The sequence below is a fragment of the Leopardus geoffroyi genome, chromosome D4 (genome assembly GCF_018350155.1).
Source record: "Leopardus geoffroyi isolate Oge1 chromosome D4, O.geoffroyi_Oge1_pat1.0, whole genome shotgun sequence".
In the NCBI taxonomy this organism is placed as follows: Eukaryota; Metazoa; Chordata; class Mammalia; order Carnivora; family Felidae; genus Leopardus; species Leopardus geoffroyi.
Window position 1 is genome coordinate 85,191,738 of NC_059342.1, and position 288,358 is coordinate 85,480,095.

The following is a 288,358-nucleotide window of genomic DNA, read 5'->3' on the forward strand; positions in this document are numbered from 1 at the left end:
CTACAGATGCTGAAGGACAAGAAAGCAAAAGTACATAGTGGTGTTTACAATGGTAGAGAACTGAAAATAACCTACATCTACATGTCCAATAGTAAAGATATTTTTAAAAAACGAAAATGGATTTCAGTAAAATATTATGCATCCATATAAAGGAATCTGAGCATTTTCTAAAAATGATGATAATATGTATGTTTGAAAATGGAAAGATACTCATGATATATCTTGTAAAAAAGCCAATTATTAGAAATTATAACAGTGGAAGCCTATTTGGGGGTGGCTGCGTACGTCATGTGTGTGTATTAGATACATATGCATATCATAGATACATATACATACATATGTATTGTGGTTATATACACACATCTTAGATGCATATAGATAATATACATAAATATATATATCTCATATATGCATATGTGTGTTCATATATGTATATGTATGTGTTTGTGTGTATATGCATAGAAAATAGGAAAATAGTCTGAAACTAAATAGAGCAAAAAATTAGCAGTTGAACTGGTTATTGGTAGTTAGTGGAACTGTAGATGCCATTTATTTCCTTCTTTATAGTTTTATGCATGGTCTGCAAAAAAATTTCACTATGTATGTACTAGCCTTTTTTCATATTTTTAAATAAAATGTTTCACACATATAAACAGTGTTGATAATGTAATGAAATATCATGAAACCGTCAGTTGCAAACATATATTTTGTTGAAAGAATTCTTTTAAGTTATTTCAAAAATATGTGCTCGTTACTACTCAAACAATACAGAAATATATAAAATAAGGTCTCTCCTCAATCTCCCTAACCACTGAATTATGAAAATTTATTGAAAATTTAAAACATAGTATAAGAAGATGGCAAATATTTTTAGATAGAAAATCTTAATATAAAAATGTCCGTTTTCCCAACACTGATGTATAAATTTAATGTGCTCCCTATTATAGTACCATTTTTAATTGGATGATTATAAAGTCCAGGTGGGAGAATTAATGTCTGACAATGGCTAAAAAGTATTTGAAGGAGGAAGTCTTACCTTGTGGATATTAAAATATATTATAAAGCCACGAGGGTCCAATAATACGGTATTGGCATAGGATTATTGGATTGACAGAAAATTTTGAAACAATAAAAAAATCCAGAAATAGCTCCCAGTATATATGAGAATTCAGTACATGCTACATATTTTGCCTCAGTAAGAACAATAACAAAAAAGGTTAAATAATAAATAATGCTGGAAAAAGTACCTTATCTATTTGCAAGGAAGTGAATTTGGATCCTCACCGCACAACATATAAAAAATTGAATCCCAATAAATTAATAGGATTAAATATAAAAATAAAATATGAAAACCTTAGGAGAAATTTTAAGTGAATATATGTATAATCCTAGGATTAGAAGGGACATTTTTACCCATGATAGGAAACCTAGAGTCTATTAAAAAATTCATTTTTAACTTAAAATTTTTAAAAATTATTTTTTAATGCTTATTTTATTTTTGAGAGACAGAGAGCATGAGCAGGGGAGGAGCAGAGAGAGGGGGAGACACAGAATCTGAAGCAGGCTCCAGGCTCCGAGCTATCAGCACAGAGCCTGACCCAGGGCTTGAACCCACAAACTGGGGGATCAAGACCTGAGCCGAAGTCAGACGCTTAACCAACTGAGCCACCCAGGCGCCCATTTTTAACATAAAATTTGATCTCATCCAGTTAACTTTTTATTTGATATTGTATCTTGGTTCTCGATTCCCATTTGCTTATTTTTATCATCTGTTTCTGTGCTGAGGTTTTCTCTTTGATCGTTCATGACTAGCATATTTTCTTCATGTCCTTGAACATAGTTACAATAGCTATTTTAAAGGCCTTGTTTCTCAATTCCAAGATCTGAGTCATCTAGAGATTGGCCTCCATGATTGCCTTTCCTCTTGTGTATGGGTCACATTTTCCTGTTTCTTCATATGGCTAGTTATTTTGGATTGTATCCTGGATACTATCAATGATAAGTTTTAGGGACTGTGGGTTCTATTATGTTCCTCTGGAAGATGTTGATTTTTTTATTTTATCAGGCACTTAACTTGGCTGAGCTCAGACTCCAAACCCATCCCCCTCTATGGTTGGCAGCAGCTGAAATCTCTCTTTAGTAGCCCCAGTTAGGCTTCTCAGAGTTTCTCCACTGAAGTCATAGTTCAGAAAACACCCTGATGTTTGGGTGAAGTTTATGAGCAGAATTTGGAACACCCCCTCCTTGGGTTTCTACTTTCTGGTATTACTTTCCAACTGCTACGGAAGCCCCACGTTATGTCCTCTGATTTCTCGACAAGTAAGAATTCAGATTTCTCTCAACTCACATGGCATTGCCTGGGGCCTGGCCTTAGGCACAAAGATGTAAACATGAGAAACTCTGGTAATGTTGTTCACTCCCCAGTGTTAGTCCCTCTAATTTCTGCCTGCTTGTGATCACTTTCAGTACCTTTACATAGCCTTTTAAATATTTTGTCCAGAGTTCATGGCTGTTATCTGTCAGAGACATCATCTTTTACAAGGTCTTCTGTCATTTTTGGAGGCGGTACTCTCCGAGGACATAAAATTTCAACTTTCAATTTAAAATAATTGTTTTAAAGTTTATTTTGAGAGAGAGACAGCAGGGAAGGGGCAGAGAGAGGGAGAGAGAGAAGGAAAGAGAGAAGATCCCAGGCAGGCCCCATACTATCAGCATAGAGCCTGACACGGGGCTCGAACTCAAGAACTGTGAGATCAGGACCTGAGCCAAAACCAAGACTTGGATGCTTAACCGACTGAGCCATGCAGGTGCCCCAATAATTTTTTTTAACTTTGTTTTTTTGTTTGTTTTCTTGTTTTGTTTTTTTAGAGAGAGAGTGTGTGTGTGAACGGGAAAGAGGGGCAGAGGGAGAGAGAGAATTTTAAGCAGGATCCATGCACAGTGCAGAGCCTGACACAGGGCTCGATCCCACGACCCTGGGATCATGACTTGAGTTGAAATCAAGAGTCCAATGCTCAACCAGCTGAGCCACCCCAGCGCCCCTAAACATTTTTTTAGATGGCTCAGGATTCCCATAAGCAGAACTGAAAGACAAACACTGAGTTGGGAGAAAATATTTGCTGTGCCTTATGGCAAGATGGATAAAGAGTTAATTTCTAGCTCTTACAAATTGTTAAGAAAAAGATGAGGCATCCAATAGAAGAATGTTCCCAAGGTATGAATCGGCTCAGAGAAGAGTAAACCCAAATGGCCAATAAACATATGGCTCAACCTCCAACTACTCAGGGAAATGCAAATTAAAGTAACTCCTTGCCCATCAGATTGGCAAAAATTCAAAAGAATGTTAACACCTACTACTGTTGGGGGTGAGAGGGAAGGTATATTTTCATAGTTAACTGGTGAGAAAGAGAACTGATGCTGCCTTTTTGGAAAGCAACATGGAAACAATCTGTTGAAAAATTTGAGTATACATACCTTTTTAACCCAACCATCTCGACTCATAAGAATTTGTCTCCTCCGACACCCCCACCCCTCCAAAAAAAGAATTTGTCCCATAGAACTAGAAAGTGTCTATGAACAGGAGAGTGTTTAAATCATGACATATCCGTGCCATGAAACAAGATACAGCCGTTAAGAAAAATAGATTCACTTAGGAAGGGTTTCCACTGTATTATTAATTGAGAAATTAAAGAAATATGTGTAATATGATCCATGTTGTCAAACAGTGATTTGCAAGCCCTACATGTATATGACTGCATGGGCATAGAAAAGGGTATGAAAGGAAGCATACCACACTTTAACTTCCGTGGGTGGCATATTAGAGAAGGACAGGGAGATGGAAAAGGGCATAAGATTAAAAAAAAGAGTTTAGAGGGGCGCCTGGGTGGCGCAGTCGGTTGGGCGTCCGACTTCAGCCAGGTCACGATCTCGCGGTCCGTGAGTTCGAGCCCCGCGTCGGGCTCTGGGCTGATGGCTCAGAGCCTGGAGCCTGTTTCCGATTCTGTGCCTCCCTCTCTCTCTGCCCCTCCCCCGTTCATGCTCTGTCTCTCTCTGTCCCAAAAATAAATAAACGTTGAAAAAAAAAAAATTAAAAAAAAAGAGTTTAGAAAGTGTTTGGTGTCTGGGGCGGGACCCATGTATGATATGATACATTTGTATGCAAATGTGTGAAAACAGAGTAACAGACAGGTGGTTGGGCATAATCATCAAAATGTGAATGGTCAGGTTAGGGGGGTTATTTGTTTTTTATACACTACTATTTAAAAAAATCTTTTAAGTATGTATAAATTGCATAATAGAAAACTTAAAGGTATTTTTTGAAGTTTATTTTTTTATTTTGAGAGAGAGAGAGAGAGAGAGGGAGAGAGAGCAGGGGGAGGGGGAGGGAGAGAGAATCCCCAGCAGGCTCAGCACTGTCGGCACAGAGCCTGACGTGGGGCTTGATCTCACAAATCTGTGAGATCATGACCTGAGCCAAAATCAAGAGTCAGATGCTTAACTGACCGAGCCAGTCAGGTGCCCCAGACTTAAAGCTATTTTTATCATGAGAAAGATTTTAGGAGCATCTGGCTGGCTCAGTCAGTGGAGCATAAGACTCTTGATTTCGGTGTTGTGAGTTCGAGCCCCATATTGGGCGTGCAGATTACCTAAAAATAAAATCTGAAAGAAGAAAGAAAGAAAAAGATTTTAAAACCATAGACATCTGGGGTGCCTGGGTGGCTCAGTCGGTTAAGCATCCGAGTTTGGCTCCAGTCATGATCTCGCAGTTCATGAGTTTGAGCCCTGCATCGGGCTGTCTGCTATTAGCACAGATCCTGCTTCAGATCCTCTGTCCCCCTCTCCCCCCTCCTCTCTCTCTCTCTCTCTCTCTCTCTCTCTCAAAAATAAATATTAAAAAAAACTACGGAAGTTGACTTTCTCCCTAGATGATGTCCTCTTGGCCATGGCTCCCTGTATGCTGATGATTCTTGAATATTTATCTCTACTCCTAACTATAGTCAAGAGGTACAGGTTCATTGTCTAAGATGTTTGTTCAGCAGCTCCACCTGTCCACCCGTAGGGGCATCTCCAATGGGACAGAGCCAGCCCTGTGTGATTCTGTCCCCTGCAGTGGGCTCATGCCCCAGTCTTTTCCGTCCATTACCATTCAACCAGTTGATCAAGCCCTTTCAGATCAAATGCTGGAAGTTAGTCCTGAGTCTACTTGCTTTCTCCAATCCCCCAGTCAATCCATTCAGCCCCTCTCAGGTCTGTGTTCAAAACATGATCTCCGTCCTGCCATTTGCAAGGCTAAGTTTGGTTAAGGTGGCGGCTGCCATATTTTGCCTTTGTAAAGGAAACTTCTCCTATTCGAAATCGAAAAGTAATCTTTCAAGTGATACTTTGAAGTTGTGTGAGTGTTCTCTGTCCCCAGCATTTTATCCAACAATCTTAATATCCATTAGTGAGCCTTATTTGAATCGGTTATTACTTTGGTGGTTGCAAAGTGGTAATTTTTCTAATTGTATCATTTCTTGTATTTTTATTCTATATTTAGTTCTGTAAAGAACTTTTCTTCCTGTCCTCTCTTTTGAGTATTGATGTGGATTCATGGATTATGCTTTAATTCAATGTGCTATAATCCATTTTTGTCATCTTTCTTTTTTACGCTCAAATTTTTAAAAGTTGGCTGTTTCTGGCAAGCTGTCTTTTGACATGTCCTCATCAGTCTTGCGAGACATGCTTGCTTTCTGGCCCAGCAGAATGGGGATAATTGGGAAAATTGAAATATAGACTTTATATGAGATGAAACTCGGGCATGATCATTGTGGTGTGGTTGTGTAGGAGAATGTCCTTGCTCTTAGAAGATATTCTGAGGCCTCACAGGGCACAGTGTTGTGATGTCTGCTACTAACTCTCAAATGGGGGGAGAGAAGAAGGAAACAAATGGCACAAAATTTCAACAATTGGTGAAGCATAATAAAACCATACCTTTCATTCAGCCTCTTTGTAGGGTGGCTGAGCTTTTTCAAAATAAAAGTCATGGAAAAGACAAGTCCTGTATCCGGCCGCTGGTCCTGCCCTCCCCCACGGCCATGCTGATCGTCACCACTGTCATGACCCCTGCACTCCTCCTTACTGGGCCCCGCTTCTTCCCTCCCCCTACACTCCATTCTCAAAGAGCTGCTGAAGGAGGTGTTTTTTTTTTCAATTTTTTTTAGTTGTTTATTTATTTTTGAGACAGAGAGAGACAGAGCATGAACGGGGGAGGGTCAGAGAGAGGGAGACACAGAATCTGAAGCAGGCTCCAGGCTCCAAGCTATCAGCACAGAGACCGACGTGGGGCTCGAACTCACGGAGTGTGAGATCATGACCTGAGCCGAAGTCAGATGCTTAACCGACTGAGCCACCCAGGCACCCCTGAAGGAGGTGTTTTAAGACTTAAATCGAAGCTTGCCATTCCCTTGCCTAAAGCTCTCCTTGACTCCTGAATAGATCTAAATTTCTTATTTAAAATTATTTTTTATTTATTTATTTTGAGGGAGAGAACGAGTGTGTGAGAGCAGGCACAGGGAAGGAGCAGAAAGAGAGGGAGAGAGAGAATCCCAAGCAGGCTCCACATTTGTCAGCGCAGAACCTGACGTGGGGCTCGATCTCACAAACCATGAGATCATGACCTGAGCCAAAATCAAGAGTCAGATGCTTAACCAAGTGAGCTACCCAGGCGCCCCAGATCTAACTTTCTTACCAGGGTCTCTGAGGCCTTCCATGGTCTGGCCCTCCCCACCTTCTGTCTTCACCTCCCACCGCTTGCCCATTCATGCTCCCCAACCTCAGTGCCTTTGCACGGCTCTTCCCACCATCCGAACACTCTTACCCCAGATTTTCACGTGGTTTTTTCTCATCATTCACACTTCTGCTCAATGCCACCTCCATCAAGAAGTCCTCTCTGACCACTCTAACTTAAAATAACCTCCCCCCTAGTCAGATTCTATCCTTGACCCAACTTCATTTTCTTCTTAGTGCTTGTGTGTTGTCTGTCTCCCCCTGCGGGAATGTAACATGCCCCAAAGCAGAGACCTTGTCTCTTCAGCACCGTATCCTTAGCACTAAACACAAAGCCTAACACAGGGTAGGTGTACAATAAATACTGAATGAAATACTGGAGACACATACCTAGATGCGCTTGCAATGAATGCACACTCACACACAGGCACACACACAAATGTTCACAAGGTACACAGAGGGAAGTGGACCTGTATAGAAACATCCATGAGCAGACATAATAATTACATAGTTCCTACACACACTTGTATGGTTCATATGAAGACAGAAACGCTCACACAGTAATGCACATTTATCTTTAAATTTTTTTTTAAACATTTATTTATTTTTGAGAGAGAGAGAGAGAGCACAAAGAGGAGAGGGAGACACGGAATCCGAAGCAGGCTCCAGGCTCCGAGCTGTCAGCACAGAGTCCGACGCGGGGCCTGAACTCACAAATTGCAAGATCATGACCTGAGCCAAAGTCCCAACCGACTGAGCCACCCGGCGTCCCTCTGTAAACATATATCCACTAATCTGTATACGTTCAAACATTGACGTGCACAGGCCGAAACATGCTTACACAGTCACACACACACACGCACACACACACGCACACACACACAAAGAGACAGACGCTCAGGCGTAGGGATGTAAATGAATACCTACCACACTCTTGCACGTGTGTGCACGCACACACTTCGCCTTTGCCTGACCTGCCGAGGCGTTTGCATCCTTGCTAAGCCTGGTTTGGGTGGGCGCTGCCGGGTCACTCAGCAGCCCTTGGCCAGGCGGGCCCCAAACCTGGAAATGCTCCTCTTCCAGGACAGATGCGGGCAGGCGTCGGGGCTGCTGGGCAGGTGCCCCTTGATTTATAATTGCTCCAAGGCCGCCGGTTGGGAGCGGTCATGTCACAGAGGCCATTAGCTGTCTGGGGCAGAGCCGTAAAACACGGCTGGCTCGGGACCCTCTGCGCTGGCCGCGCTCGCCTCTGCAGCCACCCAGCCTCCCGGGGCGGCGCTCAGTACCAGAAGCAGTGACCTCTTCTAGCTACACACTAAGGAGACAAAGGCAGCAGGGGAAGCCGTCAGACTCCCGAGGGGTCTCCCCACGTGGCTGGGCCAAGAGTGACCCTGGGGGGAGGGGGCAGGCAGAGGGTAGTGGTCCCGAGGTAAACCGGTATGTCCCCTGCTCACATACAGCTAGGGCAAGCAGGGGCTGAGTTTGGAGAGGGCTGCGGTTACCAGGGGAGGAGCTGAGAGGTCACCAGGCCCCCCAGGTAGGCTCGGCTGGTGCCTGGAACTCCCAAGGCACACTCAGGGCCAGACCCTGGATCGCAAACCAGCTGTAGACCCCGGTAGCTGGTGCAGCTCGGCCTGTCCACCGCTACCTGCCTGGCCTGCATAGGACTCCAGTCTGAGCCCATGAAATCCTGGAGGCTGAATGTCTCCGTTACCCAGACACCCAGGTGGGAGACCTGGAGGAAGTCTTTGTGGCCAGCTCTCGCAGCCTCCTATTCATATGGGGCCTTCGGAAGCCTGTGCCAGGCTCAGGAAGTGGAGGGGCAGGTTCCCAAGGTGGTCCTGATGGTATGTTCAAAAGCCTAGAAGCTGGACAGGACGCAGTTTGTTCAGGGACTCCGTGGCATAGCTGTGAACAAGGGCCAGCACAGTGGAGGGCCGGGGCTGGGGAGGACATGGTGTGTTCAAGACTGGAGAGAAGCCCAGCCCGGCTGGAAGAAGGGGTGAGGGAGTGAATGGTGGGGTGGGAGACCACAGGCAGGTGGTACCCAAACCCTGCAGCTCAAGACGAGGATTTGGGGCTTGAACCTAAAGGCACCGGGGAGCCACAGACTGGTCTAGAGCAGAGGAGTGATGTGATCTGATTTGCCAGTGTTTCCTGCCATCTCACGCAGCACGTCATTTCATACGGAAGGGCAGAGGTGGACCAGGACAGGAAAAGGGAGGGAAGACAATCTGTACAGTGTTAGGGACTCTGTACCAGCCCTGTTTTTTGCCAAAGGAACACTGCACCCAGTGTTCAACCAAGAGGCTGGATTCCTTCCTTCCTTCCTTCCTTTCTTCCATCCTTCCATCCTTCCATCCCTCCATTCGTCCATGTGTTCATGTGTTCATGTATCCATCATCGTAGAGACCTCATGAAGATGAGAAATAAACCAGGGCCTGCCATCCAGGGGTGTTCAGTCCAGTAGAGGAAGAGGAAAGGAAAGAGGCAAAAGCTGGGATCAGCATTTATGGGGCACCTATTGTATGCAGGACACCGAGTCAGGCTGCTGACATTCAAGATCTTTTGGCTTCACAATCATCTGGTGAGGGAGATCCTTCCCGCTCCGTTTCGCAGGCAAGAAAACTGAGACCCAGGGATTGAAGCTGCCTGCCCGAGTCCTCACAAAGGGCTCTGGCCCCAGGCAGAAAATGCTTGGAGAGTGATACAGAGCAGCCTGAGGCACTCGAAGGGTCATTTCCGCCCTTGTCTTTGGGCCCTCTGAGGTTCTGAAGTTCCTAGAAAGGATGAGACCCTGGGGGATTGGACCAGAGGCCCTGAGCTGCCTCCCCCTCAGCCCGAGATTAATGCCTGACAGTCCTTCTACTCGCAGGGAACTCATCAGACTAATATTTCCTGATGTGAACTCCGTGTTGCCCTAGAATGAGAAATCCCAGCTCCCTCGCGTTCCGTGCCCCAGATGAATGGGCTCCCGTCCTGGGGCCTGTGAATGATGTGGCCCGTGTCTGCAGAGGGAGGTCGATAAAAGCCCTTCATCAGCAGAACTGCAGCCTCTCCCGCCTGGCCAGCAGACCCTGGTTCCCCTCACCATGCCTCTCCCTGGGCCGGCCCTGGACTATCCATTGGAGATGGGGAGACAAGGTCAATGCCCAGCAGATGGGGAGGGAGGGTCCTGTGAAGGGAGGACCTTCTCCAGCCTTGCCCCAGAAATCAGGGCTCTTGGGGACCAGAGGGAAGGGGCAGGGCCTGCTAATGTTTTATGTAGACTTCAAAGCTCCAGTGAGCCCAAGGAGGGCGTAGGCCTTTAGCCCAAGGCTGTGAGCAAATGCCTGTTTAAGGCAACATAGGACCTCAAAGGCTTTGTGGAGGCCTTATGGAATAAGGTGGTATTTATCCCATTTACAGATGAGAAAAGTGAGGCCAAGAGCAGTTAAATGTCAGCATTCAACTCTAGATATTTCTACCTTCAAACCTGTGCTTTTAGCCATTCACCATCCAACCGTCCCACGGATACTTGTAAAGTAGGGTCTTGGCTCCAGGCACTGAGGAGAGTGCCCAGAATACACCAGACAGGCAGCACCCCCGCCCTCACGGAGCTTGTGGTCTCGTGGGGAACCGACATGAAACAGAGTGACTACAGTGCCTCAGTGAGAATATGGGTGCGGACAGGGTGATCAAGGAAGGTCTTGTCAGGAGGAAGGGGTGTGTCTTGTCCTGCCCTAACACAGGGAGAAGCCAGTCCCAAGTCCCAAGTGGGGGTCTTGAGGACAAGACCTCCTTGAGGTGACCAAAGGTGGAAAGAATCTAGGGCCGAAGGTCAAAGCATCGAAGGCGAAGAGGGTGGCCCTCCCGTGGAGCCATTACCAGAAGACAGAGTCAGGATGTGGACGTGGATGGAAAGGAAACAGCCAGAAGGAAGCAAGGGGGTTCCTATATGAAGGAAGCAGCCACCGTGATCTGAGCTGTGTGGTCCCTGACTGGGTGGCACATTGCACTGGCCTGAAGGTGGAGGTTGCGAAGGACAGCTAGCTACACCCGAGGGGCGTCCTTCCGCGGGAGGTAGACAGTAGCACCAGGGCCGTAGGTTCACCGGAGGTCTCCAGCCAGCAGCCAGTACCTCCCAGGGCAGTTGTGACTTTGCGGGATGGGAGCTGGCAGGGATTATGCAGGAGATTCAGGCCCCAGCCAAGCAGGGTGGAGATTCGGGCCAGAGTTTAAAGTTCAGCCGGAAAAAAAGGAGGTCCAGGGTGGTGGCCAAATCTGAGCAGACTCAGAGCCAAAGTGCAGGGCAGTAAGAGTAATGGCTGAGGCCACCTGCTGGAGGCGCCTGAGCCACCAGTCAGCTCTTCGCAGTCAGGACTGGGGGGAGGGGGGCTACAGCTGGGAGGGGCAAGGAGGCAGGGCCACCCCATTCCCGAGGCTGACTTTGTCCTCTGGCCTTCTTGCTCCTGTCTCCACCCTGTTTCCGAACCTGCCGTGCATCTGACCTGCAGTTCATCCCTGACCCTTTCTCTGTCCCTGGTCCCCATTCCTGAGCCTTACGCCAGTCCTGAAATTTTTTCCATCTCTGAGCCTCAGCCCCTCCTGGGCCCTCCATCCCCACCTCATCTCTCACCCCTCCTTATTCAGTTACCCCATCTCTGACTCCTGCCTCACCCCTGCCATCTCACACCCAATCCCAGATCCTTTCCCCGTTGTTCCCCTTGCCCCTGCCCTGCCTCTGAATTGGGCTCAAGATGTGTTGCTCCTGTTCCTTATAAAGGATTTTAAAACCGAGAGGTTCCGGTTTTCTTTGGGGGCCAAAGAAACAGGTGGGGATTTCAAAATGCCCTCGTCAAAATGCCACATACAAAATCAATGCACAAGCTTGAAGAGTAGTGCCCCCCCCCCATTTGCGGGAGGAGAGAGGGCAGAGAATGGAGGGAGGGCGCAGGGGCCCATCTGGGGGTTTCTGTTATGTTTGTTGATAGCGGTGTTGGGTGCACAGGTGTGCTCAGTAGTGAAGATAAATCAAGCGATATGATTTGTGCACTTTTCTGTGTCTATGTTATACTTCCGTAGAAGGCTTTTTTAAAAACGCCCTGTAGTCTAAGCGGTTTGGGTCCTCAGGTCAATGAAGATGGCCCAAGGTCCCTGTAGCAGTTGGGACACAACCTGGGAGACTGGTCAGGCCGGTTCTGCCTTAAACGGACCCTAGAAAAGCACCGTGAGGTCCTCAGTGTTCCCAGGACAAGCGTTCACCCCGACAGGATGCTGACAAGTCCCCACCGCCCGACCATATGCCCCGCTGTCCCCTGGGACCGTGCCTCGGTGCCAGCTGCCTTTCCTACCCTAACAGCTGTATTTTTCAGGTACAATATGACAGGCTCAATCTATTCCTGTTATATATTTCCCAGTAAATGGACAAGGTGAAAACAGTGTCAGTTCAAATCACTATCATGACACTTAATTCTGATTTACTGTACCTTTTGCTGCAATCTTGAAAGTGCCTGCATCCGTGCCGAGCTGGATTGCCCAGCCAGGCCCCACGGGGTCGATGTTAAGATCAGCTTCAATAAAAGAATTTAGGGTAAGGCGGCCCCGGGTGGGCAGGGGGCAAGCCGGGGGCCCAGAGGACCAGCCGGTGGAGTCGCTGAAGCCGCAGCTCTCCCACGCCTCCCTCCCACCGACTCTTTGTCCCCAGCCCTGTGTTTGCAGCAGCTGGGAAATTTATGGAGGCTCCATAAACGGGTTTTACAGACAGCTGTTAGAGCGTGCGGAGCAAGGCTTGGCTGTCGGGGGACCTAGTCGCAGGCTTACAGCCAAGACACTTAAATATTATGGCCCTACATATATAAAAAGTGTGCCGTGCACGTCCTCTGCTACCTCCCTCCTCCTGACCCAGGAGCATGGGGTTGCCGGCTCGCCAGACGCGAAATGCCTGCAAACCCTGGCTCCAGCCCCTGCCACCGAGGCCAGGAGCCTCTGGCTGGGCCGGCAGCCCGGACGTGGGGAGACATCCAAACAGCCGCGCCAGGCATGCGCCGGCCGCCTCCTCCCTGCCCTCCTGGCCTGCTGTGCCCAGGCTCAGCTCACCAAGTTCTTTTCCCCTCAGGGCCCTGCTCTAGCTGTTCTCTCCTGTCTTGAAACTCTCCCTTCCCCGCCCCCCACCCCCCACCCCCAACCGCCAACCTTTTCTTGTCCTGGCCAGTTCATACCTACCCTTCCGGAACTCGGCTCGAAATCCCTGCTTTCCCAGAGGCGGCACACCCACCCTCTAGAGTCAGGTGTCCCCAGTCGGAAAAGCGCCTGTCCTCCCTGGACTTCTTCATAACATCTATAACAATTGTAATTACATAATTATTGGTGCCATTATCTGTTTAATGTCTTTCTTCCCCACTGGACAATAAACTGTGAAAACGGGGGCTCTTTTCTGAATGTATCCCTAGTGCCTTGCACAGAGCCTGGCACTCGATAAATATTCAATGAATGAATGAATGAAAGAACAAACGAAGACCCGGGGATGAAACCCACACGGCACAGGGGAAAGGGTGCTCAGATCTTAAGAGCCGGAGAAAGGTTTGTGGGTGTTCAGTAAAGGGGAGCCACTTGGCAAGGGCGAATCAGGAAAGGCTTCTAGGAAGAGGTGCTGTGGGACCTCCTGGAATAGTAAAGTGCTTTGATTCAGAAGTCCCAGCCGTGAAGGTTAAGGTGTGAGTCAGAGGTCCAGTCGCTTAGTTTCACCGAGCCTCAGCTTCCCTGTCTTTAAAATGGGACCAGGGTGGTGCTTACATCAGGTGGTTTTCATAAAGGTTCGATGTACTCAGCACAGCACATGTAATAAGAGTTTGCTTAAGCTGCATTACTACTGAACGGAGCCGGAACTTGGTAATTCCAGGCAAAGGAAGCAGCATGTGTGAAGGCGTTTATGAGGGATAAAAATTCCATTTGATTCCCTGCTGCCTTGGAAGCCATGTTTTGTAACTCCTGCCCTGGGCCTGAGCTGCTTGGCCAAGGGAGAGTGTCTGACCCGGTAAGAGCCGATCACAGGCTGGCCAGCGACCTGTGACCTCTCGCTGGGCCCATCAGATTTCCTCTCTGGGGTGTTTGATTGAAGAGACTTGGGAAGAATTGGCTGGAGAGCTGAAGCTGAAAGACCCATGGTGGAAATATTGCGTAACAAACTGTAAATTAGAACTGAGCACGAGGAAATCAGAGAGATGCTTCTGATGCTTCCGCTCCCAACCCATCTGTAACTTTATGAAAGAAGTTTCTATTTTTTTTTTTCTTTTTTGAAGAGGTGGGATAGCAGTACAATTAAATTTGGCTTCTCACTCAAAGACATCTTAGCTGTGTGACCGTGGACAGAGGGCTTGACCTCTCTGAGCTTCACTTTTCTTGTCTGCAGAATAGAGATCATTAAAGCATTTCTCTCAGCAAGTTGTGTAGATTCAATGAGATAAGATATTAGGCCATATTACTGTTCACTGATATCCTCCTCATTAAGAAAAACCAGGCTCATCTAAAAGATTGTGAATGCTTAAGCCTTAACTTCACTCTTTGGGTCTCTGATCTTTCGTGGAGAAAAAAAGGCTGAGAAATATGCTCAACCCCCCACACTAGGCATATTTTCCAATGCTCTTGGACACTTAAAATTGTCAATATTCAATTCAGTGTTCTATGGACATTTTGATCCATAAAAGTGGATTTTCACATGGTTGAATCTTCGAAAGGAAGGATCCCCAAGAGCCACAGAGAGCACTGGACTGGGGCATTCCCACCCTCCCCCCGCCACCAGGAGATGGACTTGAGGCCTAATCAGGGAACATTCTCCATGCCCAGGGAACAGACCCCGCAAAATGTATGCCCAGAATGATTTCAGAATCAACAGAGCTGTGACTGTCATGTATCTCCTGTTCTTGTGTCTTCAGAATGGAAATGTTTGACTGTGATGTCCTGTCCAGTTACACCGCGGTATTTGGGGCCTGTGGGGGGTGGCGGTGGGGAGGTAGCTGGAATTTCTGGTTCTTAGATCTCGGAACCAAAATGACCCAGTTCTCCTCTCTCTGTTGGAGGGTATTCTAGGCATCATGCAGAAATCTTGGACTTTTACACCAGTGTTTGGATGGGACTTTGGATGGCTTGTCTAAAGGTGAAAAGGTTCTATATGTAGGCGATAGAGGGTATTCAATCTGTTGTGGCCAGAAGGGCAGACCGTGGTAGATTATTTTATTAGTCACTACCACCCCAGCCCCTTGAAGTCAGCCCTGGCCACGCAACTTAACTTTGGCCGATGACATATGTGTGCAAGTCACATGTTGTTCGAGGCAGAAAATCTAAGAGCTAGTTCATGCTTTGCCACACTCTTTCCTGCTGAAATAACCACAGCCGGTAATGTTCTAGACAGAAGATGCTTCAGACGCCTGCATCCTGGAAGAAAGCAAATATGTGGCCGGGCCGCAGCCAGCATGCCCTGGACAGGTAGCGTGGGTGAGATACAGACATTGGCGGTCGTAAGAACCTAGAAATTTCGAGTTGTTTCTCCCTGCCACACAGCTGGCTTACCCTGACTGTTAGCATGATGTGCTACATGAAGGGGTGTAGTTAACAATAAAAATATAAAAGGGGGGCTGTATCATGGAGGACTTGAAATACAAGCCATATGTCTGGCTGAACCCGCATAGGGAGTACAAAATAAAGTCACTTTTTAATATTCCAGGAACTCCCTGATCCCATCTCCCCGTAAAGAGTGTCTTTTCTTCTCTCCTCACAGCACCTGCCGCCTGTCTTCTCCCCTCACCCTGAGTTAAGTCTGGAATCCTCCACAAAAGTCTGTTGAAGTTACTGCTCACAGAGAGGATCAGAAAATCTAGTCTGTCCACCAGAGGGAGGGCCTGTGTTCCCAGCTGCTGGCTTCCCTGCCTCATGGTGTCACTGCTGAAAACAGAATGGCCAAAAGCAAGCAGCATAAAAGGAACAATTGATAGATCTCTCTATACTAAAATGTAAAACTTCTGAATGACAACAGACACCATAAACAAGCTAGAAACAAGCTATAGCCTGGGAGAAAATATTTGCAATTTATATAACAGATAAGGGATTAGCATCCAGAATATATAAAGAATTCTAACAAATCAATAAGAAAAAGACAAATGGCCCAATAGAACACTCAGCAAATGATAAAAAAACAGTCGATTTATGGAAAAGGAAATTCAAATGGCCAATAAACTTGAAGAATGTTCAATTTCACTGGTAATCAAGGAAATAAAACATTAAGCGACCATGAACTATATTTCACTCGTCAGATTGGCAAAAAAAAAAAAAAAAAAAAAAAAAAAAGATTTGGTGTTAAATGTTAGTGAGGGTGTGTGGAAATGGGGACTCTGGGCCACGGTTGGTGACCATGCAAATTGGCACAGCCGCTTGGAGGGACAAGTCCACTTGCTGGTGTATCCCCCAGAGAAGGTGCTTGTCTATAAGGACGCCTGTGTAGAGATGTTTACTGCAGAATTGTTCAGAAGAGTAAAAACCTAGAGAGGGGCATCTGGGTGGCTCAGTCAGTTAAATGTCGGACTCCTGATTTCAGCTCAGGTCATGATCTCATGGTTCGTGAGTTCGAGCCCCGCATTGGGCACTGCGCTGACTGCGGGGAGCCTGCTTCGGATTGTCTGTCTTCCTCCCCCTCTGCCCCTCCCCTGCTCTCACTGTCTCAAAAATAAATAAACTTAAAAAAACGAAACAAAACACACAACTCCCAGAAAACCTAAATGTCCATCAGCAGCCGGATAAACCCTAGCAGGCCTGCTATGCAAGCCCATGCAACTATTCACAAGAACGAGATCAATCTATGACATAACATCAAGAGATACCATTGGGTGCGTAAAGGAAGTGTCAGAAAATACGTAAGGTGTGGCATCTTTTGTAGAGACAGAAAGAGAAACCTACGTAATACTTTGGAAGTTTTCTTTATAGATATAAATGTATAAAAAATATTCGGGAGGATGATTCAAAGGGCAACGACAGTAGCAATCTTCGAGAAGAGGGAGAGGACCTTGCCTGGGGGCACTGGTGGGAAGGTGGTAGGTAGGTCGGGGTGGTGGTAAGAGGTCACAGGGGACTGAGCTTCGTTGCTGGTAGGTCTGTACCGTTTTCACAGAAGGGAAAAAGGAGAAGGTATGTGTGAACTGCTTGTGTCATTAAAAACGAACTGTTCATAAGGAGAAGCAGACTGGCTTGTGAACCCCCTCTTCACTGACAGAAAGACAGTGGGGAGCCAGGAGCACCACCACCCTGCTTCAGGGTGCAGAGGTGTGTGTGTGTGTAGAAACCAGTCAGGAGAAGGTAGCTGCTGGCACTGACTCCCCCAGCATCTCAGCGCCTCAACACAACCAAAGTTTCTTTCTCGCTCGTGTCACAATTCAGTGTGCGTGGTGGGGGAGGGGATGCTCTGCTCCACACAGTCACTCAGGGGCCCCGGCCCCTTCCATGTTGTGCTTCTGTCATCTTGCGATGTCTTGTCTTCCTCTGCATTTGGCTGCCGAGTGGGACACAAGAGATGCCATGGAGGACTGCTCACGAGATTTCTAGTCCTCTGGCCGGAAGTGACCAAACCTCGCATTCCATTGGCCGGGACGTGGTCACATGGCTCCGCCTCAGTGCAAGGGAGGCTGGGAAATGTAGTCTAGCATGTGCTCAGGAAGAAGGAAGCAGCTTGGGGATCACAGAGCAGTCGCGGCTTCATTCAGCTGTGGAGGTTTGGCTCCTACACATGGTTGTTTCAGGCCACATGCTGGCCCACCTTCTGAGTAGGGCGCCGGCCGGCGTGATGAAATACGTGCTGGAGAAAGATGAGGAGGGGAGACTGGGTGAGGAGAGGAGGAGGGGGCTCCTGCAGGGGTCCCAGTGATGGGCAACGAGGTCTGTGTCCAAGCAGCAGCAGGGGTGGGGTGTGGAGCAGAGATAACAGGTCTTCTAGAGGCAAACTCTGTAGGATGTGGGGGTTACTGTACAGAGGCCACACAGGGCAGCTCCCTGGTTTCAGAAGGACAGTGGCCCCTCACACTGAGCTGGGAAACAAGTTTGGGTCCGGAGGTGGGTAACTCCAGGTCTGAGAGGTCTTTAGACACCTGTAGAGGGAAGCGTCCTGCAGGCAGCTGGGCGAACGCAGAAGCAAGGTGTGGGCTCCTGGCGAAGATTTGGGGGTTCCAGCTGGTACTTGAAGTGATGGGATCATAGTAAGTCTGTGTCATAAGAATAAGACACACTCAGCTCTCCCCAAAACAGGCAAAGGACGTGTCCCTGTAATTCTAGCATCCTGAAGTCAGGGCAGCCGAAAGGCTGGACTTCCAGACACTGCGTGATTGCTGACACAGGGCAGAGGAGACGGACCAGGTTGGGGGGGGAAGCACCCGACAGTGAAGGGACCTCTACATGGGCCCCAGTCTTTCTGAGAGGGAGGGGCTGGACCCAAGGAAAGAGAAGCTGTGAGCTCAGTCTGTCCTGGGGGCAGGAACATGGCCAAGACAGGCAGTAGATAAATCTATGACCTAACATCAGCTGTGCCCGCGTTCAGGAGCACCCCGTGCTTAGTTTAATGCTCTGCTACTGTCATTTTGACATTGAGAATAATTGTATCTTTGAATCTGTGGGGAGCTTTTTTTTTTTATGTTTATTTATTTTTGAGAAAGAGAGTGAGCACGAGCAGCAGGGAGAGGGGCAGAGGGAGAGACAGAGAATCCCAAGCAGGCTCCGAGCTCAGCACAGAGCCTGATGCAGGGCTCGATCTGATGACTGTGAGATCATGACCTGAGCCAAACTCGAGAGTCAGACGCTCAACCGACTGAGCCACCCAGGCCCCCCTAAACTTTTTATAAGTTTTATAAGTGAAGTCCAGTGGGACAATGGAGCATGCCTGTGACCAGAGGAGACAACACACAGTGTTGGTGCCCACCACTCCTTGCCTCTCTGTTGGCATATAGTGTTTGCTGTGCCCCTCGAACACAGAATTCCGGTGGACCCACAATGGGTGGGAGCCCAATGAGACGCCAAGCAATTGAAAGGTAAACATGTTCCTTTGACTGAGGGGGGCACCCACAGCCTCCAGTGGCCACTCTTTCCCTTCAGTTAAGAATTTGCTTGGGGCATCTGGGTGGCTCAGTCGGTCGAGTGTCCGCCTCTTGATTTCGGCTCAGGTCACGATTTCACAGTTCGCAGGATCGAGCCGCACGTCAGGCTCTGTGCTGACAGCTGGGAGCCTGCTTGGGATTCTCTGTCTCCCACTCGCTCTGCCCCTCCCCTGCTTGTGCATACTTGCTCTCTCTCTCTCAAACATTTAAAAAAAAGAATTTTCTTGGAACGGTTGAAAGAAGGCGATGTGAATTACCAAGCAACCCTTTCGCAACCTTTCGCACTGGTGTTGTTTCTCTGCATTAGCCAGCCACTTCAGTCGAAAACCATGATACAGAAGGAAAGGACAAGAGCGACCACAGTTCTTTTTCTTCTCAATCTTCCTACTCAACAGAAAGCTAAAGGCAGATAGTGTTAGTAGCCCGTGCGTAGATCAAGAATTGTGAAATAAAACCACTTGTGTTCATTTTGTGCAGCGTTCCTGCTATTCGGGTGAGAAGAAATATACGTATCTATACGAGCTACAAAATAGGTATATGGTTTCGGTGATTCTGTGTGGGAGTTAAATGCTCTTGTATTTGCATTTAACGTTGGTATTGCCTAAGTGGCATTAAATCTCAAGTAAAAAGTGTTCTGGCCAGTTGTGAGAGAGACCACTGAAAAAAAAATTTTTTTTTAATTAAATTTCAACATTTTTCATTGTACTTTTCCCCTGCTCTTTGGACAGGGGGCCAACGTTTTCATTTTGCACTGGGCCCTGCCAGCTATGTGGCCAGCCCTGAATGCAGGGTTTTGCCTAGAGCCTCAAGACCCAAGCGACGTAGGACAAATGTTTTGGCTCACCCACTTCTTGACCCAGTGTTTGAGATCCTCTGTAATTTGGCTCTGTTTCTGATCCCAGTGGCAGATTGCCCCATGACTCGGAGCTAGGCTTGAGCTCGGCTGCCCCAGCTCAAGCCTCAGCTCTGCCTTTGCTGGCCGTGTGGTCTCAGGCAAGTTACTTAACCTCTCTGTATCCCACTTGTGCCATCTCTTGAACGGGGATTTTGATAGTAGTACCTCCCTCAACGAGTTGTTGAGAAGGTTAGATGAGATAATAACCACAAAGTATCTGGAACAGCCCTTGAAACCTCCGGTTGGGGCTCGACATGGGCGAGCGGTTACCATTCTAGCATTTTCTACAATTTTGCTATCTGGTGGAGGAAGTCCCTGGCTGCCTTCCCCTCTGGCATCTTGGTGATGCTGGAAGATGGGATCAAACTCAGCCCCTGTGCTGAAGAAGGGGCTGTGGAGAGTGGGGCTCCCCAGTAGGACATGGGCTTCAGGCCTGTGTGTGGGCGGGGGGGGGGGGGTGGTGTTGCCCTGAGGGCTCCGGGTGAGGCTGTGAAGGCGGCTGTGGGTCTGGGGTTGGGTTGGGAGGATGTTAGAGATCTCTTGGTTTCCACGTGTGTATTAATTTTCTAGGGCTGCCAAACGAAGTGCCCCAGATTGGATGGTTTAAACAACAGAAACTTATTTTCTCATAGTTCTGGAAGCTAAAAGTCTGAGACCAAGGTGTTGGTGGGCTGGTTTCTTCTGAGGCTCTCTTCACGGCCTGCAGATGGCTGCCTTTTTCCGGTGTCTTCGCAGGGTCTCCCCTCTGTGTGTGTCTGTGTTCAAGCCTTCTCTTCCTGAAAGGTCACCAGTCATATTGGTTCAGGGCCCACCCAGTGACCTCCTAATCTTAATTACCCCTTGGAAATCCCTGGCTCCAGGGGGCCTGCGTGGCTCAGTTGGTGAAGTGTCTGACTTGGGCTCGGGACATGATCCCACGGTTTGTGGGTTCAAGCCCCGTGTCGGGCTCTGGGCTGACAGCTCAGAGACTGGAGCCTGCTTTGGATTCTGTGTCTCCTTTTCTCTCTGCCCCTCCCTTGCTCATGCTCTGTTTCTCAAAAAAAAAAAAAAAAAAAAGAAATAAAAATAAAGTCCCTGGCTCCAAATTCAGTCACCTTCTGAGGTAGTAGGGATTAGAACTTCAACATGTGAATTTTGGGGGACACGGTTCAGCTCCTAAGAGTGTCTGTGAATGCATGGCTGTTCGGTGGGTTCCTGTGACTGCCTGATTGCACACCCGTGTGTTTGTGTCAGTGTCTGAGTGTAGGTCTGTCCATCCTAGTGTCTGACCTTCAAGACTTCCGGGTCTTGGCATGCCTGTGGTCATGAGGCCTCCACGGCGTTTGGGGTCAGCCTGACCATTCTGTGAGTGCGTCTGGAGGTGGTCCTCCAGAACAGCAGAGATCTGGGGGCCTCGGGGAGCGGGATCTGCCCGCCTCTGGGTCCTGTGCACGCAAGCCTGTCTTGCGTGTGTCGATAAACTCGAAATCTGAACGGGCATGTGGCTGCAAGGCAGGATTTGAAGGGAAAGGGGAAGGATCATATTCATTTGAGATCTGAGAGAAGACAGCGTGTTTACAAAAGCGAAAGAACAGCGGGTTAAACATATGTTGGCAATGACTGTGAGCCGACAGCAGCTGAGGCTGGGCTGGCTGCAGGGTGGATGCTGTGGCATGTTGGTGTCTTTAAAACTGTCACCAAACCAGATACAGAAGCAAAACAATGGGACTGAGCAGAATCCAGTGGGGGCGGGGAAGGAGGAAGCACCGGTGCCTGGGAGGGGGGGTCATCATGAAGGTCACTGTCAGCACATAGCTGCTCCCCCCACCACATTGACCCTTTCTCACCCTCTCCACCCACTTCTTTCCAGCTGAACAGTCTGCACCCTGAGCCCTGGAGCAGGGGGCAGGCATGACGCCCCCACTCAGGCTGTGCTCAGTGCTTTGCAGGCGTTTACTCCTCCCTGCAAACCTGCAAAGGGATAATTATTATCTCCATCTAAGAGTGGAGGAAATCGAGACCCAGGGAGACACAGGGCCTTGGTCAAGGCTGTAGCAGCTGGGATATGAACTGAGGTCTGACTGGCTGTTCTCAGGATTCCTGGATGTGTTTGTTAAAAAACAATGAAAGAGGGGCGCCTGGGTGGCGCAGTCGGTTGGGCGTCCGACTTCAGCCAGGTCACGATCTCGCGGTCTGTGAGTTCGAGCCCCGCGTCGGGCTCTGGGCTGATGGCTCAGAGCCTGGAGCCTGTTTCCGATTCTGTGTCTCCTTCTCTCTCTGCCCCTCCCCCGTTCATGCTGTCTCTCTCTGTCCCAAAAATAAATAAACGTTGAAAAAAAAAAATTAAAAAAAAAAAAAAAAACAATGAAAGAGAAAAAGAAGGGAGAGAGGGAGGAAGGAAGGATGAAAAGGGGGAGGGGAGGAGGGAGGAAGGGAGGAAGGAAGGAAGGAAAAAGAAGTATTCCCCATGCTTTGAGGTGGAATCTGTGGGCAGGCTCAGTTAAATAGTGTATGTTCCCATCCCTCCGTTTATTTCAGCGAACAGGCTTACAGGCACAGTGCTTTCAGGAGGTTCTCTCATCTCCAGGTCTGGAGGTACAAATGTTCCCCTTGGATGTACCCGCTGGGGCCTTTCTCTCGGTGACTCCTTTCCTTGTGGGCTTTGTAATTGTCTGTAAACTCACACTCAGCAAGGCTTGTTTCCCCTGGGGGCCCATGTGCCTGGGTTGTATCGATGGAGCACTTTGAAGCCTGCCTCCACTGGGGATCCAAGGTTTTTGTCTGGTCTTGGATGCGGTTGCTTTTTAACTTCCCGGGAGAAGTCTCCAGGCTCCAGGCTTTATGCTGGAGTGTGGCGCGGCCCCGAACCTCCCGTTTTCTTTTCCACTCCTGCCCCGGCTGGATGGCAAGTCTTTTGTCTCTTTCACGGAGCAGCAGGCAGAAATTTTCCCCCATAAGTTTTGATAGGTAGAGTTTCTGTCCTTGTCTGTTTGTAAGAATGGCACTTTCTCATTTCTATGACAGTATCTTCTTGGACCCATCGTAACCCGGAACTGTCTTTGTGACCAGCCGATTTTCTCCCATACAGCTCCCTCGTTCATACTATGCGTCGTCTTTCCTCGTGGTGCTTTTCAGCTCCGTCTGCAGCCTCGTTCTTCCACCACGGACTCCTTCGAGGGCAAAAGGCCCTCCGTCCGGGTGGCTTTGGCTCTGTTAATCTCCACGTTTTGCTAAGGAGTGTGTTCCAGCTCACGCCTTCCAATGGCGATTTTGTCTTTGATTTTTCCTGGATTTGCGAGTGCTTCGTTTCCTTCCCAAGGTTTCCTTTTTCCTCTTTATCTTTTGTCAGTTCTAACAGACTTGCAAAGTGGATACTAACCAGAAAGGACAACTAGAGAGGTGTCTAGAGATGGTTTATTTAAGTTGAACGTTTAAATAAATCGACAGTGCCTGATGGTCAGGACGTAGGCGGGGGAAATCAGGTGGCCAGGGGGGACCCCTGCTTCGGGCCAGACTTGGCCAGATGCTCCAGCGTTACTAAAGGTCCTGTGGCCTCTGGCTGCTCATAGGGAACATGGTGGCAGGAAAGCTGGGGCAGAGTTGTCCCAGTGCCTCTTTGTCTTAGGGAGCAACTCCCCTGGGGCTCCTGGCTTCCACCCGCCCCCTCCCCAGGGAGCTTCTCAACCTCACTTCCGGCTCGCTGTCCTGACCCTAAATTCCCTCTTTGTCTGGCTCCTGGGGCTCCCTCTTTCTTGGCTTAGAGCTCAGCCACGCATTTATATCCTTTGGTTATATTTTATCTGGCATTTTGATGTAGAGTAGGAGTGGGGATTTCCCATATTGACCCAATGCACTACCTCCAACTAGAAGTTTCTGGCACAGTTAGCTATATACCTTTGAGCAAGACATTCAGCATCTCTGAACTTCAGTTTCTTCATCTATAAAATAAGCAGGTTTATGATAGGGATATCTACAAATAGGTTGTTACAAGGAATATGGGAGCCAGGCATGTGAAGAGTTTAGAATATATGGTGCCCGGAACATGGTAGGCATCACATAAAAAGTAGGTGTTATTATTACCTTTGCTCCTATTTTATTTATTTATTTATTTATTATTATTATTATTTTTAAATTTTTTTTAACGTTTATTTATTTTTGAGACAGAGAGAGACAGAGCATGAACAGGGGAGGGGCAGAGAGAGAGGGAGACACAGAATCGGAAACAGGCTCCAGGCTCTGAGCATTCAGCACAGAGCCCGATGCGGGGCTCGAACCTGTGAGCCATGAGATCATGACCTGAGCTGAAGTTGGACGCTTAACTGACTGAGCCACCCAGGCACCCCCTAAATGTATTTTTAATGTTTATTTATTTAGTTTGAGAAGGAGCGTGTGAGCAGGGGAGGGGCAGAGAGAGAAGGAGAGAGAAGATCTCAAGCAGGCTCCATGCTGTCAGAGCAGAGCCCGACATGGAACTCGAGCTTATGAAATGTGAGATCACGACCTGAGCCAAAACCAAAAGTCGGACCTTAACTGATGGAGCCACCCAGGTGCCCCATCCTGCTCCTATTTTATTTATTATATAAAGATCTCTTTATTATATAAAGATCTCGGGCTCAGAGAGATTAAGTAACCCACCTAAAGTCACAAAGCTGGTCAGTGGAATAAACCCCAGATGTTTGAGTCTTCTCAGCCCAGGTGCCCGACATGTGAGTAAAGAGGTGTTTAGAATGAGCCGGGCCCCAGCCACCATCTGAATATACCCTCATGACAGATCCCAAATGAGAGGACCTAGCAGAACCCAGTCAACCCCTAGATTTGTGAGCAAAGTAAATGATTGCTGTTATTGGACGCCACTGTTTCGGGAAGGTTTGTGGCACAGCGTCGGACACCAGGACCCCCGTTTGGTTGCTTACTAGGCACAGTGTACCCCTTGGATAGACACAAGGCCACAGTACCGTGTCGTTTGTTCGTTCATCCATCTACTGAGCAAATACATACTGAGCCGCCGTTCTGCCCGGGGCTCTTTTCTAGGCACTGGGGATTCGGCAGTAAACGAGACAGACAAGATGAAAAACAGACCAACAAATAAAAAAGAAAATACCAGGTAGTGATAAATGCCAGGGTGAAAATAAAACATGACGAGACAAAGTGACAAATGGAGTCTTTTCAACTTAGGTGATCGAGGAAGTCTTCTCTGCTACTCTTAGGGCGAGGTGAATGTCAAGAGAGTAAGAGCTGGCAGCAGAATATTCCAAGGCAAAGAATTGCTAGTGGAAATGCCCTACGGTGGGAACGAGCATGTTTGGGCATCCTTGGAAGGCCGGTGTGGCTAGAGCACAGTGAATGGGGGTGCAGGGGCCACGAGAAGGACTCTAGGAGCTGTGCAGGGGAACACGTACGACTTTGTAGGCCAAGGAGATGATGGTGGGATTTTGTCCAAATGCAACGAAAAGGCATTGGCAAGTATTTTAGCAAGGTGGTGTGTCCAGTGAGAGTAGGACAGGCTGTGCTGCTATAACAGATAAACCCTAAAATCTCAGTGGCTTTCTACCACAGAAGTTTGCTTTTCTTTTAAATAGCAGTCACCTATGTGTTGGGGGGGGGGGGGATTTCCTCTCAATGGCAGCTCAGAAGCTCAGGCTGCCTCCATTTGGTAGCTCCATTATCTTGTATCTTCCAGGTCACCGTAGGTCATCTACCTAGGGGCAGGTAGAAGGAGGGGACAGGGTGGGGAAGGCACACCAGGTCTTATCCGCCTTAGCCTGAAGCAATGCAGATGGCACTGCTCACATCCCATTGGCCAGAACTGGTCACATGGCCAAGCTAACCATATTGAGGCAGGGGACACGCAGAAGACCTCACAGATAACACCTGAGAGCTCCCGACAGCCTCTACCAACCAGAGAGTAATAGAATCTGATTTGTATTTCAAGTCGGCACTTGGGGTGACTGCGAGAAAAAAGTGACCCAAGAATTCCCGTTCCCGTTGGGAATCCCAGCTATGAGGAGGTTCGGAAACTGTCGCCCAGCTGTCTCCTCTTTTGAATTTGTCACTCGTGGCCCTTAATGCTGGGCAAATTTTACCTGCTGGAACAAACAAGAAAAAAGAAAGAAACAAACAAAAAAACCACAAAAACTTGCATCTGGCTCAGGTCAAAGCTGGAGCCAAGATTTCAAAACCAAATGTTTCATCAGGGAAGCCCTGATTCCCAGACTTTGGCATCATGGATTTGTAAGTTCCCAAAACAAATATGGAAACCAACAAGAGTTATTTTGTCTCATAAGTACATACTGTCACTTTATTTCATAAAATAATGGGCATCTTAATATTTATAAGTCAGAAGGAAATAATGGCACAATAAAAAACATTCTTTTTTTAATGTTTATTTATTTTTGAGAGAGGGAGAGAGAGTCTACGGCCATACCACCCTGAACGCGCCTGATCTCATCTGATCTCGGAAGCTAAGCAGGGTCGGGCCTGGTTAGTACTTGGATGGGAGAGAGAGAGAGAGAGAGCCAAGCAGGGGAGGAGCAGAGAGAGAGGGGGACAGAGGATCCAAAGTGGGCTCCATGCTGACAACAGGGAGCCCAAAGTGGGCTCGAACTCATGAACCTTGAGCTCATGACCTGAGCTGAAGTCAGACACTTAACTGCCTGAGCCACCCAGGCGCCAGAACATTCTTTTCACAGGAAAGACAGTTGACAACTTCACACAGATCATACACATAACATGCGTGCACCACGCACGTGTATCGTCATGCGAGCCCAATATGCACTAATAATGTATGTTCGTTGGCTTTCAGGAATTGCCCGTGAGAACCTTTTATCGTCGTTAAATAAATGAATCTGTGCCATGAGCTACTGTGTAACTATTCTGAGTTGCTGTGTGAGAAGCTGCGTGAGGCAGATTAACCACTTGTCACTCCAAGAGTCACCCTCAAAACTTTCAGTTTGGGAGTCACGTTTGAAATCACTGTTCGTCTTCTTATACCGTGATATCTTAACACTCACGCCATGCCCCTCTCAATTGGTAGCCATCCAGGCCTCTTCTTGTAATAACTGCTTACCTGTTTGAGGTGTCTTTCCCCTTAGGTGGGGCTCCTGAGATGAATTCCGTGCTTACCCTGTAGCCTAAAGTTTAAGCCGGAGCAGTCTCAACATGGTGTTCCCCTTCGGTATGTCCCGCCATTGTCCCGTGATGTCGTAACTGACCGACGGAAATGCAATCCTGCTCGTAGAATGCCACATTGTGTTTATTTCTCTCGTTTCCCTCCTTGCATTTCCTGCCTCATTGACAGGCACTGGGTGGGCCATGAACGGATACTTGGAGGCTACGGGACTGAGTGGACAAAAGCAGCCAACGTCCAGAGCCAAACGGACGCCGAGAGCCAACGGTGGCCACCCAGGCCAAGCGCAGGCGTCTGGGGGAATGCAGGGGGAGCAGGCACCTGCCCTGGTGGTTGGGGACAGGCCAGGGAGGAGCAGGGGGAGCTGGAGGGCTAGAGAAGCCTCATGAGGACCTGCAGGAGCTGGCTGGACCCCACCTGCTTCTCCAGTCTTACTTCCCTCAGCCCCCTCCAGTCAGACTGACCCTGCTGGACCTCCTCTTCACACAAGACCTCCTTCTACTCTTGTGCCCTTTGCGCACGTCCTTTCTGCCTAGAGGACCTCCTTCTTGTGCCCCAACCCTCGCTGTTCTGCCGGGCCAACCCGTATGCATCCTTCAAACGGAGCGTGCTCGGCCTTTTTTTCCGCACGGCCCTCACTGGACATGCCTCGTTTGCTGCCTCGAGCCTCGAGGCTGAAATACTGGATGTGAGGCATACGAGAAAGAGAGGGGGCCAAGATGGCCCCAGGGTTTGGGCTGAGCAACTGGAAAGAGAGCCTGTTGCTAACAGGCGAGATGGAGCAGACGGAGGGAGGAGTGGGTTTGGAAGGTGCAGTCGGAGCAACAGAAGTGTGACACTGGAGATGCCCACTACACATTCAGACGGGCATGTCGGTGGGCTATTGGGTAAAAAAGTTTGCGGTTCAGGGAAGAGGACTGGGCTAGAGACAGAGTTGGGAGTCAGCAGTACCAAGCTGGTATTTAAAACCATTTTTTTTTTTTTTTTACATTTACTTATTTTTGAGAGATAGAGCACAAGTGGGGGAGGGGCAGAGAGAGAAGGAGACACAGAATCAGAAGCAAGCCCCAGGCTCTGAGCTGTCAGCACAGAGCCCGACGCAGGGCCCGAACTCACGGACCGTGAGATCATGACCTGAGCCGAAGTCAGATGCTCAACCGACTGAGCCACCCAGGCACCCTGGGATGCATGTCTTTCAGATGCTGTCCTTCAGCCTAGGACGGCTGGTCCTTCCAGCAGGCCCTGGGCCACCCCTTAACCTCACCTTCATCCCTCCAGCCATGAACCCTTCACAGCAGCTCCAGCCACCCCTCACCTTCCTCTCTACTCTGCGTGTTCACACAGCTTACCTCCTTTGCCTGCCTGATGACGGCTCCTCATTCTTCAAGGACCACATCCTTTCCCTCTGTAGTCTCTTCCTGGAAGAATGAGTATTTCTGTTCTTTCTGTCACAACAGCACTTTGACCATAGGTTATCGATACCCTTGGGTAGATTGCTTCACACTATAATGTAATACCTGTGTGGTTGATAAATATTTTAGAAGATTACCCCAATGTGTTTTCTCCTTGGTAATTCCTTCTAGACCCTCAACCCGAGCCTCTTCCCTCCTTAAAACCTCTTTCCCAGGACTTAGTGCTTCAGGACAGAAATGATATAAAGTAAACCCAAGAACAAACAACCAACAAAAACAAAGGGTAACTTCTTGACTGTGAATTCTCAAATTTCACTGTTAAAAATCCATGGCATTAAGAGAATAAGAAGACAAGCTACAGATGGGGAGAAATATTTCTAGATGATGGTGCCTGGCCCATGGGTAAATAGATGCGACCCTCCCCTGTGTCCAGTTTATTTGGTTCAGGGTAGACCTGACCTCTCGTCGGGAATTAGAATTCTCTCCCCGTAAGTCTGGAATTAGAGCTTAGAGACACTTGTCTGTGTCTCAGATCACCGGAACTACATGATGCATAGCGGACTGAGGGGGCCATTATGGCAGCCATGTTAGATTGGGAACCAGAGAGAAGAGAAAAGAGGTCTGTTTGAAAGGGGGAAGGATAGAAGCAGACACATGGGGAGAAGGAGTAACAGGAGGCCACGTGACCCCGGAAAAGCCCCAGAATTTTCCTTCCATGTGACTGTTTTCCTGTTTGTTCCACAAATTCTCTTTTTTGCCTAAGCTGGAGTGCGTTTCTGTTACTGATAACCAGATGATCGTTAGCAACAAAATCTGAATCTCCTCCAGACTGTGTGCACATCTTGAGGGGGAAACCGACTCTCTCAGTCCAGAAGCCTGACCAGGACTCTCCGTGAGGGATTGAAGAAACAGGCACTGTCCGTGGAAGAGTAGGACCCCATCCACCAGAATGTTGTCCAGGACTCTGGGAATCCTGTTCAAGAATTGCGTATAGCAAAGCTACAAGCATTCGATTTGGAGGTTGACGCCTCTGACCCTCACTTAATCACAGCATGACTTAGGAAGCCCCAATTTCCATAGCTGTCGCGTGGGGATCACAGTCCCCGCATCACGGGATCCAAGTCGGCATTGAGTGAAAAGATTTACGCAGGAGAGCCGAGCCCAGTGCCTGGCACAGGGGGAATGCCTGTGAATGGAAATTGTCGTGATTTCTAACTGCCATTGAGAATGACACTGTTCATCCAAGAAATATATGTTGAGTGCCTCCCGTGTCCTGGCGTGACGGAAAGAGAGAGAAGACTGCCAAGGTGCTTGCCCTCCTGAAGCCTCCAGTCTAAAGAAAAGGAAGTGGCTACTCTGGAGTGCCTTCCTTGTGCCAGCTCTCCAGAATAAGCTCCTCTGCGACTAGGAAGTGTAGTGAAAGAATCACAATTTGGGTCTGTCATTCTGCGGTGCCCCCGTGTAATAAAAGCAGTTCTGCACGTGGTTACGGTTTCTGAGTTTCAACAGCACTGTTTGTGGTTGTTCTGGGTTTATTTTTCCTATCCTTACAGTCAAACTCTGTGAAAGAGAGCCAGCCACCTCTGCACCCCTGTCCCACAAATGCATTCAGCCCACCTGCCCGCCTTCTGCTTCTCCGGGCGTCTGTGTTCAGTCTGAGAGCACAGACCAGATCAAAATCCGTGCAGATCAGAGCAAAGTTCTGTTTCAGCTGGCAAGACTGATAAACTGATGAGATTTCCCCCTTGCTCTCTTAAGGCAGCATCCATCCATTCTAGTTCCCACGGATCAATGCCGGCAAACAGCCTGAGGAGTAATGATGTAGTTGTTAATTGGGAGAGCTTTAAGGGAGGGGGCAAAGAGGACAAAAGTGAGCGGTGGGGATCTCAGGTTCAGGAGGCTGTCTGAGTTGATGCTTGGGCCTGTGTGCTCAAGGCCTGCTAAGCTGCAAAGACCTGCTCCCCGAACTTGGCCGCATGTCATTGAACACCCTCTGGGATCTCATCATGTCTGAAATACACTGACTTTTTTCTTTCCTGATTAGATTCATCATTAAAATGTTTAAAAAAAAAAACCTTAATTGTCTTCCTCCCTGATAAGGAAACTATGATTGTTTTTTATTTTATTTTATTTTATTTTATTTTATTTTATTTTATTTTATTATCTTTTTCCAGATTTTCTGAAATACAATTGACATATATATTGTGTAAGTTTAAGGTGTACAACACGATGATTTGATATACATACGTATTGTGAAATGATCACCACCGTAAGTTCGGTTAACACACTCGTCCTCTCCCACACTTAGCATTTGTGTGTGCAGCGAGAACTTTTAAGATCCACTCTCTTAGCAGCTTTTAAGTATACAATACAGTGTTACTAACTGTAGTCACCAGTCTGTACATTAGATCCCCTGAACTTGATCATCTTGTCACTGGAAGTTTGGACCCTTTGACCACCTTCACCCATCTCCCACCCTCACCCCCCATGTCTCTGGCAGCCACTAATTTGCACTCTGTTTCTATCAGTTCCGTGTTTTAGATTCCTCATATAGGTGAGCTTATACAGTACTTGCCTTTCTCTGGCTTCTTCTTTTTTAAATTTTTTTTTTCAACATTTATTTATTTTTGGGACAGAGAGAGACAGAGCATGAACGGGGGAGGGGCAGAGAGAGAGGGAGACACAGAATCAGAAACAGGCTCCAGGCTCCGAGCCATCAGCCCAGAGCCCGACGCGGGGCTCGAACTCACGGACCGCGAGATCGTGACCTGGCTGAAGTCGGACGCTCAACCGACTGCGCCACCCAGGCGCCCCGACTTCTTCTTTTTTAATGTTTACTTATTTTTGCGAGAGAAAGAGAGAGAGGGAGAGACAGAGTATGAGCAGGGAAGGGGCAGAGAGAGAGGGAGACACAGAATCCGAAGCAGGCTCCAGGCTCTGAGCTGTCAGCACAGAGCCCACCATGGGGCTTGAACTCATGAACTATGAGATCATGACCTGGGCCGAAGTTGGACGCTTAACCGACTGAGCCACTCAGGTGCCGCTCTGACTTATTTTACTTAGCATACTGTCCTCCTGGTTTGTCCATGCTGTCACAAATGGCAAGATTTCCTTCTTTTTAATGGCTGAATAATTAAAAAATGTGACCCTCCCCTGTGTCCAGTTTATTTGGTTCAGGGTAGACCTGACCTCTCGTCGGGAATTAGAATTCTCTCCCCGTAAGTCTGGAATTAGAGCTTAGAGACACTTGTCTGTGTCTCAGATCACCGGAACTACATGATGCATAGCGGACTGAGGGGGCCATTATGACAGCCATGTTAGATTGGGAACCAGAGAGAAGAGAAAAGAGGTCTGTTTGAAAGGGGGAAGGATAGAAGCAGACACATGGGGAGAAGGAGTAACAGGAGGCCACGTGACCCTGGAAAAGCCCCAGAATTTTCCTTCCATGTGACTGTTTTCCTGTTTGTTCCACAAATTCTCTTTTTTGCCTAAGCTGGAGTGCGTTTCTGTTACTGATAACCAGATGATCATTAGCAACAAAATCTGAATCTCCTCCAGACTGTGTGCACATCTTGAGGGGGAAACCGACTCTCTCAGTCCAGAAGCCTGACCAGGACTCTCCGTGAGGGATTGAAGAAACTGTTTCACTCTGTTTCTATCAGTTCCGTGTTTTAGATTCCTCATATAGGTGAGCTTATACAGTACTTGCCTTTCTCTGTCTGACTTCTACTTTTTTAATGTTTACTTATTTTTGTGAGAGAAAGAGAGAGGGAGAGACAGAGCGTGTGTGTGTGTGTGTGTGTGTGTGTGTGTGTGTGTGTGTGAAACTTTATCCACTCATAGGTTATTTCTGTGTCTTGGCTTTTGTAAATAACGCCACGGTGAATGTGGGCGTGAGGTGTCTCTTTGAGATCTTATTTTCATTCCCTTTGGATGTATACCTGGCAGTGGGATTTCTGGGTGACATGCTAGTTCTATTTTTTAATTTTCTGAGGAACTTGCACACTGTTTTCCAAGGGAGCAGTGATTTTAAGTGGCCCGTCAATAGGCCCAGCCTCAGGAGGTGACCTGATTGACAAAGCCGATTTCCTAGCGTCCCTTTACAGTTGTGTGTATGTGTATGTACAGCTGGGAGTGGCCATGTGACCCATTTCTGGCCCGTGGGATCTAGCGAGGTCTGCTGGGGAGTTTCCGGGAAAGACTTTGCTCCCTGTCCGCCTTCGTGCTATGAGAGAGGAGACCAGGACATCCAAAGCTGGAAGAGCCGGCCATTCTGTGCCCAGGAGGCAACAAGTGTGAGCATAAAAGACAAACCACCTGAGGGTGTCAGCAAAGGATGGAAGGACACGTGCTCTTAATGCCTTCATTCTCCTATAACAGGAAGACCGGAAGTAGATGACGCCAGGCCAGCAAAATAAATGCCTGTTGTTCAAGCTACCATTGGCTGTGGGTCCTGTAGTTTGTGTCCATATACCTAAGATGCTAAAATACATAGATACGCTAAAATAGAAAATGAAAATCTCTATCCTCCCCTTCCCTATAGCCACTGTTAAACTATTAACGTTTGGTATACATTTTCCAGGGGTCCAATGTATCCTAATACCTATAAGTATTTATAAACACATATAAAATTAACGGGCTCATAGAACAAATGCCTCCTGTTCTATACCCCGTTTTGGTTTTTTGTCTTACTTAACCAAATACCGTGGTACATTTCGATGTCAGTACCACTTTCCTTTTTTAATGACTCAATCTTCTATGGCTGGACATTTAGGATATAGCCAATATTTTCTCATTATAAGCAATGCTGAAATAATTATCCTTGAACATCCATCTGTGTGCACTTGCCTGATTGTTTGCTCTGGATAATTATTAGACATAGACAGAGGGTATGCACATATTACATGTTGACACATCTATGTATTAAACAAATGTTTATTGAGGGGCTAGTATGTGGGGCACATTTATGCTTGATGAACAGATACCATGGTGGAGCTTTTAGTCTGGTGGGGAGACTGAGAATTGAACAGGTGAACAAATAGTAAATAGCTACAAATTGTGATGAGTGGGAAGAGGGAAATGAATGGATGCGGTATGAATACAAAAGGAAGCTACTTAGATGACCAGCGAAGGCCTCCAAGGAGGTGACATTTAAACTGAGAGTTTAAGGATGAGAAGGGCCCAGGAGATCACTCTGGTGGCTATTTTCCATTATATGAACGGAGGCAAAGCCAGGAGACTGGTAAGGATGTTATTGAAGTCGTCTGGGCAAGATAATGTGGTTTCGAGTGGAGTATTAGGAATATACAAATGGATCAGTGGACAAAAACAAAACATTCATAAACAGGGAACTCAGTATATTATAAAAGTGTGTATGCTTACAGTAGTGGCCCACAATTTTATTTACTGAAGTTTTACGTTATATTTTAATATGTTAGACAAACAGTATTAGTACTGCTCTAACAGATACTAAAATATAAGTTAACATGATACTAATATATAATATGAAATATGAGTTATAATGTAAGTTTTACATTATATTTTATATTCATTAGGATTACTATTCTTGTAAGAAATTTAATATAATCTTCAGTTTCAAAAATTTTCTGCGTATTTTCCCATATTTATCAAGATCAGTTTTTTCTTGATGTTTATTTGTTTATTTTGAGAGAGAGAGAGAGAGTGTGTGTGTGAGCAGGGGAGAGGCAGACAGAGAGGAAGAGACAGAATCCCAAGCAGGCTCCATGTCATGAGCACAGAGCTGGGCATGGGGCTCAGTCTCATGAACCAAGAGATCATGACCTTAGCTGAAATGAAGAGTTGGACGCTTAACTGACTGAGCCACCCAGGCACCCCTCAAGATCAGTTTTAAAATAATTTTGTCGTGTTCCATTGCACCCCTCCCCCCAATCATATTGGTTTTTTAATTTAGATTCCACTAAATTTATATATTGAGTTAGGGGAGATAGACATCTTTGCAATATTAAGACTTCCTCCCCAGGGACTTGTTATGTTCTTCCTTTTATTAAAGACTTTTATGTTTTTCAGTAAGGTTTTATAGTTTTCTTTCTATGGCCTTGCCGTTTCTTGTTAAGGTAAAGGCCAGGTATTTTATAGTATTCATTACTATTATGAATGCAGTTTATTTTATTTTATTTTTTAAAGTTTATTTACTTTTGACAGAGAGACACAGAGCATGAGCGGGGGAGGAGCAGAGAGAGAGAGGCAGACACAGAATCCGAAGCAGGCTCCAGGCTCTGAGCTGTCAGCACAGAGCCCGACACGGAGCTCGAATTCACAGACCGTGAGATCGTGACCTGAGCTCAAGTCGGACGCTCAACCGACTAAGCCACCCTGGCGCCCCTGAATGTAATTTTTTTAAAAAAAAAAATCATACTTTCTAAATGGAAATCACTGGTATTTAGTGCTGTATTTAGGGGATCTTATAAGTAATACCTCTTTCCCTCTTCTGAATTTGGAAGAAATTGAGGCATAGATACAGGAAAGAGACATAGGAGATAAAAGTCCTGGAAATTGACAGGAAAATGTAGCTTTTGATCAGTAGCCAAGTAGGCTTTCTATAATATTTCCCCTTGGATGGGATGATTTACCTCTATAGTAGCAGGCAGTGCTAGACAATAGTATCTCTCTGCACCAGAAATAGGCCCATTTGCCGCATGGTAGAGAACACAGAAATACTTGCTGTCTGTGATCAGCCAAAGCCAAAACGAACACAGAATTCTTCTGTATAGAAAAGAAGTCTTCTCCCTTAACAGGAAAGTGATTGATTTCAGTGTTTATCTTATAGCTAGCCATTTTACCAAAATCTTAAGATTTTTGACTGATTCTCTTTAATTTTTGTTTTTAGGTACACACTTAAATCATGAATAGATAATATCAATTTTGTCTTTTCCTATCCAATACTTGTATTTCTTATTTATTTTTCTTCTCTTATTTCATGGGCTTTGGTTTGTAGCAGCTATAGCAGGCATCCTTGTTTTGTTTCTGACTTAAATGAGAACACCTTTAGTGCGTCACCACTAAATATGGTTGTTTATGGCTTCTGATAAATAAATTTTATCATGTTAAGCTTAATTTTTTTCCTCATTTACTAAGAGGTTTTAAAAATTTATAAGTAATTGGTGTTGAAGTTTATCAAATACTTTTAAAGCATCTGTCTTGTTGAAATATCCTGTGATTTATTTAAAAAAAATTTTTTTTTTCAACGTTTATTTATTCTTGGGGCAGAGAGAGACAGAGCATGAACGGGGGAGGGGCAGAGAGAGAGGGAGACACAGAATCGGAAACAGGCTCCAGGCTCTGAGCCATCAGCCCAGAGCCTGACGCGGGGCTCGAACTCACGGACCGCGAGATCGTGACCTGGCTGAAGTCGGACGCTTAACCGACTGCGCCACCCAGGCGCCCCTCCTGTGATTTATTTTTAACAATGCAATGAATTTATAGACTCCCTGAGGCTGAATTATTCTTGTACTTTTGGAATAAATCTTGCTTGATCATAGTGGATTTTGGCTTGTTTTCCATCAAGTTGGACTCAAATTGCTAACATTGTGTTCGGTAGCCTTACGACTATTATATACTCAAATAGGTTGGTGTATAGTAGTGATTCACGTATTAGAGATAATTGGTGAACTTTGAAAAGGTGGTCCTGACTCAGATGAGTTTGAGAAATGCCGTGTTTTTTACTCCTGGACTTCACAGGGACTTTACTATACTCATACTTTCTGTGGTTCTCCAAAAGGTAGACTGTAAATGGCACGCAGCCCTTTCTCAAGTTATTTGACTGTAGACCCTCTTTTTCAAACAACCCTTATTAAATTATCTGGAGACCAGTGTTCTATACTGATCTGCAGTTCTCCTTTTTGGTGTAATCTGTCGGATTTTGGTATCAGAGTTATGCTAAATTTGGGAAGCGATATGGAATATTTTTGCTTTTTTTCTGTGTAAGTTTTTCTATTAAAAAACTTTTTTAATGTTTATTTATTTTTTAAATGTTTATTTATTTTTTTTTTAATTTTTTTTTTTCAACGTTTATTTATTTTTGGGACAGAGAGAGACAGAGCATGAACGGGGGAGGGGCAGAGAGAGAGGGAGACACAGAATCGGAAACAGGCTCCAGGCTCTGAGCCATCAGCCCAGAGCCTGACGCGGGGCTCAAACTCACGGACCGCGAGATCGTGACCTGGCTGAAGTCGGACACTTAACCGACTGCGCCACCCAGGCGCCCCTAAATGTTTATTTTTGAGAGAGCAAGCAGGGGAGGGCCAGAGAGAGAGAGACAGGGAGACAGTGGATCTGAAGCAGGTTCCATGCTGACAGCAGAGAGCTTGATGCGGGGCTCGAACTCAAAAACCGTGAGATTATGACCTGAGCTGAGGTTGGGGCTTAACTGAGCCACCTAGGTGCCCCTGTTAAACATTTTAAATAACATCTAAACACTTCTGAGCAGAATTGCCCTAAAAAAGGGCTTGTCTGTGTAAAACAGAGCAAAGTGGAGTTGTCCTGGCTGAACTTGGCCACCAGCTGAGGCTATTTCCTCGGGGACACTGGGGAGGCTGACAGGAAGCCTGGCCTGGCCCCCTGCCCCCAAGTGACTGCCCACTGCACAGAGAACAGCTAAGTGTTGACGGCTTTAGGGGTCAGTCCAGAATGTGGGGCTCGAACTCACAAACTGTGAGATCATGACCTGAGGGGAAGCCAGACGCTTAACTGACAGAGCCACCCAGGCGCCCCTCTGTGTAAATTTAAATAACGGAGGGATTGTCTGACCCTTAATGGTTTGAAAGAACTTGTCTGTAAAACAATCTGAACCAGTGGCATTTCTGAGACAGACGCTTGGAATGCACACACTTGCCTGGCTTCCCCACAAGACATTTCCCCCGACAGCCAATTCTGCTTAGAAAAACCTAGAATGTGTGAAAATTAGACTTGATGTATTAGCAAATTGATGCCAATCACTCTTTGCATGGTCCTCAGCTCTAAAGGCTCCAGCCTTCTGACCACAGTTCTTTCAAATGGCAGGCCAGCCTCCGCCTGGGAATGCCTTGCTGGGGCTCTGTGGGGCATTTTTGGTTAAGGAATTATGCAGAGCCTGCTCCTGTCTTTGGTAGCAGCCATTCTAGCTGAGAGTCAAGCTCTGGACTCCACTCCTCATGCAGTCTTATCCTCTGGCCTATACCTTTCCCCGAGTACTGTAGGGCATCACTTCTGTAAACCTCTCCCTCTAGATGCTTCCCTGAGGGCAGTCCCATGGCCCCTGTGGGTTGATCATTTGCCCAGCATAAAGGGGAGGCAGAGAATCGCTGGGAGATTGGGGTCATTATGAGAGAGAGGCCCGTTTTTAGTGGAGTCTGGGACCTGGCTAAGCTTGTATTGGGTCATTTGGGAGAGTGGGGGTCCCCTGAACTGGAGTGAGCGGAGCTGAAGGAATGGCCTGCAGTTCACGAAAATCTAGGAGGGCTGGGTGTCCGTGCTAGAGGACAACGTGTGTGTGTGTGTGGTGTTCATCTAAGGCGCCAAGAGGCCTGGGGGCGTCCAGGGTTCTAAGGCTGTGCTGAAGGACTGATACAGTGAGGCCTAGGAGAGCTGAGTGGGCTGCGGGGGCCCTGGAAGAGAACAGCTTGGCGAGGGGATAACTAGGGCCCAGGCTCCAAGAGGCCTGGGGCTCCAGGGGCTCTGAGGCCGGGCTGGGGAGAGGGGGGCGGGGGGGTTACCCGCCGGCTGGGGGAGGCCGGGCCGGGGGGCTCGCGGGCTGGGCCGTGGGGGAGGCCCGGGGTAGGCGGGGTGCCGGCCGGGGCGGCGGCGGCGCGGGCTCCGGACGCGAGGGCTCCCGCTCCCTCCTCCCGCCCGAGCCAGCCTCGGGCGCCCGGCGCCTCCCCCGGAGCCAGCGCCAGAGCCGGGAGGCCCGGAGCCCGGCCCGCCGCCGCGGCCCGCCGAGGGAGCCGCCGTCGCCGTTGTCGCCGCCGCCGCCGCCGCCAGGCCGCGCCCCGCCCCTGCCGCCGCCGCCGCCGCCGCCGCTCCCCGGTGAGGCTCGCGCTCGAGCTGCGGCGCCGGCCCCGCCGCCTGGGCCCCGGGCCCGGCCCCTCCCGCGCCGCCCGGGCGATGAGAAGCTGCTTCTGCGTGAGACGGAGCCGGGACCCACCGCCGCCGCAGCCGCCGCCGCCCCAGCGGGGAACAGTTAAGTGAGGTCGGGCGGGCCGGGCGCCGCGGAGGCTCGGCGGAGCCGGCCCTGCTGCCCCGGCGGACGGGCGGGCGGGCGGGCGGGCGCGGGCCCCGGGCCGAGGGGCGGGCGGACGGGCGGAGCCGGGCCGCGCCGAGGCCTGCGGGCTCCGTGCCCGGCCCGCCGCGGGGACAGGCCCGGCGGCCTCTTCCCGGGCCCGCGCGCGCCGCGGCTTCCCGAACCCCGGCTCGGCCTTGCAGCGGACAGGCGGGAGGGAGCTCGGGGACCCGAGTGCCAGCAACGCCCCCAGGGCCGGGCAGGTGAGGGTCTCCGAGAGCCACCGCCGCCCAGGTGAGAGGTGAGGCGGCCCACCTGTGCCCAGGCCGCTGCGGCCACCTGCACACACTGGGGACATTGATTTCACTGGCCTGGCCTGGGGTCCGGCTCTCTGTGGTCACGTGGGTGCAGACCAACTTGCACCTGAGCCTTGAGCATCACCTGGGGTGCGGCCTCACCTGTGACCTGGGCACAGCAGAGAGGACACCCAAATGCCAGGGCACCTATCTAAAGGTGAGGTGCCCGGAGTGGGCACCCAAGACCCAGAGTACCCATCCTGGAAGTGTGATGGCTGTGTTGATGAGCACCCCACAAGGACTCCAGCCTAAGTGAGACAGACTTAGGACGGGGGGGACATCAGATCCCCAGTGACAGGCCCAAGTGAAGAGGGCAGACCTATGTGCATCTTTGTCCTCTTTGTTACCAACAGACAACTCTTCCTAAGTTATCAGCCTCTCTCACCACTAAAGATGTGACTCTTCTTTCCTCTGCTTCTCAGCAGTCTCTTCAGCAAGGCGCAGAGGAAGGCCCCAGGAAGCAAAAGGCAAATGGCTGTTGCCCCTTCTCTGCTCCCCACCCCCACCCAAGAACAGATTTCTGCCACAAAAGCCACAACAGGCCAGTGACTCTTTAGGGGCCTTTGTCTCTGGTGGTTCCTTCTCAGTATAATCTCATTGTACATTTCTCGACAGCTGGCTGGATCTCATCTCGTTTTAACAGGGGGAAAAAAAAAAGTCTTATCAGCTGCAGCAGAGAAGCTTTAGAAAAGTTAGGGGATAAGCTCTGCAGAAACCTAGGCAAACCGAAAAGCTCAGGGTCCTCAGAAGGTTAGTTACAGGACACAGGTGACACCTTTCTAGCTCCCTGGAAGTTGTGGCAGTGCTTTGAGATAACTGGGCCATGCGGAGAATATTTAAATGGAGCCTCTGAGAGGTGGGGCCTCTGCTGGGACCTGGGCACCAAGACCCATGTGAAGCAGTTGACATGTGAATTACTGGTTCATTTGAGTCCAGAATCATCTTCTCTAATCAGCACTTTAAAAAATTTTGTTTAATTCATTTTTGAGAGAGACAGACAGAGTGCAATTGGGGGAGGGGCAGAGAGAGGGAGACACAGAATAGGAAGCAGGCTCCAGGCTCTGAACTGTCAGCACAGAGCCCACCATGGGGCTTGAACTCATGAACTATGGAGATCATGACCTGGGCCAAAGTGAGGCGCTTAACTGACTGAGCCACCCAGGCGCCCCTCTAATCAGCATTTTTGATTCCTTCCTTCTAGCTCTTAGGCCACACTCCTGACTTATGCTGAAGGTATTTTCCCTGCCTGCCTCCATCCCGCTGGCAGGCTCTTCCCAGTTCCAACTGGAACAGCGCACCATGGCTAAATGCAAGGGCTTTAGAATTAGACCTCAGCTTAATCCTTGGCTTTCCTACTTCCTGTGTGTTCTTGGGTAAACTAATGAACTTTTCTGAGCCTCAGTTTCCTCATCTGTAGAGCGAGGCTAATGATAATATGTATCTCACGGGATTATGGTGAGCAGTGAATGAAATATTGCAAGAGAAGCATTTAGCTCTGTGCCTGCCTCAGGCCAAGTGGTCAGTAAAGGTTAGTGGTTATTAGTAAGTGTTTGTTGGCTTATTAATCAGAAGAAGAGCTTTATTTTTTTTTTTCTTTAGAGTGCCTTTCTGTTTGGAGCTCTCCTTAGGGCAATTAGGAAGGGATGTTAGAGTAAGAAGAACACAGGGCTTGGATTTAGGGGTTTGGTTTTGAATCTCAGTCTCCTTCCTGCAATCCCGGCGACCCTAGGCAGGTCATGGAACCTCACAGAACCTTTCTGAATTCCGATGTCCTTCTATGTAGAAGTGGCTTAAGAATAAAACCTACCCCATAAGGCTGAATGAATTAATGTATGTGAATGCATGTGGCACTACAGAGGGTGTGGGGGAGTCCTCTCTAAATTTAGGTGGACTCCAAAGGCAGACCCTGGTTTTCTGGGTCCATCATTTAGACGATTTGGAGGTGGGAGGGGTTATAAGAAAAAGAATACAAGAATATCTTGCTTTTGTGCATCTCACGAAACCACACGGCCATGTGAACGCATTTCTGGGTCCCCTCTCAGGGCCTTGGAAGGGGTAAAGGGTGGGGGTGGCTGAAGGTTCATTGCTATCAGTTTCATGGCAGATCGGCTTCTGGGGGGCGTCAGAACCTAGAAGTCCTGGGCCCCTCCACCTTAGCAGGTTGGAAGGGTTCCATGCGTCCCGCTCGAAGAGCGACATCCTTGCCACACTGGAAAGTAATGATAGTGTTGGAGCCAAGCATGGGAAATGTCAAAGGTGCTATTATGATCATGAAGATAACAAATGACTACATGGCTGGATGTGGTGGGCTGAGAACACTGTATTTAGTTGGTTGCGGTTGAATGAGCAGAGTCTCCTTTGCTAGTTGGGTTGTGGGAGGGGAGGCCTGGGGTCCTTGAATGAGCTGCCTCTCCCAGGCTGTTCTCGCGCTCTCAGAGGCCCTCCCTGGCCAACATTTTCCTGGCCAACATTTTCTGGCCCCACTGGCTCCGGTTGGCCTTCTGCTTGCTGGGCTGCCCTTGGGAATTGTGGTTTCCCTGCATCGTCTGCGCTGTTTGCAATGAGGTTGCCTATGTCAGACCTCCTCTCCTCTGCTGCTTGAGAGGCAGAGCCGCTGCGGGGTGTACTTGACATTGCCTCCCTTGTTGGGGACACCCTGCGGGCATGTGTTTGGTTTACCTGACACACTTCGGGTGAGATGTGGAGCTTGCGCTGGTGGAAATGTGAGAGGCCCGTGGGCCTGGAGCCCCGGAGTCACATGCTCAAGCCTTGTAGCTCCTACCTCCCTGAGGACTGGGGGACCACCTTGTTGCGCTGTGGTTATAATCTTTCTTTATACATGAGATCTTTCTATACACACACATGGACACAGACGTAGCTGTTGTTTTTTAAACAGGTACTGATCAGCAAAAGCAAAATACTCAGGAGAATATCCCTTGATCCTTTAGAACTACAGCAGAATAAATGAATTCTTGGTGTGCAAAATAACCCTAAGATGTTTATGAAAATGCAGATTCCAGGGCCTCACACCCAGACCTCCAATTGGAATATCTGGGGAAGGGGCCCTGGGATCTGTGTGTTGAGTAAGAAAGGTGGGGTTGTGCTTCTGCTTCCGGAAACTTGAAAACCACAATTGTGGAAGCTTTCTTTTTTTTTTTTAAAGTATACAACACACATAACATAAAATGAACCATCCTGATCGTTTTGAGGTGTGCAAATCAGTGGCATTAAGTACATTCACACTGTCATGCAGCTCATCTTTGGAACTTTTTCATCTTGCAAAACTGTATACTCATTAAACAGCTTCGCTTTCCTCTTCCCCCAGTTTCTGGCAGCCACCATTCTCCTCTGTGTTTCTATGAATCTGACTAATCTAGGAACCTCATACACGCGGAATTCTATAGTATTTGTCTTTCTAGACTGGCTCACCTCACTCAACATGATGTCTTCCAGGTTCATTCACGTTGTGGCATATGTCAGAATTTCTTTCCCTTTTAAGCTGAATACTATGCATTATGTGTCTATACTGTGTTTTGCTTGTCCGTTCATCTGTCTACGGATACCTGGGTTGCTTCTGCCTTTAGGCTCTTGTGAATAATGCCGTTGTGAACATGGATGTACAGAGATCTTTTCAAGACCTGTTTTCAATTCTTTTGGGTACATACCCAGATGTGGAATTGCCAGACTATACAGTAATTCTATTTTTTTTTTAAGTGTATTTATTTATTTTGAGAGGGAAAGAGAGAGAGAGAAAGAGAGCACAAGTGGGGATGGGGCAGAGAGAGAGAGAGAGGGACAGAGAGAGAGAGAGAGAGAGAGAGAATTCCAAGCAGGCTCTGTACTGTCAGCACAGAGCCCGACTCAGGGCTCGAACTCATGAACCGTGAGATCATGACCTGAGCCGAAGTCAGAAGCTTAACCAACTGAGCCACCCAGGCACCCCTACTTTTAATTTTTTGAGGAATCACCCTACTGTTTCCCTTAGTGGCTACATTTCCATTCCCAGCAAACAGTGCACCAGGGTGCCAATTTCCCACGTCCTCGCCAACACTAATTTTTAGACTTTTGATAGTAACCATGCCAGTGGGTATGAGGTGATAGCTTGGTGTGACTGTGGTTTGCATTTCCCTAGTGGTTAGTGATGTCGAACATCTTTTCATATGGTTGTTGGCCATTTGTAGACCACCTTTGGAGAAAGGTCTATTCAAGTCCTTTGCCCGTTTTTTTTCCCCATCAAATATTTAATTTTTGTTGTTGATAATTGTAAGAGTTCTGTATGGATTTGGATTTTCACTCCTCATCGGATATGTGATTCGGAGAAACTTGCTTCCATTCCATAGGCTGTCTTGTGCACTCTCTTGACTGTTTCTCTTGATGCAAGTTCTACAAGCTCCTTACACGACACAACCCTGTGAAGGAAATATTACCTGTCGTTCCAATTCTGGTGGGGAGGAAACTTAGGCCCAGTGCCGGAGCTGGGATTCAAGCTCGGGTCCCTCTGACTCCAGAGCTTACACCCTCTCCATCGCTCTGCTTTGCTTTTCATTCCCGCCCTGACCTGATACTGTAAGGAGGCCCCGCGGTGGTCTGCAGGAACGGGGCGTTGGTTTGAGAAGCATTCGGTTACAGGAGAGGAAATAGGAACAAAAGACTTTCGAATCTCTTCCTTCCTTCCTGAAGCCCTGCATCATTGCTTGGACCTTAGAAATTGCAGAGAAATGCCAACAGGCTTTCAACCGTTTTGTTTGTTTGTTTGTTTGTTGTTTAAGCACCTCAGAAGCTTGTTTCGGCTGTCCATCTGCCACCCACAGTTCCCCCAGTGGTCTGTTCAGGCCGCTGCTGATTCCACGTCTCTTGCCCACAGTACCTTCACTGCCCTGCGCCCTCTCTCTTTCCAGGAGGCCAGGTGGAGCGCAGGCCCTTCCCTCACATCTCCCTGACTCACCAGGCAGAAGGAAATGGCCCCTCATTTGCAGTCTCTTTCTTTTGGGATGTTTCCTCTGGCGTGTGAGCTCCGTGGGTGGTGGCCACGTCTGTTTCATCGCTGTACCACCCAGCACAGTGGCATTTCACCTGGGCTGTGCATTATCCAGTCTTGGGCCCAGCCCAACCCAATTAAGTCAGAACCTGGGGGTTGGAAGGGGCAGCCGTGGTTTTTACAAACCCCTTAGGGGAGTCTTCTGGGCGACCAGCCTGGAGACACCCTGGCCCCTGCCAGGCCCTCATCCAGCCTGCTTGGGCTGGGTCACAATCACTTCTGGAGCTAGCTGCTGGGAGCTCTGCAGTCCCGCCTCCCTTCCTCTGCAGCCTGCCTGTCCCTGGAAGCGTGGTGTTTGTCCTGGGCTCACTGACGCCCAGCCTGGCGTTCTAATTGGAAGGGGCCCGCAGGTCTGCTCTTGCCGCTGCCCTTGCTGTTTTATGTGCCCACCTTAATTCAGCGAAACGTGGGCAGTTTGGGAGGATAGGAACTTGATTCATCCATGCATCCACTCACACACCCACTCACCCATAATCCATTTATTGAGCACCCACCGTGACATAACACCTTTGAGCAACTAATGTTCTGCTAGGGAAAGTGTACTAAACCTTCTGAGAGGCAAGGCTGTGTGTTTCTGTGTGTGCATACATGCGTGTGTGCTGAGACCGTGTTCTTGGTGAGCATCGGCGTTCTCAGTGACAGCAGCTGTGTGTAGGGGCAATCGAGGAAGGTTTGGGAAGAACGGGAGATGTGACCTAGGTTTTGAATGGTGGGGTGGGTGCCATAGGGGGAGAGCTGGGTGCTCTTGGCTGACTCTCTGGGGAGGGAGAGACCGAGGGGCTCATTCCGAGGCTGTTCCTCATGGATAATTACCTTCAGGTGTTTTTCTGTTCATTCATTCGTCAAACATCTCATGAATACCTGCTGTCTTGTACAAAGTTCAGATTGTGGACCAGCAGCTATTTGTCACCTGGAGCTTGTTAGAAATGCAGCTTCTCAGGCCCCATCCTACGCTTATTGGATCAATATCTCCGGGAGTGGGCTCCAAGAGTGTCTGTTTTAATCAACTCACCAGGTGACTCAGGCCAGAGTTTGAGAATCCCTGCTCCAGAATGTTGGATTTCCAACCGTCATCATTGCATACCCTCCCTCAGTGCTTAGCACAAAGGCTCCCCATAAATGTTTGTGGGCTTACTGCTGTGTGCCAGTGCTGCTGGGTACTGGGAATGTGAGAGATGCTTCAGGGGGAGGATGGCATGTTCAGCCAGGACATACGGTGATGACAGCCAGCAGGACACTAGACACCTACCACTGAGTCTCAGGAGAAAAGTCCGGGCGGTTGAAGTATTTTGGAAGTCATCGGCGCACAGGTAGAATGATTAGATGACCAAATGTCTGAAAGTCAGAAAGGGGTTGGTAGTGATGGGACATGCCTGGTTGACCTGAAGCTGGGTGTTCTGATTCTGGCCCGAGAGCCCATTTGCTGGGTGTTGAGGTGACACATTGGCATTTTTACCCTAGACACTGGCCATCAGGGTAAGGGTACACCTGACCTTATGTCCCTGAATAGCAAGAGAGCATTTCTCTTGGGTCCTCCTGGGATGGCTTCATCTGTAGAGCATCTGCCTTCTGTTGGGGGTCCTCCCTCTTCCTTCTCTCCAGGGGACAATAGGGCACCAAAACTTGATGGGAGTGGGCAGGGCTGACCCTCATTTGCAGTGTTTGTGGGCAGGTCGGAGTGGGGCTCACAGTACACTGGAGACTGCCCCCAGCACCAGGCTCCCTGGTTTTGCAGAGTTGGGCCTGTAAGAGGCAGGGCTTTGGCCACAGCAGTGCTGGAGAACTTGATCCCGGATTTATTTTTGGAGCGAGAATTCCAGGATCTAACATTGCACCGTGTGAGCTGCAGCACCCTGAACCCCAGGCCCGCATCACATGGTTTGTAGAAAATCTGTTTGGTATACAAACGGTTAACATAAATCTAGGCATAGGTCCGATAGAATGGATACATTTATACAGGGGACTCTTTTATTAGAAGTAACTGGGGCCTTTACTGGGGAAAAGGAAGTGCTCGCCATTGTTAGTTTCCCTGGCTGGGAAATTCTTTGCGATCTAGGAGAGCTTAGAAAAATATTTGCCTTAGTTTCCTAATATCTTAGCAGCCTTCCCAGCAGCTTGTGGCCTATTGCCACCTGACCATACTTAACAGTGTTTGTCAGAGTGATTTGGCTTCTGACCAGGTAAGTGGTCCAGACCAGAGTGCAGGAGGCACAGGGATGCCATTCTGGGCTTCCACCGTGGACGCCTCTCAGCCTGTGTGCTGTCGTCCAGGAATAGTCCAAGAGCTGGCTGGCCATTTGCTTGGGTGCTGCATGGACCCAGGCCTCAGCCTGCCATCTCCTAAGGAGGTAGGTCTCTGCACCTTAGCTGCATGGAGACCACCCAGTTTGCGTGTTTGTTTGTGTTGTGGTGTGCGTTGGTGAAGCCTGGCCATGGGCTCCCTCCCATGGGAATGGGGCCGTGTCCTTCTGCACCTGCTGAAGATTTGTTAGCAGCAAGATGCCAGTAATCGGGGCAACAAGAGGGCCTCAGTTCCTGTAGACCACTACTGCCACTGGGCAACAGGCAAAGAGCTGCCCGATGTGGGCACAGCAGCAGCTTTTATTGGGAGACAGCCCATTCTCAGTCTCCACCCTGCTGTTGGTCAGGTTCCCACGGCAAGTGAAATATTTATCCACTTCTCTTCCCCAACCCTGCAAGCTGGTGGATGTGGGCAGACAGTTTATGTCTTTTGTGCCCTTGACTTTGGATTTCAAGCAAGCTGATTGCAAGTTCATCCTTCTGTGGGGATTTAATTAATCCACGGGTTTTGTCATTTCAATTACGGTAGCCCAGTTTAACCTGCCCCCCCCCCCCCAATACTTTGAAATTATTCTCCTCAAAAGTTGTGTGCAAGTCATGCCTTCAGCCCTTGGCGGGCAGTGCTGGTGCTGCTTCTGAGCCAGCCTTCCTCACCGCGGCAGGGAGGCCGAGTTGGGGTTCCCGCTGTGCCTCCTTTGATGGCAGCGCCCCTTCCCCCTCTGCGGTTATTGCCCCCCACCCCACCCCGCCTCTAGAAGGGCCTCGGTGGAGAGAGGTCTGAGCTCTGTTAGTTGGGTTTTGATTTCAGTACAGGAGTTGATAAAACGAGATAAACCCCAGGCTCGAAGGGCCGGGGAAATTAAACAGAGATGATATCAAAGTTCCCCTGAGTTTTCAACTGTGATACAGTAGCTTAGTTTTCTCCCAGACTGGGGCCGGGAGGCGCGCCTTTGATTCTGAAACAATATTCAGCATCAGTTAAGCCCAGCACTGCTGACTTTCAGGGATTAAGCACACTGTTGTAGTAATTCTTTGATCAGCTACAAGGGAGCAGTGTGCTGTCTGTATGAGAGGCTTTATAGTTAAAGTTCATTTCTCTGTGAACCTGGGATGATGGCATTGCCAGGGTGCTGCAGGGCTGGGCGCCGGGGCCTTCCCCAGGCACTGTTTGCAGCATTGCGGGCAGAAGCAGGAGGCGGATTTTCTCCTACCCACCCTTGTTGCATCGTATTCATCAGGCACGGCATGGAAAAAATCCTCCTGGATTTTCCTCCGGAAAACACACCTTACTCCAACTGATCCCATGTAGCCCCCGTATGTACAGGCAACACACACACACACACACACACACCCCACAACACATTTACACATATTCTTCTGTCTGGCGGGGAAATCCTCTCGGGGTAGACACAGGAATAGCTGCCCAGAATAAAGCTCTGCAGCCCCTGGCCTTGGAAATGACGTAGTGGAGGCTGGCCACGCACTCGGGGTAAAGATTGGGATGGGTATTGGGGCCAAATGACCTGCAAGGTTAAATTGGGATGACTAGCCAAGTCCAGTGTTGCCACTGCACTCTCCCTGTGCCCACACGCAGACGTGACTCCCGGGGGGCATCACGACCCGCATTCCTCACGTGGCATTTACCGAGAACCGACTTAGTTTCAGGTTGGTTCAGTCTTAGGGCTCTGAGAAATCTCCACCTCTGTCGTCTTGTCATCTAAAACACTGGTCAACTTTCGGCTTTCCCCCTGGAGACCTTCCTTGCAGCCACAGCTGGGATGGTAGAAGTTTCCCCAAATTGCTCCCCCCCCACCTCCTCTCGGTTGGCCTCGCGACTTCCAGTTGGTAATGGAGCCCCTGTGTGCTGTCGATTGCGCTCGCACGGTGCTATACATCAACCTATTCCCTCCTGTGCAGTGCTCGGATCTCCCTCATTAGGCCTAAATTTACCTCCGTCCTACACAAACATGGCCTTAGCTCATTTTTATTGTTGTAAATTATTTATGAGGGAAATGTTGAATCTCGAAACTGAGGTGTGAGGAAAATTAATCCCATGTTACTTTTATCTTTCTGTACTTTTCTCCCCCTTGCTTCACTTATTGCGCTATGGCTGGAGAAAGAAGAGCTTTGGCATTTTTAAAGATAATTAGTGTTGAAACTGCCTTCTCGATCTGTTGGACGGGGTGTTGGTCTCCCTCGGCACAGTGTCACGGAAAGCAGACCAGACCTGGGAGGGAGGACTAAGGGTCCTGTTTAGGTCTGCCAGCTGCCAGGTGCCTGGCTTCCGACAGCCGTGGGCCTCAGTTTTGTCTTCTCTAAAATAGGGGTGATAAGACCCAGCCACCTCCCAGGTTTGGTGTGATCATCGGTGGAGAAGGAGCCCGAGAAAGCTTTCTGAGAAACGCAAAGCACCATACTATGCGGTAGAGGGGTGTCGGTGTGTTTTGTGTGCAGTTAGGGTTTTGAGATAGGGGTGGGTCTCTCTCTGCTGCGTAGCTGCTGAGGACGAAACCAGGGGGTTGTTGCAAGTAGGCCTTGGTATTTTACGTTTCAGACCCGCATTACCTCTTGCCAGACAGGTTAATGTTGGTCTTAAACAGCCCGCTCCCCCCTCTCGGGCAGATCTGCTCCGCAGGCTTGCATTAATGGCCTCTTCTCCCCTCTCAGAGGCCTGGCCTGTGACCCTGGGCGGCCGAGTACTCGGCGGTGCCATCCCTTCTGGCTCGAGGCTCCACACAGCCCGGGAAACGTGGAGTGCCAGTTAATAAATGGCCTTTTGTTAGGAAGGTCAATTGAAGTGACGGTAGAGACGCTGTTAAAAGTAATTTGCAGTCAGAAAATATGTAATTCAGGGCAAGCTGCTTTGAGTGATTGCCTCTGCCATGGATATCTTGGGCGTTTCTCATTAAAAGCTTCCTTTGCCGGTGGTGGGGCTTCCTCCACCGCCGAGCCGGCCGAGGCCCCGCGCCGCGAGGAGTCATTTGTCTGTATTTCACAAAGGCTGCCTTGATCCCCAGGGTACAGCAACTGGGGGGAAAGGGAAGAAAGAGGCGTGCATCCGAGATGCTCTGTGCTCATGCTCTGCTGTCGCATCCTCCCGTCTGCAGGCCGGGCTGGGACCGTGCACGCATGGGCACGGGCCGCCGGCTCCTTTGTCTGCCTCAGCCGGAGGCAGCCCGCGGCCATCTTGGAACCTGCCGCTGGGCTGCCTCCCCGGTGCATTGTGGGAGCGGCGGGGCTCCCGAGGCGAGTTTCCCCACCGCCCTTGACGGAGGGCTTCGGGAAGGGAGAGGCCTGGTCGTGGGCGTCCGGGGCCGACGTCGTGACCCGGGGCCGGGACTCTATCAACAAATAAAGCCTTTCGTATTTATTCCCATGTTCGCCTCCTGTCTCTCTCTCTCTCTGCCTCGCTCTCTCTGTCTCTCGTGGTAGAGGCGGTACTAGCTTAATAATAATAATAATAATAATAATAATAATAATAATAATAAAAGACTTACCTCGGATGTTCTTTATTAAATTCACAGCATGGTATTGTAGCACTGGCAGAATTTGTACATTCTGCTAATGAGTTGTTAATTGCAAAGCGTTTTGGTAACCAACAGCAGGTACCCGTATTTTTCGAACCTCAGCAAGGTTATTTTCGTGCTACCATACTATGGGATTTTCCAAGTGAAGATACTTTTTTGATTAGTGTTTGCTTCAGATTGGGCTGGTACACTTATTTACCTCTACACCTTCTTTACTGGGACATGCATATCTACTCGTTCAGTAAGTATTTACTTCATGCCTACTGTGTGCCAGAAGCACCAAGCCCTGTGCTTTATATAAACCTGGCTGGTAAATGAAATTTGAAAATAGAAAATGTGGCATGGTATGCTACCCCCTGCCCCGGGCTCTAGAAGCTTATTTTCAGTAGAATTAAGTAAAGCATAACTTAGTTTAGCTTTTGTCATAAACAGAATTGAGAGTGTGGCTGCTGCCAGGTGCTTCCTAGCGTTGATTGGAGACTTGGCTCGATTTCATTGGCAGGTCTGTTTTCCGGAACTTTTGTGGGCTTCGGGGGACACTGATTACTTGGGTGACTTGCATATAGCATTCTGATTGTTCCTATTTAAAAGGCTGCAGTCCTTTTTAATGGCCTCCGCCTTTTCTGATTCTAGGCTGAGAACTAAGAGTATTTCTTCTCCCTGCCTGTTTGGTTTGCTTTAGAAGCAGTAACCAGCTTTGAGAGATCTGGTAGACCTACAACCAGTGGGATTTAATTGCTGCAGAAGGAGGTGGAATTTAACTTGCTCTTTTTCACTGCTTGTCCTTTTAAAAGAACTAAAAGTCATTTACATAAGGTGTTACCTCTTTTATTTGCTTGCTGGTGTACTGCCTCTGGAGCTGCCCAGACCCAGTGCTCTCTATATCCTACTTGTCTCCTCTGGTCACATCAGGAGGCAGTCAGCAGCAGAATAATAATGCCATTTCCCCTCCCTGTCTCCCAAAGTGCCCGGCAAGAATTATGGTCATTGTTAGTGTTTAGCTTTGAGTAAGTGCCCACATGACCTGCAGGATTAAACACAACAGAGGCACCTGCCAGCCCTCCCAGGAACGGCACCTACCACGTTTCTAGCCAGTTATGCTGGACCTGTGTGCCCCAAGCCTGCCAGTCTCGTCTGCATTTTATTGAGTGCCTACTGTGTGCTAGGGACCCCTCTGGGCTCTTCATTTATAGGACTCCCTTAGATCTCATGGCAGCTCTTTGACTGTCAGTACATTGACCTCTTGCTCGCTCAGAGTCATGAGCCAGTAAGCCATGGAGCCTGGACGTGAATGTCATTCCTTTGCCTCCGTGCCCAGAACACTTTCTTCCATGTGTCTGGAAGCCTGCCTGCTCCACAGTCCACGCTCGGTTGTGGTAGAGGCTGTGGATTTGGAAGTCTGCACCTCCCCAAGGAGATGATGTACGGGAGAGAGGTGAACAATGCTGTTAGATTTAGCTGCGTCTGATTTATCCTCAGAGAAGCTACTGGCATCTGTTCAGAAATCAGGCAGCTTGTCGAGAGTCAAGAATGGTTTGCTTTTGCGTTGGAGTCAAAGTCACTTCAGGGAGGCCCTCCCTAACTCTGTTAGCCCAGAGTTCAAAGCCAACTTGAGAAGATCAGGGGTCAGAGATAACTTGAGTTCTTGATCTGAGGAAAGGGTCAGGTAAGGTCAGGGCTCCTATAGCTGGTTCAGGTAGACAGAGCTTCGCTCCGGATATTTGCCCCAAGATTCTGGCTCTAAGTGTTTGAGACTTTGTATCGTTCACTTTAAATGGTCAGTTTGAATTTTGTGCTTTCTTTTTCCTTCTTGGAACCAGGACCAGTCCACCATGCCTGAAGTCAAAGACCTTTCGGAAGCTTTGCCAGAGACGTCGATGGATCCCATCACGGGAGTGGGAGTGGTGGCTTCTCGGAACCGAGCCCCAACAGGCTATGATGTAGTAAGTCAACATCCACTGATTCAACCGATATTTGCCTCCTGTGTTCAAGCCCCTCTGAACCTTGTACATAAATGTGCTTCTTCCCTCTAGGAACTTAAACAGAGGGGGAAAGCATCACCAGTGGGAAGTACGGGGAGTGTCCTAGTTTGGGAGTCCGAGAAGCTGAGTCCATCTGGGCTGTTTCCTGGCCTTGGCTAAATCACTTGACTTCTGTGATGGTCAATTTCACCTTCTATAAAACTGAAGGGTTGGCCCTGTTGATTTCTAAAGTCACTGCTAGTTGTGACATTTCATGGAAAGTGTCCAAGAGCCTAAAAGAGCCGTGGCGGTTGGCATTGGTGGTCCCGCATGTGTTAATGTCATCAGTGTGTTGCCCTATGTTTGTATAGCTCTTTGCAGTTTGCAGAGCAGTTTCCTACCTGGGAACTCATTTGGCTGTCACGGTTCTCTGGAAGGCTCGGAGGATAAGTAGCTTTATCTTCCCTTTGCTGATTAAGAGAACCCAGGCTCCGATAAGTGGAGTGACAGAGCCCCAGTCCTTGGGAGTGGTGACTCAGGACCAGACCCCCTTCCGAGTCCAATGCTCTGCCTGATTACACCACTACAGTTTAGCAGAGAACTTGCTGTGCTTTTCAGCAGGTGTCTGTGGTGGTGTTCAGTAGATGGCTGGAATTGGTTATTTTGTTGTTTCGTTACATACGTCGTGATTTGGCTCGAGCTTAAAAAGTGCTGAGTAACACGAGGAGGGTTTTGTTAACAGCGACTGTGGTCACATGTTCTGAGATTCTCAGGTGGCCTTATTTTTACTTTCCTCGTTTTGTTGAAGACAGTGTTTTATTCCTGTTTATTGGAAGCGTGCACCAAGAATACATACGAGTAGAAGATTATGGGTCTCCTTAGCCAGCACTGAAAACCTGCCGCCATGATTATGTTAGCATCTGATGTCCCAGGGGTGGGAGGGCTACCACAGCCGGGCCCAGAAGAAGCCCTAAGGCATGCTTTCTCTGCCTTGACACTGTTGACATTTTGGGCCAGATAATCAGAGACTTCTGTGTTGTGGGACTGTCCCATGCCACATATATAGGATGCTTAGCAGCACGCCTGACCTCTACCTACTAGATGCCAGTAGCACCCCCCCACCCCCGCGCAGTTGTGACAGCCCAAACTGTGTCCAGACATTGCTGGTGTCCCCGGGTGGAAGGGATAGAGGGGCAAAAGCAAGCCATGCTGGGAACACCACAGTATGTATCGGGCCAGCCAGTGCTGGGTCCTGTGCAAGGCAGCAGCAGCCTGTTAAAATGCTCCCCATCACTTCCCCAACTGTTTGAAAGCTTATAAACATTTTAAAAGTGAAAGGGCGAGGGAATCTTTTCTGACAAAGATTTGAGTCTTACCTGCTGTCTGACTTCAAAGCACTGTTTGAATGTATAACTTACCATAAAATAGAATCATTAGATATGGCTCTGTGCCATAAAACTCTTGGGAAGCTAATAAAAATGTTCCTGATTTGAGAAGCCAAAGTGTCTTTTGATGAATTAGATATGAAGCAGCAAGTCATGAATCAGGGCAGGGGCTCAGCGCTCACGCTCTCTGGGAGGACTGGCTCGGGGGTCGCTCTCCTGGGAGGGCTCATGCGGGGGGCTCACCCCCAGGGCATGGGTCTCTGCGCCTTCTTGTTATTCTCCTCTGTTGATCTGTGTCTTTAACATTCGGCTTGTACCTTTGGGGTCATCTGGAAAGCTTGGCTGGTGGGTGGCGGATGGCCTTTGATAGTCTGGTTTTCTGAAAGTCTTGGGAAGTCTGACAGGAGCAGAATCTATCCCTATCATTTTCTCCTAACATCTAGCTCAGGGCAGAAGAGCGCAGTGTCAAATGAGTAAAATTAATAAGCACATTTCATGATTATGCCGTACCACGCATTATAGTAAAAGGTGAGCAGGGCAAGAGGCCCCCGAGGGTCAGCCTGGCAATTACCCAGCCTCCGCACGCGCAGATGGAGAGTGTCCGGGCTCCCTCTGAAAGCCCTTCCAGGGAGAGGGGTGGGAGTCCTCTCTTTGTGCTGACCACTGGATCGTCCTCAGGTAAGATCTGGTTCCCGAGAGGTCCGACCCTGAGTTCAAGGGGAATGGCGGGGAGGCCCATTCCTTTTATCTAGAGTTTCACAGAAACTCAGCCTCCAAACCGAAATATAAGGCGTTTTATGGTGGTGGGTTCAGAGTTGCTTAGACCCAACGTCAGTGGCCGAGGAAGCCTTGCTGTAGATCTGTGGCGAGACCCCTCTCTGCCCGTCACATCTGCTGTAGGATTAGTCCCTCCAGTGCACAGAGTACGTGAAGTGCCGTGACCACGAAGCCCTGAGAGTTTGGCACCGATGGGCTACTGGCCCTGGGTAGCATGCTCACTTTAAAGTGAGCACAGGCCTTGTGGCTTGCTTGAAGTAAAAGATGCCAATTGTGTGTTTATAAAAATTTGATTTTGTAACTTCTCTTTCCTCCAGGGCAGGGGAAGCTTCTTAGGCTAAGGGGCTGGGGATTATTTGTGAAGCTTCTCAGTTTATTGTCCCTATTTCTGCAGCCCTCTGGGAGATCACCTGCCCCCCTGCCCTTTCTGTCCCACCGCCGCACTCTCAGATCTTAGAGCAACTGGTGCGGATGTTCCCTGGCGTCACAGGGCGGGCGGGTTGCACGTCTGACGCCACGGCATCTGCGTCCCGAGTCTGTTGTCGGTGCCTGGCATTTGCTGAAGGTAGTACATGCTGTTGTATCATCTTTGGGTGGTCAGTTTTCCGTGACTCGGGATGCCAGAGACGCACTTCGTGCTAAAACTCTCCTGTGCAGAATTAACCTCTGATTTCCAAGTCAATCTGGGATGTAGCAATCTGAGGGCATCAGGCTGGCCGTAGCTGATGACCACTGTGGGTGTATTTCTCATGTATTTCCGCTGAAATACGTCCTAATACGTCCTACCTTTTACTTACATTCTTTGGCCTTTCTAAACGAGTGTTTACAACTCGGAGACTAATGCCTCAACACCGTATTTATGGGGCGACTCTTTCCAAAAAGGAAATAGCTTCCTTTGACAATACGCTGTTGACAGGTAATATACTTTCATATGATAACATACTGCTTTGGCAAAAACTAATGAAACGAAAAGTCAACAATACAGACAAAGAATAATCAAACACTCTAGAGTGTGTTAATTTATTTTATTTTTTTTGAGAGAGAGAGAGAGCAAGCGAGCAAGAGGGACAAGAGGGAGAGAGAGAGGGAGAGAGATCAAGAGAGAGAGAGAGAGAGAGAGAGAGAATCTTAAGCAGGCTCCACGCTTAGCGCAGAGCCCAACGTGGAGCTCGATCCCACGACCCTGGGATCATGACCTGAGCCGAAATCAGGAGTTGGACCCTCAACCGACTGAGCTACTCAGGCGCCCCTGGAGTGTTTTAATTTAAATTGTTTATTTATCCAACCTGTTTTGTGAGTAAATACTATGTGCCGGCTAGGAACTGGGCATATGCTGATGCATGAAAACATCCCGTGTTCCTACCTTCACAAAACTTACGGTCCAGAGGGAGAGGAAGACAATCAAATGACCACACAAATAAATGTAAAATAAAATTGTGCTAAGTGCTTGGCAGGGAAGTCCTAACAGACTGTTGTATTGATCAGATCTAGCTTTCCAGATCAGTCTACCTTTCTTGCTAAATTCCAGGTTATGACAGCATGAACCTGCTTCAGTTTCTAGAAATCCCTCCTTTTCTTCTCTACTCTGAGACCTGTCTGCCCCCTAGCTTTTTCTGAGACCCTCCCAGGGCGCCACCTCAGGTGTGCTTGGGGTTCTTAGCTCTGGCTCTCTCCCCTGCCTCTGCACTGTGCCATTTTTCCTGGTGACCTGTGGGGTTGCCCTTGGCTGGGTACATACAGCTCCTTGCTAACCTGTCAGTGAGTGACTGCTCCCACCTTCTGCCTGAGTCGGGTCGGACAGTGTGCCTTCTCCTCTACCAGAGTCACTTTTTTTTTTCAGTTTATTTATTTATTTTGAGAGAGAGCAAGAAAGAGCAAGAGGGGCAGAGAGAGAGAGAGAGAGAGAGAGAGAATTCCAAGCAGGTTCTACACTGTGAGTGCAGAGCCAAAACTGGGACTCGATCTCATGAACCATGAGATCATGACCTGAGCCAAAACCAAGAGTCAGAGGCTTAATGGACTCAGCTACCCAGGTGCCCCAAGAGTCACTTTTAATGAAACTTACCTGGAACTTTAGGGGGAAGGAGAGTGAGAGAGTAAAATTCAGAGAATATGGACGCCTGCTACTGAGGCACAGTGTCCTTTGACCCCTACTTGCCCAGACTCTTCTTTTATTCCGCCCACCTCCCAGCAGCTTTTAGGGTTGAGTCCCAGCCTCGGAGAGAGTAGGAGATATTTTTCTTTTTCCTCACGGCAATCTAACACCGCCTCCATTCTCTTCCTGAAAATCCTCACCCTACACACAAGAGTCTTTGTGGCACAGTGACCCCAAAGTGACAGATTATCCCCTAGCTCAGTGAGTATTTTCAGATGTCCAGGTGGAGGAGTCTCAAGATTTTGTGAGTCTCAATCCTCTGGAGGACCCCAGGCCCCAGATTCCGCTGGAGTAGGTCTGGGCAGGGCCGGAGAATTTCATGTTGACCAATTCCCAGGTGACGTAGATGCTGCTGGTCCAGGGGCCACACTTTGAGAACCACTGATCTAAATCAAATCATTCTTTTTATTATTTTTTTTTATTTGAGAGTGAGAGAGAGAGAGAGAGAGAAGGAGAAGGAGAAGGAGGGGCAGAGAGAGAGGGAGACACAGAATCCAAAGCAGGCTCCAGGCTCCGAGCTGTCAGCACAGAACCCACGGACTGTGAGATCATGACCTGAGCCGAAGTTGGCCACTTAACCAACTGAGCCACCCAGGTGCCCCTAAATCAAGTCATTCTTAAACAGTCTCCACATGTGGCCACCACACATCTACCTCAGGGAGGGCTGTGCTAACTTTTTCTGTTGTTTTTCAGCCTCTCCTGATTTAGAGTTCCAGAAGTCTCTGGGGATGTGTGTGTATGTGGGTTTTTTTTTTTTTGAAATATATTTTAAAAATATAAAATGGTACTATTGATATTTTCTCAGCTTCTAAAAAAATAGTATATTGTGGGCATAGATAGCTCTCTATCAGTCCATGTAGGTATATCTCATCTTTTTTTTTTTTATCTTTTTTTTATCTCATCTTTTTAATGAGGAATATTGTATTGTCTGGCTATGCCAACATTTAGCTAATCCCACGTTGAAGGGCACTTAGTTTGTTTCCCTTTTTTTTTTTTTAATTTTTTTTAACGTTTTTTTTATTTATTTTTGAGACAGAGAGAGACAGAGCATGAACGGGGGAGGGGCAGAGAGAGAGGGAGACACAGAATCGGAAACAGGCTCCAGGCTCCGAGCCATCAGCCCAGAGCCCGACGCGGGGCTCGAACTCACGGACTGTGAGATCGTGACCTGAGCTGAAGTCGGACGCTCAACCGACTGAGCCACCCAGGCGCCCCTCCCATTTTTGTTTGTAATACACTAAACAAAATCCTTGTATATGTATCTTGCTGTGACTGTCCTATTAGCTCCCTAGAATAATTCCATAGGTTGGAATTACTGGGTCAGGATATTCACATTTTAATTTGATTAACATTACTGATTGCCTTCCAGAAAGGCTGTGACATTCTGTCAGTTTCTATTCTCATTAAGGTGAATGTGAATAAAATGAATTTGGGGGGGTGAGGGTGCAGGGGAATGAAAGGACTGAGTCTCCCCCTCCCCCAGGCTCTGTGCCCAACTTCCGGTGGTGCTGGCACACCGCCAGGAGGGAGGGCCTTGTGATTCTATGACCCTTGTCGCAGTGCTACCTGTGGATCTTCTCCCCAAGGGGTCTGTCATCCCTGAGAAGCAGATTCTGTATAGGACAGAAATCCAACTTTAATTGCACGTGATTTCAGCGTATCTTCCAGCCTCACGTCCTTCTAGTCACTTCTTTGGCCTCATCGAACCTCTCACTTCCTCGTGTTCAGAATAAGCAGAAACTTTATACTGTCGTACCTCCAAGTGTACTTTTTCCATAATTCCAGAATTCCTGTACCTCTCCCCCACCTTTCTGGGGTAGAATTTGACTTTTCCTTCCAAACCCCGTTTGAGTAGCTCCTTAGTGAAACTTTACCTGACATTACTCGTTCGTGTATTTATGCATGCATCGGTTTCACGAATATTGTCGATCACCTGCTGTCACGTGAGGCCCTGGGAATCCGAGGTCTGGTGAAAGGTGAGAGGTGAGCCTGGGAGGGTGGATGAGGCCGGATCACGACACAAAAGAGCCGGCCTCTCTTCTGAGGGTGGTGAGGGTCGTCAAAGGGCTCCAGGAGGAAGAGATTCTTAGATTTGTGTTTGCACAAGTTCACCTGGCGTGTGCAGCAAGGAGAATAATTGGAAGATGTAGGTACCAGGGTAAGGGGGGATGGATTTGGAGGCCGTGTGCTAGCGCGGGGTGAGAGACTGGTGACCTAACCCCAGCCGTGGAAACGGAAGAAGTGGGTGGATCTGAGGGACATGGGAACGTGGGACGTGGGCACCCAAAGACATATTCTTCCACAGAAAAAAATGGATTCGAGTGTGGGGAGGCAGGCGCAGAGGCGAGGAACGGAAGGGCCAGGATGACATGTGGCTGTCTTGCTGGGCAGCTGGTGGATGCTTATGCTGTCGCTGAAATGGGAACGTGGACGGCCGGTGGGGGGGGGGGGGGTGCGGGTGGGGTGCGCGTGGAGCAAGGTGATGCCTCAGTTTGGGGCACGCTCAGTGAGGGGCTTGTGTGACGTCCGGGTGGAGCTGTTGAGGGGCCCTCGGTCTGCAGGTCTAGATAGAGGTCTGGGGGTTGTCGTCACATGGTGGAGACCACGGTGTGACTGAAGTGTTCCTGGGACGTGGTCCTGTCGCATCAGGGTCCCTGTCCGAGGCCCCCCGGAGTATCGCTGAGTACTGGGTATGAAGGGGGCCCTGCAGAGGGGACTGGGGCTGAGCGTCCAGAGAAGTAGGTGGGAACTAGTAGGCAACTGAGGGGAAACTGAGTCTGTCTAGAAGAAGGGTAGCGTTCACAGTGGCCTAAAGGTTAAGTAACCTTCAGCTGAAAGGTTTCTGTTGGGTTAATGCCAAGGAAGCGGGGTAGACTCAGAAGCAAGACTGGAGTGGACCTGAAAAGCCCACCTGAAGTGGGAGGGGACCTTGAAGGCAGGGAGGGAGAGGGAGATGACAACGGGAGGGTGGCATGGGATCAGGAATCTTTTTTCCTTTGTTTACAGGCGGGAGCATGTTTGAGCACGCCCAGTGGGGAGGAACCCGGGGAGAGGGGCTGTCTGAGGAAGCAGGGCCCACGAGGGGCAGAGGACTGGGCGTCCAGGGCCCCCCGGAGAAGAGCCAGGAAGGGATGCTTTTGCGTGGCTGCTGCTTCCTCCTGGCACCGTGAGCTGGGAAGCCAGCCTTGGTCACGGCCACGACCGGCGAGTGGGCCTCGCGGGCAGACATGGGCCACTCGTGCCTTAAGCCTGCGCTTCCTCCGTCCCCTTTCTCTCAGCACAGCTGCTTACTTCTGAAACTAATTAGACGACAAAACCTTTCTTAAAAACTGCTGGACCTGAATAATTTATATATGCCCTAAATGTATGTGGGATTTTCTAAATAATTAGAAGTTTCGAATGCTTGAACTGTCAAACGTGAGTGGCACTGGGGGGCCTAGGCGAGACCGGCTTCCCTCTGGGCCGGTGGGCTGTGTCGAGGGGGCACAGAGAGGGGTACGTTTAAAGTCCTATGCCCGCAAATGAGGTCCTACTTAGCACAGCGGTGAAAGAAAGAGGTAATCTGCTAGGTGCTGAAGCAGGTTCCAATAAGCTGGTCTTCTTAGGTAGCGCCCAGGGAATTCTGAAAAAGTCACATGAAAAGCATGTGAAGATGCTAACAATATCTTATTAGAAACCTATGGTGGGGGACCCTGGGTGGCTCAGTGGGTTGAACATCTGACTTTTGGTTTCGGCTCAGGTCATATTCTCACTGTTACATGAGATTGAGCCCCGTGTCAGCCTCTGTGCTGAGAACGTGGAGCCTGCTTGGGATCCTCTCTATCCTTTTCCCTCTGCCCCTCCTCTCTCTCTCTCTCTCTCTCTCTCTCAAAATAAATAAACATTAAAAAAAAAAAAGAAACATAGCGGGGACATCACATGGGAAATGTGGGGTGTAGTCATATGCCTAGTCTGATCCCAGCTGACACGCAGCCCTCCAGAAATCTGAGGTGCTACTTGTGACCAGAAAGTGGTCTCCTGACCAGAGCCCATGGCCTTGAGGAGCTGCCCCCCCCCAAACTCTCTGCCTCCACGGAGCAAAAGCAGAAGCAAGGGGTAACAGCTTCTTCCTGCTGCCTCTGGTCCCCTCCCCACCGCTCTGCTGTCCAGAGCGGAAACCACTGCAGGCCGAGACCTGCCTCACACACGGGTTTATTTTCAGAACCCGAGCTTGTTTTGAGAAAAAGCACCAGGTGTTCCTCCCTTTTGTTTTGTGAGAAAATACATTAAACGGAGAATTACTAAAAACACGGATAGCGGTTTTATGACCGGCCCCTGAGCCTTTGTTTCCTGTGGCTTGGATTAGCCAACTTTGTGCAACGCTGGCCTCCTCCCTGCTCGTTCGCCTGTGCCCTGCAGAGCCCTGCCTGGCCTCGGACATCCAGGAGGTGTGCGAGAAGCATGCCTTGTCTGCTCTTAGCATGAGCCTGTCAGAAATAGTGGCTCGGTCTGTTAAGTGTCCGACTCCTGGTTTCAGCTCAGGTCATGATCTCATGGTTCATGAGTTCGAGCCTCACATCGGGCTCCACACTGACCGCACGAAGCCTGCTTGGGATTCCTTTCTCTCTCTCTGCCCCTCCCCAGTTCATATGCTCGCTCGCTCTCTCTCTCTCTCTCTCTCTCTCTCTCAAAAAATAAAAAAAGAAAAGAAAAAGAAAAGAAATAGTAGCTTGAATTGTCTACTTCTAGACTTCTGTCCCACCAACTCTGCATTTTGGTTCTGACACAAAGACTTTCTTCTCACTAGTGACTTTCTCTGCAGCTGATTCTTCTAGACAGCGGGGAGAACTTGACAGTGCGGCATTCTGGTGCCTCCTCTTGTTTGCTCACCTTCCTGTTCACCACTTAGAAGGGCTTCTGATAAAGAAACCCCAGTTAGTTGGGTTAAGGGAAAAGAGGGACCTGCTTTAATTTTCCTTTTTTTTTTTTTTCAGTTCAGCTTTTTATTTGGAGATCACTGTAGATTCACATGCAGTTGTAACGAGTAATACGGAAAGATCCCGTTTTTACTCAAGTTCCCCTTATAGTAACATCTTGCAAATTCAAGTACCACGTCACAACCAGGATAGTGACCCTGAAACAGTCAAGACACAAAGCCTCTGTTTTCAAATGGACCTGGGATTTTATTTTTACCCAGGTGTGATGAGGCCAAAGGATCAGGCGACAAGTGCCGCTGAAAATGTAGTTTGTTCTATTCCCAGCTCCCAGGGGGAGGAGACAGGCCATGCCACCACTGCAGGGCCACCCAGGGGAGCCCCAGCAAGGGGCAGGAGGCAGAGGGAGGAAGCAGGGGCAGGAGTCTTTACTGTGGTGTCTGTGCGAAAGGCAAGGCAGGTCAGGTGAGCAGACTTAGGACCGTCTGGTTGAAATCGTTTCCGTGGGCTCTGGGCTGGAGGGCTGGTCTCCAGTTGTCAGATACCTGGCCCTGGGGTGACTTAGGCCAGGGGAACAGTGGAAGGAGCCTGGTAAAAGGAGGTGGATGGGGGTATAGACTCGGGGTTGGTCTGTGCAACTCAAGGTTGCGTGTAAACGCTGTGCTCATAGGCAAGTTGTATACAATCTCTAGCAGTTAACTAACCTCTTCCTTAAGCGCTGACAACCACTAATTTGTTCTCTGTTTCTATAATTTTGTCATTTCAGGAACGTTCTGTAAATGGAATCCTGCAGCATGTAACCTTTTGAGATTGGCTTTTTTATTGTTGTTTTTCAAAAACTCGGCATAAATCTCTGGAGATTCATCTATTGCGCTTTTCATAGCCAAATCACATTAATTGGCGCGGCTGCACCACCCTTTATTTAGCTGTTTACCTATTGAAGGACATCTTGGTTGTTTCCAGTTCGGAGCTGTCGTGAAGAAAGCTGCTGTAAATACTTGCGTACACGTTTTTGTGTTAACGTAAGTTCTGGTTCCTCTGGGATAAAGGCCCAGGCGTGCGGCCGCTGGTCATATGAGAGGTGCATGTTTAGCTCTTTTAAGAAAATGCCAGATTCTTTTCCTGGGCGACTGTAACCTTTTACATTCCCGCTGGTAATGTATAAATGACCCAGTTTCTCTACCTCCTTTCTGACATTTATTATTGTCCTTTTTTTTAGTATTAGACATTCCGATAGGCGTGTAGTGATACGTCACTTGGTTTCATTTGTATTATGCTAGTGGCTGATGACGTCAGACACCTTTTCACTTATTTGCCATATCACATCTGTCTCTTCCGTGAAATGCCACTTCATCTCGCACTCCTTTCCTAACTAGGTTGTTCGGGGTGTTTTCCTGTTTGAAGAGTCTATGTATATTTTAGGTACGAGTCTTTTGTTGGTTATGTGGTTTAGAGATATTTTCTTCTGGTCCATACTTGTCTTTTTATTTTAACAGGGTCTCGGACGAGCAAACGTTTTAAATTTTGACAAAGCCCCACCTACCAATTTTTCCATTTATCAATCATGTTGTTGGTGCCAAGTCTGAGAACTGTTAGCCTGGCCTTAGATCCTGAAGATTTCTCCTATTTTTTTTTTTTTTTTCCTACAAGATGTGTAGTTTTACATCTAAGTGATACATTTTGACTTAGATTTTGTATAAGGTGTGGACTTAGGTCTGAGTCCTCTTTGTTTTCTGCTGTGGATGAATGGCTGCTCCAGTACCATTTGTTGGAGAGGCAACCTTTCCTTTCCTCTTGAATTGCTTTTGAGCCTTTAGAAAAAAATCAATTGGGCATATTTGTGTGGCTCTCTCTTAGGTTCCATTCTGTGTGTATAGCCCTCCACCAATACCACACAGTATTGATTACTGCATCTCTGTAATAAGTCTCGAAATTGGGTAGAATGATTCCTCCCACTTGATTCTTCTTTTTAAAAATGGTTTCAGTTGTTCAAGTCCTTTGTCTTTCCATATAAATTCTAGCATAATCTTGTCCATATCTATAAGAAATATGCTGGAATTTAGATGGGAACTAACATTTAAAAGGGGTTCTGACCCAGTTCCAACATGGCGGGCGGGGGGGGGGTGGTTCTCCACCCCAACAGCAAGCCGTTCTGACCCCAGCAGTAGGTGTACTCCAGATCAACCCTGACACTGTCTGCCCAGAGATAGCATCACGTCCTACAGGTTGAAGGCTCAGTCCCGCAAGACTTCCCCCTCCCCCACTTCAAATGACCACCACAGGCTGGGCTGTCACCTGTGCTTCTGACCTACCAGTTACAGATCAGAGGTTCCAACTACTGCTTCCTTGGCTTCAATTAATTTGCTAGAGTGGCTCACAGAGCTCAGAGAAACATTTTACTTATGAGATCACCAGTTTATTATAAAAGGATATAACCCGGGGGGGGTGCCTGGGTGGCTCAGTCATCTAAGTGTCCGATGTCGGCTCAGGTCATGATCTCATGTGTGAGTTGGAGCCCCGCATCGGGCTCACTGCTGTCAGCCCAGAGCCTGCTTTGGATCTTCTGTTCCCCTCTCTCTGTCCCTCCCCCATTCCCGCACATGCTCTCTCTCTCTCAAAGGTAAATAAAACATTACATAAAACAAAGGATATAACCCAGAACAGCCAGAAGGAAGAGAGGCCTAGGCCAAGGTGTGGGGAGAGGGCGTGGGACTCCTGTGCTCTTTCTTCCAGTGCACCATTCTCCCCACATCTCCACGTGCTCACCAACTTGAACTTGGAAGCTCTCTAATCCCCATCCTTTTGGATTTCTATGGAGGCTTCGTTCCATAGGCATGATTGATTAAATCATTGGCCGTTGCTGATTGATTCAACCTCCAGCTCCTCTTCCCTCCCAGAAATCAAGGGGTGGGACTACAAGTTCCCACCTTTTATTCATGGTTGGTTCCCTGGGCAGCCCCCATCTTAGGTGCTTCTCCAAAGTCACCTGATTAACATAAACCCAGTTGTGGTGGAAAGGGGCTTGTTATAAACAGTAAGACACCTCTCTGACCTTTATGGCTCTGAAACAATTTCAGGAACTGAGGACAAGAGGCCAAATATTATAACAAAAGATGTTCCCATTACTCTTACTGCTCAGGAAATTCCAAGGGTTTGGGGAGCTATGAACTAGAAACCGTGAGTGAAGACCAAATATGTATGTCTTTTTTTTTTTTTTTTTTAATGTTTATTTATTTTTTGAGAGAGAGCGAGCGAGGGAGCGCAAGAGTAGGGGAGGGGCAAAGGATCCAAAGTAGGCTCTGTGCTGACCGCAAAGAGCCTGACATGGGACTTGAAACCACAAACCCTGAGATCACAACCTGAGCCAACGTCGGATGCAGAGCCAACTGAGCCACCCAGGCACGCTACCAAATATGTATTTATTATTATAAATCACAGTGTCAGGGGGCACCTGGGTGCCTCAGTCGCTTAAGCATCCAGCTTCGGCTCAAGTCATGATCTCACAGTTTGTGAGTTCGAGCCCTGCATAGGGCTCTGTGCTGACAGCTTGAAGCCTGGAGCCTGCTTCGAATTCTGTCTCTCTCTCTCTTTCTCTCACTCAAAAATAAATAAACATTAAAAAATTTTAAATTACGGCATCACAATATTAAATCTATATCAATTTGAGGAGATTCACATCTTTACTATGTTGAATTTCCCAATTTGTGAGCATAATATTGTCTCCATTTATTTAGTATTTTGATTACTTTCACCAGCATTTTTTAGGTTTCAGCAGATAAGCTATATACGTTTGATATAATTAAACTTAAGTACTTCATTTTTAATTTTGAGCAATTGTAAATGGAGTTGTATTTTTATTTATTTATTTGTTTATTTTCAAGTTTATTTATTTGAGAGAGAGAGAGAGAGCAAGAGGGAAAATCCCAAGGAGGCTTCCCACTGTCAGTGTAGAGCCTGATGTGGAGCTCAGACTCACAAACCATGAGATCATGACCTGGGCCAAAATCAAGAGTTGGACACTTAACTTACTGAGCCACCCAGGTGCTCTCTATTTTTAATTTTGATGTCTGTGCCCTCATTGCTATTATATAGAAATAGAATTGGTTTTTGTATGGTTATCTCTGCTGAACTCACTGTTGTATGTTTATCTTTGCTGAACTTTTGAGACCTTGCTGAACTTACTTATTAGTGTATATTCCTTGGGATTTTCAGTGTAGACCATCACATCAGTTTTTCTTCCTTTTTAACCTATATGTCTTTTATTTCTTTTTCTTGCCGTATTGCAATGGCTGGAACTTCTAGCACTGTGTTGCATAGAAGTGGTGGCAGTAGGACATCCTTGCCTTATTCCTGATCACAGGGAGAAAGCATTCAGTCTTTCACCATTAAGTATAATATTATCTGTAAGGGTTTTTTTTTTAATTTTTTGTCTGTTTATTTAGTTTAAGAGTGACAGAGACAGTACGAATGGGGGAGGGCAGAAAGAGAGAGGGAGAGAGAAAAAATCCCAAACAGGCTTTGTGCTGTCATCACACAGCCCCATGTGGGGCTTGAACTCACGAAACCATGAGATCATGACCTGAGCCAAAACTAAGAGTCGGACACTTAACCAACTGAGCCACCCAGGCTCCCTGCTGTAGGTTTTTTTTATAGATGCTCTTTATCAAGTTGAAGAAGTTCCCTTCTATTCCTGTTTTTCTGAGTATTTTTATCGTGAATGGGTGTTAAATATTGTCAGATGCCTTCTCTGCATTGATTGATAAGATCATGTGTTTTTTTTTTGTTTAGCCTGTTAATGGGTGTATTACATTGATGGATGTTTGAATAATGAACCAGCCTTGCAAACCTTGAATAGATTCCACTTAGTTGTGGTGTATAATTCTTTTTACTTATTGTTGAATTCTTTTTGCTAAGACATTTTTTGCTAATATATATCAGTATTCATGAGAGATATTGATCTGATATCTTGATATTAATTTTCTTTTGGTACCATTTCTATCTGGTTTGGCAATACTAGATTCATAAAAGGAATTGGAAAGTGTTTCCTCCTTTTCTGTTTTCTGGAGGGGATTGTGTAGAATTGGTGTTAATAAAATGTTGGATTTTAATGTTAGGTAGAATTCTCTAATCTCTAATGAGATAGTCTGGACCTGGACATTTACTTTTTGTATATTCTAAAATGATGACTTCAGTATCCTTACTAGTTATAGGGTTATTCAAATAATTTATTTCATATTGGGTAAGTTATGGTAGTTTATGTTTTTTGAGGAATTGATCCTTTTCATCTAAGTTATCCAATTTATGAATGTAGAATTGTTCATAGCATTCCATTATTATCCTTTTAATGTCTGCAGAGTCTGTAATAATACTCTCCATTTATGATATTGGTAATTTGTGTCTTCCTTCTTTTTCTCTTTGTCAGTCTGCGTAAAAGTTTGCCAATTTTATTAACCTTTTAAAAAAACCCCAGCTCTTCATTTCATTGGTTTTTCTCTGTATTTGCCTTCTCAATTTTATTGATTTCTGCTTTTATCTTCATTATTTCCTTCCTTTGCTGACTGTCGGTTTATTTTGCTCTTTTTCTAGATTCTGGAGGAAGGAGCTTGGATTATTGATTTGAGACTTTTCCTCATTTCTCATGTATGCATTTAGTTCTATGAATTTCCCTGTCAATAATGCTTTAGCTACGTCCCACAAATTTTCATACATTTTTAAAAAGTTTTCATTCTGTTCAATGTATTTTTAAATTTACCTTTAAATTCTTTTACCCATGGATTATTTAGAATTGTGTTATTTAGTTTACCAGCATTTAATGATTTTCCTGGAATTTTTCTGTTATTGATTTCTAGTTTGATTTGATTGTGGTTGGAGAACGCACTCTGTGTGATTTCAGTTATTTTAAATTTGTTGAGGTTTGTTTCATAGCCCATGAAATGGTCTATTTTGGCATACAGTCTATGGTCACTTGAAAGACTGTGTATTTGTTACTGAGAGGAATTTTCTTTAAAAGAGGATTAGATCCTCTTGGTTGATAGTGTTGTTGTGCTCTTCTGTATCCTTGCTGATTTTCTGTCTAGTTATTCTATCAGTTTTTGAGATCAGGATATTGAAGTCTCCAACTACAATTTTGAAATTTTCTGTTTTTCCTTTCAGTTCTATAGTTTTAGCTTCATATGTATTTTACAGCACTGTTTTCTGGTACATACACATTTAGGATTGCTGTCTTTTTGGTGTACTGACCCATTATTATATAATGTCCCTTTCTGTCTCATAATTTTCTTAGCTCTGAAGTCTTATTTTATCTGGTATTAATATAGTTATTCCTGCTTCCTTTTAATTAATATTTAGTAACTTTTTCTATACTTTTACTTGAGCCTACCTGTAGCATTATATTTGAAATAAGCCTTTTGTAGGCTGCATATAGTTAGATCATGATTTTATTTTATTTATTTATTTTTTTTTTATTTAAAAATTTTTTTTTTTCAACGTTTATTTATTTTTGGGACAGAGAGAGACAGAGCATGAACGGGGGAGGGGCAGAGAGAGAGGGAGACACAGAATCGGAAACAGGCTCCAAGCCATCAGCCCAGAGCCCGACGCGGGGCTCGAACTCACGGACCGCGAGATCGTGACCTGGCTGAAGTCGGACGCTTAACCGACTGCGCCACCCAGGCGCCCCTAGATCATGATTTTAAATCTACTCTGCCAATCTCTGTCTTTTAATTGGTGTATTTAGACCACTTATATTTAATGTAATTATTGATATTTTGGGGCTAAACCTGACATTTTATTTTTGATTTTCTGTTTTTGTTTGTTTGTTTCTGTGTTCTTTCTCCCATCTTCCCATGGGTCACTTGAACATCTGTTAGAATTTCATTTTTGCTTATCTAATTGTTTTTGAGTGTCCCTTTAATAGATTTTTTAGTGGCTTCTCTAGGTATTACAGTGTGTGTGTGTGTGTGTGTGTGTGTGTGTGTGTGTGTATGTGTGTGTGTGTGTGTGTGTGTGTGTGTGTGTGTCTTATAACAATCTACTGGTAACCTCATTTTACTTACTTCAGGTGAAGTGTATAACCCTTACTCTCTTTTATGTCCCTTGACTTTCCCTCATTTATAATATAATTATCTTAAATATTTTCTCTACATATATTTAGAACCTTGTCAGTGTTGTGATTTTTGCTTCCACCATCAAACATAACTAGAAATTCAAGAGAAGGAAAGTCTATTTACCTGCATTTTTGCTTACCATATTTTTTTTCTTCCTTCCTGATGTTTCAGAGTTTCCGCTTTTATCATTTCTGTTTAGAGGACTTCCTTTAGCCATTATTTTATAGTATTTCTGCTTATGACAAATTCTCTTAGTTTTTTTAAATCTGAGAATGTCTCTATTTCCTGTTCATTCCTAAAGGATATTTCACTGGATATAGGATTCTGGGTTGACAGTTCTTTTAGCACTTGAAAAATGATGTGCCATTTCCTTCTGGCTACTGTGATTTCTAATGAGAAATCTGCTGTCATTCAAATTGCTCTTCCCTTAATAGGTAAAGAATTGTCTCTTTCTCACTTCTTCAAAAAAAATGTTTTTTTCCCTAATTTTTCAGAAGTTTGACTGTGATGTTTCTTGGTGGGCATTTTTTTGGATATATTTGGACTTTGCTTACCTTTTTTGACTCTGTAGCTTTATGTCTGTTGCTAAATTTAGAGTTTTTCGCCATTATTTCTTCAGATACTTTTTCAAACTTACCCTTCTTCTCTTGTCATGGAACTCTGATGGCAGAAATGTTAGATCTTTTTGTTATAGTGCCACAGGTCCCTGAAGCTCTGTTTATGATTTGTGCAGTCTGTTTTCTCTCTGTTGGGTAATTTCTGGTCTGTCTCCCAGTTCACTGATTCTTTCTTCTCTCTTCCATGCTGATACTGAGCCCACCCATTAACTTTATTTCAGTTACTGTATTTTTCAGTTCTAAAATTTCAATTCAGTTTTTTGTATTTCCTATTTCTTTCTGAGACTTGCTGTTTCTTTGCTAAGACTTTCTATTTTTTTTTTTCATTTGCTTTAAGCATGTGCATAGTTGCTCAGTGAAGCATTTTCATGATGGCTGCTTTAAATTGTTTTTTTCAGATAATTCTAACATGTCTGTCATCCTGATTTGGGTGTCTATTAATTATTTTTATTCAGTTTGAGATCTCTGTTTCTTTGTGATGTTTTTGATGAGTGAGTTTTGATTAAAACTTGGAAATTTTGGGTATTATGTTGTGAGATGCTGGATCTCATTTAAACCTTCTGTTTTAGCTGGCTTCTTTTGACACAATTCTGGTAGGAAAACGGGAGGAAACTACCTCTTTACTGCCAGAAGGAAATAGAATTCCAGTTTCCCCACTTGGCCTCTGTTGACACCCGAGAGGTAGGGCTCCTTGTTATTGCTGGACAGAGGTAGGAGTTCTAACTCCCTACTTACCCCCCACTTATACCTCCCTGATAGGAGTGCCTCATTACAACTACCCTGTGGCTTCTAGTGACATCACATGGTTGGGAAGGTGTCCTTGTTAGATATCATGGTGATATCTAACAGAGAGGTCCTGCCTGTCTGTTAGACCTCTTCAACATCACCCCCTAGGGGAGAGGGAGAGATGTGGGGAGGGGTACCACATTACCATCTGGTGGGGATGAAAGTCCTGGCTCCCTATTTGGCCTTCCCTGACACCATCTTGGCAGAGACGTTAGGATGCACCATGACAGCCTGGTGAGGGTGGGAGTCTAGATTCTCTACTCTGACATTGCTGGCATGAGTGGGAGTGGGCACAGTATTTTATATCGTGTCTGGAGTAGATCTGTTAATGTCTAAAAGTTTCTGTCTTGCTAGGATGCCCCTTTGGCTGGAGAAAGCAGACTTTTGTTGGGGCTTTTTTGGTCTGTGTCTGTTGCTCTTTCTGGGTTGCTGGCTTCTTTAAGACTGGGATATGTAGGGCAAAAAGAAACCCACAGAACTCACCATCATGTTGTTCTTTGGGTCCTGAGGTCCCTAGCCATCTGCCTTCTTCTGTCACCTTCCAGGGTTTACTTATGTTTGTTTTGTATAATGTCCAGGGTTTTTAGTTGTACTTAGTGGGAAGAATAGGGAAAAGCATATGCATCCCATTTTCCTGGAAGTGGAAGTCCTGGCTTGCTTTAATTTTATGTTAATTCAGGGTTAACCAGAGAATCTGTTTGTTTCTACGCCTGTCAGAAATCTTTCTAAAACATTTATGTTTCAGCCTTATTATGTTTATAGGCAAGAAATATGCTACTGGGAGCTTGCAAAATACTTGCCAGTTACTCCTTAATGTCGACAAGACTCGAAATGGTTCAGGGCCACCTTTCTAATTTTTGTGGCCCACATTAAAGTATTAAGAGACTGTTTGCATGAGGGATGGTGCATATTTGGAGGAGAACATGTGGTTGAAGTTGAGAATTGTGGGTGATGAGCTATGTTATTGAAAGATTGAGGATTACTGGAGGGGAGGAAGAGTCCATGAAATGTCTCCAAGTAGGGGAGGTGACAGTGGAAGGCAGCATCTGTTCTGATTCTTGAAGTGGGTAGACACCCAGGGGTTCTAGCAACCAGTTGTATTTATTAAGTAGTTATTTGTAAAGTCTTGCTTTGTTTTAATAGCAGGTAACTATTAATAGTTTGGTCTCTATCCTTCAAATCCCTTTTCTGTGAATTTGAATATACAGTTGATCCTGGGCACCTGAGTAGCTCAGTCAGTTAAGCGATCAACTCTTGGTTTCAGCTCAGGTCATGATCTCACAGTTTGTGAGTTCAAGCCCTACATCAGGCTCCACACTGTTACAGTGTGGAGACTGCTTGAGATTCTCTCTCTCTCCCTCTCTCTCTGCCCCTCCTGTGTGTTCTCTCTCTCTCTCTCTCAAAATAAATAAACTTTAAAAAATATTTTTAGAAATACAGTTGATCTTTGAACACCATGGGCTTGAAAAGTGCAGGCCCACTCGTGTGGATTTTTTTCAACAAGTACAGTGAAGTGCCATAAATGTGTTTTCTCTTCCTTATGATTTTCTTAATAGCAGTTTCTTTCTCTAGCTTACTTTATTATAAGAATACGGTATAAGATACATATAACATACAAAATATATGTTAATCATCTGTTTATGTTATCAGTAAGGCTTCCAGTCAATAGTAGACTATTGATAGTTTTTGGGAGGGTCGTAAGTTATACATGGATTTTCTGCTGCACACAGGGGGTGTTGGTGCCCCTAACCCCCACATTGTTCAAGGGTCAGCTGTACTTATATATAAAGAGGGAAGGTGTATAGTTTAGTGGTAAAAGCATAGACTCTGGAACCCTCCTACCTGGGTTCAAATCTTGGCTCTGCCATTTATTAGCTGTGTGATCTTGGTCAAGGTACTGTGCCTCTTAGTGCCTCAGTTTCCTTGACTCTAAAGTGGGGATTAATAACAGCTTTCCTCATAGAATTGTGTGGGGATTAAGTGGGCTAATGTTTGTAAAAGTGATGAAAATAGTAACTTGTCTTAAGCTATGTAGCTGTTACTATATTATTATTAATATACATATGCTATACATAATATTCTTTGACTTTTCTCTTTTCTTAGCTATGTTTGTAGGAAATCTTTCTATGTCATGACCTGTATGTCAACCTCATTCCTTTTAATTACTGTTTTCCCACTGTGTAGTAACTTGTTAACCACTGTCCTGTGGGTGAAAATTTATTTATGTATTTATTTAGTCAGTCAGTCAGTCAGTCAGTCTTTGAAAGACAATGCTGTGATAAGTAATACATGTCTGGGTGTGTGCTAATGGATCAAAGGATAGGTACACTTTAAATTTTAGGAGTTCTTTCCAATAGCTTTTCAAAAATGCTTTACCAATTTATATATATTCCAGTAAATGACATACGGAAGTTTCTATTTGTCCTCATCTTTTCGATCACTCTTTATTAGCAGTCTTTATCTTTATCGTCAGTCTTCTTACTTTTATTTTCCCAAATTAGGAGCTCACTGTGTGGATTTGTAGTATTGTTTGTATTTAGGTTGAGTATCTTTTCCTGTCGATTGGCCATTTGTATTTTTTCTGTTAATTTCCTGTTTTATAGACATTGACTCATTTGGTTAGCTTCTTATTGATTTGTGGGATTCCCTCATATATTCTATTTACCAATTCTTTGCCTATTGCATGTGTTACAAGTATTTTTCTCTCAGACTATCATTGTCTTTCAAGTGTGTTCACAGTATCAAGTTTTATTGTTTGTTCATGTTATCAGCTTTTGGTTTTTATGTAGTCAACATCTGTCAGGTTTTTTTTTTTTTTTTTTTTTTTTTTGTCTTAATGCTTTAAAAGATTTGTCTGGATCATAAAACTAGTAAATGAAAAATGTCTGAGAAACAGTACATTTAAATAGTCTCAAAGTATTGCTCACAAAATATTTATTAATTACAAAAGAACAAAAGTGGGGAAACCAAACAGATACCAGCGTAAATAGGTGATCCAAGTTAACATTACCAGTAGTGACACAAATAGATATCATGTGCCTCTTGATATGATACACTGTGAAGGACACGGCATATGAATAAATATGTAAATATATATATATATCGCACATATAGAGAGAGAGAGAGGAAGAGAAAAAACAAATGTCGTAAAATGTTAACATTTTAGGGAATCTAGGTGAAGGGTATACAGGAATTATTTGTATTATTTTTGTGACATCTCTAAATCTTAAATTACTTCAAAAGAAAAATTTAAAAAAATTAAAGAGACGCAAAAATGCCTATCTACCCCAGGATTGTAGAAATATTATCCTGTATTTTTAGCTAATACTTCATGTTGTTTTGTTGATTGGGCTTTTTAAACATCCAGATTTTTGTTTTGGGTTATAGTATAACGTAGAGTCTTAACATTTTTTATCTTAACGCTTTCTGAGCACTGTCTTCTACCTGTTGGTTTGATGTACTGCTGTTGTCATAAACCAGACCCCTGCATATTTACAGGTTGGAGCTTTAGACTGGTTGAAAGCTCATTTCTGGTCCCAAAGATGGAATTCAGCAGCTTCTTTTCCCTTAGGGACAGGGCCCTTATGCAGAGTGGAAGGCATGAGGCAAACAAAAATAAGCTGTGTTGCTGTCGCCTTCCGACCCCCCTGACCCCTAGCCAGCCCCCTGGGATTAGAGGGATGGGGGAGGGGAGGAGGGGAAGACCTGATCCTAGGGGTCTGCAGAGAATCCTGGGTAGGCCTTGCCTTCAGGGTTGGGATGTGAGGCTCCTGTGTGTTGCCAGTAGATACGACAGCAGCTCTATACAGCAGGCCCAGGCTGGGGGGTTTAAAAACTCTCCAGTTAGGTAAGACTATACCACTAACAGCAAATCATGCCCTTAAAATTCATCCTTAGCTTTTGGGAGTAAATCTAGAACTATGGCATCATGACAGTGTTGCAGCATCTTGCTGTTCACTTAAGGCCCGCAGGCCTCAACGGATTTAGAAAGCAGTCTGGTGACCACAGGGAGAAATCTTGTTGCCAGGTGGCATTTGCTTGAGCCCCAAAGGCAGGAATTTTCCAGGCTATTTCTAGGTTCTGTTCCTTACCATTTATCCATTTAACCTATTCTTCTACAACAACACACTGTTTCTGTTTTCGAAACTTTAGAGCATGTGGGGTTTTTTGAAGTTAGTAATTCTTTGATTTTCTGAAAATTAAGGTGAAGTTCCCATAACATAAAATCAACCAGTTTAGAGTGAACGATTAAGCAGCATTTAGTATATTCGCACAGTTGTGCAACCATCACCTCTCTCTAGTTCCAGAACATTTATTTCATCATCTGAAAAGGAAACCCAGCAGTCATCAAGAAGTTGCAGGCCTTTCTCGCCTCTCCCAGCCCCCAGCCCCCAGCAATCACCAGTCTGGGTTCTGTTTCCATGGATTTACCTGTTCTGGATATTTTGTATAAATAGAATCCTATACTATACAACCTTTTTTATTTGGCTTCTTTCACTCAGCATGATGTTTTCAAGATTTCCATAGCACATTTTGATATCTGATAGAGCCATTTCCTTCCTTCATGTTCTTTTTTTCAAAAAAATTGTGGGTATTTACAGCATCTTATCTTTTTTAAAAAAAGTTTTAATGTTTATTTATTTTTGAGAGGAGGGGGGGAGAGAGAGACAGAGACAGAGAAGCAGAGACAGAGACAGAGAGTGCGTGAGTAGGGGAGGGTCAGAGAGAGAGGGAGACACAGAACTCGAAACAGGCTCCAGGCTCCGCACTGTCAGCACAGAGCCTGACGCAGGCCTCAAACCTGCAAAAGGTGAGATCGTGACCTGATCTAAAGCTGGACACTTAATCGACTGAGCTACCCGGGCGCCCCGCGCCTTATCTTTTCTAAAAGAACTTGAGAATCAGCTTGTCACGTTCCACAAAATATTATGTTTTGATTCTCAGTACAGTTGCACTGAGTTAGCATGTCGATTTGAGGGGAATCCGCATATTTACAATACTGAGTTTTCCCGTCTAGGAATATGGTGTGCATTCTCTTTATTGAGGTCTTGTCTTATGTCCAGTAAAGTTTTATAGCGTTCCTCCTGTGTCTTGTCATTTCTGTATGTGCTTTTCTGTTTGTTGTGCATAGGTTCTTTTTTTGTATAGCTTTAGTGAGGCATACTTGACCTACAAAATACTGCATAAATTTAAAGTATTCAGTTTGACGAGTCTTGACATGTGTATGTTTACACCTATGAAACGGTCACAGTCAAGATCATGAGTGTGTCCATCACCCCCAGAGGCCCTTCAGTAACACATCCCTCACTATCCCAGCCCCATCCCTAGAAAGCCACTGGTCTACTTTCTGTCACTGTAGGCTAGGTAGCATTTTTTGGAACTTTTTATAAATTCTTTTTTTTTTTCCTTTGGTCTGGTCTTTTTTTCTCAGAATTCTTTGTCTGACTTTCTTCTCTCAGAATAATTCTTTCAAGATTCATTCACCCTGTCGACTGTATGAGTAGTTTTTGTGTGATTGTTAAACGAGTAGTAAGTACTTTGTTGAATACTTCTATGACAGTTTATTTGTTGGTGACTATTTGGGTTATTTCCAGTTTGGGCTAGTGAAAAATAAAGCTACTATGAACATTCAGATACAAATCTTTGTGGGGACGTATGCCTTCATTTCTCTTGAGTAAAAAATGTAGGACTGGATGCTGGATTGAATGGTAATGTACATTTAACATTTTAAGAAATTGCCAGTGTTCCATATCCTTGTCAACATTTGATTTGCTCGCTTTTTTGAATTGTAGCCATTCTACTGGGTGTGTAATGGCCGTTAATTATGGTTTTAGCTTGCATTTCTCTGGTAACGAATGGCTTTGAGTACCTTACCTTGTGCTTTTTTGCCATTAGTATGTGTCTATGTTGGTGAAGTGTCCGTTCCAATTTTTTGCCCATTTTTTATTGGGCTTGTTATCTCAGTTTGAAGAGTTCTTTGTATATTTTAAATACAAGTCCTTTGTTGGTTATATGTTTTAAAAATATTTTCTCCCAGTTTGTAGCTTTCCTTTCAGTGTATTTGAAAAGCTAATGTTTGATGAAGTCAAGGTTATTAATTTCTTTTTTTATATAGTTAATGCTTTTTGTGTAACACTTAAGAAATCCTTGCCAAGCCAAAGGTCAAGATTTTTGTCCATAATCCCTTTGAGAAGTTTTAAATTTTTAGCTGTTACATTTAGGCCAAACTTACTTGAAGTTAATTTTTATATATGATAAGATACAGGGATCAAGGGTCATCTTTACAAATAGCTGAAGTGAAGATTATCCTTTCTTCACTGAATTGCTTTGGCACCTTTGTGAAATATCAAATGATCATGTATTTATAGGTATATTGCTGGGCTCCATATTCTATTCCATGATGCATATATCTGTCTACATGCTAAAACTGCACCCTTAGATTACTGTAGTTTTATGATAATTCTTAAAATCAGGCAATCCTCAAACTTTATTCTTTTCTAGCTATTTTGGTTATTCTGGGATATCAAAAATGTCCTTTGAATTTTAATATAAATTTTAGAATCAGCATGTCAGTTTCTAAAGAAAAGGCCTGCTAGGACTTGTGATTGGGGTTGTACTCAATGTATGGACCCATTTGCATAGAATCATCATCTTAACAATATTGAACCTTCAGATTTATTAACATGGTTCATCTCTTTATTTAAGTCCTCCTTCGTTTCTCTGGTAGATCCTTTTTGGTTTTCAGTGTACAACTCATGCAGATCTTTTGCCACATTTATCCTTAAGAATTTCATACTTTTTGGGGTACCTGAGTGGTTCAGTCAGTTAAGCGTCTGACTTCTGCTCAGATCATGATGTCACCATTCCCTGAGTTCAACCCTGGGGTCGGGCTCTGTGCTGATGGCTCAGAGCCTTGAGCCTGCTTCAGGTTCTGTGTCTCCCTCTCTCTGCCCCTCCTGCATTCATGCACTGTCTCTCTCTCAAAAAAAAAAAAAAAAAACATTAAAAATTTTTGAAAAAAAGAATTTCATACTTTTGATGCTATTGTCAATGTCATTTATTTTCATTTTAATTCCATTTTAGTTTTTCTTTTTTCATTTTTTTAATGTTTATTTTCTTTTGAAGGAGAGAGAGACAGAGCATGAGTTGGGGAGTGGCAGAGAGAGAGAGGGACATAGAATCCAAAGAAGGCTCCAAGCTCTGAGCTGTCAGCAGAGCCTGATGGGGGGCTCAAACTCACAAACCTGAGACCGTGACCTGACCTGAAGTCAGATGCTTAACTGACTGAGCCACCCAGGCGCCCCTAATTCCATTTTAATTTATAGAAATACAATTGCTTTTTGTATATCCATCAGATATTCTGCAACTTTGATTAGTCTTTATAGCTTCTTTGAATATTCCTTACAACTTTTCTACATAGACAGTCATGTTGTCTGTGAGTAAAAACAATTTTCCTTCCTCCTGTCCAGTCTGTATGCCCTGTTATTTGTTTGTTTATCTCTACCTTACCACACTGGCTAGAACTTCCAGTACACTTGGCTAGTACTCAGTACACCTAAGTTAACCTGGTGAAGGCAGACTCACTTGCCTCGTTCCATGTCTCAGGGGGAACAGCATACAGTGTCTCACTTAAATATAGTGTTAGCCGTAGACTTTTTGTAGGTACTGTTTCATAGGCTTAGGAAGTACCCTTCCAGAAAGCTTTTATCATACGTGGATATTGAATTTTGTCAAATGCTTTATCTATATTGAGATGATCATGTAGTGTTTGCTTTTTAATCTTTTAATATGATGAAATATACTGGTTGCTTTTGGGATGTTAAACCAAACTTGCTTTTTTGGGGATCAACATCACATGGACATAATATGTTGTCCTTTTAACATATTGTTAGATTCAATTTCCTAAATTTTGTTAGAACAGTTTATGTACATATGCATGAGAAATATTTGTTGGCCTGCAGTTTTCTTTTCTTATCGTATCTCTGTCTGATTTTGATATTAGGGTAATGCTGGTCTCATATAATAAGTTGGGAAATATGTCTTTCTCATATAAGTTCCTCATATATCTTCTGGAATATTTGATGTAGAATTGGTATTATTTCTTTAAAAAATTTTTTCTCTTAATGTTTATTTGAGAGAGAGAGAGGGAGAGAGAGCGAGCATGAGTGGGGGGAAAAGCAGAGAGAGAGAGAGAGAGAGAGAGAGAGAGAGAGAGAGAGAAGACACAGAATCTGAAGCAGGCTCTAGGCTCTGAGCTGTCAGCACAGAGCCCGACGTGGGGCTTGAACTCATGAACCATGAGATCATGACCTGAGCTGAAGTTGGATGCTTAATTGACTGAGCCACCCAGGCACCCCTAGAATTGGTATTATTTCTTCTTCAAATGTTTATGGGATTTACCAGTGAAGCTATCTGGACTTGGTCATGGGAAGGTTTTATAAACTCAAGTTTTTAAGTAGATATAATGCTGTTTATCTCTTCTTGAATGAGCTTTGGTAATTTGTATGAGGGAATTTTTCCGATTGACTGAAGGTTTCCAGTGCTTGGGCATAAACTTGTTCATAATATTTCCTTATCGTCTTTTTAATATCTTCAAGATCCATAGGATGTCTTCTCTTTCATTTCCTATAATGGCAGTTGGTGTCATCTCTCTCTTTTCTTGCTCAGGCTACCTAGAGTTTTATCAATTTCATCCATCTTGAAAGAACCAGCTTCTGGTTTTATTGATTTTCTCTATTATTTTTTCTTTTCTATGTTATTGTTTTCTCTTTATTATTTTCTTTCTTCTGCTTACTTTAGATTTAATGTTCTAGTTTCTTAAGGTGAAAGTTATAGTCATTGATTTAAGACGTTTCATCATTATTAGTATGAGCATTTTTAGTACTATGAATTTCCCTCTACACCTTGCACTAGCTGCATCCCTCAAATGTTGATATGTTGTGTTTAATTTTAATTCCATTCACAGTACTGTCTAATTCACCTTTTGGTTTCTTCTTTGAACCATAAGCTATTTAGATGTGTGTTGTCTCACTCCCATGTATTGTGAATTTTCTAGATATATTTCTGTTAGTGATAACTTACTTCATTCTAGGCCATCAGAGAATAAATTTAGTTTTTTGGCCTGGTGCAAGAGTCAGCAAACTTTTTCTGTAAAAGTCCAGATAGTAAATATTTTAAGCTTTGTGGACCAAATATGTATATTGATTTTTTTTTAACCCTTAAAAAATATAGAACCATTTGTAATTCATAGACTGTACACAAACAGGCTACTGGCTAGATTTAGCCTGTGGGCTGTGGTTCAGGCCTAGATGATCTGTCTTAGTAAATGTTGTATGTATACCTGAGAAAGTATATATTCTGCTGTTGTTGCAGTTGGAAAGTTTTTGATAATTGTTAAAATAGTTCTTCTTCACCTCTCCCTTTTGTGGGGGCTCTAATTACATGTATATTTGTCTACTTGATATTGTCCCAAAGTTCAAGTAGGTAGACAAATCCTAGAAGGAAATAACAAAAATGAGATCAGAAATTAGAAGTAAAGGAAGAAAGAATTGTTAATTGAGAATTGATTCTTTGTAAAAAGCAGAATAGATAAACTTGTAGCAAATATGGCAGTAAATGGAAATAAAATGAAGATAAGCAGAATTTTGGTTGAGAGAAGGAAAGTAAGAGTATAAAGAGATTTGAAAATTGTAAGAGGATATGATGCGTAACTATTATATGCAGTCTTATGCGACTAAAATTAAAAATCTTGATGAGTTAGATCATTTCCACTGCTATTTAGGGAGAAGAAATCCTATCGCAAACGTGCATTGAAGGAAGAAATTGGAAAAGTCATTAGATAGTTATTTCTAACAAAAGCATCAGACCCAAATTGTTTTAAGGTAGCATTCCCTAAAATTGTCAAGGAACGGGTAATTCCCACATCTTCAAACTATCTTAGAGCTTTCAAAACAGAGGGGGAAGCTTCTCCTTTTGTTTTACAGAGCTAATTTAATTGATAATTGATATTGCTATTGTGCATGGTACTATTTTTTCCCATTGTTTTCTTCAAACGATTATTAGTTTTGGCTTGCATAGTTTGTATAAAGGAAAACTAACTTTTAAAATACATTTATCATGAGATGCCTGAATGGCTCAGTTGGTTAAGTGCCCGACTTCGGCTCAGGTCATGATCTCACAGTTTTGTGAGTTCGAGCTCCTGTTGGGCTCTGTGCTGACAGCTCAGACCCTGGAGTCTGCTTCGGATTCTGTCTCCCTCTCTCTTTACCCCGCCCCTGCTCATGTGTGCGTGTGCTCTTTCTCTCTCTCATAAAAAATAAAAATTTTTAAATGTTTATTTATTTTTGAGAGAGAGACACAGAGTGTGAGCAGGGGAGGAGCAGAGAGAGAGGGAGACACAGAGGCAGAAGTAGGCTCCAGGCTCTGAACTGTCCGCACAGAGCCCGATGTGGGGCTCAAACCCATGAGCCGTGAGATCATGACCTGAGCCAAAGTCGGACACCCAACCAACTGAGCCACCCAGGAGCCCCAAGAAAAAAAAATTGTAAATACATTTATCTTGTATCCAACAACCTCATTGAATTATTTTATTGCTTTTGATTTCCCTTTCTATTCCTTGGCTGCCCCCATGACCCTTTGGACCATGTAAGCAGATGACAAGTTTGTAAGGTTTATGCAGTAGGAAATGATATGATTGCAAATTCCACTGTGTTGTGAGGGGGAAGAGTTTAAGAAAGCATTGGCCTGCTGACTAAGCAGATATCCATTAACAGCATCTCTACTCTCCTTTGCTAAGACCTGTTGAATTGTCTCCCCACCCATCTCCCTAACTCCATTCTGACCTCCAGTCTTCCCTATGTAATTGCAGATGGAAACTTTCTAAAAGAAGCAGACTACTCCTGCTCAGAATTCTTCTCCAGCTCTCTGTTCCTAGATTCAGAGGCCAATTCATTGTTTTACTTAGATACCCGGCAATTAACCCTGGGTAGGTGTTTATCAAATGGATGAGCTTCACTGGGATCTCAGGCCTTTTTCTTGATTTGCCCCTTCACTGCCTTTCCACCCCCATCCTGCCCCCTTCAGCTCTGTGTGCTTCTCCAAATGTGCTGTTCCCATTCTTACCTGTGTGCCCTTGTGCGTGCACGCCATTCCTCTCCCTGGGGAACTGTGTTGGAACTCTTTGTGTTTTGATACTTTCCTCTCTTGCAGCTCTTACCAGTCTGATTGCAGAGGTCTGCCCATGCGCACCTTCCTGTGAGGCCCCTGGAGGCTGTGGAACAGTGTCTTTCATGTGGCTGCACCCCCAGTTCCCTGCACAGTGCATGAGAGTATACGTACCCCACCAGGCACGCAAAGAACGTTTATTGAATTGAATTAGCTGGCTCCTTTGTTCTGCCTTTCCATGCCTGGGATATCGGATGCCAACATCCAGCTAAGTTATGTTTGTGTTAAACATGAATTGAAATGCAATTACAGCTGGCAGTGTGGTTTGAGAGCCGAGCAGCAGAGTAAATAAGAAGGGTGACTTAGCCGCAAGTGCCAGTTCATCTCCTTTGCTTTCCTGCCTCCTGTCACTGAGTGTGACGCATGCATGAGCAGCACGAGTTCAAGTGTCCTCCCTTATACCCCAGCGCTTTAACTCTTTCCGTCCTCCTGGTCTTCTTGGCTCTCTTCCAAGGGCCCCTTTGTCAAAACCGGCCAGAGGCCCAGAGCCAGGCCCTGGGGTCGCAGGTGGTTGTCTCCAGCAGGAGGCTGTCCTCCCCACTGCAGGTGTCACCCGAGAGCTGGGGCAGAGGTGGAGTCAGCAGCAGGGAGCAGGGGAGCCTGGGCCGGGGTGCAGGCCAGCCTCCTTCCTGAAGGCCTGGGGGAAGCCGTGTGGAGTCACTGGATTTTCTGTCGATCCCAGAATTACTAGTTTTTGCTCTTTTCTTAACCATATCTGCTAGGGCCCCAGCTAAGGCAAAAACAGTACAGCTTACCAAAGACATTGCCTCCTGATCTCAGACCCATTTTGGGTTTTTTTGACTTTATTGAATTGCATGCAGAAACCGCATCTTATAAATGGACCTACCTTGAGGTCAGTTGAATTGGCCAGAGAGAGAAACTTCCTTCTTGTATTTGAGAAGGCACTTAGATGTCTTGGAGTGTCAAGGTGGGAGTCTCCAGAATCTTTCAGACCGTGCAGTTGCTTGTTAATGAGCATTCATATGGCCTCCCTACATCAACTGGGCATGCTTCTTTGTATAAGCCTGCTCTCGTGGGCTCAGAGGCTTTCTGAAACTTTAGAGATGGAGCTGAAGGGGAGAGGAAGCGTCCGCTGACTGGCAGACATGTATTGGGCCCCAACGAGTGTAGGTCCTGTGCTGGGTCCTGGGAATCGTGAATGTCAGATGTGGTCCCTGCCTGCGCGCAATTTACAGACCTGAGCAAGAGGGAAGAGGTGCGTATCCTTGGGTAGCCCTCTTCCTTCCCGAGATTAATCTTCCCAGGAGAATCCTCATTCCCTCTCCTTCCTGCCTGGGTTCTTGCTTGTGAATCCCTCTCATTCTCCCTCCCTCTTCTCCCTCTTTTCCCTCCACACAAACCTACTGCAGTCCCCTCTGTTCCTAGAAACTGATGCAGCACCACCCCCATCACCTTCCTTCACCTTACCGTCCCTTCCAGCTGCTGTCTTAATAGTCCTTTCCCTCGAAGGTAGTTTCTGCCTCTCCTCTTCTTCATGGTCTCCACTCACCCTTACTTCTGAATTGTCTCCCTCGATGGCTTTTTCCTAATTCTTACTCTCCTTGATCTCATCTCAACTTTGGACACCGTTGGCCAGTTCCTTCCTTCCTGAACATATCCGTTTTCTGAAAGCAGAACTGGCCTATGCTCCCTGTGGACCGTTTGGAAGATAGAAAGTACAAGGAGGGAAAAAAGGGGTTTGTAATCCTACACTCAGAGGAACAATGCCAGTAACATTGTGACCTGTATTTCTCAGTTTTTTCTTCGGCATGTGTGTGTGTGAGGGGGGTCAACAGTAATGGGATTCTGCTCTCTATTCTGTTTCTGATGTACCTGTACCACACACTGAGCTTATTATCGCATTGTGTGGTTTTAGTGTATTATTGTACTATTTTCTTAGGGCATCAGATATTCTTCTATAGCCCTTCTTTCTTGAAACACTCTTATCCCTGGAATGTGATTTCAGCTGCTTTCTACGTCATTCTTCTCTGGTTTCCCCTCCCGTGTAGTCCCTCCCCAGCACTACGACATCCCCGGGTTGTGTCCCAGCCTCCATCACGGTGCGCTCTCCTCCAGCCTGGGTCCCAGCCACCCGGAGCCGAGCCGCATCCGCACGTGGGCAGCCTGTGCTCTGGCCGCTGTCATTGGCCAGACCCATGTTTCCATCTGCCTGCCAGACTCGTCCACGTGTTGCAGTGGTGGCACTCAACGTGAGTATTCCCAGAATGAACCGTCTTCTGTTTCCTTACCACTGCCCACCCAGCCCCCCAAACCACAACCGCCCCTCCTGCCAACTCCTTCTACCAGGTGGAGACCAGACTCTTCCTGGACTCCCCCGCCCCCGGTCACGGCCCCCACCCCTGGCAAGCAGGTTCTTGGATTCTACCCCCGTGTCATCTTTTACACTATCCCTTTCTGTCTCTACTGTCACCAAGGTCAGCCTTCACTATTCAGGTCCCAGGTGGCCTCTTCCAAGAGGACTCGTCCCTCTCTTCTCAACTTCAGGGTTTGTCCTTGAAGCATTGGGGCGAGTCCTAACTCCTGCACCTGCTCTGCTCCCCCAGGTTCTGGCTCCTCCCACCTCTGCTCCTCAGTGCATCCCGCCTGATGCTGCTCCTCTAACTTTTTCCACGCCGCCCCCCTCCCTGCACCCTGATGTGCTTTCTCGTCCTTCCGAGCACTTCCCTCCATTGTAGTACTAAGGGAGCTCTCCTTGCTCTTCCGGTAACTCCAAATATCCCTGCTATGTCTGGGCCTGTGCTAGTTGTTTCCATAGACAGTATTTCCTTCACGCAATGACCCTGTGAAGTTACTGTTATAATCTTCTTTTACAAGAGGAAAACGAAGCCCAGGAGAGCTCGAGGGCTCTTCCTGAGATCACACAACAGGTGTGGATGAGCGGAGATCAAACCTTGGTCTCCTCCGTGTACACACTGTACCCTCACTGCTTATTCAGCTTACCTGTCGGCCTTCCTCTGAGGAAGGGACCATGTCTACTCATATTTGCGTGTGCGGAAGAGCATCGTGCAATGCCTCGCGTGTCTGAGCGCTTAGTAAATATCTGCGGAAGGAAAAGTAAAGACGTGAATTGCACCCTAGTGACGACTACATAGGCAGGTAGGGGTCCCCGTTTAAAGCCAGATCAGCCTGCCTACCTGAGTGTGGGAAGGAGTGTTTCTGCTACATCAGCACCAGTATTTGCCACTGACTAAGGGATTACTGTGTTCTAGCCGCCGGGCAGAGCACTTAATTTGCACTGTCTCTTTTAATAATTACACAACTGTCTGAGATAGAATCTATTGTTTCCCTTTACAGAGGCACAAGCTGGGGCTCAGAGAGGTTGAGGAACTCAGCCAAGGTCACACAGCTACTAAGTGGTGAAGCCACGATTTGAACTCACATCTGTCCAGTACCAAAGCCCGTGTTCTAAACTGCTACGTTCTCCTGCTCTCCTGGCCCAGGAGAGTAGGGATTGGGTGGTGTGAGGCATAGGTTGTTATCCCAGGGTCCCGTGAGGAAAGGGCTTTGAAATACTGGGCCATGGTTAGCAAAGACAGAGAGGAACTGGCCTTAGGAGCAGCTCCTGTTTTCTTCTCTCTTCTCTTCATTCAGCAGACGCATCCTCCATAATAATTCTCTCTTACTCTCTGGATCCTGTGGTAGAGAGAGGATTAGTGAACCCTGCCCCCTTTTTTTAAATTAAAAATATCTTCATGACATTTAAAAAATTATAAAAGCTCATTTCAGAAAATCCAAATCATAGAGAATTATATGAACTGAAGAATGAGAATATTACCTTTCTTTTCTTCTTAATCCTACACTTATTATTAGCAGTTTGGAAGTATCCTTCTAGGCTTGTTTTTTTTTCCCCCCCTTTTTTGCAAAAAGAAAAAAGTATTTATTTTTTTTTTTTTAAGTTTTTTTTTTTTTCAACGTTTATTTATTTTTGGGACAGAGAGAGACAGAGCATGAATGGGGGAGGGGCAGAGAGAGAGGGAGACACAGAATCGGAAACAGGCTCCAGGCTCTGAGCCATCAGCCCAGAGCCTGACGTGGGGCTCGAACTCCCGGACCGCGAGATCGTGACCTGGCTGAAGTCGGACGCTTAACCGACTGCGCCACCCAGGCGCCCCAAAAAAGTATTTATTTTTAATTAAATAAGGGATACAAAAAAATCTTCTTATTTAAAAAAATCAAATAGTACAGCCGAAAGCTCAAGTCACTCTCTACCACGCCCCTAATTTCTGTTAGCCACTCTGATCAGTTTTTTCTTTTTTCCTTTTCCCTCGGCACTTACGTGTTTAAATGACTTACAGAACTATGTTGCTGTAACTTGACTTTTTAATATAAATTAGATCACGCAACAAGCTCTTGCTTTATTTTTCCCGAACGATGCGTACGCCAGTTAGATCTTTCTAGATTAATGCGAATAGGACTAACGCGTTCTCATTCCCCGGAGTGTGATGTTCCGTGGCAGGCTGAACGCTCTACACGAGCATTCTCCTGATGCCCAGCGTCATCTCTGTCCAGTTTTTCACTGCAAAGAGCCTCAGGGCACACCCCCTTGTTTGCGTTGCCAGATTTAGCAAATAAAACTGATCGGATGCCCAATGAAATCTGAAAAATTTGAAAATTTTTTAAATTTGAAAAAAATTATTCACTGTTTCTTGTGTATCTGAAATTCACATTTAATTCAATCGGGCGTCCTGTGTTTCCTCTCGCAACTCTTCGCCTTTTACATTTATGAGTATTTGAAGGCACTACTCCTTTTTTTTTTAAGGTGTCTACGATATCTGATTTTTTTAAATGTTTATTTATTTTTGAGAGAGAGAGACAGAGTGCAAGTAGGGAAGGGGCAGAAAGAGAGGGAGACACAGAATCTGAAGCAGGCCCCAGGCTCTGAGCTGTCAGCACAGAGCCCAACATGGGGCTTGAACTCACAAACCCTGAGATCATGACCTGGGCCAAAGTCAAATGCTTAGCCAACTAAGCCACCCTGGTGCCCTGATCTGTTTTTTTTTTAAATAAAAATTGTATTACTAAATATTTCATATACAGTTCTTGAATAAGGGGGTTTGGGGGCACTGAAACCCCCCACCACTGGCACAATTGAAGATCCATATATAACCACTGACTCCCCAAAAACTTGACTACTAATAGCCTACTGTGGACCAGAAGCTTTGCTGATAACATAAACAGTCAATTAACATCTTTTTTTGTTATATGTATTACGTACTGTATTCTTACAATAAAGTAAGCTAGAGGGGAAAAAATGTTATTAAGAAAACAGTGAGAAAAAAAAAATACATTCATAGTACCAAACTGTATTTATCACACACACACACACACACACACACACACAATTCACAAAGAAGTGCATCCACACAAACCGGTGTTGTTCAAGGGTCAGCTGTATATAGAAAAGTATACAGAGTAATGTAACAAATATCCATGTAACTATCATACAGCTTCTTCAGATATTAGTATTTCACTAAGTTTATGTGGGATCTTTGTTTTTTTCAATAAGAGAGAGAGAAAACCTTACTGGTGCCTGTGTACCCTTCAGACCATGCATCCTTCTTTACCCAGAGTAACTACTGAGTTTGGTATTTTTCATTCCTATACATTCTTCCTGTTTTCAGACTTTGTATAGATGACTTCCATGTGGAATCCATTATCATATTGTGCATATTTTTCAACTTGTTCTTTCGCTAAGCATTGTTTTCGAGATTTATCCTTGGTGATACATACAGCTCTAGTCAATGTATTTTCAAGGCTGTATAAAAATCTGTTGCATGAATATACTATGACATATTTATTCATCCTTTTGTTGATAAGGATTTGGGTTATTTCTGATAATTTACCATCATAAACAGTGTTGCACCTAATACCTTCATATCTTTGTGCTAAGAATTTCTCTAGGGAACACTTACAGCGTGGAATTGCTGGGTCATTTTCACCTTACTGAATTTAGTAAATGTGTTTTCCAAAGTGGCTGTGCCAGTTTGTGCCCTACTCGTTTTTGTCAGATATTTACAGGTTAGTCAGTGGTTTGCTTTGAATGATGTAACACTGTCATTTTTAATTTGCATTTCCTAGAGAGGTTGAACATTCCCTCCCATGGTTTCTCCATATTGTATATCATTTTTCTTTTGGCTTATCTCTTTTTCTCATTGATTTGTAGGAGTTCTTTATTTATTTTGGATATTAATCCACTGTGAGTCCTGCATCGCTCACTGTCTGAGGCTTGTCTTTTTACTGTTTTTAGTGTCCTTTGCGGTACTGAGGTTTTAAGTTTCAGGGTCGTAAAATTCATCAATCTCCTCTCTCACGGATTTTTCCTACACATGCATCCATTTCTTTAACAATTTCCTCTATTGAAATCATAAAGATTTTTTAACATTTTTTTGAAAGGCTTTAAAATCTTGCTTTCCACCTTTAATCTTTAACCCACCCGGAATTTGTTTTTATGTGAGGTAGGGCTCTAATTGCATTTTTGGTTTCACAGGATGTCTGAGTGGTATTGATTGAAGAGTTCATGCTTGACCACTGCTATGTCATCTGCAGTTCTGTCATAGGTTGTGGTGGAGAGGAACCCGCCTCTGTGTGGCTGCCAACCAGCCGCAAGGAAACCTGTTGCTGTTCTCGGTGCAGGCCTCCGAGTGGAGACCCAGGGCTGTGTCCTGGCCGGCCATCTGGGCGTGGCAGAGGCAGGAGCACTGTGGCCCCATCTTTCCCAATGACCCAGAATGGAGCGGACATTTCCACTTTGCTCTAGCCGAGCACCCTGCCCGTGTTTACATCCCATTTCCCCGCTTATGGCTGTGCAGTCCCCAAGAACTGACTCCTCTGTGTGTCTGTCTTTCCCCCCCCCAGCAGGTGCAGAAGCAGGGCTCCTGATTTCTGGGGGTGTCCCCGGGGGCCTCTGCTTTCTTCCACCCTGCCCCGCCTCAAGAAGCAGTCTTCTCTGTGCCTGCTGGAGTCACGGCAGCTGTGCGGCAGGTAGAATGAAGAAGGGTGTTCTGCGTAGCCCCTCGTGCCAGCTGTAGTTTGTGCATTTTCTCATTGCCCACTCTTTTCCTTACTCATTCAGCCAGTTGGCAAATACCTGATTGTGTATCATCAGGGGGGCTTTCCAGGGCCAGGGGTCCTTCAGCCAGGCCCTAAGTGAGGAGAACGTTCCACACAACGAGGTTCCAGAGGGAGCCCCAGGAGCGAAGCCAGGGAGGCAGGAAATCGCAGAGACTAAGGGAGATGGGGCAGCCTCAGGGACAGAGGTGTGCATTCATTTCTTTCACTAAAAAATGTTAGACATCCCAGCTGTAAGTCTGTGGCAGACCTGAGCCGGCTGTTCAGGATACAAAATGATAAAATAGTGCAAATGGAATCAAAACCAAACAACAACCAAGAGTTTCTGGACTCGTCCTCAGTCAGATGGCTCTTTCCACTGTAGAGTTTTAGAAAGCCTTTTGGGCACACAGCCTGTTAGGGAGTCAGAAGGAAGGCCACTTGGGCTCCCATTCGTGCTGTGCCTAAACTGCTCTGAGGAAGAGGTGAAATGGCTTCACGGTTGGCCACTGTCCGACCTGGGCCAAGTGTCTGTGTTTCCACAGTGGATGATCTAACACGTCAAGAGCCCTTTGAACTTCATTCTTATTCATAGTGTCAGCCAGATATTTCCTTTGGAATGTCTGCAGAGTTTCCCGGCCCCTTTGATTGTTTTGTGTCTGCCAGATACATCTTTGAATTGTGGGTGGGCTCCCTTAAAACACCAGGGTGTGAACGGGTTGGCCAGTCTGCTAGTTAGCCTGGTGGTGTGCCGTGGTGTCTTTTGAGAACCCCTCGTTAGGCAAGGCGAACTTGATGCTGACATCGAAGAACTGTTGATGGCTGCGAGGATTTACTGCACAGCCCCTCTGCGGGCAGCCTGGTTGGGTAGCTGATTTACAAAGTGTTTCTCAAGTTTAAATCCGACAGATCGTCATTTCTCACCCCATCAAACGAAGTCTTTTAGATTGTTGTTTTTATTATAAAAGCTGCGTAGAGTCAAAAGGTACAAACTTCCAGTTATAAAATACGGTGTTCATGGGGAATGATGTCCAGCATGGCAACTATAGTTAATAATACCGTGTTGCATATTTGGGAGGCTAAATCTCAGAATTAAAAAAAATTCCGTAACTATGTGTGGTGATGGATGTTAGCTGTACTTACTGTGGTGATATTTCATAGTATAGACAAATATCGAACCACTGTATTGTACACCTGAAATTAATATAACGCTGTATGTCCATTATGCTTCAATTAAGAAAGAGAACACCAGAAAATACCCAGAAATCTCAACTGCTCACAACCAGACGGTGGTTAATGCTTTGCTTGATATTTGTCTCGATCTTTTTGTACACAGATGATTTTTAAGAAACAAAATATGACATTGTACTACGTAAATTATTTTGTAACTTCGTCTTTTCCCCTGAACTTTCCATGAGCCTAGATACGTGTCCTCAAAATCATTTCCAGTGGTGCTGAGTCATCCATCTACTGTAAGGATGTTCTTTAACCATTAGAAATTTATCATTCTCCCCTTTTGCCTTTGTTTTGTTATTCTCATTTATTCTTGAGACAGAGAGAGAGAGAGAGAGAGAGACAGAGTGCAAGTGGGGGAGGGGCAGAGAGAGAGGGAGACACAGAATCTGAAGCAGGTTCTAGGCTCCGAGCTGTCAGTGCAGAGCCTGACTCAGGCCTCAAAATCATTACCTGTGAGATCATGACCTGAGCCAAAGTTGGATGTTTAACCGCCTGAGCCACCCAGGCACCCCCCCCCCCAACTTTTGCCTTTAAACACTGTGCCCCAACGGATATATAGATAACACTCCTCCCGTCTGACCCCACTCCAGTCACAGAGCCCCCCTTTCTGTCCCTTTGATCCATCTGCCTGGTTTCTACCCTGTCTTCATGGTAGCTGTTCCCTTGCCCTGCAAGGCTGTTCCTCCACATCTCACATGACCGTTTCTTCTTGTCATCCAGGTATCAACACTGAGGCACCTTATCAGAGAGAGCTTCCCTGGTCACCCCCCTCTTCAGTCACTGTCCCCGTTCCCCTATTTTATAAAGACACTTAGCATTCCCTAAAATTATCTTACATATCTGTTTATTGTGTGTCTTCCCCCATCGAGACTGTGACCCTGGGGGTCAGTGACCAGGTCCGGCGTGTTCAACTGCCTATCATCTGCACCGTGATCAGAACTAGGTGCTCAGAAGTTCAATGTGAATGAACAAATGATGTGTGTATTCTTGTGTTCACATCTGATCTCTTCCTGAGGCTCTCTGCCCAGGAGTGGAATTCTTTGGTCACACTGTGACCCATGTGCATGTCTATTTCTAAGGCATTTGATATGCAGCACCAAATTAATCTAATTTAAAGTTATATGACTTTATACTCACGCCAGTAGCAGTTGGGGTGCCTCTTTCCCCCATAGCCTCCCTTGACTGTTGCCATCTCCCCTCTTTGAAACGTGTATTTGGTAAAGAAAAGTGGCATCTTGTTGGCACTTGAATTTAATAAGTACGTAGGTGGAACATATTTTCGTGTTCGTTGGCCATTCGTCTTGCTTCTGTGAACCGCTGGCTCATGGCCACAGCCTGTTCCTTGACCAGAGTGTTCGTCTTGTCCCTGCGGCTTTCTAAGAGCTGTGTAGATAGGTTCTCTCTTAAGCTTCTTGGTAAGAAGATTTTTCCCCACACTTAATATACCATGGACACAATTATAAATATACTGCATCCTTTTTTTTTTCAAATTTCTTTCCTAACGTTTATTTACTTTTGAGACAGAGAGAGACAGAGCATGAATGGGGGAGGGGCAGAGAGAGAGGGAGACACAGAATCTGAAACAGGCTCCAGGCTGTTAGCTGTCAGCACAGAGCCCGACGCGGGGCTCGAACTCACGGACCAGACCGCGAGATCATGACCTGAGCCAAAGTCGGACGCTCAGCCCACTGAGCCACCCAGCCGCCCCTACCACATCCTTTTTAAGAAGCGAGTAAATATTCTATGGCATAAGCATACCATGATTGATTGAGCCAAGACCCTTTCATTCCTCAGTTTCCTCATCTATGAAATAGATAGTAACTCATTATCATCATCGTAACTTGTAGTGTTGTTGTATAAATGCATTGCTTACTCTAATGATCTAGGGCGAATAAAATACTGCACTTAGGCTCCTGGCACACAGGATGTACACCATGAATGTTAGTGAGTGTGGTGTTTTTACCCACAACACGTGGGGGACGCAGTGGAGCAGACGGACAGGTGCGGCATCAGGTAAAAGTCCAGCGTGCCCCCCACCCCGGGGAGGCCTGAGCTGGGTGTCGGCCCTCCAGAGAAGCAAAAGCGCTATCTTTCACTGAGGTCAGCTTGCTCAGACTTGTCTTGGTTTCTGTGTGCTTGTGTACTAGTTTTGGTTGCATTTGCCTACCCTCCCCCTTACACAGGTGAGCTCCAGGACCTCTGTGTCTCGCAAGCAGAGGAATGCAGTGAAAACACGGGGCCTTGCCTGAGTGTAGACACCCTTTTAAAACCAGTGGAACCACATGATCCTCTTAAGAGATACTGAAAAAGCATTTGACAAAATACAGCATCGTTTCTTGAGAAAAACCCTCAAGAAAGTAGGGATAAAAGGATCATAAAGGCCATATATGAAAGACCCACCGCTAATATTATCCTCAGTGGGAAAAAACTGAGAGCTCTCCCCCTAAGGTCAGGAACATGACAAGGATGTCTCCCTCTCACCACTTATTCAACATAGTGTCAGAAGTCTTAGCCTCAGCAATCAGACGACACAAAGAAATAAAAGGCATCCAAATTGGCAAGGAGGAAGTCAAACTTTCACCCTTCGCAGACGACAGGATACTCTATGTGGAAAACCCAGACTCCACCAAAAAACTGCTAGAACTGATACATGAATTCAGCAAAGTTGCAGAATATGAAATCAATGTACAGAAATCAGTTGCATTTCTATACACCAATAATGAAGCAGCAGAAAGGGAAATCAAGGAATTGATCCCATGTACAATTGCACCAAAACCCATAAACTACCTAGGAATAAACCTAACCAAAGAGGTAAAAAATCTATACACTAAAAACTATAGAAAGCTTATGAAAGAAATTGAAGAAGACACACAAAAAAATGGAAAAAGATTCCATGCTCATGGCTTGGAAGAATAAATATTGTTAAAATGTCGATATTACCCAAGGCAATCTACATATTCAATGCAATACCTATCAAAATAACACCAGCATTCTTCACAGAGCTAGAACAAGCAATCCTAAAATAAATATGGAACCAGAAAAGACCCTGAATAGCTACAGCAATCCTGAAAAAGAAAACCAAAACTGGAGGCATCACAATTCCAGACCTCAAGCTGTATTACAAAGCTATAATCATCAAGACAGTATGGTACTGGCACAAGAACAGACACATAGATCAATGGAACAGAATAGAGAACCCAAAAATGGACCCACAATCATATGGCCAACTAATCTTTGACAAAAGCAGGAAAGAATATCCAATGGAAAAAAGACAGTCTCTTCAGCAAATGGTGTTGGGAAAACTGGACAGCGACATGCAGACGAATGAACCTGGACCACTTTCTTACACCATACACAAAAATAAACTCAAAATAGATGACAGACCTAAACATAAGACAGGAAGCCGTCAAAATTCTAGAAGAGAAAGCAGGCAACAACCTCTTTGACCTTGGCCACAGCAACTTCTTACTTGACATGTCTCCAGAGACAAGGGAAACAAAAGCAAAAATGAACTATTGGGACCTCACTAAGATAAAAAAGCTTATGCACAGTGAAGGAAACAATCAGCAAAACTAAAAGGCAACCGACAGAATGAGAGAAGATATATGCAAATGACATATCAGATAAAGGGTTAGTATCCCAAAATCTATAAAGAACTTATCAAACTCAACACCCAAAAAACAAATAATCCAGTGAAGAAATGGGCAAAAGACATGAATAGGCACTTTTCCCAAGAAGACCTCCAGATGGCTAACAGACACATGAAAAAATGTTCAGCATCACTCAGCATCAGGGAAATACAAATCAAAACCACAATGAGATACCACCTCACACCTGTCAGAATGGCTAACATTAACAACTCAGGCAACAACAGATGTTGGCGAGGATGTGGAGAAGGAGGAACCTTTTTGCACTGCTGGTGGGAATGCAAACTGGTGTGGCTACTCTGGAAAACAGTATGGAGGTTCCTTAAAAATTAAAAATAGAACTACCCTACGACCCAGCAATTGCACTACTAGGTATTTATCCAAAAGTTACAGGTGTGCTGTTTCGAAGGAACACATGTACCCCAATGTTTATAGCAGCACTATCGACAATAGCCAAAATATGGAAAGAGCCCAAATGTCCATTGACAGATGATGGGATAAAGAATATGTGGTTTATATATACAATGGAATATTACTCAACGGTCAAAAAAGAATGAAATATTGCCATTTACAACAGCGTGGATGGAACTAGAGTGTACTATGCTAAGCAAAATAAGCCATTCAGAGAAAGACAAATATCATATGACTTCACTCATATGTGAAATTTAAGATACAAGACAGATGGATGTGAGGGAAGGGAAGAAAAAATAATATAAAACAGAGAGGGAGACAAACCATAAGAGACTCTTAAATACAGAGAGCAAACTGAGGGTTGCTGGCAGAGTGTTGGGTGGGGGGGAAGACCTAAAGGGGTGAGGGGCATTAAGGAGGAGACTTGTTGGGATGAGCACTGGGTATTACATATAAGTGATGAATCACTAAATTCTATTCCTGAAATCACTATATGTTAACTAACTTGGACTTAAATTAAAACAAAAATAAATAATAAAAAAAAATAAAACCATTAGAGTCAATAGCTTAGACTTAAGTCTTACAAGATAAGGAAGGCGTTTCAGCATTAAAATTAAAATCACCATTTTCTTCCATACTTCCAGCACCAAAGCAAAACCCTCCAAACCTACATGCTTCCAGAAGTGTTCACAAGCGTTACCTTTTCTGCGGCATTTGGTACTGAGCTGAAGCAGTAGGTTCCCAGGCTCCTTTCACTGTGGTGATACTGGTGGGTCTCTGAAGTGGCCCTGAGTGGGTCTTTCAGTTTGGATGATGTTCTTCTGGTATATTCCAGGTATGCCCCCCTGTGGCTTGTCAAAGGCAGGGCCCATAGGTGTCCTGGTTTTGACCTAGCAGGTTGACTGTCCTTCCCTGGGCGGTGAAGGGTGACTGCTTCCTGAGTGTTGAGGTGGAGATACAGGAGTGCGCAGTTGGGCTGGTGACCCGGGAGGTCCCCCCATCTTGGTTTACTGAGTTGACGTTGCTAAGTTTACCTCACTTCTCTGAGCCTCATTTTCTCACGTGTCATCTGTGGAGCCAACAGTACGTATGTCATTGGGTTGTTGGGAGGCTTCAATAAGAAGTGCACGTGACTTGCTTAGACCCGTGCCAGGCAGACAGGAAATCCTCTGCAAGGGTTCCAGCCCCACTGCCTGTCCTGAAACCAGGAGGATTTCTTACATTTGACTTCACGGTTCTGTTACAGCACCCGTGCCCCATAGGCCAGCTGTGGGGAGCCAGTCACACCGCATAGTGGCTGTTCGGGCTTCCCGTGTACACATTTTTTCCGTAACTGCTGCGCAGTGGTCCAGAGTGTGACCTCTGAACTTGGGCCAGAGAAGGATTCAGAGGCCTGGGCCGAGAGACAGAGGCTGAGTCCGGATCCTGGTCAGGCAGCTTCCTCTAAGGTCTTGTGGTTGGTTCTGCAGGGCTGGGACTATCACTCACAGGGACCCCCAGGGTAACTCTAGGCGGATTCGAGCAGCAGAGGAGGCCAGAATCCTCTGTGCACGCAGCTTTGGACATTGTCACACTCTTGGGAACCCACTGAGGAGGTGACTGGCATTGAGGTCATGTTGCACCTGGAGGAACATCCCTGATGGTGGGGGTTTCCCTAAAAGGAATCGTCCATTCCCATAGTGTCTCCCATGATACATTTCCCCGCTCTCTGATTCTTTTAAAGTTAAAGTTTACTTTTCTTTCAACAAAAGGATACATAGGTAAAAAAAAAAAAAAAAATCGAAGAGTACTGAAAGGCTCAGAAGAACATGCAGCAGCCCCCAGCCTGTCTCTTCCTTTTTTACTCCCCAGAGGCACTTTCAACCCTTAGATTTCTTCACTTCCGGTACTTTATCTCCACGTTTCTAAATAGTTTGAATGAACTACTTATTTCTTAATTTACCTATCCTACACATTCAGTTCTCTTAAAATCTCCCCCAGCAGGCAGCCTCCCAATTTTTGGTGATTTGGTGGTCAGTGTTTTCGTATTATGACAAGGCAGACTCTGGGTACCGCTCAGTCAGGTAATGTACTATGGGTAGTTTTTCTTTCTCATGCATCCTTCTCATTTTCTTGGAGTCAGTTATTGACTTGTTTCTTTCATTTTGCTTAACTGTCTAGGTGCCTATTTCTTTTATATTCTAATTTTTAAATTTTCTTTTTAATGTTTTCCCAGCTATCATTTTTATTTTATTTTGCTGTGTTGTGTTTTGTTATTTTATTTCCAGTATAGTTAACATACAGTGTTCTGGTAGTTTCAGGTGTATAATGACATTCAGCACTAACATACATCGTGGCATGGCACTCCTTAAGCCCTGTGACCTATTCCCCCAACCCCCCTACCAACCTCCCCTCTGGTAACCATCAGTTTCTTCTCTGTAGTTAAGAGTTTGTTTCTTGGTTTGCCTCTCTCTCTCTCTTTTTTTTCCACCTTGCTCACTTGTTTTGTTTCTTAATTTCACATATGAGTGAAATCACGGTATTTGTCTTTCTCTGACTGTGTCCTTTTGAATTAGTATTTTTGTATTTTGGGGGTGTGATTACTGGATCATAGGATAGTTTTCTTTTTAAAGAACCTCCATACTAAGTGCCTATTGATTTTTACATACAGATTAAAAAAATTTTTTTTAATTTTTAAATTAATAAATTATGTTTTCAAACTGCTTTATGCCTGTGTTTTTATTTTTCCAAGTGCTCCAGTACATCTGTCACACACCCATCCATATTTCTTCCCAGGGTTTAAGTACAGTTCCAGAAACTGTCCTAGCCACTCTTCCTCCAGATGTCCCACCATGGCTTTCTCTCCTTTTCCTCACATCTAGGCCTGGGCACCCCTGTCGTCACCGTCCCATGTAGGATCTGTTTCCTGGGGTTCATGGTTTCCTCTTCATTGATTTCATCCCCAGTTTTGCTGATGCATTCTCCAGTAGGTTCCTAAGAGAGGGCTGCTGGAAGATTAACTTCTTAAATCCTTGTATGTCTGCAAATGTCTTTATTCTGCCCTCACATTTAATTGGTTTGAGTGGAGAATTCAAGAATTCCCCAGAATCTTAAAGACATTTTTTTCCCTTGTCTTATTTAGCACTCGGTGTTGCTGTCGAGAAGTCTGATGTGTTCTGATTCCCATTCCTTTTTATGTGACAAGGTACTTCTCTCTGGAAGTTTTTTTTTTTTTTTTATAATTTTTTTTTTCAACGTTTATTTATTTTTTTGGGACAGAGAGAGACAGAGCATGAACAGGAGAGGGGCAGAGAGAGAGGGAGACACAGAATCGGAAACAGGCTCCAGGCTCTGAGCCATCAGCCCAGAGCCCGACGCGGGGCTCGAACTCACAGACCGCGAGATCGTGACCTGGCTGAAGTCGGACGCTTAACCGACTGCGCCACCCAGGCGCCCCTCTCTGGAAGTTTTAAAGATGGTTTATTTCTCCCAGATTTGGTGGGATTCTCTCTTGTTTTGCTTTGGGGTGGGACTTTTTCATTCACTGTGCTGGAACACTCACGTCCTCCTTAGTATGGACACTCACCTTCTCTTCCATTTTTTGTTTCTCTTTCTGGAGATTTCATCATTTGGATGTTGTCCTGATCCCTCAGCCTTTTTTGTTTGACTTTCCTATAGCTTATCTCATCTTGGTATTCTGCTTTCTGGAAGTGATCCTCAATTTTCTCTTCCAATATATTTTTTTAAATTTTTAATTTTAGCTATAACTTTTTTTTTTCAAAGTTTATTTATTTTTGGGACAGAGAGAGACAGAGCATGAACGGGGGAGTGGCAGAGAGAGAGGGAGACACATCGGAAACAGGCTCCAGGCTCTGAGCCATCAGCCCAGAGCCTGACGTGGGCACGGACCGTGAGATCGTGACCTGGCTGAAGTCGGACACTTAACCGACTGCGCCACCCAGGCGCCCAAGCTATAACTTTTTTATTTCTAGGTTCTCTATATTACTCTTAAATTGATCCTTTAAAATTGTTTTCACAATATTCCATTCTTTGGTGGTTGCAATATATTTATTAATCCCTTTGAAGATACAAATTATAGGTTTGGCTGCCTGTTTCTTAATTTTAATTGTTTCCTCATACTGTCTCTGCTACCCTCAAATGCCCGTTGTTCTTTTTTCTTTTTTTTTTTTTTTTTAAGAAAGGATTCAATTTTGTTTCTTTTTTTTTTTTAATGTTTATTTTTGAGAGAGAGAGATGGAGAGCGATTGGGAGAAGGGCAGAGAGAGACATACAATCTGAAGCAGGCTCCAGGCTCTAAGCTGTCAGCACAGAGCCCGACGCAGGGCTCTAACTTATGAAACCCGAGATCATGACCTGAGGCAAAGTCAGCTGCTTAACCTACTGAGCCACCCAGGTGCCCCTAAATGCCTGTTTTTCTAATTTGGACCCTGTCTTTCATATTTGGGACTTACCTTCAGCACCTGGTGATCCTTTGCTGTCAGTTTATGTTTAAGAGTGGGGCACTAGTTAGTGGGGGTGGAGTGCCTGGGTGGGGGTGGGGCCTGTGGGCTGGTGGGTGGTGCACAGGGTGATGTAGCAGGGAAGTAGCTTTTGTAGCAGGAGACCCCGAGAGTCTATGCGTGCTGGTCTATTCTCTGGCACTCTTTAGTATCTCCAGAAACGAATCCTTTGGTATCCAGTGCTTAGGGGATACACACAGCTGCTGAGACACCAGAACCAGGAAGGAGGATAAGCGTGGTGGTGGCAGGGGAGGGGGGCCCACCATTCAGTATGCACAGTTTTCAGTCTGGAGTCTACATCCTCCTTATGTTCTGGAGTCCTGAGCCTTACTGGTTCCATTTATGCAGAAGATACATCTGAAATGGGGATGGGGATCTGGGAGCGTGACTGCTGTGTTTATAGACCTTGTTCCAATCTTCCTGTTTCACCCTCATCCCCAGTGGTATCTGGTGGCTCTGGGACGGTGTCCCGGGGTGCAAGTCATTAGACCCTCCACTCTGCTAAATCCCAGCCTTTCACTTTACACATCTCTTTGCACAGACGGTTGTTGACATCTCTCTTGCATCGTGCTCTTCTCCTGCTCTGTATTTTAGTGGGTTCATGCCTTCTCCACGTGGTTGTCATTTGAGAAGAACATCGGCAGAGAAGGGAAACACCCCCATGTGTTCAGTCTGTCACTGCCCACCTACTCCTCTCCACAGGCAGCTCCTATACCCAGGGAAATGCTGGAAAGACAGGGAGGGCATGAAAGGGTGAGTGTGTATAGGAGAGAAGAATGTGTATATTTGAGTGTGTAATTAAAGAGCGTGTATGAGAGAGAGAGTGTGTGTGTGTGTGTGTGTGCGCACGTGTGTGTGACACGTGTGAAGCCCTGTAATAAATACTCTGAGCAATGCACTCAGCAGCAGCAACTCCAGTGATTTGGGGAACAGGGCAGGGTACAAACAAGATAAGTGAAACAATAAGGGACCTCATTGTTGAAATGGGTATGTGGCCTCACAGAGTGGGGATTTTGAAGGGGATATACTCAGCTCAAGGGATTGCATCCTGGAAACTTCATTTAAAATTTTTTGATTACCTTACTTGGGTAGCTAGCAAGGTGTGTGGCTTTTCACATTTCGACCCTGACTGAGTGGCAGGTTCGTTCATTCCTTCAACAAGCTTTGATTGAGCCCGTATGTATCAGGCACTATGCGCAGCGCAGGGGATGGATGGCGATTGCCATTTTCCTTGTGAAGCTTGTAGTCCAGGGGCAGGATAGTAGGGGGCAGGTAAACATTAAGTGCACGTGTACATAATTTGTGTTTGAAGACCAAATCTAGTCCCAGAGATGGGGAAGGAATCCCAGAGGACCAGCTGAACCCCAGTGTGGCAGTTTAGGACTTTTTGAATCTTGACGTAGCACAACGTCACTTTAAAGGTGTGGTTCGATGTCAGACCAGCTGTCCTCATTTTCGGTTTAGACGTGTTAGTGCTGGCTCTCTGGGTGCCCCCTGCTGAGCACTGAGGCAGACGCTTTGCATGTACGTCATCTCTAACCACGGCGTCCCCAGGAGAAGGGGGTTTGCTTAAGCCATCCAGTGTCAAGTTCAGGTCTGCCTCTTAATTTCACGGGCTGCGCTGCACCTCTTCCTGCAGCCCTCAGCCCACCTCCCCATGGCTTCTCCCATCCCGAGATTCAGAGGCTGGCCACTGAGTTCTCACGGTCAGAGTTGAAACGTGAATTTCTGCAGGGGGGCCTGCGCAGCCTCCCGCCTCACACGTAACTTATCGTGTAGCTCGTTAGCTCCTCTAATTTGCGACACAAGCATTAAGGCTCATAAACACCTTTATGTGACTGGATTAGAAAGAAGCTTCTGGGTACATCTTATTATTACAGGGAAGGCGAGGCTGGGAATGCCCGGCCTTGTTACCCCGGGGCCACTTGCTCAGTGCTTCTGATGAGCTGGGACCCGGGACCTTCTTGCTCCTTGTTCTAGTCCACCCTCCGTGTGGGTCCGGGCTCTGGGCACCTCTGTGTTCTGCCCAGACACGCACGCACGCACACACACACACACACACACACACACGCATACACACATATATGTGCTTGCACTCTCTCTGTCTCCCTCTCTCTCTCTCTCTCTCACCACCCTCATCACCTCCCCTTGGTTGGAGTTGGAGGGCATTACACATTTTTACTTCATTGCAAATGAGTTGTGGCCTCAGGGCAAAGCCAGGCCTTTGGTTGTGCATTTTTAATGCCTTTCCAGTGCAGGTTGGAGGGCTGTACCGCCTGGGCCTCCCAGGTAAGGGGCAATTCCGCTGCACACCTGTTCTCTTTACACACTTGCACTGGCCTCTTTATCATAGTGAGGTGTCTTTCCCACCCAGAAAAAAGAAAATTCAGGCAGAGGGGGAACCATCCTTTTCAAGTCCTGGAAACAATAGCCTTGATTTAGGGTATACCCGCCCTCCAGTGGAATTACTAAATATCCAGGAGAGCCCTTCTGAACTCCATTCCCTTTCTGGTGGGAGGTTAAAGACAGCTCTGTTTTCTGAGGTCCCAGCCTGGGATTCCACAACCTTCCAGTGTTCTGCAGACTATTTTTTTAATGTATCAAAAATAAGGCATTTATTATCGAGAAACCACGGTTTGTATAAGTTCCCTTATTTCTTTGTTCCTCTAGCATCTTTTATTTTCACATCTTCATGGCTCTGAAATTGGGATGCATCTTAAAATAGATCCGTACAGTTTGATATTTGATTTCCTTTTTTCCTAAAGGGTTATTCTTTCCATCCTTGAGTGATCCCCAAGTGACTACATCCTAGAATTGAGGAAGTACCAGAAAAGTACAGTTTGGGAAATAAAAATCTTTCAAAACTTAATGTGCTGACTTCTCCAATCCTTTCTTGGTCCATTGCAACAAAGGTTGCTCTTTTCTCGTTAGAACCACTCCATTCTCATGGAATCCACAGGAGAAAACAAACAAAAGAGATGCTTGGTGGTGGAGAGTTAGGGCCCCTGCTTTATAGCTCATGTTTTCCAAGAAACTTTATGTAAGACCATTGTGGGGGAAAGTGCTGATGAGGCCTGATGCTGTTCCAGGTCGTCTCTTTCTGTGGGGGTGACATACTTGGAGTAAACGGTTCCTGAAATTATCCCCATACCATTCCTCCCCCACATTTCAGGTCAAACATATTTGCACATGTAGCATAAGGACCTTTCTTTTTCTCGTGTTGCACTTGCTAATTTACGATTGTTCAGTTTGGGGGGGGGGGGGAAGGCATTTTTCTTTTGCCAGTTGGCCTTTGGGCCTCTCTGAGGCAGCCTCCGAGAATGTGGCTGTGGGGGGCCCTGGGGATGCCCCCCATGCCCCCGCCCTGCTCATGTGACCACCAGAGGCCGTTGGCGTGCTGTGTGGAGAGTCCACGGGATGGGGCTGAGACCAGGCAGTTTTTGTGCAAAGAATGGAGGTGCTTTCAGGGATTTGTCAGATCGAGAACTGCCCCCCGAAGTCTAAGGCCCAACAGGACGACCAGGGAGACAGCAGAGAACAGATCGTCTTGGAGCTCAGTCTGAAACAGGGTGCTGCCCCCTCAGTCTTCCTGGATGTGCCCCCTCGGGATGCTGTCCTCTGGGGCTACCGAGTGAGACAGCAGAGCAAGCCCCGGCGGTCCGTGAATAGAACAGTCTGGAAAGAAATGGGGGGGGGGGGGGGAGGCGAAATGCTGTCCTCATCCAGCCATTCCTCTCCTGCTCTCCAATCTCATCGTCAGCAGGTTGTCCCAAAGCAGGGGCTTTCACGCTAAGCCCCCCGCCCCGGCCCAGTACACAAGTCCTTTAGGACTCAGATCAAGGCTGGCTTCATGCTTGAGTGCTTCTGAGAGGAACACCTCTGTAGCTGTGGACGGGGAAATGGCTTCTTAGTGAGGCCATAAACAAGGAGCTGAATCTTTTTTATTTTTCCATCATGATACAGTTTCCGACCTTGAGTACCACTCGTGGAGCCTGCGTCCGGAGGAGACAGAGAGGAGCGGGCTTCCCTGGTACCCCGCCCCCCAGCCCCCACTAGGGTCCCCTTGATGAAGCATCCTGGCTGGCCCCAGGGCCCTGGAGCAGGCGGTGCTCCTCTCAGGTGGCATTTCACACCCCATTGGACTTTTTTCTGCACCCTGTATGTCCCCCGAGTAAGTGGTAATGAGGAACTTAATGTGCTGACTTCTCCAATCCCTTCTTGGTCCATTGCAACAAAAGTTGCTCTTTTCTCATTAGAACCATTTTTGTCAGGGTGTCTTTAATCAATGGCTTCCCTGGGGACAATATTTTTAGAAGTTGTATTTTTCACATTCTCCCTTTTCCCCTTTTGGAAAATCTCTTCCCGGTGCCTAGTGAAATGAACTAATGAGATGCCATGAGAGTTCGGGCCAGTGTTAATTGGCGCAGGTATGGAGAAGATGCTCACACACGCCTCCTTTTCCAGCCTGCCTTACCTGTGCTCTTTTTCTCTGTCTCTTTGGTGTAGGTTGCACAGACAGCAGACGGTGTGGATGCTGACCTCTGGAAAGATGGCTTATTTAAATCCAAGGTTACCAGATACCTGTGTTTCACGAGATCATTTTCCAAAGAAAATGTAAGTCTAGTAGTGGTGTCCGTTTGCTGAGTGAGCACAAGGCATTTACGTGCCTGGCTGAAATTTCCTCTTTTTTTTTTTTTTTGCTGTTGTTGTTGTGGTTTATTTTCATTGCCATATTAATCTGTGGTTTTAGTGAACTGGGTAGAAACCAGCAGCTAGCGCTGTGTTTCATTTATTAACGGTATTATTAGCCACATACCCAGGTGTACCGTGAACTCCATTAAAATGTGTTCTCAAAAGGGAACCAGGAAATTTCTCCCCCAGCCATCATTTGCCTACCTTTCCTGTAAGTCACAAATCACAGGGTAGTGTGGACATGAGAGTTTGCTAGTGCAGCTGGATTTAAAGCCGGCCGATAAATGGAAGCATGGCTGGAAGGACACTCCATGATCACCTCTTCTCCCAGACACGGCCTTGTTTCCCAAATGACTTTCTCCCTGAGTCTCTGTGACGTTTGACATTTCATTGTGTCTGCAGGTAGGTGTCTACCACGTGTGTAGATGTCTTTCGGTGTGGTGTTCTTAATTCTTGGGCCCGTAAATTAGGAAATTTTAAAGCTATCCATTAAGGCTCTTCCAATAGAGTGTTTTAATGAGTGGCTTAGAAAAAAGGGAAGTAGCTTTCGTATCTACCCAGAGCTACTCTGAGTGAGGCCTCTTAGAGGCACTGCAAATAAACCTTTTCCATCCTCAGACAGTCTCTGCGAGTATTAGCTCCTTTCCCGAGATCAGAGAGTTTCTGTGCTTATCTAAGGTCACCTGTCTTCCCTCGCCCCAAACAGGGAGCTGTCAGACTTTGATTTTCAGGGGTGACATTGTATTTTTGGCCTAGATGTCATTGTCTCTTTCTAACGCAAAAAAAAAAAGGGGGGGTTATTAATTTATTTTTATAAATTTTATTGTAACAGTAACAGAAGCTCATGGTTTAGAAAGAAAAACGATTTTTTTCAAACATCCTCATTCAGAAGTGGGAAAGGGGAACAGTCGGTCTTTCTCGCCATCACATACCACACGGCCTGTGGTCCCATCCCTGGGTCCTCGGGTGTCCCTCAGTGATGTCTGGAAGTAGACAGTCACGTGGTTCTGTGGCTTGCACACTCTCCCACCGGCCGTCCTGTTGTTTATTGATAAGTCTTTGTTAGGAAAATCATTTCCTCATGTATCCAGGAGTGGGGCAGAAATCATTGCTTTAATTTTCTCCCCCTGATTACGAGAGTAACATATGCTGGTTGTAAAGGACAGAGTTCCTAATGGGGCAGGGACAGTCCCGGCACTAAACACTGGAAGTCCTTCTCGTGCATGTGGGAAGGTGGCAGCTAAGGCTGTAAGGAGTCTGAGCAGGTCCCCGGGTGCCGCCCTGGGAGACACTGGAGGCTGGGTTGCCTTTCCGGACGGACGTAGGCTCCTGCAGTTAGGGGTGCGTGGCCCCATTCCTCCTCCCTGCGTCCGTGTCCCCACTCGGTACACTCTCCCGCCCCCTTTGTCCCTGAAGTTGACCTAAACCCGCTTTTGAAATGATTGATATTTTTAGCTTTTGTCACCTCCGTCCTGTCTGCTGGCTGCCACTTTCCTCAGGTCAGCTCATTCCTGCCACTTACGGCGGGATGGACGAACTCCCCGAGGAGTTGAACAACTCACTGTGGCCTGGTCTCTCGGCTCGTCACTGATCTCTGCTCAGCCTCTTCTCCTGACCGAAGAGGCTGCAGCTCCAAACCGTAGCCTCAGAGGACAGCTACGATGTCTTTGATAGTTTTTGATTTCTAGGGTTATTTTGTTTGATTCTTTGTTTGTTTTTGCATTTGCCCTGAAGGCTGTGGGGTGTTGTAGTCTAGGCCAGAAGAGTCCTGGATCCCTTGGAGCTGGGGATGGTGACAAGTCAAAAAATGACAGAAGTCACCAACGCTTGTTAATTTTGGGTGTCCCGGGTAAGTGTATTTCATATTATAGAAGATGCATCGAGTTTATCAGCCTTTGTTGAACATTAAAGAGATCTTACTGAGTGCCTGCCTTGCAGGCCTCACTCCAGGAGGGCCAGGCGTGGGGGGGCGGTAGGGTGTTAGCAAAGGGCTGGGGGAGAAATCTCGCTTCCCCTCTGAAGGAGTATAGGAAATCGGTGCATTTTCTTTTCCGAGGAAGAATGACTGAGTCCGGGAGTGAGATCCAAAGGGATCCAGACGAGGGGGGGTTGGCAGGGACCCACTTGCCAGCTCAGGAGCACAGGAGGAGTGGGGTGTGTTTTAATCCCATACAGCCAGTCTGTCCTGGTTGTGCTGTCACCACCAGGACTTTGCATAGTGTCATTTTTTACAACTGTAGAGGAGGGATGTGGGATCTCAAGACTGGACAGATTCTTAATTAGGCGGCTCGAGACTCCCAATGTAGGAGTTTTGGGACACTCCTTTGGAACCTAAATTCCTTTCCCCCAATAACGCTATTAATACAGAAACCTGGCTTTGGAGTGACATTGCTTCCTGGGGAAGGATCGAGATTAATTGCACTTTTCATGCCCTGTACTTTCTGCATTACCTGTAATAATAATGTACATAGATTAGGTAGGGAGGATATTAAACAGAAGGATTTATGAACATTTGAATATTAAGTTGGTTATCTGTGGCTACCTTAAATGCAAGGTTGTCAAAAATAATTACAGTATACTAGCAAATACTGGCTACCAGAGACAATATAAATACCCTGAGTCAGTGCATATTGGGCTTTTGGCATGAATCATTTGCTCAACAAGGATTGGGAATACGTTCTTCATATTTATGAGGAGGAAATGAAAGAGAGCACGGGATGGGGGAGGGGAGAGGAACAAGCAAAATTAATGGTGTCGCAGACCTACTGTATTAAACCCGGTACAGCAGCAGCCCCGTGCACGGAGGGACCACACTTGGGCTGCAGGCAGCTTTGACAGTGCAGCCTCCCGTTTTGTATGCATGGGAGGGTTTTTGATGCTTTTTTTAATGGCCACACCACTGATGTTCTGGTTTTATGATCAGGGACATTTGTAGAGTGTGGAGGGTGAGGTCGCTAAGTGGTTTGCAGTTGACTTCTGTGAAACCCAACTTGTCAAGTAGAAGACATTTGAGAAGGATATTGATGAATGCCCATCCATCTACGGGGCAGGAAAACACAGCCAGTTGTTAATTTCTCAATGCAGAAAGCAGTGATGACATGGAAAAGCAACTGCCAGGGGAAAAAAAATTATGATAGATTAGATCAGGCAATTCTGAAAGCAGCTGATGTTTTCGAGTTAGGTTAACGGTTCAAACCTTTTCTACACGGTCAGAGATTTATTCTGCATTAGTAAGGTTCCCCTTTCCACTTGCTGCACTGCACTGGGCATTGTTTCCCTGAGACCCAGCTACCTGAAATGTAATAATATAAAATGGTCCTCAAACACGATAGTTCAGGGAGAAAGAAACGGTTTTGCGACAACAGGGCCATGAAAGCACTGGTCACAGTTTGCACTTGACATGCCGACCTTCATGATTAAATCTGGAGAATGTATTTCATTTGTGCACTTTTGGGGTATGATGGGTTTATCGAATATACTTTCATTTTTATGTTTATTTTTATTGTTACTTTTGTTTTTGCTGATACAGTTTTTAAAAAATTTTTTTTAACGTTTATTTATTTTTGAGACAGAGAGAGACAGAGCATGAACGGGGGAGGGTCAGAGAGAGGGAGACACAGAATCGGAAACAGGCTCCAGGCTCTGAGCTGTCAGCACAGAGCCCGACGCGGGGCTCGAACTCACGGACCGTGAGATTGTGACCTGAGCCAAAGTCGGCCGCTTAACCGACTGAGCCACCCAGGCACCCCGCTGATACAGTTTTGATTTGTCATCCAAGCAGATCCAATCTCGTTGCTGACTCTGGCCCACCCCGTTGAAAAGGTGCCCCCCAAACGTTAAATTGTTCAGATCATTATTGAGCACCTGCTGTGTGCCAAGAACCGTGCTAAGCTTGGGTTTAGAGTAATGACAGATGGTTTGGGTCCTCGTGGTTCTTGAACCCCAGTGGTGAGACAGACGTTAAACGACTAACCTCACAAAGATGCCATTACAAATTGATACGGGTGAAAATAGAGAGTGACCAAGAGAGAACATAGTGTAGAGTTTAGATGGTAAGAATCCCCTGACTGGTTTTCTGAGGTCTTGTTGGCACTGAGCGTTTCCACCGGAAGTGTGGGCTGCAGGCACCAGTATGTTTGCAGACGATCCCCTCTTGCAGTTCCAGAATGGGATGTGCTGTCTGCAGGAGGTATTTTTGCACTGGTTACGGAAACTGCGCACTGTGGACCACCATGTACTGCCACTGAACAGAAACTTTAAGAGGCCCTTGGGCATGTCATTTTAGGAGATGTGTAATACTGAGGCCGCAGGGCTTTTCACTCGGTATCAGTTTATGATTCTTGGGATTTTACGGAATGCATCTAGCAGCCAAAACGTGTCAATATGCAGACCGGCCATCCCGCAGGAGTGTGACTGGTTCTCCGTTAGGCTCCGATGCAGCCGAGACTGCCCCGGGAACGTGCTCTTTCTAAAACCCGCTGGCCGCCCCCCCCCAAGAGCTGAGGCTCCAGGCTGAGTGGCAGCCTGGTCCCAGGACGCGTGCGCACAGCTGCCCTCTGCTGGGTTATGTGTCGAGCGTCTCCCGGGTTGCTGTCTAGCCAACTAACCGAAGCCGTGGCTGAGTGAGTGGCTTTGAGGTGCCGCAGATGAAACTCCTTCCCGGGGGCCACACGCGTCCCCGTGTAACCGCTGGGGAACATTAAGTGGCACCTACTCTAATTAACCTGCTGTCGTAAAGCTGCACCAGTCATTGTGTTAAATATGCATCTCGAAGCCAAAATGGCAAACCCACCACAGGGGTGTTCAGATTAATAGTCTGTATCTCTTTTCTTTCTTCCCAAGAGTCATTTAGGGAACGTGTTAGTGGATATGAAGCTCATTGACATCAAGGACACTCTGCCTGTGGGCTTCATCCCGATTCAGGAGACGGTGGACACACGTGAGTCTCCCTTTAGCACCACTCATTACAACGGGACTTTTCTTCCTGCAGGTGTATTTTTAGAGGTTTTGCATGGGCATTTTTCTTTGGGAACATTTTAGGAGGCCTTGCTGCATGCCCGTGAATAAACCCTGCTGCTTCTGATGCGTGTCTGACTTGGTTCTCCGAGGAGTTTGTGGTGTTCTGGGGAGCAGCGTGTAAATGAGCAGAATGTCCTTTTCTCTTACAACGGGCTCCCTGCTGAATCGGCCCCCTCAGGAACACAACGGTGAAATTGCTCGTGGTTCGTGGTTAGTCCATCCTCTGGTGTTAACGGAAGCCAACCTTGGCGCAAGACCCAGAAGCATCAGGAAAAAAATCAAAGACGCCCGGGGAATACAGGTGCAATAATGTCCTTATTTTTGGCTCTTGGAGCACACAAGGAAAGTCGGAACCAGAAAGCCTGCGCTAGAGGACACAGGGTTCAAGTGTGAGTGAATACTCTGACCCCTGAGCCACAGCGAGCAGAAGCGCGTCCCCGACCAAATAGAAGCTTCTTCAGGATCCTGGAGTGCTTTGAGGTTCTTGTCAGGCACGTCAGTTATTAAATAATGCTGGAAAACCTCTGGATATTTGAGCCTCCCCATTTTGATACAACTTAACTTGTTTTATTTTTAACTACTGATCCCAACTTCAGGATGTCCCCAACAGCGAAGCAGCAAAGGGAAAACAAAGAATCCTTTCTTTATTACATATGATTCATTTATGAAATTCTGGATCTCATTCTTTGTCATACATGCTTGATTTTTCCATAGTTAGTCCCATTTTGGGCCCACAATTTTTTTGCTGTTTTCTTGCTAGCATTTCATACAGACCAGACTTTGCATATCTACACAGACGCCACATAGCCATTTTTTTTTTTAATTTCTTTATTGTAGAGAGAGAGCACATAGCGGGGGAGAGTGACAGAAGGACAGAGAGAGTGAGAGAGGAAGGGAGGGAGAGAGAGAATCTTAAGCAGGCTCCACACTCAGTGTAGAGCCCGCCACGGAGCTTAATCCTGGGGTCATGATCTGAGCCAATATCGAGAGTCAGCCGCTCAACCCACATCTGAGCCACCCAGGCACCCCCCCACCCCGCCACCCGTGGCCATTATTTTAATGAAACGAGGATATTCCATCGTATAGCATATTTTTATTTTCTTAATTGTCCTCTCACTTTTGGCCATTTTATTTTTCCTTGTTATATACGTATTAGCTAATAATCACGAGAGCGGACATGTTGTAACCTAACAGATGCTAACCCCTGTGATAAATGGTTCCTGACTTCACTGAATCTTCAAAAGACCCCTATTTAGAGATGAGCATTATTAAACCCATCACATGTGAGAAAAATGAGGCACAGGAACTACTGAGGGTTTGAAGAACTTATCCAAGATCCAAGTGGGGGAGTAACTGGAAAACACACGCAAGTCAGACTCCAGCCATACTGTTAGCCACAGAGCCGCCCTGTAACAGCCTGTGGTTAAGTGCCTTTTACAGAAGGGTTTTATATATTTATGCATCAGGGTTTTCTGGTAACGGTTCTATTGAGATATAATTCACCTACCATATAATTCACCCATTTGAAGTATCCATTTCAGTGGTTTTTAGAATAGTCACAGAGTTGTGCAACTATTACCACAATTAATTTGGAAACATTTCATCATCAAGAAAACCCTCCACTCATTAGCAGTCACTCTCCATTTCTCTCCAGCCCTCACCTTGCCACCGCTTCCCAGCCCTGGGCAACCACTAACCTACTTTCTGTACAGACTTGCCTATTCTGGACACTTCATGTAAACAGGATCCTCCAACATGTGGTCTTTTGTGATGGACTTTTTTCACTACGCATAACCTTTTCAAGGTCCACGTTGTAGCATGTGTCAGTACTTTATGCCTTTTTATTGCCGGATAATATTTCGTTATCTAAAGGTCCCACATTTTGCTTATCCATTCAGTTGGTGGACATTTGCACTTTTGGCTATTAGGATTGATGCTGCTGTGGGCATTCATTACAAGTTGTTGTGTGGTGTGGACTATGTTTTTCTTGCTCTTGGGTGCACACCTAGGAGTGGGATTTCCAGCGTCATATGGTAACCCTGTATTTAACTTTTTGAGGAAACCACCAAACTGTGTTTCAGGGGAGCAGCACGATTTTGCATTCCCACCAACAGTGTTTAAGGGTTCCAGTTTCTCCACATCTTCACCAGCACTCGTTATTACCATTCTGGCCATCTTAGTGGGTGTGGAATGGTCTCTCCATGTGGTTTTGATTTGCATTTCCTGATGGTTAACGGTATTGAACAGCTTTTCACGTGCTTGCTGGCCATTTGTATATCTTCTCTGGAGAAATGTCTCTTCTGATCCTTTGGCATTTTAAATTGGATTGTCTTTTTATTGTTGAGTTGTAAGAATATTTTCAGATATTCCAGATACAAGTCCTTTATCAGTTATATGGTTTGCAAAATTTTCTTTCTTTGGGTTTTCTTTTCACTTTCTTGACATCCTTTGAAATGCACAAGCTTTTTATTTTGACGGAGCTCGGTTCATTTACTTTTTTCCTTTGTTGCTTATGTTTTTGGTGTCATACCTAAGAAAGCATTGCTTAACTCAAGATTACCAAGATTTATGCCTGTGTTTTTTTCTGAGGGTTTATTGTTTCAGCTCTTACGTTTATGCCTTTGATCCATTTTGAGTTAACTTCTGTGTATGGTGTGAGATAGGGGTCTAACTTTATTCTTTCACATGTGGATGTCATGTTCTAGCACGATGTGTTGAAAAGACTATTCTTGCCCCCGCTGACTTGTCTCAGCATCCTTGTTGAAGATCAGTTGACCATAAATGTGAGTTTGTTTCCGGACTCTTGAGTTCTCTTCCATTGATCTGTACGTCTTTCCTCATGCCAATAGCACACAGTCTTGATTACCGTAGCTTTGTGGCAAGTTTTGAAACCAGGAAGTATGAGTCTCCCAACTTCATTCTTCTTTTTCAGGGTTATTTTGGCTATGCTGGGTCCTTTGAATTTCCATGAATTTTAGGATTAGTCCGTGTCTGCACAGAAGCTAGCTAGGTTTTGATAGGAGTGGTGTTGAATCTATAGATCGGTTTGGGTATGGGTAAGATTTTGAATGATTTTCTTGTGATGAGTTTCCGAGTACTTGAGGCTGCAGGGTCTTAGGTCCGCTCTGGTCTGCTCCAGCCTTCTTCTACAAACATTTTCCTTCTCTTCAAGCACTCTATACTTGACCCACACTGAGGTACTCACTCTACACTCTTCACTCCTGTTTCCTTCCTGACTCTACTTATTTGCTGTGTTGTTTTCCTTGCCTGAAATGCCCTTTCCCTCAATTCTGAGCGCCCACACCCCTTATCTTTGAAGGGTGAGCTTTAATTCTGCCCCCTGCGTGAAATCGTCTCTGACCCCGAGGTACCAGTTTCAAGTAAGTTCGCTCTCCTCCACGGTCAGCGAAGATTGATGAACGCCTCCGTAGGCACCACAGGCTTTGCGAGAGAAGGTGACTGACTAAGATACTGGCCCTTCCCTCCAGGAGCTCAGTCTGGTGGGTGACCTGGCCCTGAAAACAAGGTCTTGCGTTACAACGTAACCAGACGGAACTGTCATCCGTCAGAGAGCAGGGGCCAGCTGCCTCCTTTCCACTTTTCATCACAGCCAGCACAGCACATGTTTAGTGGAGGGAGGGAGCAAAGTAAGCACTGTGGTGCAGCGGTCGGAAGCCAAAGGAAGCGATCGGGTTTGCCTCTCAGTGGCCCCCTGTTCTCTGTCAGGACACGCTGCGGCTTGGCGTGGGGGAGGCACATGGGCTCCGGGGTCAGACTCACTGATACAGGGTCTGGCTCTGCCACTTACCGCTTTAGCACCCCAAGCACATGACTTCACCCTTCTGGGCCTCAGTATCCTCATCTGTAAAATGGAGGGGGGAATATTAGATACCTCATAATGTTTTTAGCTTGGATCTTAGCCGCGTCTATGTCTTTTGCGCGTCTTTGCTACAAACCTTTTTCTCTGAGGGTGAGATTCATGTTTAATTCATCGTCGAATCACCTAAGGCACCTACCATACACAGCACCTTGCTCAGAGGATGGGCTTCATAAAGATAAGCTTTAGTACTCTCTGTTGCCAAATTAACTTCCAGAAATACCAGTTCACGGTGCCACTAATGATACAGGCTTGTTCCTGTTTTCCAGAGGCCTGTCGGCGTAGGCTTTAAATTTTTATTCAGTTTTACTATTCTAATTTTATTTAATTTTCTCGTCATCATTTATTAGCAATACCTGAACATTTTCACACGTGTTCACTTGCTGCTTTTGCTTATTCTTATGTGACTCGTCTGTTTAGGAACTAAAATTGCCTCGTGGACTTGTATTCATTTCCCACTTTTCCCCCGTGTTTTTCTTAGTTTCAAAATTTGCCTTGGTGTTCGTTTTTGACAACTAATTGACTTGTGATGTCTTTATATCGATACACTGGAGAGCCACGAGGGATTTCCCATTCTGCATTTTCCTCCTGATTTGTTGAACCAGTTAAGTGAGGAGGCCCAGGGCTGCGTCCTGTCTGGGCCTGTGGTCTGGCTGCGGTGCAGCCCCCGTGATCTGGGTGGGAAGCCTCTTCCCCGTGACTGGGGGTCTGTCACTTGGCTGCCCGTGGACATCCTGAGGGCGGGTCCTCGCATCACCAACAAGTGTCTCACCACACACGGAGAGGGGGTGGGCTTAGGGTAGCCTCTTCATTTCGGGTTAGATGTCGTTTCCTAGAGCCTCTTCCCAGGGGCCAGGTGAGCCCAGACCGACCGGAAAGACCTGTGGTCAGCTCTGTGCAGTTTGCAGCGCCTTTAAGGCCCCGATTTTATGAAGTCAGCCAAAAAAACAAAAAAAAAGAAATGAGACTCTTGTAATGAATTTAAAATAGTTTGTTGCTATCCACACAGTACTTAAAAACTGGAAGACTGTTTGTTTTAGTAAAGTGCTGTATCCTTCCTCTGTGTTCATTAGCATGACTGAACACATTTCTATTGACTCTGTATAATGTGTTTACTTAGAATCAGGCCTGTTTAAGCATGTGTAATTAGTGGCTCCGTCTCTTACCCCGAGTTGCTGTAGATGGAGGAATGGAGCAAAGAGCAAGGTGGCAAAGGCAAGTAATATGCCGGCCTTTTCGTTTATTGGAGGAAAGGTCTCACCTTCTTCACACATTCAAAGGTCCCATCTTACCGGCTAATAGTTTCTGAAGGGGCAGGGTCGCTACGGGTGTTTTCCCGCCGGGGGTAACCGTCCCTGCCTTGTGAGGTATGATGTCTGGGGTCTGGATTGAGGACGTTACTACTCCTAGCTCATAGATCGGATCTAGCCCTCAGTTCCCTTGCCTGGGAAAAGAACCCACCAAGTTCCTGAGTTTCCTTCCCTCCCCACTCCCAAGTCTACAAGGCACCACCACTGATGGCGATCCCCCCTCGGTCAAGCCAAGACCAGCGGCGGGACTGCCCTTCCCTCCCCGTTCTGTTGTCTGATTTGAAAGTGCGTACTTTCTGCCCCAGAACTGAAAGGTCCTGAAAGTCAATGCCAAACACTGACATAAATTGTGTGCTAGAGGTTTACTGGTAATAATGACGATAAGAACATTCATGGCTGTGCTTTATCGAGCACTTACTATGTGCCAGGCACTGGGCTAAGTGAAGCATATGATGTGGTATCAGATTTCATCCACCCAGTGTCCCTTTGGGGTGGGGTTCCATTAACTCCCTTTTGCAGATAATGAAACCCAGGCTCAGAGAAATTAAGTCACTCGCCTAAGATCATAGAGCTGACGGCAGAATTGGGACTTCAACCCGGATACATCAGACTCATGTATTGAGTGGCTGCAATGGATTGAAATTCATTTTTTAAAACCACAAATGGGGGCACCTGGGTAGCCCAGTCGGTTAAGCATCCAGCTCTTGGTTCCAGCTCAGGTCATGATCTCATGGTTCGTGACTTTGAGCCCCGAGTCAGGCTGTGTGCTGACAGCACAGAGCCCGCTTGAGATTCTCTCTCTCCCTGTCTCTCTGCCCCTCCCCAGCTGGCTCTCTCTGTCTCTCTCAAAATAAATAAATAAAACTTAAAAGAATAAAAGCCACAAATGAACAAACCAAAAAACACCTGGTTGGTCACCATTGGAGGTTGCTATATCACCAACTCATTGCTCTAAGATTTAATAGGTAAGAGCAAAGAATCATGTGTTTTTCTTTCCTTTCCTGTACCACGCCTTTTTCAGGGAGACCAAGTAGTTGACGAAGAAAAGTTATTTTTTATGGAGAAGAATTCCAGCTAATAAATGCAGAAGGAATCCCAGAATTAGAAAACGGCCATTTTGAAAGCTTTAATGAGATTATGGATCTAGGTAACAGTCCTCAGTGGATGAAAACACTGCGCGAAGGAAGGTTGTTGGGGACTTTATAACCCAAGTTCCGGGCCGACACCATGGGAACCCAGGGTGGCACAGCCGGATGCCATACCTCAAGATAGGACACCGTTGGACATAGATGCACCACTTGTGAAGCATTCCTACCTAAAAAAACAACCAAACAAACAAACAAAATCTAACCTGACTCTAATCAAGCCTTCCACTCTAACTGCCACCTTACAGGAAATACAGGGGAATGACCCAATCTTACCAACTTGTCAGTGCCCTGAAGAAGAGGGGAGGGTAGAGAGGTTGTTACAGAATAAAAGGAACCTAAGAGTCCTAACAACCAGAGCTGGTGCATAGACATTGTTTGGATCTTGATCCAGGGAAAGCAATCGTTAAATGATATTTTTTGAGAATAATAGAGAAAACTTAAATATAGACTGTCTGTTCGTGATAGTTAGGAGTCATTGTTCATTTTGTTAGCCGTGATAATGGCACGCGGGTCATATGAAAACTGATCATTTGCCTTGGATGCCTACTGAGATATTGATGGGCGATATGACACGGGGTGGGGATTCATTTTAAATCCTCCAGCAAAACTACCAGGGAGTGGGGGAAAGAAAGAGGTGACAGCAGCTTGTCCATTGTTGACAGTGTTGAAACTGGATGATGAGAACAGGTGGATTCATTCATCCTGTTGTTCTCCCTACTTTGGGGAATGTTTGAAATTTTCCATAATAAAAAGAAAGAAGAAAAGCCCCAGTGGCAAAAAGCATTAATACTCAGGGTGTCCGTGAGTATGTCCCTGATGGCTTGAGCAGTGAGCAGATGATGGTTGTGGCATTTATGTGGCTGTGAAGCCAGCTCCATGGGTTTATTCCAAGCTGCTTCTCCTTGCAGAGGTGTGTGCACCCCTGGAAGCCCTTCCCAGCAGGGTTGTCTGGGGTCAGGTCCCGAATGCAGGGCAGGGCTCCTGGTGCCCACCCTGCAGTCCCAGCCTGTGGAGGGCAGAAGGGACGCAGCCCAGTGGCTGGGATGACCGGTCGCTTTTGCTGCCAAGAAGGGAGCGTGACAGGAGACACGGCGTTCAGAACAGAGGTGTTGGCATCTCTGGTAGACTCATACCTTTTCTTGTCCTTTTCTTCAGAGGAAGTGGCTTTTAGAAAAAAGAGGCTGTGCATTAAATTTATCCCACGGGATTCAACTGAAGCTGCGATTTGTGACATTCGGATCATGGGCCGGACGAAGCAGGCCCCCCCTCAGTACACGTTTATTGGGTAAGTCTCAGGAACGCTGATCTCCTCTCTTCTCTCTGCCAGGAGTGCTCAGGTCACTCCCAGGGCTGAGGTGCCGAGACAGTGTGTGACCCGGGGACTCTCGGCCACCTGCCTCTCTAGCCTGAGCTCTCATTGCTGCCCTTCCTGCTTACGCTGCTGCCAGTCCAGACGCAAAGCCCTTGACCTCTCCTCACACTTCCTGCTCCATCTAAGGGACTTTCCTTCCCTTGTCCTCCTGTGTGTTCGTCCTTCAGGCTTCTCGGGGGCCTTTCCACATACCTGAAAGCCCAGATATTCACTCCTTTTTGACCACTTGGCCTCAACCCTCTACATTGTGTATTCGCCCCACCAGAGTTTAAGGAGCACCCGTTTTGTCCCTCAGGGCCAAAGACCCCGGCTGTGGTGCTGAGGGAGCAAGCAAAGACCTGCTGTCATGGAGCTGGTCTTCTAAAAGGGGAGACAAGCAGCAAACAAGAAATAAACGAGACCGTTTCAGTTAATGGTGAAAATGAAACAGCAATGAACGGAGGCTACTTCAGTGAGGGTGTCAGGAGGGTGACATTTGGCAGAGATGTAAATGTCAAGAAGAAGGCAGCTCTGCAGAGACTTGAAGGCAGAGCCTTCTAGGCCCAGGAGAAGAGCGAGTGTAAAGGTGGGAATGGGTGTGGCGTGTTCAGGAGCAGAAACCAGCCCAGTGTGGCCGGCACGGGCAAGTGAGGATGAGCCAGGGTTTGGAGTGAGCGGTTAGCAGGACCTCACACAATCGTGGCGGAAGTTTGGATTTTATTCCAAGAGCGATGGAGAGCCATCAGAGGGTTTAGAGTCGGGAAGAAACATGAATATTGCATGACTACATGATAATTCCTTGTGCAATTCTTTAGTCTGATGCTCATCCTCCCTGATAAGCAGAGGACTGCTGAGGGCTTGGCCCACTGTGTCCTATTCACCCAGTAGCCTCAGTACCAGACGTGGGCCCAGCTCTGTAGCTGTTTTATAAATACTAAGTACAAAGAATCTCAGGATTTCACTCTGGGCTCTAGATTGTAAGTGACAAGAAACCCAACCCAGGCTGGCTTAAGCAAAAGGAAGAATTCGTTGGCCGACGTAACAGCAGAGATCAGAGGGCAGGATGGCTTCAGGTGTGGCTGGAAGTAGGTGCTCAGAGGACATCCCTAGGACCTGGTTTCTGCCATGTTTACCTCCTTTCCCAGATTCCTTGGGGTAGATGCCTTTCTTCCACATGCTCTTCCCCAGTGGACTCATGGTGGTGTGGGAGCTCCGCCTACTCATCCTCCAGGTTCAAGTTCTGAGGCAGAGAGCAAGTCTGTGTTCTTGATCATTCAAACAAGTTCTAGAATTCAGTCTCAGTGGTCCTGATTGATCTCACTGGGGTCCTGTGCACCCTGAACTCATCACTGCTCCCTGGAACATGTCATTCTCTGAGAAACCAGGCCTGAACCGGAGGCAGGATTGGTTCTGTTGGAACCCAGGGGCTACGACTGAGGAGACAGCTGCCCCCCAGTTATGGAGGGAAAGCAAAGAGTCAGAAAGAGGGACGAATGGATGCTGGATGTCCAAAAGATGACAGGTGTTCATTGTATTCAGTCAAGTGAAATTCAGGTCTCTCCAACCAGTGAGTCCCATAGATCATTTTTGGTGCCCCCGGCCACGGGCCTCTCTCCCTGTCCAACTTCGCAGGTACCATGCCCGTCCCCGTGGGCCCCCACGGGTGCACTCTCTTACTTGGCTTTTGCAGTGACCTCTATATCCGGGTTGTGCTCTGTTTTGCTTCTTGTTCACTTGAGCCCAGGTCTTCACTCTACAAGCCGAGCCTTTCTCCGCGGAGCTCTCCCATGGGCAGTGGCTGGGAATGTGGTGTTTGCATGGAGCACCTGGGGAGCAAGTGTCTCAGGAACACCTGATTTTCATCTTGGTGCACAATTAGACTCTCGGCTGTGGAATCTGAATGCCCTGATTCAGGATTTTGTGGTCCCTAAGAAGGATTCTATGATCATCCTCTTCTACACACTGAAAAGTCCTGTTTTGCAACATGGTTTAAACTAATAATATAAACAGGATTACAGGAGGAGGAAATAGTTAAGAGAATGACCATACTTTAGGTATTTTAGGAGCAGCTATTTACATACAAATAAAAAGTCATTTAATAATGAACTTTTTTTTTTAATATTTATTCATTTCTGAGAGCACGAGTGGGGGAGGGTGGGAGACACAGAATCCGAATCAGGCTCCAGGCTCTGAGCTGTCAGCACAGAGCCCGACGTGGGGCTTGAACCCACGAACCGTGAGATCATGACCCAAACCGAAGTCAGATGCTCAACCGACTGAGCCAGCCAGATGCCCCAATAATGAACTTTTAAAGTCTAATTTCAGTTACTATGTGTATTTTAAATTACAAGCTATAGTGCTTTAAAAGACTCCATTTTTAACCAGTTTAAATAATTCTAAAGAATAGAGTGTTACCATATGTATCTTGATAATCAAAACTAGAATCTTCTTTCTTTTATATCATTTTGAAAAGATTGCTAAATTAGCATATTTGGTATCATCTTGGAGCAAAAATTCTTTTCCATAAGATGACAATTCCCACGTTGTTTTTTAAAATATTTATTTTTACGTGATCTCTGTACTCAACGTGGGGCTTGAACTTAACAACCCCAAGATCAAGAGTCACATGCTGCACCAATTGAGCCAGCCAGGTGCCCCCAGTGCTGTTGTTAAGGAAAGAAGGAGAACAGTGTCTAGCACTCTGAGTCCCCTTCTTAAAAATGAGCACATGCATTACTTTGCAAGAGTTTGAGGTTGTTGTCTGGGGTAGACACACCTCGGCATGACAACAGCTCCTCCAAGGCCGTTGCCAAGATGTGATGAAAATCATCCGTCTAATAAGACCTGTTTGTGGTTTAGAAGAGTTCCTATAGTGTAGTGAGGAGGTACTAGAAGTATCCACTGCAGAAGCCTGTCATGGTTTGACGAGATGCAGTTCTATGGGGTAGCTGAGAAGTTATAAATTGGATGTGGCTAAAATAATCCCATTCCAGCTCCGAAGACCGAACCAGTCTCATAACCACTCCTAACTGGGTGTTGTGGGGGTGGACTGCAGTGGGTGTGCGGATCCCGGAACAAGAAACCTGATGTGGCATTTGTCAAGCCCTTTTGGGACCACTCTTGGTTGTAGTGGTCTGTGGGGCACACGCCTCAGGCTTTGTGGCTTGAAGAGATCTCCCAAACTGACCACGAGAATGAGGCCAACTGCTGGTGACATCCAGGCAGTAGGAGCTTTATCGAGAAGTTGGGATGTGTCCTTGAGCAGGGTGGGGTTAATTCCACCCCCCACCCTCCCACCCTGCCCGTTGTTAAAAAGCCAGGCACACACATCCATTCACCCATTGTTGCCCCATCTGTCTCATGCTAACCAGGTAAAGGACTTCAAGTGGATCATTACATAATTACCTACAGTGAAATGGCAAAATGAAAAGAATTTTGAAGACCGAGAACTAAGGAAAATGTCCATACTATAACCAGGAAGCAGCTCCGGGGTGGCTAAAGATGGCATGTCAGAGAAACCTGCCTTGTTGGGACAGTTGACTTCACATTAGGCTCTGAACTGTGACATCTGGAGCACAAAGGGAGGTGACATAAGTGATCATTGTGGGCAAGAGTGGACTCCTTGGTATTTGAGGCTATGATTCTTTTCAATGAATTGGTTCACTTTGTTTCTCAGGTAAATGCTTTGTGCTAAACCACACCATGAAGATTTCTCTTTTCTCCTAAAGGGAACTGAACAGCATGGGGATCTGGTATCGAATGGGCAAAGTCCCCAGGAATCATGACTCATCTCAACCCACAACGCCTTCCCAGTCATCCGCTGCTTCCACCCCGGCCCCCAACCTTCCCAGGTGAGGCCTTGTCAATGGTATCCTATGCTGTTACACGCGTTACAGTCTTGTGGTCTCGGGTCTCAGAACAGCTCCACTTAGTGTGTGCTGAAAACTGCAGAAGCCATAAACCGTTAGAGGAGATTTTTAAAAACCCAATTAGAAATGTTTGCATTACACGAATGTAAAGGCCATTCTGTATTCTGTTTTGTACGTATTCTGCAGGCTCCTAAAATAGCAGAATATGCAACTTTAAATTGGCTTGCTATTCTAAAGAGCTCATACCTACACACAAACGCGTGATTTATAGCCACGTGGTTGGGAACACTGGCCATAAGAAGGTAGAATTCCTTCTCTGCCTCGGCCAACAACTCATTTGAGGGTTGGTAAGTAATTTTGTTCATTTTCGTATCATTTCTTTTCCCAGTGAGCCACAAACTAAGAAATGGGTAGTTTGGGTATGAGAGAATAGTGAGAAGGTTTTCAGGGCATGTTGGTTTCAGTAATCCTGCAGAGAAACTTAAGTGAGCAAACTGGTCACTCTGTACCTGATTTCAGTTGTAATAGACGTAGTAATGGTCTCTACACTTTCAGCAAAAAGTAGATGGTGAAAAGAATCCTGTCAAATAAAAACTCTTCCCTCTCAGCCCTTAAATTTACCGTGGTGAGGATTGCCTAACGCAGAGAATTGTCAATTTCGTGTGCTGTGCACCTGAAACTAATAGAACGTTGTAAGTCAACCATAGTTCAATAAAAACAAACAAACAAACAAACAAAAAACCCCTCTGCTTTACTAGTAGTGAATTATTTGAGGGCAAGGAACAAACAGCTGTGAGGGATTAAATTTGAGAAAGGGATTACAAAAATAAATAAAACAAGTAAGAATTGGCGAGGCAGTGCTGTTTGGGGATTGATGTAGCACAAATGAGGAATCTAAGAGCTTCCACATGGGTGAATAGAGATGAACAGCGTCTGTCGGGAACAGATTGTGGGGCTCCTCCTGGGCCCCACAGACCACACCCTGCCCTCCAGGAGGTGCAGAGGAGGGCCTGGTGTAGCCACCGGTTCTCCACGCGCTGCTCCTCTAGCTGAGCGCCTCACCCCGACCTTGGCAGAACACCACTGGCGTGAGCCAGCAGCTCCGAGGACTCTGTCTCTCGGGACATCCCCCATAAAGCCAATCTGGTCTTTCTTCATGACAGTTTCACAAACCCTGAGCGATACTTAAACTTGACCACCTGGAATCGCCTGAAACTTTGCAAGTAGTTTTCAGCCTCCCTCTGGCATGAAGAGACAGGAATAACCAGTGAGCTTCCCAGAGTTGTACACTGAACAGTGGATGTCTCTGGTTTAGGAGTACCAGGCCAGCGCAGCTCAGTTCAGTTCAGCACTTTCTCAGTGCCCAGGGCACCTGCATGGCTGTGGTCACTGTCAGCTGCACTGGGGGACAGCCCAGGCCCATCACCTGTGCTCAGGTCAGCTGAAACCCATGGCCCGGGAGTGGTCACAGCTGCTACCTATTGACATCACAGGGTCTGGAAGGGGCTAGATATGGGCAGCACCTCCGGGCAGGTTCTAAGTTTCTGTTGGATAAAGAGCACTGGTTCTCTCAGTTAAAGCACGAAGAGCTCCCCCGACAGAAGCTTGCCAGTCAGCCAGAGAGCACGGTCACCAGCGATGGAAGCAAGGGGGCCCGGGAACACTGGCCACGGGGAACCAGGTAGAATTGGAGATTCTTTGTATCAGAACGAAGGGTTCACAAGGCTTGTATATTTTATACAGAAACTCTTGTTGTGGTTTGCAATGACTCCAAGGAATTTGGATCAGTTTTGTTTTACTTGCCAAATGAAGCAGATGTCAGAATAGTCCATATAAAAGGTATTGTCATATGACTGAGTTAAGTCTGCCACTGTGCAGTAGGATAATCGAATGTTACATTAATGCTTCCCAGTAAAAGCCACTGTCTGTCCCAAGCTCTCCTCCGGCACTGGGCAGCACTTCCTAGGTGGCATGCACATTTCTGGGAGCCTCCTAATGCACGGGGGCGGTTTTGGCGTCTTTGCTTTTTGTATTGTTTCCCTAACTAGTACCTTTGACTTTTAAAAAATGAAATGCTGATGATTCACTCAAAATGTCCACTGAAGATTTATGAAATGATGAGTATTTTCCTGGAGGCTTCAGGTCTGTCGGGTCTCCAGCAGAGGAATGTGATAGCTTTATCTCTGTGGGCGATGCTAGTTTTCCCATGTGGGGGTCTGCATGGGGCCCATGGGGTGAAGGCCTCCAAATCCAGTTCCTGTGAACTCTCTCCCATCCCGAAGCTTCAAACTTTAAGCTAAAATAGTACTCTTGTCTTCCCTTCCTTTTTCAGGCTTCTATGCCTTTGCTCACGTGGAAGCCTGTGTGCAACAGGTGTGTCTTAGATTCCCCTGCTTTAGATGTCCGCTCAAATGCTTCCTCTGCCAGGAAGCCTTCCCTGAATGCCCTGGGGCTGGGCCTGGGCTGGGCTTTTCTCTCTGAGTGCTTCTTCTTGGTCATCATGCCTTCACTTTGGGTTGTGGTCATGTTGTGAACTCCTTGAGGGCAGGAACCATGTCCGGTATCTGTTATCTCTAGCGCTCCGCACAGATCTAGACATGTACTCAGTTTTGCAACAAATGCTTCTCTCACAGCCTAGGACCCTGTGCTGCAGTACCCCCCCCCCCCCCACCTCCTGTCCCTGACGACTCCTGAGTCCCTGAGCACTTCTTGGACCCTTTTCTGATTCTAGCCCAAGCTTAAGAAATACTTCCAAGTACGGTCTTTGTGTGGACACAGGGATCAGGTGGCAAAGCCAGGCTAGAGAGAGTGTGCGGTGGTGCAGCGCCCTCTACTGACCAGATCTGGAGGTGGCCCGGAGGACCGGCAGGCCGGTCCGAGCAAGGGGCAGCAGGCCGTTTTTCCCAGCAAATCTCACTGAGGGGACTGGAAGGGACCGAGGGAGGGGCCGGTAAAGACCCTGTTGCCTGCTTGAGCTCAGGCTTTTGCCTCAGAAGCTAAAAATGTGTGCTCTGCCTCCCATTTCTTATGTTGTCCCTCATGTTTCAAAGAATCCCATGCTGTCTTTTTGGAGCACTGTTATCCCCAGCTTATTTCAGACAAAAGGAGCGGTTGGTGGACTTTTCCAGAGTTGATGGGTCATCACCTGAGGACCTCATGGTTCTGGCAGAACTGCCTTCTCTTTCCAGAGGCAGTTCCTGGCCCCGGGAGCAAGCACTTCCTGCCTGTTTCCTTCCTGTTGTTGCAGAGAATGATAGTCTTTTCCTTTCGGAATGGTCAGGCCCCTGCAGAGACGAGGGAGCCCCTCGGTTGTATCCAGTGAATGGACACAGTGTTTGGTAAAGTTCACGGCAAAAGGCAGGATGAGGCGTGTTGGCAGTGCTCTTTTTCCTCATTCAGGAAACCTTTATCTCACACACATACATCGCTGCACACATTTGCCAACCAATTCCAAGCAAAGAAGGACCTGCCTCCTCTTCCAGGAGCATGGAGCCTATGTTCTCTCCGGGCATCAGTGTGGCTCCACCTTCGGCCTGTCCATTCCATGCACCCCGGTCAGGGTGGTTCGGCCTTGGGGCTGAGACACAGTCCCATCTCCCCATCCGTCCTCCGAGGCGGCCACGGCTCTGCGAGTCCGCCTGATACATACAAGCAGACGATCGGTCTGTGGATCCAGGCTTTTCTGGTTCTCTTACATGCCACTGCCTTAGGGCAGGAGGAAGCGCCTTCCTGCTTCAACCAGAGCAGCCCCCGCTGCTCCCTCTCACGCCGGGTTCTTACATGTGGTTCTGCTGCCCCCGGCCCCGAGGTTTAGAAAAGCTCTGGGAGGCAGGTGGGTTCACAACTGATGGAGCACCGGCGGCCCCAGAGTGTGGATAAATGAACGGTTCCGTGTTGTCCCGGGTGGGGGCCCCTGGTGGACTGCTGCCCCCTGGCTTGCTGAACGGTAGAACCAGTGGCTTGATAAAGACATCAGAGGCATGCTTATCAAATTTGCAGATGACACAGAGTCATTAGGGAGTGCTGATGTGCTGAACGACAGAATCAATACTCTGCATCTCCTCTACAGCTAGAACACCCTGCTGGAACCAGGAGATGAAAGGTGATGGGTGAAAACGGACGGCATATCACCCCCCTCCCCAGGTTAAAAAAGTCAGTTGCACAAGGACCAAACTGAGGAGACCCGGCTTAGCAGTGATTCGTGTGCAGTGACCAGGCTGGGCACGAACTGGGGTTGTGTGGAATGCGGCCTGGTGTGCCCAGTGGGGCGTGTCCCAGAAGGTGGCGCCCCACACCTGTCGGGTTCGTTGGGAGGGTCACGTCCATTGCCACACACCTCCTTGTGAAAGTTACCCAAATTGAGCACCGAATTAGAGTATGAGGAACTGCTGTTTTGACCTGAGTAGAGACCTGGCAATTGGCTTCAGGTGTTTGAATGGTCAGTGGGTACAAGGCAGAGAAGTGTTTCCAGGTGGGGATGGGTCGTGGGCAATCCCAGAAGACAAAAAAATCGAGACTTTTCGGACCTGCAGGGTTCTTCATAAGCCTTATTTAAAAAGTATATCCCTTGGGGCGCCTGGGTGGCGCAGTCGGTTAAGCGTCCGACTTCAGCCAGGTCACGATCTCGCGGTCCGTGAGTTCGAGCCCCACGTGGGGCTCTGGGCTGATGGCTCAGAGCCTGGAGCCTGTTTCCGATTCTGTGTCTCCCTCTCTCTCTGCCCCTCCCCCGTTCATGCTCTGTCTCTCTCTGTCTCAAAAATAAATAAATGTTAAAAAAAAAAAAAAATTTAAAAAGTATATCCCGGGCGCCTGGGTGGCTCAGTCGGTTAAGCGGCCGACTTCGGCTCAGGTCATGATCTCGCGGCCCATGAGTTCGAGCCCCACGTCGGGCTCTGTGCTGATAGCTCAGAGCCTGGAGCCTGTTTCCGATTCTGTGTCTCCCTCTCTCTGACCCTCCCCCGTTCATGCTCTGTCTCTCTCTGTCTCAAAAATAAATAAACGTTAAAAAAAAATTAAAAAAAAAAAAGTATATCCCATCCCCACCCTCAGATTCAGACTCCTTGCCAGAGGTGACTCCAGGGAGCTGTGGCAGGTGGAGAGGGCACAGAGCAGTGGGTGTTTGTCGCCGTGGTCTGCTCTGTGTGTGGCTTTTAGTGCTTCCTCATTGTCTGATTTGTGGCCGTTGTCCCCTTCCCCTCACCAGTGCTGGTGTCTGGGGAGGAGGCTCGGAGAGCTGTGGAGGGCCGTGTGGCACCCTCCCTGGGATGGAGGGCACAGAGGGCCCTCTGCAGTGCTGACCTGGTGTCTGTGTCCCGGCCTTGGCATGGATTTTGTCCCTTTCCAAGTTCGTCTGAAAGAAGTAGTCTGGACTCCCAGGTGCTAGAATTTCTAGCTTATGTGGACACCGGGCTTGGGCTGTCCTGGGAAAGGTGGAGTGTGTGGTTCCAGGAGCTCCTGTCTGCCCTTCCCGCCGGCCCGAGTCTTACATGTCGTGTTTCTGAAGGACAAGCTGCCACCTCAGGCCGTGGGCACGTCCTACGATCCTCCGCTGACATTGTCCCTCCCTGGGAGAGGGAGCCGCAGAGCACACGCTCCTCTGCCAGCTGTTGAGTCCTGCCCTGCAGCCCTCGCCTGCGAGGTGCGGCCTCTGGGGAGCCTCTCCCAGGTGCCAGGCGGGGCTGAGCTTCCCTCATAAGGCGCGTGTCACTGCCCTGAGTTGTTCCGGTAATCTTCCGGTGATTTGTCAGCTCCCAGCGAGTTGTCAGTCACAGGTTCCAAAGTATGTTTCTTAGTGACAGACATAATTGTACTTAACTTTTTGCGTGGATGTTATCAATCTGTGACAGATACTCTGGGAAATGGGGCATTTTGATTGCAGAAGGTCTGTCACACGCATTTAGTCTTCCTCTCAGGGACACCAGGATTCAGTCACAACTTTTGCTTGTCGATGTCAGGTTTTGAGAACATAGATCCTTGCTGACCTCAAAAATCGTTCCGTCACTCCGATCCCAGGGCTGTCATCGGAAAGGTTAATGGCTCTTCCTAAAGGAGAGAGAAAATCGCACTTCGAGGATCTGGAATTCAGGCCGTGCACGCCCAGGCCCAACCCCCCCATCACAGCCGTTGTCAGAGGCCCCTGAGCCACCACACTCTGTCCGGCTTCCCTGACCCCGCCTTCCTGGGGATGTGGGATCAGCTCCGCCGGTTGATCAAGCCGCAGAATAAGCCAGCAACCCGGACGGAGCCTCGGCTCATGGGCTGGCATCCTGTTGTCGAAACTGACAGCTTAAACTCCGCAGGCCGCCTCTGTCGGTGGTCAGTTATGAGATGGTTTTTGTGCTGTAGATGACATGTGTCACCTGCCCTGCTGTTGCCGGACTTGAACGGGGGGTCCAGGCTGGCACCGATCAGGGAGGCCGAGTTTCCCTGTTGAGGTGTTTGCCACCGGCACTGGAGATCCTGCCTATCGGGAGGCCCAGCAGGCTTGCCTGGTTTATAGGTTTGATGCGGGAGGCTCAGCTGAGGGGAGGGGAGGGGACGGGACGGGATGGGTTTTCAGAGTTGAAAGCTGTTCTTTAAGGTTCCTCACTTATGAGAAGGGCTGCCTGTGTCCTGCATCAAGGTGAGATGAGAAGGCAAGACCAAAGATGCATTCTGTTGGTTCTCTTCTTCCCCCATAATAGTAAACCGTATGGCCTGGATTCCGAGCTCCCTTCCACAGGAGCAGGACCGTCTGGGGGCCCATGAGCCCCGGGGGAGCACCCTGGCTTGGTCCCCCTGAAGGAGGGCTTGGGGCTGGCCGGTCCAGCAGGGCCCTCAGAACCTTGCACCTCAGCAGGGCGTGCCCAGGCAGAACTGTGGGTCTGGCTTCACTTGGGATCATTAGACTTCCTTTTCCTTCACACGAAAACCACACACATTTTTGTTGGTTTAACTGTGAAGATGGGATACACATTTTCATATCCTTCCGTGCCGTGTCACCCCTTTGAAGATGAAGACTTAAGGCAGATGTTTCTCGCACGTAGAGCACAAGCATGGGCATTCACCGTGTATTTGAGTGCTCCTCTGCTCCTGGTACCTTCCACCCACTCCGTTCAACAGAACCAACAGCCGGGGCGTCTCGGAGGAGAGCCGTCCGCAGGGGCAAGACCTGAACACCAAATCAAAGTGAGATTAGACCCTGAGCTTCCTGGGGCTCAGGTATTACTTCATTTCAATGGTTCACCTTTATATTCTCTGCCTGGAACTTCAAAGTCCTGGGTTGCCTGCTGTCCCATTGAGGTTTTTAGACTCGCACATGTTCTTTTTTTCCTTCTGGAACTTTCACTGGCTTCCTGTTATCTGACCTATCTCCCATATCATCTTGCATCAATCCAGGTGAATCTCTTGACTCCCGAGCATCTCAGCCTCATTCCAGAACCATCTCTGCTCCGGCCATTGCTGTGTATCTCCCCTCGTGCCTGCCCCAGGCCCTCCTGGAAGAGGCAGGCCAGACTCCAGAATACTGAGGCTTGGTCCTGTCCACCTTCCGGCCTAGGGTAGCCTTTGCCTCTTCTAGAAAGTCCGGCCCGGGCTGCTTTCCCCCTTCCCCTCCTCCAGTTTCTCACACCAGACAATTTGGCATTTCACATTTCCCTGTCATTGCTACGTATATTTATGTTTGCTCTTATGACTAGATCTGCTGGCTTATTGATAACAGGGATTCTCCTGTTTCCTTCTCTGCTAAAGCTTCGGAAAAGGTTAGTCACACAGAAATACAGATGATAATGTACTACCGTGTATGGAAATCTAGCAAGTTCTTTTGGCCGTGTCAACTCAATTCAGTTAAGCGTCAGTGAAAAATGTGTGGCCCCCAAATGGCAGGGACTTTTGAACACCAGGTGCCTGGCACATGGTAAGCACTCAGAATGTGTATTAAATGTATAAAGTGAGCTGGTTTAGATACACAGGACCAGGTATCCTGTATTATCCTTCTCCACCTTCCATTTATTCTGCCAGCCAGCCAGCCAGTACAGACTTGCCTTTGCATTTGCTGGGTCTCCAACACTTTGCAAGTGCTTTTGCAAATAAGAACTCACTTAATCCTAATAACAGCTCTGTGAATTAGGGTACTGTTATTCATATCCACTTCAAGATGAAGAAGCTGAGACCCAGGAGCTTAAATTCCTTTCCCAAGGTCACACAGAGCTCGGATTTGGACCTGAGCAGGTGAGCTGCCTGTGGCTTACAGGCCGCCTGTGCCCGGGTCACTGGCTGTGGAGCAGCCAGCCAGGTGTCCCAGCCGTCTTCACGTGCGGCCTCTCCAGGCTCCTGACCAGCAGCTGGGAGCTGGGGGCTTCCCAGAGTGTGCACGTGGGGCTGGGGGAGCCCGTTGTCTTCCTGGGCTCCTCTGGTCGGAAGCTGCCCTCGCAGTCTGCACTCACACCCTCTCAGGAGACACACGGATGTTGGCCGGGGTCCAGTCCGCTGGTGCCATAGATGGTGGCCGAGGAGAACATGTGGACGCCATACACGAGAGGGTCCTGGCGTCACAGCTCAAATGGCTCCCGAGCCCGCGATGAAGCGGGGTTACAAGCAGTTTGATTTATTCTGGCGATGATGAGAGCCCTGCGAAAGAGACCTACCGGGGAGGGTTCTCTGAATCTCTCTCAAGTGCCGGTGTCACCGAGCTGTGACTGCTCTTGCAACAGTATCAAACTTCGCTTTGGTGTCAGTAATTTTGAAGGGGAAATTTCATTAGAATGCAGTTTGGTATTGTTGGATATGAATGATGGGTTTAGGCTGAGCAATACACTTTTTGATATTAATTTTTAATATGGCTTCTTGGGAAGTCAGAGCTTCTGTTTAATGAAGAATTGACTATTAGTCAATACAGCTCCTGCCTCTGAGCCGGCCTTCTTTGCTCTCACTCTTCCACATCAGATTTTGACAAGGCATTTGCTGCTTGTAAATGTGGTATCTTTGTAATTTTTGTGACTCTGTGAGTGTCTTATTTTTCTTGGTGGTTATGATGGTTCTGCGTGCTTCTTGTGGTCCCGGAAGCAGGGCTGTAAATGTGAAATGATTTCCTCCTGTGCCTGGTTCGCAAGTGCATGGGGCTCTTTGTGCAGTTGGTTTAAAGCTCCAGGGTTTGGAGAAAGGCCTTTTTCAGGATTATGAAAATAGTTTTCCGTGTGTCAGAACAGATTTATCAGTTCACTTTAGGGTCGGTTTTGTGAACCAGACCATTTAGAAGAGGATATTTTACCTTTTATCAGAGTGGAAGCTGACAGTCTATTTGCAGGTAGCTCTATGGAATATTTCACCTGGATCTTTCAGTGTAAATCTAGCCGCCAAACAAAGTAAAAATGGGCGTTAAGCGAAATTTCCCGTGATTTTACCCACCCCAACCCCCACCCCCGGGCTGTTCTATTTCAAGGCAGGGTTTCAATTATTAATTTGGATATTTAATAAAATCCCTTGCTTGCAGGAACTTTTAAAAGTCCCCTTGAATTTTATTCGGGTCGGGTTTTTGCCCGTGGGTCGGGTAGCATTCAACTTGAATATCTTTCTTGAGCAGATGTTTTGTTTCCAGTTGAATAATAATATTAACAATCGAATAAACGAAATTATCATCATCATTATTTCAGCTACAATTTTTTGAGCATCTTGTGCCGGGCACTGTGCAAACACTTTACAGATATTGTTTAAATCTTTCTAACCACGCAGTGAGGTGCATAATGGAAACGAGCAAAGCTTTTAAGAAACGAGCAAGCTGCAGCCAGGAGAGGTGGCGGCTGACCCAAAGGCAGATCATCAGGGCTCAGAGGAGCCAGGGCTGGAGCCCAGTCCCACCACCCCTGCCTGAGTGTTAAGACTCTTGCCTCAGTGTCTCCTGCGGCCTCGACCAGGACCAGACACAGCCACAAGCCATTTCAGCCCATGGTTCACATTGTACCTCCTTCTTAGTCATTGCTTCATTTTGCTCAGCAAATTGTTTTCCACAGCTTCTGAGATTGATTGAGCAAGGGGGAGAAGAATGCGCCTTTGATTCTTTGTTAGGGTTTGTTATTTTCGGCTCGGACTGTTCCCCTGCCCGCCCTGCACTCTCACGCACGTAGCCTTTTATGAATCTGAGTTTGGCAGTCTCGCTGCTCTTGAATTTTGGAAAAGCGGATATTTTAGTAGGCTGGAAGAAGATGAAAAGCTAGAAGTGCCCATATGTTCCTTGTTTTTAAAAGTAGGGTCAGTGAGGTTTAGAGACTCTTTAAATATTTCAGTTTATAAGATTAGACTAGATCATCTGGAATGGAAGTGTGGTGCCCTGGGTCCCAGACTTCACTTTTTTCTTCATTTCTTTTATATGGGAGGTAGGTGTTTTGGCATTGCAGGGTTCAAGTGTAATAAAACTTAAATGTAGTGAATAAATACCATGATTTGGAGTGTTGCAGCAGCTATGAAGTTAGTTTCCTTTCTTTTTCTTTCTTTCTTTCTTTCTTTTTTTTTTTTTAAGTCATCAGTGACTTGAAAAATAACAGTTTAGTACAAGGATGGTAACTTAACTGAAAACTCCAAAGGCTTAAATTTGAGAATGCTTGTTGAGTGCACCTGGGTTTGGACTGTACCCCCACCCCCATCCCCCCCTGCCTCCACCCCCTAATTTATATACACAATGCTGGATATAACTCCAAACTCCAAAGTCGAGTCTTTGGCATTTTTCTAAGGAAGCATGCTCTTCACCCAGTTAAATCTTTGCAGGTTGAGATTAAGCCTCGCTCCTGAAATGTCTATTTGAGTACTCTGAAATTGAACACAGTGGTGCGTCTTGTTAAACCCATGCCATCCTTTGTCCTCGTACCCTCTTGGTAAGTGATGTGGTGGTGGTTTTTCTTGATCCCGAGGTATCTGTAGAAGCCCACAGTCTGAGCAACTGCCTACCCCAACCCCAAGTTTCCAAATGAGGGGCCCTTGGAGGAGACTTAATGCCACGCACGTGGAGAGAGGCAGGGGGGCTGGGACCAGGTCTCCCCTCCAGTTATGGTCCAACTAGCATTTTATACTTCGGGCTGTGAGGTGTGACAGACAGCACTGTGCTGCCCTTGGTGACCCCACACGAGGTCCTGGGAGAAACCTGGCTGAGGAAGGGCTGTGGTCACCACCCTGGTAGAACCTCTGAATACCCAGAGAGGAGGGACCTTGACCTTAATTGTCTTCCAGGGCCCCGCCCTTCTCCACCTAGATTAAGCGGGAACTTTGTGCTCCCTGCATTTCCTGTCATGTTCATTCACTCTTCATACCTCTTGGATTTCTAAATTTCAAGAGTAATTTGTCACTTTAGAGGAGGGAGTCATTAATAACCATTATTGAGAACTGTCGAGCCTTCCTCTCTGTGTGTGAGTGTCTGAGTTAAGCATCCAAAAAATTGGCCTTGTTGGTGGCAAACAGGGCCTCAGTATTGACAGATCAGGACTGCCCCACCCCCACTGGTCTTTCTCACGTTCTAGTTTTTCCAAGTCTGTCTTTAATCACCGAGAGAGTGGCGGCCGAGTGGTTAAAGCATGTCCTCCTGGAATTCATTAGTATTATTACCAAAGACCGTGTTGTAAATTGTTGATTTTTTTTTTTTTTAACTGCTTGGAAAAAATTTCTCAACTATTTCATTTTAATGTGCTTTAAGAGTAAAAAAAAAAAAAAGGGGGGGGTGGGGGAGAAAGATTTTCCTCGTCAAACATTTGAAACAAAATAGTTCTGGAACCCTGGCTTCAGATCTCTCTGGGTGTGGGCTTTGAGTGGTTGTCCTAAAAGGAAGCTGAAAATAGCATCTCCCTCACCTCAGGCTGTGGGGTGCTGGCCGGGAAGAACCCCCAAACCTTCTGAAAGTGGTTAAAAAGAATTGGCATTCGGTGTATGTTAATGCACATTGTTATTCTTTAACATTAAAATTCCACTAAAGTAGTAATAATTACTGTTAATATCTTCCAGTGGAAACTTACAGTAAAGGAGCAATAGTAGAAACAGTATTTAAAGGAGAGCTGCAGCGTGATAAGAATGCAAATAAGTGTTATTAGCCTAATGATTTTGCCGTCGCCATGGTTGTGCGGCACCAGTGTTGTGAATATGTCATCCGGCACCCGTGAATTTGGAAAGTGTGTCAAAACACAACTTCAATTAGTTTGCTCTAATTATGGCTCTGGAGAGTTTGTAACTACATCACTCCTCATTAAAAGAGATTTTCTTATATGGATTAATGTAATATACAAAGGAAAGTTTCAAAGTTCCCGACGCCGTTTGCTCCCGCAAGGAGGCAAGCTCAGAGCGGGGCTGTGATGGATCCTGGGTCTGCTGCTGCCACCGGCCTGGCCGAGGCAGGGGGCCGAGCGGCGGCTGTGGCTGGAGGGGAGCCGTGCAGACTCTGCCTGGGGCAGCCCATCCCTCCGTCTGGATAATCGGCCTCCTGCTGAAGTGGCCAGTGCAAATGGAGTTTGGACGATTTCCACAAGAGGGTAAATGAACCCATCTCAAGCCTTTAAGAGAAAACTGCTGATCTGCAACGAGGAGGATGTCCCTCGTCCACAGCACCTGTGGCGTCTGGCAGCCGGCTCAGCCGAAGGAACTCAAGACCTCCCGTGGCCATGTGCAGTGTGTGAAGTCAGCCTTTGGTCCTGTCCTGGGGGCCTTGAGGGAGACTTCCCGCGAAAATTTACTTTGGGTCCCGCAGAACCCCAGGGCATCTGTGAAATGTCAAAAGTCTTGTGCCAGAGTGAAAGACCGTACTCGAAGGAAAGGATATTTCTTGCCTAAACCGATAGGTAGTTACAGATGCGATTGTGGAGCTGTCGCCGTCTTGAAAGAAGAAAAGTCCACATTTTCTTAGGCTGTTACTGACTTCCCTCCCCTTGGACCCCTGCAGCGCTCACCTCTGCGAGGCCTCCCCGCGCAGGGGCTGGACGGCTACACCAGGCCTCCAGCCGGCTGTACGAGGACGTTTCCTTGAGCTCTGCTGCCCCTCCCCACGCCCCATCCTCCTGAGCAGCTGGCCACAGCATCCTTAGGACTCCCCAGTGTGGGGAGCCCGGTGGTACGTTTTGAATCCAAGAGTTAAATTGGAGAATGCTTGTTGAGTGCACCTGGGTTTGGAATGCACCCCCCCCCAGCCCCCACCCCCTTATTTACACACCCAATGCTGGATATCTAAAATACAGCTTTGAATACATTTGTACTTTTTTTTTTAACCTCCGTGTTCTCTTTGTCCTTATTTCTGGTGAGTACAAGGGCGGGTGTGTGTAATGAGTGACTTGGCTTTCTTTACACCACTCACAAGCAGTGTTCCCTTGCTACTCTGAGCCTCCGTTACCTCTTCTGTGAAGGTGGGGATAAGACTATCTCCCTTGGAGATTGTTCTGGGGACTAAATGGGGGCCACATGAAAGTGCCCCACCAGACACACCGCGGGCCCTCGTGCACGTGGCCCCCTGTCTTGGTCCAGGGTTTCTTTCCGAGTCCGGTCGGAGCGTGAGCACCTCATTCCCTGAGACCTCTCTGTTGCCACCACTTGGCTCCCGTCGGCCCCAGCCGTAGCTTCAGTCACACCCCCCTCTCCGGCCCAGCTCTCACGGAGCCAGACTGTGGGCGCGGGGGCCCCGCAGGGCTGGGGCGGGGATCGCTGTGCTCACAGGTGAGCAGCTGGTGAGGGGTTAAGATAGTAATTGTGTAAGTCTTCCAGGCTTTCTCCCAGTTCTGCGATAATTTGATGAAGAACTTCACCCTAATTAAATATTCAAATTAGGAATAAGTGTCAATATGGCTTCCCATTGCCTGGAATGATGATTAATTGTATTCAAAACTCTAGTGGCCCACTGTAATCTAAACTGAACCGTTGTTCTTGATTATTTCTGCACCACACTTGCCATGTTTTTGTTTTAAGATTTAAACTAGTAATTGATTTGCCATATGCTGTCGAGCTGCACATACTTTCAAGCTGCACGTTGAGGAACTTGGGGAGTTTGGAATTGTGATTTCCTTAGCCTTCCAGTGGCAGTTTTCCTGTCCAATGCAGAGTGATTTGGTTGGGAGAACGTGGTGTCTGTGTTGCCCATGAGGAAAACTCATTATATAGTCAAGTTGGTAGGCTGAAGTTGTATTGATCATGGCACACGAGTTGCTTGAATGGAAAATGAACAAATCCGTACATTTGGTTGGTGCTTTGCATGATTTCGGCAAAACAGCATGTTCTAGTGGAAAAAAGGAACAGGTCAGATGCCAGCTCGGCCAGTTTCTTTAGCTCTGTGACCTTGGGCAAGTCCCTTAACCTCTCTGAACCTCCTTTCCCCTGGTCAGTAGAATAATACTTACCTTGCCGGGTTGGGCCAATTAGGGATGAGTGTGAATCGTGAAGAGTAATTGAGGTGCTCAGTAAGTGGTAACTGTCCTAATAATAGATGATTGCAGGAACAAAGGCTTCATGTCATGCACCCCCCTTCCCCACCTCCTGACCATCAGGAGTCTGAAACCACCTCCCACTTTCCTGAACGACCCTGCACTGGACACTTCCTAGGGTTTAGCAGAGTGCCTGGTGCCGGGTAGGCACTCAACAGATGTTTGTTTGTTTTATGCCATTGCTTTAAAATTAAAACCTAGAACCTTACTTGTATACCTTCTATTTAGAGCTTTTTTTACTTTGCAATATAGGCAATTTATGTGTTTCAATTTACTTATAGATAAATTCCTAAAGAGGAGAGATAGAAGTCTCATGTGGCTCTTTTCATTTTTTTTTTTTAAACTCTATTCTTTTAGCACAGTTGTAAGCTCACTCTAAAATTGAGGGGAAGAGATTTTTCATATATCCCCTGTCCTCACATGTAGGTAGCTTCCCTGTTGTCAACGTTCCTCACCAGAGTGGTACTTTGTTTGTTTTTAAACCAGGGATGAAACTACACTGACACATTGTAATCCCCTCAAGTCCATAGTTTGGGTTTGCTCTTGGTGTTGGACATTCTGTGGGTTTGGACAGATGTATAATGACCTATGTCCGTCGTCATAAAATCATTCAGAGTATCCTCACTGCCTTGAAAATCCTCTGTTCTGCCCATTCACCTCTCTCCCAGCCCCTGGAAACTAGTCATCTTTTTACTGTCTCCACAGTTTTGTCTTTTCCAGAATGTCCTAGAATTGGAATCCAGTAGCATGTAGCCTTCTCAGATTGGCATCTTTCACTTAGTAATACGCATTTATCATTTGGGTTTTCAAACGATCTCTGTGCCAAACCTGTGCTTGGCATATAGTAGGAGCTCAGTTAAAAACTGGTGGACCAGGGGCGCCTGGGTGGCGCAGTCGGTTAAGCGTCCGACTTCAGCCAGGTCACGATCTCGCGGTCCGGGAGTTCGAGCCCCGCGTCGGGCTCTGGGCTGATGGCTCAGAGCCTGGAGCCTGTTTCCGATTCTGTGTCTCCCTCTCTCTCTGCCCCTCCCCCATTCATGCTCTGTCTCTCTCTGTCCCAAAAATAAATAAACATTGAAAAAAAAAATTTAAAAAAAAAAAAAAAAAAAAACAAAACTGGTGGACCGAGTCAGTCACAACATATGACTATGGCAGCCTTGTGTGCCTACCGATACCTCAGTCCGTCTGCCCTTGGGCAGCATCAATTCCTTGGGTATATTTGGAGTCAAGTTTCAAGTCTGAGCATAGAAAGTTTGTGAGATCGTGAAGATCATCGTAGAGGAAATAGGTCTTTGAGGTTTTACAAAACCTCACTTGACTCTGCTGGTGTCAGCCACAAAACAAAAGGAAAAATGTCTCATCAGCCCTTAAAAATGGTAGTGAAACTTGCACGTGGTTATTTCTTTCTGAGGTTGGTTCCAAAATCAACAAAAAAAGAAAACTCCCCAGACCGAAAATTATTTTAGGACCTAGAGTCCTTAAAGTCCTCAAGACTTTCAGTCTCAGTGGAATGAAATTGCAAGAAAAAAATCGCAACATTATCTCTCATTATCTCTGGGTCTTCACAGATCTAAATCTAACTCAGAACTCAGTTTGGAAGCACAGGGGACCTGGAGTGGGAATCCTCTGCAAAGTTTTTGAGGATGCCGGTGCTGGTTGGGCTTTCCAGCTGAAAATGATTCATTTTAATTACCATCCAGGGCGATCTGATACCTGAGCATATGGTCCTTAAGAAATAAGCTTGCCCAAACTGTCAGCGAGTGTGGGCAATGGTCAGGGACCTCATTCTGACACCGTTGACCAGCCTTGGAGAGCGGACGCTCTAGAAGGTGCTTATTAAAATGCCAGCAGGTGCAGCGAGGGTCCCCTTTCCTGTGACTCCCTCACCCTGCTTGTGCCAGGTGTTTTATAAGAGCCTTTTTCTTCATTAAATGGCATTCATTAAGCACGTCCTTACACCTGGCACAGAAGCTGTGTGTCACAGATGACTTCTTCCCAATGGTGTTTTGCAGGAATAAAGTGGAATTTCATTTAGCCATTTGCCGTGTTCTTTCTCCCCCGACCACCTCCACTCAATTATTGTGGCTTTTGCATATTCTATTCCTCCTCCCCCCTCCCCATTGTGTTACTTTCTTTTGCACGTTACCTCTGGTCCTTGTCCACCAGCAGGCAGGTTAGCTGGAAAACAAGATGTTCCTTTAGCACAGAGGGCTGTGCTGTTTGCTTTCGTATACGTTTGCTCAGCTAACACTCCCGGCAACTTCTGGTCTCTGCCGTCTTCCTTTTACTGATAAAAAGAAGAAGAACTTCCCATTAGAAAAAATTAACACATAAAAATATATGAACGGAGAGGGGGATCCACACTCGCAGCTCAGACGTCCGTGGTCCACACTGTGATCCCAGCCCTGCCACCAGCCCAGGGCCATCTCTGCTGTGATCTGATGTGTCCTTTCAGGTCCCTTTGGTTCTTGGGTGCCTGTTACGTATATGGGTACCCACAGAAATAATGCGTGTAGGGTTGTTTCCTACTCAGGGTTTGTTGTGTTTCATTTTGATCAAACAACTGAGTCTTTGAGATTTGGCTGTGGTGATAGAAAAAGTCTGGCATTTTCCTTCTTCTGTCCTAGTTCGGTATTAAAATGAACATTTTCCCAATTCACTGCTCTGACAAACACAGCTGCAAGGATGCATCCACGCCTCTCCTGCAGCTGAGTTCACGCTCCCAATAACATGGTCAGCACCCTCCCCCAGTTCCACCCAGAAAACCTGTAAACATCATTTTATATCTGCAAAGTATTTTGAATCAGAGACTTTATAATGTTCCATAAATTATGTCATATTTATAACCTAACGTTCTGGTGTTTGAGTAGAGCGTCACGATTCTGAGCTGAATTTTGTAGTTTTCCCCGTCAGGGTTCAAATCCAAGCTGTGTCCCCCCAACCCCCCAGGCAAGCTGCTGAGCCTTTCCGAGGCCATCTGTCAAACAGAGATGATCTCAGCGCCCAGTTGTAGGATTCGGGTGGGGGTTACGTGATGCATGTGAAGGGGAAGCCCTCCGAAAATGTCGCTAAGGTTATTTGCCTGTTTTTATCTTCAGTAAGTCTTTTCCCACATTTCCAGTTATTTCCTCAGGCTCCATTTCTAGAGGGAAAGAAAAAACGCAGGTCCTTTGTTCTGCTTTCTTCCCCACTCTTAAGTCTTAACTTCCAATCCTTTGGCGCATGTTTGAATGTATTTCTTTCAGAGAAAGGGACGTGAATGGTCTTACTTTGTCAGCGTCTTCACCTGTGAAAGACAGCTTGAGGGAATAAGAAATTGCTGGAATTCAGCTCTGTCTTCCTTCAGAACCTCTGTGGCTCCTTTGTCTTGAGGCAAGTAGTATGACAGAGGAAAAGTCTGAAGTCACTGTCGGTGTCTGCCAGGATTCGTCTCGCAGTGGGTCTCTCTTCGCTGCCATTTCTGGAGGACCGTCAGCCCGGTTGGCTTCTTTCTTTAGGTGTTTTTGTCTTCTTTTTTAGATCAGGGAAGTATTTTCAGCTTCACTAAAGTATACTCAATCTAGGATAAACTGCACCTATTTAAAGTAGAATTTGATGAGCTTTGGCATATGCTGCCATCACCAAAATCAACATCCTGGAATATACCCACCACCCCCAAAACCTCCTTGTCCTCCTTCATAGTACACCCTCCCTCCTCAGGCAGCCGCTGATCTGCTTTCTATCCCTATGGGTTAGTTTGCATTTTCTAGAACTTTGCATAATATCACGGAATGATCCCACCTGGACTTTTTACTTTATTTTTGACTTGGCATAATTATCTTGATATTTACCCACCTTGGGTTTGTCAGCAGTTTCTTTTTTATTGTTGAGTAGTATCCATGGCATGGATATACATACTGTGATATAGTTACAAATCACTGGACATTTAGCTTGTTTTAGTTTTTATTACTACAGATAAATAGCTGTTTAGTACATTTGTGTATAAATCTTTTTTTTAATGTTTATTTTGAGAGAGAGTGAGCAGGGGAAGGGCGGCGGGGGGGAGGTGCGGAGAGGAGAGACGGAGAATCCCAGGAAGGCTCCACACTGTCCGCGCCGAGCCCCATGCAGGGCTCAAACTCAAGAACTGTGAGATCACGACCTGAGCCAAAATCAAGAGTCCGACACTTAACTGACTGAGCCACCCAGGCGCCCCCTGTGTCCGATTTTTTGTACAGACTTACCCTTTCATTTCTCTTGGGTAAAAATCAAGAAGTGTAATGGCTGGCTTGTATGGTGGGGTATGTTAAACTTTCTAAGAAACTGCAAGCTCTTTCCTGCAGTTGTACCATTTTACATTCCCACCAACAACACATACGAGTTCCAGTTGCTCCTCGACCTTGCCAACAGATTGATATTTTTAGCCTATTTAATGTTTGCCATTCTAGAAGATGTGCGGTAGTATTGCACTGAGGCCTCAATCTGCACTTCCTAATGATCAGTGAGGTTGAACATCTTTTCATGTGCTGATTGCACATTTTCTCTAGTGAAGTGTCTGTTCCGATCTTTTGACCATTTTTTTTTTTAACTGGATTATTTGTCTTGTATTAAGTTGTAAGAGTTCAGTATAAATACTGGCTATAAATTGGATATGTGTTTTGCAGTTATCTTCTTCAGGTCTGTGGCTTGTCTTTTCATTTTTGTAACACATCTTTTATTTTTTTTAATTAAAAAAATGTTTTTATTTATTTTTGAGACAGAGACACAGCATGAGCGGGGAAGGGGCAGAGAGAGAGGGAGACACAGAATCTGAAGCAGGCTCCAGGCTCTGAGCTGTCAGCACAGAGCCTGATGCGGGGCTCAAACTCACAGACTATGAGATCATGACCTGAGCTGAAGTCGGACGCTTAACCAACTGAGCCACCCAGGCACCCCGTAACACATCTTTTAAAGAATAAGAGTTTTGGGGCGCCTAGGCGGCTCAGTTGGTTAAGTGTCTGACTCTTGATTTCGACTCAATTTGTGAGTTCAAGCCTGGCATCGGGCTCTGTGCTGACCTCAGGGAGCCTGCTTGGGATTCTCTCTCTGCCCCTTCCCTCCCAATAAATAAATAAACATTAAAAAGAGTTTTAGATGTTGAAGTTGATTGATTTTTTTTTTCTTGTATAGTTTGTGCTTTTCTGTGTCTTATTTAAGAAATTTTTGCCACACCTAGGGTCGCAAAAGTGTTCCCCGTCGTTTTCCTCTAAAAGAGGCCATGCTATGCCTATGAAATCAAGATGCATTTAAATAGTATCAAACCCTAGGACTTCTAGACTTAACAATTTGCCCCTTCTCTTTCCTTTTTTCTAAGAACAGTTCTGTGAATCTCGGGTCATCTTATCAATGGTGTGAGGAAAACCTCAAGATTCATTTATTTACATGTGGCTATCTAGTTCCGACACCATTTGTTGAAAAGATTACCCTTTCTTCATTGAATTGTCTAGGCACCTTTGCTGAAAATCCATGGATCATATATGTGTGGGGCTATGTCTGGACTCTCCACTCTGTTGCATTGATCTATGTGTCTATCTTTATGCCCTAATACCACACTGTATTGATTATTGTAGCTTTATACTAAGTCTTGAAATTAGGGAGTCTGGAAGTCAGGATTTATTTAGCCATGAGTCTTTATTGATTTTTGCTTGGAATGCTGGAAGCCCTGTTGACTTCTATATTTGGTTGGGTATTTTTTTCTTTTGATTAGGCAAGCTTTAAACTTTTTTTTTTTTTTTTATGGTTGTTACTTTTAATTATTCTGATTTCTTTCTAACACTGAGAATGTTTAGATTGGTTTTCTGTGTTTATCATAGTTTTCCTCATCATCTCTGTATTCTTTCTCTCTCTACATTCTGGAAAATTTGGGGGAATTTCCATGATATTACTGATACAGGTTTTTTTTTTTTTAATTTTATTTCTGTATTTCTTTTTTTTTTTTTTTCATTTTTTTTTTTTCAATGTTTATTTATTTTTGGGACAGAGAGAGACAGAGCATGAATGGGGGAGGTGCAGAGAGAGAGGGAGACACAGAATCGGAAACAGGCTCCAGGCTCCGAGCCATCAGCCCAGAGCCTGACGCGGGGCTCGAACTCACGGACCGCGAGATCGTGACCTGGCTGAAGTCGGACGCTTAACCGACTGCGCCACCCAGGCGCCCCTTATTTCTGTATTTCTAATGCAGGTAACTTTCTCTGTATCCTACAGTAAATTCTTTTTTTAGAGCGAATTTCTTGTTGTGTGACCTTTTTTATAGACCTAGGTATGAGGGTATGTATTTCTAGACTGGGTGTTGACCAAATGGCAGGATGTATGACTTCTCCTCACATCTCATTTAAGTGCTCATTACTTAGGAGACATCCTAAGGTAATGAATCTTCATTACCTTTCTCTGTTTTCTTTAGTTTTTGTAGAGTCTCTGTGAGAGGAGACTGGCCAGAGCCATCACTGGCCCTACAAACCCTACAGTCCTGGTTTTTCTAGGGCACGTACGCTTTCATCCCCCTGATTTGACTTTTTTTTCAAGTGTCAATTCTTTGTCCCAGTGTGAATGAATAAACAACTGTTATTCCCCCGGTATTTTGAAGATCTGTTTCCATCCAGAGCGGTCTGCCACTTCTGGCCTTGTCCCCCAAATACAAGTTTATATTCTCTAAGTGTTTGCTCACTACCATTCAGAAAAGGGATTCACAGGCTCATCGGGGAACTGTGAGGTAGCTCTCATGTGACGAGTGTCATGATCCAGTTACTATAACCAGACACCTGACTCCTCTTTACTGGCTGGCCGTCTAGGCACTGTCCCCTTGCCACCCTGCTGAGGCTGTTAAATCAAGATGCATTTAATCAGAGTGTATCAAACCCTAGGCCTTCTGGACTTCATAATTTTGTCCCTTCCTCTCATCTTCTCTAGAATAGTTACTGTGAATCTCTTGGGTCATTTCCTATTTTTATTCCTGCTGTGTCTCTTTTCCTTTCTATATGTATGTATATAATTTTTTTTTTTTTTGACAAACATGTTCTAGCTCTGTCATTCCCCCTTGCAGGATTCAGGTAAATGAATAATAGGTTAAAGCAAAACCTTCAAATATTTTAGACTACTTTATTCTTTTTTTTTAATTTTTTTAAATGTTTTTATTTATTTTTGAAGGAGAAAGAGACAGAGCATGAGCAGGGGAGGGGCAGAGAGAAAGGGAGACACAGAATTCGAAGCAGGCCCCAGGCTCTGAGCTGTCAGCACAGAGCCCGATGCGGGGCTCAAACTCAGGAACTGTGAGATCATGACCTGAGCCGAAGTCGGATGCTTAACTGAATGAGCCACCCAGGTGCCCCTAGATTACTTTATTAGGAACTAAATTCTTGGAAATAGTTACTTGCTTGGCCTTAGCAAGTAAGTCTTGTCCTCTGTCTTTTTTCCGCTTGTGAACATTTTTTAACTTTTTGCCACGAGCACCTTTTTCTTTAATGAAGAATACTAAGACCAAGCCTTTGTTCTTTTTCTTACTACTCTTCTAAACCCCACCCCACCAACGTCAGACCTCAGGCTTTTGCGGAGTTCCAACACATTGTCCTACAATAGTGGTCTTTAAGCTGGTTGGTCTAAGACTTTCATAGTTTTAAAAATTGGGGATTCCAAAGAGCTTTTTAAGTGGCTTATGTTTATCTATAATTACCTTATTAGAAATTAAAACTGAGAAACATGTGAAACACAAGAATATGCAAGGAGACATCAGAGCGAGCGATGACCTCAGAAGTCCCGCAGCTTCTGAAAACTTCTTTCTGCTTGTAAGAGGAGGGGTGTCTTGGTATTACTATTTTTTTTAATGTTTATTTTTGAGAGAGAGAGAGACAGCGTGCAAGCAGGGGAGGGGCAAAGAGAGAGAGGGAGACAGAATCCAAAGCAAGCTCCAGTCTCTGAGCTGTCAGCACAGAGCCCGGTATGGGGCTTGAACTCACAAACTGTGAGATCATGACCTGGGCTGAAGTCTGATGCTTAATCGACTGAGCCACCCAGGCATCCCGGTGTCTTGGTATGATTATGAAAATAGTTGTGACCCTATGGACTCCCTGAAAGTGTCCAGAGGTCCCTGGAGCACACACTGAGATCTCCTGCCCCCCCCCCCCCGAAGGTGGGTCTAATACAGCTGTCAGCCCCGGAAAAACGGAATGGGAGTTGTAATTTCACACCACAAAGTTTGTTCTGCATATGTGCGTGAACATGTGTGCACCCATGCGTATATAAGAGGTGAGAGATAAAAGTGACGTCTGTCTCCAACCTTGAGTCTGCCTCTGCCTCACCAGCCACCGTTCCCTCCATGCTGCCCTCTGACAGTTTGAGAGGACAGCAGGCATTACGGCCGCCTGGGCAGAGCCATCTTCATTATATGTGGCCACTGGGTCCAGAAGATTAATGGTAACATTTTAAAAATTCACACAGACCTGGAATCAGCACTAGAAAATACAGATTTAAATTAACAAGGAAAAAGCAGAATCCCATCAAAGGAAATAAATCGTGCTGGCAACTATTGTCACATAATAAAATGTATTCTATAACTGAGGGGCTTTTATATGGAGCTGTCTGCAGCTTAGTGGCCATGTTAATTGAATAAGGTGCCTAAAACTGACTTGGAGGAAAAAAATGAAATTTCCCTCAGCATCTATTTAGCCAGAGCCCTTGTCAGCAGCATGTGTGATGCTGACCTATTTGTTACAGAACCGCCAGCCCCTCCTGCGGAGAGAGGTGATCACTCAGCAGGGTGTGCCTGTCTCCTCCAGGCTGTTCCCCGGTAGGGAATGGGGAGGAACATTAGATAAAGCTCCCCTAGGATTTAGGGGCTCTTCTAGTTGGAATTCTCCAGTTACCAAACAGATTTGGGAATAATGAGACATCATTTGAGTCAAGTGGCAGAGATTGTTGGCCTCTGATGGTCGATCCCTTGTTCCAGTGGTCCGAGGCCTACTAGGGATGGTTCTAGAAGGTCTTCATCTCTAGGTGCCCTCCTAGGTAGAGCGGGTTTCCTGAGTCTTTGGGTCTTTCTGGCCTGCTAGTGATCTTTATGAACACTCTTAAAATCTAAAACACATTGCTCTGCTTACAGAGTAATCAACTACTTTGGGGCCCCTTGAAGTGACTTCACTGAACTTGGTGTCTTTGGGGGCACCAGCAGCCATCACTTTTCAGTTTTGTTGGATGCCATGGAGTACTCGTTCTTCTAACCCCTCTGGATTGGGTGTTTCAGAAGAGCATCTAGTGTCCACGGTCTGCTGGAGCACCTGGCTGCTTCCTTCTTTCCTCTGCCAGCAACATCCAGCATCATGAATGGTGCGTCCCCTTAATCTCTTTAGACCATGAGGTTATGGGAAAGAAGCCAAGGTATTGAGTTAACCAATCACAACTTCAAGTTTGAAAATTAGGCCTTTGTATCTTCCCACCAGATGCTATAGTAACAGGCACGGGCCCTGGCTGTTACAGTCTTCTAAAATGTTTTAAATGGCTGTAAAATTATTTGGTCAGACAGTTGTACCATAATTTTTTAACCAGTCCCCTATTATTTGATATTTTATTCCATTTTTTTGCATTTTAAGCAATGCCGTGATGAATGTGTTTATGTTTATGTAAAAATATTCATGAAGCAGAAATAGTTGCATTTTCCAAACACTTAACCGACTCTGTCCTGGGGATGAGAAAGAGACAAATGGGAAGTTTTCCCGTAAGTTTCCCCACATTGTCTCTAAGTACAGGTCAGAATCAGATTCACCCTTTCGTTCAGGCATTAGGTAATCTTACAAGGCTCTCATATTTTCAAGTGCCCACTGTGTGCAGGGCACTGTTCTAGGCACTAGGGCTTTGGCGGAAAGAGAAAGTGTAGTGGAGATCATGTTCTGGTGACTTGGAAGCAAATCGGACAGTCCTGCAGAGTGGGAGGGGTCTGCAGAGAAGAAAGTGGAGTGTCATAAGAGCAAGTGGCTGGAGGAGAGGTGCCCCAGCAGACATCTAGGGGGTGGCCTGCGGGGGGGAGAAGCCAGCTTCTGGAGAGCTGGGGGAAGTGTGTTTAAGGCAGAGGGAACAGCAAGTACAGAGGCCCTGAGGCAGGAATGAGAGTTCAGGTTGCTGGTGAGGTTGGAGGAGGTGAGTGCAGGGACCGTGAACAGGACAAGTTCAGAGAGGAGGGACGGGCTGGAGCTGGCAGGATGTCCCAATGGTGGGGCAGTGGGATTTCATTCTCCCGCAGAGAGAGGACACCAGTGGGTTCTGTAATGGTCCTGGGCTGAGGCCCTCATGAACAGGACTCTAAAACAATGGCAGGAGCAGGAAGAATCAGAATAGGATCTGTATGTGAAATTGTCACCGACACTGTCTGCTCTGCCTCGTAGCGAGATGTGCACCAGCAGGCAACATGCCCTCACTGAAGGGCACCCAGCGCCTAGGGCGGTGCTGGGGTTTGAACCCGCGTCAGGCTGACTACAGGGTCAATACCGTTCACCACCGCCACCGCTCTGCCTCCCTGGGCTTGTGGTTGGGCCGTGGGTTGTCCCACGCTGTTGTTTTTCCCTTTGTGAGGTGGTATTAGAGGGACTGTGGCCTTCCAGGGTCCTCAAGCTAGCAAGTGGCAGAGACGTTGCGTCCTTGACATCACTTTCAAGGGGGGCCTAGGGATGGACCGTGCAGTCCTCACTCTGTGTAGCCGGTAGTCAAGACGATACATCAGGGCGACTTTAGGGTAACGGTAATAATCTCCGGAGGACACATAAACTAACCTTTTCATTAATTCCCAGCTTTCTGTTTGTCAGCTTTACCTCAAAAGCCCCAGTCCCCTGTTCTATTGAATAGAGTTAACTATTCTTATGTGAAAAGGTTGCTGGGAAGGTTAGGCGAGGGGTATATGTAAAGAAACTCAGCCCAGTGCCTGGCGTGGGGTCCCCCCCGACCCCGGGGGACGTAGAATTTCCTTTTGCTCTGAGACGCCACTGAATGCAGAGCCTCCCTGGTTCCTGTCGTCTGTCATTTTCAGGCTAATCTGACACCGCAGCGCCCCTGGGCCACTTCTCCTTCAGCAGGTGACTTTTTCTTCCTCTTTAACCACAGGTTATCTGTCCCCTCAGCCCCAACTGTCCATCCTCATTAAGGGAGGCCTTGCTGAGCCTTTTCAACCTCCTGTTTGTTCCCACGTCCCCTCCTTCCTGTGGCCAAACAACAGAAGCGAAAAGCCTCTATTTGCAGCGTAGGGAACTCTTCTCCCCAGAGCTGTCTCTGGTCCGGGGCCTCTCTTCCCGCCCTCTGAATGCCGCATCATACTCTTGCAGGAACCACTGTAGCCGGAGTTTTGGGTAACTTCATTTCAGTTCAACACATTGCTATGGAGCAATGACTCTGTAAGAGGCACAGCTGGGTCTGCAACTTGAATGCTGTTTTAATTTCACATGCACTGTGAAAACCGTACATTGTCTAGAGTGGGAGATCAGAAACCTTTTCTCTATCCTCCCCCCGCCCTCCACCTCCCATAGATTCCCGACCACCACCAGTACTGATTTCTTCTTCCATCATGCCTGTTTTCCTCAGAGCACAGAGGAGTGGGATGCGTGGTCTCAGAGGAGACTGCTGGAGTCTAATTGGCAAACACGCATGCACAGAAACAAAATAATAGATGCTATAGCCATTTATGTCAAAAAGATCCAAAGGTTTTAGTGGAGTCGGTTGAGCACTTGATGTGGTCAATGTATGTTCAGCAGTTGTCTACCCTAGGTCAGAAATCCTCCTAGAAAACGGAGTACAAAACTGATGAGCTTTGGCCCTGCTCTTGAGGTCACGGTCATGTTAGGAAGGCAGACTCGTATCAGATGCTTCAAGTATATTGTGAGAACTGGAGACGGCGGCGGGTGGTGGGGGGGGGACCTCTGTGATCCCGGAACAAGCCCAGGGAAGGTTCTGACAAAGAAGATATGATTAGGTGGGGTCTTGAGGGATGGATAGGAGTTTGGAGGGTAGGTAAGGAAGAAATGGAGATTCTAGGAAGGAGAGCAGCATGGATAAAGAGTCAGACTAAAGCATGAAAAAAAAAAACGTGGCATATTCAGAGGTTTACAGGACTTTCCCTCTTCCTGGTAGAGGGAAAAGTGAGTGACAGGAGACAGAGTTGGGAAAGGCAGGCTGGTGTGTGAGGGCAGCTTGAATCAGGGTATGGATGCAGGTTAGGTTGCCCAGGGAAATCATGCAGAATGGGGCGCGTGCTAAACCAGAACCCTTACAAATGGCAACTTTTTAAAAAGTTGGAGGAGGAGCCAGAAAGGACCATCTGCAAGGAAGGGAGGCTGGCCAAGGGAGGGAGGGCTGCAGAGCCTATCAGCCGGGCACAGCCTGATGCCCCAGGGAAGCAGGAAGGTTCAGACCAGGGAGTCCACGTTGAGTGGGGCAGCTGAGGAGCCCCACACCTGATTTCTCTAGCACATCCTTCATGTTTAAGTCCTTTGTATTCTAGAAGTGCCCCCAAACCATTCATTTAGAGGGCTGCAGCAGGACCCTTTGGCAGGAATTGTTAAGGGTCTACACACAGTAAGTGCTGAATAATTGCAATTTCGTGATAATCTCCGTTGTAATTTGCTGCTCTGTTCCCGTACCGTGGTGTCTCAGCTTTATTTCCTCACTTTCCCACAGGCGGGCATTCTTTTAAAATTGCAAATTGGATCTTGTCACATCTCTGCTTCAAAGTCCTCCTGGATACAGTCCGAGCTCATGCAGGGCCCTGCTGTGCTGTGGCCCCGTAGCCGTCTTCAGCCTGGTCCCACACCCTCACCCGGCCTTCAGGCTCTGACCACTCCAGCCTCCTGCCAGTTAGGAGGCTAGTTTCGCCTTTCTGCCTGTCTGTCCTTCATTCCCTGCCCCCCCCCCCCCAACAGAGCACTTCCTGTTTTCCATGTGCAATCACATTTGTAAGCAAGCGTTCCTGTAACTTGGTGGGCATTTTCATGTCCCCTCCCTGCCTGCTCTAGGGTGACCTCTGCCCACACAGGGGCCCTGCCTGTCCTGCACCCCTGCCCTGGGCCCCATCTATGTGTTCTCGCTCCAGACCCCTTGGCCCGTCTCTAACCACTGAACGGCTGTGCTGGCCCTGTCTTCTCTTCTGGCTGCTGATTGACTTCTTTGCCACCGTCCAGGTCCGCCGGTCTCCTGAAGTCCCGCTAACACCCACCTCCTCCATGAGCCTTCCTTGAAGGCCTCCAGGCCCTAGAGTAGCCACCGCACTGCACAGATGTGTGATGTCCTTAGTTTGCTTGCATGTAGCTCTTGCAAGTGCTTTCAAGGCTTGGAAATCTTAAGGAATGGCAGCCCTGAAGTGTAGTCCTTCCCTGGCTTCTGGAAATCCCCTCACTGGTGCAATATCCGCGTCTGCCTCGGCCAGCTTCGTGGATGTGCCGCCGGGACCGGTGCACCGGGGCCCAGCCTCGAAGGGCCCCACGCTTGGCACAGTGCTCTGCTGTCCCCATCTTGAAATTTCCAGTGTTTGAACCGGGGCCTCCCATCCTGCACCGGGCCCTGCACTCGCCTCCCAGGGGCGGCACGAGGAGCCAGGAGAGAGTGCGTGAGATCTGCACACCCCGAGGCCTGGCACACGGCGAGCACCCTCTGCAGGCTCACCTGTCATCATTTCTGCTCCGCTCAACCACAACCACAGTCAATAATTCATTCTTCTGTTTGCTCAGCTTCATTGACTAAGTGCTGTGGTCAGAGGCGCCGATCAACTGTGTAAAACCCTTCTGCAGCTGCTCTTCATCGTCTCAGGGTCCCAAACCTGGCCAGCCTTCAGAGTCACTGCTGGAGCTTGTTAAAAATAGATTTCTGGCTGCACCCCAGGCCCGCTGAACCCGACTCCCCAGGGGCGTGGCTGTGACTCTGTAGTGTTAGCAAGCTCCCAGGTGGCTCTAATGCCTTCATTTGTGCTGTGACAGGCGGAACAGAATCGGGAACCTTCATCCTAGGGGATAGAAACCTTGCGGTAAGGCATTCAGTGTCCTTTCCAGCGCCGTTTCCACGTGTTCCCTGACCCTGTGCCAGTGTTGGCTTTCCCTGACTCTCCACTGAGAGTACAAGGGTGTACTGTGTCGAGACCCACGTCCTCCTCTGAGAAGGGGTCACTAGAAGCCCATCCCCTTTGTCGGAACTCTTGTGCTCACTCAGCACCCGGGCGCACGTCCTGTTCCACAGTGGCTTGCTTCTGTACCTCAACACCCTGTAGCCTGGGAGCTCCTTCAGGGAGGAGCTCCCCCGCCCCTCTGCATCCTTAGTTAGCATCAGTAATGAGCAGACATTCAGATGGACTACACACACACGTCAGGGTCTCCCTGTGTTTCTGCCTGCTGGTGGCCCTACACTGCTAAGTGCAGCCTGTGCTCGGCAAAGCCCTCCTCCTCCCCCCGCCCTCCCGTCTTGGTTCAGCCGGGCTGTTCCGTGACATAGGTGTTTGCCTCCGTGCTTAACCCTGCAGCCCAGCAAACCGAATGCCTCTACAGCCTTAGGCGCTCATCTTGTAGCCAAGAGGCTTCTGCTCGCTCCTGGCTCTGCGGAAACAGGTCTTGCCCAGAGAACCTTCCCTCCTAGGAGCCTGGATGTACAACAGTCATTCCTGGAGGTCACACATTTGTTGTGTGAAAAAGGCAACATGTACAACGTAAAGCTTGCTTGATGTAATAAACGTTCCCTTCCTCCGTCTTTTCCCTTTTGGGAATGACTGAGTGTGGCCAAAACTCTGGCTCCTGAGCTATTTCAGGCCACCTCCCAGTCATACCAGGAAGAGGCTTTATTGTTTGTTTGTTTGTTTGTTTGTTTTTTCTATGCAGACCTGGTGGGTTTGAAATATATTTCCTATCGTTTTCATCTTTTTTGCATTTGCTAAAGGCAGCTGATGACCACACTAAATGGCTTATCTACTTTGATTGAATACTCGCTTCTGCTCTGTGCGCACTGTGAGCTTTAATGGCCAACACCTGTGCCATAAAAGACAGTGTTGAATCAATCAAAGGTGCTTTCCTAAGCACCTACTGTGTGCTTCTGCCAGAGGGGGGAACATGCAGGCATAGCCATTCAAAAGAGCATGCCATTCTGATTCTCAGTGGTTGTTAGTTTTCCTGGACTCACATGGTAATAATAATGCTCAACACCTTTGTTCACAAAGGGCTTCCTGCACTGTTATCCTCAGTGGCTCCATGGGACAGGTATGAAAGCCATTGGGTAGATAATGAGCCAAGATGGCAGAACAAACCGAGACGCCTGTCCAGAGCCTAAGTATTTGCTCCTGCTGGTATATCTTGCCCCGTGGGCAGAGGTCGAGACTAAGTTGCCCACCTCCTTCAAGCACCTTGGGTTGAACATGCCATGAGGCTTGGAAAACCCTTTCCTCCACTTGGATGTTCTTTTAGGAATTAGAAAAAAAGGTGACTTCTGATGCCTGGAAACTTCAGAATTCCTTAGAATTCGAGCCGTTGGGGGCCCTGCTCACCAGGGCACCCCCACCTCATGCTCTGTGCTGCTGCGGGCCGTTGGTGGTGTGGGGGCTTTCTGGGCCTTGGGGAGTGCTCTGCGCGCCCTGTAACCTCCTTTCTCCTCCGTCTCTTTCTTAGGCACATCTCTCTAACGCTCCCTGCTACCTTCCGAGGCAGGAACAGCACTCGGGCTGACTATGAGTACCAGCACTCCAATCTGTATGCCATATCAGGTACGTGGGGCCTCTGCTACTGGCCAGCTACCGTGTCTGTGTCCCGGGCACCACCTCCCTCTGCGTGTCTCCTGGCTTCGAATGGCATCTGTCTTCCCTCTCTCTTTCACCCTGCAAGGGGCCTGTTCCCTGCAGAGATCAGCCCTTTCCTTCCTTTGTGTCACCTCAGCACTTAGAGGAGGGCCAGATACTCCGTGTGTTTTGAGACTAATGATGAAAAACAATGTGTGGATTTCACAAGCTTGAAGGGAGGCTTCCTGAGAATAGTCCCTGTATTATTCACCTGCCAGGGCCAGGGCAGATTGCCCCTGGGGTCTTGGGAGCAGCACAGAGCCCAGGCCCGGTCTGCTCACCAGCCCACATCCAGGTCTGTCCGCACCTCTCACTTCCCAAAGCCAGATTTGTGGCCCGAAGGGACACCGGCGGTCTCCCCTCCCAACCACCATCGTGGGGGTCTGCGATTTCTGAACCCGGCCTTGAAACTGCTGGTGTTACTTTGGCAGGAACGTCAGCGGCGTGAGTCTCCCTTTTCACCTTCACCCGGGGAGGGGGACTCCTGCAACCCTTATTACAGAGTGGAGATTCATTAGGTGCCTGGCAGCACAGGTGACCCGCTAAGAGCGGAGGAAACCCGCAGGCTCACCTCCGCTTATCCTCGGCCTCCAGTCAGGGGCGTTTGTGTATCAGGGGAAGTAGCAAATCGGTGCCACTTACCAGCGCACACCCTTAATGGTGAGTGACGTTTTGAACACGGGAACATGGCATTCATTCATGTACCATAATGAATCCGTTATTTAAAAGGTAATCTTTTTTCTAAAAATTGCAACTTGGGGTTACTAAATAGATGAAATAGAACAATGGTATAATTCATGTCAGTATCAGTTTCTCTTGTTATGATCACTCCCTAATAGGTTTGGAAGTAGAAGCAAAAGCCAGTTGTTCGATTTCTGGGTGGGGAAAGGGAAGGCCAGGGATGTTCTGAAAGCCCTGGTCGCCCCAAAGCGTAGAGGGAGCACGTTGTCTCAGAAAAGCACCTCCAGAGAGGATTTCTTTTGTGCTGTGGCTATTTCAGCAAAGTCGACAAGGAGCATAACGAGTGTGGAAAGATGACCTATTTTGTAGAAAAGCTGAATATTTCCCCAGATGCTTCGTGGCATGGTGGTGCAAAACAGGTCTGTGAAATCCAGCAGGGCGACCCCGTTCCGAATGCACATGAGGAAAGCTCAATCAAAGCAGATGACTTTTTCCCTCCAGCTTGCAAATCTTTTTCCAGCCACGGTGTTCAGCTCCCCCCACCTTACCTGGGTTCTCTGATGGCTTTCCCAGCTGTTGACATTTCTGCAGAAAAGGGCCTACAGAGTGAAATCTCCCCTGGTTTGGCAGGAATGTTCCTGTCTGCCTCTGGACCACTGCTTCCTCGCCCCGAGGCTTTGATGAGGTGTTGTTAGTTTAGCAATACCGAGGTAACGGCCTCAAGACACAGGGGAAGCCATTCAGAAACTTCCTGTTACATTTATGTAAGTGGCAGTCTGTTGGGTTTTATCTTCCAAACATCTACCGTCGAGGCTACGGCCGGGCCGCGGGCAGCCCCGGTCTCGTCGGCGGCTGCGGGCACCAAATCGCTCCACCCGGGTCCGGGACGGCTTTGTTGTAATGCTGCCAGGAAGAGTCCGCAGGGCCCGCTGCCTCCATAAGGCCTGCAAGCTCAGCACTGGGCAACCGTGGTGCAGCTGGGAAGCCTGCCCGCCCACCCACCAGCTGCCTGCCTGCGAGCCGTTCTGGTAGAAGGGAACAGGGACCACCCCCACCCCCACACCCCCCGCTCCGTATGAACAGGATCTGGCGCTGAGTGGCACATCTCAGTTTGGTATCGCAAAGTTAAGGTTTCGATGGTTTATTCCAAAGACACTCAAGGCAAAGCGTGCCCAATGCATGGTCATCGGAGCTCTGCTGGTAACCAAATGAATGGATCATCCTGTTCTTCTGGACCGGCTCTCTGGTGCACGTTCACCACAGACTCCAGGGGCCAGGCCTTTGGCACACACCCCTGGTGCACTCTGGTTCCTTCCTGAAAACATTGAATCATGGCTCCCTTCGTTCGTAGGCCCTTCCAAAGGAGGTTTCCAAACTAAGTAATCAGAAAAGCGAGCCGCCCACTTGTAACTCTCGTATGCGTCGTTACTAAAGTAATATTTACTCTTACACCTTTTCTCAAAGGCACACCTGTTAATCTGTCCTCTTTCCTGTACCTTCCACTGAGACGGTTCGTGTGTGTCAGGCCTTCAGGGGAAGAGACGGTGCTCTGAGCTGCTAGAGGAAGGGGAGGAGAGAGTACGGAGCCCTGGCCTGAGCACACGGACGTGTTCGTGAACTGTTTATGGGAGGGAGGAAGGAAAGCCTTTAGCCTGGTATCTGCCCTGCTCGGGAATCCTCTCTCTGACCCCTGGGGCAGGCGATCATCCCGATTGGCCGTTCGAATGCCTCTGGCATCTGTGCCCATTACCTCCGGCCAGCCTGTTCTGTCTCTGTGGGGCCCTCCCTTGTTCAGCTGGGCCCTGTCTTTCCACATGTTCATGTTCATTCAGCCATTTGGGGGTCCAGATGCAATCCGTCAGCCAACACGTGCCAACTGTTCCGCCAATAGTTCTGTCTTGCCCACGGAAGTGGGATGAGGGGCTTCTGCTGACTCAGTGCTGAAATCCTGAGAGGCTCCTGTCCCCTTGCTCAGACACCCTGTACGCTCCTCACACGGCCACAAAGCACACCTTTGATCCTCCCGCTTCTGCCAGTAAGAACTTCAGAGAAATACTTAGCGGTGTACGAAGAGATTCATCCACAGGGATGAGCAACGCCGCTTCTTAAAAATGATAACACTCGGGAAAAGGGGTTGGGGGATGGATCTCGTAAATATCCAAAACAAAAGCAAAGGGTTAAATTATGAAACGTTCTTACAATGGCCTTGTCAGGCATGAAAAAATGATGTGGATAAAAAAGTGAGCATGGATGGTAAGTGGCAACCAGAGTGTGCAATGTGATTGCATTAAAAAAAAAAATATGTGAAGTCTGGAAAGGTCTGGGAAGGTACCTGCCAGGGTGTTTCCAGTGGCTTTCACCAGCCTTGCCTGCTCTTTTTTTCTTTTTTCCTTCTTTGTAGTGTCTCATTTTTCTATGTTGGCAAGTGTTGCTTTTATAATAAAAAGCTTAGACCCAGAGTTCATTTGGCATGCTCTTGGCCCCACTGGCCCCCGTAAGTGCCTTGTCCTTTCTGAGAGCTCACCAGCCTCCTGACTCAGAACGGGCTTCTAAATTCTACTGGAGATCACTCGCAGGCCACAGGTCAATTATCTTCTTATGGTCCCCTTTTGAGAATATGTGGGTTTTTTCTATTGTCCAGTCCCCGGAATCTCCTGTCCGCCGATATCTCCCAAAGACTGCTGACTGCAAGGCTGACAGCATCTGGCCTGTTCCACTGGTGGTACAGAGGCAGACTGAGCATGAGAGCCTGGCAGCTTGGGCCATCTCCCCACATCCCCATGTCCCTCTATTCATTAGGGCTTGAGGATGATTTTCCTGGAAAGAGGAGCTAGAAATGAAATGGTGGGTGCCTGGTGTGGCCCACTTGACTATCCGTGTATGTGAGAGCTGGCATCCCACTTTTGTTTAATTCTTACATTTGACGAATGGCAGCTCGTGGGCTCGCGCTCTCCTGGCGACGTTCTAACCTGTGTGTTCCCCTCAGTTAGGTGCCTCTAAGACCTTCCGTCCAGAGAGGGCTCTCCTCAGGGCCACATTGATTTTTCTAGATTCCATCCCGCATCCCTGCTCCTGAGTGTCCTCGTTCTGTCTCTCGATGCTGGTTTTCTTTTTAGGAATATCTTCTCTCTCCTGGGAGGTCTTCTGTTTTAGTCCCGAAACAATAGCCTCCGACCCTTCCTTTTCCCCCTTAGAGCTGTTTTAGATGTCTAGATGTCTGATTTATTTATATTCCACCTGTTCCAGACAGATAGAAGGCAGCTCCAAAAATAACACATAACCAAATCAAGGTGGAAGTGAAAACGGAAGCATGAACAAAAATATAGATTGGAAAAGAGGGGGTGCGGCTGTGGGCGAGGTTTTTCACAAAGGGGATTCTGGGTTTGGCTCTAAATCAGGACAAGCTCTGTATGGATAAGAATAAAAATAAGCTGGTTGCTTGGGAAGAGCCTAACTATTCCTTTTACGGAATTCTTCCTCATTAAGAGGGCCCTATACGATGCTGTCTGTGGACAGCAGAACAGCCCCTGCTCAGGGAGTTTGAGAAGGACAGACTGGAGGCCTGTGTACTGGGGGATCTGCTCGTGTTTGAACCCCTAACATGCTTGGTGGTTGAAGGAGACGTTTTCAAAATGTTCTTGTGTGGGGCATCCCGTGCCTTAGGGACTGGAGCCGTGGGGAGTGTCAGGAATGAGGAGCTCCCTGACCTCCTGTCCACCCTGGACAGCGCACCTGGGCCATAGGCTCCCATACCCAGCGGTTCTGCCACGACATGCCCGCGATCACTTTTTCTAACCAAGGAATGTCTGCTATCTGACTTAGGGCAGTTTGGCTTAATGAACAGGAGGCAATAGGTATGGGGAACCACGCTGCGCTACCCTTTTGTTCTGTTGTTATCAACTGATTTAGACCTCCAAGTGCAAATTTTTCCCCAAAGAACTCATTTGTCTCCCTTCGGAAAAAAAAAATTGACATAGTAGTGTAAAATAGTAAAACTATGCAAATGCATATAGGAACTGGCATGCAAGAAAGACCAAAATCTCAAACAGTCCATGAATTCCGGATGAGCCACAATGCAGAAATACCCAGAAGCCTCACCGCATGGGGGGCCGAGGGGCCCGGCTTCTCTTCCCTTTGGTACATAGGCAGTTGGCCTTGTTGATCTCTTCATTTGTCCATCAGCATGGGGCTGACCACAGAATTGATTGCCCACGCCATCACTTTTGAGAGTAGAAGAGGTCCCCACTTGCACCCGGACAAAAGCTGTAACCTGGAACTGTCCCAGCAGATGGGCAGGGTGGGGGGGGGGGGAGTTTCCCCCCACCTTTAGTGTTCTTGGGTCTTCTCATTTTTTCCAGAGTTCTTTCTGATGGCTGGAAAAGCCCTGCTATTGCCCTCTACAGCTGTGCCCTCTTAAAATCCCAGCCCCCTTTCAAGATGTTGGGCCAGGAAGCCTGTGAGCACGGATAATCTGAGTCCATCGACTCATCGCCTTGACTCACAAGACTTGCACAGAGAGGAGAAGGATTTCATCTGAAACAGAACCGTGTATGAGCTGTGTAACTCTGACATCAGACCAGGAAAGCACAAAGCAATTAAAAATAATTAATGATTTCTGAATATCAGCCTTCTCCATGCAGTTTTAATCTAGTCCTCATTTAAATTGGAAGATGGACATTTAATTATCAGCATTATGAAATTCATGATTTATATATTTCATCCAATTGGATAAAATTTCTGCTACCAGCTCATCTTCTTCCAAAAAAAAAAAAAAAATCTGTATGTTTTACAGTGTGATCATTTAAAAACTCCTCTGCCCCATACCAAACAATTATACACACATTTTTCCTTTCATTTGCAGTGATTACATTATTTCTGTCTTTTAGGGAAAAAAAAAAAAAAAATCTCACCTGGAAAATTGAACGTAAACCTAATCCTTTAACAACCATAAAGTATGGTCGGGCTGGACAATGAAGCTAAGAGACCAAAACAATAGGGGTGCTCGAGAAAGACGGTTTGATTTGGTTTCTGTGTGAGACGTTCTAACCAACAACTGCTTCGCGCCCAGCGTTGCTGGTATTCTGCAGGATTTGTGTCCGCATCTCCCGTGTGCATGCCCCTGGTTCTCCTCTTCCCCTGTGTTTGGGTGCGTGTCAGCCGTGCGTGGGTTGAGGGACGATGTTACCAGTAACCACAATTGAGGGAACACCACTGTCTTCCAGGGGAAGCCCCCACCTAAGAACGCCAGGCAACCTCTGTGTTCGCAAACGTCCCCCATGGCCTTTGGCCGTCATGGACGTACTCGTGTGCCTTATGTGGCCTTGTATTCAGACCCCCGCTTTCCTTCATCCTCCACCGAGGATTTGCAGAACCACCAAGGACTGGCTGGAGAAGGTGGGGGCAGGGTGGGGGAGAACGTGGAGGGGAGGGTGGCCAGGACCCAGGAGAGAAGCCTCCGTTTGACACAGCCATAGATAATAGCAGACGGGGGAGATTCCTGAATGAAGCGAAAGAAATATTTATAATAAGGGTGCTCAAATCAAGGAGGAAATAAGTCATTTTAAAGGCAAATAAATTTTTATCATCGCCCCTAACAGCCATGCGTCCCTTGTCTATCCATCTATTCTTGCCCTGACTGACAACAAAATCGAGCACAAAGAAAAATATAATAAGAAAAAGAAGAAATGAATGGGAGTGGATGGGGAATTGATCGCATAGTGTATTTGTATATCCTGATGTAAAAGGTGCAGTTGACAGGTGGCCAGGTTTGCTCTGTACACAACCATGTGTGTGCTGTCACGCGCACGCACGCTGCCTTGTTTCGATTGATGAATTGCCTGCTTTCTTGATTAAACCTTCCGTCACTTAAGAAACAAAAAGCCTGTGTTTAGATGGCAGAGTGGGACATGTCAAAAAAATCTGCCTCCTTTACCTTTGTGCAGATGTTGGGCACAGACTGTAACATGTATTATTAAAATGAATGTGGCATTTACTGTGCATTATTCCTTTCCTGGGAGAAAGGACTATAAATTATATGCTAATAATAAGCTTTAACCCTTTCGAAATGCAAAAGATTTAAGAGTGCAAATATTCATGTAGGCCTGGCTAATTGGATGTGCTTTTATACACCCACCGTGATGGCTGTGTCACCGAAGTTAATGAACAGCGTGTGCGGGCAGGCACACGGGGTGCTTGGGGAACTCTCGCCTCCTGGAGGTGTTCCGCTCGGCAAGTGCCTCCTCTAGGATTTCACAGAGAGACCCTGAAACCCCTCAGCTGGGCTCGGGATCATCTTACTTGGGATTAAGTATGGATCTACAGCCATGGTGAGTGGCCCCAGCTAGTCTCCTAGAGCTAAGCATCAAGGGTGGTCCTCTCCTGACTTTCCTGCCTCCCCGCTTGGGGCTGGCCAGGCTCGGGCCGGCAGGACCAGGCGTTGGTGCCTCGCACTTACTTGTCTGTCTTCCTTTGCCTGGCTCGTCTACCCTCAGTCCGGTTGCCCAGGTCACAGACTCCTCTCCCCAAGTAGAACTCTGCAGAGCAAAACCTTCATGCCTGCCCCATTCCACCGTGTGAATTCACGCCTCGCTTGCCCAGCATTGAGGCTGTCTGGTGGCCAGCCTCCACTTTGCCGGTGCCTTCTCTCCATTTCTCTTCACCTATGCTCCCCAACCTGTGTCACTCCCGTGTCCTCAGCTTTGTCTCTCTCTGCATTTGCCCCTGCCGGTCAAATGGCTCAGATTGACCTACCTTCTCTGTGGACCCATCTTTGAAGGCCTGTCCCCAAACTGCCACTAAGCTTTTCTGATTCTCTTCCATCTGGGACTGCTCTCTTCCTGGTTTATGTACTCCCACACTGTTTTGCGTTGGAGAGATTTCGCCTGTGAGCACTTGGAGACAACAAAGGTTTATGGGCAGTGAGGAAGGAGGCTGCCTTCCATTTTTTTTTTTTTTTTAATTTTTTTAAATGCCTATTTTTGAGAGCGAGACAGAGCACGAGCAGGGAAGGAGCAGAGAGAGAGAGAGGGAGACACTGACTCCGAAGCAGGCTCCAAGCTGTCAGCACAGAGCCCGACGTGGGGCTTGCACCCAAGAACCACGAGATCCTGACCTGAGCCAAAGTCGGACGCTTAACCGACTGAGCCACCCAGGCACGCCATGCCTTCCATGCTTCCTGAATCAAGGAGGTTGTAATTAAACTAAGGTGAAAAGGAAGGTTGTTAACTCCTTTATTTGTTTAGCAGACCCTGAGAGCTCCGTGTGCCCAGCCCCATGCTCCCTCCGAGGACCATAGGAAGCCTGTGGAAGAAGGTTCAGCAGGTGACTGAGGGGACATTTGGAGTCAGAAGCACATGTGGCCATCACACAGAGCCACTGCGAATGACCACACAGGTTGTGCACCACACAACACGTGTGGATGGCTCCCCACCAGAGTTGTGCCAGTGCACGGGCATACACTAAGTTACCTTGGGCAACTCACTCCACGCTGGGTGCTCCTACCTGTGAAACGATTCAGTAAGGACTGCCACCTTCCCAGCATCGGCGTGAGGAACTGGGGGGTAGAAGAACATTTTAGAAATCGGGAAGCAGTACAGGAGTGTCCCTTCTCTCTATCCCCGCCTCCCCTGCAGGGCTGTGAGCAGAGCAGGAGCCCAAAGACTTGTTGAGAGTTACCACTCGGGACACCCTGGCTCCTGCCCAGCCCGGTCTTTGTCGTCTTAACCCTCTCTTCTATGATTTTGTATGTAAGATTACTTCTCCGTAATCACAGCGCTCGGAGAAAATCTCGTCGTCAGTCCGAACAAAGTTGCAATAAAGGCTCTCTGGCATGGCTCTGCTCGGCACCCCCTGGAAACGGAGACATTCTGTCACGCATCGTCACTTAGAAGTGGGCTATTTTCTGTGGCTGGCAGCCCACGAGCCCTTTCTCAGGAGGGTGACGGAATGATGGCTTGGGGCAGGAAGGAGAGAAGTGGTTGGCAGAGTGAGCCAGCAACTTCTATAAAATCGCCCAATGTGGCTTTGGGGTTTTTTTTTGGAAGAAAAGTACGTGGGGCAGCGGGGCCGCCCAGGGGGCTGCTGTCTACTTCAGGCTTTCATTTCTGCCTTTCCTGTGCTCCACGAGCAGGAGAAAGTTGAAGACTTTTTCCAGTTTCGTCATTGTGAAAAAAAATTTAAAAATTATTAGGTGACAGATACTCCGGTGCCCTTGAAGGGCTAGCCCCACCCTCCCACTGTGCTTTCATTCTCTCTCTGGTTTTTAAGCAAGGCCGAGCTCAGGCAGGCGTTGGTTTAATGGCCCGCATCCCCTGCTTCAAGCCAAGAGCAAAGCAGCCAAGGGGCAGCGGGAAGAACCAGGGCAGGAGCCAGAAAAGCCAGACTTGGGCCCCGTTCTCCCTCTGATGAGCCCCGAAATGGCAGGCACAGCACCAGGCCTTCCTGGATCTGAAATCCCAGATCTCTCCTGTCTCCGTCGTTGCAACAACAGCATCAATAATTTAAGTAGAACGGTGTCTCGGCTCGTGTTTCCTGGAAGCTTCCTGGGCCTCAGACGTGGTCTCGTCTCCGGGGTGGCAGCGGTCGCCCCCACCCCCCAGGGTCGAGGACGCCGTGGGAAGGAGCCTTGCGGGGTTTATGGATTCGGTGCCCACTGTGTCACCGGCAAGCATGTGCGGTTGTTGCCCCCAGACCATCCAAACACTGCTTTGACTGGGACGTCCCCGAACGCAGGAACACGTGGAGAAAAACCGGCTCTCTGAGACCTCTGTCCCTGTGTGTCCATGTCCCGTGTCTGGTTGTCAAGCAGGAACGTGCCTCCCTTTTGCCGTCCTACGTCTCCTCCTGGTGGGCAGCATGCCTGGGAGCCCACAGGGTCCTCTCTGCAGGCCTAGTCCCAGAAATGCTGGAAAACCAAGGGAGCGTCTTGAGCCCCTCTCTTCGTCTGCCCTTTGCCTTTCTTCAGAGGGTTTCTCTGGGGCAAATGAAGTAGCCTAGTTGGCCCAACGCACAGTCCTGCCTCAGGACAGCTGATACCAGGGCAGCCTTTCTGTCTTTTTCTAGCTCTGTCTCCCTCACGGTAATAGGCTGTTGGCTAGGAGGGGGAAATGCCATAATTAAGGCAACTTCTTTAATTTAAACACATTTAGGGAGCTGAGGTTGTTTTTGCTTTTATTAAAATGGATTATATTAATTTACTTTAATAATACCTAACCCTCCTCGAGCACTTAGCCCGTACAAGGCTCTGTGTAAGCACCCTGTGCACGTTCTGTCATGTCACCCCAACAATCCTTACCAAGAAAACCTTTAGGGCTTGTACCATTACTAGTATCTTATTTTATTTTATTTTATGTTTTTTTTTTAAGTTTATCTTTGAAGGAGAGACCGAGCACAAGTGGGGGAGGGGCAGAGAGAGAGAGGGACACCCGGCATCCGAAGCAGGCTCCAGGCTCCAAGCTGTCCGCACAGAGCCCGACGTGGGGCTCGAACCCACAAACCGTGAGATCATGACCTGAGCCGAAGTTGGACACTCAACCGACTGAGCCACCCAGGCACCCCCATTATCTCTGGTTTGTAGGCCTAGGCCCAACTGCCCGTGTTGCCAAGCTCCCATGCTCAAACCTTGTAAGACACATCTCTCTCATAAATAGCTTTATTTTATCTTTATAAACATTTTTATTTTACAGATGGGGGAAACAGGTTTTGAGAACTTGTGATCTCTCCACAGTTATACTGCTAGTAAGGGGCAGGGCCGAGATTCACCCCCAGGTCCCTCTGATCCAGCCACTAAGTTCCAAATCCCCACACCGGAGAGGTGCTCCAGGATGTGTGTGGCCATTTGCTCCCTGTGCCAAACTGAAGCTGAAAATGGCACCCACCCCTAGAGCGAATCACTCTGGGACTGACTTGGGATATTAGGTCTCGGCATTGTTCAAATCTCAGGTGATTCCCTGGATTGTCCTCTCTGAAACCTCATCAGAGCGAGGCCCTTGACACTGGGCGGATGACCCCTCCTGAATCCACAGAGCAACTGAATGGTGGCTGTGGCCCCCCGTTGGCTGTTGCTGGGCAGAACGGTGAAAGGATAAGGTGCAGCTCCCTCACTCAAGCTAAGCGGCCTGAGTCAAGGAGCTTAACTTTTTTGTCCCTAAATTTCCTAATCTGTTCAATGGGGATGACCGTGGTTTGGGGTGAGGCTTAGAACCATAGCTGGTGCACAGAAAGTGCCCATAGATGTGTTGCTGTGATTGTAATTATTCCATAGCCCCTTGTTCCCCCTGCTTCTCGGATCTTTCCAGACCAGGAAAGGGAATATTCCAGGAACCTCCTCCCCCATCAGTAGGTGGCTCTACCACTGCTCTTGCTGTTGGTGACCTTTGTCTGGGGAGCTCTGGGCACTGGATTCTCCCTTGCCGTGGTCTTTTCTTAGCCCTGTGGTGAGAGAGGGTGGCCCAGACCCACCCCTTCACTTAACTAGGACTGAGCTTTAGCTGTTCTCCCCTTCTGCCCCAGCGATCCTGGACCAGGCCCACAATAGGACGTTTGTTTGAAGTGACAGTCACCTGTCCGTGCCTCCCCTGCCTTGCAGCTTCATTTTCTGGCTCGGGCCTCCTAGGATGCATCCAAGCCCGAGGTGACTGACCCTGTGGGTCCCTGTCGGCGCCCAGCCCGTGTTTCCCTCCTGCCCGGGTCCGGCTCCCCGAGCTCTGCTGCTGCCACCAAGCACCCGAGCTTTGACCTTGCCGACTTAGACAGCAACCACGGGGTCAGACTCCAGGTTGAGTGCATTTAAACTCCTGACGGCTTCATGAGTGAAGTTGGGGGCATTTGGAAGAAACTGGGGAGAAGTTGGACAGCCGCGGAGGATTTGGGGGTGAGATCAGAAGTTATCCTTCATCACACAATGTGAGCATCCTCACTTTTGTGGCAGAATGAATGCATTCGCTTGCTCACGTTAGGACAAAAGAAATTCTGATCTCTTTTAGAACAAGGAAGCCACCTTTCCTGTGGACAGAATACCTCAATCTATTCGTTGTGGTGCATTTGGAGTTTTGTGTCCTGCATATCCACTGCATTTTCCCTCTCTTTTTATTAATGGCCAACAATGGTCCTCACCTGTTGTATTTTCAAAAAAAAAAAAAAAAAAAAAAAAAATCTCCGTGCTCCAGCCTACATTTGGATGGAATATACTTGTCACATATCCCAGAGAAGGAGGCCCCTTATTTCCCAGATTTGTCTTTCGATTGTCTCTAAGACAATGAGTGATGCGGAACTCTAGTTCAAGGCTGAGATCCTTTGTCAGAGAGAGGTTTCTCACGCCTGACTTGTTTTATAGCGTGAACGATCTCATGATCCACTGGCCAGACAACATCCATAATTTTGAATGAGAGAGTAAAGCTTGCCTCGTCGGCCCTAAGCATCGTTTCTGGTGAGACACTTAGAGGTACTTAATCGCTTGCTACCTAGAGGCAGTAAACGCACCCATCTTGATGTTCCACTGCCCTGCATGTTTACCTTAAGTGCGCCCCGTGCTAACAAAACACCCGTGTCAATCCTGTCGGAAGGTCCTTTGGCTCATGAATTACAGAGTCCTCATTCACCCTTATTCTGCCAAAGATGGTTGTGCCTTTTGTAGGCCCAAATGAGCAGCTTCTTTGGTCAGAAGCCTCTTGGCTATTTATGCTTCTTACAAAACTTTGGCTGTCTGATTGGTTTCTCAATTCCAAGAGCGTTGATCCAGCTTTGGTCGTAACAGCTCATTCGGTGCTGAGTTCTCTGCTGGAATTCAGGGTCCCTTCTGGGATGCTGACACAATGGTGCCCCTCATTCACTGGGATGGGTCTAATGCCCAGCCCAGGGCCTGGGGGCCAGGAGGCACTCAATGATATTTGTTGTTGGATCAGTTCTCGAGATTCACCCTTTCCAGCTGCATTGACTGTGTGACTTTGGACATTTTATGTGACATTTCAGTTCATTTTCTGTATTTTGAGGATCAGCTAATGTATGTGAAGTACCTGGTACTGGTTGGGCACCCAGAAATTGTAGCAGGTATGACTGTCATAAACACTGTCATTCCAGCAAAGTGCTACTCATTATTCAGGAAGCACTGGTTTTACTCACCCTGCAGTTTGACATCCCACAACAGCCCCCCCCCCCCCCCCCCCCCCCGCCCAACCTAAAAATGAAGTTGTCGGAGGGAACAGCTGCTTCACTAAGGAAGAACCAGAAGGGAATTCACACCTTCAGGGACCCTGCCAAATACGGGGGACTTCTCGGTGGAACATAAAGCAAAACTTCCATCCCAGTTCAGAAATCAGTAATTGCTTGAAATGTTAGTTTGCTACTGGGTAAAACAATTTTAAAGAAATTTCTCAGCATTGAAATCGGCCTCTGATTTTCCCTATCCCTTCTCATCCAGTTAGCTCTGATTGAGAAAGGATCATAGCTGTGTTCAACCCTTGAAATGGTTTGACTTTGTCTTTGCCATTTGGTTTGTGGCTTTCTTTCCTGCCCCTCCTATCCCAGAACCCTTTGGGAAAAAGGTCCCCAGAATCCTTACAAAGCTGTGAGCCAGAGCTTGATTTCAGGGTATATAGTCCTACCACCCACTGAGCTGATCTCCAAGTCCCCTGCTCCAAAGCTCACGGCCGGACCCAGGGGCCCCCAGGCTCTAAGGCACCACAGCCTGGCGACACGGCCACACCAGGCATCCAAGGCATCCTTGCTCTGCATTTGAGAGTAGATCAAACAACTTTCCTTGATGTCCCCATCTTACGAGAGGTCACGAGGCCTATCTATCGATGGTGAGGAACTGTTCCTTTCTTCAGGCCATGTTTTTTTTTTGTTTTTTTTTAAAGATATTGTACCTTTTACTTGGATTTAATGAGGACAGACATTTTAATCAGAGGTTAGTCATTTATTTTTGCAAACTATTGTTTTGATTCATCATTTTTGCAGATAATTAAATGGTTCAGTTGGCACAGTGTGTCTACTTTATTAAAACAGGTAATTTTGAAAAAAAGAGATGCTATTTTTTGGATCACTGCACAAGAATTGCTTCTATCTTCATCTTTGAGCATAGTTTCTCATTGCTTTGCCAGAAGGCTCTCCTGTTCAAGCATTTGGTGCCCTCTCTGGTCTGGAGAGGCTTGCCCTTGGATGATTGGGGTGTTAGCCACTCCGCCCTTTGAAACGGGAGAGGAAGAGTAAATTCTGTGCTGTTACCTTTTAGAAAGCCTCTGGGGTTTTAATTGGATTGGGGAAAAGAGCCTACAAGTTATGAACTTGGCAGAACAGCAGCCGCGGTACTGAAAACAGATTAATTGTAGCCCTCACAGTGGGTGGAGTTTAAAAGTCAATTACTGCTTGTCCTATTCTAATTTACACACCTAAGATTTGAAAAAGTCTGTCACTTAGTGTGAAAGTGAAAAGGTTATGTTACTAGTTTGAGTATACCTGTGTCTTTTCACGTGTAAATGCTTTAGCGACATATATTTGTAGGTAGGCAACTTGTAGCTGCACGGCTATAATATAGCTACATCTGTGAGCGCGACTCCTTATGAGGAGTAACCTTTAAGAGTTAGCTCCTTTAAATCCATAATGGCTTAGACTATCGTCCTTTGTCTTGCGGTGCAATCTACTTGTAGGCACCGAGGCCAGCCCCTCTGGAGCCTGGGGAACGCTCCGCTCCTGGGTCATGGAACCAGTAAGGGAATGGCCCTTCGGGAGTCAATTTTTTCAAAAACAAATTGCTCATGACATTTGCTTTCTTTGATTGTTCCGTGTTTGTGTCCTGAATCAGTTAATTCACTCATTAAAAGGATTTATTTTAGGAGGACCAATTAAAACTTTGGAAGCTAATTTTTTGCTGAGCAGCGCAGACCTCTGAAAAACACAATTTATAACATGGCTTCTGCCCTTTTCCAGCAAGAGCCGTCTGATAATGCCGCAGCCTCCGGTGCTCCTGGAAGTACGGAACCGTTGTTCTTTGTCCTCCCCTCTGGGCGAAGCTGCCGCGTGGGTGGGTTTCTCCCAGCCTCCATTGTTTTAAGGTGAACGGGCAAGTCTGGAAAAGTCCAGCCCAGGAGTGGCACCCGCCGCATTTGTTTGCTCGCATCAACCCCATAGTTTAATTTTTTTTAATAGGAAGCTGCTGTGTAGTTTGGATATTTAAACAGTTATTAACCGAATGACAATTAACAGATTGCATAGACAGATTTTCTTTTGAAAACCTCTGAAATTGAGTACAGTTTGCAAAACTATCACGGCATAGTAATGACAATGAATTTTGATTTCCCGGAACTGATATTAGACTCCTTATTAAACTATGTGCATCTGCTTTTAATTTACTCCAAATAATTGGAAAATGCAATGAAGCTTTCCAATTAAAGCACGGCTTTATGCTGTTTAATAATACCCCCATAATATTATAGCTTATGAAGTGACAGGTGAGTTGGTGTATGAATAAAACATAAAGGCAGCAATAAGGGACAGAAAACCGGAGACAGTTGTGGGGATTTTAAATGCTGGATGTAATTTGCATATATTAATCTCTTCTTTTCAGCCTTATCAGGCCTTCTTCAGTATTTGAAGTTAAAATAGCGTTGACAGGCGGGAGTACGCTTAGTTTTTTCAAGGATTTATTACTTGTATAATTTCTGATCTTTAATAAGCAGATATGACTGATCCTCATAGTTCTATAGAAATCGGTTAATTGTTCCAGATGGCGTGTACTGATTATGCAAAATTACTTTTCACACCATTTTTTTTGTGATGGAGTTTGGAGTAAAATTAAATTTTTTATAGCCTTCTTATCATGCTGTTTTACAGTGGTTTTTCCACAGAAGTTGAATTTAATCTACTATATTACATTGACCAGCACAGTCATTCTAATGTAGCATTTTGTGATTTGACAAAGAATAATAGAACACATTGCTCATTGTTCATTACTGTGTCCCTAATAAAAAGGAGCTCCTGTGTATAGAACATAGCTGTTATTTATGAAGAATGCCTAATTCATACGGTTAAAAACGCAAAATTGTACTATGAAGTAGTTCCTTTTGGGGAGAGAATATCTGAGAGAAGGAAATGGCCATAGGCACGCCGCTACAGACTTTACATGCTGAAGGAGGGGTCCTCTTTAATGAGCAGACTGTTTAAATTGTGCTACTTGCTTTTTCTTTGAAGGGGGGGAAGAAAGGGGGCCAGATAATCTCATTCTATTAAGAGAGGTGTCATCAGTTGACTTGTCTTGATTTACATAATCCCAGAAGCCTTTCATAATTGAATAGCATTTATAAAAGGTGGGATAAAGTATCAAAAAAAAAAAAAAAAAGTCCAAAAAGCCTCAATGATAATTCGTCTCTCTCACATTTCCCAAAGTGTTGATCGTCGCAAAGCGTCTTGTGCCAGTGTCAGAGCGGCGTCCGGATCGCAGGTGACATGGATCTAGGCTTATCCGTGTCCAGGCTCTCAGATAACATTCTCTCTACAGTTCAGCTGGTGGTGGGATTTGAAAGACTGAGCAGATTCACCCCCAAAATGGGATTGTAGAGCTGTTACCTCGATGCAGGGGCGGATGCAGTTTCCAAGGGGGTGGGAGGCGATAGATTTTCCTGTTGCCCCAACAATCCTGCCTGGGTGTGCGGTATTTTATATATAGCAGATAAAGGACAGTATTTCTATGTATGTAATCTGAAGTTTAACTTGTTTTCAAAACAGACCTCTGCGTATTAAGTCTTAGAGGAACTTTTAGAGACTCTGGATATAGATTTCTATTTTGGAGTCACATCCCATATGCAGACACACTGACAAAGACCGTTCTGTGGCCGGCCCAGCTGCTTGCTCCAGGTAGCACAGTCCTGGCCCATTACCCACATTGGTCGTCCACAGGCCTTGAGAACTTTTCATCGCTTGAACTTGAGGTGGATCTGGGTCTGTTTACAGAGTTTCATTCCCCTAGGCCCCTGGGGTGTCAAACTTTTTTTTTTTTTTTTTTTTTTTTTTTTTTAATCTACAGCAATGCTGATGGCTCTTCACCAGAGGGGTCCCTGGAGTGGAAGCAGGACCTCACTGATACCTCCATGAAACAGACAGACATAAATCCGTGAACCTCAGGACTCAGAGGGTAGCTGTCCGTCTGGGTCTGTGGGCACTGAGGCATGGAGTGCAGGATGGCAGTCGCTCTCTGGGAGTTTGAGATCTCCCCCGACCAGTCGAGAAAAAGATTCAGTTGGATGCCCAGGTGTTACCACCACCAGGGTCCTGTAGTATGTACTGTGTACCTTGGCCTTCGGGACACCTTTGATTAAATCCTGTTCTGTATCTAGTCCAGTCTTGAAGGGATATGTGCTGTATATTTGGCTACCTGTAGTTCCACAATGACTAGTTAAACCAAACATAAATGTGATCCACAGCCCAGTGCACTTCAGAAAGGCAGCGCTGGTGAAATTCTGCCTTCACTTGACCTCCTTAAGTACTTCCAAAACTTGAAACCTTTCACACACCCTCTTTGGTAAACTCAAAATATATTTTTGTGAGAATGAAAATTATATGAAAAAGAGAATGCATAAATCAGACATGATTAAAAATATTTGTTCTAATGCAGTAATAATTTGGTAGTAATGCTTTCATCAGTATAGCTTAAGGCTACATTAAGTGGACAGACTTTATATGGATTCTCTAATTTTAATCTTCAAAATGCTATCTAATGTCTCATTAAGACTTGCATATAATGTATCTTAAGTACAGTCATTAAATATAGTTTAGGGAGATTTATGTTCAGATATTGCTTAAAGATGTTTTAATAGGCCCATTTACTCTGATGATATTAATGAGCTCTTAATACAGACTAAGCTTCCAAAACTAGTGGTAAAGACTCCAGCCTGAACACAACAACTTGGAATTGGTGCCTGGTGTGGACAGTCGCCCACAGGTTAGCCCTGCTAACATTCCTGGGTCAGCACAAGCCCCTCTGATGAGCCCTGAGTTCTGGAAAAGAGTCTGCTCTTCCTGCTTTGTTCTGGCTGTTGACCCCAGGGCACTCCCGTTCTTCCGCATGTCTGAAAGCAGTCCTCCTTTTCCCCAGAAACTGTGCACAAGACACGTGCTAATTTGGCCAAATTGTACATCTTCAAGGTCATTTGAGCGCCATTGACGCTCTTAGCGGTGTTGCTGGGGCACGGGAGGGTTAAGGGAGGTCTTTGCCGTGCTTCCCGTGTAAGCATCTGCCAGGTAAGGTGTGAGCAGTCTGGCATCGTTATGTGAACAGCTTCGATCTGCCATAAGTGAACTGTAAAAGGTCACAGGGGTGTGCTCTCATCTTTGAGGCATTCGTAGTGACTGAAATATACCTAATAAAGCAGTCCTGCTAATTCAAAATTGGAAAGGAAAAACCCAGCCCGACAGCAATCTCTGTGTGCCCCATGCTCATGCGTGACCGTTCCCCGGGCCCTACTTTCAAACGTGTCGCAAAAAAAAAAATCTGTGTCGGTATTTCCTTTTCTTTCAGAGAAATATTGAAAAGCACTTTTTTTTTTTTTTGTTTCCATTATTTTAAGGGAGAGGGAGGGAAAGAAAGAACCTATGAGTTCAGAGACTTTTCTAATTACTAAATTGGTTTGTTATAAAAAGATAATAGCAAATTTCTTCTTTTCATAATTGGACATTTCTTCCCTGTAGGCTAATGCACGCACAGCCCGTGCATGCACAATAAGTTGTGCTTTTGAAAAGCCATAACTAGCTAATAACAGCTACAGTGTCATCAGAGAGTAATGGTGTGCTGATTAGCATAATTAATGACAAATGGTGGTCCGGAATTGGTGGATTGGTTTAGCGGATGATGAATGCGGGGAGGCCCGGGCTGGGGCCTGCCAACTAGGCCTCGCTGGCTGTCAGCCCTTCTGTTCTCACCGAGGCAGCCCTCATTAGTCACGATGGGAGGTGCCAGTTTGTATTCTGTTTGGAGCACAGAAAACTTAATAATCCAAGCAAATGTGGCTCTCCCTTTTTCCTCAATTTACTCACAAAATTCTCCACTCGCCCGTTTCCATTGCGGCCGAACCATGAAGACACAGCCGTTTCAAGATGCTTCCCTGACACTTGAAGGGGAAACGAGGTACCGTAACAGACACTCGTATCACCACGCTTTCCTCCGCCCATAGATGGATTGCTCCCGTTACGAGGGCTTCTGCTTCGTGGACTCTGTTTATCTGAGTATTTATAAGGGGAAAAGAGATGAACTCAGGAAGCTATACATTCTGTCCTGAAATAAGACTAGCACATTTATCTCTGACTTGATTAATCAGACCTAATTTGCATTCTCAAATGAGACTGATAAAAATGGATTTACCTTTTAACCTTTAGAGGGGGGAAAAGTATTTCTCTGCAAGATTTCTGGGGCTATCTTTCCTTAACCGATAAGAAGCCATTCCTTTATCAATAAAGATGAAAATCCTTAATTTGCATTAGCGAATGAGACTAATTATTATATAGTTAATTAGCATCTGGAAATGAGGATTATCTTAATTACAAAGCACAATTTCCCTAATAGCTACAAAACTGTAAGTTTGATCCGTGTGGAAATTGGTAACTATTATTATGTAATTAGAGATAACATTAATAGTATAGAGTATTTAGGCATAATTTGCATATGCAAATGTAATTTACCTGAACCAAGCAAGTGGACCATTAATGATGGGAGTGTGATAGAGCCGACTGAAAGTTTTAGAGAGCTGAATGGTATCCGTTATGCCAAGTATCTAAATTACAAAGTGATAGAGCAGGTATGGACCTTTTGTATTTGGAAGGTCAGAGTTTAAGAAGAATCAGTAGCTGGAGGGTTAAATAATGAATCCAACTACTTCGGGAAAGAGCTGGCCACATGGTCCTCTCCTTGACTTCGATTTCCGCATGCTTCCCAACATGCCTTGAATCCCAGATGTACCTTCCTTACGTACGTGAGCATTTCTGAATATTGGGTCTATCTTCTGACTGACATGTACTTTTAAAGCAGTTATACACACATGCGAGCACAGCAAGTTATGAAATTGACAGTGGAGCTTACAGTTCTTGGGGGAAATTCCAAGCCTTCTGAATTCCATCTGCATGGTCCTTGAGTCAGAGATGCTGCTTGAGCTACGTATCCTCTGGTACCCATCCACTTCCCTCCTTCAGGCTGTAGCCGTGTTTCTCGAAAGATGGGGTGGGTACCCATGAGGGAGAATGAGATGTGAATGGCTTCTTTAACCTTTTATTTCACCCATAATAGCATATCAGTGAAGATCATTGTTTAGAATGAGAGTAAAGTAGGTATATTAATGAGTCTTTGGGTTAGGCTGCAGTAACAGGCCCCCAAATCGCAGTGGAGTACAACACTGCCATTTGTATGTCACTCAGGTTCTAAGTTGGAGACTGTGGGTTGGTTGGGGTCCTGCTCCATAGGTCTTCTTGTTCTGGGACCTAGGCTGAAGGCAGCCTCAATCTGCAACATGCTGTTGTTAGAGAAGAGGGGAAAGAGCAGGAGCCCCAGAAGTAACACCCAGTGGCTCTAGAAGCTTCTGGTCAGGCACGGCAAGGCATCTAGTCCAGTCAGCATCAGTGTGCAGGGGTGTGTCGTCTTCCCCAGGAGGCCCTGACCTTCCCATGGCTCTGGGTGGGGATGGTCAGACTCTCACAGGAAAGTGGGAGCGCTTACATAAGGGTGGTGGTTTTGAGTTTTAAAAAATGTTTCAAAAAAAACAATAAGATGGCAATAAGTACACACCTGTCAGTAATTACTTTGGAGCTTTTAGTCCATTTACATTTAATCAAAAGACATAGGGTGACTGAAAAGATAAAAAAGAAGACTCATCTATGTGCTACCTACAAGAAGCTCATTTCATATCTGAAGACCCACACACACTGAAAGTGAAGGGATGGAAAAAGCTATGCCACACAAATGGAAATGAGAAGAAAGCTGGAGTATGATACTCACATCAGATGAAATAGACTTTAAAACAAAGACTGAACAAAAGACAGAGAAGGTCATTACATAATGGTAAAGGGGTCAATGGAAGAAGAGGAGGCAACATTCATAAATATTTATGTACCCTAACATAGGGACAGACACCTAAATATATAAAGCAAATATTAACAGACATAAAGGGGGACATTGACAGTAATAGAATTATAGGGGACTTTAATACCCCACTTACATCAACGGACAGATCATCCAGACAGAAAATCAATAAGGAAATACTGGCCTTAAACAAGAAATTAGACCAGATGGATGAAATAGATGTACACAGAGCATTCCATCCCAAACCTGCAGAGTACACGTTATTTTCAAGTGCACATGGAACGTTCTCCAGGATACATCACACGTTAGGCCACAAAACAAGTCTAAATAAACTCAAGATTATGAAATTATAGGGGCACCTGGGTGGCTCAGTCAGTTAGGTCTCTGACTTTGGCTCAGGTCATGATCTCATGGTTATGGGTTCGAGCCCCATATCGGGCTCCATGCTGACAAAGTGGACCCTGCTTGGGGTCCTCTCTCTCTGCCCCTCCCCCACTCATGCCTACTCTCTCTCAAGTAAAAAAATAAACTATAAAAAAATATTTTTTAAAGAATGAAATTATATCAGACATCTTTATCAACCACAGTGGTATGAAACTAGAAATCAGTTATAAGAAGAACACTGGGAAAGGGACGCCTGGGTGGCGCAGTCGGTTAAGCGTCCGACTTCAGCCAGGTCACGATCTCGCGGTCCGTGAGTTCGAGCCCCGTGTCAGGCTCTGGGCTGATGGCTCAGAGCCTGGAGCCTGTTTCCGATTCTGTGTCTCCCTCTCTCTCTGCCCCTCCCCCGTTCATGCTCTGTCTCTCTCTGTCCCAAAAATAAACGTTGAAAAAAAAAATTTTTTTTTTAAATAAAAAAAAAAAAAAAGAAGAACACTGGGAAAAACACAAACATGTGGAGACAAAACAAGCAATGGGTAACAAAGAAATGAAAGGAAATCAAAATGTATCCTGAGACAAGTGAAAATGGAAATACAGTTTTCCAAAATCTATGGGACATAGTAAAAGCTGTTCCAGAGAGAAGTTCATAGCTGTACAGAGCCTACCTCAAGAAACAAGAAAAATCCCAAATAAACAATCTAACTTTATACCTAAAGGAATTAGACAAAGAAGAATAAACAAAGCCCAAAGTTAGTAGAAGGAAAAAATGATAAAGATCTGAGTGGAGAGAAATGGAATAGAAACTACAACAACAACAACCACAAAATAGAAAATACCAATGAAACTAAAAGCTGGTTCTTTGGAAAGAGAAACAAAACTTATAAGCTTCTAGCCAGACTTAGCAAGATAGAGTCCCAAATAAAATCAGAAATGAAAAGTTACAACTGCTACCACAGAAACACAAGAGATCATAAGAGACTACTACAAACAATCATATGCCAACAAATTAGAAAACCTAGAAGAAATGTATAATTTCCTAGAAATGCCCAACCTTCCAACACTGAATTGTGAAGAAACGGAAAATCTGAATAGACTAATTACAAGTAATGAATTGAGTCAGTAGTTTTGAAACTCCCAAAAAACAGAAGTCCAGGACAAGACAGTCTGGGTGAATTCTACCAAACATTTAAAGAAGAGTTAGTACATATCCTTCTCAAATAATTCCAAAAGATTGAAGAAGGAGGAATGCTTCCAAACTCATTTTATGAGATCAGCATTACCCTGATACCAAAACCAGACAAAAGTACGACACACAAAAAGAAAACTACAGGCCAGCATTCCTGATGAATATAGATGCAAAATTCTCTAACAAAATATTGGCAGACTTAATTCAGCCATACATTAAAAGGATCATACACCATCATTAAGTGGGGTTTATTCCAGGAATGCAATAAATCAGTGATAACATCACATTAACAAAATGAAGGATGAAAAAAATCATCTCAGTAGATGCAGAAAAGGCATTTGATAAAATGCAACATCCATTTATGATTTAAAAAAAAACTCTCAAGAAAGTGGATGTAGAAGGAAATTATCTCAACAGAATAAAGGCCATATATGACAGGCCCGGAGCTGACATCCTATTCCGTGGTGAAAAGACAAAAGATTTTCCTCTAACATCAGGAACAAGACAAGGATGCCCACCCTCACCACTCTTGTTCAACATAGTGTTGAAAATCCTAGCCACAGTAATTGAGCAATAGAAAGAAATGAAAGGAATTCAAATTGGAAAGGAGAAAGTAAAATTGTCACTATTTGCAGATGACGTGATATTATATACAGAAAACCCTGAAGACTCCACACACAAAAACGTTAGGAGTTAGTAAATAAATTCAGTAAAGTCACAGGATACAAAATTAACACACAGAACTTGATTATGCTTGTACACACTAATAATGATCTATAAGAGAAATCAAGAAAATCCTATTTACAATTGCATCAAAAAGAGTAAAATGCCTAGTAATAAATTTAACCAAGGTGAAAGACCTGTACGCTGAAAACTGTAAGACACTGATGAAAGAGATTGAAGAAGACACAAATTAATGGAAAGATATTTCATGATCATGGATTGGAAGAGTTAATATTGTTAAAATGTCCATTCTACCCAAAGCAATCTATGGATTCAAATGCAATCTCCATCAAAATTCCAATGGCATTTTTCATAGAATTAGAACAAAGAATCATAAAAGTGTTCATGCAGTCACAAAAGACTCCTAATAGCCAAAGCAATATTGGGAAAGAAGAATGAAGTTGAAGGTATCATGCTCTGATTTCAGACTACTACAAAGCTCTAGTAATCAAGAACGTATGGTACTGGCATGAAAACAGACACACAGATCAGTGGAATAAAATAACAGATACCGGAAGTAAACCCACCCACATAAGGTCAATTAATCTATGACAAAGGAGGCAAGAACATACAATGGGGAAAGGACAGTGTCTTTAATAAGTGGTGTTGAGAAAACTAGACAGCTACATGTAAAACAGTGAAACTGGACCACCATCTTACATCATATACAAAAACACATTTAAAATGGATTAAAAGCTTTGAATTTAAGACCTGAACTCCTAGAAGAAAACATAGGCAGTAAGCTCTTTGACATTGGTTTTAGCAACACTTTCTGGGGCCACTCTCCTCAAGCAAGGGCAACAAAAACTTGAACACCAAACTAAAAAGCTTTTATACAGAAAGAAAGCCATCAACAAAATGAAAAGGCAACCTACTGAATGGGAGAAGATACTTGCAAATCATACATCTGATGGGGGTTAACCTCTAAAATATATAAAGAAGGTATACAATTAATATCAAAAATACAATCCAGTTTAAAAACCGGGCAGAGGACATGATAGACATTTTTTATAGAAGACATACAGATGGCCAACAGGTACATGAAAGGATGTTCAACTCCTCTTCAGGGAAATGCGAATCAAAACCACAGTGTGATATCATCTCACACCTGTCAAATTGGCTATTATCAAAAAGACAAAAAAATCACAAGTGTTGGCAAGGGTGTGGAGAAAACGGAACTCTAGTGCACTGTTAGGAGGAATGTAAATTAGGGCAGCTGCTATAGAAAATCTGGAAGTCCCTCAAAAAATTAAAAATAGAACTACCATAGGATTCTGCCATTCCACTTCTGGGTATTTATCTGAAGAAAATGAAAACACCAAGTTGAAGGGATCTATGCACTCCTATGCTGATTGCAGCATTATTCACAATAACCAAGATATGGAAGCAGGCCAAGCGTCCATCGATGGATGAATGGACAAAGAACATGTGGTATATACATACAATGGACTATTACTCGGCCATAAAGAAGAATAAAATCTAGCCATTTGCAACAACATGGATGGGCCTTGAGGGTATTATCCTAAGTGAAATAAGTCAGACAAAGATAAATATGTGATTTCACTTATATGTGGAATCTAAACCAAAAAAAAAGGGAACAAACAAAACAGAAAATGACTCGTAAATATACAAGGCAAACTGTTGGTTACCAGAGAGGACTGTGGGGGGGGGGAGGGGGGAGGGGAGAGGCAGTAGGGGAAATAGATAAAGGGGACTAAGAGGTACAAACTTGCAGTTATAAAATAAGTCACGGATGGGGGCAGTACCTGGGTGGCTCAGTAGGTTAAGTGTCTGACTTTGGTTCAGGTCATGATCTCACAGTTCGTGGGTTTGAGCCCCGCATCAGGCTCCGCGCTGCCAGTGCAGAGCCTGCTTGGGATTCTCACTTTCTCTCTGCCTTCCCCCCCCGCCCCTTGCTCTTTCTCAAAATAAATAAATTTAAAAATAAATAAATAAATAATAAAACAAGTCATGGGGATGTAATGTATAGGAGAGGGAAGATAGTCCATAATATTGTAAAAACTTTGGTGACAGATGGTAACTAGACTTATAGGGATCATTTCAAAATGTATAAAAATATCCAATCACTGTGATATACACCTGAGACTAATAAGATATTGCATGTCGTTTATACTTCAATTTTTAAAAAGTGAGTTTCAACCAAAAAAGTTTCAGGAAAAAAAAGTAATACAAAATAAAATCAAAATGTTAATGTAAAAATTTTTAAAGTGAGTTTTCAGATGTAATGAAAAATATAAAGTTAGTTATTATGCTGGAAAAAATAAGTGAAGCGGGACATGAGACATGTCCAAACTTGCTAAAGTTTGGGAAACATTGGCCTATGGTTTCTGTAGCTTATTTCAACAGTCTGGAGCTTGATTCTCCTGGCATAGTTAGGTATTAGCACGGGATTTTCACAGGTGTTCCAGTGTGGTGGAAATAGCGTTGCCCTCTGGGGTTTAAGGCTCATTTTGACCTCTTCCAAACCTGAGAAGGTCACTTCTTTGGGATTCAGTTTTCCCAGCTGCAAAATGAAGCTGTTAGACTAGGTGGTGGTCCTTCTTACTGCTCTGCCCTCCCAGCACCCCTCTGAGCACCTGTTGAAAGCCAGGCACTTTGCAGGGGCTGGAACAGAGGTGTTCCAGAAAATGCTGCCACAGGGCTTGTGGGACTCAGCAATTCCTATAAGAACCTTAAGAAGTTTGTTGTTACAACAGCTCATTGATATATGTATTATATATATATATATATATATATATATATATATATATGTATATGTATATATATAATATATATGTATATATAATATATATGTATGTATATAATATATATACATAAATGTACATACACATATACACACACATATATACACATATATACATATATATATACATACACTGATATATACATATATATATATATATACACTTTTTTAATCAAAAACAGACACAAACTTCTGTGAATTGTAAATTCAGGCAGTATTTTAGGATATATCTTTTAACCTTTTTTTCCATGCCATATATATCTTTATATAAATATTTCTACCTAATTGTCCATTCTGGTTTTTTGTCAGATTTATTGAGATATAATTTACATACAGTAAAATTCACCCCTTTAATACGTATAGTTCTAGGAGTTTTGACAAACATCCAATGACATGCTAAATGTCATGTAACCACCATCAGAAACAAGATACAGAATTTTTCCTTCACACCAAAAAGTTCTCTGGTTCCTCTTGCGGGTCATTTTCTGCCCCACCCCCAGTCCATGTCAATCACCCATGTTTCATGTATCATAAATAGAGTCATACAGGATGTAGCTTTATGTGTTGCTCAGCGTCACGTTTTTGAGATTCACCCATGCTGCATATATGGGTAGCTTGCTCCTTTTTGTTCCTGAGAATGTCTGGTCCGTTTTGAAACCTGGTCACAGACTTCCTCCTTGCCTTTCAGTCGTCGGCCTCAGGGCAGATTTAATGCTTGTGTAATCTTCCTCATGGCTGCAGAGTGCACTTGATCTAACGGGTCCTCTAAGGCTGGATATTTACATTGTCTTCACTTCTGAAGTACTTTGGTGAGCTTTCCTTTGGATAAATCTCTGTTCCTTAGGGTAGGTGTGCATTTTTAGGCATTTTAATATATAATGCCACATTGCCCACCAAAATGGTTTAATCCATTTATACTTACACATGTGTGAAAGAGCTGGGCTTTACTTTCCAAAATCCTTATCGGTTTGAAAGAGGACACGGCATCTCACTGTGAGTTGATGTTCCCAGGATTCCTGGTGAAGGGCTCATTTCCCTGTGCTGATTGGTGGCTGTTCTTTCCTAGTCCTTTCCTGTTCATGCCCTTGTTTCTTTTCTCTCGACGTCCGGCTTTTGTTTATCGAGCTGTCACGGCTCCTTATGGAGCAAGTTCTTTTTTTGCTCTCATGTTACTACTTCTTTTTTCCAGTTTGTGGTTTCTCCTTTAATTTTGCTTCCCCACCCCCCCCCCCTTTATGTTCTGTACCTTTGCCATCATATTTTAGAAAGGACTTCTCTGTCTCATGGTATATTGTTACCTTTTTTTTTTTTTAATCTAAAATCCATCTGTGATTTGTTTTGATATGTGACATGAGGGGGTGTGTCGGTGGCTGAGTGTCTGACTCCTAATTCTAGCTCAGGTCATGATGATCCCAGGGTCGTGGGATCCAGCCCCCCATCAGACTCCACGCTGAGCCCTTTCTTCTTTTGCCCCTTCCCTGCTCACATGCACATGCTTGCTCTCTAATAATAATATATAATTATATATAACATATATATGTACATAAATTATATATTTATGTACAATTATAGAAATATAAATATATTTATTATATATTATATATTTTATACATATATGTATATATGTGTGTATGTATATGTGTGTGTGTATATATATATGTATATATATATGTGTATGTGTATATATATATATATCTATATATATATATATCTATCTTAGCATGAGTAAGGATCTATGTTTTTCCAAATCATCATTGTCCTAGCATCACTTATAAAATTATCTTTTTTTTAACCAACTCATTTGAAAACAATTTTATATAAACCTATTAAGTACTATAATAATTTTGCAGCTTGTATCCTGTTATATTTTGTTGACTGAATGCATATTCTGATGAAAGGACCATTCTTTTAACTCTTATAAATGTATGCGTTTGGTATTCTGTCTTATTATCCTTTGTAGTTGGTTTCAAAATATTCCTAGTAATCCTAGCTCAAATTTTTACCCAGTTAAAATTCAGAATCACTTTTAAGTTCCAAGGAAAATATTTTCAAGATTTTGTTTGGGAAAATATTGAAGCTGTAAATTAATTTTGGGAGAATAGTCACCTTTAAAATACTTGATCTTTCCTTCTAGAAATGTAATATGACTCTCCATTTATTTGAATGTCCTTTTATGTCATTTAAGTAGAATATCAGAATTTACTTTCTGTTGATCTAATGTCTAGGTTACAAGTTTTTGTTGTGGTTGCTTTGCCCACTTGGTTCTAACCGGGGGTTGCTTATTTATATATTTTAAAATACTGTTGGTTATTGAATTTTTAACTAGCTACCTCTCTTGTATGTGTATTATTTCCAGTAGCTTCCAACGGATTTCCTTGGGTTTTCTCAATAGACACCAATATCACCTGCAAATACAAGTTTGTTTCTTTGATAACATTTACGCTTCATTTCTTTTTCTTGCTTTATATTGTTGGCCAGAACGTCCAAAGCAGTAAATGATAGTGGAAATTGTTTGCATTCTGACCTGGTTCCTGGCTTCAGTGGGGATGGATGTTTCTAGCGTTTCAAGTCTGAGGTAGGGAGAGAGAATTTGATCATGTTAAAGGAACAATTCTTCTATTCCCATTTTCCTGGGAGTTTTTTTTTTTTTAATTCAGGCACTAATTTCAATTTCAAATAAAAATAACTTCAAAATCTCTCCATTACAGTACTGTATTTTTTTTCTCATTTGACTTACTGTTACAAATCATTTTATTTTGGTGATATGGCATTTAGAATATTGCTATATTTCTACAGTAAATCCTTCCTTACCACAGTGCATTATTATTAATGCTAGATTTGAGCTGCTCTTATTTAAATTAGGATTTTGGTATTTATATGAGATTGGGCTTAATGCTTATTAAGATATTATTTTTGAGTGATCCAAGAATCAGAATTTTTTCTTTTAAATATGAGAGTATTTTTAAAATATTGTAATTTCTGTTCCTTGGGGGGGGAAGAAAAGGAAAATGAAAAAAATTTCCTTGTAAAAACTAAATGGACCTGGCGAGCTAGCAAGGACTTTGGGAGGAGGGACAATAATTTCGATTTCTTTCACAGTGTTTTTTTTCAGGCTTTCTGCTTTTTCTTGAGTCAGTTTTGTCATTTATATTTTCTTTGAAAGAAAAACCAGCCCTTTTGCCTGAATTTTAAAGTTTTGTGGTATAAAATTGTGCCTAAGAGTTTATCTTGATTTTAAAATTAATATGCCTGCAGTCATAGGTATTCCTAATTTTTTTCCCTTGGTCTTGTTAAGGATTTATTTGCTATATTTATCTTTTCAAATAACTAGTTTTTGATCTATTTATAAAGGCATTAGGCTTTTCTGTTTCATTATTTAATTTTATCTTTATTAGTTCCTTTTTTCTACTTTCTTTTGGGTTTTTTTTTTATAGCTGCTTGAGTTGAATGGTCACTTCATTTGTTTTGGTTTTGTTTCATTTTTTAATATAATTTATTGTTGAGTTATCTAACATAGAGTGTATACAGTGTGCTCTTGGTTTCTGGAGTAGATTCCCATGATTCATCACTTATATACAACACCCAGTGCTCATCCCAACAAGTGCCCTTCTCAATGCCCATCCACCCATTTTCCCCTCTCCCCCGCTGCCCCCTCCCCATCAACACTGTTCCCTGCATTTAAGAGTCTCTTATGGTTTGCCTCCCTCTCTGTTTGAAAGTATTTTTCCCCCTTTCCTTTCCTCATGGTCTTCTGTTAAGTTTCTCAAAATCCACATATAAGTGAAAGCATGATACCTGTCTTTCTCTGATTGACGTATCTCACTTAGCATAATACCTTCCAGTTCCATCTACGTTGTTGCAGATGGCAAGATTTCATTCTTTCTAGTTGCCAAGTAATATTCCATTGTATATATAAGCCACATCTTCTTTATCCATTCGTCAGATGATGAACGTTTGGGCTCGTTCCATAATTTGGCTATTGTTGAAAGTGCTGCTATAAACATTGGGGTACAAGTGCCTCTATGAATCAGCACTCCTGTATCCTTTGGATAAATTCCTAGCAGTGCTATTGCTGGGTCATAGGTAGTTCTATTTTAAATTTTTTGAGGAACCTCCACACTTTTCCAGAGCGGCTGCACCAGTTTGCATTCCCACCAACAGTGCAAGAGGGTTCCCGTTTCTCCACATCCTCGCCAACATCTGTTGTTTTGGTTTGACTTTTAACAAAAATGTTCAAAGCTGTGGAAATATCTTTGTGTATCACTTTGATGGAAGGCTGATATATAGTAATTACATTTATAGGGGCACCTGGGTGGCTCAGTCGTTAAGCATCCAACTTCGGCTCAGATCACGATCTCACTGTTCTTAGGTTTAAGCCCTGCGCCAGGCTCTGGGCTGACAGCTCAGGGCCTGGAACCTGCTTCAGATTCTGTGTCTCACTCATGTTTGTTCTCTCTCTCTCTCTCTCAAAAAATGAATAAACGTTTTTTAAAAATTATAGTAATTACATTTATAAATACACAATCATTTTAGTTTTGATTGCCTCTCTGACTCAGGTGTTAATACTTTCTCTGAGTGATTGAGATTTTAACTTGTTTCTAATTTTATTGCACACTGGTCAGAGAATATGGTCTCTGTAATGTTCTATTTTTTCAAGTCTATAGAGTCTTTGTCATCTAATATATTAGCTGTTTTAGTAATTGTTCCATTGACACTTGAAAATATATCATCTTTCTGTAAGGCACAGTGTTTGAGTTATACACACAACTCTTCAGATAGGATGGATGGATATATCCGTATCTTTATCTCCATCCATCCTGCTTGGCCAAAAAACGATAGCTTTTCTTGTTTTGTAAATTTCTTATGTCTTAATCATTTTTAATCATTTTATTTTGTATATTTCACCATAGTACCATTCAGGCCATGAAGGTTAGGACTGTATATGTGACCTTTCATCAGAATAAAATCCCCCCTTTCTGTTCCATTTGTGTTTTGTGCCTTAAGTTCTAGGCGGTCCTTGTCGCATATTGGCTATCAGGTGTTTTGCGGGCCCCACAGCCTGGCTGTGAGCTCTGTCACACTCCCCTCTTCTCTGGCCAAGTGCAGCTCCTCCTGAGGCTACTGCCCACATAGGCCTTTGCTTGGTTTTCCTCGCGCATCACAGAGAGCCTTTCTGTTCCCCCGTCCACATCCCCACCAGCCTCCAGCCTGCACTGTAGCCACGCCCTTCCTGGAAGCCATCCCTGGTGACTCCTATCCTCCTTGTGTGAGTGGCTCCAGCCTGCCTTTGTACCCAAGCATAAGCACATCTCTCTCAAGTGCCCTCCATATGCACATCAGCAGCCCCGAACCCCCTCCTGTGGGCAGGAGCCCCCTTCCAGAATTCCCTTACCCGGACTGGAACGTGGGACCAAGGCCCGCTCCGGCTTTCTCTCCCACTTAGTCACTTTGTTATAAAGGAATTGATTGCTGCTACTAGACTATTCTGTTTTTAAGAGCTCATCATGAAATACTGTCTAATTCACTTTTTTAAATTACTTCAAGAGCCTTACTCCAAAATTTTGCTCATTAGTGCCATTGAAAGCTTTCCCGTGTCCCCTGGTGATTCTCCAGGGACACGCACAAGAACACTAGACAGCATGGTGTAGAAAAGGCAGCAGGGACTTTGGAGACCCCCTCCTTCCGGGTGGGCACCATCCCGGTCACCTGTCTGTGGCAGGCTCCTTGTCCCTCCTGCGCACAGGGCTGCGAGGATCAACAATTCAGTCAGCAGCCACTGAGCAACTCCCGCGTGCCAGCCCAGCTCCAAGTCCGCTTGATAACATCCACAGTGCCAGCAGAGAGCCTGGGGACGGTGGTCGGGGACTCAAAAAGCACAGGGCCCCTCACCAGTTTGCTGTGACCTGCCACCAACACCGTGCAGTACAAACCGTGGAAAGCAGATTGCTCTTTGGTGCGTTGAGGTGGGTCTCAGCAGAAGGCCCGGTGGCCACAGGTGCATGTGGTACAGGCGCTTCACAGGGCGATCCTGGGCCCCAGAGATCCGCAGGCCCTTTTGCTCTCGGGCTGTCTGCCTGACAGACAGCACGGCCTCCCTGGTTTCCTGTCATTAGCGTGGTTTCTTTCGGATGACAGCGAATATGCCCACAGCACCTCCTTGCTAAGGCTCATTTCCAGAGGAAGACAGAAAGTCATTCTTCATGGTCAGAAGTAAGGACAGCCTATAATTTGGGCAAATTTAGCCACTTCCTACCTTTCCTGCCCGGAGAACGAGGAGTATTTCTGAACCTGGAAGGCCTGGCCTGGTAGGCCCCGAGTCCCATGGGCAGCTGTCCTCAGGCTGGGATGACCGTTGAATCATTACCCATAGTGAGAATGACTGGTTTCTGTCCTCTCTTGACCAGCCTTGCCTTGGAGGAGCCTTGCCTTGGAGGAGCCTTGCCTTGGAGGCACAGCCTTGCCTATGAGTGCCTGGTTTCGGGGAGAATAGTCCATCTTTACTGAGTTAAAATCGCCTTCATGGGTGAACTTGCTTAATCTATGCAACCACCCTGGGAGGCACGTGGGATTACTGTTAGATCCCCATTTTATAAGGGAGGAACCGAGGTTCAGAGAGGGTAAGTGAGTTTCCCAAGGCCACACAGTAAATCACAACAGTTCCGCAGAATTCCGTCATAGCCTTTCATGCTCTGCTCTTAGCTTTCTTATTTCCTAGCCTGGATGCTCCACGGGGGAAGTGCTTGGCTTTTTCGGTCTTTGCATCCCAGCTCCCTGATGTATAGCGTCAGAGTTGACTGAGGGCTCTGCAGTCAAACTCATCTTGCGGTCTGGTCTCCGCTCTGGCCAACAGCCTGGGCCTGGGCCATGGCAGCGGCTGCAGAGAGGCAGAGGCAGGAAGGCTCATTAGGTGCTGAGCACTGCCGGTTACCTGTGCCACGTGGGGCGTAGACGCGGGCCATCCCTGGGAAGGAAGACCTGGCTCCCACGAAGGCGGCAGGCAAATTCCATTGCCTCTCATTAGGCAGCCGAACTGATGGCCGGCTGAGCCTGCAGATCTGTCCAGGGACTGGTGGACCCTCCAGCTTGCTCCCAGAGCAGCCTGGGAAGCCAGCCCCCTTTGGGGTGGCACAGATGGCAAGCCCAAACGACAAAGTAAACTCCAATATGTCTTGGAGACACTGTCAGCCTGCAGCTTATTTGTCATGTCATGGCAGCCTTGTGGATCAAGGGCACCCTCCCTGCCTGCCCTGCTCCCTCCCCCGTGTGAGGATTATTTACAGGAAACTGATTTTTATAGGGTTGGGGGGGGGGTGGTGCACAGTGACGGAGCGTTTCCAGAATATGGACACTGGTCATTTTCTTTTGCCTTAGGGAAGTGAATGATGCTCATAGCAAACACTTACCCAGCATTTAGAGCATCAGCCCCTGTTCTGAGCACTTTACCTAAACTGTCTCTTCTGCCCTGACAGAAGAGGTGGGGGCGTCCTTAATCCCACCTACAGCTCCAGAAACCAAGGCACAGACAACTGAGTTCACTTACCCAAGTCACACAGCTTAGGTGGGGTGGCTCTGCACCTGCTCTTAACCTCCACGCTCGGTTCCCTCAGTTGTAGAAACAGAAATGGAGGCGTGAAAAGCTTCCTCCAAGAACACAGTGAAGATTCAGTGAGATACAGCCTGAGATGCCGTGGAAGGGGCTGGGGAGGCAGGGAGAGGAGACTGGTTTGGAAAGGTCCACCCTCTGGTGTACCTGTGGGTGGAGGAGTGGTCGGGACAGGCCGGGGGGCACTCGTTGAGAGAGGGGTCCTGAGAGCCCCACCCACCCGCAGTCAGGAGCAGCCCCGGGAGACCAGAGCATCGCCTGGAGAGGAGTGGATTCCGTGAAACCCCACAAGCAGCAGGAGTTCAAATGAGGGTGACAGAAGCAGAGGGAGCTCCGCGGTGGGGCTGCCTTCGTCTCGGCTTCCAGAGAGAGGAAGAGAGACAACGCTCAGGGGCCTGGGCTGGGTGCCCAGGACACGTGTCCTTTGAAAGCATTTACTTATCTTTCTGATTTAGCTTTAAAGATGCCCCAGAACTCACCGCCTGCGGGCACAGGTAAGCAATGAAAAGCCAGGCAGAATACAAAGAGCAGATTAGGCGATCCATGGGATCGAGCCCGAGCTGTTGGCAGTGTCTCTGTGTAAATTCCGTGTGGGTTGGTTTGATTGAGGACACCTGGAATGTCGTGAGCTCGGTGGCTATGAAAGTCGCACCGTTTCATTCCTCAGTCCCCCTTATGGGTTATGGGCAGCTCCTTTCCGAGCAGCCCCCTGTGGGGGGGTGGGGGGGAGGCAGGGGGTCAACTTGTTCCAGCCTCGTTCATACTTTGGAGGTGTCCGTGACCAGCAGAGGCACCTTCTTCTGCTCCGGTGCCTGCGAAGAGGGAAGACGTTACTGGGTGCTGTGGAGGATCTTCCTTTTGTGTGTGTGCCGGCTTGCAGGTGTGCACACACATGTGCACCACACGCGTGTGCACATACGTGCACTTACAGCGGGCTTCCAACTAGAATTTGCATTGTGAAAACGCAGACCCAGCTTAATGCCCAGAGTTGAGTGTAGGCCTCTCAGCGAGCCATTTATTAAACCCTGAGGCCCCACTTCCTGCCAGTCACTCTGCTTCATTCGGGGCCATAAAAGGCACAGAAGACAGGTCCTGCCTTTGGCCCAGGGCGCTCTCCTTCCATGTACAAGGCCAGGACTCAGCTTCGGGTGTGCATAAGCCTGAAGGTCCTTGGAGTTGGCCTGAGAGCCAGGGAAGTGTGCTCCCCGTTAAAGCACAGTCTGTTTGGTGACTTGGGGGCAGCCAGCGTTAACAGATTCCACGGGGCCTCTGGCTTGTTGGTACAAGACATTGGTTCTCTTCTGAATGTTGCTGGAAATAATGGGGCAGCTGTCCAGCCTCTCTGTGCTAGGTTAATAGGTAGAAAGTGTTCCAACCGGCAGAGGAAGGGGACAGCTTTCAGAAGCTATGCCCATGCCTTTGCCCTCAGATGTGTGTGTCTGTGAGAGGATGTGATTTGAGTTTGGTGAGTGTTTTGGCCGAAATCACTCGAAAAGTAATTGGAATCTCTTAAGAAGGAGGAAAGGATGTTCAAGGGTAGTTGCTGATTGATACCAAAAACAAAGGAGCTGCGGGATGCTTAGCAACTTCTGGCTCTGCAACTTGTCATCTGGTCCTTTCTCTGGGACAAGTGGCCTGTTGTGGGGCGTGGGATGGTGACTCTCAGATCAGATGGTTTCGTTTTAAAGTGCTGGACCCACATAACAGCTCTGCCCCTAAGACAAGCCCCTCACTCCCTTTGAGCTTCAGGTCAGTCTCTGTTAAGTGGGGATTGTAGGAAGGACTAATTAAGGCACTTGTAGTGCATCTTTTCTTCTCAGCTGTGAGATACACAAGGATGATAAAATCCTGATTTCTTTAACGCAGGAAGTTTTTATTGAGCATCTATTTTGCCTGTGCTGGTGTCATGGACACAATCCCACCCATGAAGGTGCCACCTCCCTGTGAGCTCTCCTCGAACAACTGGTCCTCAGCATCCCTGCCCATGAGCCAGCTCGTCCCTGGTGAATGAGAAGCCAGCTGAGCGGGGGTGGGCCTGCCTGGTGAGGGCAGGACAGGGACTCTGGGGGCTCATAGGTGGGGTGGCAGTCATCGTTTGCCCATGAAGTGTTCTTAAGTTTAGAGTTTTATTTTTAACTCCAAGGTTGGACATATCAGTGACCGTTTCTTCTCTGCTCACACGGACTGGGAAGGAACTCTGTTACCTACAGCGCTGGCCCTCTGGGTCCCTTGGTGCTTCATGGAAGAGGTAGTTAGTCACACAGGCTTGGCATCTTCTCTGCTACGAGGCTCCTGTGGTTGCTTTCTATACACACATGCACACACGGCCTCCCTTTCCTTCTGGAACATCAACGTTATCAACCTGGATGCCATCCAGGCCTGGGGTGAAGGCTTATGAGGCCCGACAGGGCAGAGCGAGTGAGAGAGAGAAAACAAACATCTCAGGTCCCGTTAGGGACCATCTGAGAAAGAAATGCGGTAACACAGAGGAAAGCTTCCGGAGACAAACACGTAGAACACATCCCCCTGAATCGGTATGACTTCCCACCCACTAGCACTTTCCTTTGGTCCCTTCAGTTGGAAACCATCTTTCTGTCCTGAAAAATAGCCTCTCTGCTTTTATTTCCAAACTTCAAAGATGACTTTTGAAATAAAGTTTTCCAGTAAAATTCCAAAGGTTTTACACATGTGTGAAAGGAGGGGTCTGGCTGTTAAAATGTGTTTCCTCTGCCCCGTGGTCCCCTTAACCACAAAAGCCCTGCAGCTGCCTCCACTTTGTTCTCTTAAATATTCTACCAGCTCGCCTCGCCACCCCGCAAGCAGGCCGCTTTGGTCTCTTCCCTTCAGCCCCTCCAAGTCTTATTCAGTAGAGCCTGGCGGGGCAAAATTGGCCTTTAGTCTCCCCGTCCCCCCCCCCACCCCACCCCCACCCCTCACCCCCACCCCGCCCCCGTCCCTCTGATCGCTGGAGGAGACCTTCCCTATTTGGGCACTGTTCACAGCTCTTCAGCTGGCCCCAGGAACTCCAGTCTCTAACTGGAGGCCACTGTGGCCCCAGGCTGGGCCAGTGGAATGCTGGGCCCTGGCCAAAAGAATTTCCCATTCCAGAGTAAAGATGAGTCTTCAGTGGCTGGCGGTGTGGCCGTGGTGGGTTTTCAACCTCTTCATGTCTTCCGTCCCACAAAAAACCCAACTGAATCATTGGAATGGGGGGCATTTTTGAACTTCGAGTGCACTGTGTTACGGCTCTGGGGTCATGGGTGATTCTAGAACAATAAACTTGGACAGGTCATCTTGAACGTCTCTTCCGAACACAATAATTAGACCATAAGTGTTTTTGTAGGATAATTCCCCACCATATTCCCAAGTGCCCAAGTTTAAAAACCGCTCTTCAGCACACAATTCTCCCACGAAATGTAGGGACATAAAAAGTGAAACATTTGGGTGAACTTTGAGAACTAATGATTCTATAAATAAGAACTGACGTCATTTATAAAGTTATTTAAATAAATGTTGTCACTAAAATAAATTCCTCCGTATATGACATCACCGTTAATAATAATTTTAACCGTGAGTTCTGTTTATGTAGAAAAGAATTGGGCCAGGACCCAAGGTTTTTCTAAGCAGGCTGTCAGTGTGCTTGGCTGAGGTTCCCATTTTTGCCCCTGCAAACCACCCCATCCCGCCCCCCACCTCAGGATGTTCAAAACGTTGGCAGGAACCTGGCTGAATATAAAGACACCTTCAGAACCAGGAAGGAAACAGATCAGCTCTGTTCAGGCCACCTCGCCTCTGTCTGAGAAGGCTTTTTCTTTCAGCAGAGGCCAGTTTGCTCAGCATTGATCACCAGTGCTGTCCAAACACGAGTCTTTAAAGCTGTGTTAGTGGTTGTTTCATCAGCAGCTTCCCTGCAGGCTGCTCCATCCAGAGTCCCCTCCCCCCCTTCCTTCCTTCCTTCCTTCCTTCCTTCCTTCCTTCCTCCTTCCCTTCTTCCCTTCCTCCCTCCCTTCCTTCCTCCAGTCCTTCTTCCTTCCTTCCTTCCATACCTCAAGTGCAGGGGGCTCCCTCTCGGCCGTCCACACTCTCCCCTCGCCCCTTCATTTTCTTCCTCCTTTCTCACGCCCTCTTCCGTTCCATCACCAGCACTGGCCTCCTTGGTGGAGTCCATTTTGAAGAGTAAGAAACCATCACCTCCAGAAGGTTCCCGCTTTTTCAGGAAAAAAGCAGAGAGCAGCCCAGCTGGGCTGAAATTCAGGTGTTGGGTGTCAGTTGGGCCTACTTGCTGGCCGAACGCCCCACACCTGGAATCGCACTTTGTCCTTGAGCAAAATGACAAGGTAGTTCATGTCCTGATCTTCAGGATTTCCACCAACAGTGGGCACCACGAATGTTGCGTTCTCAAGTACAGGGGAGGGCCTGCTGCAGGGGTAAGGATGCAGCTCCCTCTGTGTGTGCCTTCTCTGTGTTTATCACACCTCAGATGGCCCCCTGGGGGTCTTCGTGAAAATAGAGAAGTGTCACGTCTCCTAGACGGTGGGGGGGAAAAAGGTGTGCTGGAACAGCTCCCCTAGCTCCTGGCCATTTGGGATTTTACAAGCGGGGCATTTAAAGCCACCTTGTGTTTTCTCAACCTTAGGTGAACATGAAGTCACAGTTTGGTGTTTGTCCAACAGCCTGGCCAGAATCAAGCTGAGAGCGCCAGTCAGCAGGCTAGCCCCTCTCTCTACCAAAAACTAAAGGAGAAAAACAAACCAAAAAAAGGTGTGCTTTCAAGGTGTTCCTGCCAGAGACAATTTGGAAACTCTTTCATAATAAAGACTGAGCAGACTATTAATGACACTTGTCCTCTGGACCCCCATACTCCCCCCCCACCAGCAGCCCTAAACATTCTCTCCCTGAGAGGCAGCCTTTGACTTTGGCATCAGGGGTCCCTTCCAGGCCTCTGCTGAAATGGTTTTTCCATTGACCCAGTAAATGATTACACAGCAGTCAGGAGGCCCATAGTCAACACCTGGCTCTGTTACAGGCCCACTGGGCTGCATAGAGCAGGCCCATAAACCTCTCTGAGCTCCAGTGTCGTCATGGCGACCGCAGAACAGGGTCAGCCTCTGGGGCACAGGGTAGAAACTAGGATAAAGGAGATAATGGGTGTGCGATCCAGAAGGAAAGTTACTCCACAGGTCTTCCAACTTGGGGAGTGTGAGTGCTCTCCTTTCTAAGCTGCCCTCACTCCACACTGGCCGATAGCTTTGTCTACCTGCAGGGTTTCTGTTTCCCCTTCTGGTTTTTGGTTTGGGGTTTTTAAATTCATGTAATATTTCCCCTTTCCTGGGGCTTTAAAGTATTTTTAAGAACACGCCCCTGCTTTCCCGTTGAACCTTGCGTTTCATAAGGTGGCCCCTAATTCCTGCCTGCATTGCTTCCTCCCCAGCAGCTGCAGTGGCTCTGAAAGCCTCGTGGTGGAGAAATCACTTACGCATGTCTTTTTAAGCTGTTAGGTTCCACTGAAGTGTATCCTTTCGTACTTTGTTCTGACCAAAGGGTCCTTTTGAAAAACTCAGGGCAGATTTTCAAGTGGCTGGAAGTCATTACCCAGGGAAGCCCAGAAAGGTTGAAGGATCCAGTACAAGTTAGAAATGGGTTCCTTAGCTTCAAAATATAAAGAGCTCAATTTGAGTTAGGTAGAGAGAGGAAAAAAAGAAAGCCTTCTGTCTGGATTCCAGAAAAGACCATCATAAGCTAGTTGAAAATTACCTTTCTTTCCTACTGTTGAGGGTAAAAGCGATTCAAAACCCTGAGGACTCCAGGGGCACTTGGGTGGCTTAGTCAGTTGAGTGTCTGACTTTGGCTCAGGTCATGATCTCGCCGTTCATGGGTTTGAGCCCCGTGTCGGGCTCTGTGCTGACAGCTCAGAGCCTGGAACTTGCTCGGTATTGTGTGTCTCCCTCTCTTTCTGCCCCTCCCCTGTTCATTCTCGTTCTCTCTCTCTCTCTCTCTTTCTCAAAAATAAAAGACATTAAAGAAAGGAAGGAAGAAAGAAAGAAAGAAAGAACGAACGAACGAACCCTGAGGACTCCAGAAACTCACCGCAGATATAAAGATAGACCAACGACCTTTCTGGGTATCTTGCCCATGGAAGATCTAAACAAAGAGATACCTGTGGTTGGGTTACATAATACGTGATTAATAATCACTTAGTGGAGAGCCTGGTTGTGCTTTGGCATTGGTATTTCTTGACATCTTGTCTTAAATTATGTAGGAGTGTCAAGATCCTGACCTTCTAAGCTAGACGTTGCTGGCCTCCCTTTGGACTGGAAGCATGGCTCCCTTGGCTCTCACCGCCATGAGACAGGGTGACCCCCATTTGCCTCTCTGGGTTGTGATGTGGTCTAGCACAGTGCCTGGCTTTTGCCAAGTGACAGCAGTGACCAGTACTGCGGTACTGCCTGGCCCTGCCACAGTTAGTCCTTATGGGTAAACAGAGACCTGTTTGTGCATAAATCTTCAGGAAACTGTAGCCCTGAGACCCTCACGGAAGCACTCTCTGGCTCCAAGCACAGGCTGGGGCTTCTCATGGTGCCATTGAGCCAGAGTCTCGAGGTTGGGGGCTAGGGATTTTTGCATTTTTCAGGAGCATCCCAGGTCATTCTGACACATTTGGAAGTCTGACGACCTGTGGTTTGGAGAGAGAGGATGTGTCTTCTGGAATGTGGGGGCCAGCTTTGAAGACACCATCTTTATTTTTATTTATTTTTTTAATATTACTTACTGTTGACCTGGTTTCCATACAATACCCAGTGCTCATCCCAACAAGTGCCCTCCTCAATGCCCATCACCCACTTTCCCCTCTTCCCCACCCCCCATCAGCTCTTAGTTTGTTCTCAGTATCCAAGAATCTCTTATGGTTTGCCTCCATCCCTCTCTGTAACTTTTTTCCTCCCTTCCCTTCCCATATGGTCTTCTGTTAAGTTTCTCAAGATCCGCATATGAGTGAAAACATATGGTATCTTTCTCTGACTTATTTCACTTAGCATAATACCCTCCAGTTCCATCCACATTGCTGCAAATGGCTGGATTTCATTCTTTCTCATTGCCAAGTAGTATTCCATGGTATATATAAACCACATCTTCTTTATCCATTCATCAGTTGATGGACATTTAGGCTCTTTTCCATAATTTGGCTATTGTTGAAAGTGCTGCTATAAACATTGGGGTACATGTGCCCCTATGCATCAGCACTCCTGTATCCCTTGGGTAAATTCCTAGTAGTGCTATTTCTGGGTCATAAGTTAATTATATTTTTAATTTTTTGAGGAACCTCCACACTTTTCCAGAGCGACTGCACCAGTTTGCATTCCCACCGAGAGTGCAAGAGGGTTCCCATTTCTCCACATCCTCCCCAGCATCTATAGTCTCCTGATGTGTTCATTGTAGCCACTCTGACCGGTGTGAGGTGGTATCTCAGTGTTGTTTTGATTTATATTTCCCTGATGAGGAGTGACGTTGAGCATCTTTTCATGTGTCTGTTGGCCATCTGGATGTCTTCTTTGGAAAAGTGTCTATTCATGTCTTCTGCCCATTTCTTCACTGGATTATTTGTTTTTCGGGGGTAGAGTTTGGTGAGTTCCTTATAAGGGTTTTGGATACTAGCCCTTTATCCAATATGTCATTTGCAAATATCTTTTCCCATTCCGTCGGTTGCCTTTTAGTTTTGTTGATTGTTTCCTTTGCAGTGCAGAAGCTTTTTATCTTGATGAGGTCCCAATAGTTCATTTTTGCTTTTAATTCCCTTGCCTTTGGAGATGTGTTGAGTAAGAAATTGCTGCGGCTGAGGTCAAAAAGGTTTTTTCCTGCTTTCTCCTCAAAGGTTTTGATGCTTTCCTGTCTCACATTCAGGTGAAGACACCGTCTTCAGAGTGCCAACAAAGGCCACGCTTACCAGTGCCTGCCTTACCCCCCCTCGCTTGTCTGGACTGGCCCCTCTCCCACAGGGGCACCATCTCCAGAGACGTGATTGCTCTCCAGAGAGAGGGCTCCTGTGCTCAGGGCTTGTTTTCCGTGGGCTGGCTCCCCAGGTGGAGGTGCCCTGCCTGAGAAGCAGGGTCTCCTGCCATTTGCGTTACCTGTCTGGACTTTCCACTTGGGGGCTCCTATTTGAAACCACTATGTTTTTTTTTCTTCCTGCCTGTGGCATCTACAGTGTCATATGCGCGTCTCAGCTGCTCTAGAGGATGCCTGCCAGTCTCTCTGAGAGGCCCCAGCAGTCCCCCAAACGAATCTGCCACCGCACGGTCTCTCACCCTGGCACGCCCCCACCTCGCTGCGTGTGCTCTCCGTGGCTCTGTTCACACCTCCCTGAGGGGGCAAAGTGAGGCTGTGCTCCTGCAAGGGCTCCCTGCACATGAGGCAGGTCCTGGGTGGAGGCAGCCTGGGGCCTCCGGCGACCAGGGCTTCAGCTCCCACTTTGCTGGAAATGTCCCCGTGGAAGTCGTGAGCGCTTGGGCCCCAGTGTCTCCACCTGGAAAAGGAAAGCATTCCAGAGAATAGGCACCAAACTAAACCTCTGGCTTGGACCTTCCCGGGTCCTTGGATTTGTTTATCAAATCTCAACGCACCCCATCTCAACGCAGACCACACTGATAGTTGTGCCGGTTAGTAGATTAGAGTGACGCGGAGCAGCCGATGTCAGGGCCAGAGGGGCGGGCATCCCCCGTGTCCAGGACTGTGGTCCAGAGAGGATCGAGAGGCTCTGTGGTGTCGTGGGAGGGAGGCAGCTCCTCGGTTCACTTCTGCTTCTGCGTCTTGCTGCCGTGTGCTCCTGGCAGGTTGCCTCAGTGCCCTTAGCCAGAGCGTCCTGTGTAAAATTGGAGGGGGCTGGGGGTGACGAGAATGAGTAACAAGAATACATAACTCAGGATTGTCATGAGAAATCCATCAAGACACAGAAAGCCCCTAGACCAGGGCCTGGCACAGAGTAGGAGTTCAACTAACTGTGAGCCGCCACCACCACCCCCCTCTTTGGGATTTAAAGTACTGATGACAGGTGCAGGAGGGGATAGGGGACAAGTCCCTACTGTCCCAGGCCCCGGGATCAGACATCCAGGTGGGTGGTAGAGCTTTTCACTGGGATCCGGGAAATAGAAGCAGGAAGCTTGTAAGGGCAGAGATCCACTCTTTCTTCTCTGTTGGGGGTGGGGGGGGGGGGTGGGCGGCGGGAACAATGCCTCACTGCCTGTTGTGTTGCGTCCCCAGTGGACGCGCCAATGCACGTGGCCGGCAGAGAGTCCCCCGCGATTCCGCTCGCTGGCTGGTTCGGGGCTCATCAGGGACTGCGTCTATTGTCTTCCAATCACACTGCCACGGAGTAGTTTGCATAAAGTCCCAAGTTTGTAATTAAAACAATTGAGAAACAATTTTCGCTATATAAAAAAAAAAAAAAAAAAAAAAGCTGAACAGGAAGTGTCTTTTAAGCAGATGTTGTGCTGTGAGCCATGTAGAAATATTATTTTATCATCAACCCAAAACGGTTATCTCAAGACTTGAAAACTAAGGGAACATCTTTTCTACTAACCCAGCGTTTTTTAGCGCCCAATATCATTTCACATTTAAAGGTGACAGCAATATCTTTAACGTTTTTCTATTGGATTAATAACATTTAATGTTCAAAGCAATAAAGTGAAATGTTTTCGTGAGGGTGCTTTAGATCGCTAGTGGAAAATTCAAGTGGGGAAAAAAATTTTTTTTAAAAAGACCACACACACAAAGTAATAGACATCGAGAGCCATAAACTGGAAAGGGAGCCCGGGCATGGAGGTGGTTTCGAGGAGCTTGTGGGTGTGTGAGGCTGGGGTCCCCGCCGGCCGGGCGCCAGGAGGGGCTCCGTGCTCTTGGCAGTGAGTGCTGGGAGCCCTCGCCCCGTCCCCCAGCCATTCATCTCCACCCAGCAGCGGAATATGACAATGTTAGCATTTTTCATTTCCCTGACGTTACCATTAATAAAGCGATGATCCAAAAGGGGCTTTGCTGAGTCTGTTCTTTATGCTACCATCACTCACGACTAGATAATTTCACACAGGATCGTTTTAAAATTAAATGACGATAAAAACGCTCTGCTGTTCTGTGTTCGCCAGTTCATAGAAGTCTATCAAGTCATTAATGTGTCATGACAAACTGCTCGATGGATACAAGAGTAATTAATTATTTGAATAAATAACAAGTTGAACTTGGGGCTTTGAACCACAATGACATACGCATCCCATTAAGGGCGTCTTGGAACCTTTTCAGGGCACTGGTATGAAGAGTTAAAATGCAGGCCAGGGTCTCGGAAATGATGAAAAACAACTTCGTAAACACAGGGTAATATTTTACAAGGAGAAAGCCAAAATGTCACATTTCAGCGCCCACATGTTGTTCGGCGTTAAAAGTTCTCTGGCAGCGGCCATCTCAGGATCCCGCTTGATCAGTGATGATTTCAGAGAACAATTACACAGATTTTCATAATCACCATTAATCTCTGCATATTTTTCAAGATAATTACAGCAATTATTATTGAGATTTCTCTTTTATATGCCCATTGTGGAAAGGAACAAGTGCTTATTACACCGGATAGTTCAAAGGACCCTGGATTAAAATTCTTTGTCATCTCTGCGCTCGCTATTTCAACCCATGTTGCCTCTGAAAGTTCATCAGCTCTAGAAATTAGAGTCCTATTAGCAGGCTCTATTATTAAATCTCAAGGCTGAGCTTGGGTCGTGGTTAGAGTGGATGGTTGAATTGTTCGCTCGTGGGGCTGCTGGGTTCGGTTGGAATTACTGTCAGGTGGCGGGAGACGTCTGTGACAGGTGTAGTCAGAGACGGGTGGCAGCCTTATACCTATCTCCGTGATAGACTTACAAAGTGAACTAACAACCAATATTTAGAGAATACATTTTTGTGACATGCCCTTTAAAGGTTAATATTAAATCTGAGATCTGGGTAATTTATGGCATTGTACTTCACAGACACGCCAGGTTTAACGGAAGGGAGCACACTCCCTGGGATTTCCACGTCAAGGCGGGTGTCCGCGCAGGCATCGTTTCTCAGAACTTCCTCTTCAGATCACCGCTGTCCAGAGAGCCCGTCCGCAGGACGGGAGTTTGTGGAAGGTGGTAAACTGCTTTCAAGAGAAGCCGTTTCCTGGGGCGAAGTTTCTCGAAAACGATGCTGTTTGGAAACGCACCGCGGTGTAGATCCAGTGTGCGCGCTCCTGCGCCCCATCCCAGCCACGGGCGTTCATTTCTAGTCTCCTGTCATTCCACGCCCTGCCGTGGGGGCCGGCGGAGCCTGCCCACCTCCACCAGATGGTAGAGGTCTAGCTACGTGAGGCGGACGACGGCCAGGCCTTGGCTGCTGAACTGGGAAGTTCAGGATTTGAGCTTTCTGTTGAGGGAGAAAAATGCAAGACCTAAAAGTGCCCCTTTTTTCCCTTCCAGCTAAGTTCTGGCCTGGTCTGAATGCACGCAAGCAGCGCGGTCTTGTGTAAGTTCAAGTTGGGTTTAGACTGCCATCAGGCTCTGCGTGGAGGTCCCGTTTTATTGGGCCCGTCCCTGTCTGCCACGGTGCCTGGTTTCGGAACCACCCAGCAGTTTAGGGAGGCTGAAGCCTGGAGCCGCTCAGGCAGCCTCTCCCACGGTGGCTGCGCCTCGGGGCCCTCGTCCCAGAGTCTCTCCTTCCCTGGGGGATGCCCAGGCCCTGGGGAATTTGATCCCGCTAATCAAGGTCAGAAGAGCTCGGTGCGGTGGTACCAAAATGCCACATTTTGCGCCATTTCTCTTTAACCTATGGGCAAGCTCTTTTCAAATCTTTTTTTTTTTTTTTTTTCCCAACGTTTATTTATTTTTGGGACAGAGAGAGACAGAGCATGAACGGGGGAGGGGCAGAGAGAGAGGGAGACACAGAATCGGAAACAGGCTCCAGGCTCCGAGCCATCAGCCCAGAGCCTGACGCGGGGCTCGAACTCACGGACCGCGAGATCGTGACCTGGCTGAAGTCAGACGCTTAACCGACTGCGCCACCCAGGCGCCTCTCAAATCTTAAAATGTCTAATGGGGTCCTACCTGTCCTCTTTGGGGGATATTCGAGCCCACTATCCTGTTGATAAAGTGCGTGGGCGCTCAGACCATTAAAAGCTTACCTACGAAGTGGAATCATGACATCAGAGAACGAACGGCAGAGGCGAGTCTATCTGTCTTGGATGTAAGAGTGTCCCCTGGGAGAGTGCCCCAAAGATGCCGCGGGCGGTGGCCCCCAGACCTCTTCCACCTCCACACGCCTGCCACCCGCTCTCTCCCCTTCTGGATTACAGTCCACTTCCATTTGTAGGTCACGTTTTCATTTCTTGGAGGACATCCCCACCTCATCCTTCGCACAGCAGGAAGGCGGCGGACTTGGAGCGAGCATCCCCGTTCCTGCCCCAGCCCTGCCATTCACCAGCTGTGTGGCCCTGATAAGTCCCTTCCCTTCCGCGTTCCAGGTCGCTTTGGCAGGGTGGGCATGGCAACACCTCACAGGGCCATCCGGAGGTTTAAACGGGGCTGTGTGCAATGCCCTGGCCCACTCCTCTGCCCCCTGGGCGGGCACACCTGGGGCAGCGCTCTCCAGAGAGTGGTGGGTCCAGAGCGGCTTCAGACGTACGGAAACCTGGGACACCTTCTCTCCTTGCTCTTTGGTTCCAGCAAAGGGAAGGGGAGGCATCTGACCAGAACCTGTTACAAGGCTTTGTGAGTAGAATCTGGTCGAGGGCTGGAGAAGTCAGCAAGAAACCAGCTGTTACCTCCAGGGGGGTTGAGAACTGCATCTTCTGGGGCTTCATCCCGGTGTCAAATCACCGATACGTATTTAATATGATGCTTCTGTGACGGAAGAATGTCCAGCTAGGAGGGATTTTAGACTTCATCTAGCCCAGGGCTACACCTCACACTCACCTGGGAGCGTTGAAAAACTGCTACCCGGGGCCCACAGCTCAGAGCGAGCAAATCAGAACCTCCTGGGGGAGGAACAGTAGGTGGCATTTTTTTTTTTAAAGTCGCAGATGAGCACCGGCTGAGACATCTGGCCCAGCCCGTTCAGTCTCCGATGAGGACACCGAGATGTGACCGCCACGCACGTGGGCCTCCTCACTACAAGGCTGGTTTTCTTTTCACTGTCACTGCGTCAACAGACGCTGTCCCCCTCTCAGGGCATCCCGTCAGGAGGTTTGCGATGTTGGCATGACCCAGCTGGGATCCCCTGCCTATGGTGCTGTTCGCCGGGTTTCTTTACGGTAAAATTAGCGTGTTTCCTTTTGTGGCAGATATGTAATTAGTGGGAAGTATTTGGGGGCTACGTGAATAGCTCCCTCCCCATCAGATTATCCACCGATTTTCGTAACTCCGTCATTCCTTCGATAGGAGTTGGCGTTTTATTGTAAGGAAGAGCTTCCCCTCACCCCCAGTTTGTGCGTGTTGGGTGTGCACTGGTGCGTTCTTATTCATTGTCATCATTACTTTGACACTCAAATTGTTCCGACTGGCCAGCGGGAGCCCCTTCCCACTGGCTCCTGGATCCTTCTGCGGACTTTCCGTGATTCTTTGAGGATGCCTTTCTTTCTGGTACAACAGCATGTCCCAGACTTGTCCCTTCCCCGCCCCCCTTCCATCAGCCACTTCTCCACAAAGAGCCCCTGTTTCTTCTGGAGGAGAACACTAGAACCCAAAATCTGGGCACTAGATGTGGCTCACGGCTCCTGGGCTGTCAGCGGATAGAGATATACCTACAGTTGTGTGTGTTGGGAGTGCGTGTGCATACGTCTAAGTGCACAAGTGTATAAACACATATGTAACTGTGTATGTTTATGTATCTATATCTACTTCTTAACATCAAGCTTATGCTGTCACCTCCGGATTTGATCCATTAGCACCATTCTAACCCCCTGGCCAATTTATCTTCCTCAGCCAGAGCATCGATGTCAGCAGTCCTCAGTGCCCTGTCGTGGGCCTGCCCTCGTCCCACCGTGTGTTTTTCCCAGAATGTCTCATCTTCTCTCGTGCCTCAGTCACCAGCGGGCTGGAACCCCCCAGTCCTGCCCAGCCCTCACTTCTGTATTTCCATCTGGGCGGTCCTTACCGACCAATGTTGCATCTCGCTCGTGACGTCCCAACCACGTTCACCAGTTTCCCTCTTGGGTTGTCTTGCAAGCCTCTCAAACCCAATACAGCCAAAAGGGCCCCCACCAGCTTACCCTGCACTCCTCTCCCGGTCCCCCGGCCCCCTATTCTCCCGATGGCCAAGCCGGAATCTCGGGGTCACCCTCGCCTCCTCCCCCTGCTCCTCCCCCTTTCACTGCTGCAGCCAGTTGCCAAGTCTCTTGGCCCTGCATCTGAATACCTCTCGATCCGTCCCCACTACTCCCTTCTTGCTGTCACAGTCCTAGATGCCACCACTGGCGTTCCGTACCTCTTTTCCTGCCAAGAACCTCCTCCCTCAAGGTCCTGCCTCCAGCCTCACTCCCTCTAATCCATGCTTCTCTCCACACTCAAAAAAGACTTTCCTAAAACAAAACATGACCATGTCCCTCTCCAGCTCAAAAACCCTTCAGTGGCTCCCCAGGGACCTCGTGGTGACATGCAGGCCACTTAAAATGGCAGTCAGGGCTCCTTATGAGCTGGCCATTGCTGGTCTCTCCACTCTCCTGTTCAGCTGTTAAAAAGACCGAGATACGTCTGTCACTACCAACATGGGAACGCTGACAGCTATTGAAAAAAAGCAAAATTCAGAGCAGTTAGCTCTGCGGTGATACTGTTTGTATGAAAAACACAGGCACATACAAGACAAAATTCTGTATTTCTTCTCTACGTATGCAAACGGGTCCGTACGTGCATGTATTCCGCACATGCAAACAGGCCGGGAAGACCCCATGGGCCGTGCATAGACCACACCCAGGGCTAGCCCTGAGGAGGGTGTGGGATCAGGGCTCTGAATTCAAGGGGCGCTTCAACTCAGCTATACTTTTGGAACTGTTTGTTCAGGAAATGTATTCATCTGGGGTGCCTGCGTGCTCTGTGCGGTTGGTTAAGGATCTGATTCTTGGCTTCAGCTCAGGTTGTGATCTCAGGGTTGTGAGATGCAGCCCTGCCTGGAGCCCCACGCCGAGCGTGGAGCCTGCTTAAGATTCTCTCTCTGCTCCTTCCCTCTTCTCCTCCCCCACTTGCTCGCGCTCTCTCTCTCGAAATTAAAATGTATTCCTTTATTGAGGGGGTTAAAAAAATACAACTTCAAAAGATACAGGTCTTCCTCGTCTCCCTGTGGGGTTACGTCCCAATAAACCCATCGCGGGCTGAAAATGCATTTACTATACCTGCCCTACCGGCGTCATAGCCTAGCCTAGCCTACCTGAGACATGCTCAGAACACTTAAGGTGGCCTACAGTTGGGCAAGAGGGTCTAAAAACCTACTATATGCTGCTAAAGTGTTGGCTATCTCAAGTGTGTTGAATACTGTACTGAAAGTGACAAACAGGATGGCTATTCGGGGACAGCATGGCCATCGGCTCGTGGTCACCTGGCTGCCTGGGACCTGCCGCCCTGCACCGCGAAGGGACCGTTCCGCTCAGCGCTAGCTCAGGATAGGATCAAAATTCAACATTTGAAATGTGGCCTCCACCAAAAGCACGTCCCTTTTGTACCATCATAAAGTGGAAAACTCGTAAGTGGAACCGTCTTAAGTCGGGACTGCCCGTGTACAAGTCGGTCTTGAGAAGATGGGGAGGCGTGTGTTCCTGCCCATGCGGCCGAGCCCTGCCCGCACGCCCCGCACCTGACGTTCGGCGCTCAGCAGTTAGAGGCCAGGCTGCCTCGCATCCGCACTTCGCCCCCATCCCCAACTCGCCGTGGCCTGAACTGCTTGTTCGGACCGTGCCTGTGTTCCGGAGGACTGTGGTCGCTCCCAGGGGCAGCAGACCTTCTCTGGCCCTCCGTCTGCTTCTTACCCTGCCTTTACAGAGCCCCTTTTGTTACGCTCCAGCTCGCTTAGGACTTTCTGTCCCGCACTGGGGACATTTACCCCGTGGCTCCTCAACAGTCCAGGAGCCTTTTGCTCATGGGGAAAAGTGTCACTTAGTTGGATTTTATCTTTACCTTGAGCAAAACCTAGTAGGTCTCTGCCCAAGCTACTAAATACTTGTGAAAATTTAAAAAGCGTTTCTGGGGGCGCCTGGGTGGCTCAGTCGGTAGAGTGTCAGACTCTTGGTTTCAGCTCAGGTCATGATCTCATGGTTCGTGGGTTGGAGCCCCAAATCAGGCTCCGAGCTGGCAGTGCAGAGCCGGCTTGGGATATTCATTCATTCATTCATTCATTCATTCTCTCTCTCTCTCTCTCTCTCTCTTTCTCCCTCTCTCTTTCTCCCCCTCTCCCTGCTCCTCCCCCGCTCACTCTCTCTGTCTCTCTCTAAATAAATAAACTTAAAAAATTAAAAAGCATTTCTGCAGCAGAGGGAGGAAGATGTCCTTGTGCACAGGCCTAGAGTTTCCCGTGGCTGTGGAGCGCGCGTGGCCCAACCTCTCTGGACTCCTGCCCTCTAGGCTCCCTCTGCTCAGGCCCCAGCTCCCGGGCCCCTGAGGGCAGCTCTGGAAGTGGGGGGTGGGGGGCAGATGTTGGAGGGCTCTCACTTTCCTCCCAGGGATGTGGGGGATGAAGTGGGCCACATGACTAAAGTGGCACTTACTGGCAGGTGTTGTTCTGTGTGGGGGACAGGGAGGCCAAGAAATGAAGCAGGGAGACTTCCTAATTGCCCCCACTCAGTAGAACCTCAGAGAATATTCATTTGTCAGGTGAAGCCACCTTTATGTTGAAGAATATGCTATTTCTCATGGACCTGGCACCCAGGGGCAGTTTTCTTTACTTCACTTTTGGGACTCTTTCCTGGGGGACATGAAGCAGCCTGGGCCCAGCTTGGGCCTTGCTCCTACTTGAGCTTGACCTATAATGCCAGAGATGGCAGACCCCAGGGAGAGCCATGGTCGGGTGGTGGGGGGCACTGAGGTACTCCGGGGCAGGCACTGCTTCGGCACCTCCAGAAGCCTCTGGATTGGGACTCACACCCCCGGATTACAGAACTTAATGTGGCTGCACGTAACGTGTTGATGTAAAAGGTCGAAAACCACAGAGGTCTACTCTCTTGGAAGGGCATTCTCCCCAACTGCAGTGGCGATGATGGTCATGGTGACCGTTACCGAGCACGTACTTTGTGCCTGGGGCTTTTATCTCCTTTAAGCTTCACAGCAATCCAGGTATGATCCTTTCCTTCTACAGTTGAGGAAAGAGAGGCACAGAGAGATTAAACCCTTGTCCTGAGTCCGAGGTGGACCCGGCCTGAATCACGCCTCTGCAGAAGGGGGGGCTGTTGGTATCTGCGAATCACTGGTAACTACCTCCGTGCCCGCTGCAGGCGGGGCCGTGCTCTGCCCCCTCTCCCCTGCGGGTTCGTCCCCGGAGCAGTGCTGCAGAGTGGGCGTGGTTAGTCCTCTCCCATGTGACTTGGGCCCAGTGACTTGCCCCACGCATCCCACAGCCAGCAAGTGGCTGAGCCCAGCTCAGTGCTCACACATGTCTGACTCTGGCACCCACTCCCTCCTCCCTCAGGAGGGCACTGTGGCTAATAAGTCAGTTCTTTGGGCTTATGAATAACTGGAAAAACAAATTGCTTTGGGGATCCAGAATGAAGTGGTTGGCCTTATGTGGACTCACTTGGAATGTCACTGAGCAGACAGTCCTGGAGGTGTCTACAGATATCTTCCAGGGAATATCCCCAAAGTGAAATCACCAAGAAAACAGAACAGGCTTGGTGTTTGGGTGTGCAAATGAATTTTGAGGACCGGCCTTGAGATCTTGAGGCGTTGGCATCTTTCCCGTCACAAATTGTAAAGGACTCTTGAATCCACTGGGAAGGAGAGAAGAAAGGGTCAGGTTGCTGATTACTTACAAGCAGGTACCCGGGATTAAAGGCCTTGCACCATTCCAGCTGCATTTACCTTTATTCGGAAAATGACCACCTGCCAATAAGCCACCTCGTTCGCCATCGTCTGTGCAAGTACTTCTGAGCTGTTGTGACTCCAGTTCACGTTACAGGGCTTTACCTATAAGCGGACGATACTTGAGATGCTGGGAATGGAGTCTTTTCCTTTAAATATCACATTTTTTGCCACATGATTTTATGACCCTTTGTCAAGCATGGTGAAATTAAAACATGCATTGATTAGAGCACTTCCTCGGTGAGATGTCTGTGAGGGAAGGGGTGGGCAGCCCTGAGCAGCTGTGGGTACCCCAAGGCAACGGGGTGGCCGTGGTTCTGGAGCCCTCGGGAACTGGTCGGCGGTGGGTTTGCGTAGAGCCTGCAGAAGTCCGATGGTGTGTGTTTGGAGGAGAGAGTCAAGGGATGGCTCTGAGGGAGTGCCTTCTCGAGTAAAGTGATAGTCCCCGTGCGAAGGGAAGGTCCAGGAACTCTAAGCCTGTCCCATCCCCAGCCAGAGCTCCTGCAGGGTCCTAGCTAGGCTGTCTGTGTAAGCAGGAGTCTGATTCTTCGTCCAAACAAATACGGTGTGCAAATTGGACTTACTTCCCCCAAGAATAGCAAAGTCAGGTATTCGGGTCAGTTGGGGGGGGGGGGGGGAAATTCCCCCCCTCTCCTTCTTTAGAATAGGGAGTGGCAGCAGATTAGAGCTTTATTTGTTTAAACCTTGCAGATTCTGTGAGCATTCACAATCCTCTTGACTTGTAGTGCCTGATTTTAAAAAGAACAGTTGAATGAGCTCATTGTTTCCTGGGTTTTTTTCTTTAATGTATTTTACAAACACTCCGGTGACAGGCCTGACACGCTGATTTCTATGTACTCGCACTTCAGTCTGGGATTACAGCATTAATAACAGAGTTCCGTGCATCATGCCATTTTTAAGCATGATCGTTATGATAAAGGGCATATACTTAATTACAGGCCTGCTTAATTACAGCTCTGTTGAAGCTCGTTTGTTTAGGAGAATGCTAATTGCACTACGGAGCCCGCGGCACATCCTGGCTTTCATGTGCTGTATGCTGCTCCGTGCCGTGGATCAGCATTTTGTTAAAACTGCCACCAAAAATAAAATTAAAAAAAAAAAAAAAAAAAGAAGAAGGAAACACAGTCCTGGTACTAAAAGGAAGCCTGTCTGGCGCGTGGCTGTAGGTCGGGGCGGAAACCACCATTTGCGGGCCGGGGGCCTCGCTTCTCTTGTGACCCTCACACAGCCTCCTGAGAGCCGCGTCTTTCCCCCCATCTCACAGGGTAGCCGAGGCTCAGAGTGGTGGGGCGGGCTGCCGGGCCACACGTCCGCACCTGCTGAGTTGGGGGTGAGACCCAGGCCGTTGAACTGCCAGGCCCACCCTCCCACCGCAGCCCTACACTGACACAGCCACTGTAAGCTGGACTCTGTACTCGAATCCTGGCACCTGACTGCTCTCGGCCTCGGCTTCCTTTTTTTTTCTTTGCAATGTTTTAATTGTTTATTTTTGAGAGAGAGAGTGGGGGGAAGGGCAGAGAGAGGGAGACAGAGGATCCGAAGATGTCGGCACAGACCCCGATGGGGGCTCGGACTCATGAACTGCAAGATCATGACCTAAGGCGAAGTCAGGTGCTCAACCGACTGAGCCTCCAGGCGCCCGGCGGCTTCCTTGAGTATAACTTGCAAGCGATCCGTGTTGAGGCTTAAGTTACTTGCTACGTGTTCACCACCCAATATGGCGGAGGTTCCTATCCTCTTGCCTGGTTTGTAGAACTGGGAGCAGTTCTGTTACCTCCAGGGTTTGGCGGTGGGTGGGGAAGGGGGCTTTGTCGTGTCCCTGGGAGCCAAGGGGCCTAGAGAGGGGACTGCCGTGTGCCCCAGGAATGCCACCTTTGGCGCCAGCAAGAAAAGGACAGGCGTTGTCCCTGCTTCTGGGTTGTGGCCACGGACTGGCCAGGCGGTGCCTGCCTGAGATCCCCCACCCAGACCCCGGCTGCCTGGGAGGGCAGCCTGGGGGATCCGAACAGGGGCTCTATGAGAGCAGGGACCCCCTCGCTCACAGCTCTCACTCCAGCTCCCCCACGTGTCTCTCTGAGTAGATTCAGCAATAGACTGAGCGAGCGTCACAGTCTCTGAGCACTAAAGAAAAGTGAAGACAAAACACTGGCTTCAGCTAGGGGAGAAAGAAAGGAAGGAAGTAACGTGGCTCCCCCATGAGTAGCCAGGATGGAGATGATTTATGAACACTCTTTTGGAACACATGAAAAATGTGTGCCATTGATTTTAAGAATTATGTTTGGCAAATCTCTAGATATTTTAAAATATGGAATGGCTGCCCAGATAAAGAGTAGAAATGGATGTTATGGAATTAGAAGGGGATTCAGCAGTCCCACAGATCAGCTTTCTCCCCAACACATAAAATCCCGCCCTCACTCCCCAGCACGTGGCCTCTGCCTGGACCCTGGTCAGCCAGCTCTGCTGTTCCTCCCTTTCGTCCTTGCCCCATCCCTCTAGCCCTCGCCCTGTGGTAGCTCTGAAAATACGCGCAGACATTTGGTTACGATCACCTTCGAGTCTTCTCTGGACCAGGATCCCCATCTTTCTGCCCTTCCCCATGTGCTGGCACAGTGCTGGGTTCTAGAGGGTGAACAAAAATGGACAGGGATGACACCTTCCTGGAGCATGAGACCTGATGGTTTCCTCCCCTCTCCTTACGTGGTCTGACTTCAGGTCCCTCACCATCCTGGGACTCCTTGTAGGCCACCTGAGAGGACCCTTTGAGAGATCAGTCCCCATACTGAACTCACAGTCAAGCCCAGAGCAGACCAAGATGGCGGCTCTCTCACCAGCACCAGGACTGTCGCACCATAACTTACCCATGGCACCCCTCCTGCCTGGTTAAATACCAAACCACGTTACCGACTTGTTCAGCTACGAACCGGTCTCTTTTCATGTCTTCTGTTGTTATTTCACATGTCCTTCATCCCATCTAACACAGTAGGTTTTTTAGACCTAAAGTACAGGACTTACTAGCATTGACCTTCAGTAAATTCCATCGTTAAATTTAGCCCAGGATCCCAATTTTTTGAGATCTTTATTGGATTTCTCTCTGTTACCCAGTTCATAGACTCTCCTCCCAGATCTCTCCATCAGCCACATCCTAGATAAGCCTACTAGGCATGTCTTCACTGAACTAATTGATAACGCCCTGGGCACCCTCCGGAGAGGTCAGTTGAGGTCGGTGTCAATCTATTAATCAGCTTCTTGAACATCTAGTCCAGCTAGTTATGGATTCCCCTCCCCTTAACGTTGTCCAGCCATATTTATCTGTCTTGTCCACACAGGTAACGTGAGAAATTTTGCCAAGTACTTTGCTAAAATCCACATTCTTTCAGCCTACTCAAACCTTTGATATACTAGATTTTTTAAATAAATGAAATTTGGCTGGCAGACCATTTAGCAAAGTTTTATTGGCTCCCCTTTTAAGGGGCTCCCCTCATGGCAACAGCATCCTGTTCCTCTCGCCAGTTCCGTCCAGGAACTTCAGCCCACAGGATCCTATCAACTTGCTTTCTTTTTCCTGCAAGCCCGTTAAAAGTCTATTTTCTAGAACATGAGAAGCATCCAGCCGTGCCCATCTTTCTATCGTGAACTCTAAAGTGGAAATTTATCCCAAAGTTCCCATCTCTCTCCCTTCACCAGTCAGCTCCCCTTGGCAGTCAGACTGGATCTGAGTGGTCCTCCCCACCATCTCCTCCGCTGCCGAGCCCATCAGCAGGGCACCAGCCATGGGGCGAGCCAGGCCAGCATAGCTCTGAAGGCTACGGCTGCCTCTTCTCACACAGTCGCGGGGTGCCTCTTCCCTTTCTTCTGTCCACAAGGGCTTCCTGTAGTGTGGCCCCATAAAGATGTCGCTTCTGGTCTTCTGCCTTCAGCCTCCTAGAGAAATTTGCTCTGTGAGGAAATTGCCTTTGACTCTAATCGAGGACCAGAAGGAGTACCTTCATCAAACACCATGATGTTCACGTGGGGGACTGGCCCATGGCCCCAACATATCCCCCCCATTCTCCAGGTCTGGAAGTAAGGTCTCCACCTGGGGAAGGGCGTGGTGGGGGAAGGGCCTGAGAGCGTGGTGGGGGAGGCGCCTCTGAATGAAACTCCCTCCAGGCAGCTGAGAGACCTACCCACTTCCTCCGGTCTGTCTCAGAAGCTAAGACGGGCCTTTTGGAAATGCTGTGCGTGCGTGTGTGCCTCCCTGTCCTAACCTGAGAAGGAGTAATGCGACATTCCAGGAGGCCAGGCCACCATGGTCCGGAGAGCCAGATCTTCTAGATCTTTCTTTTCAAAGGCATGACCGTCAGTTGGAAGGAGAGAGAAAAACACACTGCTGTGGGGAATAGAGGGAAAGTGCTGAGTGCTGGGGGATGACTCTGGAGGGGGGAAGTGCTTTGGAAGAAGAGACAGGTGGTGGCTGCTCAACATTGTGAATGGACCAGATGCTGCTGATTGTTCCCTCTAAAATGATTAATTTTATATTCTGTGAATTTCACCTCCACAAAATTTACTGAATTTTTACTAATGTGCTAAAATTTCTTTAAAAACCCAAGTACTCCTCCTCCCTGCTTAAATCTTCCCAGTTACTAGGGGAAGATGGCAGTCAACAGCTCACCAAGCCCCCAGGGGCTTAGGTACGTGCCCTGTGGGGCCAGCCACCGAGCCCCTCCGGGCCCTGCCCTGTGCCGGGGATGCGGGGATGCAGAGGGGACTCTCGTGGACTGCCCGGAGAGGAGATGTGGCCCCGGCCAGGTCCCCGGGGAGGAGGGGGAGCGCCCCTGGGACGGCTCACCGCTGGAGGGGCACTCAGAAGGGCAGCCAGGGGTCAGCACGAGAGGGGAGGGGAGAGGGCGTTCTGTGACGGGCTCGCAGGCCCTCACGTGCCAGTGAGGACCCCCACCTTAGGAATCCCCCCGTTTGGGGAGCTGATGTGCTCCCAGCTTGGGACCTCCCTGCCTCGCCCCTGCGCCCACTGCTCCCCAGGCCTCTCGTTTCCGGGGGTGATCAGGCCATCGCACGTCACCCCATCTCCAGAACACACGTTCTCTAAACACACATGGGCCTTCAGATGCAGGCACTGTCATCAGCGAGGGGGAGTTCTTCGCCTGGCTTCTCGGAAGCCCCCACACGCCAATAAGCCTCGTGAATGAATGATCAGGGCTTCTCCACTCGGGGATGTGTGCTGAAGATGGGCTCGCTGAAGACTACACCGGGCCCTGGGTCAGCGTGCTTCCTGCGTGGGGTGCGTGGGGCGAGCAAAGGGAGCTCGGCCTTGGGCCCCACTGCCTAACAGGCGGAAAGAAACGGCAAGAGGTGTGTGTGTGCAGACGTGTGTACAGAGAGCAGAGTGACGTGGCCCTGGCGGGGGACAGCAGTGGGCTTGGGGAATTTAAAGGAGAGGCAAAATAGACCGTGGCTTTCACCTTGACTTGGGATGGCCAGTGAGCAGGGAGGCCTGGGGAAGGGCGGGTCTGACTGAACTATTCTCGCACACACCCACTTCCTGGCCCGGGGTCGATCAGGAGGAGCTCGTAGAAGGGCCACCTGGAGACTTAGGGAGAGCATGATAATGGTCGTCAAAACCTTGAAGAGGCCCTGGTCTGGAAGAGGCAGATGTGTTCTCAGAAATTCCATTTAAGCCTAATGGAAGGGTCAGAGGCTTTGAGTCACTGCTTGCTACCTGTGTACCCTCAGCAGGACGCAGTCTGTGACATGATGGCAAGTGCTAAGTGCTACGTGCCCACCCGCCTCTGTGGCACTGAGGAGGGGGCAGGGGGTCAGGGGTCAGAGAGCCATCGGGGGTGAACCTTGGCTCACAGCCGGAGTTGGGAAGATGGTGGCAGTTGCTGGGTAGGGATCGTGGCCTCTTCTTAGATTTTGGGTGGGACCCCGTCCTGTCCTCTAGAAAGTACGTGGCCTTTCAGGGGTCATCTGTTCACTGATGGGTTTTCGCGGCTATACACAAGCATGCACGCATATGTGCGCCGATGTCACCTGTCACGTCCGAATGTGTGACGTACTGCGGAAGATGACTGTGGGCTTCTTCCCATCACCCTTTCTGGGAAAGTGTCACACTGCTCTTGGCCCTTAGCTGGAGCTCCTCCAGGCAGCCCCAGCGGCTTGCGGGGACCCCACAATGGGACAAGCCCCCCCCGCCCCGACCATGGAAGTCTCTATCTGAGCCAGGGGGCAGGGGAACAAGTCTCGCACAGCAACCTTAGAAAGAAAGGAAGCTTCCGGCGGTGCGGCAGCTGGGGCCAGCTGTGCTATTTCCTTTTCTTCAGACTTCCCAGAGAAGGCTTCATTCTTTTCCTCTCCAAAATAAATTACGAACATAGAGTAAAATGATCCTCTTGGCGATCAGACCTCTTTGACTCTGTCCCAGACTTCTCTCTTTTTCTCCTGCTTTTCTTCTTTCCGCTCCCGCGACTCTTCCTCCTTAGGTCTGAAAGAAACTGCCACCTGTATGCCAGGGAAGCCCCATTTGGATGCTGGGGGAAGCCGCTTCCCAGGGAGCCCACTCACCACGTCTTCTCCACGTCCTCCTCCTCGGCCACAGTGTGCCTCAGGGCCATTGCCGGCAGGGCCGGGGGGAGGGAACCGCACCACAGACCCTGGTGTTTCTGTTTGCTTGGGACCCATTCCCATTCTGCTGTCCCCTGAAGACAGCAGTCCATCTAAAAAAGCCCAGGCCCGGGGCGCCTGGGTGGCTCAGTCGGTTAAGCGGCCGACTTCGGCTCAGGTCATGATCTCACAGTCCGTGAGTTCGAGCCCCGCGTCGGGCTCTGTGCTGACAGCTCAGAGCCTGGAGCCTGTTTTGGGTTCTGTGTCTCCCTCTCTCTGACCCTCCCCCGTTCATGCTCTGTCTCTCTCTGTCTCAAAAATAAATAAACGTTAAAAAAAAAAAAAAAAAAAGTTTAATAAATAAATAAATAAATAAAAATAAAAATAAAAATAAAAAAATAAAAAAGCCCAGGCCCAGGGGACGGAGGCTGAACCATGGTGGCCACGCTGCCCCCACCCTTCTCCATGCCGGGCACCACACATGCCTTCAGTGCACACGCACCCTTCCTCACAGGCCCTGCCATCCTCCTTTTAAAATGTAACTTAAGCTCCCTGAAACCCACAGGCAGGATTCAAACCTAGTCTTTCTGATGCCTAAGTCACTCTTTCCTCCAAGCTGGACCTTTCCCGTGGGCCCGGCAGCCTGGACGGTTGTGTCACTCTCAGCTGAGAGAACGTCCGCTGCCCACCTCGCAGAGCACAGCTGTGTCCCCTCCCTGCCTGCCTGAGCCTCTGTTCCTGCTGCCAGCCCCTTGGTGGCCCCCGCTGCTTATAGATCAGAGGCCTGACTCCTAGGTGGCCTCTAGGCCCTTCTTTGCCCCCACGGCTCTGGTCTGTGCCTCTGTGTGGTGCTCCGGGGGTGTGTGAGGTGTTGGCCTTCTGCACCGGGTGTGTGTCCTAGGTGCAGGGGTGGTACCTGTGCCCGCGTCAGCTTGTACTTCGTCAGCATCTCAAGTCCCTGAACGTCACCGGTGTCTGCAATGCCGTTTCCTCTCTTCTTTTGCAGCAATGGATGGTGTGCCTTTTATGATCTCAGAGAAGTTTTCTTGTGTTCCAGAAAGTGTAAGTGTTCTGCATGATCTCCCTTCTGTCCTGTCACCCCCAGCCCGCCTGCGTTCCCTCTGCTCATCACACAGGGCCCCCCCCCCGGCAGCCCTCACACCCCGGTCCTCCCTCGTGTTGTCCCAACTCCCTCTCTGGGCCCCTTCAGCTACGGCTGCACGTAGCAGGTGCTCAGAGAGTTAGGGAAAAGCAGGCACGAGGGGCGGGGAAGGAGTGAGGCAGACAAGCGGAAAAACTCAGATTCGGCCATGGCCAAGCCTTTTTTTTTTTTTTTTCCCCCCAAATGTGACCATAAATTGGGCTCATTGTGAATGTTCTTGGTTTCCAAGCTCAACTTCTTAAATTTTTTTTAAAACGTTTATTCATTTTTGAGAGAGGGAGGGACAGAGGGTCCGAAGGTCAGGACAGCGCAGAGCCCGATGTGGAGCTCAAACTCGGAAACTAGGAGATCACGACCTGAGCTGAAGTCGGATGCTTAACCGACTGAGCCACCCAGGCGCCCCCAGGTTCGACTTCATTTTTGGTTTTTTTTATTTAACCGTGACGACATTTTACAGAAAGAAGACTGCCTGGTTTTTTCATGGTCATTGCCGGATGCTGCGATAACCACACTCTCTGCTCTGGATTGGAGGGAGGCCTCGGAATGGCAGGGCCGGCCGGCTAGTGTGTGTGCCTGCGGCTGTGCTCTCCCGCTCACTGTGGGCCCCCAGGAACCCCATGCTATGCACCGGCCAGCTGGGGCCCCTGAGCTATCTCTGATGACAGGGGGCCTGAGGGGGCTGGTTGGGGGCCTGAAGGCCCGATCCCAGACTGAGGAGCCCACCCCATCTGGCACTCCTGGGACCCTGTCAGATGGTGCCCCCCACGTTGGGTGCAGAGCCCCGCCCTCAACTGTTACAGGCCTGGCCCGTGCAGGCTCGATAGACTTGTTTCAGGGCTTTTAAAATCCGTTTTGCAGAACTTTGCTTCGAGCAGCTAATAACCGTGAGGGCCCCAGTTTGGGCACCAGCTAAAGAATCCTTCAGTGTATTTCTTGGATCCAGCTTAAAACCACCCGGCTTGCGATTTGACCTGCTCTGTAGTTTCCATTTTCATGAAATATAATAGGCCTCCTCTGAACCCTTCTGGTAAGCAGCTTAATCTTGAAAAATGCTCGTGACGTGACATGCGGAGCATGAGTAACTTCAGCCGACGCCACTTGGCCGCGTTGCCATGGCAACGCTGGCGCCTCTCCCGCCCCGCTCCCTCGGAGAGGCTGTTCTGTCCTGCGCACCGGCTCCAATCGGGAAAGTTTAGTGGGGCAGTTAGAGCCTAATGATGCAACAGCTGGACCTCTGCTGGATGGCGGGCAAGCAGCCCCGTTCTTGCCACTCGGGCTGGCAGCGGGAGAGAGCCAGGCTGTTTTGTGGCTACTGGCAGCACAGCCCCGGGAGCGGAGTGCCGACTTCCGTGGCCCTGCCCCAAGATCGCCCTCGCCAGCTCGCTGCTGCCCGGCGCTGCCGACTCAGCACGTGCCCGAGGCCCGGTGGCTTGGGCCAAGCCCCGTGCCACACACCCCCTGTGCTCTGTCCTTTAACCTCCCCCGGCAGCCCAGCCAGGACGGCCCCGCCACCCTGCTCCGAACAGGAGAGGAAGCCCCACCTCTGGGCTGTGGCTGGGAACCACGAAGGCCTGGGCTTTTGTCTGAGACTCCGGTTTCACCTGTTAGTCCCAGCTGCCTGTTTTCGGCCCCCACCCCCTTGGGAATATGAAATGCCCGATGTGCCCAGAGAGGGCTCAGAGCAGGGGCCCCAGGGACCAGGTCCCTTCTCACCATGCGTTCAGCCCAGACTTCTCCAGGCTTCCAGCTGACTCTTGTTGCCATGTGCATTTGATTTTTCATGTTGTCTGTTGAAAAGCCAGCGTTCTCAGAAAAAGTTCCCATCTTCATGAACTTCTAGAAACGCCCATTAAAATGCAGTGTTACCAGTTTTCACCACGACTGGTCATTTCTCATTTCTCAAATGATAATTGACGGGCACGTCCTTCATTCCCCTTGCATTTCCAGAGGCCTAGAACTCCCTCCGGCTCCTTCCCTGGATGTCAAGGAGTCTCAGACAAGAGACTGACCATCCTGCCTCCTGGAACTGCTTAGACCCATCCCACCACGTAGATGGAGCAGTCAGGGTGGCATGTGGTGAAGCCCTGTGCCCCTCCGGCCCCCCAGCTGTGGAAGGAGCAAACCGGCTTTTGACACGGGCGTGGAGAAGAGGCAGAAGTGATCAGTGACAGTCACTGTCTTTTAGGAGGGCTGTGACCTTGCTGGGTGCTGTCGACAGATGACCAGGCAGGGTCCCTGCCAGCAGGGGCCAGCCCTGTTGTCGACCAGGTTTTCTGCAATATGTACTCCCGTCGCTCACCCCTGTACCCTCAGTGATCACTAGAGTCCTGGTGGGTTTCCACTGAAAGAGAATAGAGAAAACGCTAGATCACATAGGGTGGTTTGAGATGTCACCGTCGTCATGCATAAAAGCGAATGTGAAACAGCATTTTCCAGCCGTTTAAAAGGATGCCTTGATCTGTGTTTACAGATGCAGCCCTTTGATCTCTTGGGAATCACCATCAAATCTCTGGCAGAAATTGAAAAAGAGGTAAGCAAGCTGCCAGAGTTGGGGGCAGGTGGGGCCCGGGTCTGCGGTCCCAGGATCTGGCGGGGGTGGGGGGGGTACCCAGGTGTGGGGGGGCCTCCAAGGAAAACACTTCCGTGTCGCTCAGATTTATTCCTTAGAAAAAGAAACTCACTTTTAACGTGTTTTTTGCTTCAAATCACATATGACCAACACCTCCTTGTGTTCTCTAAGCCGGAAGGTTTTAAGTGACAGATGAAACCATTCGGGCCTCAATGTTTTAAAATGCTTCCGTTTTTAAAAGGTGGAGGTTGGGGGATAGGCCCGGAGTCTCCTTTCCCTCTCCTCCTCCTGCTTATTTGTCATGAGGAGGGGTTTGGGGAAACATCCAAGGAGCCTCTTCCAGGTTTAGAGCAAGGATCAGGATACATTCCGTTGTGCCTGATAAGCGAGGCCCCATTTGGCCGCCTGGTTCCACATGGTTTGGATGTTTTCCTAATAAAAAAGAAAGAAATCCAAGACTCCAGCCCACGTGACAACTCTGAGGAATGAGAGCCGAGAGGAGGGAAGGAGCCTGGGGTCAGACCCGCCGGTCAGTGTTTTCCCTGTTTGCGTAAGACATCACTGGAGCGTGTGTGTCGTCTCTTATGTGTAGACGGTCGTTAGGCAGAGTCACATGCTTGCATCCGGCTCTCCTCTGAGAGGCACATTTGTCTCCAAGATGGAAATGGTAGAACCATTTCAATATTCTCAGTTCCTTTGGGTTTTCTCCTGTATACCCAGCTAGCAGAAGCAGGTTGCATTATTGAAAGATGGCTGAAATCAAGGAAAATTGAATCAATGTAGTACAACAAATTTCTAAAGCTGTCATAGCAAAAACAAGACAAAAAAAGTCCCCCTTTGTCTTTGATTCTCACTAAATCATAAAAACCAACCTGATTGTCATCTATAGATTTGGGGGGAGGGGGCGGGTGCTGGGCAGTGAACTTGGGGAAAAGAATGGCTGGCCACCACATTGGAGATACACAGGCTCCGTGTATATACGTGGGGCCCCGTGCACCCCCTTCTCAAAAGCAAGCAGCCCCCAGACGGTTCTGCCCGCCGCCTGTTCGCAAACCGCCTTCGCCTGGGGCCCTGCGCAGGGTGGCACCGGTGAGCGTGTGCAGAAGGTGGCTCACTCTTTCAAGGTGGCTTTCAAGGTGGCTCACTCTGGCTGCAGGGATAAATCAGGGGCACGGCCTGTGACCCCTTTAGGACGGACAAGGTCACACAGACGTCTCACCCGGCTCCACGCTGACCCGGGGCAAGCGGTCCCCTCTCTGTTTGAAGCTGGGATAACAGTAGAAGGCACGTCATGGGGTTTTCAGGAACACTTCACGAATCTATGCGAACGCAAGCACCTGGCACCACGGACGGGGCTGAGGGTGCAGAGGTGTTGTGTGCTGGACCAAGGAGGCAGCGTCTGAATGTCGTGTTTTCTCCTGCCTCGGGCCTCCTGTGCCACAGCCATAGCCCCCTTTATTTCAGCACCTGCTCTGTGCTCACCTTCAGCTCGGGGCTGTACGTACATTCCCACTGGTTCCCACCCCCAGAAATTGAGACTCTGGAGGTGAAGGGTCTTGCCCAAGATTGAGACCCAGCAGTTACACTCCAAACCCTGCCCCTTATGACTTAAAGTCTGTGGTTTCACATCCCTTGAAGGGGCTGATGGGGACAACGGCGCAAGGGAGGCCGGTCGACCTGACCCTGGCTGGGCCCGTGAGTCACCGGGAAGGGGTCAAGTAGGCGGAGCCTGTGTGAGGCTCGGTGCGGGTGGCAGAAACCACCAGAAACCTGAATTCTCATGCTGAGGACGAAAATCTGACCCAAACATGTGTCTTGTTAGAAGGCGTTGTCTTGATGTCCGGTGCTCTGAGCAGAGGCTGGCGGGGGAAGAAAGAGTTCTGGACTCTGCCGCCCCGGGCTTAGATCTGAGCAGCGCCACTTAGCTGTTCTCAACCTCCGTCTTCCCCCCTGTAAACTGGGAGAGTAATAAAAAATCCTCACTGCCAGCACTTACGGGGTTTGACCGAGATAGTCGTGTACAGGGCTTAGGACGATGCCCAGCATGCGGCTGCCGTGGCCTCAGTCACGCTGGTTGTGACTCTTCCCTATTAGCGTCCACAGGAAGGGGGGGCGAGCAGCGTAAATCCATCCCGTGTCAGCACGGCACGCCGCTCTGCCGCTGGAGGCTAAGCAGTGACGTCCCGCGTGACCACGCCAAGCTTGATTTCTTGTTTAAGTGATGGGTTAAAAATACTCGTCTGTGTTCTGCGTTGAAGGAGATTAAAGTGGAGTTAAAATGAGGGGAGATGGGGGAGGTTGGAAACGTTAAATAGGATATAAAACCGTCGCAAACACCACCACAGTCAAGAATGCTGTGGTTTTTTTCGTTTAATCTGAGGATTTAGAAGTTACTTAACCCAGGCCATCCGCGTGCATTTCATGGTGATTAGTATGTTGATATCACACTCTGGTGAACGGGCTGCTGCTTTGGCAACAATGGCAGAGACTTTTCTCCATAAACAATCATGAACTTGCTGCTCTTCGCCCCTGAACTAAGCATAGCTCACGGAGTCGGAGGCCGAGGAGAGAAGCTGGGCCCACAGCCCCCTGGCCCCGGCTCTCGGCTCCGAGGGTTGGGCCTGCGTCGCTGGGTGTCCCTTTGGTCAGGATGATTTTGCAGCTTCCCATTCCTGGCACACCTGGCTGCCCCTGGGGGCTGCAGGGTGGGGGCTGCCTGGCAGAGGACTTGGCTTTGCTCGTTGTGTCATACTTTACACTGGTAAGCCACACCCCTTGCCCACAGAAAGCCAGGAGACACCCTTTGGGTTCGGGGCGGACACGTGACCCGAGCCGCCTCTCTGCCCATCCTGAATACCTCCCCGATCCCTTGGGCTCCTAAGCAGCAGGGAGAGGCCGGCATCCATGGAGGCTGCCGTGTGCTGTCCTCCTTCACTCTCCACACCCCGTGCAGACAGGTGCTGTTGCCCCCGTGCAGAGCTGAAACCTGGGCTCGGTGGTCCCAGCCGTAAAGGAAGTTCCAGTGCAGTCCCTGATGGCAACACGTCGTTCTGTCTGTCCAGAACCGGGGTGGGTCTGCTTTCCTGCTGACCTTAACTTTACGTACCCTGCTCTGCCTGGGGGTGTTTCTGAATTTAAGCCTGTGCCCTATCGCCATCATTTGGCCGCAGGGATAGTTCACTCCATGAAGGACCCCCCTCACCCTGTCAGCTTTGAGCTGGGTGGTTAGGGACCAAAGGGAATACCCCAGCAGCCAGCGCAAGCAGGGACCCGCAGTGCGCCCCAGCCTGCCACACCCGAGAAGCACCCCAGTAAGCGATGGAGAGAGACCAGGTGTCACCCCAGTTGTGAGTGGGCAGTGCACCTCCAGCCCCCCCTCCCCCCAGAAGCAGGCGAGCTTCAGGGAAAGTGTGACGCTGGGCCCTGGCCAGGCCAGCAGGAAGACGCATGAGGCCCCCCCCGGCAGTGTGGCTAACAGTGTGGACTAGAGCCACCCGCCACGTTGGTGGGCAGATACCGGGTGTTTGCAGGGACGTATGTGGACCGTGTACACGGTGGAGGCAACATGGTAGGGTGGAGAGGGCACAGTTTGTGAGTTTGGATACCTGGGGTAGCATGCCAAATCTTTGCATCAACGTGACCCTGGGGCAGGTCCCCTGGCTTCCCCCACCCCAGCCCGAGCTCTGGTCCCGCGTCCGTGGTGATTGTGGCGTATGCAGCACTTGGTTAAGTTTCTTGAAAGACCCCCAAGAATGGTCATGTTTAAGGTCGTGGCTAAAACCTGTGTAGATGCCATCGAGCAGAAATGGGGGGGGGGAGGGGGCGGAATTCTTCGCAAACAGGAAACCTGCACGACTCAGAACTACTCTCAGCTGTGGGTGTTGACAGTGGACAAAGTGGTGCTTACTAAAGAAATTCTCACTTGAGTGCCATCACTCTCCTGGTGCTCAGTGGTGACACCAGCCTCCTTCCTGCCCAGCCTGTTGTCCAGCAGCCATATTCCCTGCCGTCCACATCCGTCCCCGGCCGGGAGCAGGACCTCTGCCGTGTAAATTAGTCCAAAGCATGAGAAAGTGAGTTGTTGCTCCTCTCCCCTCAGCCACAGGAGGTGATCGGTGGCAGTGATGGGGAGGTTTTCTGGCCCAGGCCCCTCCCCCATGGGGCTGAGCAGCAGGAGAGTGGTGGTGGCCCCGGGGGACCGTGTCCCAGTGAAAGCCTTACTGTCCTTCCTGCTGCCCGGACAAAAGGTTGTCTCTGTTCAGGAGTCAGGAAAAGTGTAATTTTGCAGCCAATCCCTGTGATGAAGCATCTTCTCTCGGAGAAGATGGACATATAAATATTCTCCGTCTCTGCTGCTCTTTATGTCCCTTGTAAGCAGTTGACCCACCTCACCATCTGATGGATTCCCCGTCACAGCCAGGCAGATGCGTCCCAGCTCCACAGTCCAGGCAGCAGCCCCTAAAATGATCCCGGTGTCTCTGTTCCCCTTACCATTACTCTGCATCCTTCCTCCCCACCCACTGCCCCACCTGCCCCGTGGCCCTGGCCATCCCCAGTCTCGCCCCTCCAGCAGACCCTCCAGCCCTCATCTCAAGGAATAACGGCCAAGAGACAGTGGCCTTGATTGTACATTTCACGCTGCATGCATAACAACCTGCAAGCCTTTGACAACTAGGAGCCAGCAATTCCTATGATGAAGTGGCATCCAGCACCCATCCTGCCTTCCAGCTCAGTGCAAAGCCATTTCCCCACCTGCCGCCGACATCCCGCAGGAAACCACGATGCTCACCCTCCCTTCAGTGGGCGCCACACTGAAAACTGAGCACGAGGGAAGCTTTATCAGCCCACCGTGCTTCCTTGTAGGGCGCACAGCCTCCATTTTCACCCGACTTTAAAGCTGAAAGACACGGGAGAGTCTAATTAGTAAAGGGACGATCTAATATTAATCACTCCCTTAAAATTGACAAGGGAGGCAGTTCATTTAACCACTTAATTGCTACAGGTTTTTATGGGCTGCTGTCTGCAGACGTATTTAATGAAGAAGTTATAAATCTAAGGGAGCTTAAAATTTTAATTTTATACCTAAATATTTTCCTTGTTCTCATGTTTGTAGTCAACCCTCAAGAGTGTAGTCACGTGGAATGTTCTTTAAATGAACATATTTGCTAACTGGCGTCATTTCAGTTTTTAAAACATTGGTTCCAGCAATTAGGCATTTTTCTCAGTTCCCAAATGACTAGAGAAATTCGTCTTGATTATAATTGCTCTTAGCCACGCATATCTAATTTGTGTCTTTTTAAGTGTTAATTAGTAAACAGTTTGAGCTGACATCTTTATGTGTTTGTGTGTTGAAAAATGGGGCTCATTGCTTATTTAGCTTGGGGCCGATTCCACTAGCATTTACGTCACGACATTGAGGTGAAATTAATGGAAACACGTGTGGCAGCGCAAGGTAAAAAGAATTTTCGAATTCAACTTTTGGGCATCCACTTTGCACGGGCTTCTTGAGGCCCCTTCGAGTAGATTTGGGACCTGCGTACGTGGGAAGAAAGCGAGGCGGAAGATTTTTGTGTCAATAATGAAATGGCAGAGTCCCAATTTTATAAAAGCAAAATGTTCATGTCCCAGCACAATTGTTCATTCTTTCTACTTTTGGAAAGCTTTCATTGTGCTTATTAACGGTAAAGGATTTTGTGGAGGGAGAGGTTGCAAACTCTGTGGTGTGGTCCCTTTGCACCATCTAGTGGTCAGGTCTGGAACTGCAACAGGAAATAAGCTGCCTTCTGTCTAGATGGAAGGTTTTCACCCCCCAGAATCTTTTTATTTCTCCGTGAGGAAGCGGATACGTTTTGGGAAAGAAATTTTCCTGATTTACTTATTAAATAAAATTTAGTTAAATAAACAGAAGTTAGCCTGTTCTTCCTCCCTTTTTCATTATTGCACAGAGCTGCCACCCACATTCTTACTGAGTTGAGATAATTCCAGCCCCAAACAAAGAAACCTAATAAATTAGTTTAATGGTTGGCTTTTCTGAAGGCTCACGAGAAGTGTTAGGCTTCTTCTGAAATATGGGACGTAGCTTGGGGACCGCCACTTCATAGACTCTCCAGGAGTCTGACCACAAAGCTTAAGAACCAGTTTGAGGCCACAGACGAGATTAGTTCCCTCCCCCATTAATTGTAGCAGATGTCTTGGACAGTTGATCATCTTAAGCAGCTACCCTGCCAGTCAGAATCCGTTTTTTAATGTTTAGGGTGTTCCCCTTGAGTTCAAAGGTAGGTCGTACATGTTTATAAAACTGCAAACATCACAGAAACACGTAAAGTAAAAGGTGGACGCACACGCGTGAGGTAGGCTCACACCGTGCGTGATCCTCGGTACCTGGCTTTGTACTTGGCACAACCTTCCACATCATTCTGCACAGACCTACCTCATTCTTTTTAATGACTACATGTGGTTCCCTTTTATGATTATGCCATAATTTATTTAAGCAATCCACTATTGATTGACTTTTGAGTTGTTTCCAATTATTCACTCTTACGCTGCTGCAGTATATTTCTTTGTACGTGTGTCTTTTCTCCCCTGGGTCTTTCTTTAGAAGAATATATATTACCAATTTGTCTTCCAAAAAGGGTGTGCGCATTGAAACCTCCCCACTCCACCCCGTAGTGTATCAGGGGGTACCTGCCCCCCCCCACATTCTCTAACTATAGCTGAGCAGTACCAGGATTTAAAGGTGAACATTCTTTCGTATGGTTATTGCGTATTTGTAGTTATTTTGTGAATCTCTTCTGTTTGTGCCCTTGCCCAATTTTTTTCTGTTGGCTTAATTTTTTTTTTTCATTAGTTTTTAAGAATTCTTTATGCCCTTGGGACACCGGGGCGGCTCAGTCAGTTGAGTGTCCAACTCTTGATTTCAGCTCAGGTCTTGATCCCAGGGTTGTGGGATCGAGCCCCACATCAGGCTCCGCACAGAGCCTGCTTGGGAGTCTCTCCCTCTCCCTCTCTCTCAAATAAAATTAAAAAATAAGGAATTCTTCGTGTTCTTTATAACCACTTTCTGTCATATGTTCAAACACACAGTTTAACTGGTGGTTTTTCTTCTTGTTAATGATGTGCTCTGCCACATAATAGTTTTCATTTTTCATGGGCACTTTTGTCTTTGTTTTAATGTTTTATTTATTTTGGGTTTTGTGTCATAGTCAGATTATAAAAATAATCAGTCCTATTTTCTTCCACTCTCGTATTTTAATATATTAAAATACTAAATTCTTTTCAACAACTTAATCCATCTGAAATTTATCAGAAGATAAGAATAAGGACCAGCTTTATTTTCTCCTATAGCATTAGCCAATTTTCTGAATACTGATTGCTTTCTTCGGTGAATTTTTTTTTTGAGAGAGTGAGCGAGCGAGCGAGCAAAAGAGAATGCAAGCAGGGGAGAGGGACAGAGGGAGAGGAAGAGAGAGAATCTCAAGAATCTTAAGCAGGCTCTGTGCTGGCAGAGCCGGACACAGGGCTCGATCTCACAACCATGAGATCCTGACCTGAGCTAAAATCAAGAGTCAGATGCTTAACCAACTGAGCGACCCAGGCGCGCCCCCCCCCCCCCCCCCACTCCAGTGAATTTTAAATCCTGGCTTCCTCCTGTTGTTTCGTTATGTAAGCGGATCAGTGGACCTTCCTTTTGACTCCGTTCTTTTTATATTATTGCCACCCGTGTTCTGAATCTTATAACTTTATAATAAGCTTTAATATATGATAGAGTTTTCCCTTTATGACCCCCAAATGGTCCTAATTATATTCACGTGCTTGTTCTTCCAACTTAACTTTAGAATCTTTGGTGGGGCGGGGGAGGTTCCAAAAACTCTGTTCTAGTGTTTAACTGAATTCACTACGTAGATGAACGGAGGAGTGATTGGCGTTTTAGATGAAGAGGCTCCATCCAGAGAGCAGAGTAGAACAGTTGTTCTTTGTAGAGATCCTGCACGCTTCTTTCTGGGTCATTCCAGGTGTTTTACGTTTTTGTGGCTCTTGTGAATGGCTCTTTCCTTACATTTTATTTCCCCGACATTTGTGTATCAAGAAGCTGCTGGCTTCTCACCAGCTTCTTCTGTTGTCTCTGCTGGTTTTTCAGCTGCTTTCCTCTGGTGTCCCTGTCCCTGGCAGGCAGTTGTCACCTGCGAATACCCATGAGGCCTCCTTCCCTGGGTCTGTCCCTTCTCCTGCAGGCCTCTGCTAGGGACCTCGGCCACCGGGCCTCCTTGTCTTACCTGTGGGTTAACAGAAGTTTCTAATTTCAACAACCCATAATGCTGCTTGCTGTGGCTTGCTCGTATAGACGTCTTTTTTTTTTTTTTTAATCTTGTTAAAGAATTAGCCGTCTATTTCTGCTTTTCTCAATGTTTTTTACCAGGAATGGATGGTGGCTTTTGATAAATGTCTTTTAATCATCTATTGAGATGATCATATATTTTCTCTACAGCATATTAATATGCTGGATTATGTTCATAGAGTTCCTAATTCTGAGAGTCTCCGCGCCCCCAGCCGCCACCGCCCCTTTGGTTCCGCAGGCAGCGTTGTCCCCCCGCCCCGCCCCCCACAGCAGCGTCCTCTCCCATAGCATTTCCCCCACCCCCACCCCAGCCCACCTAGCAGCAGCCACGACCCAGACTGCTCCCACAGGGGCCCGAGGCATTCATCGCAGAAGTAAGAGAAGCAGGCTGAGCCCATGGAAATGAAGCTGACGCGGAGAGAGCGTTCAGCAGACAGAATCACCTGTCCCGGTTGCCCCCGTGGGGTGTATGCTTGTTCAAACTGAGGTCAAGGTGAATACGTGGTCTCCTGCCAAGTCCTTCACGAAAGGATTTTCCTCTCCATGGTTTGAGAACTCTCATCCCCCACGTTTTAAAGTAATCTCCCCCTCCCCCCAAACCGAACTCTTACAAGGTTGCCCGTCATGTAGGTAAAAAGCATGAAGACAGAAAGATCAGGGAGAGCACTTTCCCAGAGCGACCGCACAGCCTCTCGTTTTCCAGTGCTAGAAAGTGGTATTGTTTTAAATACTTCCTACGAGTCACTTAGGAGGGGAGAAAGCCTGGGGAGGGAAAACGCAAATAGCTGCTTTTTTAGGTAAGATACGGGTGAACCCTGAAATGCTGGCCCAGTGAGGGGGAAGTCCCCACGGCTGCCCGCAGACACAGAAATGGCATTTTCAGCAGCAAAGGCACGGTCCTTCCACGGCAGAGCAGACAGGCTGGTCACACAGGCGCCCACCAGGCCACCAGCCCTGCGGTGAGGCAGGGAAGGGGCAGGGACGTAAGACGCCTTCTGTGTCCTTGTTAATCACACAGCAACCCTCGGTTCCACCACAAAATGTGCTCTTCCCCCATTTTCCTGAAAATCGCATGGCCTTCTCAGTCTTTCATTTTCATACTTGTAATAGTCATGGCTACAAGAATTATTTCACTTTCTTGCTTCCTTTGTCCCCATCACCCCCACACACTCACAAAATCAATCACAGCGATAACACAGCAGTTGTCACTGCCTGGCTGGGCAGTTTGTAGGGAGGGGTGGGGAGTGTGGCAAACCGGAAAATGCATGTTTCTTGAAAAGCAGCAGCCTGCAGTCACAAAAACGAACATCCAGAGTTGCCGTAGCCCCCGTTTGTCTAGTAAAAGGTGGAAAATGTTGGCATTTTATGCATTCTCTCAACTTCTCAGTGTTTATTTTTAAACACCCCACGAGCCAATAATGTGTGAACCTCCAGCTTGTACACAGTGTGCGCACAGAGATACCAACACAAATCACACTTAGACTCATAATCTTGCGTTCACAGGGGTGGTGTGGACAAGCACCAGGCTCAGGACTTTACACGCATGAGTTAAATACCACATGATAGGGTGCATCCCACCATCCTGCTCAGAGAGCTGTAGGAATTCAGAAAACCCACACTGGACTGACTGCTGCTTCCACAAAGGACTGAAAATCAGAATGACCTCTGACCTGCCTGAGAATATAGCCCCTAAGCTACCTACCTTCTCTCCTTTGCCCTAGGCTGTTCCCAGAGACCTGCTCTGTCCCTTTACTCACCCATCCTATTCCATCCATCCACCCATCTATCCATTCTTCATCCACCCACCCAGCCACCCATCCATCCACCCACCCACCTCTTCTGGGCCACAACCTCCCCAGGCTCTGAGGCTACAGAAATGGCTCTGGCCCGTCCTGACCGTGCACCGAGAGATATGGGAAGTGTTGTGGAGGCCCAGGGGTTGTGATGAATTCTCCCCAGGGGAGAAGGGAACATGTCTCAGAACAAGTGCCCCTTTAGCTGGGCCCTTAAGGACAGTAGGGTTTAGCTGTTCACGGGAGACAGTGTCCCAATGTTCAGAAAGGCACAAAGGTATGACTGGGCCCCGGCCCATTCAGGACTTGCTGCTGGGCAGTGGGGGAGGAGAGGTCCAAGAGCTTTCATGGGGAAAGGTCTCAGCAGAAACCATTCAAACCTCACTCCGAAAGAGGGGGGATCCTGGGGCTGTGTGATGGGGCAGGGATATGGGAGTTAATGTTCCACTCTTCAGGGCTCTCCGGCGCTCCTCCTCCTCCGTCGGCGTCCAGCCGGAAGGTGCTTTGTGAGCTGAGGGTGCCTCTGGAGTGGGGGGCTCTCCTGGCACTGAGCCCAGGGAGGCAGGCTGCTTAGGGCAGTGAGTGGATACCACCATCCCCTCCTGGGAGTCCCAGGCTTAGAGCGGGAAAGGGGGGAGGTCTGGGTGCGGAGGATGAAAGGGATCTGGATGCCCCAGAGTGGAAAGATGCAAGGGCTGAATCAGTGGAAGGCTGTACATTAATGAATTCAGCAGCTGCTTTCAGAGCCCCCCTCGGGCTGGTACTGTGCCGGGTACAGTGCCCAGGCAGACATGGCTCCTGCTGGAGCAGGTGCATCTTGGAGGGGTTCTTCTTCAGACCATCATTTAGGAGAGACGCAGCAATGGGCCTGGGTGGGCTCAGGGCCCCGACTTGGGGCTGCTCCTCTCTCAGAGCCCAGGAACCCAACAGGAAAGCCAGAACAGACACAGAAGTGGCTTCCCCAAGGGCTTGTGGGAGCCGCGCGGACCCCTCTGTGGAGTTGATGTGGGACCAGAGCATCTATACCCGACCATGGTGGTGGTTAAAAATGCCTCCCTGCAGCACCCCAAGCCCTGGTGGCATCAGAAAGGCTGCTCAGCCTCTCAGAGCCCCTGTTTGCTCACCTTTACTGGAAAGACAGCAATACCAGCTTCCTGGGACACAAGGATTTGGTCCCAGCTCGCTGACTCGGGACGTGGTAGCTCTTGCCGCACCCATCACCTTACTAGTGACCACAGGGGTCACGGTTGTAATCCATGAGCCCTGAGCTCCAGGCCCGTTCTCCAGCTCTAGGGTGTTCTAGAACCTCAAGAATGGGGAGGGAAGTCCTGGTATCCCCACCCTCCCCTGTGCCCTCAGGCCGCACGAGGACAGCCCTCCTCCAGGTAAAGCAGTTCCACGTGCTTGTCGAGACCCCAGCGCTTCCCCTGCCTTCCCCCAGTTTTTCGGAGATCTCTGTAGAACCATAGTCTGAGTGCAAAACAAGGACTCCCACGGGAGGAAAAATAAGAGACCACAAAGTGTCACAAGCCTTGGGCTTGGTTCTCAGTCTCTCCTTCAGGAGCTCGAAGGGGTGGACATATTCGGATTAGCTGGACAGGCCTCCCCGGTACCCAGACCAGCTGCCCTATGGGGACGTGAGGCCCTTCTGTGCCCGCTCCTCACAGGGGCACTGGCTTTGACCTCGCACGGGGGGCTGGGTGCCAGCAGCCAGGCTTCTGGAGACAGAAGGAGACTCAAGCCCTTCAGTGAGGGGTAGAGGCTTCCATCGCTGATGTTCTAAGAGGGGTTGAACCGTGGGCACCAAGAGCGAAGGCCTGGGCTGTGAGGAACGAGAGCAGATGCCAGGACAGGCTTGGGAGGGCAGGGCCACTAAGAACCTCATCCACCTTCCTGTCCGTACGGGGCCAGGCCCGTGTGAACGAGCCTTAAGTGAACCGGACTTCCTGTTGGCCTGAATCTTGGCCCCTGCACTTCTCCTCCACCCGCCTTCACCTGGCCAGGCCTCCGAGGCCCAGCCTGGCCCCTCCGGGCCTGTTCTCGGTGCACCCTTCCAGCTCTTCCACGATCCACCCCAGTGCCAACTTACACTGGCTCGTCGGTTCACATTCGCCAGTCTGCCCCCACCTCCGAACTGCACCTGCACGAGAGGAGGGTGCAGACGCTTGTCTGACGCCAGTTGCCCCACCAGCCCTGCACCTGTCCGTAGGGGCCACTGGGGGCCTGGTCCAGCTTTGCCCTGTCTCTCTCTGGACCTTTGGGAAGTCTGATCCTCCCCTGGGCCTCAGCTTCCATATCTGCACTACTCAGGCACTAGAAATAATCCCTTACTATCTTTTCTCCTCTGGAGCCTCTGATTTGGTCATTACTGGATTCCGGGAGGAAGGGTATATACTTGCCCTTTTTTCCCTCCGCAGATCTTCCTCAACTTACAATGGGGCTTTCCTCCCAGTAAATCCGTTGTGAGCTGAAAACACCGTGCGTGGAAAATGCACTTAGTACGCTTCACTTACCGAACATCCTGGCTTAGCCTGGCCTACCTTAAACTCCCAGGACACACACAGTAGCCCACAGTTGGGCAGAAGCATCTAACACAAAGCCTGTGTTGCAATAAGCTGTTGACGATCTCCTGCAATTTGTTGGATACTGTACTGAAAGTGACACGCAAGATGGTTGTATGGGGACAGCATGGCCGTCAGCGTATCGGTTGCTGAGCCCCGTGGCTGAGGGGGCTGCCGGGGAGCTCTAGCTGCCAAACATCAGACGCCAGGACGGGCTTGGGAGGAGTTTCGTTCAGCACATCACTGGCTTTTGTGCCTTCTTAACGTCAAAAACATCCAAGTCGAAACATCGACATCATAAAGCGGGGACTGTATTATATTCGGTAAAAGTTTTCAGGCAGTGATTCTCCACCTGCCTAACCAGTAAGATCTCCTGGTGCTTCTGGAAAATGCTGATGCTGTCAGGCCAGGCCAGTTAAACCAGAACCGCCCCACCGGGGGCAGGGCCCGGGGATCGGTGGCTTTGGTTAAAAACCTTCTTGATTCTGATGCATCAGGAGGACTGGTTTTTTCATTCTCAGCGTGCTTTCACACGAATTGTCCCTGGTGCTTCTCACATCTCTGTGACCAGGTGAGGGTTTGATCGCCTCCTTTCTGCCAGCGAGGCTGCAGCTAGAAGCCAAGGTCGGCATGTCCCATTTACCAGGATGATGCCCTTGCTATGGCAAAAGGCTTTTGGAAGCTGGGGCGCACGCACTGTAGCTAGAGAGGCCCGATGCCTCAGCTGCAAGGTCTCCCAGACAGAGGCACACGGTGCCTGGGCCCCCAGAAAGCCCCAAAGAGAGCCCCTGACAGTGACGTCTCTTTTCCTGGAGAGACCGACAGGCCCGGGTGCTGTGATGGCCTGTGTCCACCAGAGGGCGCCATGACCTGGCGCTGCTCAGCTGGGCTCTCTGCTCTGCGAACCCAAATGCTTTTTAATTGAAAATTTTTTTAATTCAAAAAGGATTTGCTGTTTGTACGCGAGTGCAGGTTTTCCTTATGCAGGAGACTAATGTCTTGAGTAAACAGATCCGGGCCCAAATCCACCTTCAAAGGTACTCGCTGTTTGCCCAAGGGAGTGAAAGACCTTCCAGAAGCGGCCCTAGTCTCTTGGGCAAACACTTTGGGGCCAGCAATCCCCGGCAGAAGACAGTGTCTGTGGGAAGGGTTATCCGCAGCCTAAGGGGGATTATGTCTGGGGACATATGTTGAAATTTCATTTGGGGAGTTAGAGAAAACAAGAGGTGGGGGGGAGTAATGCTTTTCTCCAGCCAAGATAACCTAAAAAGGGAAAGCTCCCAAGGGTAGGATTGGGGTGGGGGGGTGGGGGGGGTGCGGGGACAGCAATCTGTGCGCTGTGCCAGGAGCCCTGGCCCGCTGCTGAGGGGAGGGGCGCGCGCGGGTTGTGAATCAGGAAAAGGCAGTGTGTGCACCCGGGACGACGTCTTCGTTCTCGAGGTGCCTTCCGTCCGCTGCCCCAGGCGGACACCTCCCAGGCGTGGCCCTAGAGCGGCTAGAGTGAGGCCTCTCCTGAGCCTTGCCATCTCGGCCCTCTGCCTACCCGCACCCACACCCATTCCCACGTCCCGCTTTTGGGTCACAGAATTGCCTGAGCTAGTCCCCAGAACAGCAGCAGGCCGCCTGGCAGTTGGGTGACAATGTAGGATCCTGGGCTCCACCCCGGACCTTCAGAGTCAGGACATGCGTTCTACCAGGACCTCCAGGGGATCTACATGTGTTCAGGGTTCATCAGCCTGCTAGTCTCTTGCTCTGGGTGCCCTCTCTCCCCGCCCCTGAGGGGTAACCACGCTGGCCAGTCCACACTGGCACCTTGGCCCACCCAGAACTGCTCCTACGGAGGCCACTAGGTGTTTTCAACCACCCCAGCCCCGGCCCGTGCCGCTCTGGCGCTCATGCCTGCCCTCTGCTCCCCTCGCGGACCCACACCTCCGGGTCCCCCACCCCCACGTGCAGGGCCCGTCCTCATCTTCTGACCCTGTGTGCTTCTCTTGAAGCATCTCCACATCTGTCACTCCAGCTGCCCTTCCCCCCGAGTGCTTCTAATCCCCGACCTTTTATCCCTGGTTCCACGTCTCCCCAGCCGGGCTCCTTCCCTTCGGTGCTGCTGGGGACCACCCTCGGCCACTGGCCGAAATGCACTCCTGCCCCTCCTCCTGTGTTGCCCCCTTTGGTTAATGGCGCTGGCACGCACATGCTCTGGCCCCGTGCCCAGCACCGGGCGGAGGTGGTGGGTGCTGGTGGAGTCGAGGAGGGAACCTTCCCTGTTGTGATGCACGCGAGCAGCCACCAGGTGGCGGTATTGTCCCAGGCTTCGCCCAAAGGCGGCCTTGTCCCGGGCTGCTCTGCTGGGCCAGCCTCCTGGGGCAGGAGTCCAGCCACGGCCTGGGCCCTGGTCATCAGGGAGCCCAAACGCGAGCGGGTTGGGAGCTGCTTTAATAGGTTTTTCAAAGTAGCCAACAGATGTGTAGTGAGTGCCTGCTTGGTGCCAGGGCCGTACAGGCCCCTAACCTGCTGTAGCTCACGCCGTCTTCCCAGTTGGCCCTGGGAGTAGATTGTGACCCCACTGACTTTTGTGAGGTTTAACTGACATATATACCACGAGCTTCAGGTGTCCAACATAACGAACCCATATTTATATAGACGGCAAAATAATCACAATGAGTCAACATCTGTCACCATGGTGACAAATTTTTGTGATGAGAACCTTTAAGATTTATTCTTAGCAACTTCCAAATAAGCAACACAGGATCAACCATAGTCGCCATGCTGTGTGTCACATCTCCTTGACTTATCTTACAACTGGAATTTGTACCTTTTGACCCCCTTCGCCCATCCACACGCCCTCCCCTGGCGAGTACCGGTCCGTTCTCTGTACCTGTTAAGTATGGGGTGTTGTGTTTTGTTTCGTTTTGTTTTCTAGATTGCACAGATCAGTGAGGTCACATGGTATCTTTCTCTGACTTATTTCACTTCACACGATGCCCCCAGGGTCCAGCCCTGCTGTTGCAAACGGCAAGATTTCGTTTTTTTTTTTTTGTTTTTTTTTTTTTTTACGGCTGAATCCTATCCCGTGGCACATATACGCCACATCCGTATCCCTTCATCTGTCAGCGGCCACGGAGGCGGTCTCTGGCGTGGCTGCTCTAGATGGTGCTGCCGTGGACGTGGTGCTGCAGGTATCTCGCTGAGTTAGAGTGAAGTGGGATCGCCGAGGCCTAGGGGAGTCCTAGGTTCAGGGTTCTCGGGGTCTTCCAGGTGGCGGCACCAGTTTGTGTTCCCAGCAGGGCACAAGGGTTCCCTTTTCTCCACAGCCTCGCCAGCTCTTTCTTTTTAATATTTATTTTGGGGACAACGGGAGAGAGAGAATCCCGAGCAGGCCCCGCGCCCTCCGCACAGAGCCCGACGCGGGGCTCGAACCGGCAAACCGTGAGATACCGTCTGAGCCGAAATCAAGAGTCAGAGGAGCCTCAACCGACCGAGCCACCCAAGCACCCCAGCACTTATTTCTTAACGTGACCCCACTTTAGAGACAGGTTCACTAAGGTTCAGAGAGGGGCAGAGACCTGCCTGAGGTCACCCTCCAAAGCCCTTCCCTCTCGCCCCTTCTGGCAACAGACCTTTGTAGGGACCACAGTCACAGCTGCGGCATAGGCCCTGTGGCTCCGGGCTCAGGAGCCACTCGAGGCTATTCAACACAGGGATAGGATGGGGCCAGTGCAGATCTGTGTCCGTCTGTCCTGGGTCAGCCTTGGGGGCCCTTCGGCAGGGGTGGCCTGCTGGACTGCCTACCCACCATTTCTACTTGAGGGAAAAAGCCTCAGAGGTCTGCTCCCCCTCATTCAGGACTGACGCCTAAAGCCGTCAGCACTTAGCTGTTCTCTGTGCAGTGGGCAGTCACTTGGGGGCAGGGGGCCAGGCCAGGCTTCCTGTCAGCCTCCCCAGTGTCCCCGAGGAAATAGCCTCAGCTGGTGGCCAAGTTCAGCCAGGACAACTCCACTTTGCTCTGTTTTACACAGACAAGCCCTTTTTTAGGGCAGTTCTGCTCAGAAGTGTTTAGATGTTATTTAAAATGTTTAACAGGGGCGCCTGGGTGGCTCAGTTAAGCCCCATCCTCAGCTCAGGTCATAAGCTCACAGTTTTTGAGTTCGAGCCCCGCATAGGGCTCTCTGCTGTCAGCATGGAACCTGCTTCAGATCCTCTGTCTTCCTCTCTCTCTCTGGCCCTCCCCTGCTTGCTCTCTCAAAAATAAACATTTAAAAAATAAAATGTTTAACGACCACTGACCTGATCCAAACTCCTCACTCCTAAACTCCTAGGACCACACGGCTGCCTTGGCACATAACGGGCCGGGCCGCTCGCCACAGGCCCACTCCCAGCCTCTGAAGCTCAGGCCGGCAGGCCCGTGTCTGCTGGAGGGCACTCCTCACCTGTGTCTGCTCTTCTGCCTGGCACACCCCCCCCCATTTCGATGCCCACCAGGTCTTCGGGGGAACCATGGGGGCTCCCCATCCCCCAGCAGAAGTTCTTGCCTCTCTGAGTCTCCATTAGACTCCGAGCCCACCTATACGTGCTCCTGGGATCTAGGGTCAGGTAAGCTTCCGTCTTAAGCATGAGGTGGCACAGGGCACAGATGTGCCCCTCCGGGTGCCACCCTGGCCCAGGCTGGGTCGCCGGTGTGGGCGCTGCCCCCCGGGAGCCTCGGCTTTCATCAGCTAACCAGGACAGTCACCCACCCTCCAGGGAGCAGCTCTGGGAACTCAGAGAGGTACACGGACGTGTGGGGTGCTGCCCCTTCCCGGCACCGCTTGGGTGTGTCAGCAGCCGTGCCCGGAGAACACGGAGTCAGAGGGCCCCTGGGCAGTTGCGGGATGGGGTGTACCTCGCGCGACCCTCTCCTGCAGGCAGCCTGGCCCGGGGGCAGCGCGTGGCTTCGGGCGCTGCAGCCCCTGGACCAGGACTCCGTCCTCACACCCTGGGCGGCCAGAGCGCGGTCTGCGCACACGCACGCACGCTGGCACCACGCGTGGGCGCACGCTCGGCAAGGTGGCACCGGGGCCTCCGCGGGCTGGGCCGAGGCCTCCCTGCGGCCTCCTCGCGCACTGACCACGCTTCTCTGTCCGCTCCCTCCCGCAGTATGAGTACAGCTTCCGCACGGAGCAGAGCGCCGCGGCCCGGCTCCCGCCCAGCCCCACGCGGTGTCAGCAGATCCCCCAGTCCTGAGGCCCGGCCGCCACCCCGCCCCCTCGGGGAGAAGACGCAGCCGCCCGACTACTGAGCGCCCCTCCCTCGCCCAGTCCAGTCCCTCCTGCCCGCCCTCACCGCCCCCCCACCCCCCGGGGGCTCGCCTGGGAGACTCCGGGCGGCTGAGCGGTTACCTCCTCGGCCATCGGCTTGCCTGACGGGACACCCCCGCCTCCCCGGGGACACTGTTCATAATCTCGACTAATCTGTGTTTGCTGTAGTGACCAGCAGCTCCTGGCGTGTCTGTGTGACGACCAGCCTCCTACACGCGACCCCACCCACCGCGGGAGCCACCCGAGGGCCCCGCGCAATTGCGGAGCTTCCCGGTGACCCGCTGGCTCCCTGTCCTCCTGACTGTTGCCTGCCGCTAAGCTCGCACGTTCCTCCTGGAAGCCTGAGGCGGGTGGCAGCGGGGCACAGCCCCCCGCGCCCCAGAACTGGCAGCGACAAGCGCCCTGAGCGTTTCACGGCAACCCTGAGGACTCGAGGGAGGAAGGAGCCGGCGGCCCCCGAGCGGCCCCAGGCCCCACCGGTGGCCACCCCTTCACACTCGGCCCCCAACCGACACACTGGACACGCAGAGGTCGGGGCGCAGCCGCCCGGCTGCCCCCACAGAGGACGTCCCCGCTGGGCGAGAAGGCCGAGGGACCTGGTGCTTGCTTGGAGGGGAGTTTTGCTGCCCGGGACACTGTGCTCACCCACCACCCGCCCTGTTCCTCCCAAAGGGCTCATCTCTGCAACGCCCACGTGCCCTGACCCAGAGACGGCCCCTCCCTGGGCTGCGGGAAAGAGACCCCGTGGGCTGGTGTCCAGCCGCAGAGGGACGCGGGAACGTGGTCACCCAGCTTCGCAGAGCCAGGCTGCATCTCGATGGGGTCTGCCCACAGCAGGAGTCGTTTGTAAAAGTCCGTCTGAGCCAGGTCACCGAACTGGGGCCATGACTGGCCAGTGGCCACACTGGCATCTCCCACAATGCCGGCTGCCAAGTTCAGCCCCACACGGTTTGCCATGAGAACAGGGCTGCAGCCACCCCTGGGGGGCTCAGGCCCCCACCTCGACGGCCTGCCTGGTCTAGTTACCAGGGTCTGTCTCGATTCTACAGAATGTTGGGATCTCCCACCTCGGAGGTCACTAGAGGGCAGGAGCTTTGGACGGGAGGCTTGACGTGCATGGGGGGGGGGGGGGCGAGGGAGGGAGTGGTGGGAGCAGGCTGAGGCCTGGAGAGCAGGGAGGTGCCCCCCCCCCCATGAAGGTAGCACAGGAGAGCCACAGCCAAGGACGCTCCCTGCCTGCCCGTAGCTCCTGGGATGGCACATGGTGGCTGGGGCAGAACTGGCCAACAGTGTGGATGGTGGCCGCCGGCTCAGAGGTGGGGGTGGGGCAAAAATACCTCCTGTACCTGCCCTCAGCAACGCCAGCTCCAGAACCTCTACCCTCACCGCTGTCGCCCCGGATCTTCAAGGCGATACCTCCTGATTTCTGTGCATTAGAGAAGTGGGCACCTCTCCCTCCCTCCGCCCAGACCCGGGACGTCCCTGGTGGAGCTGGCCTTCCTGTGCCTCCCACACAGCAAAGCGGCAGGAAAATGCAGGCAGTGTGTGGAACCCCCGGGGTCCAGGAAGCCAAGGGCTATGGTGCTCACCCAGGAAGGAGAGAGCTTCGAACTGGTCTCAGATGTACACGCCGAGATCAGCTAGTTGCGTTTCTGGGGAAACTGGAGAAGTCCCGTGGGGCCCAGAGAACCTGTGTCTCCTGCTGCCTTTTGGACGGGTGGCCGGTCCAAAACCAAGTGACCTGCGTGACCCCAAGCCCAACACAGAGGGGCGACCAATCCCTTCTGTACCGTTCACTTGGTGCCTGCGCTTTGTTCACGGCCTGACTGGAAGATTACCCTCTGACAGGCGGCACCCAGCAGCCCTTCTCCCTTGACCGACAGCCAGGGGTTTTAGCGGCTCTCAGGGCCAAAGACGACCACGTGGGAGGCCAAGCATGGGTGCAAGAAGGCGGAGCTGGGCAGGGAGGGTGACTGTCCCCCCCCCCAACTCCGGGGCCATCCTGCAGTTACGGGATGGGGCTGCGGGGCCACCAGGAAGAGGCCAGACCGGTGTGGATGCAGGCGGCCTGGGGTGACGACCTCCACTGCATGGTAGACATAAGCTACGTGTAACGGTGACTGAACGTCACCCTAAACCATTAGGACAATTAGGCAGTAACCGTGTTAGGGAAAGGTTGACGTCTGTGGTAGATTTTAGGCTGCTCCCAGCCCTCTTTGCCTCTTGGGGGGATAGGGGGGGGGGCGCGTGCAGACAGCAGGACAGCCTGGACCCCTGGCACACCACTGGAACAGAGGGACTTTTTCTTTCTGGGAGGGCGCATTGCCTCACAAACCCTGTGACCACCCAGGCAGGGAAGGACAAGGGTTCTCGGAAGTGTGAAGGGCAGGGGCCAGGCCCTCCGTCCCCCAGCACTCCCCGCCGCTCCCCCAGAGACCAACGAGAGCACAGGCTTCCCTGCTGCCTTCTCTCTTCCATCTGAAAATCCACTCTCTCTCCAAAACCCTTGGAAAGGGCATAGTGGTAATAGGGGGTAAGTAGATTGCGACGTGTTCATTTGCAAATTTTTATCAAGGCTTTTCCTGCCCCGAGTCCCGGAACCAATATGGGCCACATGCCCCTGCCACCTGGAGAGCTGGGACCAGGTCAGGACCCCCGCCCGCCCCGGCTTCCTTGCTGGCAGTTCTGACCTCTGCACAGTTGGCCACCAGGAGCCCCTGACATTTGCTTCCCCACCCCCCACCCCCCGTGCTGTTCAGAACGGCAGCGCGGCAGGCGACAAGGACTAACACATACTAAGCACCTGCTCCGTGCCAGGCAGTGGCACATTTCTCCTCTTTAAGCACATTTTCTCCCGTTTTTCTCCCTTGAAAAACACCCAGAAATGGATGTTCGTTGCTCCCGGTTAGAGACGAAGAAGCGGAGACCAGTCCGCGGCACAAAGCTGGCAGGTGGCAGAGACCGGATTTGGGCCCGAGGCTCGTCGGACCCCAGAGCCACTGTGCCGGCTGGTCCAGCATAAGCACACGCCTCACAGCCCCTTTTGGTTCCGGTCCCGTAACGGACCTCCCAGCGCCGCCAGCCACGCTGGTTCCCGCGCGACAGCGTCGCCGCTGCGCCATGGTGCTCGGCAGGGGGCGAGAGCCCAGCTGCCCCCTCGCTCCACCCCGACGACGAGGGCTCCCCTGAGATCCCGGGAGCCCGAGAGCAAAGCAGGGCCTCGACCCGGCAGCCGCGTGCCCACGGGGGTGCGGGGCCGAGCTCTGACTCCGCCCACTGCCCGCCCTGCCGCCGGGGCCTGGAGGCGGCGGCCCCTCCTCCTTCGCCCGTCCGGATGCCGCCCCACAGCGGCCGTCACCGCCAGGAGACGGGGCTTCTGTTCTCCCCGCGACAGGTGTGTGGGCTGCCATGGGACGCTGGGGCCACGGCCGGGCCGCTGTGCCCTCGCCATGGGAACGACGTCCTTACCGTATTTATTTGAGGTGACTCTGTACTTGGCGAAGGGAAGTTTCACTGTGTGATTGTCTGTCTTAATATAATTTGTTAAATAAACGTTTTAACCTTTTCCCGGGCTTGCTGCTGTGGCGCTACCTGAGCGAGGTCGGCGTCCCTCGGGGAGGCTCCAGCATCTTCCCCGGCTCCTTCCAGATGCTGGCTGGAGGGGGGCGGGGGGGCAGACAGCCACCGCCCGGCCTTCCCACCCGCTAGAAAGAAGCCATGGGCTTCTCTGCCCGTTTAGTTTAGAGACCTGGTTACGAACCGGAGGAATTCACGAGGGCCTAGAAAGCCCTGCCGTTCTCTGGGAACAACCCTCAGGAATGCTCCTTGGAGGCAAAAACCCCAGTTGCCACAAAAGCACCTGAAACCCGTGCGCGTCAACAGGTCGCCAACAAGAATGCGCTTTCATGTGCGGCTTGCCCGGGGCCCCGTCTGCGAGGGGTTCGGGGCGGCCGGGCTGCTCGAGAGGACACGCGGCCCCCGTGGTTTCGGTCCTGTCCCGACGGCTCACCTGCTGGCGAGACGCCACTGCGAACGCCGGCGAGGGGACCAGAGGCCCGCGGGACACGGCCCAGGGCTCCGTGCGAGGGCCGTAGCTTCAGATCTCACTATCAAAGCTCTTTCCCTCCTTTGTAAGTGACCTTTGCATTTTTGGGCTTGACGTGACAACCTGAGCTGTCACTGCCTCCAGCCCTGTTTACGCCAGACTCAGAGTGGGGCCCACCTTTAGCTCACCTCTCATCAGGGCCATGAGAGTCCCCCAAGTGTCCGTGCCTCCAGCCTAGGACCCCCACCTCTGGCATCTCGCAAGAGCGAGGAAAAGCAGCCCAGAGAATTCCACGAGAAATCCACAAGGAACACTCAAGGCAGGGTCTGAAGAGCTGGACTCCGATTCTGGCTCTGCCACTCCCTGACCACGTGGACGTCACTGGTTACCCAGCACCTGCAGAAGGAGAGGGTCCGTCCCTCCTGGCTTACCCTGGGAAGATGGGAGGAAGGGCTCTTAGCGTCAGCAGAGACCACGTGACTTGCCAGGTCTCTCTTCAGGGCCAGGGTTGGGTGTTGCCATCCACAGCCTAGTGCTAGGTCACCCAGGAAGTTCGAGTGGTGGCCTCGGACTGACATCCAGGGCACAGAGTCTGTTTGCAAGAGACCTCATGCACTGCTCAGACGGATTCCCCAGAGCCGGGAGGGGGAGGCAGCTCACAGACCTCAGGGCAGCAAGAAACCAACACCTACACACGACAGCCTAGGCCAGGGAGGGGTGAGTGGCCAGACCCAGAGGAAACTTGGAACCCAGAGCAGGATGCAGCCAGGCGGCACCTGTTTCTGCCTCATCTGAGCATCCGCTTCTAGTTCTCTCACACTCGGGCCCTCCTTCTCACGTGCTCTGTCCACCAGTGTGCACGGCACATGCGTCTTTGTGTGTAGACACAGCCACTCCAGCTTACGTGTCTCTGTTCAGAAGATTCAGAGGCAAGAGTCCCAGGACAGACTCTGATTGGCCAACCTGGGTACGTGACCCTTTCTGCCCCAGCGACTCTGGCCTGGGGCGGGGAGGGAGTGTGTGATCACAAAGTATCTGGAGCAGGTCTAATTTATTTAGACCCTCATCAGGCATCTGCTGCAGGGGAGCCCGAGGCTGTGCGGGGAGCGGTAGCACCTCTTCCCCGGGGAGACGGAAAAGCACTCCATCAGCAGCTCTGTGCCACGGGGAGAAGACGCTGAGGTGGGTGGAGGGGCATGCATCCACCTGTCCGTCTGTCTGTCTGTTCTCTCAAACCACATTGTAAGAGCACCTTCCACACGTAGGCGAGAGTGTGGGCACCGGGCAGTCAGCAGTGACCCAACACCACAGAGGTCCCCCTCCTGGATCCATCCCGCTTACCCCCTGCCATGTCTCTCCCACTTCTCCCCCTGCTTCTGCCTGTTGTCGTTGTCTCCTAGCCACCCTGGCTCATCCCTAAAGCTCTGGGCTCCCTGAGCCCCACCCTGACCTTTCTCTCCCCTTCTGCACCCCCCCCCCCAGGCTGCTGGGGCAGCCCGTGTCTTTAACTGTGCTCAGCTTTGCTGCCGGCCCCGCCTGCGAGGCCCCACCCGGGTGTTACCCCTTGATGTCGGCACATCCCAAGCAGAGCCTACCATCTCCCCACAAGCCCCAAGCTGCTCCCCTTCTCCTGACTCCCGGTCCTGGAACAGGCCCCGCCATCTCCCACACCTGGAGGCCCCCGCTGCCACCACCAGCTGGAGCCGCCTGTGATCACCCCGTTTCCAGCTGGACAGCTCCCCGCCTACACGTGCATTCAAACTCAGCCACTGTTTCCTCTTCCTGCTGCTCCTTTTTAAATTCTGCCCCTTGACGCTTTTCACCTGGATTACAGCATCAGCCCCTTAGCCGGTCCCCTGCCCCCAGCATCTTCCCCTCCCAGCCACCTTCCTCATAGCCATCTGTCGGGATGCCTCCACGTACAGTGCCCGCCCCCCAAGAATGAAATCAGAGTCCCTCAGGTTTCCAACACCATCCTTCCAGGTCTGACCCTGCCTCCTGTCCCAGCCTCACCTCCTGCAAACCTCCCTGATGGATTTTGCATGGTTCTTCACACCCTAAACTCTCTACTTCCTTGCTTTTGCGTATGCTGTGCCCCCTATCCAGGATGCTTGTCCCTCATTTTTCTGTCTGGTCAAATCTTGTTCATCCTCGAAGCCTCTGCTCAGACACCTCCTCTGTGATGTCCTGCTTGACCTCCTGGAGGCAAAGCTAACATTCCTCCCCTTCAAGCCACTCCATACCTTGCACACCGGAACCACTGACCCATGGGCAACACTGCAGCCCTCCAGTCCTTTCCTTAGACGACCTGCTCCTAAAGGAGGGGGAACAGGTCTCATTTATGGCACCTTCCTCCGTAGCCCCATGTATACGCACCCAACACAGGCCTTGAATAAAAACAGGCAAGAGCAAATGCTCAGTGAACGACTAACTCAAAGTGGGTAGGGCGACAGGTGGGCTGGACTCCACTGCTGAGCAGCCCAAGAAGAATGGGCCCCGGTGGCCCTTGCCGCGAGGTTTGTGACCACCCCAAGGACTGTGATGACCAGCAGCAGCCCTCCCTGGACAAGTCCCGATGCTGGCCCCAAAGCGACCAGAGACAAGAGAACTGGGCCCTCACCTGGCCCACCTCTGAAGCCACGGCACCCAACAAGATCCATGATGGGGGTGCAGCAGGCAAGTAACGGCCACGGGCTGCTAGATGTCCCCCTGAAGCCCAACTCAAGGGGCTGCCAGAGAAAAACAATCCATAGGTCACAGGAGCCAACACTAAAGCTAGGGGGGCTTGGGTCTAGGGGAAAGCAGAGCAGAGGGCAAGATGGCCGCTGCCACCGACGAGAGGCAGTGTGGGGGCGGGGGGCAATTTGCTGGCTGTGCTCGTTCATCTCCCCCCACCCCCCCCCCACACACACACACATGCACGCACGTTGCCCCGGGTGGCTCATGTCATCCCTTCACTACCAAAACAGCAGCCTGGCTGACCCCTAAGCTCCCTCCTCCCTTCTCCCCACACCTTGGGCCAAGTAAGTGCAACCAGAGACACGGGTCTTGGGGAGAGTGGTGCCAGGCAGAGGTCTTGGCCCTTTCCCTTTGGGTCTGGATCTCCTGAAGGGGAAGGGCACGCAGGTAGACGTGGGCACAGTTGAATAGCCAAGACACATCCGTCCCTCCTCCCTCGTCACTCTCGGGAGGGGGCACAGGACTCACAACCTTAACTGCACAACGGAACCACCTAGAGAGTTTTTAAGACTTCCTGTGCCCAGACCACACCCAGATCAGTGAAATCAGAATCTCCGATGGAGGGACGCATGAGTCTGTCATTTTTCAGTCTCCCCGGGTGATGCCAGTGTGCAGCCGAGTTTAAGAATCACCAAGCTAAATTCTGGGCTTTCCCAGATGCATGTTGCTTCCCTCAAATACACGTTACCAGCGATGGGGCTTAGAGTCCGAAGGAATAAATCCACAGGAGAGAAACAGAGCCCAGAAGAGCTGGTCCACCAAAAGGAACACAAGAAGCTGACCAACCAAAAACAGAAGAAGAACGAACAGACCGGAGAGAACATGCGTTTAGTATAAACAAAAACTAGCCCCCAGGAGAAGAGGACACTGGAAACATTAGGGGCTCATTCAAAACAACTTGCTTCTGCCCATCAGTCCTGAAATGCTGACAGGCCAAAGAGGAAAAGAAACCGATATATCAGCAATTGCACTTGAAGAGTTTACTACACCTCTCCCAGAAACCAGCCAAGTTCATATAACACAAGCCAATACGAGGCCAGCATGATCCTGATACAAAAACCAGGCAAAGACACCACAAGAAAGTTACAGGCCAATATCCCTGGTCAACACAGATGCAAAAAATCCTTAATAAAATATTAGCAAGCTGATTTCGATAGTGCACTAAAAGAATCATAGACTGTGATCGAGTGGAATTTATTCTAGGAATGCAGAGATGGTTCGACATCTGCAAAGCAACCCATGCTACACCACATCAATGAAATCAGGCTAAAACATATGCAGAGAAAGCATTTGACAAAATTCGACATCCATTTGTGATAAAAAGCTTTTAAAGTGGGTATAAAGGGAACGTACCTACATGTTCCTGTTCCTGTACCTGTATATTCTCTATAATATAATAAAGGCTTTACAGGACAAGCCCACAGCTAACATACTCAATGGTGAAAAGCTTTCAGCTTAGAGGGAAAGCTTTTTTTTTTTTTTTAATTTTTTTTTTAACGTTTTTATTTATTTTTGAGACAGAGAGAGACAGAGCATGAACGGGGGAGGGGCAGAGAGAGAGGGAGACACAGAATCGGAAACAGGCTCCAGGCTCTGAGCCATCAGCCCAGAGCCTGACGCGGGGCTCGAACTCACAGACCGCGAGATCGTGACCTGAGCCGAAGTCGGGCGCTTAACCGACTGCGCCACCCAGGCGCCCCGAGGGAAAGCTTTTAAGATCAGGAATCAGACAAGGATTCCCACCCTCTCACCACTTTTATTCCATAGTATCAGAAGTCCTAGCCAGGGCAGTTAGGCAATAAAAATAAAATACATCCAAATTCGGAAGAAAGAAGTTGTCATATTTGCACACAACGTGATAGGATATAGAGAAAATCCTAAATACTCCACCAAAACGTGGTTAGAATAAATGAATTGAGTGAAGTAGCAGAATACAAAAATCAGTTGCATTTCTATACACTAATGATGAGCTATCGCAATGAGAAATTAAGAAAGCAATCCAATTTGTAATTACATCAAGAAGAATAAAATACCTAGGAATAAATTTAACCAAAGAGGTGAAAGACCAATACACCGAAAACTATAAGACACTGATAAAAGAAATTGAAGAAGACACAAATAAATGGAAAGATACTGCATGTTCATGGATTGGAAGAATTAATAATATTAAAATGTCTCTGTTTCCCAAAGCAATCTCCAGATTTAATGCACCCCCTACCAAAATTCCAATGGCATTTTTCATAGAACTAGAAGAAAGGATCCTAAAATTTGGATGGAACCACAAAAGACCCAAGTAGCCACAGCAATATTGAGAAAAAAGAACAAAGTTGAAGGCATCACGCTCCCTGATTTCAAACTATATTAAAAATCTATAGTAATCCAAACAGCATGATATTGACACAAACCAGATATATAGATCAACAGAACAGAAGAGAAAACCCAGAAATAAACCCATGCATACAATGACCAATTCACTTAGGTCAAAGGACCAATAACATACAATGGGGAATGTACAGTCTTTTCGATAAATGGTGTTGGGAAAACTCGTCAGCCCCATGCAAAAGAATGAACCCGGACCACTTTCTTACACCATGCTGAATTAAAGACTTAAGTGTAAGACCTGAAACCACGAAACTTCTAGAATACAGCAAAGGCGGTAAGCACCTGGACATCAATCTTAGCAAGGTTTTTGATCTGACTCCAAAAGCAAAGGCCACAAAAGCAAAAATAAACAGGCGGGACTACATAAACTAAGAAGCTCATGCACAGCAGAAGAAATCATCAACAAAATGAAGAGGCCACCTGCTAAGCGGGAGGAAATGTTTGCAAGTCCTATATCTCCTAAGGTGCTAATATCCTAAATATATAAAGAACACATACCTCATACAACTCAAAGGCAAAAACATAAATGAAACGATCTGATTAAAAAATAGAGGACCTGAATAGACATTTTTCTAGAGAAGGCATCCAGATGGTCAACAGACACATGAAAAGATGCTCAACATCGCCCTCGAGAGGGAAATGCAAGTCAAAACCACAATGAGATACCACCTGACACCTGTTAGAATGGCTAGTGTCAAAAAGACAAGACATAACAAGTGTTAGAGAGGGGTAGGAAAAGCCCCGTGCACTGTTGATGAGAATGTAAATTGGCGCAGCCGCTATGGAAAACAGTAAGGGGATTCCTCAAAAAATTAAAAATAGAACTCCCTTGTGACCCATCAATTCCGCTTCGGGGTATTTATCTGAAGACAATGAAAACACTAACGTGGGAAGATACCTGCACCCCTAGATTTATTGCAGCATCATTTACAATGGGCAAGCCATGGCAACAGCCTAAGTTTCCATCAGCGGATGGATGGATAAAGACGCGGTGTGTAAATACACCTTAATAGTATGCCACCGTAAAGAAGAAAATCTTGCCATTTGTGACAGTACGGATGGAACTTGAGAGCACTGTGCTAAGTGAAATAAGCCAGACAAAGACAAACACTGTATGATCTCATTTATAGGCACAATATTTAAAAAAAAGAAAAAAGTTCACAGATACAGGGAACACGTTGGCACATGCTAGAGGCAGGGGGGTGGGAGTAGGAGAAAACGGGTCAAAAGTACACACTTGTAGTGATAACAGAGTTAATCGCGGGGATGTCGTATACAGACAGCATGGTGACTACAGTTAATAATACCGTTTTGCCTCTTGAAAGTGGCTAAGAGAATAGATCTTAAGGGTCCTCTTACAAGAAAAAAAAATTGTTAATTATGTATGGGTGATGGATATTAACTAGATTTATTGTGGTGACTATTTCGCAAGATATACAGCTATTGAATCATATTGTAAACCTGAAACTAACGCTATATGCCAATTATACCTCAATTAAAAAATACACATGAGCAGGGCACCTGGGTAGCTCAGTCAGTTAAACCTCCGACTCCTAGTTTCAGTTCAGGTCATGATCTCATGGTTTGTGAGTTCAAGCCTGGCACTGGGCTCTAGACTGCCCATGCAGAGCCTGCTTGGGATGGATTCACTGATTCATTCATTCATTCATTCATTCATTCTCTTCTCTCTCTCCCCCCGCCCCTCCCCCTCACACCATCTCTCAAAAAAAAAATTTTTTCCCAAATACACATGAGCAGACGGATAAAAAATTCAAATAGCCTAATTAAGAAGCACAGCACTTTCACCCCAACAGAGAGTCCATATCCCCTTAAAATGTGCTATGTACTGGGGCGCCTGGGTGGCGCAGTCGGTTAAGCGTCCGACTTCAGCCAGGTCACGATCTCGCGGTCCGTGAGTTCGAGCCCCGTGTCGGGCTCTGGGCTGATGGCTCAGAGCCTGGAGCCTGTTTCCGATTCTGTGTCTCCCTCTCTCTCTGCCCCTCCCCCGTTCATACTCTGTCTCTCTCTGTCCCAAAAATAAATAAACGTTGAAAAAAAAAATTAAAAAAAAATGTGCTATGTACTAAGCCACTGGAGAAGTCTCAACAAATTCCAAAGCACCAACATCATACCTAAGATCATCTCTGATTTGGGTGATAGGATTAGAAGTGTGCAAAATGGGAGCTCCTGAACATCACCTATGACACAACACACACAACTGAGTAAGAGAAAACCATAAGGGAAATTACTGAGATCTCATCATGGAACGATAATGAAATACCTACCCAGGTCAGAACCTTCAGGACACAGCTGAAGCGGTAAATAGAACAAAACTTAGTCTAAATTTATCCCAAACCAAGAAAGATCGAAAACAAACAACCTCAACTGTCCACTGAAGAAGGTAGGAAAAGAGAAGTCAGTCAAGGCCAAGAAACAGAAAGTAATGACTAGTGAGGGTAGAATCAACGAAATAGAGAAAACATACAGAAATCTGAACAGTGTTTTCTCTGAAAAGAGCAAAAGACAAATTTCTGGAAAGAGAGACGATACAAATAAATATCAAAACAAGAAATAACCATGGACATAACAGATTCACAAGTTTTTTTATTAGGAACCCTATGTTACATATCTGAAAAAATGTAAGATGCCAAAGTGACATAAGAATTCTAGAAAAAAAATATGTCAATTATATATCAACTTAAAAAGAGAATGCCTGGGGGCGCCTGGGTGGCTCAGTGGGTTAAGCGCCCGACTTCGGCTCAGGTCATGATCTCAGTCTGTGGGTTCAAGCCCCACCTCGGGCTCTCTGCTGTCAGCACGGAGCCCCCTTCAGATCCTCTGTCCCCCCGTCTGCCCCTTTTCTGCCTGTGCTCTCTCTCTCTCAAAAATAAACAAAAGAGAGAGAGAGAGAGAGAATTTCTGGGAGAAACTGAGATACGACTTCACCCCAATCAAAGGACAAACATTAGAACGTCAATTCCAAACCCTGGTGAGCGTGTGGCTGTGCTGAGCAAGAGGGAGAAGTCTCACTGGATGTGACTTCAGGGGACAGGGTTTGGATCCACGAGTGGACGCAGCAGGAAAGCACATCTCCGTGTGCCCGGAGTCGTCCAGCCATGCAGGGGCTCCCTCACAGACAGTGAGCGCCCCATCACCGGAGAAGCGGAAGCCCGCTTGTGGAGGACACTGAGTGCACGGGGGTGTCTTACCGGTTCTCACTCATCAGGGGGTGGATGACTTCACTAAGGTCAACGGCTTTATGGTGCTGTGTTGCCATCATTCCGTTGCTTTCTTTCACATGTTTTGTTTTTACTGAAGGGTAACATTCATACCAAACAAGTGCCCAAGTCATAAGTGTACTACCTGATGAATACTCACAAACTGAACACACCCATGTAAGCAGCCCAGACCAAGAAACAGACTCCACCTGCCTTCGAGGACCCCCCGGCGCCCACCCAGCTACCATCCCTCAGAGGCAGAGGAGCACTATCCTGACTTCTAAGCCCACAGATCAGTTTTGTTTTTGACGCCTACGTAAATGGAATCCTAGGGCGCCTGGCTCTTTTGTCCCTGGCCCCTCACCCTCGGCAGGATATCGTGAGGCTCACCCGTGCAACACGTGGCGGGGGTTCATTCACTCTCTTCGGCAGGTAGTAGGTCCGCGGTGTGAATGCACCGGTTTCCCCACCCCAGCGCCAGTGGGCTCCTGAGTTGTTTTAGATCGGGGCCTGCCGCGAGCAGCACCGTGGACACTGGGCACGTACATCTGGTACGTGCAGACTCATCGCTGTGGGGATCAGAATCGCCAGGAGCGGAATTCTAAGATGGAGTAGCGATTTACGCTCACACCAGCCATGCGCAGAAATTCTAGTTGCTCCGCGCCCTTAACAACACTTAAGACTTTGCAAAATTAGCCATCTCGGTAGATATGAAGTACTATCTGACGGCATTTGAAATTTGCTTTTCCTGTTGACGAATGAGGTTGAGCGCACGTTCATGTGTTTATTGGTCACTTGAGTATCTTTTGTGAAGACCTAGTCTCTTGCCCATTTTCTACTGTATTGTCTTTTTCTTAGTTTATTTCTTAAGTTCTTCATATGTTCGCAAAATGAATCCTTTAAAATATACATATATGTGTGTGTATATATGTGTATATATATATACACACACACACACACACACACATATATTTGCAAATATCTTCTCCCAACTATGGCTTGCCTTTCCTCCCTTCTAATGGTGTCTATTGACGAACCGAAGTTATTCTCCTACAAATCAAGAGCAAAAAACCTAAACATCTGATTTGAAAATGGGCAGAGGATCTGAATAGACGTTTTTCCAAAGACGACATACAGATGGCCAACACATACATGAAAGGATGCCCAACATCACTCATCACCCGGGAAATGCAAGTCAAAACCACAATGAGATATCACCTCACACCTGTTAAGATGGTTATTATCGAAAAGACAGAAAGAGCAGGTGTTAAAGAGGACAGAAAGAAAAGGGAACGCCTGTGCGCTGCTGGTGAGAATGTAAATTGGTACAGCCATTATGGAAAACAGTACGGAGGTTCCTCAGAAGTTAAAAATAGAATTACCGTATGATCCAGTCATCCCCCTTCTGGGTATTTATCTGAAGAAAATGAAAACACTAACTCGAGAAGATATCTGCACCCTCACGTTCAGTACAGCATTATTTGTAATATCCAAGACGTGAAAACAACCCAAGTGTTCACTGATGGATGAATGGATAAAGGAAATGTGTTATGTGTGTTATACACAAATATGTATACGTAATATATGTTACACACACACACACACACACACACACACACATAATGGAATACTATCCGGCCATACAAAGGAATGAAATCTTGCTATTTGGGACAACACAGATGGAACTTAAGGACATTATGCTAAGCGAAATAAGCCAGACAAAGACAAGTACCATATGACGTCACTTATCATGTGGAATCTTAAAAAGCAAACAAAAACCCAGTTCATAGATACAGAAATTGGTAGTTACCAGAGGCAGTGGGGGCAAGGGGTCAAAAGGTACCAATTTCTAGTTGTAAAGTAAGCAAGTTATGTGGATACAATGTACAACATGCTAACTACAGTTAGTAACACCGTGTTGCACGTTTCAAAGTTGCTAAGGAGACTAAATCTTAAAAGTTTTCATCATAAGAAAAAAAAACTTTTATGACTACGTATAGTGACAGATGTCCCCTAGCCCTATGGTGATCACGTATAGCCCTATTGTGATCATTTCACAATACATACAAATACAGAATCACTCTGCTGTATACCTGAAACTGATATATGTCAAATATACCTCAATTTTAAGAACTATAAAAATTTTAAGACATCAATATAGTCCAATTATCAATCTTTTCCTCATATGGGTCTTGAGAAGCTGCCTATCCTCACAAGCGGACTCAAAAATGGCTTTTATTTCCTGCCAGTACCTTCCCTTGGAGAAGAGCCCTCAAAGACGGGAGAGGACAAGCCCCTGGGGGAGATGACGTGGGTGCTGAGTATACATGGGGTGGGGGGTGGGGCCTGGGTTGGAGGATGTTCCCAGTGACGGGGAAGCAAGTGGGCGGTGGGGGCGATCACATCTGTCCACACAGCATCACAAACACCCACGGGCCGGCACCACACTTCACATGCGTCATCACCACAATCCTGCACTCAGGATTCCCCCATCTGGCAAGTGGGGAGACTGAGGCTCCAGACAGTGCTGGGAAGCACGCAAGCAAACCAGGGCCAGCTCGGGGTGCCCGATCAGAGAATGCCCAACTCCAGCGCTGTGCCGGCACGCAGCCTGGATGGAGTCCTCCCAGAGGGAAGCGTCCCATCAAGTGGTGGTTACAGCAGGGATACCGCCCTCGGAGGTCAGAGGGGCCCCACTCGGCACGCAGCTCTGCCACCTCCCCTGAATGTGACCCTGGGGCTCGGGGATAACAGCAACTAGCCACCCAGCGCTTTCCCGAGGAAAAAGAACTCAGACCCAGAACTTGCTTGGCCCAGGGCAGGGCACAGTGCCAGGGGCAGTGGAAGGAGCCAAAGGCATTTGGCCACGGGGAGGCCCCACAAGGCAAGAAAGGGGGCCGGATGACCGTGGCCCACCCCAGACCTGTCCACCTAGTGTGGGAGCCTCCAGCTTAGTACACACCGGTGCCCCTCCCCCTCTCGGTGTTCCGTGGCTGAACCTTGCCAGAAGGCCCAGGTACTCTGGAGCTGGCTTCCAGGCTCAGTACTGGCCTCGCTCTATCCATCTCAGCTTCCTGGTGGATAATGAGCTACCGCAGCCTTGTCCAGAGCTGCAGGGCTGGACCCCCACCACCCCGCCGCACAGACTAGACGCGCTCCCTGGAGGGGCCTCCTGCAGGAGCTAGGACGGCCTCTAGCAGCAGCTCCCGGGGAGGCGGCACTTTGCGGGGAGGCAAACCCCCCTCTGAGTTCCACTGCCCGGCTGAAGAACCCAGGAAGTCTCTTGCACTTTTCTCGAGCCCGCTTTCTCCCCTGTAAAATTAGGGCCGCCCTCGAGGCTCCCTCTCAAGGCCGCTGGGCAGGGTCTCAGCAAAGGGCCTAGCCTGGAAGGCCCCCTCTGCCCGCAGCCCCGGGGCGGAGTCGGGCCGCCGGTGCGCACACCCGAGTCCGGCCGCGCGGGGGCGCTCCGCCGCATCGGGCCGGCCCCCTCCGCCTTGCTGACGCTTCCCACCCTTCCAGAAAGAAAGCGGAGCTGCGGGAGTTGGCCTGACTGCCAGAAGGAAAACCGATCCATCGTCTTCGCGCCGCAGACGTTTGGTTGGGTGGCGGCCAGCCCGCAGTGCCAGCCTCGTCTGCACCCCTCAGGGGTCCCACCCGCCTCGCGGGGAGCGGCCCGCGTAGATTCTGAATCACCCGGATGGAGGACTCGCCCGACCCCGCAGCGCTTGCCCTACCCCGGAATCCGGGGTCTGAGCCAGGGCTGTGGGACGGGAAGCCCCCGGCCCCACCCTCCCTTGCGGGTGGGCTCAGACAAGTCACGTCACAGAGCCTCCACTCGGAGCCTCGATTGCCACATCCCTAAAATGGGAAAGTCCACAGTCCCTGCTTTGAAAAGTTGCCGAGAAGGTTAAGGAGTTGTATCACCGTCGCCCACCTTCCTGGCCTTAGGCAAGCCACCTGCACCTCCCTCCCTCGTCCTCAGTTTCCCTGGCCACAAAATGGGGATACCAGAAGTCCTTACAAGGCCCCTGTAGAGAGGGGATGGCAGCAGCTGCCTGGCACCCCTCGGTTCTCAGGAAAAGCAGCTCCTGGGGTTGTTCTGGAAGCTCAGCAGCCCCCCAGTCTGGCCGCGTGCCTGCGCTCCAGAAGCCCACAGGTTGTCATGTAGGGACCCAGGCCACTCAGCTGGGGAGCTGCTGGCTTAAGGCACAGGTGGTGCTCCCTCTCGCGCCTACCTCAAACGGGGTGCTCCCGTGCAGCCCACAGGCGTCTGAGCGGGTCTCTGGGCCCTCCCTGGGTGAGTCGCCAGGCAGAAACACTCTGCTTTTTTGACACCATCCAGAAAATGAAAATGTCCCAGGCGTCTAATCCTTCCCTTCCTTTTGGCAACTGAAACTGCCCCGACACATAACCGAGGTACTGGGTGCAGCGCGGGGGTCCATCCTGGAGTCATGGCCTCCCGCAAAGCCAGCCTTGGGACTTGGGGAGCAAAGCAACGCCTTGGCTCACACTCTGCCAGGCCAGGCAGGGGGTGACCCCTGACCCCCACCAGCCCACATCACAACATGCTTCCAAACTGGCCCCAACCTGACGGGCATGCGGAGAACCCAGACTTCCTTCCCAACTAGGGCTGCCGCCTGCCCCCATTTCCACCCCCCCCCCAAAATATTTGGAATGGTCTTTGACTGAAATGAGATTAATCCTCAGTTCTCCGACAGTGTCTTTGGGCATGTGTTTTTATAACCTCTCTTTCAAATGAGAACCATTTGTCGCCGGGAAGCTGGGGAGGCCCAGCCCCAACTGCTGGGCCAGACATCACCGGCACCTGATTGAATGTCAAGGACAGTGCAAGGGGGCAGGGCTGAGGTGAGGGGCGGGACATAAGCAGTGATTACCTGTCCTTTGCTGGTCTCTGCCCTGTCCCCAGCCCTAGCCAGTGGCAGAAGCCAGAGGATCTGGCTCCAACCCCGCCCGCCCCTCGACCAGCCATACATACTGGAGCTAGTGACTTGACCTCTCTGAACCTTACTTTCCTCCTCTGTAAAATGGGAGGGAGGTTGGCCCCCATCTTTCGAGTCATGTGCCCAACCCAGCAACTAGAAGGCGGCAGACCCTAGATGCTGAAGGAGGCTTTTGCACAGTCCCGGCCCCCCTTGGAACTCCTGGTGGAAAGGCAAAGTACTCCTGGCTGGGGCCTTCCAGGGGGCTGCAAATGTCTACCGTACGTGTGGCTCGAGCCTCCTCCCCCTTCCAGGCTTAGCCCCGGGCAAGAGGGCATCCCTGCCCAGAACTAAGTTGCTGGAGCTTTAATATGGAGAGGGCTGAGTTTATAGGAACCACAACGCAGCCTCTTTAATTAACTCCCAGCCCTCTGTCGGTGGCCTCCCCCCTCAGCACGGTCTCTCCCCCAAGCCCAGGACCTGTTTGAAGTTTGCAACCCCTCCCACCCCCCTTCCTGCTGGCCCTGCTTGCTGAACCAACTACAGACCCTTCGGGCTCAGCTGGGAGGGATTTACTGGAGAATTTCAATCATGGGTTCTTGGCTCAAACACGTTGCTTCCCCCAAAATCTCCCCACAGGAGCCTGATGCTTGTGGAACCAAGGCTTGAAGGAGGGACTCTGATGACCTCAGAACTCGGAATTCTACCCGGGCCTGTCAGACATCTCCCAGCCCCTCACTTGGAGGAAGGGAGCACAGAAGAGCAAGAAAGACGCAGGTTCCGGAGACCATGCAGAGGTGCGGGAATCCGTTCACTCCTAAGGAGCTGCTTAGAAATAACTCCACCTTCACCGCCACCCCCTACCCCTGCAGGGGCACGTTCGGACAGGTGTCTGGATCTCTGCGGTGTAAGTCCCCGTTGGTCCTGGAGCTGGGGGAAGTCTGGGAAGGAATCGGAGAATCCCGATGGGTAGAATGAGACACCGAAGCCACGGAGACGTGCCATTTTTCTTAAGCTGTGTGGCTTGCCTCCCCCAAGGCGGTCCCTCAGCATTTTTCAGATGAAGGAGCCCACACCCTTCCACGGGAGCCACGCCAAGAAGGTCCTGGGACAGCGGGCCCCATATGCCGCTCATTTTCCTCCCCCGCTGGGCAGGGCTGACTCGTTCCATTTCTCAGACGGAGATCTTTGCGAAAATGATGGATAAGCCACGGCCCCAACTGCTGTGGCCCTGGGGAGAAGAAACATCTTTTGCAGTTTCGAGTAAAGCCTCCCACTTCTCACTTAATAAGTGCTGAAAGCGGCACAAACAGAAAGAGCCCCAGCTTTCCATGACTAACAAGATGACCACATCAGGCGGCCGCGCTGGGGGATAAGAGCGAGCCGGCCGAGCGTCCCCGGAGTGAGGAGTCCGGTTCCCTCCCAGGATGCTCCGCCAACAGGGCTTTGAAGGCCAGGCCTGCCGGCCGAGCTCCGGCGCTCCGACGAGCGGAGGGGGGGCAAGGGCCGGGCCTCCCTCCCGCACGATGGGCACAGATTGCCCGAGATAAAGGAACCACAGCTTCACCCAACTTGTGCTGATTCGCGCTTTTCAAAAGCCCTTTCAGATGGTTTCACTTCTCCGCGCGCTTTGTTGAAAGATGTAAAAATTTCAAACCACCACAAAGTAAACATTTCAAAACTCGCTCTTTTCAAAATCAGTCACATTTTCAAAAATCCCTTGAATTCCATCTCTCTGCACTGCCCCCCCCCCCTTTTGCTCTCTTTGGATTTGAGTGTTTTTCATTAATTTAGGAGCAGTCCAGGTAAAGCTGGTGTTTGCGAGCCGTGTTTTACGGGCGGGAAGTAGCTTTGTTATTTAAGAGATGTATTAGATAAGTCGGTGTCTTGTCAAAATCAAGCAGGTTTTCTTTATTAGGGTGAAATCGTAATGAACTCATCTGCTTCTAATATTTATAAAGAGAAGAGAGGCCATTAATTCTACTGCTCGTGAATAAAACCATCTGTGATTTCTTTCCATTTGATGGGTTTTGGTTTTAATATACATTTTTCACAAATAAGCGCAGGGATTTTTTGGTGAAAATGTCACATTCAGGATCTCATAAAGAAAGAATGCAAAGAGAGGAAAACGAAATGTTTTGTTAGCTAAGTAATTTCTCACCTTGCAGAGTGGGGAACATTTGAGCCAACTTTAGCACATTAGGTGATAGAATCGCCCGTTCAACGCTAATGCAATCCATGACATGTTACAAGGCAAACCGCGTCCGTTTTGAAGTTTGTTTTCCTTCGGGAATTACACAGTTCATTTAACCTAATCTGTCCTGACACTTGAATTATAATATTATGAGCTTCTTCAGGGAAGTAAAACAGTAGTTGCCTGCTTAAAAGCAAAGCAGAAGTTAATAAAGTGGGCAAAATGTCAAGGAAAAGGGGCTAATCGAATCATGGTGTCATTCTCTAGAGAAAATACAGTCAAGTTGTATTTTTTTTTCCAGTGGAAATCTTGGACGCCTAATGACATATTTCTGTCCAGGAAGAAATCTGAACTCTGAAACCGAACTTGATTAAACCCCAAACTGCAAGACCTTGCCCAATGGGACCACTCGGGGACTTTGACTTCTGGGTGTCAGAGCTTAATTAAAATATTCATCCAGCTGCTCTCCCCTCACCAAGGGGGCCCAGAGGAATTAAACCAATAAGCTTAATTCTATTAGTTCACCTGCCTGTGTACACAGAGATGCAGAAAGACCATTTACTGGTTCAGAAAAAATCATCAGACCCACCCTGTAAATGCAGCATGGGCCGTCACTGCATCACCAAACGGTCCCCCAAACAGAGGTCCGCACAGCACTCTGGAGTCGCAACTCCCGACTCCAAACATACACAGCTATTTTTAATCTCTCTTCCAAGAAAATGAAAATGCCAAGCAAGTCATTAGAAGGACTTCTGCGTGTGCTAGGATTTATAGGTCATTTACAATAACATATAGCATCTACTGGATTCTCTGTGCCACTGTGCCGAGCCTTCCCCATTCAGGTCTCCGGGAAATCTTCATTTCCCTTTTATGAAGGAAACGCCACTCATTACCCCCACTTGGCAGATGAGAAAACTGAGGCTCAGAATTCTCAGGCCTGAAGGGACCAGAAGCCCAGAATTCTCAGACCAGAGTCTGAGCTCTTAACCCCTAGTAAAGAGGGCTTCACGGACATATTTCTCTTTGAGTTTTAATTTATTTTATATCTGCCATACACACACACACACACACACACACACACACACAGGGTACAACGTAAAAGGTATAGGGGACATGAAGGCAAACGTCAGTCTCGTGCTTTCCCTTCCTCAGCGCCCCCTGCTCCGCTCCCCAAGGCTGCCACTGAGGGCAATTCCCAGTGTCCCCTTCCAGAGTTGAGGCTTATCCCAGCAAGTATGTGTATATATCCTTTTTTTAAAAAAAACGCATATGGAGCACAACAGGTACACCACGCTGCAGCTTGCTTTTTTCCTCTCGTAATGGGTCTTGGGGAGTTCACCATCTCATTCCTGAGACAGCATTCCATTCCGTTCAATAGATGTAATAGACTCAACCATGAAATTGTCCATATTCAGCCAGTTGTGACCAGCAAAAATGGTAACTCAACGTGGTTCTGCTTAATATGTTTCCCCCTGGTTTCCTGTGATGCACGTTGAGGTGGTTTCCCACCTTGTGCACCTACAAACCGCTGTGCTTAAGTATCATCTGTAGGACAGATTCCTGGGAACACGACTTCCCTGTGATGTGGGCTCAGCAAGTCCCTTCCCTGGGCCTGAAGTCTCCGAGACGAAGCTGCCATACCGGATAATTTCTGAAGCCCCCCCCCCCCAGGCCCTATTGTTCTGGAAGACTGTAATCCCCACCTCTGTAATGCCACATCACAGCGATTACCCACCACCACCTCGTGGAACACATCCATGGCTCAGGGTCCCCCAAATCACTGTGGCAACAAATGTTTTCCACCAAACACTAACTCCCTCCCTGCTGACTGTATTTGTCAGCCAGGGAATGAGACATTTCCCTGTGATCAATACAAATGGGATAGAAATCTATCCCAGGCAGCAACAGCAAGACTTGGTTTTTTAATAAGGGGACCTCCAGAGGATATTGCATTCCTATGACAACAGCCGACAGACCTTGATTTTTAGTGTCAGAACCTGTTTAAATGCAGAGGTCTGTGACTGAGGACCAGCCGAGCGCTGGGTGGGTGTCTCGGGCTGGAAACAGACTGGTTCTTAAAGGCTGCTGCGAAAACCAGCCGGCTGTCCCGGCCCGCTGCCTGGCCTCAGCCCCCTCGGGCCACCTGTTCACGAAGGCAGCCGAGTTTGCCAGCTGGGCTGCAGTGGAGCCGGTGAGGCTGGCCGGCCGGCCAGAGATATCTGCAGCCACAGACCTGGTTATTTACGGCTTGCCGGTGGTCTCGGGTGACTGGGCATCCCTGGGATGACGGCAATTGGCCTTAAACAAGCCCAGGTTCCCCAGGCAAAGGTGGCAGCGAGCGCGAGCGACCGTACTGACCGGACTCCTGGCTGTAAATTAATCTGGTAACAGAGGGACTCAAAGAGCCACCCTGAGTTGGTTACGGTTTGCAAAGACTTTGGGAAGGGCCAGGTACACACCGTCCAGGACAAACGAGGATGTTCTGAAAACACGATTGTTGCCCCAACGGTCTAGATGCCTCTGGGTCGCCTCTCCCGATTTTTCTGCCTCTTTTAAAATTATCTGCTGATACAGACCAGGCAGAGAGAGACGGCAGAAAACAGGAAAACAGCTGGCACATAAGGGAGATGGGATCAGCAGTGATTTACTTCCAAGGATCTGATATTTTAAGTTATTGTTGTGTGTGTGTGTGTGTGTGTGTGCAATAAATCATATTTTAAAGCATCTGTTAATAGAGTGTTTTCCGAAAAAAAAAAATAATTAAAAAAATTCTTTCAAGTGGATGGGTTGTTTTGAGAGGCTGAATCCTTGGGTTTTATTAAGAGATGTGACAATAGGAACGTGTCAATAAATTTTTCCTCTGGGAAATTTTACCACCCAATCTTATCATCTAGAAAAGGTCCCGTCCTTTAAAAAATTGGAAGAAAAGAAGCCTTAGATGGTATTGCTTCAGATACTTTGTTTGAATATATGTAAATGCATTGAGTCCTTTGGCTTTTTAACCACTGATTTCATGTTTAGGAATTTTAAATACCATGATGGGCTCTCTCCGAGTTTCAAAAGGCAACTCTCAAAATTACATCTACCAAAGCCCTTAAAATCAGGCACAGAGGTCCCCCAAGGAAGGTCTTGGGGGATGATTACAACATTCCTTCGTGTGACGCAGTGCACCCCACTCGTGGGCACACTCAGACCCTCTGCTGAAAGGAACTAGCTGGGCTGCAGCTTAAAACTAATCTTGTCCACGGCTCCCTGGCAAGAGGTCAGGAGGCGACTCTTTCAAAATAGGATCTCCGGCGAGATCTGAGGGGCTCCAAGATATAACAAGTTGTAAAAGGGCAGGGGGGTGGGGGGAGAGAAAGAAAGAAAAGAATAAAAGCAAAATTAAATTTTTACAATTAAGTATATATTTTTTTTCATTTAGTTAATTTCCAGCCGCTCACGTTTATTGCACATTAATTATGCATACAGCTTTTGTGCGGCTTAAAAAGTGAAGAATGAGATCCTTATCCTTTTATGGAGGATCAGGCTGCCTTGCTGGAGGCCCCGCCAGCCAGCCGCTGAAGAAGCTTCGGGTCAGAAGGAGCAGAGGCTGCTCCCCCTCTGCCAGCGGCCAGAGCACTTCACTCCTGGTCAACACTCAGATCCCCCCACCTCGACCTTCTTAAAAGGGTTTTCTACAGCAGGGGTGGTGATCAAGGGCCCTAGAAGGTGGCTGCAAGGGTTTCTAGGCCAAATCTAGGGAAAAGAGCCCAAACTAGCCCCCTGACTGGCCCCACTCAGTTTGTCTTGACCAATATCTGCGTTCAAATGCACTGGCCCGGGCCCAGGTGTTAAAGTAGAATGCTGACAAGGCCTTTGTGGGGACGGGTATGGGGGACACACTTCCTCCCTCCCAACCCCTGCCCCTGAAACACGCCAAAGGAAGCAGAGGATATGGCGGTCCAAGGTGGGAGTATTAGCTGGCCCCAGCCTCAGTCCCCTCCCCAGTGACCTCAGGAAGGGATGGGCAGGTGGCCCTCTGCCAGAGTGCTGTGTGACAGCACACCAGAGCCACAGTATCTCTGTGCCCTTCTCTCAGGACCTGCGTGGAAGCTCCTCTGGATGGCAGCGAGTCCTGTGCCTCTCTTCCTGGGAGGGCTCCCCAAGCCTGCTGCCCCCCACTTCGGCTTCCCAGCCCAAAACTCACCAAAGAGGGCTCCACCACCCAAGCAGAAGTGGGGATTCACCCAGACAGTCCCTGTACCAGCTGCCCAGACTTGGGCAAAGAGCACAGACCCAGAAGCCCAAGGCTCCTAGCTCCAGCAAGGGAGAGACCCTCGGGGGCCTAAAGCTGCCCACGTTTGGCCACAACCCTTGGGCCCTGCATGGAGCTGGGCTCCCTGCATCAGTGAAAACCTGCCCTTCCTCCTCAGCCTGAGGCCGTGTGCCAGGTCACCCACCTCACGGCTACCAAGCACCCAGCCTCAGCTAGCCAGGGCAGGGCAGTCACCCTACTTCCCGCACAGGTTTAAGCAGACAGACTCCAGACCCCGGCCCAGCCCCACGTTCACTACTGGGCAATTTGGGTAACAGGACTCCCTCTCTGCTCCCAGATTCCTCATCTGAAAATAGGGAGTAGAACTGGACACAGGGCTGTCCTGGGGTCTGGGTGGAATACTGCCTCTGAAGCACCCAGCCCAGGGTGAGCGCCTGCAAAAGGAGAGCTCACAGCTCTGAGAGGCGGAGACCGATTTCACAGCCGAGGAAACGGAGGCTTTTGGAGGGAAGGTACGCTGCCCTGCCGGCAGGACTAGCCGCGCGACCTCAGTGGCCTCTTAAGTTCCTCTGCCCTCAGCTCACGGAGGGGCTGGAATCTGACTCCTTCTCCAGCCACTGACGGTAAAGACCAGGCGAGAGTAAAGGAAACTCAGGCAATTGGAACCTCTCCCCCTCAGGACAGCTTCCGTGGCTGCTGCTGGTTTGCCGGGCCCGTCCTTCCCCCCTGCAGGAAGAAAGGCTGGCACACCGGCTCTTGGCCCCGGCACCCTCCACTTAGAGCCGCAAACCAGCAGCTCTGATACGGGATATCGCCGAAGGAACAAAGACCACAGGAGCGGCTGGGCCGGAGGGCTTGGCAAGCCGGGGCCTGCAGGAGCCAGCGGTGACCATCGGGGTCAGGGGTCAGGAGCGCACGAACCAGGGCCCCCAGCGCAGGCACCGGCACGGGCTTTGGGACTGGGCTGCCTCCTCCTTTTCTGGTCTTTTAATGAGAAGTGCTCTCCCAATAGTCCTGCAGGAATAAACTGTAAACTGTCCCTCGGCCCTTCTCTTCTAGATTTCCCCCACCCGTCCCACGGCTCTAGGACGGACTTTGAAAATAAAATTGTCATCATAAAGAAATCAACCGTACATAATAATAAACAACATGTTTAACATTTATTAGTCCGCCTTCTGACAAACCGAAACGTGAAAACATGCCAAAATTCTGGTTTCATAAAACAATTTTTCATCAAGTCCTTTCCTTTGACAAAATGCCTCGGTTTTTCATTCCTGGCTGGTGAGATTCACTTCCAATGAGGCACCGTTTCCAGAAACGGGTCTTGGGCCTGATACTCCCAAGAATCTCTGGCTCCATTAGACTTTCTCTGACAACATCCTGGCTTTCTTAGTGAGCAACAATAAGCAGGCCTGATACCCAGGGAAGGGGCGGCCGGGTGGGGAGCCCCACGGTCATAAAACAGAACCTCACAACGCAGCCAGTCGCGGGCACCAAAACCCTACTTTTCTTTCCTGTGGTAAAACTCACGCAATATAAAATGCACCATCTAACCATTGTTAAGCGTGCAGTTCCCTGGCCTTAAGTACGTTCACGTTGCTGTGCAACCATCCATCTCCACGACTCTTTTCATCTTGCAAAACTAAAATTCCATACCCGTTACACAACTCCCCATATCCCCCGCCCTGTCCCCCCAGCGACCACTAGTCTACCTTTGTCTACGAATCAATCTGAATTCTCTAGGTACCTCCTGTATGTGGCATCATACAGCATCTGCCTTCTTGTGACTGGCTTATTTCGCTCGCTGTCCTTCAGGTTCAAACGTGTTAGGGCATGCACCAGAACTCCTGCCTCTTTAAAGCTCAATACCATCCCGTTGTACCAAAACCCTATTTCTGACATCCCACAGCTACTCAGCGACGTACGCAAGTAAATGATCACTTTCACAGATGCACATTACAATGCTCCCCTTCAAAGGGGCCACACAGCGCCCAGGAAGACACCCCATCTCACCCCTACCCCAGCCCCGCTTTGACGGCCCTGAGGGGAGCTGGGGATCTGGGGGTACCCCAGTCAGCCCAGGTCTCACAAAGATTCAAACTCAGCACCAGTCTGCCTGCCAAGCCCCTACTGTCCTCACATGCCTCTGTCCTCTGAGCAGGGGCAGGGCCGGAACAGGCTCCCCTGCGCTCCGGGGGAAGGGCCTGGGATGGGAGGCGCGGTGGCCTCCAATGCAGTCAATCAAATCGCTCCCAAGCACCTACTGTGTGCCAGCAGTCCGCTCTCTGAGAGCTCACTGCCTCTGTCACCGCACGTCATTCCATCCTCCTCCTAGCTGCCCCGAACGGGATCGAAATCAAAGGAAGCTTTTGAAATAATCCTGTTCTGCCATGCCTTTTGTTCTTCTGAGGTACCATACGGTCCTTATGTCTAATTATCAAAATCCCACCCTCTCAAACTACCACTAATTTTCATCAAACGGGAAGGGTGTTCCGGTTACAGAGGAAACTACTGTCATCTCAGAAGATGCACACTGGAAATATTTAGGGCTACCACAGGAAACTTACTTTCAAAGTTAGAGCAAAAAATACTTGTAGATCTGTGGATCCCAGACGAGGCAAGTAGGGCAAAATGTTTACATGTGGTGAATCCAGAAGGCCGGTATACGGGCATCTGTATACTCCTCTTTCAACTCTTCTGTGTGTTTGGGTGTTTTCATAATAAAAAGTCTGGGGGAAAATCCTCTCCCTTTACTATGTCCCGCTGCACTCACTTCCCACAAATGTGACCCAAAGGTCAATGATGGGACACGAAAAGAACATTCTGCGAGGTAGACGAGCAGGTATGCCCAACCTTCCATCTTGTAATGGAGGCGTCACGTGGCCCTGCCCACGAGCTGCCCAAAGAGGTGGTTCATATGGGAGCCTGAAGCCGCGGCAGGGGGACTCTCCCATCATACACCATGCCTAGGAACTCATAAGGACGATGGCCAGGGCTGTCATCGGACACCAAGTAAGAGGTCATGTCCACAGTTTTCTCTCCCCGCGGTGTGGCCACACTCTGGGCTGTCCCCATCGTCTGAAGTGTGTGACACAGAACCTGTTGCTCATCGGACTCAGAAACCTCTCTACGAGCGCAGGCACCACACCCACCTCACTCGCCGCGGTCTCCAGCCCAGAGCCCGGCACAAACCGGGTGCCTGATGAAATGAACTAAAGCTTACGACTGAGGTTCTCTTTTCACAAGTTACAATAAAGTTGAGGGCCTTCCTCACAGCTGACCACAGACGGTGGTGAGGGGCTGGGAGGGTGGGCATTGGGCACACCTGCTGCCCATCTTTCTGGCAGCTGCTGTGGAAGGTAAGCAGGCGGCAGGCCCGAAGAGTCTCGACCGGAACGCCTAAAGAGCAGACAGCTGGGATCAGGGGAGGAGAAACACAGGTGAGGCCAGAAGATAGGGCTGGTGGCAGACCAGCCGCTAGATCAGCGACAGATGTGACCTGGTCAGAACTGGGGATCCAGGTGAGCCTCCCCAGAGCAGCCTCTGAAACCAAGCACTCTCCCATGTGAAGGCCCTGGGGTGGGACAGCCTTCCTCTGGCCACTCAACGTCTGCCAGCCGGTAAGGGGGACCGGAAGAGGGGGGGGGCTCCCTCTCTGACAAGGAGGAACCACCTAAGAGGGTGTATTTTATAACCATTAGAGATCACAGAGAAGCACGCTGGGCTGGGGGTGGGCCTCCTGGGGCCCCGGGTGGCCAGCAGGCAGCCAAGAGGGACCTAGGGTGCCAGGTTCAATGCTCCCTTCCCTTCCAGAGATGCTGCCCAGGGCAGTCAAGGCTCAGGGAGACCTCTGGACACCTGGAGGTGGCAGGGACCTCTGAACTGGGGACTTGCTGACTTTGTGGCTGTGGCCTTACAGAAAGCCCATCACGGGTAAGAAAAAATGAAGGAGGAACTGTGCAGGTAGAAAACTGGTTTGTCCACGGGCATGCGAGAGGGCCAGCTGCAGCCCCTGCCCCTTTCACAAGGCCAAGAGTTAAAAGCTGGACTGTGGGATAACAGATTCAGTCCTGTGCTGACCCCGACCAGCAGCAAGCCACCTAGCTCCCGGAGCCTCCCTTTGCTCTTCTGTGAAAGGGGCACAACAGTGCTACTGTAGTCAGTGGTCCTTGTCAAAAGACCTGGCACAGTGCCTGGCCCAGAGTGAGCGCTCAGTGAGGGGTGAGTGTTATTATCACGGCCGCTGTTATTGCGGGCCGTGTGCGCTCCCCATGCCAGCGAGCTCTGTGGCTGCTGGGATTTGCAGAGATGCACTTTACACAACGCTGATCCCCAGGGCCGGCGGACACAGCGTGACGGCAAGTAGGTCTCAACACTGCATCCAAAGCCCCCTCCTCACCCGCTGCCTGTGTCCGAGGTCAGCATTCCCAGTCCAGGGGCTGCCATCTCCCTCCTCCCCACCCCCCCCCCCAGCCCCGACCAGGAGATAGGATGGCCCGTGTCCCCCCCCCCCCCCCCAAGGACGCAGGCCAGAGACTTGGCCTTGCTGTTTGCCACGAAAGAGCAAAACCACCGCAGGGTTCAAAAGGAAAACCTGGTAACTCGTCCCAGACGGTCCGTCCGCTTTATCAAAGCTGATTCCAGGGAGCAGCGTCCCCACCGGGAGAGGCCACAGCCTCATTAGAGAGTTCTGGGAACGTTGAAATGACCTGGCCGCCGCGCGTCCCGGGACAATTAGGACCGTCCCTGGGCCTTCAAAGGCGAGCGCCGTGTGCGTGGGCGCGTATGGGTGTGCGTGGGCGCGTATGGGTGTGCGTGGGCGGGGATGTGCGTGTCTTCTTGCTTTAGTGCCTTTTGGCTGTTTTTCTCTTCTCGGGTTTCGCCCCCATCAGCGCCGGCTCCGTGCATGTCCCAGCAGCCCCGTCTCCGACCCCCGGGACACCCCCAGAGGTCCCAGACCTGGCAAAACCTCCCCGGGGAGGTTTTGCCCGCATGTCCTCGGAACAGGCCCCAGGACGCCGCCCTGAGACACCCAGCGCGGCCAAGAGATGGGAACCACGCCAGCTCTCTGGCCAGTTCCTTCTGCTGCAGCTCCCCCATCATGAGTACAGAATGCAAACTATTCCCCCACAGCAAACTCCCGGCTCTGGTTTCCGGATGCCTCCCTCCGATGCTGCAGTCTAAGCCGAGATTCTTCTCCAAATCCCGAAGAGCACCTCCCCCGCCCCTTGCCTGTGGAATGTTTCTTACCCACGTCAGGAGGCATAAGCAGGGACAGTAACACGTTCCTCCGCACCCCTGGACGCTGCCGGGGCCTTAGTTTGAGAGGCGTCGTGCCGTCCGGAGACGCGGGCTCGTTTTGGGAATGCCCCCCCCAAAACAGATCCAGGCCACGCAACACGGGCCTGCCCAGTCCTGCCAACGCTGCCGCCCATAGCCCAGGCCCCTGGCACCATGGAAGTTTCCTGTAATCGATGACTCCACTTGTGAGACGCAGATTCTGACATCGGGCAATTATTGGAGGGGATCCGCATGTTGCTTTAAGTGAGAAGGCAAATTCTAGATACTTTTGTCATAACACCAGAGGAAGCAGGCGCAATATTTGCAAAATTGGAAACAGCCTTGGGTCTCAGCCCCTCGCTGATGGCACTCAGGTATTAATCCATTAAGGCAATCAAAAGAGCTTAAATAAAAGTCTGAAGCCTGCAATATACATGTCCATGAACAAGCGGTAAAACTTCCTGAAAAGGTGATTTCAAAGCCATATTGCCCACGCTTGGCAAATTGCATATTTAATTATTTTGTCAGTCCCTCTTTCTCCTCTAATCTTTGGGGAAAATGCCCTGAGACATACGAAACCAGTTAGGATAATTAAGGTACGATGGAATTAGGTGTCGGCTGATTTCTCAGAAAGATGCCATCCTCTAACCTGGTATGAGATGTGTGCAGGCCCCAAAAAGCAGTAACGTCTGTAATGTCTGCCTTTCTATGGAAAGATCAAAGGTCTTTTGCCCCTTTCAGGATGTTTGTAGAATTTGTTTCCCAATTATCCCACATTTGCGCACTGGGACATCCTAGTTAACTCTTTGATGGCACCTCTGGAATTGGGCCGTAATTGACATCAAGCTGCACCTCCAGGCTCCAGGCTGGGGGCCAAGGTTCTGATCTGGAGTCTATGCTCCTACAGGAAAGAAGATGGATGGAAGATAGAAAGGGGGTAAAGGCTGAGGTTTGGGTCCCTTAGAGCCTGGCTGCCACATTCACTCAGTGATGAAGGACTCTCCATTATTCAGACTTGGCTGAACGCTGGTAAACTCCTCTGCTGTCACTCTGGTGTGAATTTGGGCTAGGATTGGGTCTTTGCATAGTTTGCCATCTTAAGATACAGACACTGAATACACTCAACATGTTATTTTCCCACATCAGGATATTTCTTCTTGTCCAGAAAGAGGTTAAAAAGGGAGAAAGCCATCAAATATTTTGGAAAGGTGAGAAAAAGTCATCAAGATTTGAAGTTTTAGTTATGGCAATTTGACCCTAAACGTGATTAGGATAGTATGCCGAGGTATAAAGTCAAATGCTAAAAAATTTTAAAGAAAATATGAAGACTTTTCCTAGCACGTATTTCTTTTACTTTTTCACTATTCCTTCTTTTCAGGTCTGTCGGTCTTTCTGGACTCTGCAAATATTTTTTCCCCCGACTGCTTACTTCAAATAATTTGTCTTGAACATCTTTGTCTTAGGTTAAGAGAAAGGGAGAAAGAAAAAGACCTAAATATTTATATGCCAATACAATGGCCCTCCTGGAAATAATTTTTTGAAAAAGCCCTCAATAATTTGAAAAATGAAATACCATGGACTCAAGGAATCACATCCTAAGGGCTGCCCCAAGAACTTGTGGTGGTCCTTTACCCTTTTCTTACCTTCCATATTATCCCTTAAAAATCCACCTGTGTCCCAGCAAATTTTTAATCAAGGAGATGAACTCCCAGAGCATCAGAGGGAAAAGTTTCCCTTAAGGCAGCTGTTTTCCATATTCTCAGAGGACCCAGAAATCACAGAGGCAGCCTGTCGGCACTGCCGCGTTCTCTACAAACAACAAACTCAAAAATGACTCGTTTCCCAAGTAATTTTCATTGTGAAGAAGCCCCCTACAAAAATATATACTGAAAGACAAATAGCACACGGAAACACATTTTCTACTCTTTGCAACAGTAAAGGGGTGATTACGGTCTCTGGCGTTTCCAAATGCTAACAGCAAGTGCTTCTAACCCGGGTTCCTGCTGCCTTAAAAGGCCCTGGAAGGTTCTGCCTAGGAGGGAACAGGCACCCCAAGCTGGGGAAAGGGCCCTAGAGTTGTCAGATTTAACAAGATGCAAATACATACCAAAAAAAAAAAAAAAAAAAAAAGCACCAATTAGTATTTCAGATAAATTAGAAATTTTTTTAGTATAAATGTGTCCCAAATATTACATTGGACATACTTATACTAAAAAATCATTCCTTGTTTTCTGAAATCCCATTTGCAAAGAGCACTCTGCATTTCATCTAACAACCCCAGCCCTGGGTTCCAAATGGGATACAGGAAGTAGAGCAGGGACATCTGAGTTTTCCCACCCAGAAGCAGAATTGCGTCCATCGAGAAAACCCTGTTTAGGGTTGCGTCGGGAACAATGCTTGGCTGCCATCATCCTGCCGTGTGACTCCCACGGACCTGTCTCAGTACCCCGGTTTTCTCATCCAGGAGTTGGGGGTTGGAGTGAGGTCTGAGGTTTGCAGGAAGGAAGCTACTAGCTCTATGCCAGCCCTCAGGGGGCTTGGTAGCATCTCGCCTAGCCCTCCCTACACAAGCCCCCGTGTCCCTGATCAGAGGGAGGAAGCACCAGGCTGCTGATCACCCAGTGAGAAGACAAAGCCTTTGCTTAGGGCACCAGCTGAACACGGACACCCAGGAATTTTAGCTGAACTGTTTTAAAGCACCAATGTACTCATTGTGGGGAGACCTGGCACTTTGTAGGCCTTCATAACACTTCACAGTCCGGTGCCGTTTTATTTTGATAAACTATGGGAGTTGGGGGGGGGGGGGGTGCAAACATGACAGTTTAGGGGTTTTGACAGCTGAAGGTCTTGACTTCTGGGTCTGGCAGTCCCTGGCCTATGTGGGTCCAGGCCTTCAAGATACAGGGGTTCTTGAAGGGGTTCCCCTAGACCCCTCACTGCTCAGTGAGCTTCGGGAAGTGACCTCAGAGGCTCCTGTTGGAGGCTTGCGATCTGAGAATGCCAGCCCTGCTGGGGTGATCAATGCAAATCATGTCCGTAGGGGAAGAGGGTACGGTTCTTCAAGGCCAACCTTCCACATTCTCTCTCTCTCTCTGGCCCCAGGCCCCACTTAGGAGCTGCTGTCCTGTTTCTTCTGACAGCGCCTCAGAGGACTGCCCTCCCTTCGGTCCAACTATTCCCTCAGCCAGTTCTTTCTCCTATCCCCCCTAATTCCCTCCTGCTGTAGAAGCTCTTCTGGTCCTGCTGAGCCTCCAGGGGGACAGAGAACAGCTGGTCAGCATCTGGTGCTCTCCATTAGCCAGGGCCCCTGCCCCCTGGGCCTTCCGCTCCCCGGGCGGAATAATCCCGCTTCCTCTAACCTTTTGGCTGGGTCCCGAGCCCCAGGGCTTTCATCATGTCCAGTGCGGCCTCTGATGCCCCTCCAGGCTCCTTAGCCCTCCTACGGCTTCTGCTGGGCCAGGCCAGGCTGACCGGCTAGGGCTGGGTCAGGGGGTGAATGACCCCCGCTCTCCTCCCAGCCCAGAGAAGTTGGGGGGGGGGGGGTGGAGGGGCAGCTGTGTCTAGGGGAAGGAGGCAGAGGTCAGGGCCATGCCAGGTTCTCCCACTGCCAGGTGAGCCAAATTTTTTCGTCTAGAAATTGGGGACCCTATGATCTCCCTCGAAGGTTTGGTGGGAGGACACCAGCAGGGCATATGGGTAGAGCCCTTTCCTTCTGTTCCAGGCCATCCTGAACTCCTCTTCCTCTGTTGGGTGATTTGGGGCCAGTAACTTTGCCTCTCAAACCTGAGCTTCCTCACCTATGAAAGGAGCAGTTAGGAAATTCTGGAGATAAACCTGCAACGTTCTTGGCCCTGCCCCCACAGCAAGAGCTCAGAAATGTTAGGATGTGTGTCGTTGGTGGGTGCTGTGAGCAGCGACAGTATCATTATTTGTCATCCCAGACCAGAAGCGTGCACATCCCAGAGGCCCAGCCCTGCCTCCCTTCACAGTCCTTGGTTGCGGGTCTGTCGGATTCTGCTGCCGCCCCTGGCTGGGAAGCAGGGGTCTGCAAACACAGTGGAGTTAGCTTTCCCGCCTCAGTGCTCCCAGAAAGACTTGAGGAATCTCCCCTTTCCAAAAGTTTCCGTGGCCTCAGTGAGGTGCCTCTACAGGCCCTGAGGGTCAGAGAATGGCTGAATCTGGTGGTCCTGTCCCTTCCCTCCCTTGGGGTGAAGTGTATGTGCCCCAAGCCAGCATGGGCACCGAGCCGGCAAGGTCAGTGCTGCTGAACTCCAATGCTTAGCATTTACAGACTTGAACAAAAAAGCTCACAGAGTTTCTGGCCTCCGTACGGACCTCGGGTTCATGTCCCTCAGGAGACCCAACACTATATAAGGGTCCCAGAAACGCCAGTTGTTCAGGGTCCAGAAGTGGCATAAGCTGTCCGATTTAGGAATGAGCCCTCTGGTCCTCAGGGGTGGTTCGTCCTGGAAGGGGCTGCAGAGCCACGCCCTACCCGCACCGTCTCCCTGGGGCCTCTGTGAGGCTTGGGAGCCAGGAGCTTGGGGCTTGCTCTCCAGCTCTCGTCGAGGTTAGGAAAGAGCCACTGGCAACGTCCCCAGCTCCCCCGCTACATACCGTCGCATCTGCAGGCACAGCTCTGCACCCAGCACATACCTCACGATTAATTTGGTGATCACAACTTGGAAAGGATCCCGGAGACTAGAACGCTATTTATTAAATGCGAACTTCTAATTACTTCGCGGAATGCCGATGAAACTGCTCCTTAAGTAATCTTTTTTTCTAGTGACTGAGCCGCAACGTATTTTTCTAGCAATTATTTTTAACATCCCCCCAAAGTTGCCCCGAAGATATGCAAAACACATTTCGTACGAATCGCACTTAAGAGAGACAAGCTCTCTTTTCCCTCCGTCTCAGTTATTAAGAAAATGGGAAGTCAAATTTGTCGATAATCACATGTCCGCAACAGATCCTACTGGGGGTGGCTCCCCCACAGCAACCAAGGAAGGGAAACCAAGAAATAAACCAGAACACATGCCTTCAATGTCTGTGTGTGTTTGCCATTCCTGCCAAGGTGTGTCAGTTCCAGGGCGGAATTTTCCTGGCGTCAAATGGCAGCGAGTCCCTGGCTCCCCCCAGGCTCTGCAAGTGGGCTGGATGGAGTTTAGAGCCGTAAGAACTTACCTGCGGGCGTCCCGAGGGGCAGGCTCGTCTCCGAAGCTGGCTGTGCCAGGGCTGGGCGACAGAAGGTGGAGGTGCGGCGTGTGGAGGCCCTTTGTGGACAGGTGCACGGGCCCATCCCTCTCCGAGGCGCTACCTGCGGTTTACTGGACGTTTATTAGAAGCCCACGCAATATCATGGAGCACCTGCAGGCAATAAAACCCCTTACATGTGTGAGGCCTTGAGGAAATTAACGGCTCCTCCCTGGGGATGCATATTTTGTGAAGATGTTTATTACAGATGAAGTGCTCCCGGGGTGGAACATTAACAAGTTGTACAGTGATAAAAGGATTTTTATCCTTTTTCGGTGACAGAAGTAGGAAGAAGGCTTTAACGGAATCCATAAAAGGCCGACTTCCTAATGAATTTTCTTAACTCTTTATTAATAGGGTCAGCTGAGTGGAGTCGGGGTCCTTGGACCGCTGGACAAGGGGGATGGAGACAAACGGGGGGCCGAGGGCCTGGAGACTGGACAGAGAACGCACAAGAAGGTTCTGGGTTCGAATTCTAGGCAACAAAGACCATCTGAGAGCCGGGTGCATGAGGAATGCATTCGGCCCCAGGAAACTCATTTGGAGGCCCCTCCAGGTGATGGGGTGAGTCAGGCCAAAAGGCAGGTTCCAAACCCCTCTTTTTAACCCCCTGTTCCCCACTCCGGCCTGCAGGCCATTACCAAGATGAAAGCCCAGAGAATGCCTTTGGACCATGACTGCGGAATCTAATTGAATTATATGAACGCAGTTAAACGTCTGCTTCAGAGAGGCAGGGCTCACTTTCAAGACTGGATGCTTCAGGAGTTAATGGGCTATTTGAACAATACAGGCCAAGAGCCGAACACAGGTGGGCTGTGTTAATAACTTTATTTAGACCCGCTTTTTTTTTTCCCTTTGAGGCGCACAAGCCTTCCATTAATGCATTCATTAGAGTTTATGGCCGGGCTCTGGTTTTCTCCTAATGACACTGTCCAGACCCGGCTCCCCGGCTAATTGAGGCCAGCTGCCCGGCTGCCCCGCCCCGGCCTTGGGACCCAGGGTGACCAGGATTAGCTGCTGGAGCTGGACCTGGGCCTGGGCAGGGCTGGGGAAGATAGCGGCTGAGGGAGCGAACCCTGCTGCTCCCCCGCCCCCAGTAGCTACGGGAGAGAAGGGGTCAAGGGAGACTGTGGGACACCCAGCCCCACCCAGGCACAGAGAAGGAACCCAGATGGGTGAGCTTCTATTCATTCCAACCCACCCCCCCTGCCATCTCCCCTCCGGCCCCCTCCTGGTCCTCCTCCCCATTGCAGTCACACTGATGTTCCAAAAGGCCAATCAGATCCTCTCAGGTCCTGCTGAACAGCCGCTGGGGCTCCCCACTGCCCTCAGAGGAAAGTTCAGACTTTGTGTCGGCATTCGACGTTGCTTCTGTTGTCTCCAGCCTCATCTGTCACTCTCATCTTCCTGCATCCTGTGCCCATCCTCTGCTTGTTGTGAACCATAAGCCAGGAATGCCTCTCCTTTATCCCCATGGGCACCCCCCGACCTTCTCTCAAACCTGCCAGACCCAGTTCAAATGCAGCCTCCTCCAGGAAGCCTTCCTTTTCTGCCTGAGTCAGAATCCTATGGATGTGGGTATGTCTTATCATTGGCTCCCTCTGTCCACTAGACCATGAATATCCTGAGGGCAGGGTCCATGTTCATTGTTATTATCAAAATAACTGTAACACACTAGTTGTTCCCCTTGTCCACCATTTACCGTATGCCGGGTGCTTTATGAGCATTAGCTCATTGAGCTTCCACAGTACCCTGGGAAATACAGTAATTGTCCCCATTTTACAGATGAAGAAACTGAAGCTCAAGGACAAGAAATCCCTTGCCCTAGGATACCCAGCTCTCTCATTTACCAGACCTCACTTCCCCTCCCCCATCGACATCATGGGACTGTAGCAGCGGTATGCTGGAATTGATCGATACCAGCTTGGAAGTGCTGCTTGTTTATTTTCAGGAATTCATTTTGTGAGCTGGTTGTTAAAAGCAGCCGCTGTTAGAAATTAAATTATATAGGGGCGCCTGGGTGGCTCAGTCGGTTAAGCATCCGACTTCCGCTCAGGTCATGATCTCTCAGTCTGCGAGTTTGAGCCCCGCATCGGGCTCTGTGCTGACAGCTCAGAGCCTGGAGCCTGCTTCCGATTCTGTGCCTCCCTCTCTCTCTGCCCCTCCCCCACTTGCACTCTCTCCCTCTCTGTCTCAAAAATAAATAAAAACATGGGGCGCCTGGGTGGCGCAGTCAGTTAAGCGTCCGACTTCAGCCAGGTCGCGATCTCGCGGTCCGTGAGTTCGAGCCCCGCGTCAGGCTCTGGGCTGATGGCTCAGAGCCTGGAGCCTGTTTCCGATTCTGTGTCTCCCTCTCTCTCTGCCCCTCCCCCGTTCATGCTCTGTCTCTCTCTGTCCCAAAAATAAATAAACGTTGAAAAAAAAATTAAAAAATAAATAAATAAATAAATAAAAACATTTAAAAAAATTTTTTTAAGAAATTAAATGATATAAACTTATAATTAAATAAGTGATATGAAAATCAAAGGTAATAAATATTCCAAACCCATCGATTCCTATAAATTCACTTCATTTTACTCTCACCGATGCTCTTGACATTGTCTCTGCCCATTGTCTCTGTGTTGTAAAACTACCATATGGTGGTAACTGAACGTCCCTTCCCAGCTCCACGTTTGATGACATCATGTTGGTAGCTTGAAATCAGCCATGGGGTCAAACTTTGTACCATGGAAATTGGCAAACGGTACAAGTCAGGGTTGGTTGACTTGTTCTCCAGAGAGCCGCTGGTAAGACGTGTACAAACATACCACCAGATTCTAGAGAAGAGTCAATAAAGAATCTAACTAGAGCCCTGAGCACAGGGCCTGGTACCTATTGGGCACCCAGTTAAAAGTTGGTTTGAAGTTTATGAGTGGTGGTCATGGCAACAATGCCAACCATGTCATGCTCCCCATGTGCCACCCCCCAAACCTCTCTCCACCCCAGTTCTGTCCCCTGAGCTCCAGACCCACCTCGCCCCAGCTTCCTGGACACCTCCATTAGCATGCTCAGGAGCTCCTGGGAGTTGACACGTCCAGAATGGAATCTGTGACCCACCCCCAGGACTCCCCAGCTCAGTGAATGGCATCTTCGCCCCCCAGTGGCCAGGCCATCCCTCTTGCCTCCACCCTGTCTGCCAATCCCCACCACCAGCCCTTCACCACTACCTCTTGCCTACACTGGGGTAACTCACCATCAGTGTTTGCCGATCTCACTTCCTCCAGTCCACACCCTTCCAATGGGCATAAGTCTAACCCTATTACCCAATCACCTGCAGAAGAAGGTCCAAGCTCCTCCCTATCACCTAAGGCTTGCTCCAGCCTCCTGCTGCTAACTACAGGTCCTCATCTCCCACCTCCTCCCTTGGTACATTCTGCTCCCTGCGATGCCAAACCACTTATATTTATTGAGCACATTCTTCTGGATGGCGTTGAGTACTGGGGCTACAAGAGTGAACAAGGCAAAGTCTGAAACTCACACTTTAGCAGACAAAAAAAAAAAGTTAAAAATCATATATATATATCGGGACACCCGGGTGGCTCAGTCAGTTAAGCATCCAACTTTGGCTCAGGTCATAATCTTGAAGTCTGTGGGTTTGAGCCCCCCTCGGGCTCTGCGCTAACAGCTCAGAGCCTGGAGCCTACTTTGGATTCTCTGTCTCCCTCCCTCTCCCTGCCCCTCCCCTGTTCATGCTCTGTCTCTCTCTCAAAATAATAAACATTAAAAAAAATTTTAAATCATATATATATCGTATGTGTTAGGATATATACGCACACACATATATATATGTGTGCATATATATGTGTATATGTGTACATATGTATGTGTATGTATACTATCAGGTGGCTTTGCTAGCATAGAGGAAAATAAAGCAGGATGAGAACAGAGAGTAATAGAAGGGGTTATTTCCTATAGGGGTAGAGGACAGTCTCGCCAATTGGTGACATTTGGGCAGAGACCAGGAGAAAGTGCAAAGGCCCTGGGTCAGGACCATTAGGGCTATGCAAGGAACAGCAATGGTTAGAATAGAGTGATCAGGTAAATTCAGAGAAACACAGGGCTCATATCACATCAGGCCTTGTTTGGGCCAAGGACTTGGAATTCATCCAGAGTTAGCTAAGAAGCCATTAGCAGATTTTCAGCAGGTGAGTCACAGGATGCACTAGGAGGCAAGTTCAGGTGTCCTGAGGAGATGACGGGGGCTATGCTGGCTCCTCCTTCTGTACCTTGGCTCACGGTATCCTGTCAGCCTGGAATGGCCGGTCCCCACTTCTCCTTATCAAGTTAAGTCTAAATCCAGGGCCACCTCTTCCAGGAAGCCTCTTTGATTTCTCTCCCTGGGTTGGGTCAGGTAGCCCTTTCCCATGTTCTCCTGATGCCCATTCATATCCCCCTCACTGCAGTTACCTCACTGTTTGTAAGGTCTCTCTCCTCACCTGTTTCCCCAACAGCCAAACAGCAACTTAATTAAGTACAGGGCCTGGGATTCTTTCACCACAGGGCCAGCATACAACCAAGCCCAAAGGAGATACTTAGTGAACATGTGTTGACATAAACTAAAAGATACAACAATATTAACAGAGCGAATGCCATTCAGCAAAAACTCAAAGAATACCTTTTAAAGGGAAGCTTCGGAGCACCTGGGTGGCTCAGTCGGTCAGTTAAGCATCCCACAATTGATTTCAGCTCAGGTCGTGATCTCGTGGTTCATGAGATTGAGCCCCACTGCTCTGAGAATGAGGAGCCTGCTTGGGATTCTCTCTCCTTTTCTCTCTGCGCCTCCCCCATGTGTGTTCTCTCTCTCTCTCTCCTCTCTCTCTCTCTCTCTCTCTCTCTCTCAACATCTAAAAAAATAAAAGGAATCTTCTACAGGCTTCCAGAGATCTTGCACTGAACAAACAAACATGTTCCTACCCTTTTGAGTCTCCCACTCTAGGGTCTGGAGAACTTCCAGAAGGTAGGTATGGCCAGAGTTGAAGAGAGGGAGGGGGAAGGGTGACAGCTGATGCAAAGTTAAATCATACTGCATAGGCTAAAGAATTTGTACTTTATCCTGTAAGCAATGAGAAGCTGTTGAAAGCATGTGGACTAGCCAAATTTCAGTTCTGGAAAGATGACCCTAAAATGGCACCAGGCCCAGATGGCTTTATGAGCTTTCACAAAGAATAGATACTTCACATGCAATTAATACCTTCCGGAGAATAGGAAAAGATGGAAAGTTTCACTTATAATCCTGTGAAGCTAATACTAATCGGATACCATAATCCAACAAAGACAGCACATAAGCCCTATGGATCAATGTCATCTGAAATGTTGATGGGGAAGGGCGCCTGGGTGGCTCAGTCAAGTGTCTGACTTTGGCTCAGGTCATAATCTTGTGGTTCATGGGTTCAAGCCCTGCATCGGGCTCCACACTGTAGGTGCAGAGCCTGCTTGAGGGTCTAACTCTCTCCCTCTCTCACTCTGCCCCTCCCTCACTCATGCTCTCTCTCTCCCTCTCTCTCTCTCTCTCTCTCTCAAGAATAAATGAACTTAAAACACCTTTGAAATATTGATGGGGAAATATGAAATCCAACACTCTCAAAGAGAATCTAGTAGAACATTAAAAGTATAATACACCATGATCAAATAGCATTTATTCTAGGAATGCACGTCCGAGAATGGATGGTCGACCTGAGGAGAAGCTACTTACAGTGTCCATTACATTCAATGCCCATTCTCAATTTAAATATTGCGGAGACTTCATGCTTAAAAATGAAACACCAGGTTGCTGACAAGGATGCATCTGTGACATCATCCTGGCTCAGGAGTCTTCCTCCTTTTGTCTTCACGACACAGACACACTCACCCTTTCTCTTCATGGTCACCCCCAGGTGTTGAAAGTGGTACTCAGCTTACTAATCCTCACCTGAAGTTATTCGTGATTCCCAGACCACAGATTTAAACCATCCACTCCAAATAATCATGACATGCCAGGGAGCTAATGGGAAATATAAATACTGGGAAAGAAAGTATGACCGTTTTCTTTTTTTTTTTTTTAATTAAAAAAAATTTTTTTTTATTTTAGAGAAAGCCAAGCAGGGGAGAGGGGCAGAGGGAGAGAAGAGAGAATCCGAGGCAGGCTCCATGCCCAGTGCAGAGTCCAACATGGGGCTCAACCCCACAACCCTGAGATCATGACCTGAGCTGAAATCAAGTCAGACACTCAACCAACTGAGCCACCTAGATGCCCCAGTATCACCATTTTCAAATGAAGATGCTGTTTGCTATAAACTCGACACTTAAATAAAAAATTATTAGAACTAAAAACAGAGTCTGGTAAAACAGCTAGTGGTTAGATAAGCAGAAATAGCTTTCTATATTTCAGTGACAAGCAGTTAGAAAAAATCATGGAAAAAAATCCCATTTATAGAAGCCATAAAAAGTAGCAAATGGCTACAAATAAATATAACCAGAAATGTATAAGACCTATACAAATAAAACTAAAAACCTTTATCAAGGGACATAGTACTCTTGAATAACTGGATGGGAAGATTGTTTACCATAAAAATCTACAAAATGCTTATCTTCTCCAAAGTAATCTATGAATTTAACCCATATACAAACAAAAATCAGGAATTTTTTTTAATTAAATAAATCTGGAACTACAAATGTATTAGAATTACCAAAAATTTTTTGAAAGAAAGATTTATGAGGAAGGTTTGCTTATACAATAACAAAATATATTGTAAAACTATAGTAAATAAGTCAGGGTGCACCTGGGTGGCTCAGTCAGTTAAGCATCCTCCTCTTGATTTAGGCTCAGGTCATGATCTCATGGTTTGTGAGTTTGAGCCCTGCATTAGGCTCCGTGCCGACAGCGCAGAGCCTGCTAGGGATTCTCTCTCGCCTCTCTCTCTCTGCCAGTCCCCCAGCTCATGCTCACTTGCGCTCTCTCTCTCTCTCAAAAATAAACAAAAAAAAAATTTAAATAAAATAAATCAAGAAGACACTGGCAGAGGAAGAGACAAGCATGTCAATGAGACCGATCCAAAAACAATGAGAAGTAAACAGGGCGAAACATATCATTCAAATCCATAAGGAAATAATGGAACTTTTTTTTTTTAATTTTTTTTTCAACGTTTTTATTTATTTTTGGGACAGAGAGAGACAGAGCATGAATGGGGGAGGGGCAGAGAGAGAGGGAGACACAGAATCGGAAACAGGCTCCAGGCTCTGAGCCATCAGCCCAGAGCCCGACGCGAGGCTCGAACTCACGGACCACGAGATCGTGACCTGGCTGAAGTCGGACGCTTAACCGACTGTGCCACCCAGGCGCCCCAATAATGGAACTTTTAATAAATAAGTGAAAACATTAGGGAACCATTGGGAAAAAAATAAATTCAATTCCTACCTTCCATGAAAATAAATCCCAGATTTACTAAGGATTTAAGACTTACTTTAGAAAGGAACTTATTTAATTACCACAAGAAAATATTGCTGAGCATTTTTATAATCTTTTTTTTTAACGTTTATTCATTTTTGAGACAGAGAGAGACAGAGCATGAATAGGGGAAAGTCAGAGAGAGAGGGAGACACAGAATCTGAAACGGGCTCCAGGCTCCGAGCTGTCAGCACAGAGCCTGACGTGGGGCTCGAACTCACAGACCGCGAGACCATGACCTGAGCCGAAGTCGGATGCCCAACCGACTGAGCCACCCAGGCGCCCCAAGAATTTTTATAATCTTGAGTGTGGGGGAGATCTTTCCAATATGACTCAAAAGACCGAAAAACTTTTTTTAAATTGCTGTATTTAGCTACATAAAATTATAAAATATTTGCTACATATATAACAGAAAGAAGTAAACAAACTTACATATAAGAATCTCTTACAAATCCAAACATATGATAGAAACAATTCACATAAAAAGAAATTAAAATGGTCTGTGTATGTAAGAAAAAGTGCCAACCTCAGCCATGCTCAAAAACGGCAAATCAATATAACGTCGAGATAGCAGGTTTTGCTCGTCAGATTGGTTAAAATTCAAAAGAATGATAACACCCAGTGCTGATGAGGATGCAGGGAAAGAGACAGTCTCGTGCACAGCTGGTGGGAGAGTCGACTGGTGCAGCCTTCTAGAGGAGGCAACATACACTAATTAACTGGCCTTCTAGGACTTTATCATGAAGAAACAGACAAGCTCCATGCACAAGAGTGTTCAGTGAAGCACTGTTTATAAACAGTGAAAAATCAGATACAAACTCAAAGTTTAGAGAAAAGGCTAAATAGTTACACATGCATCCTAAGCAGCATTAAAAAGAATGAGGGAGGGGCGCCTGGGTGGCGCAGTCGGTTAAGCGTCCGACTTCAGCCAGGTCACGATCTCGCAGTCCGTGAGTTCGAGCCCCGCGTCAGGCTCTGGACTGATGGCTCAGAGCCTGGAGCCTGTTTCCGATTCTGTGTCTCCCTCTCTCTCTGCCCCTCCCCCGTTCATGCTCTGTCTCTCTCTGTCCCAAAAATAAATAAACGTTGAAAAAAAAAAATTAAAAAAAAAAAAAAAAAAAAGAATGAGGGAGACCTTTGTGTGCTGATATGGAACCACCTACAAGACTATCGTTAAACATGAAAAGTAAATGCCAAGCAGTGTATACAGGATGTTTGTAGTTGTGAAAAAATGTGTATGTATATGTATATGTAAATGTATATGTATACGTCTATGTATACACACACGCATACATGTATAAGCACAAACGTTCTAAAAAGATGTCCCCCAAATTGTTAACAGTGGATTGTTGTGGGGGGTGGGATATAAGCCATTTGTACTTCCAAATTTTTTATCTTGTGATTTTTTTAATATACAAAAATAAAATGAGAAAGCTATGCCAAATATGTGTGTGTGCATTTTCACGAGAAAGCTGTCAAAAATTATCAGTTTACTAAAGCACAAATAACATGATACCATCTTTTTAAAAAAGAGTGTGTGTGTGTGTGTGTGTGTGTGTGTGTGTGTGTGTGTGTTGTATGTATCTGGCTTATTCATTACTTCATCTCACTGTTGGGCACAAAGTTGGGGCTTAATAAACATTTGCTGAACAAATCAAAATTTATATTTCTGGAAGATATATGTTCCTATTTTAAATGGTGCCGGTTCCTGGGTGATGGAACTATGAATAATTTTTATTCTATTTGTTGTTTTCCCCTAAAGTTTAATAGGTATTGTGTGCATTACTTTCATAACTTTTTTGATTCAAAAATAGAAGCTAACCATTACTCTAGAAAATTGATAACAGGCTGGTCAATGGGCCAAGTGGTCGAGGTCTGGGGCCACTGTGGAATATGGGGACTGGAGAGGCCAGACATCCTGGCATAGTCTGCCCAGGGCACAGTCCAATAAAGATCCCTTCCCCGCTGTCCTGATTTCCATCCCAAACAAGCATCACACTCACCTGGAAGCTATAAAAACAGTCACACTGCCAAGCCCGGGCCCAAACCGGCCAGCTCTCTGGAGATGGCCAAGGGCACTGTGGTCTGGAGCTTCCAGAACCAAGTGTGATGCCAGGGCACAGGCTAGCCTGACCATCGGGGTTGGATACTACTGCTTTACTGACATCCCACATTCAAGGCCTCTCATGACCTGGCCTCAGTTTACCACTCCAAAGTCAAATGGCACCCTGTCTCCCTTGAACCACATTCCCCTCGACCCCCATTAAACCTGTCACTCTTCCTGAAATAGGCCCTGCCCCTCACACCTTCACACGGACAACTTCCCGATCTGGGATGTGGCCCCCACTTTGCCTCCTGGCACACTGCTAACCACGGAAGCCGATCTTGAATGCGATTCAGAGATTGCATTGCAAAGGGGGTTGACAAAGGGGGTCTGGAAATAGCCAGCAGCCACATTGCATCCAGAGTCCCAGGGTCTCCAGAACAGCTCACCTTCCCGGGACTCCGATCACCCCTCCCAACCCAATTCTGGGCAGATAGATGGCCTGCAGCTCTGAAACTGCGGCCGGCATGCCGCGTCCATCCTGGGGACAGGATGCTCAGGCACAACGCCCTAGAACCCTCCTCTCTTACAGATGTGGTTACTGACGCCCAGGGAGGCTGGCGCTATCCCGACCACCCCCTCACCCACCACAACTGCTGGCTCCTAGACAATTCTCACACATTAATAAGCAACAAACACCCTGCCAGAAAACACCAATCTTGGGGCCTCTGGGTGGCTCAGTTAAGCGTCCGACTTCAGTTCAGGTCATGATCTCACGGTTCATGAGTTCGAGCCCCACGTCGGGTTCTGTGCTGACAGCTCAGAGCCTGGAGCCTGCTTCGGATTCTGTGTCTCCTTCTCTCTCTGCCCCTCCCCCACTCTCAAAAATAAATACACATTTAAAAAATACTTTTAGAAAGCTGCATTTAAAAGAAAACACCAATCTTTCAATCAGTGCGTCGTGGGTGGAGTGAGGGCTTCCTGATCTGCACAGAATCTCTGCTGGCTCAGGGGTCTCATCCTGGAATTGGGGGTGGGGCCCTGGCTTGGTCCTGGCCCATGGGGGGTTCCAGCCGTCCTCCCTTGCCCCTCACCCAGCCCAACACCTACCCCGAGCCTCTCCAGCTGGGCACAGCACCGAACACCCAAGATTCCTGTGTCCTCTTCCCCACATCTCACCCCCCAGCCGGTGAGGGCCGAGCCCTGGATGTCCTCGTGCAGGACTGGAAGGATGAACGCCATTTGTTGGGAGGAGAAACTGAAGGGCCCTGGATGCTGGGGACGGGGTGAGGTAAACGGGGTGACACTGGACCTGTTTCTGGTGGGCCAGCTTCTCTCGCCGTCTCTCTGGTTTGGATCTCAGTGAATCTGGTGGCCCCGGGCCCAGCCACTTGGTTGGAAGGGTGTCCTGGAGCACTCGGCATGACAGAGAGCAGACCTCGGCAGCGGGCAGGGCCACAGTGGGCAGCGAAGCCACCCCGGTGACGCACGCCCACAGCAGAAGAGCGCAGCGAGCCCCTGGGGTGAACCTGAACCTGATTCCTTGCAAGACCCCAGCACCCGCCCCAGATGAACACAGGCTAGGAGAGAAGGAAAGACAGAGCAAGTGGTGTTGAGCCCAGCGGGATTCTGTCCTGGGCGACGTGAGCCCTGCCAAAGGCCTGGCCCCTAGACATCAAATCCCACCACTACCCTTGACTGGCTCCTCAGCTGTGTGGCTTCAGGCAAACTCCCATCCTCTCTAACCTCACTTTCCTCCTCGTTAAATGGGCATAATGCTCCTGCCTCATCACTGGGTGGCTGTGTGGACGAAACGAGAATGTCCACGTAAACGCTCAGCCCAGCACTGGCTCTGAGTGAGCACTCACCTGGTGGTGGGGAGACCTCGCCAGGGCCATCTGGTCCTCTCCTTGGGCCCCCGACTCCAGGCCCTCACCCACTGGCTGGTGCCAAAGGCAGATGGGGCCTTCAGGTGGGAAGCGCCCTTGACTTCTTAGGGCCCCAAACAAGTCCCCCCCACTACAGGCCCTGCCTAGCCTGTGGCCGACGCCTTCTGCTGGGCTCTCCCTCCAGGCCTCTTATCTCTCTCTCCATATTCCTGTGGCCCTAACCCTGCTCTGGTCTCCACACTTAAGGGAAAAGTCCTTGGACTCCTTCCAGCAGCATCTGGGCCCTCTTGCTTACCCCTGCGCAGGCACACTCCCAGGAGGGTCCTCGGCACCCCTGCTCCTCACATCTGCCCAGGTTCTGCCCACGCCTCCTCGCCCACCCCCACCTCCAGGCACATCTCTGTCCTGTCCTGGCTTCTTGAGCCAGCCTTCCTTTGAGATTCTTCCTTCTCTTGGCTTCTCTCTCCCTCCACACCCTGCCCCCCACCAACTCTCTGGTCTTCACAAGCAACATGCATCTTGCTCCTTGCTGAGTCCTGAGCACAACTGAATGAATAAACAGAGAGAAGCCAGACCCCGGTGGGAGGGAAAGGGATTGAGAAAGCCACAAAGACAGAGCGAGGCAGGAGAGGCCATCATGATGGGCAGAGCGGGCGTCACTGTGCAGATAGGGACCCGCAGGAGGCTGGAGACACTAGTGATTGAAGGTAAGGACCACGGAGCCAAACACACTGGATTCTAACGCTGACTCTGCCTCCACTTCCTCATCTATAAAGTGGGGCTAATAACCCCCCTCAGAAGGCATTTAGGAGGATTAAGCAAGTGTATGATGCCAGTTCGCTCCTGGCTGGTGCTTGCTTTAGGTGCCTGAGATCATCTCCTTCTCACCACAAGCCTGGAAGGTCAGATTAGTGTCCCCATTTTTCAGATGAGAAAGCCAAGGCCAGAGAGGTTATGTGGTTTGCTCAGGACCACAGGGTTCGATTCAAGAGTGATGGGGATGGGATCTGAACCCAAATGCTCTGACCCCAAAGCCAGTGCTCCCAAACACAGCCCAGCAGCCCAGCACAACACAGGTGCTCCAGTAGTGAAGGTGTCTACCCAGCTCGGGGGCTTATTCTCAGGGGTTGCCTAGAGGTGAGGTCAGTAAGGAAGCCCACAGAGGTGAAGGCTTTGGCTGGAAAGTAAGGACCTAACAGGCTAGATGAGAAAGGACAGAGAACTTCACACTCCAGTCTGGGAGTCTGAATGTGAGCCAGTGGCCACAGGGAGCCAGAGCAGGTTCTTGAGTGAGGGAAGCCCTCCAGGATCGGTGGGCGAGGTAGGCGGAAGACACTATGTCCATGGAGCAGAAGTTTATCCTGTAAGAGGACAAGGCTCAGGCCTGGCTTATCCAACCATTCATCCCTCTGCACCTGCTGAGTGCCTGGCACATGGTAGGCAAACTAGTGATGGATAAATGAATGAAAGAATGAATGAATGAGGTTGCCACATTGAAATGGATTACACCTTCAACCCGACAGGTTCTCTTCCGGGAATGACGTGTGTACGAGGTTCTTCCACACACCTTTGTTAATAACAACAAAAGACAGACCACGGTCAAAATGTCATCGTAGTGGGCTGGTTAAATAAATCAAGGCCATATACTCAGTGGAATACTGTAAAAAGAAGAGCACCTTTCCACGGCGACGCGGAAAGATGTTCAGGACCCAGTAAGTGAAAAGGGCGAGGGAGAGGTCACGGTGCAGAGTTTGTATGTTCGCATCTTACAATCATACGAAACATCCGTGCGCATAGAGAAGCTTGAGAAACGCTGACAGCCGTGGCTCTCTGTGGCAGGTGGAGGTAGGAACTGGGGACCTCACCCTTCTGTCTACAAAAAACTTCGAGCCACATGGATGGTTACGTATCAAAATAATTAAATTTAAAATATTTTGTGATGGGTTCCAGGGTTGAGGCAGGGTCCAGGGAGAAGAGGGTAAAGATGAAGACTGACCTCAGCCCTGCTTTCTGGCTTCGAGGAGCCAAAGCCAAGGCCATGCGTGCGGCGCTGGATGCACCACGGAGAGCCCCTCAGGCCCCTACTGAGGGGTGACTGGGGTGGGGGCAGGAGGTGATGAACCGGCAGGGATCACACCTCTCCCCTGCACAAGGGCAGGCTACCCTCCTGTTGGATGCCCCTGATGTGCAGGGGAGGAAACTGAGGCACACAGGAAGCAAGACATTTGCCTGCCGGGTCCCTGGCCTAGGAATGAAGTCAAACTGGTACAGGAACTCCTGTACCAAGTTCAGGATTATTCATCTACTTCACTCACTCATTCATTCATTCATTCATTCATTCATTCTCAGATAACCCTTGAGCCCCTGCTCTCTGCCGGACTCTGCACTGGATTCTGGGGACTCATATTTAAATCGCAAGAGGGCGAGGAGAGACACCTAGGGCTGGGATTTGAACGACTCATCAGAATCCATGGATGGGACACTGGGCAGAGGGAAGAAGTACCAGCAAAGCCTGGGAGGCGGGAGGGGCGCGGTACCACCGGGGACGCAGGCATGGGTGCCCAGCCTCACCCTTCCACTCTTGATTCAGCCTCCAGACAGAGCCGGAGACCCGCCCAATCCATGAACACCCCAAATTGGAAACCCCGGGCTCCATGCCGGCGCCCTAGGGGAGGGGCAGGAGAAAAGCAGGAGCTGGGCGACTGGATGGGGCCAGCAGGCGTGTGAAGGCAGGGCAGAGGGCTCAGACCCGTGAACAGAGCAGCTCACCAATGTGCGCTGCAGCGGTGAGGGGCACAGAGCAGGAGGGCGCTGGTGGGGGTGGGGGCGGAGGCAGCTGCTGTCCCTCTCTAGCCGGGCGATGCACAGGGCTGATAGCGGCACCGCTGGGCCAGCTGAGGGGGGCTCACTGTGTCCTCCCCCCAAAGTTCTTTATCAGCAGGATGCGACGTTGCCAGGGAACCTGCCTCGGGCCCTGCTCCAACCGTTGCTGGGAGAATTATCAGAAAGATTTGAGTCTTTTTAATTAAATCGGAGCCAAATGCAATCCTGTACCCGCCGCCCAGAGAAGCCCATTCAGTATCCTGTCAATGTCTCTGATAGCTTTGTCTCGCAGACCCTGCTATCAGGCCACCTATCTGGTCGCAAGGCGGGCACCCCTGTCCCCAGCCTGACAGCGGCAGGCACCTGGAGGGTAAATACGTGGAAAGGCCCCCTCTGCAAGGTACTGACTGGCCTCCAAGGAAAGCACCCGGAGCCAGGCAGGAAACCAGGCATCTCCAATCCCCCTACTCAGCCTTCAAAGCCACCTCTCTGGGCCACAGTGCCCAAGCCCACACCCCTCGAGCTTTTACTCAGTGCTAGGTGTGGTACCCCGCCTGCAGGTTCCTCAGGCTGCAACTCAAAAGGAAGGTTCTGTTATCATTCCCATTTGACAGAAGAGAAAACAGAGCCCCGGGGGGGGGGGGGGGAAGTCACTCACCCAGGTCCACACAGCTCGAATGCGGCAGAACCAGGATTCAAACCTGGATCCTTCTGACTCCAAAGTCGCCACTCAATTGCCGCATCTCCCCAGCTTGGGCCTCCCTAACCGTCCCAACCTCCCTCTTGCCAAAGGCCTCCTGGTCTCCTTCCAGAAGCTCCCACCACTAGTGGTCACAATACTGACATTACTAACAGCCAAGACTTTCTGAGAGCCCACTGTGCACCTCATCCAGGGCCCCCCCCCCCACCGCCCAGCCTCAGGGGGCAGATTCAGCCTCTGCCCCATTTCGTGACAGAAGAGTGAGTCACTCGCCTGGTCCCACAAAGCCAGGGAGAGTCCTGCCCAGGGCTTCCTCATTTAAAGCTGGCCATGTCAGCCTGGCTCCTCCCCAAAGGAGACAAGTGCATGCCTCGCACAGCCCGGGAGCGGGAGGCAAGTCAGGGTTGGGGCTTGGAGTTGGTTCACACTGTGGCCAGAGGACAAAATTAACTCGATAAATAATGTGGGCACGTGGGGGTGGGGGTGTTCTTTTTAGAAAACCCGGCAGCACTGGGCACCCACGCCTATGCGCTGACTTTATAGAGCTAAGTTTTAATTGCGGGCCCCACACCCTGGCTGCAGCCGCCCGGCAGAGGAGGATGTGTGTTCTTTTTAATTAAATCTGTCTGTTATCTCAGTGTATTGTTGTATGAAGGGAGGCCCATTAGTGGCTCGTGGGTTGCTGGGAAACCGCATGCTGCATTGGACACACAGGCCCTGCAAAATCCTCCCACAGGGCCATGATCACTGACCCCTCCCTCCCCTGTCCACACTGTACCACCAGGGACAAGCTCCTGGACAGAGCCCTCTCACACTCAGCCCCAGTAAGCTCCAGGCAGGCACCTGCCACTCCGAGCTCCTGCTGAGTAGGGGAGCCCCTCACACCAGGAACTGGGAGGAGCTGGGCTCTCGGGTCAGAGAACCCTGGGCTGAATCCTGGCTTGGCCACTTGTTTGCCGTGGGACTCTAGGGTGGTAACTTTACCGCTTTTGGTAATGGTGATGATGGGCAGCTTCTATTTGCTGGATCATCGTGGTAGGTAATCTACAAGCTTTATGTGCACAATGCTGTTGACCTTACACAACACCCAGAAGTAGGGACCGTTGTTATCCCCGTATACAGGTAGGGAAACTGAGGCTCAGAAACAAACTATTGTGGGTCACACAGCTTATATTACGGCTGAGCTAGGATTTGAATGGATGACTGCCTCGATTTCCCCACCTGGAAAATAGAGATAACAATCCTCAACTGGGAATGGGGGCATTATATAGGACAGTGAAGAGCGTGGAACAAGTTTCAATAAATGATGGTTTTCATTTGGCCTTTGTAATTTAAGTACAGGAGTAGCCATTAGCCCCATTTTCCAAAGGGGAAACTGAGGCTCTGGTCCCCATAGTCCCTTGTACACACTCCCCTGACATCACCTCACATCTGGACATCCCAGCAGCCTCCTTATCAGGTTTCCTGTCCTGATTTCATGCCTTTCAATCCTGTCTCCTCTGGGCACCCCGAGCTATCTCTCATTCTACCATTAAAATAATGCATATTTGATTTTTACTTGATTATAAAATAAAATCAGGACAAATACGTATAAAGACAGAAAAGTATAAAAAGAAAATCTAAATCACATGTAATCCAGGTCGCCTAGGTGGCTCAGTCTATTAAGCTTCTGACTCTGAATTTCAGCTCAGGTCATAATCTAGTGAGATTGAGCTCTGAGTCAGGTTCCATGCTCAGCATGGAGATTCTCTCTCCTCCTCTCTCTCTCTGTCCCTCTCCTGCCCACTCATTCTCTCTCTCTTAAAAAAAAAAATTAATTAAAATAAGTAAATAAATCACATGTAATCCTATACTGTTATCTATTTGGGTTAACTTCTGTCTGTAATTTTATTGTTGGCTCATTCACTCATTCATTACTTAGTTAGCCCCTACTCTGTGACACGCCTTGCACATGATACTGGGGGGAAATGTTGTGAATAAGACGGACCTGGTCACTGCCCTCAATGAGCTCAACCCAATGAGAGCTTATTAAACAGACAAGCACATCTATAACATTGAATCTCAAGAGTAAAATGTGCTGCACCACATATTTAAAGGATTATACACCATGACCAAATGGGATTTATTCCTGGAATGCAAGGGTAGATTGACTGAAAACTGATCAACGTAATGTACCATATTAACATAATGAAGGGGGAAAAAACACAGGATCATCTCAGTTGATGCAGAAACAGCATTTGACAAAATTCATCACCATTTAATGATTTTAAAAAACACTCAAAAAACTTGGAATAAAATACAACTATCTCAATATAAGAGAAACCATATATGAAAAACCCACAGCAAACACCATACTCAATGGTGAAAGACTGAAAGCTCTTCCCTAAGATCAGGAATAAGGCGAGGAAGCTGGCTTTTGTCATTTCTATTCAAGATAGTACTGGACATTCTAGCCAGAGCAATTAGACAAGAAAAAGAACTAGAAGGCATCCAAACTAGAACAGAAGAAGTAAAATTATCTCTGCTCACAGATGATATGATCTTATATGTTGAAAACACCGAAATTACACACACACATACACACACACATGCACACGTGCACACACACACACAGGCAAAAACATAGTTAGGACTAATAAATTCAGCAAAGTAGCAGGATACAAAGTCAACCCACAAAAATCAGTTGCATTTCTGTACATTAACAATGAACAATCTAAAAAGGAAATTAAGAGGGGCGCCTGGGTGGCGCAGTCGGTTAAGCGTCCGACTTCAGCCAGGTCACGATCTCGCGGTCCGTGAGTTCGAGCCCCGCGTCAGGCTCTGGGCTGATGGCTCAGAGCCTGGAGCCTGTTTCCGATTCTGTGTCTCCCTCTCTCTCTGCCCCTCCCCCGTTCATGCTCTGTCTCTCTCTGTCCCAAAAATAAATAAACGTTGAAAAAAAAATTTTTTTAAAGGAAATTAAGAAAGCAATTCCATTTACAAAAGTATTAATAAAAGAATAAAATATTTAGGAATTAACTAAGAAGGTTAAAAACTTGTACAACAAAAACTACAAAACATTTCTGAAAATAAATTAAAAATGACAAATAGATGGAAAGACATCCCATGTTCATGGATAAGAATAACTAATATTTCTAAGATATCAATACCACCCAAGACAATCTACATACTTACTGCCATCCCAACAACTTTTTTTCAGACATACAAAAACTCATCCCCAAAACTAAAATTCATATGGTATCTCAAGGGACAGCAAATAGCCAAAACAATCCTGAAAAAGAACAAAGTTGGATTCACACTTCCTGATTTCAAAACTTAGTTTAATCAATTAATCAAAACCATGTGGTACTGGCACAAAAGCCAATGAGGTAGAAGAGAGGGTCCATAAATAAACCCTCATGTGTATGGTCAAATGACTTTTGACAAGAATGCCAAGACAAGTCAATGGGGAAAAGACACTCTTCAACAAATAGTGGAAAGAAAACTAGATATCTGCTTGCAAAAGAATGAAGTGAAACTACATGATCGAGCAATTTCATTCTGGGAATAAATACACTCAAAAGAACTGAAAGTAGGAAGGCAAAGCGAAACAAGGGAAGAGAGAAGAAAACTCAAACTTCTGAATGTTGTTCCACATGCCTTTTACATCTACGAATTTTTAAAAAATAGATTACATTCAAGAAATAACTAACGTGTTTTTCAAATATTATGATTTAGAATTTTCTCTTTTTCAATGCTTATTCATTTATTTTCAGAGAGAAGGAGAGGGACAGAGAGACCATGAGTGGGGGAGGATCAGAGAGGGAGGGAGAGAATCCCAAGCAGGCTCTGTGCTCATAGCAGAGAGCCCGATGCAAGGCTTGAACTGTGAGATTATGACCTGAGACAAAATCAAGAGCTGGACACTCAACAGACTGAGCTGCCCAGGTGCCCCTAAAAACTTCTCTTTGGGACAAAGCTTTGCTATCCATTCACCTGGATTCAAATCCTAAACCCATCACTTCCTGGCTGTGTGACCCTAGCAAGTGGCCTCACCTCTCTGAGCCCCAGGTTCTTCGTCTACACTGTTCAGATGGGAGCAATCCTTTGAGAAATGAGAACAATATGTATTAAGTGCCCAGCACGTAGTAAGTACTCAGTTCTTCCCACCTGAACTTGACCAGGGCCCTCACACTCAGCTCAGCCTGAGCATCCTCACTCCCTGACCCACACCGGGACCACCTCTAGCTCTGGCTTCAACCGAGATCTCTCCCTCTGGGGGTAGCCCTGAACAGATCTGGCACCAGGTGTGGCTAGGAAGTCCCCTCCACATTGGACAGGGGACTGGAAACAGTGGCCCCAAGGAAAGGGCTCTCCCTCTGGGGACCTACAGCCCCATCCATCCCCTGCCAGCCAGCTAACGCATCTGACGCCCATGTGTGTGCTCCCTCGGCCAGAGGTTTGGGTTCCTTGTTTTATGGTTTTCTAATCTTCACTTGGCAGAAAGGAAGCGGTGGGTCTGCCAGGCCATGCAGAGAGTGGCCGGAGGATCCGCAAAAGAAAGATTCATGAACCATCAATGGGAGTGCCTCCAAGGCTGCCCCAGTCCTTCACACGGAGATAAATCACCGCTAGAGAAGGAAGATAAAAGGTGCTGGGATGCAGGGTCCGTCTTATGAGAAACAATGTGCTGAGGGGGACTTTTTCCCTGAGCTCCTGCAGAGCTGGACTGGTGATGGTCCCAGGGGCTCCTGACCCACGTCTTCCCCAGACCCAGAGGACACGTGGCCTGTACAGTCACGCAGAACCTTGTACTGAGAAGGGCCTCATGCTTGGCTTAATGTTCTGCTGTTGCTGCCTTGAAACTCGTAATAACTTTTGAGCCAAGGCCCCACATTTTCATTTTGTGCTGCGTTCTGAAAATGATATACTCAGCCGTACCTGGCCGGGAGTGGCTTTGGACATCTGATGCCCCACACCCTCTCTGGTGGATTTTTATCTGGCACAGCTTGCACACCTCCAGAGACAAGGGTGGTCCTTGTCCTCCTGGGGTGGCCTCGAGTCTGCTAACAGGTAGCTGAAGCCCAGAGAGCTTACCTCACAGTGGTTGAAAGAATGATCCCGGTCTAATAGTCCTGGCTATTAGTCCTGGCTAACAGTCCACTGGCTATGTAACCTGGGGCATGTTATTGCACCCCAGTTTCCTTGGTTGCAGAGTAAGGTTAATAATAGGGCTATTGTGAAGAGTCCAATGAGACAATGCATATAGGTGCCTGGCATAATGTGCTCCTGTACTTAATCAATGATAGCTGTTATTATACAATTATTGTAAAAGGTCTCCTTCTATCAGGGTGGGATCTGCAGGCCTGAAGAATGGTTAGAGGGAGGAGGCAGAAGATGGTACATGCAAAACACACACACACTCTCTCTCTCTCTATCTCAAGTCAAACCTATGAACTTTACCTGGGCTCCACCCATCAGGTACCTTGTTCTCTGCTGCCATCTGCTGGCATGAATCAGGCACTGCACCCAAGTGGCATTGCTGGACACCAATTTTCATTTGTTCTAATAAGAAGAAGATAATCAAATCATTTGACAGTTTACAGAGGGCAGGCTCTGTGCAGGCACTGGGGACCTCATGGTCCCTCTTGGAACTGCAATTTTTGTGGGAGAAATGGATAATAAGCAAGAAAACCAACAGTTTGATTTCCGCTGGTGATAAGCACAATGAAAAGAAGAAAACAAAAAGGCAAAAGGCGGGGAATAGAGCCAGTGGGCCCTCAGTGGAGCCAGAAGGGCAAAGTCCATTCTGGGGCAGGGTCAGGAGGGTGACAGGCTGGGAGGCAGTCAGGCAGAGGGACATGGGGTGGGACACGGGGTAGAGCTCTGCGGCTTCTCTGGTCCCATCGGCCTGGCTCCTCAGCCCCGCCCCCACTTCCTGAGCAGCTCTGGGCAACTTCCTCCCCTGACCCAAGACTCAATTTCCTCATCTGGAATATGGGGAGAATCACAGCCACGTCTCAAATCAGTGCTGTTGGGTGCATTCAGTGAGATCCTGGAGGGGAAAACATTTTGTGAACTGCGTTATTCTTATCCATTATAATCCGATTGTCAGTTAACACTTGTTATGCACCTACTAAGGAACTCTGCTAAACTCTTTGGTAAATTACTTCAGTGAATTCCTTTAAAAAAACCAACAACACCCCCTGCTCTGTAGGTACTGTGATGATTCACCACTTACAGCCCAAGGACACGCAGGACAGTGGCAGCACAGGGGCTTGGGTGAGAGTCTGGGGACAAGGCTGTCAGCGGGAGGCTGAGTTTCTGGCCCTCCTCCAGAGTAGGTCACCTGCACTACCCTTGGGGCTTCACCACCCTGAGGTGAGACGGCGGGAGAAGAAGGAAGGACCTCCCCCACGGCTGGCTGGGCTCCCACCTCCACGACTCAGGGAAACACCACCCGTTGAGTAGGACTCTCCCCCACACAGTGCCACGCTCCAGATGCAGGGGCGACTTCCTGTATCCATGCAACCTGGTCATTCACTCTAAGCCACCCCGTCCGACCCTGGATATTCTGCCCCTTCTCTCCGGCCTCAAGTTTTCTCATCTCTAAAGTAGGGGGGGGGGGGGCGGGGAATGAGCAGGATCACTGGGAAGCTTGTGAAGTACAGAGGTAAAGGTGACAGAAACCGTGAAGTACCGTGCACACAGGCCCCAGCTATCCTTGCTTCTTTCCTTTTTTCAATTTTTTTTTTAACATTTATTCATTTTTGAAAGACAGAGAGTGCAAGCAGGGGAGGGGCAGAGAGAGAGGGAGACACAGAATCGGAAGCAGGCTCCAGGCTGTCAGCACAGAGCGCGACGCGGAGCTCGAACTCACAGACTGTGAGGGAGATCATGACCTGAGCCAAAGTCGGACGCTTAACCGACTGAGCCACCCAGGCCCCAGCTCTCCGTGCTCCTTTCCGAGCAGCGTGTGAGGCACTTTTCATCCTCACGACAACCCCCTAAGTGACCGGCTCATCCTGGTATGTCTGGACCTTTCCGGATTCTAGCACTCAAAGTCCTGCATCCCAGGAAATCCCTCGGTTCTGGGCAAACCTGTAAGGTAAGAATATTTTCCACGTGTTCCAGGTGAGGAAACTGAGGCTCAGAGTAGATACGCACTTGCTCAGGGTCCCACAGCCAGGAAGGGGCTTCAGAGCTGTCCTTTGACTAAGGCACCTGGCCGATCCCCATGGACAGCGAGAGCCATGGAAGGTTCGAGGCAGTGGCAGGCTCATGCCCGAGAGCTCACTGCCCACCCAGGCAGGCCTGTGCTGTGCAGTCATTGAGGTGTCAGCCAGTGATACACTTCAGAGGCGGACAATCTGAACGAACAGCAAAACACCCTGTTACGCTCCCTTCCTTGTTTAGGTTTCGACTTTGAAGACACAAATGCCTCAAATAAGTTCAACATGGGCTGGAGGCCCAAGAGACTCGGGCCCCAATTGCTTCCAAATGGGGCAGGAGACCTCACCTCCCCAGAAACTGTGGTTGACGTACACATGGTTTCAGATGCCTGAGCGTCCCTAGCAGGGCAGGATGGGGCCGCATGTGCTCCTGGAAGGCAGGGCCACGGAGTGGGAAGGGAAGGCTCAGGCTCAGGCTCAGGGTTGATAGGCTGGGGACAAACCCCAGCCCTGAGCTTCTCCCATCAGCCGCCATGCACTGAGGGACCACTGAGTAAGCCCATAGACATCACTGGACTCCCACTGTGGCTTGGCGAGGTAAGACCAATTATCCCCGTTTTATAGGTGGATAAGCTAAGGCTGAGAGACAACAGGACTCATCCCAGGTCACGTGGGCGGAAGCGCCTGAGCCAGATCAGACCCAGGATCCTACAGCCTCAAAGCCCCACTGTTGGCCTCCAGATGCTACCTCCTGCAGACTTGAGGTGGGACTTGGGTGGCTTCTCTGCCCTCTGTCTTGGCTGCTCATCTGGAAGACGGGAGCAGGAGCCCATACCTCCAAGTGTGTTTAGAGGACTCCAAAGAGATGGAGTCTGTAAAGCATTCAGGAGGGATGGGATCACGGCAACTGAAAAGGCTGATAACAGTTACCACCACTGACATCCAGTGACATTATCCTCATGTTCAAGTACGTGATTTGCTACTACAGTTTTGCTGCCACCGTGGCACCTGGGAGCAAGGAGGGCTATTTATTGAGCACTTACTGTGTGCTGGGTCCTGCTGCTGGTTCTTACAGACATTAACTCATGTAATTCTCACAACAACCCCAAGAGAGGCACCCTCATCACCCTCCTTGGCAATTTACAGGTACAGCGCTGACACCCAGAGAGAAGGAACCTGCCTGCAATCACTCAGCTACTAAGTGGTAGGGCTGGGATCTTAATCCAAGCAGGCTGGGTGGGTCTACACTCTGAGTTTGATTCCATAGGACAGAGGCTCCTGGAGGCAGCTGGGGCCCCTGGGACGGGGGCAGAGCCACGGACTCCTGGTTTTGGTGAGGGGCAGGGAGCCGGACACAGTCGGGGCACCTGGGGCACTGCAGGTGGAATTCTCCCTGCCCTAGAGGAGGTCACAGACTGAAGAGAGAACGGCAGGCATCGGTGACTCGCATGATACAGGCAAAGGCTGGGCTGGGCAAGTTCAAGGAGGAGAAGGGCGGCCTTTTCTGAGAGGGTCAGAAGACCTGGAGAAGGGGCCCTGGGATCTGGCCCTCAGGGACCTCAAGCTGTTCACCGGGGAGCCTTGAGGGGTCGAGGGCTGGGGCCGAGCCAGTGGAGGGAAGGAGGACCAAGGAAGGGGGCTGGGGAGGGGGGCTCAGGGCTTGCAGGAGGGAGCAGGCAGGGTCCTCACCCACAGCTCTGAAATCTTCCCCTGGAGAGGCAGGGAAGGGCTGGAGCCGCAGCCAGGCTGACAGGACAGGACAGGACGAGGCAGTGGCCAACGGGCAGGGAGAGGGGGAGGGGCCACAGATGGGAAGCAGGTGGGGGGTGGGTGGGAGGCAGGAGACAGATGAGGCCTGGACAGGGAGGAAACAGAGAACAAGATGAGAGATAAGATTTCAAAGGCGCGTCGGACGGTGGCAGCGGCAGCGGCAGAGCACAGAGCAGCGCCTGGACGGGGTGAGGCAGGGGTGGGTGGGTGGGGAATTCTGAGAGTCCTGAGGAGGGGAGGGGAGGGGACGGGAGGCCCAGGGGCAGCTCTAGACAGGGCTCCCCAGAGCCCTGTCAACACCACTGTGTCCTCTAGGGCTGCCCCCACTATGTCTCTTGTCCTGTCTTGCTGTCCCCCACCATGGTCTACTGTGTCCCTCTGTCCAGTTGAGAATTATGCCCTCTATTCAGGGGTATGCCCAGTACTGTCCCTTGCGTCCCTAGCCGCCACGTGATCCCAACCTCTCCCCATCTGTGTCCCTGTGGCACTAGTCATGCCCCCCTTTTTTTTAATGTTTGTTGATTTTTGAAAGAGAGAGACAGCGTTGATGCACGAGTGGGGGAGGGGAGGGGCAGAGAAAGAGTGGGACAGAGGATCCGACGCGGGTTCTGTGCTGACAGTAGAGAGCCCAACGCAGGGCTGGAATTCACAAAGCGTGAGATCATGACTTGAGCCAAAATCAGACACTTAACCGACTGAGCCACCCAGGTGCCCCTGGTCGAGCCCTTTGCTGCACCACCCACGTCTAGGGCCACTCTGGACTTTTGGTAACCATGATGATGATGCAGGGAATGAGCCCAGTGCATGGAGCAGGTGAGGACCTAAATCTTAGCCAGTGAATCCAGTGTGGGTCAGGGGTTTCATTTGTGCCGCAAACACAGCTTGCGCCCAAGCTGTGCGTGCAGCGGGATGCAGGCCTTCAGGAAGCATTTCCCCAGCCCTGCAATGCGGCAGGCACTGTTCCAGAGCTACGGCAGAGAGCAACACAGGCCCATATCCCTGTCCTCGTGGCACTCGTGTTCTAGTAAGGCAGGGATGGGCACTAACCAAAATTAATAAGCAAAGAATACCACAGGTTAGATGGTGCTGAGTGCTCCAGGAAAAACAGAACAGGGAAGGAAGTGAGGAGGACTGGGCAGGGGTCGGGGCAGGGAGTGCATTTCAAAGAAGTTACAAGCAGGGAGGTGACTTAGAAGGCCATTGCCGTCATTTGAGCAAAAGGTGATGGTGCCCTCGACCAGATACAAGTGAAGTGCTTAGAGTCAGGATATACTCGCAAGGGAGAGCTGAGAAGGTTTCTGAAGGACTGAGGGAAAGAAGACAGGTCTTTGGCCTGAGCAAGAAGGAGGAGGGAATCCCCTTCCTAGAGATGGGGAGGCTGTGGAACGACCAGGTGGGGGCGGAGGTTCCACGCTGATCTTTAACTTCGTGCACAGAGGAGCA

The 288,358-nt window shown here is 48.4% G+C and overlaps 1 protein-coding gene and 1 long non-coding RNA gene across 2 annotated transcripts; one reads left to right on the forward strand and one right to left on the reverse strand.

Moving 5' to 3' along the window:
* Nucleotides 1-38,290: 38,290 nt before the first annotated feature.
* Nucleotides 38,291-232,332, forward strand: MVB12B (multivesicular body subunit 12B). Its single transcript, XM_045469366.1, has 10 exons — nucleotides 38,291-38,478; nucleotides 51,561-51,683; nucleotides 102,031-102,138; nucleotides 107,059-107,155; nucleotides 114,726-114,855; nucleotides 118,650-118,772; nucleotides 148,828-148,922; nucleotides 208,057-208,112; nucleotides 210,683-210,742; nucleotides 228,607-232,332. The coding sequence occupies exons 1-10, from the start codon at nucleotides 38,404-38,406 to the stop codon at nucleotides 228,691-228,693; spliced, it is 954 nt and encodes a 317-aa protein (XP_045325322.1). The 5' UTR covers nucleotides 38,291-38,403; the 3' UTR covers nucleotides 228,694-232,332.
* LOC123593483 lies at nucleotides 132,897-137,135 on the reverse strand. The gene is made up of 3 exons (XR_006710351.1): nucleotides 135,351-137,135; nucleotides 133,862-133,865; nucleotides 132,897-132,999 (listed from the first exon to the last, which is right to left on the reverse strand). It is a non-coding gene; the product is annotated as an uncharacterized LOC123593483 (long non-coding RNA).
* Nucleotides 232,333-288,358: the final 56,026 nt, after the last annotated feature.

Coding starts and splice junctions, on each gene's coding strand:
- MVB12B (XM_045469366.1), top strand. CDS start 38,404: ATGAGAAGCTGCTTCTGCGTGAGACGGAGCCGGGACCCACCGCCGCCG. Junction 102,139..107,058: donor GATCATTTTCCAAAGAAAAT/GTAAGTCTAGTA, acceptor TTTCTTCCCAAG/AGTCATTTAGGGAACGTGTT. Junction 107,156..114,725: donor TCAGGAGACGGTGGACACAC/GTGAGTCTCCCT, acceptor CCTTTTCTTCAG/AGGAAGTGGCTTTTAGAAAA.